Source organism: Carex rostrata, chromosome 12, assembly GCF_964058835.1.
Source record: "Carex rostrata chromosome 12, lpCarRost1.2, whole genome shotgun sequence".
Lineage (NCBI taxonomy): Eukaryota > Viridiplantae > Streptophyta > Magnoliopsida > Poales > Cyperaceae > Carex > Carex rostrata.
The window spans coordinates 11625535-11902767 of NC_135929.1; the positions used below are offsets into that span (position 1 = coordinate 11625535).

Consider the following 277233-nt stretch of genomic DNA (forward strand, 5'->3'; position numbering starts at 1 on the left):
TCATTCAGTGTTAAGTTCTAAAGTATGAGGTATTCATCTTTCCTACTAAGAAATGTATATGTGTGATTGTTATCAAACGCTGTCGGTAAAATGCAGTTATAACGGTAGCTCTTCGGTATACATGGCTTAGCTGAGGTAGTGATGGTTTACCAAAAGTACTATTGTCCCTCGTATCTCTATACGAGCTATAGCATCACTGGGCCCCTTGATAGAGTAAGATTATCAGCGCGCGGTATGATTACAAGAGTAATCATATTTGATAATCTGCTCAAGATTAAGAAAAGATTAAGTTTACAAGGATGACACACACCTACCTTGAAACTAATCTGATAGCTATGTGACAAAAGAACTGACACAAGTAAATTGTTTACTGGATCGTGATATTGTACTGTACAGCATCATCTGTGTAATTGGATGGTCATGATGTGTTGCCAGATGCCGCTCATGATTATAGAAGTTAAAACAGTTTTAACTCTATTTACCAACATAACACAGATCCTATTGGGTCACACCATATAGGAGTTAATCGGAGAATCTTATTGTGATTGATTATAAATTGGTTATGATCAATAGTAAGATGGTTATAATTAATTATACGTGTTATAATTAAATTATAAATGTTATGTAAAAATAACAAGCAAAAACATTGGTTAATTTATAAACGTGTGTGACACGTTGTATAAAAGTTAACCGGTTAATTTATAAATGTGCAGGACACGTTGTATAAATTACCGAAACAACAACCGCAAGAAAAATATATATAATTGTTCAGAATAATTATACGAATATTATTTGTATTCGGGCCGAGGGCATTCGGGTCTTTTCAGATTCGTCTTATCCGCATGACATGTCATCAATCCTATCCAGATGACACGTCATCGATACCGAAACAAACAGCCGCAGAAAAATATATATAATTGTTCAGAATAATTATACAAACATTATTTGTGTTCGGGCCGAGGGCATTCGGGTCTTTTCAGATTCGTGCTTATCCGCATGACGTGTCATCGATCCTATCCAGATGACACGTCATCGATCTTATCCACATGTCATCATCCTTATCCATTCGATGGCATATCTTGTAAATAGGCATATGTTGAGGGGTATTTCGGTCTTTTGCGAACCTCCTCAAAAGCCTATAAATAGAGGGGTGCATGTAGAGAGAAAAACTAACTAATTCACTTGTATCGTTTCGTGCAGAATCGAATCGGTATTTTCTCTCTTTCTCGGTTTCTCTCCCAAATAGTGTTTCGGTTGAGAAAAGAAAGTTATACGTAGTTGACGTATAATCTTGCGGATTGTTGTGGAGAATATTTACGGGATCGATGAATAGTGTTTTACCGAATTTAGCGGTATGTCAGTTTTGCATATTGATGAAACTGAGCAACCGAAAATTCGTGTTTACGGGTTTTCGTCTTTTTCCTGTGAATAGTGTTTTTGCATAATTCCGCGGTTTACGGTATTTCTGGCAGAAGAAATAAACCGCTCTCTGGTTAGTCCTGGTGGATAACCAATAGAGGCATCAGACGTCTGATGCTCCGTTCCGAGTCGATTCCTTCCCTGGTGAGGCTCTACTCGCTCGGTCTGCATTCCAACTGTGATTTGGAAACAAGGTATAAATATGTTATATTAATCTATTTAATTGGTAAGTAGATTAAAGTTTTAGAAATCAATCATGGAGTAGATCTGTAAAAGGATTAAATTGGGTTTTGATGCCAAAGGAATACTGAAGGTGAACAGCCTTGGAAAGTTTCCTGACATACCCCGTTTAATCCTGAGCTTAAGTTGGCTGTAGAAATTTTTGTTCTACGGTCATTCCGCTGTTGGGTTTCGAGGAACGGTTCAAACCCATTTAATTAGCTTAAGCTGCGGAAAGAGTAAAACAAAAATTTTTACATCTAACTTAAGCTACGGATTAAATGAATCAAGAAGATTCGTTTAATCCTATTTACAGATCTACTCCATAATTGATTTCCTAAAGCATTAAATATATTTACAAATTAAATAGATTAATATAACAATTTATACCTTGATTCCAAATCTCAGTTGGAATGCAGACCGAGCGAGTAGAGCCTCACCAGGGATGGAATCGACTCGCAGTATCACACGTGTGATACCTCTATTGGTTATCCACCAGGACTAACCGGAGAGCGATTTACTTCTTCTGCCAGAAATACCGTAAACCGCGGAATTCTGCAGAAACACTATTCACCGAAAAAGAGACAGATTAAATATATTTAAGAATGCAAGTTATTCCGTTTTACTAATAAAGCAAAACATGAAATACCGCAGAATCTAAAATATATTTTTCCGAATCTCGTAATAACCGAAATCAGGGAAGAGAGGAAAAACCGATCAACGAAGTAATCAGATTAACACGTGAATTAGTGAGTCTTTCTCTCTACCCCTACCCCTCTATTTATAGACTTTTGAGGAGGTTGGCAAAAGACCAAAATACCCCTCAAAACAAATCTATTTACCAAAAGCCCTTGACACCTCACCCTTTTATCATGTGAAATGACCAAAATACCCTTGCCACCTCACATGACACATGTCAATACATGGGAAGTCGGCACCAAGGTAAAAAAGACCATTTTGCCCTTGGCCCATTAAGGATGAATAGTAAAAGGTTTTGATTTTGGGCTTTTGCCTTTGGGCTTTTAATTTTAATTAAGGCTTTGATTATTTTGGGCTTTTAAATCCATAATTCAAATCCATAATTAACAATTAAAATTCCAAATCAAATATATATAATTGTCATATACAATTATATTTCTTTTCGGTTATTGTTCGGTAGCTTTTATACAACGTAACGTGTACGTTTATAAATTAACCGTTGTTTCTGCTTGTCATTCTAAATGACATTTATAATTTAATTATATCATGTATAATTAATTATAACCATCTTAATATTAATTATAATCAATTTATAATTAATCAGTAAGATTCTCCGAGTAGCTCCTATATGGTGTGACCCAATAGGATCTGTGTTATGTTGGTAAACAGAGTTAAAACTGTTTTAACTTCTGTTAGTCATGGGTGGCATCTGGCAACACATCATGACCATCCAATTACACAGATGATGCTGTACTGTACAAAATCACGATCCAGTAAACAATTTACTTGTGTCAGTTCTTCTGCCTCATAGCTATCAGATCAGTTTCAAGGTAGCTGTGTGTCATCCTTGGTAACTGTATCTTTTCTTGATCTTGAGTAGATTATCAAATATAATTACTCTTGTAATTATACCGCATGCAGATAATCTAACTCTATCAAGGGGCCCAGTGATGCTATAGCTCGTATAGAGATACGAGGGACAAGTAGTATTCTTGGTAGACTATCACTTCCTCAGCTAAGTTATATATATGGAAATGCTACCGTTATGGCTGCTTTTTACGGACAGCGTTAGATAATACTTACTCATATATATTTCTTAGTGGGAACGATAAATACCTCATACTTTAGAACTTTGACACTGAATGAAAACATAAATGACACGAATACAATTCTATTTAATGTTTCATTCGGGGTCTGTTAAATACCATGTTCCTAGAACATGTATTCATGTGATTAAAATGACATCTCGTGTCAGGTGGTTTGTAAAACTTAACCATCTTTTAATCCACATGCTAACCTTATCGCGGTAATTAGTGTTCCTGCTAATTACCTTGGTCAGTGACTTTTAAGAGTATATATTATCTATATTATGGAGTTTCACAATTTCAGTCATGAACTCGAAATGATCCATAATTTCAATAATACTCAAGGCAACAAAATGATATATAAATAAACATTCAATTCATGAACAAAGCTTTATGATTAACTTATCGTATTATTGACTTCTAGATTATTACAAACTAACATCCGCACCTTAAGCCTAAACGGGTTTTGGTTACAGCACCGCCGAAACCCCAACATGATACCAGTGGTTTGGTATCAATACTTAATGATTGATGTATGATTTTGGAGGAGAGATATCTCATATTGTATATTTTTGTTTTCAAAGTTTAAACTGTCGATCCGAGCCGCTCAACATGATATTCATACTAAAATATGTTTGGAGATGAAATCTTATAATTTTTACAAACTTTTTACTATTTTTAAGGTAGATACAAAATCACTGTATCTGGACCGTTCAAAAATAATGATTTTTTGTCTATCTAAAAAAATAGTAAATTTTTTTAAAAAAGTATAAAATTTCATTCCCAAACATATTTTAGTATGGATATCATATTGAGTGGTTCAGATTGATATATTAGTCTTCAAAAATAAAGATACAATATGAGAAGGAGGGTTCAAATGCCTCCATTTTTTGTGCCTCCACCATACCTCCATTTAATAAAACTTTAATAACTCAAAATTTAAAAACTTAAAAGTCAAAATAAAATCGTTAGATGTGATCTATCTTATTTTCTCTATGTGCTCATAAAAAATTATCACATTTCAATTTTGTTTTTATGTGAATTAATGAGTTCAAAAATCAACGTCTAGAAATCATCCAAATTAGTTCGTTTTTTACAAGCTCTTGATGTCAACCAAAATAAAATTGAAATGTCATAATTTTTTACAAATGCATAAATAAAAATGATGTAGATCATATCCAACGGTTATATTTTGACTTTTAAGTTTTAAATTTTGAATTATTAAAGTTTTTAAAAATGGAGGTATGATGGAGGCATTTGAACTCTTCTCATATATGAGATATAAAAAAACACGAGATATTAAAGTTCTCCTCATGATTTTGTTAGTTTAATAAAATCGATGGAGTATTTCAGTTTAATAAAAAAAATAGCAATTATAACACCAATAATAATTATTATGAATTTCAATATAAAATACAAGAAAACTTATCGGATCAAGGAAACAATAGTGTAGATAAACCGGACCTGTCACCGGGCCCCACATGTCAGCCTCCTCTTTCTCTCTCCCCCTTCCTCGCCCTTGATTAGATGGAGTGCGTATGCTCTGGGATATCTCATATTTTGCGTGACCGACGTGTTCAGTGTCTACTCGGGGAGAGCGTGTGGGCCAGTATTACTTGAGATTTGAGATTCGTGCAGAACGTATTTGAACGGTTGAAATTTTCCTGAAAGTCACGCAAAATATGAGATATCTCAGAGGATGCGAATTTAATTAGATGAACGGCTGTAGATTGTTAATTCTTATCTCCTCTGGTTCTCTCGTACCTGGAAGGATCCAGACCCTCCCTCGTCCTCTCTCCCCCGATTTCTCTCCTCTCTTTCTCTCGGTGAGTCCAGCAACCCATTTTTTTTCCTATTCCTGCCTCCTCACATCACCACGCTCATCTCTCTCTTTCTCTCTCCGCTACAACTCTGCTTTCTCTCCCGAGTTCTCTCTCTCTGTTTTTTTACCGATTTCTTTTCAGGAGGAGAGGAGGTCCCTGCTTGAAGGAAGGAAGAGGCTGGTTCTAACGGCGACACCCTTTGCTGTCTCTCGAGTGTACGGGTACTGGTCCTCTATTTACTTGTTCCTGTTTGGTTTCAATTGAAAGAAATTTTGCCATAAATGGTTAAAATTGTTTAATTTTGAAGTCTACCTTTTTTTTAAATTTCTGAAACTGCGTACTAGTTGTTAAATGAAAATTTAGTACAGGAGCCCTCTGATGCTTTCTAAACTCTGGTGGTCCCATTGCTTCTTTCTCGTACTGATACATTTTGTACCAGATTTAGGGTTTTTGCATAAGTAATTGATAGCTGTGATGTTTTTTCATAAATTCCAAAATGGGTATGACGATTTGTTGACCCCGTTAATTTTTGTATTCGGTTTTCTGTAAATGAACAAAAAAGATGGTGTTACTAACCCGATGCTTGTTTGATTCTCATATGCCACCTTATCTATCCTCCTTTCCTAGTTGGTACTAGTGTTTTCTTGGATACTGGTATGCAAATTGCGATTCTAAGAGCCTGTCTATAAAGTTTTCTGGTCTGGAACTGTTACGTAATAGTCTGTAATATCCCCTTGTTAGAGGGTGTAAACTGGAAAGTTGCAAACTTCTGCTGGGCTCGTGGACTGGGCTGGAAGAATTTTAAGAAAGTTAGAAATGGGCGTTTCTTGCTTGGGCTTTCTGGCTTTAGAATTGGAAAAGAAAAGAATTGTGCCTTTGGGCTTGGCCTTGTGCTTCTGGGCTGAGAATTGAAAATTTTAAGTAAACCATATTTGTGGGTTTGATTGAAATCTTAAGTGGCTTACTAAATAATTAGTAAAGGATGCCATTACTTAATGGGTACTTCTAATAATTTAGTGCTTGAGAGGATGATTATACTTGTGCTCAAAATTTTATATGTGAAAGTTAGTATTTTTTTTTATCGGACTGAATCATTATTGTTAACTGTTCAGGTTTGCCTATCCTTGTAAAATGGCAGTGATCGTGAATACATTACGGACACCATGTGCATCTCCAGTGTTACCTGCAATCCGCCCCAGGGAATATAGAGGTAAAAGAATCGTTGTTTATATTTACCTTATAATATATATTTTTGTTTAAATATTTTACTAGTTTAGATTACTACTAATGTATAGAAGAATCGTTGTCTTAGATCCTTTTAGGTATAGGCCCAAGAATTGCAGCCAATCCATAATGATATCTTACCAGAATGTTAGCTTACCTGTTAGGCCTTGTGTGTTCTTCGCCTGGGTCATAAATTTGTTTGTAACTTCATGCATGCAACTCCCAAATGATATATGGATTGCATTGAACCTTATGCTTCATGCAATTTAAGCTATATTTTCACAATGTAAGATGCTGACCTATAATCAGAGGCACATGTCATGATAATCATTATCTTCATCTTTACTTTTTGCTATCTGCTTTTTGTTTATCTTTCACGTTGCCGTCCAAATGGTTTGGTTTACTGATAATTATTTGGCTTAACAAATGAAGGTGCAAAGAGGGAGATTCTAGCTTCAAGTCCAAGTTCAGTTTCATTTGCCAGGGGGATCCTTTCTAAAGCTAGGATACGAACCACTGTCATGGTAAAGGATTTTCTTCTATCATAGATTTCTTTTTTGCCAATACCATGAGTTATATGACAAGTAACGGCATAACAGCAATGGTCAGATTGTTGTTGAGAGTGTTATTTACTAGTACAGTGTCCATAAGCTTCTGTCATCTACTTTTCTTCCAGAGGAAAAGAAGTAAACAAAATGATAAAACAATGTAAATGAAACCAAAGGAAAAGATGCACATGGAAATATGTAGTTGTAGTTATCTAGGCATTGTTATTGACATAAATTATTTATATTTTGTAGGCTGCAACTGGTGGAACTCAAACACAAACAGTTGAAAAGACCCGCACTCCCGCTTCAGGTATGCTATATCTCTTATCACAAAGAAAGATGATGCTTCACTTGGGACTGATTGATACCTATGTTAGTTGCAATTTATTTTAAGCTTTTGCATAAGTATTAAAATCATCAGATATATTTATATACTAAATGATATGTAAAACTGCACACAGGAATATTACTGGATTTTCAGAAAGAAGCCAGTGTCTCTGTTTTGTCAATTAACAGCATCAATATCTTAGTTTTTCAGAAATAAAATCCAGCCGTCAGACCTGTGCGACAAAAAAATGATATCAACAATTTGGGCCTACTTTCCAATGACCATTTCTTTTCCAAATCTTCTGTATAAGTGAAATTAAGCTGACTGAATTGCCTATTTGGTTCCAAGTTAGCACTTGTAGATTAGCTTGAACTTGGATGGAAAACCCAAGGTGTCTTATTGTCAGTCCTTATTTGGTTTACCTTGATTTAGTTACTTGATATATTTGCATATCACTCAAGAAATGTGGGGTAATAATGTAATATTCCCAAGTGTCATGGGTAATTTTCAAAAGTGTTTTGATGGTCAAGCATTCGTGTGATTACATATTCCCACGCTGTTCCTATTTGTATTTGAAACGAACAACTTCAACTTTTGATCTTGATATACTTCATTCATAGATTCTTGACAAAGTTGTTTTTTATATTTTTGTTTTAGGCCCAAAATTAGACCAAGGTGGTGGGGGATTTCCTCCCTACCGTGGTGGTGGCGGTGGCGGAGGTGGTGGCGGCGGTGGCTTTGGACGGTCATCGGGTGGCTTCTTCCTATTTATCGTACTTATGTTTTTGGATTACTTTAAAGAAGTCGAGAAGAAATGGTTCAAGTTTGATGATGACGATTATTATAACCAGCTTTCCTTTTAGTTTTCAACTATTTTATTGTGTGTTTGTTTCAGAAAGTTTGTGATTTGGATATTATATGAGTAAATTTTTTGAAAAGACTGTTTTTATAATGCAAATAATATATTAAAATATTGATATTTTAGAAAGGTAATTAAAAGGTTCACAAGTTTTTGAATAATTAAAATATTGTCTATTCGTTTTTTAATGTTATATGAATATCATTCAAAAATCTTATGGCTATGCTATCAATATGTATATTTTCTTGTATTATTTGTCACAGAATGAAATATCCATTACAACTAGTAGTTCAACCGATATTTGCTCTGGTCATTTAAAAAGAAACGATCCTGAGATATCTTGTGGGAATCCCTTTTCTAAAAATATGAAAATCACATTTCAATTGAATCTCATTATTAAAGAATATAAGCAAGTTACGTAGTAACAGTAAGCCTTTCCATTATAAAAGAGTGTATTATTTGTTATATATCTCCCTTTTTTATTTCTTAACTTGAAGCGGTTGTCAAGATTAAATTATTTGGGATATCTCATCAGGAGAGGTTGTGAACTCACTTAACAATTTTTGAGAATTAAAATTCGGACAGTATCACAAACTCAGTCAACAATTAAGGCCCAATAATTAAAACAATTGAAATAAAATTTGGGGAGAAGATAAAGAGATGAGAAAAGAGGAACCGGATCACCTGTTCTTCTGTGAGCTGAAAATTTTTGTTTTCAAAGTCACTTATACGTGGATCCGGAGTGAAGAGTGAATTACCATCCAAACGAGCAACAAGATTCTACGTGATTTGATATTAAAATATTGAATATAATTTTACTTCAAAACCAGTGTTATCAGAAGCGGACCGGACCGATTGATTCGACTAGAAAAAACCAGAACCGATCACCTGTCCGGTTCGGTTAGCTTGAAGGATCGTTCTAGCAGTTGAAGCGGAAAAACCCACTCAATTAACTGGTTTTTATTGAAAACCGCCACGGACCAACCATAAACCGGTACCACACCACACCTTGGACCACGCCAAAAATATCATTTTTATTGCAGTTTCGAACCCTGGACCATCTTCTCCAGTACAATGTACACTTACCACTGCACCAAATCACGGTTCACGTAAAATTTTGGTAACTATTATTTTAATCTATTCCAAGACTTTTTTTTTATGTTTGATTTATACAATATAAGCCTTAAATTAATAATATAATTAAAATAATATAAATAATATAATATAATAGACGTATCGTATCATTGATTTTTTAGAATTGTCGTATCGCTGTATTCGTATCTTATCATTTATTTACAAAACCAGCAATCAAATCGGTTGATCTGTTAGTTCGATCAGTGAACCGTTAACCCGAAAATTTACCAGTTCGACGTTCAGTCCGGTTCTGATAACATTGTTCAAAAGTCACTTCGTAGTCAGAAATTTCTTATCCACCGAGGACAAGAGATTCGGTTCCAGAAAAAAAGAGGTAACTTGTAGTACTTCCAATATCTCAATTTTCATAGGTGATACAGAATTGTCATTGAAACTGGGCCCCAATAAAATTGTCTCGTTAAATCGCAATTTCTCTTTATTTGTTTCGTCTCTTCTGTAACTGGGCCCCACATCGTCAGGGTATTTAAAAGAAATTGGGTTTGCGTCGTCCCCAGATCTCTCTTTTCCGATTATCCATCGATCACCTCACCTCACCTCCTCCACCTTTCAAACAATCACTCAGTCACAACAACACAAACTCAACTACAAGGAGGAGGAATCCGGTGACCGTAACCGTACCTCCAACCAACGGTAAGTTCACCTCCTCCTTTTACCCTATTCGTTCAAGCGTTGCTCAGGCAGTTGTTGTCTTGAAGAATCGTGCAACAATCAGATCGGATCGTATCGGATCGGATCGTAGATTTTGCAAACAAGTGTTTTTACCATGTGGAGACTGAAGCAATTCATGCCAAAGGAACCAGCGGGTCTGGAAAACCGCACAATTGACATTTCCAATGTAAAGATCCATGTAAAGGAGCTTCTAGCTGAAGGTGGGTTTTCGTCAGTGTACCTGGCACATGATCTTGTTAACCCATCAAAACAGTATGCTTTGAAACATGTAATGATACAAGATAAGGAGTCGTATGATTTGGTAATGAAGGAGGTGTCAGTCATGAAGTCTCTTCAGGGGCATCCCAATGTGGTGTCTCTGGTGGGTCATGCTGTGCTTGATATGGGGAGAAGCAGGGAAGCAATGCTGTTGATGGAATTCTGTGACAAGTCGTTGGTATCGGTTTTGGAGACTAGAGGAGGGAGCGCGTACTTTGAGGAGAAAAAGGTTGTGTTGATCTTTCGGGATGTGTGTAATGCTGTGTTCGCCATGCATTGTCAGTCTCCCCCGATGGCTCATAGGTATGCGTGTTCTTCTCAGGTGATGTGCATTTGAATGTTTACTTGCTTGCTTGAGAGTGCTTAAGAGTTTAATTTTGGGTGTCAGTATGATTAATATAGGAAAAATGAATGAACAATGGTTATTTTGCTGAGTAGCACTTCGGAGCAGTATGTTACTGTTTCACTTGAATTTTGGGGAGGTCTAAGGCAGTACGAACTAATAACCTGATTGAATGTTATAGTACTGGTTTGGCAAATCGGGTACTAGATAAAAAAACAATGCTCTAACTTCTAATTTCCAATGCTCTTGACTTCTAATTTCCAATGCTCTAACTTCTAATTCTAATTACCAATCCAAATTCAAGGAATTTATTCTAATTTTAACTCTAAATTTAACCCAAATTATATATCAGAATTACAAACGGGGCAAAAAAAATTCCAGGGAGGGGAAAAGTTGGTCTGGGCCTATAGATCTCCGTAAAATTTTAAAATCCAGGGTGCCACCGTTTGGCTATACTTCAGTTGAAAACTAATCTCATTTGTGTAATCTTAGCTTAGATTATTCTGATTTTTGTTTAATATGTGTGCGCTCCCATGAAAATGCATGATTCATCTTTGAGCCCAATAGTAAGAAAAAATCCAAACACAAAGGAGCAATATACATTGAGGATCCATGTCAAAATCATCCAGTCATTAAGGCCACGTAGGTTTAAAACTTGGGGATCAATGTAGTAAAGAATGCCTTTAACTTCAAGTGCTAAGAACATAATAATTGATTAGTAATTTGGTAGCATAGGTGCCTCCTCAAGTTTTGGATTCAACACGATAAATTGTTTAAATCTAAAATTTTCAGATCCTGAATATTTGTACTATAGTGCATATATAATTTAATTGTTTAGACTCAATTCCTTCTATTTGTAGGGATTTAAAGGTTGAAAATGTTCTTCTTGGGGCAGATGGTGCTTGGAAATTGTGTGATTTTGGTAGTGTTTCAACAAATCATAAAATATTTGATAGGCCTGAGGAGATGGGAATTGAAGAGGACAATATAAGGAAGCATACAACTCCTGCCTATAGAGCCCCCGAGGTTGGTCCTTCCTTTTACTCTTTTTTCCAAGAGAAATTTACAATAGGCCCTTTAAGTTTCTGGCTACTTTCTATTTTGGTATTTTCTGTTTATGATGTATCAGTTTGTCCTTAAGTGCTGTATTACGATTATTAGAGATATTGATCAAAGTGTAACGGTAACATTTAATCATTAGAGGTTTTTTATTCATTTAAGTAAATCACATGAGACCTTTAAGTCTCACTTTTTGTTATTTTGATTCCTCTAGCTCATATTTCAGTTTTGTATATTACTTCCTGGAATATGGTTTCTTTTTTTTTGGTCTGTCGGAGAGTCTTTTATTAAGGTGATGTATTTAATTCTTAAGCACCAAAATGATCCAATGAAACATTTGAGGACCGTAATTCGAAAAGAATTGGTTGAAACATGAAGATTTTTTTTTGAGTAATTTCCCTTTTTCTGTGTTCTTCATAACTACATATTTTCTATATTATTCACTCTAATCTATTGTCTTGAATAAACTTGAATTCTTGCAGATGTGGGATCTCTATAGAAAGGAGGTTATCAGCGAGAAAGTAGATATTTGGGTAAGTTAACATTTCCTATGATGTGGTTTTATTATGCTTAACTATCCCTGGGCAATTGGATTTGGTTCATATACATAGTGATTCACATGATGCTCATAGTTTGTCTGCAGTGAAGTCTCACTTCAATTGGATTTTTATAAGGATCGAAAAAGGTTAACCTTTTGCTCTTTTTTCATGTCAGGCTCTGGGTTGTCTCTTGTACAGAATATGCTATCTAAAGTCAGCATTTGATGGCGAGTCAAAGTTACAAGTTCTAAACGGGAACTACCGCATTCCAGATTCACCCAAGTATAGCCCTTCTATTATTAATCTCATTAGAGACATGCTGGCTTCAAGTCCAGATGCACGGCCTGACATTACTCAGGCAAGCCCAATTATTTTTCAGTTCAAAGGATTACCTGCTTGGTTGAGGCCTAGTTAAACCATTAATAGTTAATAGGAAGGGGTGTGTCTGATGGGCATTTGACCGATTTTCGGAACCATCCAATTCGCTTCATGATTCGTGCACGCCACTTCAATATTCGGGTGGATCAAGTGTGCACGAATCATGAAGCGAATCGGATGGTTCCGAGTAGGCATCCGACCGATTTAGGTCCGATGCCCCACTTCCATTGTTAATTGAGGCAACCAACCCCCATTAAAATGAGACTTAATTGCAAAATTCAGGATCAATTAAGGCTAATTAGGTGTAAATGTTGGATGTGCTATAACGTGACCCCCACAATGAAGAAATCCAATGCTTGTTTTAACTTTTAACAACAACCAAGCCTTTAGTCCCCAAACAAGTTGGGGTAGGCTAGAAATGAAACCCAACCGGAGTCACAAAACCAAAGTAGATAGTAAATGGGATGTTGCCAATGGAGCTATAAAAGGAAATGCCTTTTTTCAGTGCCTTATTCAATATTAAATGTTGATGATAGGTTTGGTTCAGAGTGAATGGGATGTTGCCAATGGAGCTACAAAAGGAAATGCCAGATGCATCTCCTAATGCTTCTTCTATTGAAGTGCATAAATCTAAACCTAATTTTTTCCGAGATGAAGGTATTTTTTTATTTTCTTTACTTAGGTATAATGTTTTCCACATGTTACACTCAACTACTTTCACTTTTTTGCCAATGACACCTAAACCTATTTGGTGGAGAGTCATGCAATCCATCAAAGAGGTATGGTTCAGTACTGTTGCCATCATTTAAAAGAAGTGGTATGACTTTGAGGCTTGAGCTTTCTTCCAAAAGGAAAAATAATAAACAGATAAATAGTCGCTCTCCTGTTTGCTACAATCACCAAACATTTTTGTAAGAAGTGGTATGACTTTTGTTCCTCAGTTGAGCTCTTGGATTTGTTCGGTGGAGAATACTACATCTGTCTCAGCTATACAATCCTTAATCGTATTATTTTTCTCTAAGCCAAAGTTGTTCTTAAAACCAGATCAAACAACATATCTTGGAGAAATTGGTAATTGATTTGTATTGTTGGTTTGCAATCCTTGCACACTGATTTACAGCAGAGTCCATTTTTTTTAAAAAACTTTTTTTTTTATGATTTCGTCTTACTGAGCCCGTTATCAATGAACCAGGTATTAACTGAGGTTTCGACAGTAAATTTGGACAAAATAACTCTAATATGAAAGATACAACATTTTTCTCAGTCCTTTCACATGGCATTAATTTGTTCCTTAACCCTAGTTTCTGGCTTTCTTTTTGTCAGTCCCAAAAAAGGTGCAATCCATACCACCACCTCGTAGGAGCCCTCCACCACCCCCCGTTTCCAAAGAAACTGAAAATTCAAATGCAGGCCAACTGGGGGCATTTTGGTCAACTCAACATGCAAAGGACTCCTTTTTTGTAGAGGACAAGGGCCCCACTTTTGACAAGGAAAAAGAAAAACCACAACTGCCTAATAAGAGAGAAAATGCCGGCTCATCAGGTGGTGACTTTGAGATAACCTTCTCACCTAATGGTTCAGAGTACGGCTTCGACAAGCCCAAACCCAGTAAGAGACTAGAAGAGGAATTGCAGAGGGAGGTCAATCGGCTTAGAGATGAGTTGCGTATAGCTAATGTGGAGAAAGAAGAGATCAAAATGAAGTATGAGAAATTATGTGCCATATGCCATTCTCAGAGAAAGGACATTGAGGAGTTGAAGCGCAATGCAACTGGTTGTAGTAGTGCCACCAGTACAGGACCTGTCCAGTCTAGCAGAGATCCCTCTCCTGCCAGCTCTACAAAATTGAATACTCCGGTATGTCATTTGGCAATGAACTGTCAAGATATGAATGGGGATTTGTGCTATCTTTGAGATTCTGATATGCATCGCAGTTTAGAATATTTCTCACTGGAATATCTTTCTCTGACAAGATTTAGATAGAATTGAAACTGAAAAATAATAATTATTATCAGAAGTTTTCTATTTTACACAAAGACAATACCTGAGTTTTTATATATGAATTACAACATATTCTTATTAGAAGAATACCTACTAGCATAATACAATTTCTATATTGTGTGTAAATATCAAATACAGACTTAAATAGATGCGTCAGAGAGGGTAAGTAGAGATGTGATAGCTAGAGAAAGATATCTCTCAGGGAAACATTCCAAACTGAGATGAATATCAGAATCTCAAAGATAACACAAATCATAATTCATATCTTGACATGAACTAGTACAACCAATATCAATATATATGTTGAGTGGGAAATAGCTCGGATCATTTTTATTGGTTTTTGTTTAAATTGGGGATGATATTGTTGTGGAGAATTAATGCAACATTAAATTCTGTACATGCTTGTAAAAGTACAGGATGGTATATTGTTTCAGTACTTTACTAGCTTGCTCATCTGTTGTATTTGCCCAGGTGGTTTTTTGCTGTACTAGACCTGGCCTAATTGGTATGGCAAACCAATTTCTGTACCAAACCAGTGTGATACCTACGTGTTGCTCAGCACATTAAAGAATTGTAATTATGACCCAGCCTAATTGGTATGGCAAGCAAATTTCTGTACATGTACGATTTTGATACCAGTAATAGGAAGGAGCCTAATTAAAACTTCTGACAGTCTAAATACTTAAGCAGCCTCTTCTAAATCTATCACACTAACACTTGAAAAGAAAAGAGAAGAAAATCAAATTGAGACAAAAAATTCTTACATTTGTGTAATTTGTTGGTTCTTTTATTTTTCTTAACAGCCAAGGGAAAAAATAGAAGGTGCCTTAAAAGAGCTCCAACAAGGGCTATTCAATTCCCCAAGCCCCGATCCGAAACCATGGGACGCATTTTCTGATGAATCAAAGCCGCAACAGCCAGTTTCAAAGGCTGCTAACCCTCGGTCGATGCGGACTGTTCGTTCAACCAGTGGTAATAAAAGTGTTGCAACTGGCACATCTAGTGGTACTGCACAGGTTTCTGACTCCTCTGGGGGATGGGGTTTTGATCAGGTTGGGTTCAATGCTTTCCCTTCTAGTGCAAGGGATACGCCAAATTCATCCCGTAATAGTTTCGGATTGGCGAGAAGAAGAAAGATGAACCGTACCAGCCAGCTGGTTGGACTGGTTTCTGAATTGTAAACTCAATGCTAGATACTCAAATTAAGGAGTTTCAAAGCCGGTACTGAAATCTAGGGATCTGTGTTATTGGGGGGGGGGGGGGGGGGGGGGGGGGGGGGGGGGGGGGGGGGGGGGGGGGGGGGGGGGGTTTGTGGTTGGTTGGTTGGTTGGTTGGTTTGGATTTGGGATTGTATAGCTGTTGTACTTGAGCACTGCATTTCTAGTGGCAGCGTGTACTAGCTATAATTAAAGAGTAAATAATAACCTATGCACATGTGTTATGTCTCTTATCCAGCCCATGTAAAACAGCAAAAAAAAAAAAATACAGAAGTGAAGAAACACTAACAATACATGCATTATGTTATTACTTCATTAGCAATTTGCATTCTAAAGCTTGAACCTTTTATTTTTATTGTTATATCATTTTCACGAGATCGATGATTCCACATATTTTCTGCTGGGGATATACATGTATTTACTTTGGAAATTTAAGTATAGAATCTTCATAAGGTTGATTTTATCTTTTTCTTTTTTGCTGCATTTATGAATTCATCTGAGTCATATACCAAGATATATTATAAGGAATCGGAAGTGGTTCGGTGGATATCAAATCAAATTCAGTCTGGTGCCAAGTTAGAACCATTCAATCCAATCAAGTGTGCATGAATCTTGATACTGATTGGACAACTCTAACCTGATAATTTAGTCCGATACCGATCGAACTGTCCCTATTCCATTTTTTATACTTTGATAGCAAAAGAAGCAGAAAGTTTGTAATCACATTGGCATAACAGCCAAAGACGTCACTAAAAATAGTTAACTTTGTCTCAACCTATAAATACATCAGAAATCATTCAAATAGGCGCCTTTTCCAGATGTAAAGCAAGAATCCGCACTAACATTCTACAATCAATAAAAAAAAAATCACAAGTCAATGAACAAGGTTAAAATACAAGTTTTGCCAATAGCATACAGCTTATCTACTTCTTCATTAGCAACTGCAGAAAGTATGGACATTTTTAAAACTAATCTAATCAAACTAGAAGTCCACCAACAACCACCCCCCCCCCCCCCCCCCCCCCCCCCCCCCCACACACACAAATTTATATGCCCACAAAAGCTCTGCACTGAAACTCCCAGTGCTCCTTTGCCTGACGAATTCGCTCAAGCCGTTCAATCTGGCGCCGTTTGTCCCACTCCTCAGGGCAGCTGTTTTTACAATCAATAATGAAAGAAAATAAAAAAAAAATATTATATATACATGAAACCAGTTTCTAGATAATGATATTTTTATAAACAATTTCTTTCTTCTTTTTAGCAAACAAACCTTTTGCCTAAGAGCATGTTGAGCTCGTCCAAATGTACCGCTCCTCGGTAGACTCCTTGCTGATAAGATAAAAAAGGAATAGGTATAAAAACCAGCATAGCACAAGAAAGCATGAACTAAGAATATATGTCCAACAGGCATACCCTTCGGCACAGGGGACATTTTTTATCAAGTGCAGCAACCTCCAACCCATCTATTATGGTCACTGAGGCAGCAGAGCAACAACACATGTAACAGAATATATGTCCACATGACAAAGATACTGCATCAAATACCATATCCTACAATATTCACAACCCAAAATAAATGAAAGAAAATGCTATACAATTATCATCTCTATTGTATTTTCAGAGAAAAGGAAATTAATAATTGCACAACTTTCTAATTGTAAGTCCAAAAATTTCAATTTATGGACTTTAATTTCATCATTTTACATTTAGCAAATTAATGAAACCAACAATGACCTTAGGAATGTAAACGTTAGAAGAAGAAGAAGAAGAAGAAGAAGAATAAGAATAGAAAAAATAACTTACCAAGCAAATAGAGCAAGTTAAGTCAACATCGACCCGCATTGACTCAAAGAGGCAACAAGTCAGAGTCGGCTTGTCATTGTCAAACCTGAGCGAGCAATCACCAAACAACTCCATTGGGGCCTTGTTGTCAACTTTGCTTTTCCTCAAATTTATGTAAAATGCCATTAATTCGCACAACCATGGAGACTGAAGTATCTCAATGTGGAGACTCTGAGCCTTCGTCTTGAAAGCTTGACCTTGGGTCGAATGATGCATCTGTTTGTATTCGTTTCATTAATGAAATTGATCTAATTCCGTACTAGTTAATACATATGCAATTACTTATTGTTTACCCCTTCCTTTCTGTATTTGTGCTTCTTTCAAAAAAATGTTTTTTTTTTCTTTTTTTTTATGTTTAGAAGGTCGTACAGCTCAACGAGAGAGGTACGTGTTTGCCTTTTTGGTTCTGAACTACTTAGTCGACTCTGTAGTTGCAAATACAAATATTCTAGGGTCATACTTGCAAAAGAGTCAAAGAAGACAACACTTACCTTGTCATACTTCTTCAAAATCTTTCGCATCGCAATGGCATTAATAATTGCATATGTCACCAAGTCTTTTCCCTCTTGGATCAGAGAACCATGGCTGTTGTGTGAGTTGCCAAAAAACCACAACATGCACTTTTTGAAACTTGACGAGAGGTGGATTTCTAGAAGTTTCTTGGCACGGTCATTAAAACACCCAACCACAGCCGACATCTCTTGGAGAAGGGATGGAAAGAAGGTGCCATCACACACTGCATGCGAATTTATTAAAAACTATGAGCGAAAAAGGATAAGATGATAAAAAAAGAAGATCATGTCATAAGAAGTTTAGAACAGCCTGGACACATTGATGTTTACATGATAAGTGCAATATGAACTTTAACTTCCACTCAATTTTGTTCAAAAGTAGTTATCTGACTTTTTTTACTTTTCTTCCATTTTTTTCAAAAAGAAAATTATCACTTCGTAATTTAAGTGATAGACCTTGGTTGCCTTGGTGAATTGCATTTGAAATAAATAAAAAGAGTGAGGTTTGATCTCCAAATTTGCATAGCAAAAGCAAGCATTTGATAGTATCTTATTATGCAGGATAGCATTCCAAAACATATTAGAATGCACAATATATATATATATATATTTTTGAAATCATGGATTGGAGGTCAAGCCACCAACGCACTTTCAAACTCCTGTGTATATACAAAGGATTTGTCCACTTTGTGGATTTCAAACCCATGACCTCTCATATGAGAGCCATTTGACTTTGCCACTAGACCAAAGGATTTTACTTAGTAACTTTTAAGCACTGTAAGTGATATCTCCATAATTAGTGTTGGAAGTCACAATACGTTTCTTTTTTATTACTTATAATCTTATGATTAGAACCTTTTTGTCACATTTATCATCACTAAAAAAATAAACTACTTCTATATATTGGAAGATGAGACAAACTCATTAACTTACTGGACAAAAGTTGGCTAAGTAAATTCTAAAAGCAAATATCTGATAGTATGGGATGACATTTTGGAACTCCAAATATAACATATGATGGGCTATTGCACTACCTATTATTTTTTATAACTTGACATGCTAATAAATAATTAAATATTAGTATTGAATCAAACAATTTCTTGGGTGCATAAATGAAAAAAAATAGCATACAGGTAACATAGTGATTAGTGAAAAGTAATAGGAAACTTGAAACAGAAAACATTTTCAAAGATAAGGAACGAGAGATGTAAATTTCCTTTCCATTTTTTTTTTACAAATACTCAAGTTGGTGCTTTATCCACTCAGAAATCAATAACGATTAATCACTTTCACAGTGGTACCCAAGAACAAAGTGACAATTGACATTTATTCACACCCTAATTTGTAACTCAAAATTTAAAATGTCCAATCTCTAACATGCATTTCAATATGCCTAATATAACAAATTGAAAAGGACAGATAGTCTTTTATCCTAATTTTTTCTCTTCAGAAAGGCCTGTTCTAATAATAATTTTTAATCTAAAACATCTCACCAAATTTCAATTGCAAGAAAAACCAACAAAATTACCAAATAACCCAAAAGATAACTAAATTATTATGCATCTAAAGTTCATACCAGGGCAATTTCCCGAGCAGTTATTGTCGCATTAACTAAAATGTAATTTCAATATGCCTAATAATAATTTGTAATCTAAAGTTCTAATAATAATTTGTAACTCAAAATTTAAAATGTCCAATCTCTAACATGCATGCATTTCAATATGCCTAATATAACAAATACAAAAAGACAGATATATAGTCTTTTATCCCAATTTTTTTTCTCTTCAGAAAGGCCTGTTCTAATAATAATTTTTAATCTAAAAAAAAATCTCACCAAATTTTAATTGCAAGAAAAACCCAAAAGAAAACTAAATTATTAGGCATGTAAACAATTCATACCAGGGCAATTTCCCAAGCAATTATTGTCGCATTTACTCTGTACAATTGCAACAGAACTTGAGCTCTCTCTCTTTCCAATTTGCACTTCCTCTTTAATCCTTTGCTGTGCCTTTATTTCCCTCCTACAAGCTTTAAGAATCTTCTTAAGCTTCTTCAATCCCACAAGAGGTAATCCCTTCTCTCTATCTCCTTGCATGTACTCCTCGTACTTCTTCGTAAATTTCATTTCTTATTTCTAATTACTGTCAAAAACCAACAGCAAAAGAGATCGCGTCTGAAACAAAAGCTAGCACAAGAGCGATCAATCAAGCAAGCATCTCTAATTCCTTTTTGGTCGATCGCCGCTCAGCTATTTGCGATCATGCAATTGGGTAATGGCGCGGTGAAGGGCAAAGTTTTCTCTCTCTCTCTTTCCTTTTTTTTTTTTTTTTTTTTGAGTTGAACTCTCTCTTTCCTTTCAGTGCCTCGAGTTGCGTGATGGCGGAGAAGTAAAAATGGATATATATATAGAGAGAGAGGAGGAGGAGGAGCGGGGAAGAAGAGAGAGTCGATATCCTCTGAGGTAACAGAATACTTGAGTTTTGATCTGCACTGTCCACCTCGAGGTAGAATTCACGTGTTCCTTTAATATTCGTGTATATTCTGATCATACGGGCTAGATTCAAACTCAAACTTTGAGTTACTTTAGGGGATTATGAAACTGACTTGGCGGTTGTTTGGAGGCTTAGATTCCATGTGACCATGAAATTACCTGCAGGAATAATTTTTGTTTTCCTGATTCGTTTGGCTCCTGGGTTTTGACCCAAATTTTTTATACAAGGAGAGACAAAATTTTAAACTAAAAATGACGTTTATTAAAGGTGTTTATCTATTGCTAGGGATGTAAACGGATATGGATAATCCGCTCTGTAATTGTTATGGATAGAGATTATCCGAATTCATATTAAATAGATATGGATATATATATATATATATTTTTTTTGTATATGATAAAATAATGGTGGATACAGATACGGATAATTTTATAAATGTGAATATTCATATCTATATCCGTAATTATTTCAATCCAAAATTGCTCTTAACCGACTCCGACTTTATTGCTCTGGATATAAATTGTTATATAATTATTCCATATTCATTTCAGTCTTGGTTGTGGGATAAATGATAATACAATATGATTTTCAATTTAATCTCTTTTTCGCTGATGATAGTGCTACAATAACGTTATTTTCTTTCGTTTTTACCTCCATTTCTCTACTCTCCATTCTTTTGAAGGTGTTAATCTATTACCAGTGTTGTAAATAACAATATGTGTTCGTCGGACGGGCAATATACTATTAAACAATTAATCAGAAATAATAGAGAATAATCGGTCATAGTCAGTCAATTAATAAAATTTTTTTTAACAGTTTGATTACTACCAACAACTAATCGGCAGATTAATTGATTTAAACGGATATTTTTTACAACATTGCCTATTACCGGTATTTTTTTATATATTTAAGCATTAATATTATTCGTATTATAATCCTGTAAAGAAAAAATAATTGAGAATTATTGTACAGATTGATAACTTTTATAATCTAACTTAAAAATATAGCAATAAATAAATATATTATTATTTTAAACATATCATGTACATAATGTCATAAATATAATTTATATATATATATATATATATATATAGAGAGAGAGAGAGAGAGAGGGGGGGGGGGCTAATATCAAAACGTTTGCACCACGCCTCCTGTGCAACCAAGTTATTTTTCGATTTTTAAAGTCCAAATGATCGATCCAAACCGTTAGATGTGATCTCCATATTAAAATGTGCTTGGAGACCAAATTTTACATTTTTTGAAATTTGTTTACTATTTATTAAGCCACTTTGAAAATCGCTGATCCAACGGTAGCTTCTGATAAGAGCTACTAATTATATATTATTGTTCGCGTTATAATATATATATATATATATATATATATATATATATATATATATATAGAGAGAGAGAGAGAGAGAGAGAGAGAGAGAGAGAGAGAGAGATGGGCTATGGTGCATTGCAATGCATGGAGGGGTTTGTGCATTGGACCATAAATCTAAAATTCAAAATTCAAATGGCCGATCCAAACCGTTCATCTTGTTCTCCATATTAATATGTGGTTGGAGACCAAATTTTACATTTTTATGAATTTTTTTACTATTTATTAAGTATTTTACAAAATTGTTGATCCAACGGTGGCTTAACAAAACAGTAAAATCAGCAGCCACTGCTGGATCAACAATTTTGTAAAATACTTAATAAATAGTAAAAAAATTCAGAAAAATGTAAAATTTGGTCTCCAACCACATATTAATATGGAGAACAAGATGAACGGTTTGGATCGGCCATTTGAATTTTGAATTTTAGATTTATGGTCCAATGCACAAACCCCTCCATGCATTGCAATGCACCATAGCCCATCTCTCTCTCTCTCTCTCTCTCTCTCTATATATATATATATATATATATGCTGTGGCTAATTTGCTGCCAGCAGCATTTTTGCCGGCGGTGCTGCCGTCCATTTTTTTGTTTTGTGATGTCCAAATAACAAATCCAAACCGTTAGATGTTTAATCTATATTATAATCTACTTAGAGACCAAATTTTACATTTTTTGGAATTTTTTTACTATATATTAAGCTGGTTTGAAAACCGCTAATTTCAATGCTGCAGAAATTTACTGAAATCAGCAGTTTTCAAACCAGGTTAATAAATAGTAAAAAAATTCCAAAAAATGTAAAATTTGGTCTCAAAGTAGATTATAATATAGATTAAACATCTAACGGTTTAGATTTGTTGTTTGAACATCAAAAAATATAAAAAACAGTGGCAGCACCGCCGGCAGCAAATTAGCCATAGCCTATATATATATATAACAATCTTGTCATCAATAATATATGATACAGTTAAATATACAAATAAAGAATAAACATATATACTTTTATTTTGTATCAATTAATTTATAGGATAATAAGTACAAAATAACTCTTATCTGATAATTTTTAATTAAATTCATTTATCCAAGGATTAACATATCAAAATAAAATATTGACATGTACATATAGTATGTTCACAATATATTTTCTTATATATATATATATTATTTTCAAACAAAATAAATAGAATTTGTTTACCATTGAAAAGAAGAAAGACATTAATCTAATAAGTGTTGCACACTTTTCATTTGTTTTCTGCATAAAAAAGACATCTATTTTCACAAGACACAACTGTCAATATTCCATTTAAAATACTATTCAAATATTTGTATTCTCATATGAATAATATTCAATTTCAACAAACTAAGAGTCATAAATTGAAGACTTAATTGGATTCGTATTAATTAATTCAATTACATATTGTCAAAATTATCAAAATGATCCTCCTCATAGTGACAAATGAATTAGTCGGGTTTAGTTCGGCGAAGTCAAAAATTCGTAATTCGAGAATAATTCAGGTATAATTCAGGAATGATTCGGAATTTTCCGGACCAAAGATCTCAGTGTTGTAAAAGAGGAAAAAAAATGTTATGGGAACAATTCGCGAATAATTTGTAAAATTCGGGGAAATATTGTAAAATTCGCGAATTGTTCGTGTTTAATTCAGTCAACCGAATAATTTGACATTCGGTTCAGCATCACAAAAAAAAAAATTATTCGAATTTAATTCGCGAATAATTCGTGAATCTTTGTTCCTCCTAATCAACACAAGCATATACACAAGGCCTTAGTAGGTGACAGCCACAAAGGATCCCCCTCTCATTTTTGAAGAACTGGTCCCATAGGATATTATCTCTGTTTTTTTTTTTTTAACAGATATTATTATTTCGTCTCTTTGTTAAAAGGGTTGGGATAAGAAATAGCATCCCTTCACATTTTGAGAGGTTTTGTCTTTTACGCCAAATCTACCTTTTGTCTTTTAAAAGTTTTTCTCCACCTGGCGCTTCAAGACAAATCCACATGCAATTCATAATTGCGTTGTGAATTTAGCTTTTACAAGACATCAAATATTTTTTTTATAGTATAATTTTCGTTTTTTTTTTTTAATTTTATACGATACGAATACGATTGAATACGTCTTTTTTAGAACCCAAGCACGCGGCAGTGGTATTTTTTTTTCTTCAGAAACAATAACAAAATATTTGATAAACAATACAATTTTTATTATTATTATTTCTGATAATGAATTTTTAATTTAATGATAAAAAAATATTTTTTTTCGTGTGAGAAGTTGTAATTTTAAAATTTAATTTTTTTAATATTAAATAATTGAATGACTTGATCTCTAATTTTATTAAAAACACACACACATATACACACGCACATATACATATATTTAATCAATTTAAGAACTTATATATGAAAATTCTAATTAGTTTTACGATATCTCACTTAATTAATCGAAAAAAAACACTAGGTTGAATATGCACTAACTAATTTATTAACAGGTAGGAACAAAATTAGAAAATTGAAAGAACCAATCTTTAATCTAGTAACAAAGGAACATATTTTCTGATGTGAGGGGTCATAGATTCAAAATTTGAATGAGAAATTTTTTTTGTTGTAATAAATGAATTTGAAAAAAGAATATTGGATGGTTTGAACCCAACTCTTTCATTAAAAAAAAAAGTGAAATTGAAAACTGAATAAATAAGAAAATTTACCTCACTTAACATCTACTTCCTTCTGCCATGTTAGCACATTTTTCTGATACCTAATTTGTTGAACAAATAAATTTGAAAAATAAAATAAAATAGTCTAATTTTAACAACATTTGGCGATTAGCATAAACACAGTTCATATCCCGCACATTGAATAATATAAGTTATATAAAATAATTTTTCCGATATAACATGGGATGAACAACAAAAAAAATTATAAAATCAACTAAATATTACAAGCACTGACCTAGTGGTTTGACAATATCCGGGCGAATCAAATCCGGTCTGGTTCGCCCGTGCCCGTTACCTGATCAGACCATGCAAGTGTCCGTCGCCCACCACGGGTTTTGCTCAGTCCGCCCGATCTGAACCGTTTGCAAACCACTACACCGACCAACGATTTGAATTAATCGTTTTGACTTAAATTTAATTATTTGAAGTCAATATAGAAAAAGACTTAGTAGCTGGTACCTTGTTGGTGACACCAAAACCCTCAAAACCCTAAAAACCCTCAAATTACGCGTCAAAGCAATAATAGCGGTGTGCACGAGCGCCATTCCAGCTATCCAACACTTAAAAAAAAAAAAATCAGCTTTTATATTTAGAAAAAAAAAAATTCTTAAAAACCAGAATGATGACGATATTTTCTGATTACACGGAAAAAAAACTAAATTAAATATGCAGTTATCTTTACAATATCTACAATATTATTAGTTTTTAATCTGATGTGACAATTTCTAATTCAGTTTTTAAAAAGTGAAAGTCTAAAAGAGTTTATTATTTAGAAACTATGTAGCAAAGTTAATTATTGAAAAAACGGTTTATAAACTTTATACTAATCAAATAATTGGTTCAAATTTTTTATCCCTTTTAATTTGTTGTAGACGTGACTTAATAGAAACTCTAAAATTAATTTTAAGAACATGAGAGTTAGAAACTTTTGAGGCCTTAATTTCTAAAAAGTTTTAGAAAATAGATGAAGTCCTTCTAATATATATAAATTCTAAGATACTTCATCTACATTTGTAACAACTTTTTATATGTTAAAAATAAGTAAAAAGTTGGTTTGTTGATACAAATTCAACCGATTCAAATTTTTGAATCAGTAAAACTTCTACCGATCATTCTACCCATGAAAATTTATTAGCACTCTTTCTATTATTCTCTCTTTTTTTAAAATATTTTCTACACAAAAAATTCTCCATATTTAGCGTGATTTTTTCATGTCATTTAAAAATCTATAATTTATTATTTTTCTAAAGGTAAAAAAAATCTGAAAAATAATGGATATGGAAATCTCCATCAATTGTTGTCTGCCACTACTACTAACAAATTGTTGGTCATCACCAACCCACACCATGAAAGAAAGAAAAAAAAAAGGAAAAGAAGAAGTGGATTGGATGGATTCCTATATCAATGATGCATGAATATTCTTTCTTGAGACTTAGAGAGGCAAAAGAAAATTAGAAAGATTATATAATCAATTTGATATGGCCATCTTGAACGGGTCAACCCGTGGGATATGATGCATCAATACAAAATTACAAGTTGCAGATCCAACTGTTTTATTTTTTTATTATTAGTTTGAGGAAAAAGTCAATATATAGGTAACAATTCAACAAAGCTCCAACAGCTTTTTTTTTTTTTTTTTTTTGGATTGTTAGTTTTTGAGCGCATGGTTTGGTTGTGAAGATTTAAACTTTTTTAACCATGAGACTTGAACCCCATATATTCTATTTGAATCCGTATTCTCTCAGGTATTGTAGAGGATTACCTCACTTTACAGTTTGAGATTAAATTTCAACCAGTTTGAGATTCGGGTCATCACAGGGAGCTGTATTTTTGGACTTTGAGATTCGTGCCATGTTAAAAAGAACGTTCCAGATCTAGTAATTGTAAAAGATTAATTCCGTTGTCAGATATTGGAGAGGATGTGAATTCTATTTGATGACCGGTGGCAGTCAGAGACGGAGGATTGGAGGAAGCACTGTATTATTTTTATTTTTATCACTGCATAAAATTATAACATATTTCAAAAGCATGCATGATGACACCATTGAAAATCAATTAAAAATGATAACAAAAAAAAAAGTGCTATCCACATGTCATGTGCTTGTTGGATCAAGAGACTGTCATTATCAATTTTGGCATTATGAATTGCCAAAGATAGTAGCGGTTAGAGTGGAAAAGACGTAATGTGCCGTGATTAATGTGTCGTGATTTTGATCTCGTGCTGTGATCAAAATGTCAAGAGGTAATCACGGTACACGAGCCACGACGTTTAACTATTTTTTCATAATTTAAGTTAGTTTATTCAAGATTCACCATTTGATTAAGAATTAACAGTTCTAATTACACGTGACTCACGTGATTATGTGATGTGACCAAAATTAACACGTGCCGTTCCGTGCCGGCTCCGCCGTGGCCGTGCCATGCATCATGGCACTTTTCCCACTCTAGTAGGGTGGATATCTATTGAACTTATTTTGGCTTACTTTGGCTCGATGTATTCAATCGCTTTTAGATCTGCTTTAAGATGCGTACATTTAGCTTTAAATCTCGTGCACATCTGTCTTAATTTCCGTATGCATAAATTCTAAAGCGGGTCCGACGGTCTTGGAGCTCATTGACGTGCCTTCATAAGGACACATTCTTCCCCTCCTCTCAAATCTCTGTAATATTTATCTGGTAACTGCTTCAATAAGAAATGTGGGACTAATACATGTCAAAGGGATTGAGGTTCCGGGTTGAACAAGTCTTAGATATCGTCATGCCAATAATATTCTATTTATTTGCCATATATAATAATAACTCAATTGATTTAATTATGCCTTGGCATTTTGATTTTGGGATTAACGCTCTTCACACTCGTATCATAGTTTTAAATGAAATACGTAGTAGAAAAGAATGATAAAATTATTGTTGTTACAGATATGATGAATTGGGCCGGGCCGCCAGTTGGGCTATATTGTTGGGCCACTTGATGCTTTATATCAAACGAAGGAATGATAAACATTAATTTTATAACCATAACAGTTGGAGTATAAACTTTGATGAGCACCGTTGGTTTTAAATTGCTGTTCCCAGCTGATGAATTAACATAATATTTCTATTTAGATATGTGTTAGCATTTGTAAAAATTATAAGATATGAATAACAAAATTATTAATTTTTATTTATAGGGAACACAGTCATCTCCAGCACCTTCTTAAATCCAATTGTTAGGTTCTTCATCAAAACTTGTGTACCACACAAAATATCCCATATAATGTAGGAGCCTGAATCATATAATTTCATGTTTTAAAGAATGAAGTTTATAGAAGTAAATAAGAATACAATTTTTGTTTATTATGCAAGCAATAAAAATTGAAAACGCATTAAAAAAAAAAAAAAAAAAAAAAAGTGCTAAGCACACATGTCATGTGCTTGATCTTGTGGGATCAAGAGGCAGTGACTATCAATTTTCGCATTATGAATTGCTAAACGTGCATGTCGCACGTGTGGACTGCCTCTGTCAATCCATTGCTGTGCCTTCATGAGGACACATTTCCCTTCTCTCAAATCCCTCTAATATTTATCTGATAAATTACTTTAATAAGGAATGTGGGACTAATAAATGTCAAAGAGGAAATGAGGATCCGGATTGAACAAGTCTTAGATTTCAACAATATTCTATTTTTTTTTAAACACAAAATGATAAAAACTTGCATCATAGATTTAAAAGAGGTAGTGAATTTTTTTTATAAATTGTATAGTAATTGTAGGAATGTGAAGCCATAAATCATAGTGATTTCTAATTAATCTGAAATTAATTTCAATCGTTGTTTCCAGTAAATGTATATTATACAAGCAATAAAAAATTGAAAATATATTAAAAATATAAGTGGTTTCCAGTAAATTTGAAATTAATGTATATCGTTGTTTTTTAAATAAAAACATTTGTCTATTATACAACCAAATTTTTTATTTATACCCTTTCAAAAAAAAAAATCCTAAATTATGGAGAATTTGAAAAATACCAGGACCTCCAAAAACCTAAATATATTTAATATTACAATCATTATTTGAGTTTTTGGGAGCCGCCAAGCCAATCTGCGACCCTAAAAAATAAAGCCGTAGATTGGTTTGGAGGCCCTAGTATTTTTCAAATTCTCCACAAAATATAATTTTTTTGGTTTATTTTTTTTAATATGATATAAATAAAAATTTCGGATTATACCGGCAATAAAAAATTGAAAAATACATTAAAAAGCTTTTAAAATAAAAAATTGAAAATACATTAAAAAGCTTTTAAAAAAAAGTGCTAAGCACACATGTCATGTGCTTGATCTTGTGGGATCAAGAGGCTACCATTGTCAATTTTCGCATAACGAATTGCTATACGTGCGTGTCGCACGTGTGGACTGCCTCTATCAATCCATTGATGTGCCTTCATAAGGACACATTTACCTCCTCTCAAATCCCTATAATATTTATCTGATAAACTACTTCAATAAGAAATGTGGGACTAATAAATGTCAAAGGGATTGAAGGTTCCGGGTTGAACAATATTCTATTTCAAAGTTTGAGTATTGATATGATTAATCCAATGCCTATGCAAGGGACCTTCCTCAATTTGTCTAAAAAAAAAAATCCACCTTACTTGGTTACATTCCTATTCGGTTACACCGCAATTTTTATTCATAACCTCCATTAAATAAAAAATTCCACAAATATGTTTTCTTATTATTATTATTTAAAAAAAAAAAAAACCCGAACCTCTAAAGTTTTTTTTTTTTTTTTAAAATCTGATGTCCATACAAATAATTATTTTATTGTCTAAATTATTGGTTACTATAATAATTATTATGATTTTCAATCTATAATGGTATATCTTATTAATTTTGATTTTTTTTTCATAATCTTGTTAAAATTTAATAAGATGTATAACAGATTATTAGTTACTATAAAATTTAAGAAGATGCATAACTTTTGATGTCACTTTTGTTGTCTTTTGAATCGGCACAAATCTGTAGCTTGATTATTCGTTCTTTTTTCTACTTTTGGTAAACATTATCTCAGTTAGCGCATACTCAATAAAATGCAATGATAATGATATATTATTTTCAGGCCTTAATGCGTCTCAACAAGTCTACCTTACGAGTGATGCGTCTACATGCAAAAAAAATTTAAATTTTCAAATTAATTTTGTATAGAATCAAGCGGTCAAAATTAATTTAGGGAGACCATTACCGCACAATTTTTTTTATATAATCGATATCGTCTCCACACAATTTTTAAAGTATAATACTTATGAACGAAAGTATTTATAACTATGCACGAAAGTATTTTAATGTAAAGAATTGTCTCCCTAACCAAATCTTCCAAACTATCTCCGCAACACTTAATATTTTATTACATGTGCGTTGGATGACGCCTGAAAGTATTAATATCAAGTATTGAAAATATGTATACATGTGCACTGAATATATACATTGTACAAAGTTTAATTTTCAAGTGTTTGATCATATCAAGTTACACATCAAAATATTAATATCTATGCACTGAAGTATTTATACCTATGAGGTCAATTATTTTTCTTATAAGAAGGTTGATGCAGAGATACGAGGTCCCCACTATTTTATTATAAAAATGTTGACACATGAATTATTGGACTAAAAAAGGAGGATCACCAAATCAAGTTATATACGCAAATATTAATATCTTATTTTTCAAGTATTTATATTTAAGAAAGTTGATGCGGAAACAAGTGCAAGGATTGAAAAAAAAAACTATATAATTAGTGAAGACCTTAGTACAACATTTCTCTACTGTAGCTATAAGGACAAAGGAGAGACTAGAGTGCGATAATAAATATAATTATTCTAAAAATAATGTGTACTTTTGTTTTTAACTGCGTAAAATGAGTTTTAGAGCAAAGAATTTAGGACAAATCAAAGAACTTGTCGCCACAACTTTACATAAATTGTTAAATTTTAGTCCAAATTAATTAAAATCTACACTAAGATTTTAAAAAAAAAAAAACAACTTTACATACGACAAAACTTCAAACTAACTCAGATAAGAGCTATAAATTAAAAAAAAAAACACTCAGTTAAGTATTGAATCAAAGGATTACATTTAAGAAATTAAATATCACAATTGGTAAGTAATTAATTAGATAAGCCTCAAAGTACGTAACAAGTCTCAAAATAACAAGGTGCGAATCTCGAAATATGAATACAAGTTGCAAGTCTACAAACAGGAAGACCTATAATTAATTTATGATTTCAAAATTTAATTTGCTTGAAATTTGTATGATTTTAATAAATAAAAAGGCTACGTAAAGAGGCTTTAAATGAAAACGCCGTAGGTCAATTCATTTGAAGTAAAAAAATAAAAATAAATAACAGAGCAATAATTAATAATCCAAGAAAATTAGGGGTGTCAACGAGTACCATATGGGTCGGGTGGAGATGTTTCCATACCCGTACCCATTATGATAATGAAAAAAAATATTTATCCTTACCCGTCTTTTCGAATATAGTACGAATCGGGTAAACGGATAAAAAAGTACCATTAACATTTCGATTTGTGCTTTCGATAAAATATTTTTCAAAATAAGAAAAAAAATAATGAATACAACTAATTTGTATTATGAAAATTTAATAAAATAACAAACTTTATTGTATCATGTATCATCTTCATACAAATATATATATATATATATATATATATATATATATATATAGAGTTAGGCTGGGGTGCTATGGATAGCATAGTGGCCTCTATGCTACGGCTCAATATTCGATTTTTTAAAATCCAAACGGTCGATCCGAACCGTTCATCTTATTCTCCATATTAATATCTGCTTGGAGACCAAATTTTATAATTTTCTGAATTTTTTTACTATTTATTAAGCCACTTTGAAAATCGCTAATCCAACGGTTTTACTGTTTTGTGCAGCCACCGTTGGATCAACAATTTTGTAAAATACTTAATAAATAGTAAAACAATTCAGAAAAATGTAAAATTTGGTCTCCAAGCAGATATTAATATGGAGAATAAGATGAACGGTTCGGATCGACCGTTTGGATTTTGAAAACTCGAATATTGAGCCGTAGTATAGAGGCCACTATGCTATCCATAGCACCCCAGCCTAACTCTATATATATATATATATATAATTTTATTTTTAAAATTTATCTTATACGAAAACGGATAAGATAACGGAAAAAAATCATTACCTTTACCCGATTAGCTAACGGAAAAAATATCTTAACCTTACCTGTGTTTTCGGATACAGTACGGGTCGAGTAAACGGGTAAAAGGGTGCCATTGACACCCCTAAAGAAAATGGACCACAAATTAAAACCCCTTGCTCCCAATATAACATTAAATTAAATTTGAGTTAACCTAGGAGTGTCAACGGGTACGATATATAGGGTCGGGTGGAGGTATTTTTATACCCCTATCTGTTATGATAATAAAAAAATAATCTTTATCTTTATCGGTCTTTTTGAATACGTACGATATGAGTCGGATAAACGGATAAAAAAGTGTCATTCATATTTTAATTTGTGTCTTCGATAATTTTTTTTTTCAAAACAAGAAAAAAAAGAAAAAGAAAATAATGAATACAACTAATTTGAATTATGAAAATTTAATAAAATACAAAATTTTATTGTATCGTGTATCATCTTCATACAAATATATATAATTTTAATTTTAAAAATATTTATACGAAAATATGTAAGATAAAGGAAAAAAAATTGTACCCAATAAGTTAAGTTAACAGAACAAAAAATCTTACTCTTATCCGTATTTTCGGATAAATACGGATCGAGTAAACAGGTAAAAGGGTGCCATTGACACCGCTGGTCCAACCCCCTGCTCCCAATATAAAATGGTAAAAAATGAAAGAGGAAATTTGGTAGTCGTTGACAAGTTAAATGCGCATGTAGGATCCTTAAAAGACGGTTTTAGAAGTTGAAATTTAAGCTTCTTATTGCTTGGGAACTGAGAAGTGCACGCCAGTGCATGATTGTTTTGTTGCTTTAATCTTTTTCGAGATGTATTTAATTAATTGACAGTGGAGTGACCTTTAAGCATTTCAACCCTTTGTATAATTTTAATTCAAAATTTAAAAAATTGCAAGTTTGAAATAAATATACAAATTTTAGACCTTAATTAAAATTTAATCCTTCATGTGGCATTCTTGTTTGATCAACTATTGAATTGGGCAATTTTGATCTATTTCTCCTCTTTTGTGAGCAACTTCTTCGACAAACGACGATTTCATATTCATAATTAATAATTAATAATATTAGTAAGATCAAGAATTAGCGATAATTGTCACACATAAAGAACTTTAGAGATGTAATTATCATAAATAAAAGTCCGGAGGACCATTTGTTATAACTAAAAAGGTTAGAGGAGCATAAAGCATATATTACTCCTAAATTATATATATACATTTTTTTTTTTTATCATTTACACTCTACTTTCAATGATATTGGATGCTATATATATATAGAAAACATGCATTTCGCCAGCTTTCATCTATAAATATCTAAATTAAAGGTCAATGCATGGTTTCATAATAATATTTGACCTCGATTGATGTACTGGAAGTGCTCGAGATAACGCTCAATTAAGTTCCTTGTAGTTGTAGAAACATATATATAATTACGAAACGCGCGTGGTAAGAAACGAACTTCATTTCAAAAACAAGATCATATCAGAAAAGTGGTAAGAAACGAAACAAATCAAACAATATAAAATTCATAAAACTCACACGGCATCGATCAATCGGCTTGACTGAATCAGTTTAGTTCATTATTACAACTTCTTCTTTGGATTTATTGTATCAACAAATTGTTGTAGGAGAGTGCATGGTAGAGAGAAATTAATTAAGCAGAGAGGAGATTTTAAAATTTTCCGATTATGTGGAATTCGTAAGTTGCGATCTGCGCTTGCGCTTTTAGCTGGATGGGTGGATCGCCTTTTTATTTTATTTTGACGCTTCTCTCTCATTTCTCATTTCCGATGGATTAGAATTTAGGCGGAAGGGAGCAGGAGTTCTCGTACGGCAGCAAGCGGCTCTTTCTAGAATGCAAATTCTTACAAAAAAAGAAAAATAGATACAAAAGAGCTTACAAATGGGGACCACCTGAAATTGGGCTTTTATTTGTTTACTATTTTGCTGTAATTGGGCTTAGTCTACTATGAAGCTTACAATTTCGACTGCAGCTTTCATCTATAAATATTTAAATTGAAGGTCAATGCATGGTTTTATAATAATATTTGAGTTTGACCTCGATTGATGCACTGGAAGTACTCGAGATAGCACCCAATTAAGTTCCTTGTAGAAACATATACCAGTCGCTTTTGCCTAAACACTCATTCTCGCTTTCACTTGTCATACAAAGAAGACTATAAGCAGCTGGTATATATATACGCACTCTATGGCGACGAAGGTATCATCCTCTTTCTGGCAACAAAATGTTCATCTCTCTATTATCCTCCCTCTTTCTGTTCTAGCTTTCACATATCTGATCCTTATGCACTCTACCGAATTTCGTCTCCCGACCTTCTTCGCCTCGTGTCACTCCACCATTCCATCAGACGAAGACGACTCTATTATGCAAAGCGTGTCGAAACCGGACCTACGCATCCTTGTCGGCGTGCTAACAACAGCAGATAGCTATGAGCGGCGCCAACTCATCCGCTTAGCATATTCCCAGCAACACGGCACCTATCACGATGAGGAAGTGGATGTTCGCTTTGTTTTTTGCAGTCTGTCAAAGGAAGAGCAGCGCGTAATCGTGGCGCTTGAGATCATGCAATACAATGATATAATCATCCTCAATTGCACTGAGAATATGAACAAAGGGAAGACTTATGATTATTTCTCTAGTGTTCCTACATTGTTCAGAGACCATCCTTATGATTATGTAATGAAATGTGATGATGATACCTACCTCAGATTAGGTAATTAATTAATCTTACTAATTAATTACTAATATTTTGGTTTTTGATAGAGAAAATTATCTCTTACTTGTTTTGACATATATACATAATCAAAGTGATTCATTTAACTAACTTGTGAGGGTTACTAATTTGATCATATTGCAGGTAATCTGGTAGAATCTCTAAGAAACAAATCTAGGGTAGACGTGTTCTACGGATTGGTTAATCCTTGCCACAAAGCAGATGACATGGATTACAGGATGAACTCGTCGTTCATGTCGGGATTGGGATACCTGCTGTCGTGGGACCTTACAGAATGGATTGCAGAGTCAGAAATAGCTCGAAATAATACTGAAGGACCCGAGGACATTGTACTGGCATCGTGGCTAAACACGGCCAAGAAAGGGCGCAACCGGTATCACAACTTTCCGACATTCTATGACTACAAAGGAGAGTCTGATGATATGTGTTTTCGGCACGACTTCATACCGGAGACGATTGCGATTCACATGTTGAAAGGGAACTTGGAATGGGCTAGAACATTGAACTACTTCAATGCTACAAAGGGGTTGAAGCCTTCTAACCTTTATCATGTGTAAACTTCATTATTGATTTTTTAGTAGCTTATATTTTGTGTAATTTCAGTGAGTCCATGACATATATATTTTTTTTTGTCTAGATTTATTTTTCTTTTTTCCAAGTTAGACATATCTTCTTTGTTGGTTTTAATGTTAAGACGCCTATGAGAAGAGAACTGTTGGTGTTTGATGAATAACATCAATATTTCTATTGTGTTTGCAATGGCTTGTAATGTTCATTTCAAGAATCACCACATTCTGGAAGCTAGCATCAAATTTGCTTCAAAGTATATTTAAGACTTAGTAAGTATGAATTTTATATAAATTTAAATTTCTTTATGAGAAACAATTCCTCATGGGATCCGTCATGATTATTAATTTAATGGGCCTTGATTTTTTTTTTTTTTTAATTTAATGGGATCCGTCATGCATCTACTATTCACCTCTAATCATTTTTTCACGGTACTGAATCTGACCTAATTCTCTCAGATTAAGTCTACTGTAATCAATTAGTATCTAATTTGACCAATAATGCCATATTGTCATGGATTAAGACTAAATCTCTCTCAATTAATACTCAATTTATAAGGTGACATATATCTCTTCCATTTTTGGATGCATAAAAATGGTATTAGTTTGGAATAATACTTGTTATTTTATTTTTAAAATATTCGCAGAAGCTGCAAAGTCGTGAAGGGGAATCGAACTCTTGACCTGTTGATCGAACTCTCGATCTTTGAATAACCAACAGTCTTAGGACTTTTCTCCTAACCAACCTTAGAGCATCTACATCCCTAAAATTCAATAGGGTTTCTAAATAACTGTTAACTACTTTTTAGAAATTATGGTCTCTAAAGTTTCTAATTCCCACATCCCTGAAACTCGTTTTAAAGTTTCTATTAAGCCACGTCAGCAACAAATTAAAAGGGAGAAACAATTTGAGCCAATCATTTGGTCAACATAGAGTTTATAAACAGTTTCTTAATAAGAAACTTTCATGCATAGTTTCTAAATAAGAAATTCTCCCACATCTCTGAAACTGAATTAAAAACTGTCACATCAGTTTAAAAACTCTAATAGTTTTAGGGATGTAGATGCTCTTACTATCTTCCTTTTCTCTACTTGTAATTTTCATTTGATTGGTACCACTGTAATACAAACATAGAGTAGAATTAGGGTGTTGTTAAGTTCACCAAGCCCTTTTGGTGAACTCAACTCTAAAACCCGTCAAATCGGTTTCAAATGACAAATTTGAACCATTGAAATCCGCCTACTTTACGAGTGATACGTCTACATGTGAAGATTTTAAACATTCGAATTAATTTAGTTTAAAAGCCAAGCGGTCAAAATTAGAAGGTTAATAAATTAATTTTAATGCATTCATTTTTTGAACGTATTTTGACTAATTGACTCTATGCAAAATTAATTTCAAAATTATTTTTTTTTACATGTAGACGCATCACTCGTAAAATAGGCAAGTTTCAACAGTTCGATTTCGTCATTTGAAGCCGATCGATTTGACGGGTTTTAAATTTGAGTTCACCAAAAGGCTTGATGAACTTAAGAACACCCTAGTTCTACTCACAAACATATTTTCTTTTTCATAATAGAGTATATAATATATGCTTTATTTACTAGATTAAATAAGAATATATCTAAGAAGGCCCAAGGCCCAGTTCAATAACTAAAACAATATTTAGTAGCCGAAGGCCCAAAACCCAGTTCAATAATTGAAAAATATTTGGTAGCCGACTGAATACTAAAAAGGAGGTTGAAATATTCTTCTTCACGAACGGAATATTACAGAAAAAGAGATCATTGATAAATAGTATATATGCATGTAACAATTTATTGTTTATTTATTTTTGGAACAGCTCCCAGTCAACCCTCTCTGGTCTATATTTTATTGTAAAATTTTAGATGATAAGAAACCTCTCAAATGTTCCATGAAAGGGACCTCTGAATTGGTTTACCTTATCCCCTTTAAATATTATAGAAAAATCCTTTACAAAAATAAATAATAAATAAATTCCGGATAATATTTAGTTTTACAGTCAGATTATTTTGTAGGGTTTTACGAGAAGGATTAGAATCCATTGAAACTATATTATTTTGAAAATTTTAACTATGATAAAAGATAATTTATAATTTTAAAATCCGATTTAAAAAAATGTAATCACGGTCTATATTTAACGACCTTCAATAGAGTATCAAATGACACTAAATTACATGAAACTTGAAACACAATCAATTCATAAATCCAACATGTCTATAATTTTGTTTATTATTTTTAAAAATTAATTTCGAAATGTATTATCAAACTATCGATTGTCAAGGAATTCCAACCCTTACAGAAAAATGCTGAGGTATTTCGTGAATATAAACAAGACATCTTTTTCATTGATAAAACATGATTGAACATTATTCTTACATTAATTTTGCGTACGAAAAATGACACAAATAAAATAATCCTGGAGACATCATACTAATATCTCAAGCTGTGATTGTTTCTTTAGCTTCTGACCACATAAACCATTCCAAAAATCCCGAGCTCTCGTCACCTTTTTTTCCCGGCAGTTGTAGCTCAGTTACCTTTGCATGGGTAAAAGAAAGAAGACTCATTTGAGAAAATATAATACTAGAAATAAAACAAACAGGTAAAAATAAAAAAAGTTAAGAAAAAAATATAATCATGTGCAATTCCAATTTAATTACTCACCTCAAGCCAGGAGTTACCAGAACAAGGAATCTGCAAAGCATCTCCAGAAAACAATATCTGGTCTTTGTCGTTTTTTTTTACGTCTTCATGACACACTCTTGTGCTAATTACTTTAATATCAAGCAAATCAAACCCATTATTTTTACTATTTGAAACCTGGATCTTCGCTCGGGTCCCAGGCCAACCAGCAAATGCCCGTACCTGAAATTCAGGGTTTTGTATTATTTACCAAAATCGAACAATTTAAAATATCTTCATAGGTAATGAGACTAATCAGTGCCAGTTGTGACTGTTACAAATGTTGGTTTGTGATAATTCAATTTGACCCCTAGTTATAATCAAACTTCATCAGATGTTTTCCTTTGTTGAAAACAGTACAATTTCAGCCAAGGAATAATTGTTATTTTATTAGAGAGCCCCTTGGGCTTATATAGAGTATACAACTTACAACCAAGTCCCTCGACTTCTCGATAATGTCCTTTTATCATAAGGACCCTAACAAAGCTACTAATATATAAACATACAAATACCAACAAAATCATACCTTGTTATGCAACACTGTTGCTTCTTGATCAAATAACAGCCAAGATTCTTCTGAGGTCAACTGCATGAACATCAAAGTTTGAATTAAATTTGTAAAACACAAGTCACAGTTAACACCATTACTTTCACACTTTTACCAATCAACTTTAACAAAATAGTATAGACCAACTTGATGAACTTCGTCGAAACTTGTTTTTTTTTTTTTTTTTTTTTTTTTTTGCTTCAGTTGACAAATTTAATTTTGTTGGTTCGGTTAGATTTTTTTAAACAGAATAAAATTTTGGTTTGACTGTTTTAATTCAATTTTAACCGAAACGCAGTTTGAACGCCCCTACTCCTATAGCCTAAATTAACTGTCAAAGGGGGGTAATTTTGCATTCACTAACACTAGAAACATCACATGAGGTTATAAAATAGAAAATACCATAGGAGCCAATGTAGTTTTAGAGTCATCCTGAGGTAGTGCCTTTTCTTTTGCCGATCCATCAAGAATAAAGGGGAGCTCGCGAATGAGAAGCCCAGAACCTATTAAAGAAAATATTTCGACATATTAATTAATTAGAAGAACAAATACTTTGTGGTGATGTTCCATAGTCACATCTCAGTGCACAAGAGAAACTTTTATTTAGTATAGGTTATTAATTCTAAAATAAGTTCCGAAAATAAGAAGGTTCCCTTAAAGACTGAATGATATTCACAGGAAAATTGTCATGACGGATTAAAGAAACTTTATTGGTTCTTCAATTTTTTTAGTGAGTCAACAGGATTGATGGATTCAAAACATTTTCAAAAACAAGCATTCAGAAAAGAAAAGAAATAGAATGAGATATCATTTAGATAGCCAATGAAAATTTTCTAGATGTATCTGGACACTCTATAATCTTCTTAGCAAAAGCACAGCAAACGGGAATTCGTATACTCTGCATTAACTCAAATTTTTTAGTTAAGATCTGGACCCTCTGATTTAAATTCACACTAATATTAAAGGGCCCCATGCATATAGTGTGGCCCGGATTGGCCTGAATTCTGATCGCACGGTCCGGATATAACTCAAACTGTACATTTTGCAGAGGATGTGGTTTCCAGCAAGCGGTACCCACCATTTGTCAGGTATAAATTAATGAAGTCAAAAGAATTATAAATGGTTATTTTCAAAAGCAAATAAATAGTCTTCTTTCTGTTGTTCACTTTTGAGATACTTTTAACCTTTTGGATTACCTAAAATAGGTAAGCACTGTCATCATTGAAAGAGATTTCTTATGTAGAATACAAAAGTTTCAATGGCATAAAAACCATTAAAAATAAAACAATAAACAAAAGAAAGTACAGTAACGTAATTAATAAAAGGGAAGCAGTACCTAAGTCAAACAAAATTGATAGCAACTCTGGTGCCTGCACAAAGGGCAAGTCTCATAATAAGAGCAAAAATCAAATTATGAGTATTTTCATAATAGAAGTTCATTTTGGTATTTGATCAGGGAGGCATTATTAAACACAATTTATTGCCAGAAGCCCATTTTGTCTCTAATTTTTTAATTTCAATCTCTATATCCTCTCTTATTTTCCCACCCGAATTATGTAAAAACTCCACATGAATAACAGAAATCACATATGTCAGAGACAATTTTAAGTGCTACGAGATATTTTGAGTTCATTTCTTTTGGTTTGTTATGTTGAATTTAACTCTTGTTTTTATTAGATCTGTTGGCTGGAACATACAAAGGATAAACAAATCAAATCAAACAATTCATCACGTTCAAATACATTATACACATACACTCCCACCCAGAAAACAAGAAAAGAAAAAATAAATGGCATATATTATACCTGAATATCATCATCAACTTGGATTTTTTTCATAAGCAATGACAGGCCCAGCATCTAGTGCACGAATGGTGTATGCAAGGGGTACTCCTGTTTCTGTAACACCATCCTAAAACATGAAAATTTATAAATTCTAGCAATTAACAAAGTATTTTTGAGAAGTAATTAAGTTCAATTGAAGAAAAACAAACAAAGCCAAAAAATACCTGTAATGCCCTTGGAACAGGAGCAGCACCACAATATAGTGGTAGCAAGCTTGGGTGGATATTAATTGTCCCTCAAAAATAAAGATTTAACACATAAACATACACACACCAAACGGAAAAAAACAAAACAAAAAATAAAGACAATTTGGTTGAGAACAAGAAAAGGATTAGCAGCATTCAAGTGAAATCTTAAGGACATAACGAAAGTATGCTAAAAGAAAATCCAAATTCGGTGCTAGAGTACCATATCACTTGGTTTAGTATGGCAGTATTGCTGTGCGTACTGATAAGCAGGTCAAGCACAGGCTGCTCCACAGCAGAAGGCATCAACTTTTTTCTTCCTCTATCCCTGGTAGTAACAACTGCTGCCAACTAAGAAAAAGAACTAACTCCCATTAGAATTAGACACTGATACTGATACTACAAATCATGTCATTATACCGAAACTGAAATGTTGAGAGATGAGATCCTAGTACCTTAAAAATGGCATCTGAGGCTTCTGAGGAGGCCATCAGTTTATGTAAAACCGAGGCTACTACCTGATAACATCAGTTTACTGTCAAAATGTATATTGTAAACCAAAAGCACAGATATTGAAGCTATTCATTCTATGCTCAGTCAGAGTGTAACTGAGACAGTAGAGTAGAGTAGAGTAGACCTGAGGGGAGCTGAGGAAGACGACATTCTTCTTAGCGGGGAAGGAATGGAGCGGGAACGAAGAGGAGGAGGTGGCGCAAGAGAAAAGATAATGCTCATTGCACAAGAGAAACTTTTATTTAGTATAGGTTATTAATTCTAAACTAACAGCAACCCTTTTTAGAGAAAACATAATGCTCATTAATTAATAAAAAAATAAGTTCCGAAAATGAGAAGGTTCCTTTAAAGACTGCATGATATTCACCGAGGAAAATTGTTACGACAGATTAAAGAAACTTTATTTGTTCTTCAATTTTTTAGTGAGTCAACAGGATTGAAAGATTCAAAACATTTTTATTAGAATACAAAGCTTCAATGGCATAAAAAAACCATTAAAAAATAAAACAATACACAAAATAAAGTACAGTAACATAATCAATAAAAGGGAAGCAGTACCTAAGTCGAACAAAATTAATAGCAACTCTGGTGCCTGCACAAAGGGCAAGTCTCATAATAAGAGAAAAAAAAAATCAAATTATGAGTATTTTCATAATAGAAGTTCATTTTGGTATTTTGATCATGGAGCATACCAAACACACTATTTTTTTTAATTTCAATCCTATATCCTCTCTTATTGTCCCACCCAAATTATGTAAAAACTCCACATGAATAACAGAAATCACATATGTCAGATCCCAATTTTAAGTGCTACAAGATATTTTGAGTTCGTTTCTTTTGGTTTGTTATGCTTATTTTAACTCTTGTTTTTATTAGATCTGTTGGCTGGAACATACAAAGGATAAACAAATCAAATCAAACAATTCATCACGTTCAAATACATTATACACATACACTCCCACCCAGAAAACAAGAAAAGAAAAAATAAATGGCATATATTATACCTGAATATCATCATCAACTTGGATTTTTTTCATAAGCAATGACAGGCCCAGCATCTAGTGCACGAATGGTGTATGCAAGGGGTACTCCTGTTTCTGTAACACCATCCTAAAACATTAAAATTTATAAATTCTAGCAATTAACAAAGTATTTTTGAGAATTAATTAAGTTCAAGTGATGAAAAGCAAACAAAGCCAAAAAATACCTGTAACGCCCTTTGAACAGGAGGAGCTCCACGATATAGTGGTAGCAAGCTTGGGTGGATATTAACACACACACAACTATTATAATAACAAAATTTCTTCTTGCTTCAAGTGTACACTCATAAAATTCAACTTTTGCCAAGTCATTTCAGCACATATGTCATTTCGGAGCATAATGCTTGATGTGAAAAAGAGCCTAGGGAGCCTCTCTAGACAGCTTTGAGGTGAAACTCAGTGGGTTATCAGGTGTGAGCAGGCGCCACCAGGACCGATTAAGAGCACCAGTTGTGCGGCCCCATGAGGAGCCCGAGGCGGTTGTGGATTGTGATAACACATGGGCTGGGTTTCCTTCGGAGCTCCTTAGAGAAGTGGTGCGGCGGCTGGAGGAGAGCGAGGACATGTGGACCAGTTGCACTACGTACGGACCACTCAGCTAACCAATTTAAATAGCTCACACACACACACATATTAGTTTAGCTCTCACAAATCATACTGTTAAGTCAAATTGACTTAAAATCTGAATTCAAAATTCAAATGATCCGTGACCCCAAAGTGAGATAATAAGAATTTCAATAGTTTGAAAAATTAGCGGAAACAGCAGCCTGGAATCAATAGCATTGAGATCAAAATAATAAACACATAAAATCAGAACGTCAAAAGTCAAACTATAAGATAACAACCGAGTTAGTGATCGACACTACAAAATAATACAACCAACATCCTAAAAGTATCACCGTCTAATAAAATAAAAACCACAAAATGTAATTCAAACTCAATTCTATGTGAAACAAAAACTAGAAAAGATGAACTTGACAAAAAAAGTTAGTGATCTCTACACCCTTATTTGTATTTTTCAATTGCTCCTATCTCAAGTGCTCCACATATTTCATACATCTCAATCATGAAGTTAAGATTCATGTTCTCAATATGATGAAGAAAAGCGTATGACTCACTTGCAAGCTGAGAACTCTACAAAACAAATAATTTATAAAAATATAAATTATAATTTCTTAAAAAAACCTTTAAAACTATAACTATTTAATAATTTAATTAAAATGATTAATTACTTACAATTATATTTGGAGGTCTCAATTCTTTAAAATGCTTGATAGAATTGCGCACTATACGCACAAGGCTCCATGGATCTTCGTCATATGGATTTTTCGTTACCATCTCACTTTTTAGTTGTCTTTTTCTAATTTCATCATCAGTTTTCCATTTAATATCACTCTTATCGAAATAAATTTTGTTACCAAATTCCATAACTAACTCTAGGTACATCCGTTTTCAAAGTCACCATAAAAATTAATCGCCGAGTGTGCCATTGCATTCAACAGCCTATACAATAAAAATATTTTTCTTTAGTAAAGTTATATTTAGGTTTTCTTTAGAAGACTTACGATTATGGCAACTTTTATAAGTAAAGACAACTAATGGTGACTTTGAAAAACGGATGTACCTAGAGTTAGTTATGAAATTTGGTAACAAAATTTATTTCGATAAGAGTGATATTAAATGGAAAACTGATGATGAAACTAGAAAAAAGACAACTAAAAAGTGAGTTGGTAACGAAAAATCCATATGACGAAGATCCATGGAGCCTTGTGCGTATAGTGCGCAATTCTATCAAGCATTTTAAAGAATTGGAACCCCCAAATATAATTGTAAGTAATTAATCATTTTAATTAAATTATTAAATAGTTATAGTTTTAAGGGTTTTTTTAAGAAATTATAATTTATATTTTTATAAATTATTTGTTTTGTAGAGTTCTCAGCTTGCAAGTGAGCCATACGCTTTTCTTCATTATATTGAGAACATGAATCTTAACTTCATGATTGAGATGTATGAAATATGTGGAGCACTTGAGATAGGAGCAATTGAAAAATACAAATAGAGGTGTGGAGATCACTAACTGTTTTTGTCAAGCTCATATTTTCTAATTTTTGTTCCACATAGAATTGAGTTTGAATTACATTTTGTGGTTTTTATTTTATTAGACGGTGATACTTTTAGGATGTTGGTTGAATTATTTTGCAGTGTCGATCACTAACTCGGTTGTTATCTTATAGTTTGACTTTTGACGTTATGATTTTATGTGTTTATTATTTTGATCTCAATGCTATTGATTCCAGGCTACTGTTTTCACTAATCTTTTAGACCATTGAAATTCTTATTATCTCACTTTGGGGTCACGGATCATTTAAATTTTGAATTCAGATTTTAAATCAATATGACTTAACAATATAACTTGTGAGAGCTAAACTAATGTGTGCGTGTGTGCGTGTGTGCGTGTGTGTGTGTGTGAGCTATTTAAGTGCGAGCTATTTAAACCAATTGAGCTTTTTTGCCATCTCTATTCATAGTTTTCAACACTTCTCCTATATTGCACAACAGATTAACATATTAGTTTTTTACTTATAAAAGTTGCCATAATCGCAAGTCTTCTAAAGAAAACCTAAATAATCGAAAATAAAAACAGAGGAATGAAGAGAAAACAAAATACTAAGTAAAACTACTAGGAGAATAATGGAGATGTCCAATTCTCACACAGACTGATGATGTCAAATAATAGAAACAAACTCTCTCTCTGACTGATAACTACTTCAGACCTTTTATTGTAGTTAGTTTTTACATTTACTATAGTTACATGTATCACCTTGGAGGCTATAAATATAGAGCAATGTAAACAGTGTGATAATAAGAAAGAAACATATCAAAATTGTTCTTCTTATTCCAATTTTAAGTGCTACAAGATATTTTAGAGTTCGTTTCTTTTGGTTTGTTATGTTGAATTTAAGTAAAGAAAAAAAAAATGGCATATATTATACCTTATGGAATCGTCAACTTGGATTTTTTCATAAGCAATGACAGGCCCAGCATCTAGTGCATGAATGGTGTATGCAAGGGATACTCCTGTTTCTGTAACACCATCCTAAAACATGAAAATTTATAAAATCTAGCAATTAACAAAGTATTTTTTAAAATTGATTAAGTTCAAGTGATGAAAAACAAACAAAGCCAAAAAATACCTGTAATGCCCTTTGAACAGGAGCAGCACCACGATATAGTGGTAGCAAGCTTGGGTGGATATTAACTGTCCCTGAAAAATAATGATTTAACACACATAAACATACACACACCAAACGGAAAAAACATAAAACAAAATAAAATTAAAGGCAATTTGGTTGACAACAAGAAAAGGATTAGCCGCATTGAAGTGAAATTTTAAGGACATAACGAAAGTATGTTAAAAGAAAATCTAAATTTGGTGCTAGAGTGCTATATCACTTGGTTCAGTATGGCTGTATTGCTGTGCGTTCTCATAAGCAGATCGGCAACTAAACATGACAGCATTTGTTAAATCTAAGATATATTGAAATACAAGAATACTGACCACATAGTGGAATATTCAGAAACCTCTGAGGTAATATATTTCCATACGCTGCCGTTATACAAAGATCGGGGTTAAGTCCCTTCAAATCTGAAAGAAAATCTGCCTACAGCAAAAGCACAAACTATCAAATTTCAAGGTAATCGCTATGTATCTTCTGGAAGTGCAATCGGTACCAGGCAGTAGCAGCACAAGCTCTGCTAATAATTGCGCATTTTTATTTCTTAAGACCAACTACCTTATTTACAAGGAAAAACAAAACAGTTTGACGATTATCGCTCTCATTATATAGTTTGTTTACCAGGTTTGTGAACTCAATAACAGTCAGCACCAACATTTTGGTTTCCCAGCAGTAACAAAATATGAATAAGACTCATATGTGGTTCGCGAAGCAATTACAGTCTTCCTAATCCGATACAGCTGAAATGTGCTCTGAATTTTACACAAGAAATCAAATTTCTTCCCTGTATCCCTTTTCCCCCAATAATTTGAGTGTTTATCATTCTCTTTGAAATAGATTTAAAAATCACAAACTCCGTTTTTGACAAAGTAACTAAACAAAAAAAGCCAACAGAGACTCTTTTGTCTGGGAAATTAATTATTACACAAATAACATCTAATTTGATCCATCAAAAGTTAAGTAAGGATCACACAAATAATAGATGAATATACGTTTGATTTGATACCTCCCCTGCTCGCTCAGGTGTGAAAATGAGTTCTTGAGGGAACCCTTGGACAAGTGCAAGCTGCGCCACAGCAGAAGGCATCAACTTTTTTCTTCCTCTATCCCTGGTAGAAGGGGGCTGTGTAACAACTGCTGCCAACTAAGAAAAAGAACTAACTCCCATTAGAATTAGACACTGATACTTACTTTCTAAACCTAGTTTTGTTTCAGTCATTACTGATAGTGTGAATACTGGTCAGATTACAGTACCTGATATTGGTAGACAAGTTTTGGCTATTGCAGATTCAAGCAAGGTTGTCTTGCCTGAGTCTCATCAAATTAAGGACTTAGATAATTTAAATGGTTAAGTTTTTAAATTGGAATGCTAGAGGATTAGGATCATCAGTAAAAAGAAGATATTTGAGTGATTTACTTAGAGATAATAAAATAGAGATTGTTTGTATTCAGGAGACTAAAAAGGAAGTTTTTCATGAAAGAACTTTCAGATCATCGAGTAATTATATTACTCAATGGGTTTTTAAACCTTCTACATTACTCAATGGGTTTCTAAACCTTCTACTGGTGCTTCAGGAGGTTTAACTTTTGGATATAATGATTCATTATTCTCATTGATTGTCTCTGATGTTAGACAATTTTCTATTACTTTAAATTTTAGAAATAAAACTGATAATTTTGAGTGGCATTTTACCACTGTCTATTGACCTTTAACATCTGAATCTCGAAGAGATTTCCTTCAGGAATTAAATGATATTAATAATTTAGGTGTTGATGCTTGGCTTATTATGGGAGATTTTAATATGATTAGAAGAAGGAATGAGACAACTGGTTTATCTTTTAATCATGTACTTAAAAATGCCTAATAATAGTAGTTGTTAGTTTGATTAGTGTTTTTTGCAGGGTCTGTTATGCATAATTTCTTTAGTGAACTGTTAGAGGTTGTTCTGTTTAGTTTTTGTTGATATTTTGGTGATATGGATGTAAGAACAGATGTAAACTTTGGTATTTGATTTTGGTACCTATTTTAGGTACCAAATCAGGTACTGTTTGGATTTCAATATGAAATCGGTGGTAAATACCACTATTATTAAAAAAAAATAGACACTGATACTACAAAGCATGTCATTATTCCAAAACTGAAATGTTGCGAGATGAGATCCTAGTACCTTAAAAATAGCATCTGAGGCTTCTGAGGCGGCCATCAGTTTAAGTAAAACCGAGGCTGATACCTGATAACATCCAATAAAAACACAAATACTGTCAAAATGTATATCGTAAACCAAAAGCACAGATATTGAAGCTATTCATTCTATGCTAGGTTAGGTCAGAGTGTAACTGAGAGAGTAGAGTAGACCTGAGGGGAGCCGAGGAAGACGACATTCTTCTTAGCGGGGGAGGAATGGAGCGGGAACGGAGAGGAGGATGTCGCGCCGGCGCTGCAGCTACAGAGGAAGCGCCGGAGCATTGCCGGATTGAAGAGTAGAGAAGAACTGAGGAGGGAGTTCCTATTTCTCTTTCTTGTGCGTTGCGCCTAATCCGATCAGATCCGGTCCGGTTCACAAAACCCGGACCGAATTCGCATCTCGAGTGAATTTGTGTTAAATCTGGACCATTCAAATCCTTTCTGCACGTCTCAAATTACGAATTCACATCCTCCCCGTACCGTAAAAGTGAATATTTTAGAATTAGTGGATCCGAACCGTTGTTTTAACCTTACACGAATCACAAAGCCCAAATAATACTACCCTACTTAAGGGTGTAAACGGTCAGATACGAATCAGATAGTTGTCAAACCGTATTCTTATTCGTTATAATTTTTCAGATATAGATATAAATACGGATAGTCTCGGATATGAATATTATAATTTTTCAGATATGGATATAAATACGGATAGTCTCGGATACGAATATAAATACGGATAGTATTGGATACGGATATCAATATAATTTGGATAATTAAAAATAAATTATTGATGTACATTCTAGTAAAGAGAAACATCTAAATATATATTTTTCATTTATAAATTAAATCTAATATTTTTCATAATAAATTTGTTGGTTACAACATATATATTGTATTATCAAAATAATAGTCACTAATTATGTCATAATGTTAAATGGTTCATCATAATATATATGTATATGCAGTTTATAAATTATTGATATATATATATAGTTTAATAAATAAATTTAATAATATAGAGTGTCTTTATTGTGGTTCAGTGATATAAACGGTCAGTACAGATAATTACGGATAGTTAAAAATCAAACTGTATTCTTATTTATTATATTTTTTGGATACAGATACAGATAGTTTTAGATACAAATTTGATAATTTGAGTAATTTTTCGGATTAAAATTAAGACGAAATCCGATAATATTCGATCCGTTTACGGCCCTACCACTGCGCCATCTCTTAATATATAGGCAACATATTGAGTTAATCTGGTCTGTCCGTTTAAATTTGCTCGAGTCCAAATTCTAGTGTTGCTCGCATCGGTCCTTATAATTTCATTTTTATAGTTTGTTTAAAAAAATATTTAGAAAAGTTGGGTCACATTATTCAAATGTTTTTTTTTTTTTTTTTAATGTGAAATAGTTATTCGGGATTCGAACAAGTAATCACTCACTAGAAATTTGTTACAAAAATATATTTTATTGGCACTGCATCATTTAATGTGACACTTAATTTGTATCAGGGTAGATGTAAGATCTAATTAAGGATGACTAAGTCACTTTTATAATTTAAATTTTTTTAATTACGTATATAGAAATTTAATTAGATTTTATTTTATTTTTTAATATTATGTATAGACTAATTTTTTTAATAAATAATAAATATTTAGTTGTAGTTTAGTGGTTAAAATTTTATTTTGTGATTGAAAGAACTTGAGTTATAATCTCTACATTTTATATTTTAGCTACATATTTTAAAAAAAAAATAATTCTACCCTTGAGTTGCATATGATTTCTTTATTATTGTCACTTGTCGGTAAACCCAAGGTTAGATCAAACACACAATTTTTATAATTCTTAGTCAGTGTTGATTGGCCTGAAACAAAGCCTTTCTAATGTTCGAATTTGAATTATCTGTATTACTGCAGAGATCTAATCCGAACTGTTCTTTTAATCTGGCACAAATTTTAAAGGAGACCTCTATAGTCTAAATAGGCATTGAATTGAATTTGGTCTGATTAAGAGTAAACCTGAACCATAAAGTTGTGAACCCCACCATACGGTACTACAGAGGATACTTAATGCTCTGATATCAATTGTTGAGCACTAAATGCTCTAATAAAGAAGTAACCAAATAAATGGAGAATTACATAAGAAATTAAGACAATAAGCAAGCAAGCACAACAAATTAGAGATGACACATAAGATTTTACTTGAAAACACTTTTAGAAAAAAACTACGAAAACACACGATACAAATTCACTAAATCAAAAAGTCTTACTAATACAAAAAAATTAGAATTCTTAATAGCACTCTTTCATACACTCTTATAACTTTTAAAAAGAAGAGAGCAGATTCTAGATAAGACTAAGTAAAGAGGCAATAGAGGCAGACAAAAGCAGCTCAATCAAAAAACAATGAAAAATGACTTGGCTCCACTTCTCTGGAACTTTCGGCTGCTACTTTATTGGAATTAATTAATTACCAAGCACCATCGGTGCTATGTTTTCTACCGATAGGAAAAGCAAAATTAAAGCGCCTTTAATTAACAGCAACGGTTTTTGCTTTTGAGTTGGCCGATCGATGCAGGAACTAAACAGCTGCTTCAATTGAGATAACCAAAATCATTTGCATCGGTTAACTTGAATACTGATGGAAAAGCATCAACGGCATCGGTCTTGTCTTCTAGCCGATGACAAAGGCAAAACTGATCACTGGACCCGTTAATTGTCTTCAAACCAACAATACATAATCCTTATTCCATATCCTACATGAAACAACAGAATAGCAATGTTCTTATTCAGAATAGTCGATTAATTGCTTTGAATCGAGAATAGCTCCGCTATTCCTAATAACAGTTATTCATCCAAACGCAAGTAGCAGCTTCTGCTACTTTTTCAAAAAAAAGAAAGTTATTCATCCAAACGTTCCGCGCTTCATGAATTAAAAATTACTCTGTCAAAAATTCGAATATGAAGTCTATGATTAATTAAAAAGGCTGCATGAAGAATATTTGGAGGGAGAGTTTGCAGAAATAGTTGTCTAGTTATCTATTTAATTATTATTTAAAAAAAATTAAAAAGTAGAAATTGAAATAACATTCGTTGTTAGCAACAAAGCTTCCATCGAACTAAATCAGTCTACGACAAATCATTAAAATAATTTAAATTATAAAGTCATTCAACTGAACTGTATTGTTATTAAATTAAAGCATAATTTGTCGTATATTGTTTGAAATTCAGTCGGAACTGGTTGAAAATTACTTAATTATTAATTTTTTTGGTTTAACATTTAGTCGACATCTATTTAAATAAACTAAATTAATCGAACATCAGGGGCGGATCCACATGGTCCCAGGGAAGACAACTGCCTCCTGGATTTTGAGTTTTAGTGGACATCAAGACGTTTCAATTGACTTGCTCCCCTTCTGAATTTCTTTTTGCTCCCCTCTGAATATTTGATTTGTAATGGAGGCGTCTAATTGTCCACAGTCTTTTGTCCACCATTTGTCCACAGCTTTGACTTGCGCGAATACTGTAAAATTACTTCTACATGCTGTATAATTATACAATATATCACATAAAATATATCACTTAATCACAAAACATCCAGCAACTATTTGAAGTGGTCCCATGATAGTTAGAAAAGGATTGCAACTTGCACAACAGGACAAAATAAATGTACTTTCAAACTGTACTTTCGGAAATTACAGTTATAGGAAGTTATTGGCAGTTAGAGTTAGTTATTAGCGGTTATTAGCACTGGGTTGAATCTTGTATACTGTAAAATTGAATATTGTATACTGTAAAATTGAATATTGTATACTGTAAAATTGAATCTTGTATACTGTAAAATTAAATCTTGTATACAGTAAAATTTTCAATTGAATCTTGTATACTGTAAAATTGAATCTTCTACACAGTAAAATTTACAACTGAATCTTGTATACTGTAAAATTGAATCAGCAGAACTGTAAAATTGAATCTTGTATACAGTAGAATTTTCAATTGAATATTGTTCAGATGAGTAAGAAGCATTTCTATCATCTTTTTCTTTCAGATTTTCACAAGATGAATACTGTAAAATTATAATATGAATACTGTAAAATTACAAGATAAATACTGTAAAATTAACAAATCAATACTCCATATCGCCTTTCTATCATCTCTTTCCTTCATATTTCCACAAGATGAATACTATAAAATGACAAGATGAATACTGTAAAATTAACGGGGCAATACTATAAAATTAACAGATTAATACTCCATATCGCCTCTCTATCATCTCTTTCTTTCAGATTTTCACAAGATGAATACTGTAAAATGACAAGATGGATACTGTAAAATTAACAAGGAAATACTGTAAAATTAATAGATTAATACTCCATATCGCCTCTCTATCATCTATTTCTTCCAGATTTTCACAAGATGAATACTGTAAAATGACAAGATGAATACTGTAAAATTAACGGGGCAATACAGTAAAATTAACAGGGCAATACAGTAAAATTAACAGATCAATACTCCATATCGCCTCTCTATCATCTCTTTCCTCCAGATTTCATTTGAAATGCTAGATCTGTTATTGCATACAACGAAAACAACAAATTCAACAGAAATAACTTACTAGATTTGAATTTTGCCGTGCTCTTCAACAAAAACAACTTCTATTCGATCGCGCTCCACGATTGAAGGTTCCATTGCGATAATGTATAAAAAACGAGACCGAGTCAGTAATCTCAATTAAAATCGACATTGCAAAGGAAAAATGAATCAGAGAAGGTAAATACAAAAAAACAACAATTACGATTTTGTTGCCGTCGCGGCCAATCCAGATTTTTTTTCCGATCCGATCCGATCAAAGATGAAAAATGTCATAAGCAAATTATATAAGAAAAAATAAATAAAAAAGTTACAGATTATTATAGGAAAAAGAAAAAAGTTACAAATTGAAGAAAGCGGACAAATTGAAAAATCGGAGCAAATATTAGTTCCAATCTTTTTTTGAGTAAAGAATAAGAGATCGGAGCAAATTGAAGAAAAAAGTTTCAATCCTTTTTTGAGTAAAGAATAAGAGATCGGAGAAAAAAGTTACCGATTGAAATCGCCTCAGAAAGGAAATCGCCTCAGAATTGAAATCGCCTCAGAAAAGAAATCGCCTCAGCTTTACGGAGAAGAAATCGCCTAAAAAATTTAAGATATCGGAGAAGAAATCCTTTTTCAGATATCGATTTTTAGATTCAGAAATTTTTATCTCTGTAAAGTAAGAAAGTAATATCGGAAAGAAATCGCCTCAGTTGATCGGAGAAGAAATATTTTGAAAATGAGATTCAAAAGGGAATAGAGGCACGGAAGGAAGGTTAAATAGGCGGAGTAAGTGGTTAGAAGTGGGGACCGGTGTCCGTTAAAATTAGTTAAACACGGGGTGGATAGCGCTGTGGACAAATGGTGGACAGAAGGCTGTGGACAAAAACCTTTTCTCATTAAAGAATCAGAAATTACAAGTCAGAGTATTGGAAAGTATAAGTTAAAACAATGTTTTTTTTATCGAGTATCTAATTAGTTAATGAATTTAAATTAAATTAGCTATTTAAATTCAATTTGATATTTTTTTGCCACTCTAACGAAAATTCTAAATATGTCCCTCTGACTGTAACTGACATTATTAAGTGAATCATAAAAAGAATATATATCAGGCGCCATCAGATCCCGTCTTTAGCAATAATATTATATCTCTGAAAGCAACTTGGCACTTTAAAATATCTCTGAAAGCAACTTGGCAATAATAATATATCTCTGAAAGCAACTTGGCAAGGAGTATTAATTAATTTTCAAATTTAAGGTACAAACACATATGTGAATAAGGAGACAGAGTTCTTTTCTTGGATTCCATTTTCATGGAATATATATATATATATAGCTAGGTTTCTTTAACTAAGATGCATTGTCTAATTGGAGTGAGAAAAAGGCAGGGAGAGAATCCATATGTACTATACATCTTCAAGCAATACCAATCCTACTTGCTTGGACATATTGCAGTTAATTAATTACCATATAAGATTTTCAACCTTAACTAGGTGTTTTATCGTGCCCTAATAAAATAAACTACAAAGACAGTCGTCCTCTCCTCCTTGGTACTTCTCTCTACATATTTTTCTATTTAATTATAAACATATTTTATTTAATACTAATTCTTATTAATTTTTCCAAATCATAATTGGAATACCCATATCTTAGTGGATCGATCTGTTTGTAAATTGTTTGTTAATTGTTGTGAATTCATATCCATAGTGTGCATATATTTTGTTTCTTTTTTCTCTATTTTTAGAGATGATGCATAGTAATTAGTTAATTACTAATATTTAATTTCCGTTGAATTAGTGTAGATCATTTTAAGATTGAATGATGATTTGATTTCTAGTTTAATTTCAATCTTTAGTATCTAATTAAGAGTGGAAAAGCTGGCTCTACTTTTGGTAAATTCATTCTTGCGCATGCAATTCCCTTACATTAGTTTGACAGATCTGGAAATAGTCCAAATGTATGTAATTAGTGGCTTTTTGTTAGGTCTCACAGTGGAAGAAAAAGATTATCTCCTAGAACATCATATTGATATAATGTGTATTCAAGAAACCAAAAAGGATTCCGTTCTAGAACCCTTTATCCGAATTTTGAACACACGATTTCCCAACATAGGGTTATCATGTGGCACTAGACTAAATGCTCGTTCTTTGAATGCTTGACTTAACACTAAATTAATTCTCAAATTTATAAATTTGACATGTAAACACATGTATCACTCGTGAATTTGACCGGTTTCAACGATTTGAGTTAGTCGTTTGAAGTATATCGGATATGTATTTTAGTTAAGCTTATGATGAACACTTTAATGGTTCAAAATACTATAGGTGTTTGTATTTAGATTTCCACCAACGTGTAATTGCTTTACGATTTATCTTGTTCAGTCCAAACTTTTTTCAATATTGAACCGAAGATAGAGTATAAATTTATAGGAAAATGAAGTATAATAAAGAAAAATGTAAGGGACCTTTCTGACCCTACATATACAATTGTCCGATATATACAGCTCGCTACACGGAGAGACTTCAAATGCGTAGAAGAGGATCTGGGTAGTCTTCTCTTGAAAATCTCCGAAGTTTTCTAATTCACATCCTCAGCATTTGGATCGAGAGCCACAGAGACGAAGACAGGCCTCCTCTCCTCTTTGGTACTTATATATACATTTTCTCTCTAATTCTCAGCATCATAATTTTTAGTTAATAACACAATTTGGGAAAAAAAAAGAGGAAAATAGTATTAACATTTATAAGTTGTATATATTTTACATACTAAAATGTGGCTGAAGTTGTATATATCTGATATACTGATTAATTACATATATTAGATTTTTATCCCATATTGACCTTTGTTATTTAAGTGGCAATTATCTACGAAGTTTTCTTTTAAGTATATGTTGTTTTATCTAGGATGTCAGTGAAACCTTTTCATATATCCGTTTACCTGGTCCATATCGTATTTGATAAAGCGGGTATGATTGAGTAAAAAAAAAAATAATTAATTTAACAATTATGGGCATGGGTAAGAATTTTTTTTGTTAACTTATCGAATAAAGATATTGATAAGATTTGTTTCATACTCATTAGAGGGTAATTAATAAAATAAAATTATCTATGAATTTTTTTGTTGTTGTTGTACATATAACTATATAATTTTTATTATTATGATTACATTGATTATACAAAATGTTATATAGTATTGTTTTTGTAAATTATGGTAAAATTAATTTGTCCAACATTTTATATCGTTTTATTTTGATATAAAATTTACATCATTTCAATTAATTAATAATTTACATTTTAAATAATGTTATAAAGATAATAATATTTGTATTTAATATAAATATTTATTTGTTATATTTGTTAATTAAATTATATAAGCTATCAATTTATTTGATAGTTAAATATTATTTGTTTGGTATCCGTTATCTTAATGGATAAGTGTAGGATATGTGTAAGGTTAATACTTAACGATAAGGGTAATTGTGTGGATAAGACTAATTTTATATGGATATAAAATACCCTCATCGGTCCGTAGTTTTACCTTTATAAATTGATTGGTTTTTTACGTGAAAGCGACAAATTATCTAATGAAGCCATAACTTTTAATTAACCTGGATATGGTTTTGCCATGCTTCGATCTTAGATTAACATCCGTATGTATTAATTAATTCAATATTTAATCACGTTTCACATTATTTCAGAACATCTTGTTTGTGGATTAATCGAGAAATGAATGATTTGCAAGAACCGGTAGATGAGTGGGTTGTGGAGATGGAAGGTCGACTAGAGAACCCGGATATATTCCTCCGGGCATCAAACATTGAAGAATATCCATCAATATTTGGTAATTGGCAACGTTGGGATGATTTTGGGGCCTCTTTCATTCCTAAAACCAATAAGTGGCAACTTGTTGCATGTATGACGCACTGGTTTGGTCTCAACTTAAAATCATACTATGAATACATGCAAGGGAAGGTAGATCGAGCCTGGAGCCACTATCATGGGGTCGATGAACAATTTCATACTGCTGAAAATAGCAAACGTTTCATAGAACACCTACTGGTCAGTAGTTGCTTCTTAGTACTTGGGATGGTTTACGTAACAAACAATGAAGGGTACAGAGAGGTTATTATGGATGAAATAGCTAACCAAACTAGTTTTCCAATAACGTATACAGACTTTAGAAATTTATTTAACTTTTTACAAGATATAACGAAGATCCGACTTTACATGATAACCATGAACTACCAAATACCTTGGTTTGTTCTCGAAGCCGTATGTACAGAGCTTTCCAACATAGGCAACCTTTTACATATCCCAATCCACAAATTTGCACTCACATGCCTTCCAAAAATGCCGAGAATGCACCCGTCTAAAGAGGATGATGGTACAGTTCCTAAAGGTGGCTTCAAACATCTACTACACATCTTCCATTGGTCTCGAACCCTCAATGGGAAGTATACTCCAAATCGAGCTAATAAGGTGATGGCCCACTTCCATATACCTAGTGTAACAGAATTGCAATTATCTCAAACAGTTTTCGTAAAGGATGAGGGCGACTCCATTGATGTGTGTTACTCTGACAACAGGAGGGTTTCTGGAGTGATGCAATTAGCACCCTTGCACCTTTGGAAATACAGCACTCAACTCTATGAAAGTCTTTTAATATTTGAAGATCGTTGCTTGCTTATCTTTGAGCGGCCCTTCACGGCCTATGTTGCATGCATGGCGTGCTTCTTAAAGACAGAATTAGATGTCAGAGTATTGCGAGAAAATGGTGTCATCCCAAGCACAAGTTTAGACGACAAGGATGTTTTGCATTTTGTACAAAAATTGAAAACTTTTGTTTCCGGTAAATTCTATATGCCAGAAGAGCTGGCTTTTTTGGAGAAGAACGTGATGGCACATCATAAAAAAAGTGTTAATAGATTAATTGGAGAGTTCAAGAAACGCTACTGCTCCGATACATGGATAATTATCTCCGTCATTGCCGGCATTTTATTGTTTGTCCTTACTTTTATTCAAACCATATATGGTACTCTTAGCTACTACAAACAATGATTGCACTAATTAAGCTAAGTATACACCTATATTTTTACATCATCTTGTATCCTTTTCTTTTTTTCGTAATATAATGTATGGAATTTAAATTATGTGCGGACCAGTGGTTTATTTTTATTCAACTAATTATGTTGTTTGTTGTGACATTCTGTATGTTTTGTAATAAAAATTCAATGTAGTTCATTTGTCATTTTTACCTTTGCTCTCGTTGTACCATATAATTATTTCACCTCACAAACAACTTATTAAACTATACAAGTATGTATGGATCTTTCTTTATGAAAATTGAACTTTTCTTATGAGGACATACAATTCCTCCCGAATCCTGAGTGTTTCTTCAAACTCGATCACTCTGCGTTGATGGTATCATCGTAGGTCAACTTAGCGCCCACGAGTTTGCTATTAAAGGTGAAATCCTTAAAGAAATCCTCCGATGAGGTTTCCTCTCTCTCTCTCTCTCTCTCTCTCTTAATGAAAGTTCTGCAGAGGCTGTAAAGTCGTAGGACTTTTTCATAGCCAGCTACGCTACATATTAAAGGTGAACTTAGTTCCGACGAGTTTGCTATATATTAAAGGTGAACTTTTTCTTCTCTTTCTCTCTCACAATCAATACTTGTAATCTAAACATGATTAGTAACAATTCTTGAGTTTAGTTAAATAATCAATGCTACCTGACTGCATGTGGCTTCTTGTAACAGTCGTGTGTTGCTATCCAACCAATATGATTTGATTTCTGCACCTGAAATCATAATTTATTGTTATTGATCAGGAGTCTATGTAGAGACAAAATATCATTAATTATAATAATATATATCTTAAGTATAGTTACTCAAATAATCAAACCGAAATGAAATAATATTGAAGTATTGATTGCATTGTGGATCTATATTAATTTCAGGAATGAAGCAGATTGAAGAAATTAAAGCCTATCAAAATTTACACCTCACCAATCGCCAAATTATGGATTAGGGGCCGGATCCTATCAGATAACGCTACATTTCCATATAAGGATCTGTCGGGAATTAATAAATAAAGCCTATCAAAATTGTTAAAAAATTTAAGAAAATGGCGAATAGAACTTCAAATAGTGAATTTGTGAACTCTAGTATATTGTATATTATTCAAGCTTGCATTCCAAAGTTTCGTCAAAATGATCCATTATAAAAAATTGAAACATATATACTCTAAGATAATGAGTACTATATATCTTTAGAAAAATATTGTTTCGATATGGCTCGCTGTACTCACCAAGATCTCCTCTCAAAGTACTTTCATGTTTTTATCCTTTTAATGGTGCGTCCTACTTAAAGGATCAGTCAATCCGAATTTGACTGCAAATCAGGTCCAAGCTATATGTGCAAGACTTTGGTGTGTGTGTGTGTGTATGTGTGTGTATAGAGGAGAGCTAGGATTCAGATTTGACAACTTATGAGAAATAAAGTAAATAACACATAACACTCATGAAACTCCCTTCCCAGTACCCTTATTTCATTTCAATGGTAAAATTTGAATACATGTCTTTTCTACAAGAGATAACATCCTTCTCTTATAACAGAGATTATGGCGGCTAGGGCATACCCTTTGCTGCTGATCTACCTTCCTTATTAGTGTACATGTTTTCTTCTATATTTGAAATAATATAAAAGGAAACATAATAAAAGATAAATCTTCCTCCGGCTAGCATAAATGGTAAGTCGTATCAACAAAATTCATTTGGTTCATTGATCAGCTACACAAAACCTTAATTATTGTGAATAATTCTCATTATATACATAATGAGTACTATAGAGGGTATGTGTATGCATGAAAGGAAAGGATCTATTGAGTTGATGCAGTTCTATTTTTATACCAAATTGATTTCCTGCAGCATTTCATTTCACATAAACTGCTTAATTGTATGTACGAAAATATGTCGATAATTAAAAAGTCAACAAATTTGATTTGTTTGATATTAGTAGTTGATATTAGGCTGTCAAACATGTTGTCGTTCAGGAGAACTATGGATGAATCATGGCCCTTGGGTGGGCACGTGATATATTTAATAAATAAAACACGTACAATAATATACAACAATTTCAAATGATATTTCATCCTACATGTATTCTTTATGAAAAAGACTAAACAATTCTTCCGCCACCTAAGGCTAACAAAAGACAAGAACCAATTTTTATTTTAGTGGTAAAGACCATACTTCTATACTTATAATATGAGAAGTCCAAGATTCGAATCTCTAATAGGAGCTCTTTAGCAGGGGCAGACTCAAGATTTTCGTTGGGAGGAGCAAAAAAAATTTCAAATCGGATTTAAATATCTTATTGAATTTAAACCCATTAACTAATTGGATACTCGATAAAAAAAAAATATATTTTGACTTTTATTTTCCAATGCTCTCACTTATAATTTCTGATGTTTAATTTATGATTCTAATTACCAATCATAATTCAATAAATTTATGTTGATTTTAACACTAAATATAATCTAAATTACAAATCAAACACCCAGAGAGAGGTAAAGTCGATAGATCACCACTAAAACTCGACAGCACCCCCCCCCCCCCCCCCCCCTCCCCCCCAAGTCTACTCTAGGTCCTCCCCTACTCTTTAGTGGATATTAAAATAGTTTGATGGTTTAACCCTCAACTTTACTTAAAATAAAAGGATGACAAAAGTTTGAAATACAAATATGTCGAAGTACACCCTCAACTTCCTATAATTAAAATGTGCGCTTAATTATCTAGATATATAATCTATCGACAGCTCTATTAGCATCATTTAAAACAATTTAGAGTCATCCGAAAAAACAAATTTAGTCCGGTACGTTTTGGACTTTTACGAAATCAACGGACAATAGATATATAATTGATTGTCATTTGTCATGGTTGAAATTTACAATATTATATAATAAATAATATATTATTTTCACCAACTGGCATTTTTTTTTAATTCATTTCATGGAATAAAGGGTCAGCTAATTAAATGAGGTCAAATTATTACTATTTTAGATTTTTCTGATTATTTCTCCCACTGGAGGCCAATTAATTGAAGTGGAAACTAACTACGTCAAATTATTACTATTTTAGGTTTTTGATGGTCCAGAATTTTCTGAAAAACAGCGATTTTCAAAAATTCTAAAGAAATAGTAAAAAAATTCCAAAAAAATATAAAATTTGGTCTCCAAACACAATTTAATATGGAGATCAACTTAAACGGTTCGGATCGACGTTTTGAACTTTAAAATTAAAGATATAGACGTGAAGTAAAACATTCGCTTTACTTCACGAAGCACCGTAGCCCAATTCTCTCTCTCTCTATATATATATATATATATATCTATGTATGTATGTATATATTGGTACTGCAATTTACAGTTGCCTAATCCGAGAAAAAAATTTAGTCTCTATAAGTTTTGCATTTTGACGAAAGAAACAAACAATCGAAAATTGAAATAATGTCATAAATGAAGTTGATAATATTATTTAATAAATAATATATCATTTTGTGCAACTTGCCAACTTGCTTTGGTCAAGGAATACAAGGTCAGCTGCAAAGAGGTCAAACTATTAATTCCTATTTTAGACTTTTGTGATTTTTTGTATTAATGAAATTTTTGTTTATCCGTATCGTCTCCACACAATTTTTAAAGCATTAGTACCTATGAACGAAGGTATTTATATCTATGCACGGAAATATTTATAACTATGCACAAAAGTATTTTACGTAAATAATTGTCTCCTCAACTAAATCTTTCAAATTGTTCCCGCAATACTTAATATTTTTTTACAGATGGCACTAGATGATTTTTTAAAGTATTAATATTAAGTATTGAAAGTATTTATACTTGTGCACTTAAGTATTTATATGTATATATATTGTACAAAGTTTAATCTTCAAGTGTTTGTTAATATCAAGTTACACATCAAAGTATTAATATTTTATTTTGCAAGTATTGATATATATGCACTGAAGTAATTATATCTATGAGGTCAACTATTTTTATCATAAGAATGTTGATGCAGAGATACAAGGTCCCCACTACTTCATTGTAAAAAAGTTAACACGGGAGTCATTGGAGGATTAAAAAAAAGATGATCATCATATCAACTTATATATGCAAGTATTAATATCTTACTTTGCAAGTATTAATCTCTTATTTTTCAAGTATTTATATCTATGAAGGTTAATACGAAAACAAATGCAGGGATTGAAAAAGAAGACTATATTATTAGTGGGATCTTAGTACAACATTTCTCTATTGTAGCTATAAGAACAGAGGAGAGACTGGAGTGCGATAATAAATATAATTATTCTAAAATGAATGTGTACTTTGGTTTTGACTGCGTAAGATGAGTTTTCAAGCAAAGAATTTAGAACAAATCAAAGAACTTGTCGCCACAACTTTACATAAATTGTTAAATTTTAATGTAGTCCAAATTAACTGAGACAAGAGCTTTCAAAAAAAAAAAACCAACTCGGTTAAGTATATATTGAATCAAAGGGTTATATTTATGAAATTGAAAATCACAATTGCTAAGTTATTAATTAGATAATTAAACCTCGAAGCACGCAACAAGTCTCAAAATGACAAGGTGCGAATCTCGAAATATGAATACAAGTTGCAAGTCTACAAACAGGAAGACCTATAATTAATTTATGATTCAAAATTTTGTTTGAAATTTCTATGATTTTAATAATTAAAAAGGCTACGAAAGCGGCTTTAAATGAAAACGCCGTTGGTCAATTCATTTGAAGTAAAAAAAAAAAGATAACAGAGCATTAATTTGGTAGTCTCGTTGAGACGTTGACAAATTAAATGCGCAGGATCCTTGAAAAACGGTTTAAAAGGTGAAATTTTTAAGCTTCTTATCGCTTGGGAACTGAGAAGTGCATGCCAGTACATGATTGCTTGTTTTGTTGCTTTAATCTTTTTTCGAGATGTATTTAATTAATTGACAGTGGAGTGAGAATTTTTTTTACAAAACATAATTAATTAAATTAAATTTAGCAAAGGAGTATGATTACTTTTTATTTTACAAAAATAATTGATATCTCACAAACTTATCTATATTACGATCTGTATTTTGTATCAAAACCTGTGTTTGAAACTATTAAATTGGTCGTATTTCATTGAAATATCTATAGAATGTGGTACTGCTGCAAGTTTGTTCTTATTTTGCAGGAATCAGGCGAAATCGAGAAATAATTTGGAATTCATAAATTTTTACACGGCCCGGACAGGATTTTATACTGGCCGTATCAACCTTGACTTAGCCATAGAAGAAACACAGGTACACGGCTCGGACAGGATTTTGTACAGGCCGCGTCAGGCATTTTCGGAAACAGATCCAGAATTTGGAAACAAGGTCTATTGAAGGAAGGTCGGCCAGAAAAGCTTATAAGCGGGATTTCTTGCACCATAGGTATCATTCTGGAGCAGAGACGCATTCTTAGGGTTTTGGATTGGCGGCTATTGCTTGGAGGTGAAGTTGAGAAGCAAATTAAAGACGCGAGTTTTGTTGTAGATCTTCTTCTTCTGTGAGTTTTATCATTATTTCTCATTATCTTATATATTTTATTTGCTTTAGAACTATGCCTGAGTAGATTTCTTTGTTTCTATGATTAATATGTAATCGAATGTTTTATTTTGCATGATAGTTATTGGATTTTTTGTGTTAGAATTTGTGTTTGCTTGATTATGTTTGATTTTAATTGCTTAGATTCAATTGTTTGATTTTTATTGGTTTGGCACTAGATGCATAATCACATCAAAAACATATTTCAACATTTATAATCTCTCAACCAAAACTAAGTACACGAGGTAGGTTTAGTGATCCGAAAGGTGAAACCAAATAGTAGCCGAAATTTGAATATTTTCTCTTATCGACAAATAAAAGGTAACCTTTAGAATACCAAACAAGCAACTAGGTAATTCGGACCAATACAAAAGTTGAGATCTAGAATCCGACGAGGGTAAATATTGCAACTCCATACCACGTTTTATGAACCAACATACGACAGTTGAGGTTTAGGAACATTAGGTCTGGTCAGTAGAACCCTACACAAAGAAACAACGCAAAAAAACAGTAACTGGTGCATTAACTCGAGGCTCACAAGGACCGTGTACGAGAGTAATCAGCCCGTGTAACTGGACACGACCAGTGTAGGAAGCTACACGGCCCGTGTAACTGGATACGGCCCGTGTAAGAAACTACACGGACTGGGTGCCTCGAGGCAGAACTAAGATGAAGTCTAAAACCCTGGGAACACCTTTTTATTATTGATTAAAACCAAGTTAATTTATTTTCTTGCATTTAATTACTGTTATTGAACTGTTTAGAAAACATAAATACCCCAAATTAACCTTTTCAAACTTCTAGTCGTTTACTAATTTAAGTAGAGTATGGTTAACAGTTGAACCATCCCTTGGATCGAACCCTGAATATACTGCTCGATAGAATTGTGCACTTGCAATCTGACTCGAAAGGCGTAACTAAGGTTTAAAAGGTACAGTTTACTGTACTTAAACTTTGTGCATACGAATCTCCAATTCGGTCTCCAAATTTTATCGAAAAACAACGATTTTCAAAAATTCTAAAGAAATAATAAAAAAATTCCAAAAAAATATAAAATTTGGTCTCCAAGCACAATTTAATATGGAGATCAACTTAAACGGTTCGGATCGACGTTTTGAACTTTGAAATTGAAAATATAGACGTGAAGTAAAACATTCGCTTTACTTCGCGAAGCACCGTAGCCCAACTCTCTCTATATATATATATCTATGTATGTATGTATATATATGTATGTATATGTATGTATATATTGGTACTGCAATTTACAGTTGCCTAATCCGAGAAAAAATTTTAGTCTCTATATAAGTTTTGCATTTTGACGAAAGAAACAAACAATCGAAAATTGAAATAATGTAATAGTTGAAGTTGATAATATTATTTAATAAAGAATATATCATTTTGTGCAACTTGCCAACTTGCTTTGGTCAAGGAATACAAGGTCAGCTGCAAAGAGGTCAAACTATTCCTATTTTTTACTTTTGTGATTCTTTTTATTAATGAAATTTTTGTTTATCCGTATCATCTCCACACAATTTTTAAAGCATTAGTACCTATGAACGAAGGTATTTATATCTATGCACGGAAATATTTAGAACTATGCACAAAAGTATTTTACGTAAATAATTGTCTCCTCAACTAAATCTTTCCATTTGTTCCCGCAATACTTAATATTTTTTTACATATGGCACTGGATGATTTTTTAAAGTATTAATATTAAGTATTGAAAGTATTTATACTTATGCACTTAAGTATTTATATGTATATATATATATATTGTACAAAGTTTAATCTTCAAGCGTTTGTTCGTATCAAGTTACACATCAAAGTATTAATATTTTATTTTGCAAGCATTGATATATATATATATATATATATATATATATATATATATATATATATATATATATGCACTGAAGTAATTATACCTATGAGGTCAACTATTTTTGTCATAAGAATGTTGATGCAGAGATACAAGGCCCCCACTACTTCATTGTAAAAATGTTAACACGGAAGTCATTGGAGGATTAAAAAAAAAGATGATCATCATATCAACTTATATATGCAAGTATTAATATCTTACTTTGCAAGTATTAATATCTTATTTTCCAAGTATTTATCTCTATGAAGGTTGATACGAAAACAAATGCAGGGATTGAAAAAGAAGACTATATTATTAGTGGGATCTTAGTACAACATTTCTCTATTGTAGCTACAAGAACAGAGGAGAGACTGGAGTGCGATAATAAATATAATTATTCTAAAAAGAATGTGTACTTTGGTTTTGACTGCGTAAGATGAGTTTTCAAGCAAAGAATTTAGAACAAATTAAAGAACTTGTCGCCACAACTTTACATAAATTGTTAAATTTTAATGTAGTCCAAATTAACTCAGACAAGAGCTTTCAAAAAAAAAAAAAAAACCCAACTCGGTTAAGTATATATTGAATCAAAGGATTATATTTATGAAATTGAAAATCACAATTGGTAAGTTATTAATTAGATAATTAAACCTCGAAGCACGCAGCAAGTGTCAAAATAACAAAGTGCGAATCTCGAAATATGAATACAAGTTGCAAGTCTACAAACAGGAAGACCTATAATTAATTTATGATTCAAAATTTTGTTTGAAATTTCTATGATTTTAATAATTAAAAAGGCTACGAAAGCGGCTTTAAATGAAAACGCCGTAGGTCAATTCATTTGAAGTAAAAAAAAATAGATAACAGAGCATTAATTTGGTAGTCTCGTTGAGACGTTGACAAATTAAATGCGCAGGATCCTTGAAAAACGGTTTAAAAGGTGAAATTTTTAAGCTTCTTATCGCTTGGGAACTGAGAAGTGCATGCCAGTGCATGATTGCTTGTTTTGTTGCTTTAATCTTTTTTCGAGATGTATTTAATTAATTGACAGTAGAGTGAGAATTTTTTTATAAATCATAATTAATTAAATTAAATTTAGCAAAGCAGTATGATTACTTTTTATTTTACAAAAATAATTGATATCTCGCAAACTTATCTATATTTCGATCTGTATTTTGTATCAAAACCTGTGTTTAAAACTATTAAATCGGTTTTATTTCATTGAAATATCTATAGAATGTGGTACTGCTGTAAGTTTGTTCTTATTTTGTAGGAATCAGGCGAAATCGAAAAAGAATCTGGAATTCAGAAATTTTTACACGGCCCAGACAGGATTTTGTACTGGCCGTATCAACCCTGACTTAGCCACAGAAGAAACACAGGCACACGGCTCGGACAAGATTTTTTACAGGCCATGTCAGGCATTTCCGGAAACAGGTCCATAATTTAGAAACAAGGCCTATTGAAGGATGGTCGGACAGAAAAGCTTATAAGTGGGATTTCTTGCACGAGAGGTCTCATTCTGGAGCAGAGAAGCATTCTTAGGGTTTTGGATTGGCGACTATTGCTTGGAGGTGAAGTTGAGAAGCAAAAGACGCGAGTTTTGTTGTAGATCTTCTTCTTCTGTGGGTTTTATCATTATTTCTCATTATCTTATATGTTTTATTTGCTTTAGAACTATGGTTGAGTAGATTTCTTTGTTTCTAGGATTAAAATGTAATCGAATGTTTTATTTTTGCATGATAGTTATTGGATTTTTTTGTGTTAGAATTTGTGTTTGCTTGATTATGCTTGATTTTAATTGCTTAGATTAAATTGTTTGATTTTTATTGGTTTGTCACTAGATGCATAATCACATCTAAAACGCATTTCAACATTTATAATCCCTCAACTAAAACTAAGTACATGAGGTAGGTTTAGTGATCCGAAAGGTGAAACTAAATAGTAGCCGAAAGGTGAATATTTTCTCTTATTGACAGATAAAAGGTAACCTTTAGAATACCAAACAAGCAACTAGATAATTCGGACCAATACGAAAGTTGAGATCTAGAATCCGACGAGGTTAATATTGCAACTCCATACCAAGTTTTATGAACCAACATATGACAGTTGAGGTTTAGGAACATTAGGTCTGGTCAGTAGAACCCTACACAAAGGAACAACACAAAGAAACAGTAACTGGTGCATTAACTCGAGGCTCACACGGACCGTGTACGAGAGTAACCGGCCTGTGTAACTGGACACGACCAATGTAACTGGATACGGCCCGTGTAAGAAACTACACGGACTGGGTGCCTCGAGGCAGAACTAAGATGAAGTCTGAAACCCTGGGAACACCTTTTTATTATTGATTAAAACTAAGTTAATTTATTTTCTTGCATTTAATTACTGTTATTGAACTGTTTAGAAAACATAAATACCCCAAATTAACATTTTCAAACTTCTAGTCGTTTACTAATTTAAGTAGAGTATGGTTAATACTTGTACCATCCCTTGGATCGAGACCTGAATATACTGCTCGATAGAATTGTGCACTTGCAATCTGACTTGCAAGGTGTAACTAAGGTTTAAAAGGTACAGTTTATTGTACTTAAACTTTGTGCATACGATTTTGTCTGAAGAACAATAAGAGATTCGGTCTCCAAATTTTACTTTTTGGAGAGACCGAATTGGAGATTCAGACTCCCTTTATTTTGAATTTTTTGGTGTGGCCGTATGTGTAAACGTATATTTCTTGGGACCGAATTGAGGATTCGGTCTCCCACGTATATTTCTTGGCCAAGTGTGCAAAGAATAGTTATGGGATTTGAAATGAAATAAAGCGTGTGCAGCTCGGATCACACGTGCCAAGCATCCATTCACATGAAACCTTTTTTAATTTTGATTTTAGAGAATTAGAGAATTGTCACACATACAAAACTATAATATGTTTATAGTCATTTCATATTCATAATTAATAATATTAGTAAGATCATGAATTAGAGAATTGTCACACATACAAAACTTTAGAGATATAATTATGATAAATAAAAGTCCGGAGGACCATTTGTTATAACTAAAAAGGTTAGAGGAGCATAAAGCATATATTACTTCTAAATTATATTGGGTTTATAAAGTCACTCACAGACACACACACATATATATACACATTTTTTTCCAATATTTACACTCTAATTTCAATGATATTGGATTCTATAGAATACATTTCGCCAGGTTTCATCTATAAATATTTAAATTAAAGGTCAATGAATGGTTTTATAATAATATTTGACCTCGATTGATGTGTTGTTTGATGGAAGCTTTCCAATGGCATACTCTATTAATTCATGTTGCTTTTGCCTAAACACTCATTAATTCTTGCATGCTTTCAGTACTTATCATACAAAGAAGACTATAATTAAGCAGCTGGCAACAAAACGAAGGTATCATCGATCCTCTTTCTGGCAACAAAATGTTCATCTCTCTATTATCCTCCCTCTCTCTGTTCTAGCCTTCACATATCTCATCCCTATGCACTCTACCGAATTTCGTCTCCCGACCTTGTTCGTGAATTGGAATTTAATACTAATTCTTATTTATCCAAATCGTAATTGGAATACCCAGATCTTAGTGGATCGATCTGTTTGTGAATTGTTTGTGAATTGTTGTGTTAGATTCATATCTATAGTGTGCATATATTTTGTTTTTTCTCTATTTTTAGAGATGATGCATAGTAATTGGTTAGTTTGGACCTGTTATATATGTAGGCGGTTATCCATTAATTACTAATATTTAATTTCCGTTGAATTTGTGTAGATCATTTTAAGATTGAATGATGATTTGATTTCTAGTTTAATTTCGATCTTTACTATCTAATTAAGAGTGGAAAAGTTGGCTCTACTTTTGGTAAATTCATTCTTGAGCTAGCAATTCCCTTACATTAGTTTGACAGATCTGGAAATAGTCCAAATGTATGAAATTAGTGGCTTTTTATTAGGTCTCACAGTGGAAGAAAAACTTGTTCTTCGTCCCTTTCTTAAGGATTATCTCCTAGAACATCATATTGGTATAATGTGTATTTAAGAAACTAAAAAGAATTCCGTACGTTCAAGAACCCTTTATCCGAATTTTGAACACACGATCTCCCAACATAGGGTTATCATGTGCCACTAGACTAAAGACTAGTTCTTTGAATGCTTGACTTAACACTAAATTAATTCTCAAATTTATAAATTTAACATGTAAACACATCACTCGTGAAGTTGATCAGTTTCAACAATTTGAGTTTGAGTTAGTCGTTTGAAGTATATCGGATATGTCTTTAATTAGTTAAGCTTATATATCAAGACTTTAATGGTTCAAAATACTATAGGTGTTTGTATTTAGATTTCCACCAACATGTAATTGCCTTACTCAAATCATCTTGTTCAGTCCAAACTTTTTTCAATATTGAACCGAAGATAAAGTATAAATTTATAGGAAAATAAAGTATAATAAAGAAAAATGGAAGGGACCTTTTCTGACCTTACATATACAATTGTCCAATATATACAGCTCGCTACACGGAGAGACTTCGAATGCGTAGCAAAGGATCTGGGTAGTCTTCTCTTGTAAATCTCCTAAGTTTTCTAATTCACATCCTCAGCATTTGGATCGAGAGCCACAGAGACGAAGACAGGCCTCATCTCCTCTTTGGTACTTATCTCTGCATTTTCTCTCTAATTCTCAACATCATAATTTTTAGTTAATAACACAATTTGGGAAAAAAGAAAAATAGTATTAACATTTATAAGTTGTATTTTACATACTAAAATGTGTGGCTGAAGTAGTATATATCTGATATACTGATTAATTACATATATCAGATTTTATCCCATATTGACCTTTGTTATTTAAGTGGAATTATCTACGAAGTTTTCTTTTAAGTATATATATATAGAGTGAGTCTATGGTACTATGCATATTACGATTTGGCACCGTGCTACGGCTCTATATTTGAGTTGTCAAATCCTAACGGTCGATCCGAACCGTTCATCTTGTTCTCCATATTAATATGTGTTTGGAAACCAAATTTTACATTTTTTGAAATTTTTTTACTATTTTTTTAGATTTATTGAAAATCACTTTTTTTGGATGGTCCAGAATTTTCAGATCAAGTGATTTTCTAAATATCTAAAAAAATAGTAAAAAAATTTCAAAAAATGTAAAATTTGGTTTCCAAACACATATTAATATGGAGAACAAGATGAACGGTTCGGATCGACCGTTAGGATTTGAAAACTCAAATATAGAGCCGTAGCACGGTGCCAACCAGTGATATGCATAGTACCATAGACTCACTCATATATATATATATATATATATATATATATATATATATATATATATATATATATATATATATATATATATATATATATATATGTTGTTTTATCTAGGATGTCAGTGAAACCTTTTCATATATCCGTTTACTTGGTCTATATCGTATTTAATAAAGGGGGTATGATCGAGTAAAAAAAAAATTGTTAATTTAACAATTATGGGCACGGGTAAGAATTTTTTTGTTAACTTATTGAATAAAGATATTGATAAGATTTGTTTCGTACTCATTAGAGGGTAATTAATAAAATAAAATTATCTATGATAATTTTTTTTTGTTGTACGTATAACTATATAATTTTTATTATTATGATTACATTGATTATACAAAATGTTATATAGTATTGTTTTTGTAAATGAGGAGGGATCAAGTTACAACAAGCATTTTTTACATTTTGAAAGTCCAAATCGTCGATCCAAACCGTTAGATGTGATCTCTATAATAAAATGTGCTTGGAGACCAAATTTTACATTTTTTGAAATTTTCTTACTATTTATTAAGATGGGTACAAAATTCAATGGTATGAAGTTGACTAATTTTTCTACCCATCTTAATAAATTGTAAAAAAAATATAAAATATATAAAATTTGGTCTCCAAGCACATTTTATTGTAGAGATCACATGTAACGGTTTGGATCGACGATTTGAACTTTCAAAATGTAGAAAATGCTTGTTGTAACTTGTTGTAACTCAAAAAATGTTGTAACTTGATCCCTCTCTTTGTAAATTATGGTAAAATTAATTTGTCCAACATTTTATATCGTTTTATTTTGATATAAAATTTACATCATTTCAATTAATTAATAATTTACATTTGAAAATAATGTTACAAATATAATAATATTTGTATTTAATATAAATATTTATTTGTAATATTTGTTAATTAAATTATATAAGCTATCAATTTATTTGATAATTAAATATTATTTGTTTGGTAATCCGTTATCTTAATGGATAAGTGTAGGATATGTATAAGGTTAATACTTAACGATAAGGGTAATTGTGTGGATAAGACTAATTTTATATGGATATAAAATACCCTCATCGGTCCGTAGTTTTACCTTTGTAAATTGATTAGTTTTTTACGTGAAAGCGACAAATTATCTAATGAAGCCATAACTTTTAATTAACCTGGCTATGGTTTTGCCATGCTTCTTAATTAGATTAACATCCGTATGTATTAATTAATTCAATATTTAATCATGTTTCACATTATTAATTTCAGAACAGCGTGTTTGTGGATTAATCGAGAAGAGGGTCAGAAATGAGTAATGATTGCCAAGAACTAGTAGATGACATGAATGATTCCCAAATATTAGTAGATAAAATAGATGATTTGCAAGAACCGGTAGATAAGTGGGTTGTGGAGATAGAAGGTCGACTAGAGAACCCGGATAGATTGCTCCAGGCATCAATCACTACTAGAATCCGATTTTATTGCATGCATCAGAAAGTGGCTTGTTGCAAGCGCCTAGCCTTGCAACAAGCCCGAAAAGGCTTGTTGCATGCGCTTACCCTTGCAACAATAACCTTGCAACTGCGTTCCTTACAACTACTAAGTATTTGCAAGGACACCCTTGCAACAACTATTTTCTGACTTGTTGCAAGCGCCTGGCCTTGCAATCACTACGCATGCTAATACTTTCCCAGTTGACCCTGTTTCTAGTATTTGCAAGGCTAACACTCATGGGTCCCACCTGACTATATGCAAGGCTAACACATGTTGGTCCCACCTGACTATATGCAAGGCTAACACTTGTGGGTCCCACTTAACTATTTGCAAGGTTAGCAATGGTACTTTTTGCATGCTCTATTGTTCTTAATATTTGCATTTATATACCAACACAAATAATGACCATAATATTTACAATACATCACCATATTCCCTAATTCTACAATCCTCTCCCTGTACCATTTTGGTACTAATCCGATACCAAGCTAATAATTTTTAAATTTCTCATTTACCATTGAATCAGATTTACATAAACACATTGAAATATAGAGATAAAACATGTAATTAGCAACAATCAACATAATATATTGCATCAAAATACCAAAAAGTATTACAACAATAGTACAACAACATGAGCCTACGTCTTATAGTGCTGAACAACTAGAGTTGAAATTAAAATAGAAGTTGATAGAGCTTGTAAGTAATGAAGTTTTAAGAAGGGATCAAAGTTCAACACAAATCAACTTAAACTCTCCCGCCCAACATCTTTTAACCTGAAGTAAAAAAAAAATATATGAAGTTAGAAAATATGAAAGGGAGTTCTGTGGACTTTCTTATTGTCAAAATAAGGGATTTTGTGTTGGACATACAAAATCACAAACAGCTGTTGCATACTTAAGGTCTTCATCCCATGGGCACTCTGACCAGAAATTCTCAAAATCTTCCTACATGGTACATGTTAACACAAGGTGCAATCAGTTAAAACTAATTCATGTGTGACTCGATTTTAAATAATCAATTAAATTACTACAAAAGCTGAAAAAGAATTAAATTGAAGTCGACTGTTAAAAAGCAGATAAATACTCACAAGTTATAGCCAATATTAAACAAAGCCTTTGTCAAGAAACCAGCAACATTAATCTTCACTCGTAAGCCTGCATGAAAGATGAATTCGTGAAATGTCCAAAATCCAGAAAGCATAAAAGAAGTGCATAAATGATATTCATATTTATTTATTTTTTAAAGAGAAATTTGTTTAGAGAGAAATTGTTAAATTTGCAACAGAGATGCCTTGTTTCAATTCACTATATTCAGACTTCCTGAAAAAAAATTTAAGTATAACCAAAGTATTATGCAAATTCATAAATTAACCTTTGCAAAAGTAGACTTCTAGAAATATGGAAACCAAAACAGTAAATAAATTGTCATTCAGGGACCATTGTGTAAATCAACCAAAACTTTGTAACAACAGAGAAGTTTGAACTTAAGATTGATAGGCACGGATAAAGGTAGTTCATTCTCTAGCAAAGAACTTAAAGTTTGAACTTAGTTCTCAGTTACTTGACACATAATAAGATAATAAAAACCAATTCAGTTTACCCATAGAAATAAAATACCAACATGGATACCTTCAAAACTATAAATTACTTGCTTCTAGCAAAGATGTTGCAAGTATGGGGTCATCACCACCATCAATCAGCATTCTAGCATTCCACATTAATAGCATCTTTACTGACATCTGCCACCCCCCAAAAACCTAATTATCCACCATTTTAAATCAAAATTAAAATTCTAAGTCCACTAAATTACCTTTGTATAGAGGAAATAACTAACGGCATCTAGTGGTGAAACCTAAAATTAAAATAAATAAGTAATTCATTAAATAAATGATGAAAGTGTGCATATGTATCAATTTTTCACTTTTGAATCGAATTTGGAATTAACAGTATGTGCAAAAGCTACGCTCTGATTTGGAATCAATTTTTGGAATCAATTTGGAATCAATTTGGAATCAATTTTTGGAATCAGTTTGGAATCAATTTGGAATTAACAGTATGTGCAAAATCGAATTTGGAATCAATTTTTCACTTTTGAATCGAATTCATTAAACTTACCAACTACGCTCTGATTTGGAATTAACAGTATCTTAGAAATCGTGGTCACTGCTTTGGAATTAACAGTTTTAAATCATAAATCGTGGTCACTGCTTTGAAAATGAAGAACAAAAAAAGTGCTAGAACGTGCCTCTGACAAACCTAACTCAAATATACCTCAATTCCAAAATAGAGTTAAATTTAACAAGAACAGACCTCCAAGAAGTGAACAGAGAGAAGTGGGAGAGGTACCTACGGCCTCATTGGGGTTTGAAAGTAGAAATGTGCTTGGTAACAGTTCCAATACCTCACTAAGCCATGGCCGTCTCCACCAGCTTCTTTGCGCTTCTCACCACCTTGCTTCAGAAATCGTGTAATCGGACCTACGGGGAATTGTAGCCCCGCCTTGCTGCTCTCGGAGGTGGCCTTTGTGACCTTGGTCGCACCGATCACCTAACGCCTTTCCTCTTCCGATCATTTTAGATCTAGGGTTTTCTTTTAAGAGAGAGCCGCTGAAGAGAGAGCGAGAAATGAAAAAAATAGGAGGGAAGTTGAAAAAATTGGGGGAAGGTGAAATTCTCCTGACTCCTGAGAGGGGAGATGAAAACCCTATATCTAAAATGAAAATGAAAAGTTAGGCGGCTGCGTACAGAGAGAAGGGAGAAATGAAAAGTTAGATGTAAATAAAGAATTTATATACTTTGAGGTAACATAATATTAATGTTTAGATCGGACGATGTGATCATCTTTATGCACCAATATTCAAGGATCCTGCATTATCTACCGCTGGATCTAAACAGAAGTATTATATTACCTTAGAGTATTGAGCCTCTTTACTCACAGCTATTCAAAAGGAATAAATCAAGACCATTCTTCACTTATCGGACGGCATAGAAGTTTGATATATACTAATTTGTCTAATGTATGTACAGCAGTACATATAAAAAAATTTCAAAAATTTTATTTTTATTTTTTTTACATATTATATGATCAAATAATACTTATACATGATATTTTTTATAGACTTTCATCATTATATGCACCTTCAAATTTAGAAAATATTTTCGGACCGTTCATTTTCGCGCGGGGAAATCAACGGTCGATCTACAATGAAATCATTCCAAATCTATTTTTAAATGATCAAGGGAGAACATTGAACATAACCAACATAAAAGTTTGAAAGTATGATTATGTATGAGCTTCGATCCAACACGGAGTGTTTATAGCCATACGATGCTTCAATTTTCGATCAACTAGATGGATGGGTAAATAAAAATAAAATTTCATCAAATTTGGATGCATAACAATAAATGCAGTGTTCCTTAATTTAAACGGTTCTGATTGACCAACGGATGACATATTCACGTGCATCTTCATTAACTCACGAAACAAGAGTTAATGTTTCGTGTTCATGTATAGAAGATGTGAGTCATATATACAACATGCATGTAATGCTATATAACTTAAATCTATCAAAATCATTTAATTAAACAATAAATATGTTATAACACTAATCATTGCATAAATTTCATTAATTTAATTTCCATAGCAAAATTTTTTCTAAATTAAAGTAGAATTTTGATTTGAATTGACTAAATTTCACTAAATATTTTCACTTCTATTGACACATGTTGAAGGGGTAAATAATGTTGAAATTCTATAAATTTATAATTATAAGTATGATTTGGTCATATAAACCGTTAAAAATTTGAATATTTTTTAATTGTTTTTATATTATTTGTTGAATAGTATCCACTCCTTAGATAAATTTAAATCTAAATAAACTAAAATTGACATTTTATTTTGACTTTGTAACTATTATTTGGCCATAAAAATATAAAAATATATATATATATATATATTTTAATTTTTTCATAGTATTTGTTATACATGCATTATTTATCAAAACAGTGTCGCTGACCAGTGGAACCCACTTGTCAGCTTCGAATTTTTTTCCTCCCCCCTGTAAAATTTGTTTTATCTCTTCTTTGGACCGAAATTTTTAAATATACCATTTTATAAAAAATGTTAAACCAAAACACCAGTTCTGGCTGTTTTTTACAAAAATCGCATGGCCGCTTCTGAGGGAAGCGGCCACCAGGAGCTGGGCCGCTTCTGAGCGAAGCGGCCAATATATTGGGCCGGATTGAGGCCCAGCGGGGTGGCCGCTTTGGGGGGTAGCGGCCAGGGCCGCTTCCTGGGGTAGAGGGCACCCTGAATACATAAAAAAGGCAGACAGATTCATTTGACATTTGACGGAGAGAGATTCATTTGACGCACAGAGATCATATGCCACTAGTGCCGCTTCAGCTGTAAGTATTTTATTTTCTTTCTTTTTAAAAAAAAATTTAGTATTTATAATTAATTTAATTAATTTTTAAATTTAGGTTTTCTTATACTCATACCAAATGGCTGTTATGGTATCTATTTACACTGGTGGTGAGATTTTAACAGGCCCTAATGGGGTTTATTACAGTATCGGGCCTGTTTCTGTGATACCTGTAATCTCGGGTACTGATTTGTTGGTTCTGAAATCGATTATTTCTTAGAACCTCGGATTGAATCAGGATCGATATGACCTTGATATTCAGGCCAAAATTAGCATGCCCACTGGTTCAGGCCAAACTTGGTTCCAACTTTTTCCTGTTCAGAATGATGGAGTCTGGCAGGTACTGTACAACCAGACAATTAGTTTTTCTGGGGGTGGATACAAGATAATTGAACTCTTTGTGGAGATTAACCGAGTCCAGCGTCCTAACCCCCTTGCAAGGTTAATCCGGGGTGCTATTCGGGCTAATGCCTCAACCTCCTCAAGTCCAGTGTCCCAACCCCCTTTCCAGATTGACATGCCTGAAAGTAGTAATGCCCCAGTTCAGGAGGGCCGACGGTCTACTAGTCGGCCCTCCCGTCGGTCCCGAATCCCTTTGCCGATTGACATGCCTGAGAGTAGTCAAGCCCCAGTTCAGAGGGACCGACCGTCTAATAGTCAGCACTCCCATCGATCCCGAGCCCAGCCTTGTGATCCGGAGGAAATTGAGGAGACGGTGGATCCGGAAATACAAGAGGCAGAGGAAAATTGGGGGGATGTTGATCCTGATTGCATGAGCGATCACAGTGACACAGCAGATACGAGGCCTGTGCTCGGGCAGACAAAAAAATTCAAGGTTGATAAAGGGTTTCGGATAATGGGTCGGGGGGTTGAGCACCCGATTGCAGCTTTCAATGACCTGTCAGGTTTTCAGGAAGCAAATGTGAGGTTATTTGGTAGACATGCAGAGTTTGAAAATGAATTGTCAGAAGGACAAACCTATGATTCAAAGGAGGAAATGAAAGCTGCAATTTACAAGTTTCACATTCTTTGTAATAAAGAGATTAAGAATACGCACAGTGACAAACAACGGATTAGGTTCAAAAGGAGGGCAAAAGCGCAATTTGAAGCAAGCCAGGGTCAACAGTTCTCATGCCGTGTGCACGAGGTATGTTATTTTCATTAAATTATTTTATTTTTGTAATTTTTATTAATTTCAAGCAATGTATTTTTCCTAGTTGATTAACAAACGGTGCGGGAGGTCACAATCTATGACGACGCTCGGTGGATTTGGCAACTGGAACGAGTTTGAGATAACATCCACACAAGAGAAAGTTAATGCATACATGAAAGACGCTTCTGGCCGGTTTACCAAAGCGAATTATAAATACACGGTGGTAATCATGGATGAGAACACGGTTACATGCACATGCCAGAAGCCGCAATTAAACAGAATACCGTGTTCTCATGTTCTGGCAGTGTGTCGTCTCCGAGGCATTGACCCTGGAAGGTTTGTACATTACTACTACCACATACAAACACTTATCAACACATGGCTGGGTGAATGGCATGTGTATGACAATCAGTCTGATTGGCCGGAAAGTGAAGGCCCGATCCTTGTTCCAAATGACAAAAATATTACCTTGGGTCGAAGGAGAGTTAATAGGATTCCGATGTGGCTTGATTTACTTCATAATAGAAGGAGAGGACATCAGACTCGCCGGGATACACAAGAACAACAAAACAGAGCTGCTCGAGATGCACGAGGTAGTTAACTCATACATTTTTGTTATTCAATTTTCAAGTTGAGAAATAGGAGTAACAATACATTTTTGTTATTAAATTTTCAGGTTGAGAAAGAGGCAAGCAATGTATTTTTATCCGACGGTCAAGTTTAGATTTGTATTAACATGCAGACACCTATTTAGGCAAGCATTACTCGTTTATTGTATTAACATGCAGACACCTATTTAGGCGCACTATTATTGTTTGTTTTGATTTATTTGTGATTTATTTGTTGTTTTATTGTTTGTTTTACAAATCGTTACGTTCGGATTTACTATGACGAAAAATAATGAAAGATAAAAGCAAAATAGTACAATAAATAACAACATAAAAGAAAGATAAGCATCATGATATAACAAATCATAGTATATGACAACACTAGAGTAAAAAAAATACAAAAGCAAACGGTGCGCCGGCTGGAATGATACTATGAACGGTGCGTTTTTTATGTATTCAGGGTGCCCTCTACCCCAGGAAGCGGCCCTGGCCGCTACCCCCCAAAGCGGCCACCCCGCTGGGCCTCAATCCGGCCCAATATATTGGCCGCTTCGCTCAGAAGCGGCCCAGCTCCTGGTGGCCGCTTCCCTCAGAAGCGGCCATGCGAAATTTGGAAAATCCAGCCGAAAATAGTGTTTTGGTTTAACATTTTTTATAAAATGGTATATTTAAAAATATCGGTTCTTTGGATCCTGCTCAATCCGAATGCGTATCCTCTGCATTAACTCAAAAAGGAATCTTTTGAGTTAATGAATCTCAACCGTCTGATTTTAAATGGAGCCAATCTGGCCTCTCCTTATAATATACGTCTCTTTAATATTGGTGCGGATCTAGTCTGTACGAATCTTTAAACAGATCGGATGGTCAGGATTCATTAACTCAAAAGATTCCCTTTTGAGTTAATGCAGAGGATACGAATACGCTCATTCCTCCTCCGTTATTTCTGAAAAAATTCGTCTCCACCTCCGTTCCCTCCTGAAATTTTCACTTTCCCTTAAAATTTCGCTTCCCTCCTGAAATTTTCACTTTCCCTCCTTTTCTCTTCTCCGTAAAGGCTCATACCCGTTTCTCTTCTCCTCCCAAATGTACCCCTCCACTTCTTTTCTCTCCTGACCCCTCAAATTCTCTGTACCTACGCCTCTTTTGTTCTCCATCACATCTAGCAAATAGAGCACAAGAGTTACAGTTGTGAGTTTTCATTTCTAAATTTTGATTTCTTATGGTGACTTCGTGGCTGCCGATTACAGTACTAGCACCAAAAGCGAAGCAAAATAAAACTGAAATTAATCACATGTGCTTCTAATAATCTTAATTGTTTGTTGCTTATCTTTTTCTTCGGTTAATTTTTTTTTCCTTCTTTACTGCTGATTGGTAAAATAGGTGGAAGGCTTAATTTTGTTGTCATTGATTTATGCATTTAAAGTGTTTGATGAAATGCCTGAACCAAAATACTAGAATTTCACAGCCCAATTCTAGAATTTTTATATAGCACCTAGTTCAACTTTCCACTATTTCGCATGAGCAAGGCATAATTTGCAAATCATTTTGGTCGGAAAATGGCATAGTTGAATAAACCAATTGGGGTTTTTGTTTCTCTGTGTAGAACAAAAATGTACAACTGATATTATCTTCCATATCAGTATCAGGAAGAGGTGTGTTTCATAAGCGGAAGGGCAAATCTATGAAGGAAAAGGATTACAAATTTGCTTCACCATTAGACATTGTGTAGACATTAAAAGACTTCTCCATTAATTATTATTAGTTCTTGTTCTGAGTTTAAAATAGAAAATAAAATTATGATGGGTATATATCTAAATTTCTTTACTATTTATTTGGTTCTAGTTACCTTGATCCAACAGAAGAGAATTATAATTGGGAATACTTAACCATGCCTTTTCCATTGCACCAGAAACTGTAGGGGTGTTGTTTGCTAGCAACAAAATGAAACAATATTGTTGGTTAAATATGAATTCTTGGGATCAAGTTGCAAACAAATGCAACAGATAGGATTTATTCTGCAATAGGATTCTACTTTAGTTGACCATTAAAAAAAGTTACTTAGATCATAGTTTCATATATCATGATATTATATATTTGATACATTCTTGAATTCAGAGAGCACATGGAAAACCATGCTTGAATGATGTAACTGACGGGGGGTACATGAAGACAAACAACCTTATATATTGTTATAAATCATTTTTCTTCTCGGAAATTTGTACAAAGTTTGTACAATTATTTTTGTTTCTCATTTATTTTGGAGTGTTTGTTCTAAATGCAAAAATTGAAATCATCAAAGTATTTAATTCTTATATATTGTTATTATTTATGTTGTTGTGATTCATAATAAAAAATATCATTAAAAAGGAGATATCAGATAAACAGAAATGAATATGTTTCCAAGAACTAAACAATTGCAAGGGTGGGCCTATGCAATTAAACAAAAACAGTCAGTTCAAGCTTTTGCATGCACAAGTGGATAAGTAGTTGCAAGGACCTTCAATAAAATATAATATAAACAATGGAGTAAAGTAGTTGCATGGGCATGTAGTTAAGTAGTTGCAAGGCCGGTTAATAAAATATAATATCTATCATGTGTTTGAGTTGTTGCATGGGCATGGGGTTGAGTTGTTGCAAGAAACTCTAATTAATTATAATATCTGACCTTCAAAACATAATTGCAAGGGTAGATAGAAAATAGTTGCATGGTTGCACATCACACATTTGCAAGCGATAGGTGTTGCAAGGGTCTACCCTTGCAATAAGTTTGAGGAATCCAGAAACGCCATTTCTGTTGCAAGGGCCGTCCTTGCCTTGCAACAAACTGGACCTACGCATGCAATAAACCCAGATTCTAGTAGTGAATGGATGGCAACATTGAAAAATATCCATCAATATTTGGTAATTGGAAACATTGGGATGATTTTGGGACCTCTTTCATTCCTGAAACCATAAAGTGGCGATTTGTTGCATGTATGACGCACTGGTTTGGTCTCAACTTAAAATCATACTTTGAATACATGCAAGGGAAGGTAGATCGAGCCTGGAGCCACTATTGTGGAGTCGATGAACAATTTCATACTGCTGAAAATAGCAAACGTTTCATAGAACATCTACTGATCAGTAGTTGCTTCTTAATACTTGTGATGGTTTACGCAACAGACAATGAAGGGTACAGAAAGTTTATTTTGGATGAAATAGCTAACCAAACTAGTTTTCCAAAACGTCTAACGCATAGAGACTTTGAAAATTTATTTAATTTTTTACAAGATAAAACGAAGATCCAACTTTACATGATAACCATGAACTACCAAATACCTTGGTTTGTTCTCGAAGCCATATGTACAGAGCTTTCCAACATAGGCAACCTTTTAGATATCCCAATCCACAAATTCGCACTCACATGCCTTCCACCATTTCCGAGGATGCACCCGTCTAAAGAGGATGATGGTACAGTTCCTGAAGGTGGCTTCAAACATCTACTACACATCTTCCATTGGTCTCGAACCCTCAACGGGAAGTATACTATAAATCCAGCTAATAAGGGGATGGGCCAATTCCATATACCTAGTGTAACAGAATTGCAATTATCTCAAACTGTTTTCGTAAAGGATGAGGGCGGCTCCATTGATGTGCGTTACTCTGACAACAGGAGGGTTTCCGGAGTGATGCAATTAGCACCCTTGCACTTTTTGAAATACAGCACTCAACTCTATGAAAGTCTTTTAATATTTGAAAATCGTTGCTGGCTTATGTTTGAGCGGACCTTCACGGCCTATGTTTTATGCATGGCGTGCTTCTTAAAGACAGAATCAGATGTCAGAGTATTGCGAGAAAATGGTGTCATCCCAAGCACAAGTTTAGACGACAAGGATGTTTTGCGTTTTGTACAAAAAATGAAAACTTTTATTTCGAGTGATCTCTATATGCCAGATGAGCTAGTTTTTTTGGAGAAGAAGGTGATGGCACATCATAAAAAAAGTGTCTATAGATGTATTGGAGAGTTCAACAAACGCTACTGCTCCAATAGATGGATAATTATCTCCGTCATCGCTGGCATCGTATTGTTTATCCTTACTTTTATTCAAACCGTACTTTCTTTTATTCAAACCAAATATAGTGTGCTTAGCTACAAACAACAATGATTGCGCTAAGCGAAGTTTGCACCTATATTTATACATCATCTTTGTATCCTTAATTTTTTTTTTTTCATAATATCATGTATGCAATTTAAATTGGGTGCCAACCGGTGGTTTATCTTTGTAATTTTTTTTTTCAATGTAATTCATTTGTCATTTTTTAATTATGTGCCTATGTGCGACAATGTGTGATTTTTACCATTGCTCTCGTTGTACAATATTATTTCACCTAATAAACAACTTATTCAACTATACAAATTTATGTATGGATCTTTCTTTATTAAAATTGAACTATTCTTATGAGAACATACAATTCCTCCGAATCATGAGTGTTTCTCCAAAAGTTCTAATATGGTAAAAAAATTAATTAATTTACTAACATACCAATTAATTAATAATCTATAATTTATTAAATCTATGCTTTAAGCAAACCAAGACCTTTCTACACAATTTAATTTACACCCATGCCAATGGTCAATAAATCTATGCTTTAAGCTATCCAAAATTTTAATTTTGAAATGAATAAAAAAAAAAAACTGGTGACCGAGGCCTTATTTTAGTTTTATCAAGGACTGGTGCTTAGCCACTCCTATGATTTTAACTTTTTTAATTATATATATTAAAATTTGATTGAAATTTTTATTTTTATTTTTATATAGTTCAATACCTCTCACGTTATACCAAAACCCAAAATCTACGGTTGCAATTCTAATGTAGAGACAGCTAATTAAAACCCCCAACCGGAATGGAAATCCATACTGTGCTCCATTTAATTGTAATTAACTTATAAATTATTTAAGGCCCATTACTGGGCCCAGCCCATTTCTACCTACCATGAATTCTCTCCGTCATCGCTGGCATCTTATTGTTTTCCTTACTTTTATTCAAACCATATATGGTACGCTTAGCTCCTACAAACAATGATTGCACTTATAAGTTAAGTATACACCTATATTTTTACATCATCTTGTATCCTTTTTTTTTTTTTTTTTCATAATATCATGTATGCAATTTAAATTATGTGCGCACCGGTGGTTTATTTTTATTCAACTAATTATGTTGTTTGTTGTGACATTATGTATGTTTTGTAAAAAAAATTCAATGTAGTTCATTTGTCATTTTTACCTTTGCTCTCGTTGTACCATATAATTATTTCACCTCACAAACAACTTATTAAACTATACAAGTATGTATGGATCGTTCTTTATGAAAATTGAACTTTTCTATGAGGACATACAACTCCTCCCGAATCCTGAGTGTTTCTTCAAACTCACTCTGCGTCAATGGTATCATCGTAGGTCAACTTAGCGCCCACGAGTTTGTTATATTAAAGGTGAAATCCTTAAAGAAACCCTCCGATGAGGTTTGCTCTCTCTCTCTCTCTCGATGAAAGTTCTACAGAGGCTTCTCTTTCTCTGTCACAATCAATACTTGTAATCTAAACATGATTAGTAACAATTCTTGAGTTTAGTTAAATAATCAATGCTAGCTGACTGCCTATGGCTTCTTGTAACAGTCTTGTGTTGCTATCCAACAAATATGATTTGATTTCTTGGACTGCCTTACCTGCACCTGAGATCATAATTTATTGTTATTGATCAGGAGTCTATGTAGAGACAAAATATCATTAACAAATTATTGGTATGTATATGCAATTTAATAAATTAATGAGTAAGGCTACGGTGTTATGGGTTGCATAGAGGGTCTCTATGCAACGGCTCAATATTCGAGTTTTTAAAATTCTAACGATCGATCCAAACCATTCAACATGATCTACATATGAATATGTACTTGCTAACTAAATTTTATATTTTTTAGAATTTTTTTACTATTTTTTTAGATAGGTAGAGAATAACTTGATCTAAAAAATTATACACCATTCAGATATTTGATTTTTTACCTATCTAAAAAATTGCTGAAAAATGTAAAATTTGGTTTGCAAGTACATATTCATCTGGAGATCATGTTAAACGGTTCGGATTGACCGTTATGATTTTGAAAACTTGAATATTGAGCCGTTGCATAGCCTTACTCTAAATTAATTTAATAATATATAGTATATTTGTTGTGATTTAGAATGTAAATGGTCGAATATAGATAGTTACGGATAGTTAAAAGTCTTACTGTATCCTTATCTATTATAAATTTTTGGATATAAATACGAATATGAATAATCTTGAATACGGATACAGATTGAATAATTTAAGTAATTTTTCGGATTCGAATCCGGACAAAATCGGATAACATCCGATCCATTTACACCCCTAGGATTAGGGATGTTCAAACGATCGGTTCAGTTAAAACCTAACTAAAATAACTAAACCAAACTAAACCAATTAATGTCATTATTAATAAAAATTACACATGTTCATACACAAGTTGTTCAATTCCATATAAAATATGCAGATATTCTAAAATATTTGAACTAAAATAAAAGAAGAGGAGGGTTCCAATGCCTCATGGTTTTCATACCTCATCATACCTCATATAGTATATTTTTGTTTTTAAGGTTCAAATTGACGATCCGAACCGTTCAACATCATTTCCATACTAAAATATGTTTGGGGATGAAATTTTATTATTTTTGCAAATTTTTTACTATTTTTTAAGATAGGTACAAAATCACTGTATCTGGACCGTTCAAAAGTTGTGATTTTCTACTTATCTAAAAAAAAATAGTAATTTCCAAAAATTATCAAATTTCATCCCCAAGCATATTTTAGTATGTAAATGATGTTGAATGGTTCGGATTGACGATTTGGACTTTGAAAACGAAGATATATAATATGAGGTATGATGAGGTATGAAAGCCATGAGGCATTGGAACCCTCCTCATAAAAGAAAGGAACCAATGATTAAACCAAACATAATATAAATCATACTTGAACAATATAATTCAGTCAGTTCAGTTTAGCCGATTTTGAAAAGTCTAAACCGAACCGATCCATTTAACCTAAAATAATTCAAAAATTCAACCAAACTGATCTATTTGAACCGAAAAGCGGAACCATTTAAACCAAAACTTTTCGATTTAGTTGAAAACCAAACAAACCAAACAAACCAAACCGAAGCGGCTGAGAGTAAATCTCAAACCGTAAAGTGAAGATAATCTTTTGCACGTATTGGAGAGGATACTGATCCGTTGTCCAAATTTTAGTGTTGCTCGTATGTCCTTGTAATTTAATTTTATAATTTGTTAAAATATATTTAGAAAAGTTGGGTCACATTATTAAATTGTGATTTTTAATGTGAAATAATTATTCGGAATTCGAAAAAGTAATTAGAAGAAAGTTAGAGTGTGATGTGTTCACCAGAAAAGTTTGACAAGTACAACTAAAAAAATCTATTGAATTGGCTTCAAACGATAAATTCAAACCGTTGAAATTTACTTGCTTCACAAGTAATACGTGTACATGCAAAATTTTGAAAGTTTTTAATTTATTTAGTATAATATCAAACGGTAAAAAAAATAAACTTTTTATAATTTATTTAGTACAATATCATTTTTTTTAACGCTTGATTTTGTACTAAATGAATTAAAAAAATTTTAAATTTTGCATGTACAAGCATCAGTCGTGTAGTATATGAGTTTCAAATTTTCAATGGTTTTGATTCATTATTTGAAACTAATTCAATAGATTTTTTAAATTATGCTCATCAAATCTTCTCAGTGAGCACTACACAACCTAAATTTGCTCCAAATAATTATCTGTCAGTAGAAATTTGTTACAAATTTCTATTTTATTTGCACTGCTTCAGTTAATGTGAAACTTAAAAGTGTATAGTAAGTTTGTATATGATTTTTTAAATTCAATTCGATACGTTGGTGGTTGATTGGAGTTAGTCACTTGTCAGTAAAACACAATATTTAGTTCTTAGTTAGTGTTTATTGGTCTGAAACAAAGCCCTTGATGTTCCGGTCTGGACAATAGCAGCCCAGAATCCGTATCACCTCAGGTACCTGAGGTACAAGCTATAAATCTGGATCGTTCTTTGCATGTGGCACGAATCGCAAAGTAGACTCTAAAGTTTTAACTGGCTCCGGATTGAGTTTGGCTCAACTGGATTAATCTGGGTCGTCCATTTTTTTTTAATTGTACCACAGGTACCTGGGGGGACACGGACTCAGCAGCTCAGTGACCACCCTCTAAATACACCATATAAATATTTTGACGAGAAGGGTTTAATGTGTTATTTTTTTTATATTTCATCATACTTTATATTTTATATTTTTATTTTTGAAATTTAAATTGTTAATCTAAACCGTTAAATATGATATTCATATTAAAATATGTTTGGAGATCAAATTTTATAATTTTGGAAACTCTTACTATTGTTTTAAATAAGTATAAAATCATTGTTTTTTAATGGTCCATAAACAATATTTTTTTACCTATCTTAAATATAAATAAATTTCTAAAAATTATAAATTTCATTCTCAAGTATATTTTAGTATGGATATCATGTTGAGTGGTTCAGATTAACAATTTAGATTTTGAAAATGAATATATTAAATATAAGACATAATGAACGATAAAAAATATGAGGTATTGGAACTCTGCCCTATTTTGCTGAAAAAAATTTAGTTAACATCTCAATTAATCAGAATTAAACAAACATCACCCATTTCTTCAAATTTTAATTTTTACCAATCACGTATACCCAGTCCGCGCATCAATTTTTTTGGTGCACAAACTAGATATGCGCACCAAATTAATTTTTTTATTATTTGGTGCACACCGTCAGTATGTGCACCAAATATTTTTTTTTAGTTATGTTCTAAGTTGTTTGAAATTTTTGGTCTAATTTTTTTTATGTTCTATTATATTTTGTTTTGTTGTATTTAGAATTATATGTACACATAAAATTTGACGGTGAAATTATAGAAAATAAAATTAACTTATTTAACAAATAAAATTTTGGACTAAATTTAAACTAAAATTACTACAACAAATTATACGCACAATTCGATCAACGTTTTATACTACAAATTATGTGGAGAATAGAAAAAAAATTTAGTCCAAAAATTTCAAACAATTTAGAACAGAACTAAAATATATGTATATATGGTGCGCATACTAAGAATGCGCAACAAGTAATAAAAAAACCAAAAAAATAATAAAAAGTCAAATTTGATGCGAATACCCAGTTAGCGCATTAAAAAAATTGGTGCACAGACTAGGTATGTGTGGTGGTTTTGATAAGTTAGATCTTTATCTTTCGATTAAAATAAAAAAATAAAATAATGTGTTTTCAAAAGCAGGACAATTGTCAACCGTTGTTTTAATTAAAATATGCAAGTATGCAATTCGAAGTTTATGATAAAAAAACTGTATGGAGAACATTCGAATGGAGAGTGCAGAAATAGTTATCTAGATGTATATATTTAATTATTATTTTAAAAAGTAGGAATGAACAATTTTTTTTTAAATATTCAAAAATTATCTTCGTTGTTGCTATCGTCGCTTTCATTGAACTAAATCAGTCTAATGATAAATCATTACAATACTTTAAATTATAAAGTCTTTAAACTGAACTGCATTGTTATTAAATTAAAACATAACTTCCGTATATTGTTTAATTCGATTGGAACCGGTTCATGATACCTTAATTATTAAATTTTCTAATTTTTATTGCTTTCATTATAATTTTTTGGGTTTAACATTTAGTCGATATCTATTTAAATAAACTAAATCTAACTTTATTAACACTGTGCTTAAGGGTATTAACTGGTACGATAAGGGTTGGGTGGAAGCATTTTTATACTCGTATCCGTTACAAATTGTCCTTACCCGCATTCTATCCTTACCCACTACAAATTATCTTATTTGTACCCTACCCTTACCCGTTATGGTTGTCGGATAATGAAATAGTAGTGGGTAAATAACAAGTAATCCTAATATTATAATAATTTTATTATTTATTAAATAAAATATTAAAACATATACATTAATTTCACATATATATAGTATTTTATTGAAAAAAATTATGATCATGCTAAGCGCAAATAAACTAATTAAAGTACTCTTTTCAATGCTTATTAATATATATTTTGTATTTTTTTCTTTATAATTACCCGATCGGGTAATGGGTACGAAATATGCTTTACTCGTACCCTTACCTGTTTAGATAACGAAAAAAAACTTTACGGTACGCATACACAATAAAATTACGAAAAAAAAGATCTTACCCGTATCCGTCTTATTGGATACGGTACAAATTGGATAAATGGATAAAAGAGTGCCATTGACACCCCTAACTGTACTCCAGAAGGACTGAAGGGGTAACAAAATATTTCTCTTTCGATCTGAACCGTTTGTTCAGAATTTGGACCAATTTGTTTGGAGGTAAAATGCACAGGTTCCTTTTTAATATTTGTGTGGATTTATATCAGATGGTCCAGATCTAAATTATTATTTGATTTAGACAAAAATTATATGTTACCTTAGATGATATGAATTCAGGAGAGGGGTGAGGTGAACAGGTCAGTCTCTGTTTACTTGTTTGAGAAGAAGAAGAAAATAAACTCTATATACAGTTTCATAACTTTCAAATTAGAGTATAGATGAATTATAATTTTAAATCATCGATCTTCACGTACATGAAATTTCTCGAACAAATTAAGTTAAGTAAATCATAGAAAAAGACAATAATAATATATATCAAGGCGCCAGTTCTGCTTCAGTGTTGTAAATAATAGTATGCAACAAATCAAACCGAATCAAACCTACTCTAGTTTGAGTTTGATTTGAATAAGATTCGAACTGAACTGGATTTGATTTGTTTCGAATCGAACTAATTGCCAACTACATATTTTTCGAATCGAAATACGAACTATTTTTTTTAGCAGCCATAATTATACTGGTAGTTTATACATTAATTTTCTTCTCGCGGGACAATGCACACAATTGCCACTACGGTACTCAAAAAAGAGCTGCAGTGTGACATCAAAATATGAAATGAGTGTTTTTAAATTGAAAAATTGTTTATGAAAAAATATATCACAACAAATAATCATAAAAAGAGGATTAAGTACAAGAACTGAAATATGCAGTAAAATAAGTAATTGTACAAGAATTGAGTATTTTGAGAGCCATGGAGCGTCGGCTAGGTTAAATTATGACTCTCTATCTTGAATTCTAATTTCATCAGGTAAATGAACGGCCGATGTTATTATGAGATTTAAACCATAAAAGTTCGCGAACCCATGCATTTCGATCGAACCAGACCTAGTTTGAATTTGGTTTGAATTTATTTCGAACCGAACCTGATTTGGTTCGTTTCAGTTCAAACTAATTTTGAATCAAATTAACTCGAATCAAACCCGAATCAAACTCGAATTGAATCACGAACTACAAATTTTTTTTTACAGACACATATGTGAATAAGGAGACTTAGTTCTTTTCTTGGATCCCATTTACATGGAATATATATATTGCTAGGTTTCTTTAACTAACTAAGATGCATTGTCTAATTGGAGTGAGAAAAAGGCAGGGAGAGAATCCGTATGTACTATATATCTTCAAGCAATACCAACCCTACTTGCTTTACCTTAGAATATATTAATGCCTTTGCTTGTGAAGTAGGTTAGGGACATATTACAGTTAATTACTATATAAGATTGACAACCTTACCTAGGTGTTTTATCGTACTCTAATAAAATAAACAACGAAGACAGTTGTCCTCTCCTCTTGGTACTTCTCTCTACATATTTTTCTATCTAATTATAAGCATATTTTATTTAAGAGAAGGGTTTAGGGTCAAATGCCTCTATTTTTTTTTGCCTCCATTATGCCTTCATTTTTTAAAACTTTAATAATATAAAATTTTAAACTTAAAATTCAAAATTAGATGTGATCTATGTTATTTTCTCTATGTGCTCGTAAAAAATTATCACATTTTAATTTTGTTTTTATGTGAATCAATAAGTTGAAAAATCAACGTCTAGAAATTATCCATATTAGTATGTTTTTTTACAAGCTCTTGATGACAACCAAAAGAAAATTGAAATGCCATAATTTTTTTACATGTACATAGATAAAATAATGTAGATAGATCATATCCAACAGTTTTATTTTCACTTTTAAGTTTTAAATTTTGAATTATTAAAGTTCAAAAAAATAGAGGCATTTGAACCCTCTTTATTTGATACTAATTCTTATTTTTCCCAAATCGTAATCTTAGTGGATCGATCTGTTTGTGTATTGTTGTGAATTCATATCCATAGTGTGCATATATTTTGTTTTTTTTCTCTATTTTTAGAGATGATGCATAGTAATTGGCCTATTTTGGACCTGTTATGTAGGCGTTTATCCATTAATTACTAATATTTAATTTCCGTTGAATCTGTGTAGATCATTTTAAGATTGAATGATGATTTGATTTCTAGTTTAATTAATTTCAATCTTTAGTATCTAATTAAGAGTGGAAAAGCTGGCTCTACTTTTGGTAAATTCATTCTTGCGCATGCAATTCCCTTGCATTAGTTTGACAGATCTGGAAATAGTCCAAATGTATGAAATTAGTGGCTTTTTGTTAGGTCTCACAGTGGAAGAAAAAGATTATCTCCTAGAACATCATATTGATATAATGTGTATTCAAGAAACCAAAAAGGATTCCGTTCTAGAACCCTTTATCCGAATTTTGAACACACGATTTCCCAACATAGGGTTATCATGTGCCACTAGATTAAATGCTCATTCTTTGAATGCTTGACTTAACACTAAATTAATTCTCAAATTTATAAATTTGACATGTAAACACATGTATTACTCGTGAAGTTGATCGGTTTCAACGATTTGAGTTAGTCATTTGAAGTATATCTGATATGCCTTTTAGTTAAGCTTATCAAGACTTTAATGGTTCAAAATACTATAGGTGTTTGTATTTAGATTTCCACCAACGTGTAATTGCTTTACTCAAATCATCTTGTTCAGACCAAACTTTTTTCAATATTGAACCGAAGATAGAGTATAATATAGGAAAATGAAGTATAATAAAGAAAAATGTAAGGGACCTTTTCTGACCCTACATATACAATTGTCCAATATATACAGCTCGCTACACGGAGAGACTTCGAATGCATAGCAGAGGAGATCTGGGTAGTCTTCTCTTGTAAATCTCCTAAGTTTTCTAATTCACATCCTCAGCATTTGGATCGAGAGCCACAGAGACGAAGACAGGCCTCCTCTCCTCTTAATTTGGTACTTAATTATCTCTGCATTTTCTCTCTAATTCTCAGCATCATAATTTTTAGTTAATAACACAATTTGGGAAAAAAAAATAGTATTAACATTTATAAGTTGTATTTTACATACTAAAATGTGGCTGAAGTAGTATATATCTGATATACTGATTAATTACATATATCAGATTTTATCTCATATTGACCTTTGTTATTTAAGTGGAATTATCTACGAAGTTTTCTTTTAAGTATATATATATATAGATGGGCTATGGTGCATTGCAATGCATAGGCTATGGTGTGCATTGGACCATAAATCACCGATTCAAAGTCCAAATAACCGATCCAAACCGTTCATCTTGTTCTCCATATTAATATGTGCTTGGAGACCAAATTTTACATTTTTTGGAATTTTTTTACTATTTTATTAAGCCACTTTGAAAATCGCTGATCCAACGGTGACTGTTTGGAACAGTAAAATCAGAAGCCACCGTTGGATCAGCGATTTTCAAAGTGGCTTAATAAATAGTAAAAAAATTCCAAAAAATGTAAAATTTGATATCCAAGCACATATTAATATGGAGAACAAGATGAACGGTTTGGATCGGTCATTTGGACTTTGAATCGGTGATTTATGGTCCAATGCACACCATAGCCTATGCATTGCAATGCACCATAGCCCATCTCTCTCTCTCTCTCTCTCTCTATATATATATATATATATGAGATGGGCTATGGTGCATTGCAATGCACCAACCCTCTTATGCATTGCACTATAATCACGGATTTGAAGTCCAAACGACCGATCCGAACCGTTAGATGTTTAATCCATATTGAAATGTACTTGGAGACCAAATTTTACATTTTTTGGAATTTTTTTACTATTTATTAAGTATTTTGGAAAATTGCTGTTTTGCTGTGAACAGTAAAAAACAGTAAAATTTTCTGGACCATCAGATCAGCGACTTTCAAAATTGCTTAATAAATAGTAAAAAAATTCCAAAAAATATAAAATTTGGTCCCCAAGCACATATTAATGTGAAGAACAAGATGAACGGTTCAGATTGGTCGTTTGGACTTTAAATCCATGATTAATAGTGCAATGCATAAGAGGGTTGGTGCATTGCAATGCACCATAGCCCATCTATATATATATATATATATATATATATATATGTTGTTTTATCTAGGATGTCAGTGAAACCTTTTCATATATCTGTTTACTTGGTCCATATCGTATTTGATAAAAGGGGTATGATCGAGTAAAAAAAAATCGTTAATTTAACAATTATGGGCACGGGTAAGAATTTTTTTTGTTAACTTATCGAATAAAGATATTGATAAGATTTGTTTCGTACTCATTAGAGGGTAATTAATAAAATAAAATTATCTATGATAAATTTTTTTTGTTGTACGTATAACTATATAATTTTTATTATTATGATTACATTGATTATACAAAATGGAGTATGGCTAATATAACATCAGTGTCATTTCAGTCTATATAACATCAACTCCAAAACCTATCAAATCGAGTTCAGATGGTGAATCCAAACCGTTCAAACCAATTTACTTTATGAGTGATGCGTTTATATGCAAACTTTTTATATTTTCAAGTTATTTTAGTATCAAATCAAGCGGTAAAAAAATTGAAAAATGAATGTATTAAAATTAACTTAAAAACTCAAACATTTGACCGCTTGACTTGATATCAAATAAACTCAAAAACTTATAAATTTTACATGTAAACACACAACTAATGAAGTAGATCGGTTTGAATTCACCATTTGAACTCGATTTGATAGGTTTATTTGGAGTTGGTGTTATATAAACTGAAATGACACTGATATTATATTAGCCATACTCTACAAAATGTTATATACTATTGTTTTTGTAAATTATGGTAAAATTAATTTGTCCAACATTTCATATCGTTTTATTTTGATATAAAATTTACATCATTTCAATTAATTAATAATTTACATTTTAAAATAATGTTATATATATAAAGATAATAATGTTTGTATTTAATATAAATATTTATTTGTTATATTTGTTAATTAAATTATATAAGCTATCAATTTATTTGATAATTATATATCATTTGTTTGGTTATCTGTTATCTTAATGGATAAATGTAGGATATGTGTAAGGTTAATTAATACGTAACGATATAAGGGTAATTGTGTGGATAAGACTAAAAAACCTTTATAAATTGATTAGTTTTTTCACGTGAAAGCGACAAATTATCTAATGAAGCCATAACTTTTAATTAACCTGGATATGGTTTTGCCATGCTTCTTAGATTAACATCGATCCGTATGTATTAATTCAATATTTAATCACGTTTCACATTATTTCAGAACAGCTTGTTTGTGGATTAATCGACAAATGAATGATTTGCAAGAACCGGTAGATAAGTGGGTTGTGGAGATAGAAGGTCGACTAGGGAACCCGGATAGATTCCTCCGGGCATCAATGGATGGCAACATTGAAAATTGTCCATCAATATTTGGTAATTGGCAAAGTTGGGATGATTTTGGGGCCTCTTTCATTCCTGAAACAAATAAGTGGCAATTTGTTGCATGTATGACGCACTGGTTTGGTCTCAACTTAAAATCATACTATGAATACATGCAAGGGAAGGTAGATCGAGCCTGGAGCTACTATCATGGGGTCGATGAACAATTTCATACTGCTGAAAATAGCAAACGTTTCATAGAACACCTACTGGTCAGTAGTTGCTTCTTAATACTTGTGATGGTTTACGTAACAGACAATGAAGGGCACAGAAAGGTTATTTTGGATGAAATAGCTAAGAAAACTAGTTTTCCAAAATGTCAAACGGAAACAGACTTTGGAAATTTATTTAACTTTAATCATAATATAGAGAAGATCCGACTTTACATGATAACCATGAACTACCAAATACCTTGGTTTGTTCTCGAAGCCGTATGTACAGAGCTTTCCAACATACGCAACCTTTTAAATACCCCAATCCACAAATTTGCAATCACATGCCTTCCAAAAATTCCGAGAATGGACCCGTCCAAAAATTCCGAGAATGGTACACTTCCTGAAGGTGGCTTCAAACATCTACTACACATCTTCCATTGGTCTCGAACCCTCAATGGGAAGTATACTATAAATCCAGATGATGATAAGGCGATGCGCGAATTCCATATACCTAGTGTAACTGAATTGCAATTATCTCAAACTGTTTTCGTAAAGGATGAGGGCGGCTCCGTTGATGTGTGTTACTCTGACAACAGGAGGGTTTCTGGAGTGATGCGATTGGCACCGTTGCACCTTTTGGATTTCAGCACTCAACTCTATGAAAGTCTTTTAAGATTTGAAAATCATTGCTGGCTTCCGTTGGAGGTGACCTTCACGGCCTATGTTGCATGCATGGCATGCTTCTTAAAGACAGAATCAGATGTCAGAGTATTGCGAGAAAAGGGTATCATCCCAGGCACAAGTTTTGATGACAAGGATGTTTTGCGTTTTGTACAAAAAATGAAAACTTTTATTGCCGGTAATCTCACTATGCCACGTGAGCTGGTTGTTTTGGAGGAGAATGTGATGGCACATCATAAAAGAAGTGTCTATAGATTAATTGGAGAGTTCAAGAAACGCTACTGCTCCAATACATGGATAATTATCTCCGTCATCGCCGGCATCTTATTGTTTGTCCTTACTTTTATTCAAGCCTTATATGGTACGCTTAGCTACTACAAACAATCTTAGCTACTACAAACAATGATTGCACTAAGCTAAGTATACACCTATATTTTTACATCATCTTGTATCCTTTTCTTTTTTTCATAATATCATGTATGCAATTTAAATTATGTGCAGACCGGTGGTTTATTTTTATTCAAATAGTTATGTTGTTTTGTTGTGACATTCTGTATGTTTTGTAATAAAAATTCATTGTAGTTCATTTGTCATTTTTACCTTTGCTCTCGTTGTACCATATTAATTATTTCACCTCACAAACAACTTATTAAACTATACAAGTATGTATGGATCTTTCTTTATGAAAATTGAATTTTTCTTATGAGGACATGCAACTCCTCCCGAATCCTGAGTGTTTCTTCAAACTCACTCTGCGTCGATGGTATCATCGTAGGTCAACTTAGCGCCCACGAGTTTGCTATTAAAGGTGAAATCCTTAAAGAAACTCTCCGATCGATGAGGTTTGCGCTCTCTCTCTCTCTCTCGATGAAAGTTCTGCAGAGGCTGCAAAATCATGAATGGACTCAAACTCTCAACTTTTCGGTAACCAGTCGTAGGCCTTTTTCATAGCCAGCTACGCTACTGTGCGCCCCATCTCTTTCTCCTCTTTCTCTCTCACAATCATACTTATTGTAATCTAAGCATGATTAGTAACAATTCTTGAGTTTAGTTAAATAATCAATGCTAGCTGACTGCATGTGGTCAATGTGGGGCTTCTTGTAACAGTCGTGTGTTGCTATATATAAAATACTTACCACTCCAGTGTTTGATCATCAGGCTTGTTCGGCAGCTTCTTAAATCGATCACGGAACTTAGATTTCAAGATAGTCAAGTCCGAATATTTTTCGTTTACCTAAGATCCTCGTTTTTTCATAAATTGAGATTGTTCATGCTCTTTGATTCCTAACAATTCGAAGAGCCGACCTTTTGCGTTCGTCCGCTTGTATTCTCCGTCATTGGAAATCCCGTAATGAGCAAACTCCATAAATAGGTCACGTCCTTCAACGTAACTATAATTTATTAAATAAAAAATTATAAACTTCTTTATTTGAATTGTCAATAAAATATCACAAAGAACAAATTTATTTGAATTAGTTTAGTTGATACCTGTCATATCTTCAAATGGAAGATGAAAGGTATGTGTCTCAGGATGCCATCGCTCCACAAGTCCGTGTATCAGCGCCGCATCGATGTTGATTGTAGGCATGACTGCGATCTGGTATAAGCCCAATCGAATAAAAAATGGCTCGTACAAAGCGTGGTACGGGGTATGGCAACTGTAGTGCTTGACGTTTATAACATCCATACTCTACATTACAAAATTGAAATTAGGAATTAAAACATGATGAGATTTTTGAACAAGTCACGAAAATATAAATAAGTAAATGCTTATCTCCTTAGAAGCCTCACACACCCTATGATGGTTGTGAGGTATCCACAACAGACGACTAAAAGTATCTCCCTCCCCCTTTACTTGATCACCTACTTCATCTGCCATACTACAAAATTAATTCAAAATTAATTCAGTCCCCTCTCTAAATTATTCTCCCTCTATAAATTAATCTAAATAGTTTTGAAATTTTATAAACTAATCTAAACTGTTTTGGAATCTTCTAAATTATTCTAAACCAATTGAAATTACCAAAATTATTCTAAACCTTTTCGAAACCTATTTGAAATTTTGGAATTTTCTAAACTATTTTGCACCATTTTGAAATTTTTTAAATTATTCGGACACCAATTTGGAATTTTCTAAATTATTCTACACCATTTTTGAACTTTCTAAATTATTCGGGCACATTTTGGAATTTTCTGAATTATTCTACACCATTTTTGAATTTTATAAATTACTCTAAACCCTTTTAGAATTTTCTAAACTAATGTAAACCGTTTTGGAATTTTCTAAACTAATGTAAATTATTTTGGAATTTTCTAAACTAATATAAACCATTTTGGAATTATCTAAATTATTTGGACAATAATCTAAACAATCTAAACAATATTCTAAATTATTGAACTAATATTCTAAACTATTCTAAACAATATTCTAACTTATTGAAATAATATTCTAAACTATTATATAAATAAATAAAATAGATATTAAAAAAAAACCTGAAGAAGATGAGTCTCTTTCTTTTCTCTTTCGCTCCCTTCACTGCCTCTCTATTTCCCTTCTCTCGGCTCTCACTGTCTTCTCTTTCACTCCTCTATTTCCCTTCTCTCGCTGTTCTCTTTCACTCCTCTATTTCCCTTCTCTCGCTGCTCTCGTTGTTCTCTTTCAAATTTATAAAAAAAAAATTAGAATCCGGTGATTAAATGACCAGACCCCTGGATCCGGTGACTAAATAACCGAGCAAAGCCGCTCTTTCTAGTTATTTTCTCACCGGTCTAATTTTTGGATTCGGTGAGAAAATAACCGGAAAGAAGGGCTTTGTTCGGTTATTTTCTCACCGAAAGGGGCAGAATTCAAATTCTTGTGAAAAGTTGGATAGATTTTGTAATTTTATAATTTTCTTGGGTATTAATAAAAATTTCAGAGAATAGTGCATAGATGCAATAAAAAAAAATAATGTTATTGTGGTGTTAAGTAAAAGAAAATGATGTTAAGTAAAAGAAAAAAATAAGGAAGTGAAGTTTAAAACGGATTGTCATGACATGAAAATGGGATAAGTAACGTTAATTTTGTCACATCGGAGCTATATATGTTGATGGAAAGTTAGATAAAAAGATATATTTTTCTCTCTTCACAAATATAAATAGTCGTTATTCCTTCTTCTACAAGGAAACAACAGAATAGCAATGTTTTCAACTATTCAGAATAGTCCATTTGTTTTTTGGATTGCTTTGAATTGAGAATAGCTCCGCTATTCCTATTCCTAATAGCAGCTATTCATCTAAACGTACCGCGCTTCATGAATTAAAAATTACTCTGTCAATAATTTTAACCAAAAACACCCTAACCCTTCTCCCTCTAACCTTTGTTTTATGACACACTTATATAAAAAAAATAAAAATAAAAAATAGAAAAGTGTGTGTTTATAATAGTGACTATGAGCGTATTCAAAATTTCGGACAATAAAATATGAACTGTGCAATTTAAGAGGGGTTTAAAAAATGACATAAAAAAATATTTGACAATTGTTAATAGTTATAAAAATGTGTTTTCAAAAGCATGATTAACCGTTGTTAATTTTAATAGAAATATCTAAGTATGCATTTCGATTTTCGAATATGAAGTCTCTAATTAGAGTAGAACTAGGGTGCTCTTAAGCTCACCAAAGTTTTGGTGAGCTTAACTCTAAAACTCATAAAATCGATTTCAAATGACGAATCCGAACCGTTGAAATCCGCCTACCTTACGTGTGATGCATCTACATATGAAATTTTTAAACATTCGAATTAATTTAGTATAAAGTCAAGCGGTCAAAATTAGAAGATTAATAAATTAATTTTAGTGCATTCATTTTGAACGTTTTTTGACCGCTTGACTTTATACTAAATTAATTCGAGTGTTTAAAAATTTCACATGTAGATGCATCACACGTAAGGTAGGCGGGTTTCAACGGTTCAGATTCGTCATTTGAAATCGATTTGATAAGTTTTAAAGTTAAGCTCACCAAAACTTTAGTGAGCTTAAAAGCACCCTAGTTCTACTCCTCTAATTAATTAAAAAGGCTGCATGAAGAATATTTTGAAGGGAGAGTTTGCAGAAATAGTCATCTAGTTATATATTTAATTATTATATAAAAAAATAAAAAGTAGAAATGAACAAGTTAATTTTGGAATAATATTCAAGTATTATCTTCTGAACTAAATCAGTCAATGACAAATCTTTAAAATAATTTAAATTATAAAGTAACTAAACTGGACTGTATTGTTATTAAATTAAAGCATAATTTGTCGTATATTTTTTGAAATTCAGTCCGAACCGATTGAAAATCACTTAATTATTAATTTTTTTTATTTAACATTTAATCGACATCTATTTAAATAAACTAAATTAATCTGACATCAGGAGCGGACCCACATGGTCCCAGGGGAGGCAACTGCCTCCCTGGATTTTGAGTTTTAGTGGAGATCAGAACGTTCTGATCTACTTTGTCCTCCCTCCTTAAAATTTTTTTGCTCTCCTCTGAATATTTATTTTGCAATTCGGGTTAACTGTAGGGTTAAAATTAAAATAAATTTCTTGAATTATGATTGGTAATTAGAATTATAGGGTAGAGAATAAGAAATTACAAGTCGGAGTATTAGAAAATATAAGTTAAAGTATTGTTTTTTATCGAGTACCTAATTAATTTGTTAATGGGTCTAAACTCAACTAGTTATTTAAATTCAATTCGATATTTTTTTGTCACCATGATGAAAATTCTGAATCCGTCTCTTTGACTGTAACTGGCATTATTAAGTGAATCAAAAAATAATAAAAATAATATATATCTGGCATCAGATCGCTTCTTTGGCAATAATAATATATCTCTGAAAGCAATTAACTTGGCACTTTAAAATAACTATGATTTCATTTTCAGCCAAATCAGCTGTAAGTTCATTAAAATTTTATTTTTGTTAAATTACAGAAAAGAAATGCTTCATGCCGAAATTAATTTAAGAAGCGTGTAGCATATAACCACTAATAAATTATCACACGCCAAGAAAGGACAACTAAATTATACAAAATTATCAAATCCATGTGTCGCATATATGCCGATTTTTTATTTATATCCAAACAATAAATCAAATTACAAAAAATAACCACTTCGGCGTTGATTTTCGAAAACTACCCAATCCGGTTACTTAATAACCGGATTTTTTTTTTCCGATTACCCAATTCCCGGATTAGTGAAATGGGTCCGGTTATTGGTTAACCGGAAATGAGCAAAATTTTTGGTATAGTATATGTCCGGTTAATGGTGCACCAGTTTTGTGTTTTGTGCTTTTTTTTTAAAAACAAAAAAATTTATTTTTTTTATTTTTTGTATTAAAATATTAGAAATGTTGAATATATTTCTTTGAAAATAGATGGAATACAATATAATTTGATTTATTAGAAAGACTGCAACAAATAACCTAGATCAATATTTTTCAGGTCGAATTTTTTGTGGCGGTAAGAAAAATTAATATATTTCTTTATGTGTTATTGGAAAAAAAAATGCTTAGATTATGAGTTATTGATCCCGGTTCAAAAGTCACTTCTAGGTAATCCAGAAGATATTATGATCTTTCTAGTACATTTAATTTATTAAAAGTTGTATCTATTTTGAGAATTATTTTTGAATAACAGTCATTAAATAAATTAAAGTTTTTGTTTTTTTTTTTCAAAATAGATACAACTTTTAATAAATTACATGTACTACAAAGATCATAATATTTTCTGGATCATTAAATAAATTAAAGTTTTTGTAATGCAGAAAATATTTTTTTTTATAGTTGATCAAAACAATATATTAATTATTTAATAAATAATAGAACAGCCGTAACAGTGACAATAAACAAATTTTCATGACAATAATGATAATAATGATTCTTTATCTTGAATAAAAAATAAACCAGACACTCCGTTGAGGTGTGATTTCTATCTTTAAGTTCATATGACTTAATTATCCGACAATATATTATTCATTTTGTATACGTATTCAAATCCATATTCGAAGATTATCTGCTCTGTATCCGTATCTGTTTAAGGTGGATTTGGTTTTAAATTTTAGTATTTGTTTACTATCCATATCCATATGTGTATCCGTTCATTGACAGATACAAATATAGTATGAGCATTATCTGTTCCGTTTTCACTCCTAACACTAGAGTGGGAAAAATGGCACAGCGGAGCCGGCTCCGTCATGGAACGGCACGGCACGTGTTACTGTTCCGTGCCGTGACTCGCGTGTCTTGTGCCGTGACCAGTTTGTAAAAAAATTGGCACGACATGGCACGTTATGCGAAAGATCCAGTCATGGCACAGCACGGCACGTAATCACGCGAGTCACGTGTAATTAGGACCGTTAGGTCTTAATTAAATGGTGAATCTTGAATAAACTAACTTAAATTATGAAAAAATAGTTAACCGTGAGAAATGTAACTAGTTACGTTTGGACATAGCACACGAATGGTTAAGGCACGCGAGTCACAGCCACCCCTCAACATTTTGATCACGGCACAGGTTACTATTCAGTTAATCACAGTACAAAACCAAAGTCACGACGTATTAGTCATAGTAGAACTAGGTTTTTCCACTCTACCTAACACCAGGTGCTTCAAAATTGAAGAATATCTTTACTCTGCTGTCAAATTGACAAATAGTACAGGATTTTCTTAAAAATATTGTAAAGTACAAAATAAAATATAGGAAAGAATCTACCTTCTCCGACATGCTCTCGACCAGCAAGAAACTAAACACACCTCTTAATTAATCACCGAAAAATTAAAATAAATATAAACACGCAATTGCTTTCAACTTCTTCAGATCCGACAAATATTGACAATCCGTACTTCCTAATTTTTCTTAAGATTTCATCGTAACATAAATTATTAACATTTTATTTATACATAAAAAAAATATCTAAATATCGCCATTCATTTTCTATAAATAATATAAACAATATTATCAAAATTAAAACTATTGAATATTTGATAATTGGACCATTTTGATGCAGGACACATTTAAATCATAAAAAACTACAATTCAAATTAAAGAGTGCCTGATTATCCACACATTAAAATAAATAACTTTTTGTAGCTTGCTTGTCTCTTTACAAGTAATGAAGAAAAATTAAAAAAAAAATACATATATAACTTTTTGTAGATATGTAGAAAAAATATGCATCAAGTTCTTATTAATTTATTAATTGATATCTAAGAATTTGGATCATTTATTCACATATTGTCAGAGATATTTGTATAATTAGTCTTGAATTGCAAGGTTCTGATGCAAACCAGGCAGCTCAAATCAAAATTAGGCCATGAAAATGTACAATCAAACCCAAGACAGAGAAAACAAACAAATTGATATACACAGATGCGAACCTTTTTTTGGCTTTCCCAGCCATGTTGAACCATCTCCCGGTCCACATGTCTTCGAGCCTGATGTTGTCCTTTCGAGGCAAATCCGACGTGGCGATCCACTGGATCAGAATAGAAAAAAAATGAAGGATATTGCAATGATGAAACCTTTCTTCTCTCTACGTAACATGCATCCATTGACCTCGAACTAAGTACTGTTATTATGTCACTATTATATATATAAACCAATTAATTGACATGTTAATTTCATCGAGTTGCGTCAAATTTAATTTAAACATCTTTGAATTTTCCTTATATTCATTCATTCATTCAATCTCAAATCCAAATCCCTGTCAAAGAAAAAAAATGAAGGATATTGCAATGATGCAACCTTTTTTCTCCAAGAATCGTTCTTCTCTCTACCTACTCTTGCTTCCATTTTTGTTTCTCTTTCTAATCTTCTTCGCCGTCTACCCGAATGATCTCAAACTACAGTCATTCTTCTCAACATGCGATAACCATGACGTCTCTTTCGTGGGTCCCGTCATTGTAAAGCCTGATTTTCGACTGTTGATCAGTGTCTTTACAACTGCTTCGACTTTCGAGCGGCGCAACCTCCTACGGCTTGTTTACTCCAAGTCAGTGTGGCCAACTAACAATGTCACTGATTATGTCGACGTCCGTTTCGTGATGTGCAATGTAACGAACGAAGATCACATCACCATGGTCGCGCTCGAGATCATGAATTACGGTGACATTATCGTTCTAAATTGCACCGAGAATATGAACTCCGGCAAGACTTACAACTATTTCTCTAGCTTACCTGACATCTTTAGTCACGATGCGCCGTATGATTACGTGATGAAAGCTGACGACGATACTTACTTTCGGCTCGATGCATTGGTGGAATCTCTGAGAAACAAACCAAGGAACGATGTGTATTATGGTTTGGAGATTCCGTGCAAAGGCATGAAGTTCAACAATTGGCTCCCTGCACCATTCATGACCGGCTTAGGGTATCGATCCATCGATATAATTGTATAATTTTACAATCTGCAAAGATAATTTAATTATATAATAAATATGTTGTATTATTGTAGATATGTGTTATCTTGGGACCTGGTGGAATGGATTGGAACGTCAGAAGTGCCGGCAAACCACATGACCGGACCTGAGGACATGATGACGGGATGGTGGATGAAGTTGGGCGAAAAGGGGAAGAACCGGTACAGCAATGATCCTGTGATGTATGACTTCCGGGGACCCGACCAAACGGCGAACTGCTATTGTCACGACTTGACCACAGACACCATTGCGGTGCATCGGTTGAAGGAGAACTCAAGGTGGACAACTGTGCTCAATTTCTTCAATGTCACTCATGGCATTAAACCTTCTAAATTGCACAATTTTAGTTGACATTTTTTTTAATGTTTTGTTTCATTTGTTTATGTAATGGTACGGATCAGTGGCTTACATTTTAAAAAAATAAGACCGTTGGATATGATCTATAATACATTTTTGATCATTTTCTATAATACATTACGGATCAGTAGCTTACAATTTAGAAGGTTTTTTTTAAATGATCTATAATGCAGTTATAATACATTTCTGTGTTTATGTTCATGCTTTTTCATCAACCAAGGCATATATTTAAGATTCTGAATTATCAAACTTACAGTTAATACCTAATTTACTTCTTTTATGTGTGTATAAATTTAATTGTGATAAATCAAGCATATACATGAAATATTACACATAAAGTTTTTTTTCAAAGAAAGATGAAGGTCAAACTTTTAAATTATATATCTTTATTATTACAACAAAAAATTTCTCCATTCAAATTTCGAATTCACGACCTCTTACATCTGAATTTCGAATTCATGACCTCTTACATCAAAGGATGAAAGGACATATGTCTAAACTAAATATAAGTTTTTAAATATTACACATAAAGTATTGCTAGAATTTATTTACATTGTGTTTGTGTGTGTTTGTCCATATTTTAATTAGATTGTATATATTCGTCAAAGACCGTGCATTATTCAATAAAAATTATGTATTTATTATCATTATTTTATTATATAAATATTATAAAATAGTAATTTAAAACATCGAAATGTTAGTTACAAGACGTAAACAATTTTTTAACTTCATCAGGAAATAAATTTTGAACAATTTATACATTAAAAACTATATTCTCACCATCTGTTTTTATAAATAATAGAACAATAAATATCAAAATTAAAATTGTTAAATTTTTAATAATTGAACCATTTTTGTGGTAATAATAATAATAATAATAATAATATACTAAGTGTAAGACTGTCGGCGAATAAATTCTCAGAACTATTGATAAAATTTTCATTATTATATATAATTTTATCCACTATCCTCTCAATCATAAAATATAATTTTATCCACTAGATTATAAGCAAACATTTGATATTTATTGAGGGAGACTCAACAATATATATAAAACATTTAAAAAAAATTAATTCAATTAATTAAGTTTTAATATACACAACTAAAATTTTAAAATTATAAAATAGCTTAGCACCGATGTACTAAAATCCGCCCCTAATATCTCCTATTTGGAATACATTCTTCTTCAATCAAAGTCATCACTACATTAAAATTATTATGTAGAATAAATTTTAAATTATTTTAAGAAACTTAACAACGATGCAATTTGCTAGATAAGTAGAAGAAATAAAGGCTCTTGTTCTTCTATGAAATTGCACCATCATCCATTTATAATCCTATATATATATAACATTGGGTTAAATAAATAGAAAAGACCGAATGTAATATGTTTTATTTATTTAAAACGGTTTCAAAATAGAAAATAAATTTATCCAGTATTTGTCAAAATTATTAGAAATCTTTTTTTTACCATCGAAAGCAGCTAGTAATTGTTCTTTTGAGAACTCCAAAGAGCAACCAGGAATGCAACATATATTTTAATCGGCTTTGTAATAGACTATAATAGCTTGCAAAAAAATAAATAAATAAATAGACTAATAGTTCATTCTATTTGAAAAAATTGTCGGCCAAAAAAAAAAAACGGTTAGCATATGCTTCAATAACGAGTTTATGTCATTAGTCAGTTTACTGTATATAATTTTTATCAGAAGTATCCACAAAATTTGACTGGTATAACCAGTGTTTGTAGATTACTATGAATTCAGGAGTAGAAATTTTTTTTTTTTTTTGAAAGTAGACAACAACCTGATTATATATATACGTACATATGATTTTCAAAATTCAAGAGTAGACAGTCTACTCTTGATTCAATGTGTCTCCGCCGCTGTTATTGTCGATGAGTATTGTTGAATTTGTAAAATAATATTTCTATTTAGATCCGATTAAACAACAAAGATCACCTCCGTTACTCCGCATGAACCTCTTCCTTGTCCTGCAAGTTCCCAACCACAAAAGAAGGGAAAAGAATAATAAAAAAAAAAACATTTTTAAGAACTATATATTTTTTTGATTTAGTGACAATAACAAATATCCTTTGATACAAAAAGCATATAAATTTTTTCTAGACAATTAAATAAAAGTTGGTATTCTAGACCATCACCTTTATATATCACAAAAAAATAATATCTTTGAGAACTAATTTTTGATATAGTGATAAAGACACATTTTCTTTGAGATGGAAGATTATATAGTAATTTTATGGACAAAAAAATAAAAGTTGATAGTCTAAACCATCATCTTTTTATAACACAAAATATAGCATCTTTAATTAACCAGAAAATAAAATATTAGCTGGACCAATTAAAATATATGTATACTGTTTTATATGTATACTAAGTATCTATATAAAAATTGCAAAATAGATAATTACAGTACTATCTAAGTATCTATACAAAATCTCCATTTGCATAAAACGAATAGAAATCGGATGACAAATTTATTGTGGATACTCAGTAATAGATGATTAATCTCTAACGTTTACTAAATAAAAAAACTTATAGCACTAAATTTACTTTTTGTTTTACAAATTAATTACATCATGTAATTAAGTCGGCACGAGTAATACATTTATTGTGAAATAGATATGATAAAATAGAGAACTAATTTTTGATTTAGTGGCAAAGATATTGTACTATGTGTGAAAAATTGCAAATTCAAAACTTGAATGGAGAATTGGAAATTCATTATAAATAATTAAATATTAAGCTAGTTGGGTGACTTGACCTCTTAACTTTATTGAAAAAAAATAGATGTGACAAAAATATAACCATGAAATTTTGCAACCAAATAATGGAGATATAATAAACAGTTCGGCAACAAATGATTAAGAGTGAAGGATTAAGAGCTTAAGAAGCGCTAAGAAACCGATGTTCGGTTGTCTTAATCCGTAGGTAAAAGCTAAGGAAGCTAAAAGAAGGAGTATGGATGCCTTAAAGTCCGGGCAGAAGATTAAAATCTAGGCAAAATGAAACTAAATGAGGTGTTCTTAATCTGCGCTAAGGAACCGGTGTTCGGTAGAATTAAGCGGCTAAGGAAGCTAAATGAATTAAGCGGATTAAGTACTATAATTCATTGACCTCGAACTAAGTACTGTTATTATGTCACTAACATGCATCCATTGACCAATTGACATATTAATTATACATTCAACCAAACTAACATGCATCCATTGACCAATTGACATATTGATCACGAAGGGGCATGCTTTCATTCGAAAACAAGGAAGACAAGTTGACAAGGAAGAAGAAGAAGAAAAGGTAAATCAAAATTTCAAATTCAAATTAGATAAATTGAGTACTTAAATAAAATAAGTACATAGAGACCCACCTGGATTATATGATGTGCCATGTGATCATGTCTCCTTTAAGGATAACATAACATCCTTTAAGGATAACTAACATGCATCCATTGACCTCGAACTAAGTACTGTTTTTATGTCACTGTTATATATATAAACCAATTGACATATTAATTTCACCGAGTTGCGTGTCAAATTTAATTTAAACATCTTTGAATTTTCCTTTTATTCATTCATTCAACCTCAAATCCAAATCCCTGTCAAAGAAAAAAATGAAGGATATTGCAATGATGCAACCTTTCTTCTCCAAGAATCATTCTTCTCTCTACCTACTCTTGCTTCCATTTTTGTTTCTCTTTCTAATCTTCTTCGCCGTCTACCCGAATGATCTCAAACTACAGTCGTTCTTCTCGACATGCGTTAACCTCCTACGACTTGTTTACTCCAAGTCAATGTGGCCAACTAACAATGTCACTGATTATGTTGACGTCCGTTTCGTGATGTGCAATATCATGAATGAAGATCACATCACCATGGTCGCGCTCAAGATCATGAATTACAGTGACATTATCGTTCTAAATTGCACTGAGAATATAAACACCGGCAAGACTTACAACTATTTCTCTAGCTTACCTAACATCTTTAGTCACGATGCGCCGTATGATTACGTGATGAAAACTGACGACGACACTTACTTGCGGCTAAATGCATTGGTGGAATCTCTTAGAAACAAACCAAGGAACGATGTGTATTATGGTTTGGAGATTCCGTGCAACGGCACCAAGTTCAACAATTGGCTCCCTGCGCCATTCATGACAGGCTTAGGGTATCGATCGATCGATATAATTGTATAATTTTACAATCTGCAAAGATAATTAAGTTAATTATATAATAAATATGTTGTATTATTGTAGATATGTGTTATCTTGGGACCTGGTGGAATGGATTGCAATGTCAGAAGTGCCGGTAAACCACACGATCGGACCTGAGGACATGATGACGGGATGGTGGATGAAGATGGGCGAAAAGGGGAAGAACCGGTACAACAATGCTCCTGTGATGTATGACTTCCGGGGACCCGAAGAAAAGGCGAACTGCTTTTGCCACAACTTGATTACGGACACCGTTGCGGTGTATCGGTTGAAGGAAAACTCAAGGTGGACAACTGTGCTCAATTTCTTCAATGTCACTCATGGCATTAAACCTTCTAAATTGCACAATTTTTGTTGACATTTTTTTTAATGTTTTGTTTCATTTGTTTATGTAATTGTACGGATCAGTAGCTTACATTTTTTTTTATTATCGTAAATTATTAATATCTGCGATAATATTTCAGATTTTAAAAAAGATCAACGTTCCACAGAGTTCGGATTTTCTAAAATAACCCCAATTTTGAATTTGGACCCGGACCGTATATTTTTGAGCCAGATTGATTCGGATTTTGATTGGAAAATTCGAATCCAAATTTAAAATTTGAGCTCCTATAAGGTATCCGAACTCGGTTGATATACCGTCATTCGATCCAGTAAAGAGAATATTGCAGCCAAGATCTCTCGTGTTGAGATCAAGCGGTTAAAAAATTGAATATTGATTTTATAAGTTCTTAATTTTTGAAGTTGTTTTATTTATTCATTTTTCATTATTTTTTTAACCTCTTGACTTTGTACTAAATGAATTTAAAACGTTAAAATTTTACATGTAAATGCATCACTTGCAAAGTAAATGAATTTCAACAGTTTGGATTCATTATTTAAAACCAATCCGATAGACTTTTGGAATTGTACTCACCAAACACTCTCAGTTAACACATCACACTCTAACTTTGCTCACATATTATATGTTATTTATGTGTACATAAATTTATTGGTGCAGAATTAAGCAGATATATTAAATATGAGTGAGTCTATGGTACTATGCATATCACGGGTTGTTACCGTGCTATGGCTCTATATTCGAGTTTTCAAATCCTAACGGTCGATCCGAACTGTTCATCTTGTTCTCCATATTAATATGTGTTTGGAGACCAAATTTTACATTTTTTGAAATTTTTTTACTATTTTTTCAGATATTTAGAAAATCACTTGATCTAAAAATTATGGACCATCCAAAAACAGTGATTTTCAATAAATCTAAAAAAATAGTAAAAGAATTTCAAAAAAATGTAAAATTTGGTCACCAAACACATATTAATATGGAGAACAAGATGAACGGTTCGGATCGACCGTTAGGATTTGAAAACTCAAATATAGAGCCGTAGCACGGTGCCAAATCGTAATATGCATAATACCATAGACTCACCCATTAAATATTATGTATAAAACTCTGATGTATACATTTACCTGTCTCCATGTTCATATTTTTCAGCAAATAGTATATAAATTTACCTGGTGCAAAATTAAGCAATAGTATGTGTCCATGTTCATATTTTTTTTATCAATTTAAATCACATTTTAAGACTAAAAAATTATCAAAAATGACAGATATAATTTGTAACTTGTGTATACACATACAAAATACAAAATACAAATACAATTGTAGTCCAACAAAAAGGTTTGCACCAAATTTCTACGCATTGTCATGTGTTGTTGTTATTTTCTTCAATGATTTCATTTTCACTGTTGCCCTCTGGTCAAAGTGAAGTTTCAATATTTCGACAAGTATATTTCGATGTTTCAGTAGATTAGCAGCGTTTTTAGATTGTTGGATTAGTTGACTCAAGTCGTTGCTCTCTCTATTTGGGATAGGGTTAGGTGGCAAGAAATTGGTCTGCGTTTTTTCTCAAAATGTAGTCTCATGCTCTCAGCCTCTGAGCACTAGCATTGTTTTTAATTTCCTTAATTATATATCAAAGCTCAGTAGAATTAATTAAGCTGATAGATGTCAACTTTGAAGATTACGTGTCGAAATTCCTAATTTTTTTAGAAGCCCCAAGTCCGAAGAATTTTTTGACTGGACCAATACCGTGGAAAAATTCTTTGAGTTAACCGTAGGATCTGGAGTGTTAGCTCCCCTGCCTAGATAGTTTATTGCTGAAAATTAGGAGATGAGAAAGTAGATTTCCAATTAAATTAATAATTTACTAATAATGAAAGAGTTACAGAAAATATCTCTCTCACTTTATCTATTACTAAAAATTTCTACTTACCACTTAATTAATTAGGAGCAAATTAAAAGATATTCCAATTAGTACATATACGTCAATAAAAGCCTAATTTATGAGCTCTATCTTCTATTTTGGTTACAAATTAAGCTCCAATAAAATGGCATAGAACTGATAATTATGTCACGAACTATATATACTCATTGCTCACAATTGCTGCAAGAACTGAAATAATGAACGGGTAAAATCTGATCTGGATCAATCACACTGAAAGCAGCCCAATAAGTGTCCATCAGGGCCCTTCCTATTAGCCCACAGAAGCCCATATTAATTTATTTTACAAGAACCCAGCGTTCTGACCTAAGTTAGTACTTAATTACTACTACAACTATAAAATATGCAATCCATTAGTTTTTTTATCATATTTCAGTACAGTCAATTAACTGATATGGGGTCAAATTGGGACTCAGAACTCAGAAGTTAATAAAGGACTTGTTAATTGATGATCATACTCTACAGATTTCGGATTGCTACTTGTTCGTTAGTAACTAATACTTGAAAAACTAAATCATTTTTTAAAATTTGATACTTATATAATTTGGATTCCTTGTTTTTCCATCATAAATTGAGAAACAAAGGAAGAGACCCGAAAGAGTTAGTTTAAACTAATTTTTAGTATCACTACTAGAATTTACCATATTTTTCTGAGCAGGAAATGGCTTTTTCCATTGGCATACCATTGGAATAAGTTCTGAAATCGTCATTTCCATGCGCTACTGTTGGAAATACCACTATAGCAATAACCCCCGTTGATAATAGTGGTTATTTCCAACGACGCCGTTGGAAATACTTGTTTCTTACTTTTTCCATGTGATTACTCTTGGAAAAAATGCGCTTGGAAATACTTTTGAATTTGGACACTGTCTGGAGTATTTCCAATAGCAGAGAACGTGGGACCCACATAAGTATTTCCAAGGCAGCATAAGTGGACCCCACCCAAGTATTTCCAAGGCCAGTGGACAGGGACCCACCTATTTATTTCCAAGGCCAACATACGTGGGACCCACTCCAATATTTCCAAGGGCTAATATTTGCATGGAAAGATGGTTTATGTTATTCCATGGATTACCCATGATAATAACAAGCCTGAGTGGCATCATATAAACATGCTCTCATTCTACAGTCCTCCCTGTACCAACCCAGTACCGACCCGTTTACATTTCCCAATTCCTATTCAATCAAATTAACAAAAATATTGAAATATAAATAAATAACATGTAATTAACATTAATCAACATAGTCATACATTGTATCAAAATGTCAAAATATATCTCTGCCTATAAATATTTCATTCTTAATATGAAATATCTTTTAGTTTGGATTTCAATCTCAATTTTGGTCATCAGAAAGTTCAAAATGTTACCGTTTTTGTTACGTTAATTTAATTTTATCATCAATTTCTGAAAAAAGGACATTGGTCAAGTGAAACACGTACACTTATCATTAATTAGGGGAGAATTTCATGTATATCCCTTAAAAATCTTGAAATTGCATATGTCCTCTAAAATTAATAATATCATATTTTGCCCTTCTAAATTTTATAAATTCACAAATTTATTAATCTTCTAATTTGGACTGCTTGACTTTATACTAAATTAATTCAAATGTTTAAAATTTTTACATGTAGAATCATCACACGTAAGATAGGCAGATTTCAATAGTTTAGATTCTTCATTTAAAGTTAATTCGATAGATTTTAAACTTGATGAAAGGGCTTGGTGAACTTAAGAACAGCTTAGTCCTACTCTTATTTTTATATATTTATTATAAAAAAATAAATATAAGCCTATAAATTGCCTTTCTTAGAGGTTTCCCTCCACAAAGCGTCTTTTATCCAAGCCATTGACTTACGAGTTAAGAATCCAAAGCCAAAATCCCAATCCCCTCTAAAATCAAGTATATATCTACGCGAAGCTGCTTGGTTTGATCTCGCCTCCGGAAAATCAATTGTATGTGTTTCTCTTGTCTCCTAAGTAACTTTGTCACTATTACCCCTCTGATCGGAACGCCAATTCTCCTAAGTGACGTATCTGTGGTCATTGCGCTTGTTAGTTCAAACTTGTGGATGAATTTAATTGTTGAAGCTTATCTCCTAAATTAGGTTTCTATTCTGCAATTACATCTTTGATTTAGTTGTTGAGGCATAAATTGGTCATGCTTTACATGTACACATTCATATAATAAATAGTTGTGAACTGTCAATTACAAGTATATTCAATTATTAGAGTCCTTGTCTAATATTTAGATTGAGAAAGATAGTTCGTCAAAAGTGAACTGTATCAGATTTTATACTTGTACCAGATTTAATGATGGTATTGCGGATAAAGGAAAATTAGACAGCATTACTTTTAATGAAACCGGTATTGCTTCTGACATTCTCTAAAAAAAAAAAAGATTTTAGTTTGTTCTTGTACTTCTAAAAGTTCAGAAAATGAGTCACTGACAAGTGTACCAGTATCACTGGTACGCATTCTGGTACAGCAGGTTTTGGAGATCCAGCGGGGATGATTATTGGTAAGAATTTTGGTGCGAATCAGTTTCTGGTACAAACTCCGGTACCACTAGTACAATTTCTGGTATGTGCACTGATACGGATTGAAAGACTGATACTAATCTTGCCATTACTGGTAAAATTTCTGGAGCTGAGTTGAAGTATACCCAAGATGGATGAGAGGCGAAGCAACAAATTTTTTTTTTTGTTATATTTTTTAACTTACATTTTCTTAGACTCATTTCAGTCATATGAGATGTTCTATTTTGCTGACTTAGACGAGATGTTGACCTATATTATTAACACTCAACTTTTATATTAACACTCAACTTTTATGTTAACACTCAATTCTTTGTCTCTTCCTCTTCGCTTGAGCAGTGGCATCAAGTACTCTTATTAAAGTATTTATTTCTAAATTTCCTTCGGTTCTGTTGTAAATATGGTACAAAAGGGTTTGGTTGGTTGTATCAGTTTTCTGGTACAAAAGGTTCTCATGTAGCACTTGTAACAAGTTTGAATGTATCAATATTTATGTGACCGGTACACATATTAATAAAAGCAGAGAAAACCAGTACACATTTTAATTAAGCATAAAATTATTTCAACAAAAGAAACACTAAGCACAAGGATAAAAGGACAAAAGTGTCATTTTTATTTAAAGTGAAATCATTTCCTTCTATTATATAGACTTTCCAATCAAAAATGTGAAAAGAATTCAATTCTTTCGTATTTTTATTCCGATCAACAAAATTCAATTGGAAATCATGTCTATTGAATACTATTGAATTGAAATCAATTCTTTTCCAGCAAATGTAGGATCTGATCGGAAACCCCACTCAATAGAGTTCAATTCATTTCAATTCAATAGAGTTCAATAGAGATGAATTTCAATTGAATTTTGGTGATCGGAATAAAAATAAAAAAGAATTGAATTCTTTTCACATTTTTGATTGGAAAGTGTACATAATACAAGAAAATGATTTCATTTAAATTAAAATGACACTTGCGCCCTCAAACATATGATTAGTAATGATATGATGATTTGTCTCATATTAACACAAAAGGATATTTATTCGGTACCGAGTCATCGATTGTACCAGTAAATACCATAAGAAATCAGGTTCGGTACTGTGCTTTTGGGGCCCTCTTCCTCGGCTTCACCATCTAGCTAGATTTTTATAGTGCATATTGCTTCATAAGAACTTAACCTTAAAATATAGTACAGTTAACATTGTGCTATTGGTTCATTATACAAACAACCATCCAAACAACAAAAAAAAATATAACAGCAATTGAACCTCCTATAGCAAAATAGATAGTACAAACAACTCTGTGCTATTGCCTGTTATTCTGTTGGACTCCGCAACACCTGAGCCATATCTCCTCTTCTCCACAGCACCTGTGCTATTTATTGGTACATGGTTTATTTTCATGTCAGCCCTCCAATTATTTAAAATTTTATCTTGCTCTCAATTATACAAATTTTTGAAAACCAGTAGATTGTAGAATTGAGTGCTCATCCAACATGAGCATTTTTTCAACTATTTCAAAGAAGCAAATATCTCTTAGCAGCCATTAAAGAAAATATAATCAAATTAGACACCAACAAAATTAGACCACCAATATAAACATATAATTATAACATAATATGTAAATTGGTTTTAACCCATACATTGCATTAACAAAATACTGTCATCTATATATTAACAAAAAGATGACATTAACAAAAAGATTTTTGATGACAATTAACTAGGATAATTTGGTGTCTATTTAAATAAACTAAATTAATCTGACATTAGGGGCAGACCCACATGGTCTCAGGGGAGGCAACTGCCCCCCCCCCCCCCCCCCCCCCGGCCTAAATTTTCAGTTTTAGTGGAGATCGAGACGTTCTGATCGGCTTTGTCCCCTTCTTGAAATTTTTATTGCTCTCCTCTGAATATTTATTTTATAATTCGGATTAAATTTAATGTTAAAATTAAAAAAAAATTCTTGAATTATGATTGGTAATTAGAATTATAAGGTAGAGAATCATAAATTACAAGTTAGAGTATTTGAAAGTATAAGTTAAAGTATTATTTTTTATCGAGTATCTAATTAGTTAATGAGTTTAAACTCAATTAGTTATTTAAATTAAATTCGATATTTTTTTGCCACTCTGATAAAAATTCTGAATCCGTCTCTCTGACTGTAACTGACATTAATTATTAAGTGAATCATAAAAAAATATATATCAGGCATCAGATCGCTTCTTTGGCAATAATAATATATCTCTGAAAGCAACTTGGCACTTTAAAGTAGGTATGATTTCATTTTCAGACAAATCAGCTGTAAGTTGATTAAAATTTTATTTTTGTTAAATTACAGAAAAGAAATGCTTCATGCCGAAATTAATTTAAGAAGCGTGTAGCATATAACCACTAATAAATTATCACACGCCAAGAAAGGACGATTAAATTATACAAAATTGTCAAATTCATGTGTCGCATCTTTATGCTCCGTAGAAATGATCAATTATTATAATTTCTATAATTTCATTGTAAATTAAATAAGCTTTAATATTTCTTTGATAAATGAGGAGGGATCCACTTGCGCTCTTTTTTGGTGATACCAAATTACATCCTACATTTTCAAAGTTTTCAAAGTCCAAACAGTTCAACATGATAAATATATTAAAATGTGCTTGCAGATCAAATTTTACATTTTTTTTAAGATTTTTTTTTACTATTTATTAAGTATTTTACAAAATTGTTGTTTTCAGATCATTGAATTTTAATTTGTACCCATCTTAACAAATAATAAAAAAAATTAAAAGAATGTACAATTTGATCAGAAAGCACATTTTGATATATTCATCACGTTGAATGATTTAGATCGACTATTTTAACTTTAAAAATATAGAGTGTAATCCAGTGTTACCAAAAAAAAGAATATAAGTAGATCCTTCTCTTAATAAATTATAGAAAGAAATTAAGTTTCTTACCGAAATTAATTTCAGAAGTTAGAACGTTACATTGGAACACTATTTGAACAGTATTTAAAATGAATTAGGTCTAGCATACATTAATCTTTTAATTACGAAAAATATCAATAAATTTAAAAAAAAAATAACCTGTAGATATATTTTTTTATTATTTAACTAGAATGTGCGTCAAATTACAGCCATTTTTTTTTTTTTTACTTTTCACCAAATAATTCAAATTTTGAATGATTCAGTTGTAAATAATAATTTTCCAATGCAATCAATCAAATTCAATTTCATTTATAAAATCTGAAATATTATCTCAGATATTATTAAATGAATGCATGATAATAATTAAAAAATAAAATATAGATCTATGCTACTAAGCACTATTACATAAACAAATGAAACAAAACATTAAAAAAAAAATGTCAACTAAAATTGTGCAATTTAGAAGGTTTAATGCCATGAGTGACATTGAAGTAGTTGAGCACAGTGGTCCACCTTGAGTTCTCCTTCAATCGGTGCACCGCCACGGTGTCCGTGGTCAAGTTGTGGCGAAAGCAGTTCGCCTTTTGGTCGGGTCCCCGGAAGTCATAGATCACCGGAGCATTGTTGTACCGGTTCTTCCCCTTTTCGCCCATCTTCAACCACCATCCCAACATCATGTCCTCAGGTCCAGTCGTGTGGTTTACCGGCACTTCTGACATTGCAATCCATTCCACCAAGTCCCAAGATAACACATATCTACAATAATACAACATATTTATTATATAATTAACTTAATTATCTTTGCAGATTGAAAAATTAATACAATATATATCGATCGATCGATACCCTAAGCCGGTCATGAATGGCGCAGGGATCCAAAAGTTGAACTCGGTGCCGTTGCACGGAATCTCCAAACCGTAATACACATCATTTCTTGGTTTGTTGCGAAGAGACTCCACCAATGCATCGAGCCGCAAGTAAGTGTCGTCGTCAGTTTTCATCACGTAATCATACGGCGAATCATGATCAAACATGTCAGGTAAGCTAGAAAAATAGTTGTAAGTCTTGCCGGAGTTTATATTCTCGGTGCAATTTAGAACGATAATGTCACCGTAATTCATGATCTCGAGCGCGACCATGGTGATGTGATCTTCGTTCGTGATATTGCACATCACGAAACGGATGTCGACATAATCAGTGACATTGTTAGTTGGCCACATTGACTTGGAATAGACAAGTCGTAGGAGGTCGCGCCGCTCGAAAGTCGAAGAAGTGGTGAAGACACTGATCAACAGTCGAAAATCGGGTTTTACAATGACGGGATCCACGAAAGAGACGTCATGGTTATCGCATGTCGAGAAGAACGACTGTAGTTTGAGATCATTCGGGTAGACGGCGAAGAAGATTAGAAAGAGAAACAAAAATGGAAGCAAGAGTAGGTAGAGAGAAGAATGATTCTTAGAGAAGAAAGGTTGCATCATTGCAATATCCTTCATTTTTCTCTTTGACAGGGATTTGAGGTTGAATGAATGAATGAATACAAGGAAAATTCAAAGATGTTTAAAATAAATTTGACACGCAACTTGGTGAAATTAATATGTCAATTGGTTTTTATATATATATATATATAATAGTGACATAATAACAGTACTTAGTTCGAGGTCAATGGATGCATATTAGTTTGGTTGAATTAATTTGTGTATAAAACAATTCATCATTAAAATTATAATTTCTAATTAAGTATATTAGACTAGAATCAAAATTTCGCATTTTGAATTCGAAATTTATGTGTGCTATGGGCAATTGGGCACGCCGTTGAATTTGAAATTTCTTTGTAGGAATTTGACCAACAAGGGTTAAATTTAAAAAAAAAAATAAGATAAATTGATAATGGGACGAAATTTTTTTATATACCATAATAAAAAAAAATAAACCAAAACACTCAGTTTTGGGAGAATTCCAACTTTACCTAGACTGCAAGGACAATTTGTGAGTTTGTATAATTTTCAAGAATAAATATGTAATTACTAATTTAGAGGAATAAATATGTAATATTGAAACTTTTGAGGGATATACATGAAATTGCCCCCAACATTTATAATAACTAGTTGGTCTTTGATGTATTTTGCTTGGGATGAAAATCATCTAGTTTGTTTATGAGTTGAGGTCAATTACAGGGGAAAGGAAAGGATTATATGATTAAAATAAACTTAAGCAGCATATATGGAAATATAAGTTCGCTTAATCTAAGCAAACTTAATTTTCATTCAATTTAATGAATCCTTTATTTGGTCAAAGTTTGATTCATGCCAAAATGTGCAAACCAGTGATACGAGCCCAGGTTGTAATTCTGATAAATTAAGGATTCAAGTGTAAAATTTACTCTGACATTGTCAGAGTATAATTTTAAAAATCAAAAGGAAAAAAAAAAGATGGATATCTATAAGAAGTTTGAGTTTGATTCTTATTTAAAAAAGCAAAAATATGCTTCAAAGATGATTTAACCTCAATTATTTATTATGTGAGGCTGTAACAGCAAAAATGTTATTTGTTTTATTATATGCTGGTGAATGAAGAAAACCAGTAAAATTAAGCCGTCATTTTATTTTTAAATTGTGTAATGTTCTTTTAATTTTACTATATGATTCCCAAAAAGTATACTCATAATAAATCATAATCATATATCTGTACCATGCCATTGAATATGTGAGGCACATTCCTCGATCGACCCCTAACAAAAAAAAAACAATATTTCAATTGACTTTGACAGCAAACCATATTCAATTTCTATTTTCTTACTATTTTTCGGTTAATTCTTGGTACCCTCGTCCAGTCGTCGCCTTTCGGGAAAAAAAGATCAACGGTCCAGATAGTTCGGATTTTCTAAAATAATCCCAATTTTGAATTTGGATCCGCACCGTGTATTTCCACTAATATTAAAGGGTTTGGCGAATTTTTAACTTGAGCCAGATTGACCGTGAATCAAGATCGGATCGATTTCCAATCAATATTATTTGATCCGAGATCTCTCGGGTTGACCTTATGTTTTCATATTTGATTCAGATTTTGTAAAATAACCCCAATTTTGATCAAATTGAGGTCCGGGCCATATATTTCCACTAATATTAAAGGGTCTTGTGGATTTTTAAATGGAGTCAGATTGATTCGGATTTTGATCGGAAAATTCGGATCCAAATTTAAAATTTCAGCTCCTTTAGGATATCCGAACTCGGTCCATATATCGTTATTCCATCTATTACAAAAATCTAGCGGCCGAGATCTCTCGAGTTGACCTCATGGTTCTGAATCAAGTTCGCATTGAGATTCACATACTATTTTTAAATTTATGGACAATTTGTAAATTTTAATTTTACGTACAAATCTCGATGGAAATCGGGCAGTCTAGATCCCATCAAACTCGATGCACAGCGCACCTAGGGCTGTAAACGAGCTAGGCTTTAGCTCGGCTCGTTTATTTTGGCCCGAGCCTGGACCGAGCGAGCTGGACCTAGGTCACCCGAGCCAAAACCCCTGGCTCAGCTTGTGACAAGCCAGCTCGAGCTGGCTCGCTGGACTGTTATTATACAAATTCAAAAATAAAAAAAATAAGAAATCTCATTCAAAAAATTTAAGAAATTGTCCAGCATGCACATCTTTAAGCAACTAAAGCCATATCATTTCTTCCCAAACTGAAAATACATTAATTTTGCATAATTGCGTCTTTAAAAATGGGACTGGACTTAAAATTATACGAGACTAAATCCTAAATTCACTGTAGCTTAACGAGCCGAGCTGGCCCAGTCCGAGCTGACTCCTGGCTCAGCTCGTTTATTTTGGCCCGAGCTTGAGCCGAGCTGGCTCGTTAACAGCTCGGTCCACTACCGAGCGAGCTGTTAGTGAGCGAGCTAGAGGCAAGCCACGAGCGAGCCGCGAGCTTTTCTGACAGCCCTAAGCGCACCACAGTTTTCACCGGATGTAACTCTATTTTTTTTTTTTTTTTTTTTTTATGAAATGGCAGAGGCTGCCAAAAAACTTTATTGAATATAAAGTTGGTATTTACAAACTCCCTTTCCTGGAGGGGATCAAGACCGCATACAATATTTGTATGATTCGTTACACAGAGGACTGTATCAACCGCATTGCTGGAAATCTGAACCAGAAATAGGGATATTTGTGGATCATTGGATTTTGCTCTTGTGCGAATCTTGATAAAACAGCAAAAGATATCACGCCTCTGCGTGAACCTCTTCCTTGTTCGAATTCAGGTCCGTAATTCAAAAGTTAGTAGTCTAAACCCCGAAATTTTTTTATATACCATAATAAAAAAAAAAAAACTAAAACACCTCCGTTTTGGAAAATTTCACCTTTACTCAGACCGCAGAGCCAATCTGCGACTCTATTTTGAGAGGACCGCAGAGTCAATCTGCAGCCCCATTTAACGGGCCGCAGGAGTGTTTTGGTTTGTTGTAACACGCAAAGTGGGACCGTAGAGTCAATTTGCGGCCTGAATAAAGGTGAAATTTCTACAAAACGGAAGTATTTTGATTTTTTTTTTATTATGGTATTTAAAAAAAATTCGGGTCTAAACCGTCCGTTTGTTAATCGGATGAAGATTAAATCTCGTAAATTTTGAAATTAGTCTGAATTAGTTTGCATTCTTATCGAATGGTCTCAATTCCAAACTCAAATTTGAATTACTTACAATCTGAAGATTAAAAATTAGCATACTTATAATGAACTATAAATTGTTAACCGGACCAATTTTAATATGTATACTTATTTAATTATTTAAACATGTATGCTGTCTAAGATTTATACAAAATTTGTAGAAATAGATAATTAATTATAGCACTTTAACATAGCTATTGCTTAATAAATTGCACCACATAAAAATCAGCATTTTAGTTTAGTGGCAAAAGACAATATTCTCTATGTGAAAGATCGTAGATTTAAAACTCAGATGAAAATTCTTTATAGATAATTAAAGAAAACTGATAGACTAGATCTCTACTTATCAAATCCAAAAAATAAATTGCGCCATGTAATTAAGTCACCACGAGTAATATATTTTATGTGAAATATATATATATGACAATATATAAGCACGAATATAAAACAAATTACGTTAAAATTTTGAAAAAAAATACGATGGAGAAATAATAAACTGCATATACGAATTAAAAGAATTATGATACCATTAGCTTCTTTTTAACAGCAAAATGTATGAATATTTATATTTTGTTGTCAAATTGAAAAATGAGTTCGGCTATTGTGATACCGGTGGTATTTATTTGCTACCAATTTAAAATTTATTAAATAGATTTCAAATAAGGAATTCAAACCGATTTACTTTGATGCATTTACATGAAAAATTTATAATTTTTCAAATTATTTTACTACCAAGTCAATCGGTAAAAAATGATGAAAAATGAAAGCATTAAAATTAACTTAAAAAAGCACCCACAATCTAGAGGCCAAACCTCCAAATTTATTCTTAAAAAAAAAATGTTTTAGAGTTGGTAGTATTTAAGTTGAAATACCACTAATGTCATAGTAGCCGAACTCATTGACAAAAAAATACAGTGTTTTTATAAAAATGTTATAAATATCTAGAAAATAATCAATTTTTCTCAAGACATGTTCTTCATCAGAGTCTGTATCCTTTACCGTAACGGACCAAGTTTAATGAGATAAAATTAACTTTCAACCGAGCGATTGGAATTCAGTATCTATTTACACTGTAAACAAAGCATTTATTTTTTAGATTCGTGTTGTAATAAACGACCGATCTAGATTTAATAACTGAACCTGCGGTACCGGTACCGGGTGTGATCCGAATTCCTCTCCACCAGGCACAAACTAACACAACTCCCAATCACCAAAAAATGAATAAAAAAAAAAAAAAAAATACAAACATGAAGTTGCAATCTACCTTCACAAATTTAGGTATCACCAAAAAGAAGAAAACTACCTAGCAAATGTAAAGCTCTTTTTAACTTGCTTGTACAGTAAAATTCAGAGGGAATAAAGAGAATAAGTCCGTAGAAATAGAAGAATAAAAATATTTTGTTTTAGATTTTAAGAGAAATTGAAAAGAATGAGAAGACAAATTTGTTTTAGAAAACTGTAAAGGTCTTTCAATGTTGATTTATATATCGACAGTTGGCAGTTGCATAATTAGAGCAAATCTAGCCGAAATTTTTATTTATAACATTTTTTCAAAAATAAAAAATAAACTAAAATACTCTTGTTTTTGAGAAATTTGAAATCTTCCCGGATCGTACTGGTATTCTATGGCCTCAAAGACTGGAGTCCGTAGAATACTGATGCGGCCCCAGTCAAGGAGCCGCAAAATACCGGTGCAGCCCCATATATATATATATATATATAATCTTTTTGTAAGTGCACAAATTTCAAAGCATTAATACCAAGGACCGCACCTTCACTGAGGTAACCTTCTCTGCCCCGCCGTGTTAATGGCTTGACTTCCATTTTTGTTGACCCGTAATGGTTAATTGAGTAGAATTTGAAGGGGGTTTGTGGAGAGTTTGAAAAGCTTCACCATGTAAACTAAGTTTCTGGTGCATGCGTATTTGTATCTTCTGCTTACTGATACATGTTATTAGTTTATAAAATTCAGTAAATAACATTCTTTTCCGGTGGGGTTTAGTTTATTAAGTTATAAATTATTCTGTACAAGATATTGAGATAGTATCAGACAATTATGATCAACATGATATTTTTCTCATTTAAGATATTTCCTTTGTGAGATGACAGTACTTTCTCCAAAGCACTGACACTGCAAGCAGTACATGATTCTTTGTTCCTTGGTTTCTTTCTGCTTGTGATGTATCTGGTACAGTATAAGTATATGTCAGTTTTACATTAAGCTAAAATCTATAGAAACCAATTGAAAATTGGGTAGGTGTAGCCTATTACATAGTCACCCTGACTTCTTCCTCTCTTTGCCAATTGGTCAGCCAAAACTTGGGTTTGTTTTGAAAAACTTCCAGAGAAAAGATGCCTCTGAGAAAGCTCTCCAGTCTACCTTCATAGTGGGTTGCAACGCAGATACCAGTATACCACATTTGCCAGTGTTAGGTTGTCAGTGAGAAATAGACAGGGGCTGAGTCCATGGTTGTCAACATATTCTGCTGCTGATTTGAGCGCCTTGGCTTCAGCTTGAACTGGGCAACAGCCAACAGGCCTTCTCCTTTGAAGAGCAATAGGCGATGAGAGTTGTTCCTTCTTGGATCACAAACCCACTGCCCCCTATCCATCCCTCTTTCCAAGACCCGTCAACATGACAAGTGTACCTGAGATTGCTATGCATTTGCGCTGGTTGATCCGGCTGTTTCTTCCCCTGTCCTATTGCTCCAATTGTTGATTCTGCCTGAACTTCTCTAAGGATTTGGGAAAAGCGCTCGGCAGTTGGTCTCTTGGCAGAATAGGTCATTTCATTCCTACAACGCCAAATTGACCAAGCAATATTTGCCACCAGAGTCCACAATTCTTCAGATAGAAAATCCATACTTTTAAGAAGGAGTTCTTTTAATGTATCATCTTAAGCTTTAGATTGCTCGTATCAATGTGCTGGGTTTCTTTCATTTATCTTATAATTTCATTTTCTATCATTGTAGGTTGAATATTGACGCCGAGAAATTGATCAAAAATCTATTAAGTGGATCTAATAATTCACACCATAACTACGGCACATCCGTGCCATAACACTATGCACTGGATCAGTGGATGTGATCTCCCAACAGCAAAGACCATTAGGAAGGTTCTATATATGTTGCTTCAACCATAATTAAGGCAATGCACATATATATAATATAAATTTAAACCCAATTCCTTTTAAGATGATGCAAGTTTCCAGATCAGATTATGGTATAGTTTTAATAACATAGTTAACTCTAATGAATGAGCCTAATTTTTGGGTCTCATAGTGATCTTGTTTTTAGCTTGAGGTATATATATCAACCAATATTAATTTGCAAACCAAAAGTTATAATTATCAATATATATTCATGCTTTAAATTCATTCCTCTTACAATGGTGTCGTCACTTGCTGGCTTGTATTAAATTCTAACAATTAGTTTTCTCTCTTGCAGAGTGGTACCAGACAATCCATCAGAGAGGGTTACGACTTACTAATCTCCCAACAACAGGGAAAAGTGTTTTTATGCCATGCAACAAATCACACAGTTAGGTAGAAAACCGGTACAACAACCAGTACTGGAAAAACAGGAAGATACACAGTCAAGTCAAGGAAGGATACAGCAGTTTGAGAAATCTCACCCAAATAAGGCCCCAATACGAGGAAACAAAAATGAAGGCAATGAAAAAAATTTGGAAATGGAAAAATGTCATACAACTGCGCAGGGAGTGGCATTTGACCCTTTCTATATATGCTGAGACAGAAGCGTTACTAGAAGCAATTCGATCAGTTTGTGATTGAGGGAGGAGACCAAGGGCAATTCTATATCCTCACTGACACTGATTGGAAAATCTTGGTGAAGGCGATTGAAGAAAGAGAGACCAACGAAATCCCATCATGGAGAGCAGCAGAGTCGACTCGCTAATGAAATGCATAAAAGGGTATCATGAAAACCGGTCCACAATTAAGATACAACACATTAGAAGAGAAGAGAAGAGAAGAGAAGGAGTACTAACCTCTGGCTCTCACACCATGGGTGATGGGTGGAACGCCACTGCAATGCGTGCTACCAAAATCAGGAATCGAGCAGAAGTTAAACCCGGCCTTCTTTAGGAGAGGGTGAGCGTTTGAGCGTGAGCGGGCAAAAAACTGGGATTAATTCCCCTTTAACGGGTGACATTTCGGTGCCAGTAAACCCGCTAACGGACTGTCATAAAAAAATCAAGGGAACTAATTCTGCAGTTTGAACCCCAAGCTTCTGTAGTTCTGTCTGGAGATACGAAGGGGAAGGATAGTTTAGTTAGTTTAAGTTATGAATTAACTTGAGGCTTTTAGTCAAACATGAATAGTGTAGGTCGATCTAAATTAGAATAATAATTAACTTTAATTCTCAACCAAAGAGTTTAGTGCCGAGTGAAAAAAAAAGTTAGAATAATAACTTTAATTTTCAATAAAACAGTTTAGTTTATCTTTGCGACTTTTGCAAATTGTTTTTCATATATAATTTCGCATCCCCGGTCTCTACCCACAGACATGTAACCACCCATGTTCAATACAAAACGAGAGCTAGACTCGCGTTCTATTTCTCAAAAAAAAAATAAAACAGTTTAGTACCGAGTGGACCGAATTTTTTATTAATAGAAATAAAATAAAAAAAAATATCGAAAAACAGGATTACTTTTGATTATTTTCGAAATATAGGTATAACGGGTTTACACAACCCGTCCCACCGGACGGATCTAATTATCCTGTCCGGGTTACATTCCGTTAATCCATCTCCTTAATTAAATTCGTGCAACCCAAAAAAAAAAGAAAAAATCGGACGGTACTACACAACCCGTCCTGGTTTTTTTTTAAAAAAAAAAACAAATACCCGGACGGTACTACACAACTCGTCCCAAATTTTTTTTAAAAAAAAAAAATGTCGGACGGATTAAGTAATCCCGTCCGACAAATAATTTTTATAAGGCTTGTGTAGTACCGTAACCAATACCTAGTTATTTCTGAAACCAATTGGAAGCTAGTCAAGTAATCAATCCTCTTTTCTATTCAAATCATTTCTTAAGGTTGCAATATCCTTCAACGTCTCAAATTTTGATATTCCGGAGATGGGCAAGTTTCTTGTTCAACGACTAAAGTAAACAAAAGATGGACATAAAAAACACTTTAAACTTGACCTTTTCTTGTTCAATACTATGGTCTGACCTCGATGCATGAATTTTTTATTCTTCTCAAGATTTGAGTTTTTAGGATCAATAAAATGCAACCAGAAGCTATCATGCTCTTCATTGCACCGACAGTTTAACACTCAAGTTAGCTTAGTTACTTCTATATATTTACACTTTTTTTATAAAAGGAAAAAAAAAAGACAACAAAGGAATATATATACATCCATAGGCTGCATAGTCCCCCCCAAAAAAATCCTAATTTAAGAAGATCCGAAACTCTAAACTGGCATACCAAAAAGGTCAACCAGAACCTGTACCAGATGGCTTAGAGTGTATCATCCTAAATTTTCTGACAATTTTTCTATTTTAAAATTCAATTTTTATATTTCTATTTCTTTCCAGCCTTCCAGCTTCAGATGGATAATGTTAACCCCACACTGGTACAAAAGGTCTATTTTGGTAATATGTTGAATGTTAATTATTTGCATGCATGAAAAAAATGTTTACCCTTTTCCATATTATTATCTAGGCAAATTGCATTAAAAAAAAAAAGGTCAAGAAAATGAGAGCACAAATTAGATAAGAAATAGAAGACAAACTAAAGAAAACAGTAAAACATATAGGTGTACCCCATCTAATTAACTTACAAGTGTGCAGGGGCGGATCTACTGTAGCACAGGGGGGTCAGCTGCCTCCCGCTGGATTTTCAAAAATAGTGCTAAAAATCTGCTTTTCGGACCTCTGCCCCTCCCTGGAATTCAAATTGCCCCATGTAGCCCATTTTGGAATTCTAATAGACAGAACGGAGCCCATATAAACTCTGAGCGAAACAAATTAGCGGAGCTCAAATAGGTGCTGATCCTAAATAACGAAAATTAGTTGAACCAAAATGTTTTTATTTATTTATTTTTTTTGAATTCAAAGGCAGAGGCTGCCAAGTTGAACCAAAATGTTGATTTCAAATTCCCTATAAATGTTGAATTGTTAATTTTATTCAAGTAATTTGGGATTTTTATTATATTGATTGGTATTTTTTTTGTTATGTTGAATTGTACCTGATAAGCTATTGGGTTTGAACCCGATAAGCTATTTGCATCCGATTATTGCCCCGCCCTGACAAAAATCCTGCGTCCGCCCCTGCAAGTGTGTAAAGCTTTCTCTGATCTCAACCAACAATCTCAGCATCCGGTTGACTGGCAATATGAGATGCTTTCAGACTGGTATCATTTGTGATCTCCTTACCATTGTAAAGAACTAACATTGCAGCTAATCTATTAAAGGGATCCAATACCACCTATTATCTCTATTAAAGGATCCAACACATCACCTATTATCTGACTCAATGCTTATGTGCTAATGGATTCCTTCCCTTGTCATGCTTTTGTTAACAAGCTGGGATCATTACAAGATATATAATTATTTGAAAGTATTACTGAAATTTTGAGAGGTTTTGTGTGCGTAGAAATAAGAACAATTTAATAGGAGAAAGGAATACATATTTCTAACATTCAAAAACATCCCACAAGACACTACAAGATAATAGAATCTAACTTTATTTTCTTTCTCTTTTTAGGTACTACATTAATGTTTGTTTGGATGTGCACTTGCTAAACATATGGTGTTGCATCGTTAACTGTCACAAACGATGGCACCAACAAATCCTTCAACCGCGATCAAGCTTAACATAGGAGACATGGCATCTCTCATTGATTTATCCTATTGGAACGCTTCTCCGTTCTGTAGGAATCGATCTAAGAATTGCTTTTTCCTTTGCAACCTTAAGAAATGATTTGAATAGAAAAGAGGATTGATTACTTGACTAGCTTCCAATTGGTTTCAGAAATAACTAGGTATTGGTTACGGTACTACACAAGCCTTATAAAAATTATTTGTCGGACGGGATTACTTAACCCGTCTGACATTTTTTTTTTTTTTAAAACCCGGGATGGGTTGTGTAGTACCGTCCGGGTATTTGTTTTTTTTTTTTTTAAAACCAGGACGGGTTGTGTAGTACCGTCCAATTTTTTCTTTTTTTTTTGGGTTGCGCAAATTTAATTAAGGGGATGGATTAACGAAATGTAATCCGGACGGGATAATTAGACTCATCCGGTGGGACGGATTGTGTAAACCCGTTATACTTATATTTCGAAAATAATCAAAAGTAATCCCGTTTTTCGATATTTATTTATTTTATTTCTATTAATAAAAAATTCGGACCGAGTGGAAGAAGAGCTCTTTTTTGTATTATTAATGGCCGTTTACTAAAAGAATATTTCAAATGTTTCACACTCTATACCGCATGTGGATTGTGAATTTTGATTTTTGAATACCCAGGAATTGCAGATTTATTTTGTATTATTTTATAGTATTACGTCTTGAATTGACCTTCTAACTTTACTAAAAAATAGATGTGACAAAAATACAACCATGGAATATATTAAAATTGAATTGACCTCCTCAATGCTCTCTCCAAAATATTAATAAAAAGAACGTGGATGACTTTATATACTGCTCCCTCAAACTGTCATTTTCTTTTGTGGGACTAAGTATCCGTAGTCCGCACAGTCTGAACATATGTTTTCTATTTCATTGAGTTGAATGTTGATGGGCTGATGGCCCATAAATTTACACTTGCCCCCTTAGGTTTTTACTATTTTTATTTTGTTCTTGTGGATCTTCTATGCTATAGTATGTGAAGAGTTTTGTAATGCAAAAAATATTTTTTGTTATAGTTGATCGAAACAATATATTAATTATTAAATAAACAATAAGAACAGCCGTAACAGTGACAATAAACAAATTTTCGTGACAATAGTGATAATAATGATTCTTTATCTTGAATAAAAAATAAACCACACACTTCACTCCATTGAGGTGTGATTTCTATTTTTAAGTTCATATGATTCAATTATTCGTTTTGTATTTATATTCGAAGATTATCTGCTCTGTATCCATATCCGTTTACTATCAGTATCTGTATTCGTATCCGCTCATTGAAAAACGGATACGGATATAGTATGAGCATTATCCGCTCCGTTTTCACTCCTAACACGAGTTCAGATCCAGTGAAATAACCCAAAAGTTGGGTTTTAAATCCGGATTGTCCGATTCGAATCCGTGATAATCCATCCAAAGTGGAGCGCACACATCTCGAGCAACGAACCCGAATTTTGAGGTGATCTCAAACGACGGAATCGAATCGGACGGTCTCGATCCAAAACCCAAAAGTTGGGTTACTTTAGGGGATCCAGACCCTCCTAACACCAGGTACTTCAAAATTGAAGAATATCTTTGTTCTGCTGTCAAATTGACAAATAGTACAGGGTTTTCTGAACAATTTTGTAAAGTACAAAATAAAATATAGGAAAGAACCTACCTTCTCCAGACAAGCTTTCCACCAGCAAGAAACTAAACACAACTCTTAATTAATCACCGAAAAATTAAAATAAATATAAACACCAAGTTGCTTTCAACTTCTTCAGATCCGACAAATATTGACCCTCCGTACTTCCTATTTTTTCTAAAGATTTCATGGTAACATAAATTATTAACATTTTATTTATACATAAAAAATATCTAAATATCGCCATTCATTTTCTATAAATAATAAAAATAATGTTATCAAAATTACAACTATTGAATATTTGATAATTGGACCATTTTGCTACAGGACACATTTAAATCATAAAAACTACAATTCAAATTAAAGAGTGCCTAATTATCCACACATTAAAATAAATAACTTTTTGTAGCTTGCTTGTCTCTTTACAAGTAATGAAGAAAAATTAAAAAAATACATATATAACTTAATTTAATTAATCAAGGAATGTGGTAAAATTTGGAAGGCTTCAATTTTGATGTGACATTGAAATATTTCAATGTATCAGCCCACTGGTAATTCTTCTTCAGACGGTGTACCAGTATACTGTCTGGTATAAACTCATGCCTGAAGCAATTTTTTTTCCCATTACCTAAATAATCATAAAACCTCGGTGCCATGTCAAATCTGTTCAAAAATAAAATTTTGTCAGAATATGATGAACAGACTGATCAATGGAATTTTTTTGAACTATGCATGATGTTGTAATTGACATGATCTCAGGCAACTAAAATCAAAATTAGGCCATGAAAATTAGCCCACTGGTAATTCTTCTTCAGACGGTGTACCAGTATACTGTCTGGTATAAAATCAAAATTAATTTTCAGATTGTCAGAGATATTTATATAATTTGTCTTGAATTGCAAGGTTCTGATGCAAATCAGGCAACTAAAATCAAAATTAGGCCATGAAAATGTACAATCAAACCCAAGACAAAGAGAAAACAAACAAATTGATATAAACAGATGCAAACCTGTTTTTGGCTTTCCCAGCCAGGTTGAACCATCTCCCGGTCCACATGTCTTCGAGCCCGATGTTGTCCTTTCGAGGCAAATCCGACGTGGCGATCCACTGGATCAGGTCCCACGAAAGCACGTACCCCATCCCCTCCATAAACGGAGGAAACGGGAAGAAGTTCTTTGTATCACACGGTATCCGGAGCCCGTAATACATGTCTTCCCTCGGCTTGTCTCTCAATGACTCGACCAATTTGTCCAATATGATATACGAGTCGTCGTCTCCCTTCATGACGAAATCGTATGCTTGATCGCCGTATAATTCCGGCAAGCTAGAGAGGAATGCGTAGGTCTTGCCATCATTCATATTTTCCTTGCAATTCAAGATGATGATGTCGTCGTAGCGCATGATCTCTAGTGCGACAAACACTCTTTGCTCGTCATCCGTGAGGTTACAAAAGACGTAACGGATGTCAATCTGCGCAACCGTCCGATCATACGTTTGAAGTGCAAAGATGTTGCGGAGGAGGTGCCTACGCTCATACATCTCGGGTAAGGTCACGATGCCTAGAAGCATGCGGAATTCGGGTTTTACGGCGCTCGACGTTGTTTCATCGGTTGTCGATACAGAGATATCTGAGGAGGCCGAAATGGGTCGGGAACATGTCAAGAACCCGGGGTTGATTGGTGAGATGGTGATGAAAACAAGAGCAACTATGGCTAGAGAGAGAATGACAAAGGTTAGAGTAGAGGGAGATGAGGTCTTGGAAAGGAGAGGAAATGACATGTTTGTTTTAGGGTTTGATGATTCAATTAAGGGATCTGTTTGAATGAAGCTTTATACAACAACTTGAATTGGAAACCTTCTCTATTTTTTATGTTTTTATTTTTTTGAAGACTAGATAGGCGATAGCGGCATGAATTGGACACCTACACACAAAGCATCTCTGTCTAATTTTGACTTTGGAACAAAGAGTGGTTGAGTACTTAATTTAATCATAAAATTTAGCTGGAGAGCATAATTCTATCTTTGTATTGTAAAATATTTAGAAGAGGTGGTTATAATTAATTATTGTTTTCATTTCTTTTCTTGCTTCTCTTCTGTTGCAAGAAAAGAAGCGTTGAACACTTCATGATAATATATAGGTGAAAGAACTGGTTTAATTTTTTAATAACATTTCATGAGACTATTTCCAATAATTAATTGTTCTGTTCATGATCAAATCAAGTTAGTCCATAAAATGGATTAATTAGTATTTTTAGATCCGAACCGTTCAAAGTAATTTCACATTAAACTTTACATATTATAAATTTTTTTTTTTTTTTTGAAGGTTAGCGGAAACCGCTAACAAATATATTGATAATAAAAAGAATAACAAGAGTACTATAGAGTACTAAAGTTTCAAAATAAATTAAATACAATCCACCAGCTACTGAACTGCACTAACCCTCCTCAACCAATAAAATTACAAATTAATTATATGGTCTAAGCTTCTAGACCATTTAAATTTGTCACTAATCGTGCCAGTAGCTGGCCATGTGAGATGTGACTATCTATCGTTTATCCAATGCAAGACGTCTGTTATCGCACTAAAAATATAAATTCACAGTACGGACCAATATAAGCTATGCAAAGTACCCAAGCCTCACTCTTGTAAAATATTCAGAAGAATTGTTTTACTTTACTTTTCCTTTTTTAATTCCCTCCCCCCTGTTTTGTTGCAAGAAAAGAAGCGTACTTGAACATTTTCATGAGATTAGGTGAAGAAACTGGTTTAATTTTTTAAGAGGAGGGTTCAAATGCCTCCATGTTTGTGTCTCCATCATGCCTTTATCTCTCTCCATCATTTTCAAAGTTCAAACAGTCGATCCGAACCGCTCAATCTAACCTCTATACTAAAATATGTTTGGAGACCAAATTTTATATTTTTAGAAAAAATTTTACTATTTTTTTAGATAGGAAAAAAAATATTGTTTTTAGATGGTTCAGATTTACTGATTTTGTACTTATCTAAGAAAATAGTAAAAAAATTTCTAAAAATATAAAATTTGGTCTCCAAACATATTTTAGTATGGAGGTTAGGTTAAGCGGTTCGGATCGACTGTTTGAACTTTGAAAATGATGGAGAGAGATAGAGGCATGATGGAGACATTTGAATCCTCCTCATTTTTTAATCATCTGTTTCTTCATACCCATATGGTGAGTGGTGAGACCATTTCCAATTATTGTTCTGTTCATAATTAAATCAAATTGTAAGAGCCAAAGTTTATAGTTATCTACTTGTTGGTTTAATTATAATGTTGCAACTTGGCAATTCCCTTGGTTATGTTAAAAGCATTTTTTTTTATTTTGGGCTTTTTGCTTGCTATTAAAAAACCTCTCCCATAACCCAAAAAATCCAGCAGCTCATCAACATACAAGGCCTTTTGTTATACAAGTAAATCTACCAAATTAGGAAGTATGAATTCATGATGGTCCTAAAATCAAGAATAAATTTCGTTATTTGTCACAAATTGGTCACTCAAAATTTGATTTCTCTATTTAGTCACTCAATTTTGTCATTTGTCCCAATCAAATCACTTTATACTTTTCTGTCAAAAATGCTAACGGAATATGCTCATTTCGTTAATATTTTAGACATAATATACTCATTCCGTTAATATTTTGGACAGAATTAGGGGTGTCAACGAGTACGATACGGGTCGGGTGGAGACATTTTCATACCCGTATCTGTTATGATAACGAAAAAAATCTTTACCCTTATCCGTCTTTAGAATATGGTGCTGGTCGAGTATAAACGGATAAAAAAGTGTCATTGACATTTCGATTTGTACTTTCGATAAAATATTTTTCAAAACAAGAAAAAAATTAATAAAATAATAATGAATACAACTAATTTGTATTATAAAAAAATTAACAAAATACAAAATTTTATTGTATCATCTTCATACAAATATATATATTTATGTATATAATTTTATTTTTATAAATTATCTTATACATAAACGGGTAAGATAACGAAAAAAAATCGTTACCCTTGTACCCGATGAGCTAACTAAAAAAAACTTACTCTTATCTGTGTTTTCGGATACAATATGGGTCGGATAAACGGTAAAAGAGTGTCATTGACACCCCTAGACGGAATGAGTATATTCCATTAATATTTTGGACGGAATAAGAATATCATGCTAAGATTTTGGACGGAAAAGTATATAATGACTTAATTGGAATAAATGACAAAGTTGAGTAACTAGAAAAAGACAAATCAAACTTAAGTGATCAATTCATGAAAAATAACAAAATTTAGTGACCTTCAACGAAATTTACCCTAAAATCAATGATATTATTTGTTACAAAGGGCATCCCAATGTAATTTATGCAGTTGATTTGGGGCTTTCCGAACCCAAAATGTGGAAGATAGAACTGAACCTTAGATCAGTGAGTACTATACCAATGAATTCAGGTTCTTGGTGGATTATTCTGGTAAACATTTCTTATTAGTTCATAAGGACAAAGATAAGGATAGTGAGTTAGTGACAGGAGGTGGACCCAGGTGTATCCAGGGGGGGCGGCCACTTTCCCCCTGGATTTTGAGTTTTAGTGCTGATTTAGTGGTTACGATTGATTCTGTCTCCTTCTGAAAAAAAAATTTGCCCCTCTCTAGGACGTTTGATTCGTAATTCGGGTTAAATTTACGGTTAAAATCAAAATAAATTCTTGAATTATGATTGGTAATTAGAATTATAAGTTAAAAAATCAGAAATTACAAGTCAGAATATTGAAAAGTATAAGTCAAAGCATTATTTTTTATCGAATACCCAATTAATTAATGGGTTTAAATCCGATTAGTTATTTAAACCCGATTCAATAATTTTTTGCCTCCCCCTGATGAAAATCCTGGATCCGCCCCTGGATAGTGATGATGAGTACAGTAGTTGGTAGGGATGCAAACGGATTAGATACGGATCGGATAGTGGTCAACCCATATTCGTATTCGTATTTTTTTTCCGAATACGGATACAAATCGGATATTAATCGGATACGGATCAGATATTAAACAGATATGGATACATATCGAATATTATCGGATACGAATACGGATATAGATATAATTCAGATTCTTAATTAAAAATATATCTATAATTAACTTGTTATGCAATTACAAAATATATATCTATTTAACTAAAATTCATCATCAAATTAACTGATGACATCTTTTAAATAAAATCAGTAAGAATAAGAGAGACCATTTAGTACATAATTGAGACAGGAAATTCGATTTAAAAGGCCGTGTGGTACGATCCCATATTTTCAAAGCGCTAGAGATTTTTCTAGAAATTGTGGGTTGGGGACCATTATCATATCCTCTTTTCATTTTGATGGACCAAATCAAAGCCGAGTCTACAAATCAATGCCTCTATTCTAAAAATAAATAAATCAAAGCCTCTAACCCATGTGCAAAAGAAACAGTGTTAGAGTGACAGCTGTATATAGAACATTCTTTCATTTTCTTTTAATATTCAAATCAAGCATAAAAGTTGAAAACACAGGAAACATAAAATCGGATATCCAAAAATTATAACATGCGGAATTATCCGTATCCGCTTCTCAGATTAAACCCGAATTCATATCCGTATTCGTATCTGATTATCCGAATCCGAAAAATCCAGATACGGATCCGGATACGGTCGGGTAATATCCGACTCGTTTGCACCCCTAGTAGTTGGTACCGTTTCGTGACTTATTTCTTCGATGTTTTAAGCTTGATATAGGAAAAAAAAAATCATGGCATAAGTGGGATAATTTGTGCGGCAATGCTTTTTTTAGCACTAACCGAGATATCTCTAATGCACCTTCAAATTCGCTGGTTACAAATCTAATTGCAACTATTTCACTTCTGATCCTTGTGATGTTCTTCACAGTACAAAATTATGGGTATGTGATCTCCACAGGCGCTTATACAATTTTAAGGGTTCCCAACCCTTAATTAATAGCTCTAAGCTTTTCTTCATATCTGTTTAGGAGTTTAATTTGCTGGCTAATTCAAAGGTACAAAATGTTTTAATTATATGTTCTATTTCAGCTTGTACTTTGAAAGTTTCAGTTCAGTTTGGAAATTATTTCTCATTATATAAAAGTCTCGATAGGCTACGGTGCTCTTTACCGAGTCCCTTTTAGATTAAAAATGCAATGTATTTAATTAACACTATTATTTCATTTGATTTTGGACATTGAAGAATCATAAACAATTTAACTAGAAAATGGTTCAAAAATGAATGAGTTAGGCTGGGGTGCTATGGATAGCATAGTGGCCTCTATGCTACGGCTCAATATTCGAGTTTTCAAAATCCAAACGGTCGATCCGAACCGTTCATCTTATTCTCCATATTAATATCTGCTTGGAGACCAAATTTTATAATTTTCTGAATTTTTTTACTATTTATTAAGTCACTTTGAAAATTGCTAATCCAACGGTTTTACTGTTTTGTGCAGCCACCGTTGGATCAACAATTTTGTAAAATACTTAATAGACGTTATATCTTACATCCGAGTCCCTACAATATCCTATAATCATTTTTACCAAAAAGACCCTATAAAACCCGAAATATCGAAAACATACAATAAATCCCAACACTCCCCCTCAAGATGAGCAAAAGATATCCATTAAGCCCATCTTGTCACATAACTTTTAGTGAGGCAGTCAGCTACTTGATCTCCAGTAGCTACATGACTCAGCTCCAATAGTCCACTTTTCAGTTTTTCCTTTATGAAGAACATATCGATCTCCACATGCTTGGTTATGTCATGCTGCACAGGATTATTGGCAATGCTGGTCGCTGACTTGCTATCGCACCACAACTTCATTTGGGCTCCTTGATTCACCTTGAGCTCTTCCAATAACCTCTTCAGCCACAACATCTCAGCAACTCCCAATGCCATGGCCCTATACTCAGCTTCTGTCGTCGATCTCGCAACAACCGGCTGCTTCTTGCTCTTCCAAAGACCAAGTTACCCCCTACAAACATGCAGTAGCCCGATGTGGACTTCCTGTCATCGAGGCAACTAGCCCAGTCAGAGTCACAATAGCCCTCAATGTTCATGTGGTCATTCTGCCTGAAAATCAAGCCCTTCCCTGGTGCACTCTTTAGGTACCTCAGAATATGATATACTGCGTCCATATGGCTCTTCCTAGGGTCATGTATGTAGTGGCTCACCACGCTCACTGCAAATGAGATATCGGGACGAGTATGACTCAAATAGATCAATTTGCCTACTAGTCTCTGGTACCTCTCACGATCAACCTGTTCTCCTGCCTCTGCACTTATCTTGGCCTTCACATCAATTGGAGAAACTGCATGCCTGCACCCCAACATGCCTGTCTCTGTGAGCAAATCTAGAACATACTTCCTTTGGGATAGAATAATCCCCTCTGCTCCACGAGCCACCTCAATCCCAAGGAAGTACTTAAGCTGTCACAAATCCTTCACCTCGAATTTCTTCTCCAATTTTGCCTTCAACTGTGCAATTTCTCCCTCATCATCCCCAGTAATTATCATATCATCAACATACACAGCCAGCATAGTAATGTGACCACCATGTTGTCGAAAGAACACCATGTGGTCGGCATTGATCTGCTGATAGCCCATGCCTACCATAGCCTTCTTGAACCTATCAAACCATGCCCGGGTGGGGGAGACTGCTTCAACCCATAAAGTGACTTCTTAAGCCTACACACCTTATCCACTATCTGGTTTGTGCCAAACCCTAGTGGAACCTCCATGTACACCTCCTTCAACAAATCACCATGAAGAAAGACATTCTTCACATCGAGTTGGTGTAACTGCCATCCCCCATTCGCTGCCATGGAAACCAGTGTCCTCACTGTTCTTATCTTTGCCATGGGTGCAAAGGTCTCGTCATAGTCAATGACATAGGTCTGGTTGTACCTCTTCGCTAGCAACTGAGCCTTGTAGCGCTCAATGAGAGCCTCTGGATTCTGCTTCACTGTGAAGACTCACTTGCATCCAACAACCTTCTTGCCTGGTTGTAGTGACACAAGCTCCCAGGTTTTATTCTTTTCGAGGGCCCCGAGCTCTTCTAGCATGGCTGCTTTTCATTTCGGATCTCCCTTAGCAACCTGCCAACACTTAGGGATAGAGACAGTGTCTAATGATGCAATGAACGCTCTATGCACTAGTGATATGTGTGAGTAAGAGACAAACTGGACAATCTCATGTGGGAAACCATATTGGTCAGGAGGAATGCCCGCATTCTCGCGAGGAGTCCTTCTTACCGATAGGGGAGTGGGAGGAGTAGAGAGAGGAATCATATCACCTATGTATTCTGAGTCTGAAGTAGATGGTGGAAGTGTCTCAAGAGTCGGAGTAGGCAGGGACAAGGGACTTGGCACAGGTGGCACTATAGGCATGGCTCCCTCATTCGGCTTCTTTCTCCTCGTATACACTTCATGGTATCTCGACTCTCCCTGAGCCTGATTTCTACCACCTTCAGGCTCATTCCTCTCAACTTCCGACTCAACCACAACCGAGTCCTCCTTTTCCTGCCCAACCACAGCCGAATCCCCCTTTTCCGGTTCAACCATAGCCAAATTCTCAATTGGGCAAGAATTACCACCCACACTCACCATCACTACTACTCTCCCCCTCTCGCCTCATACCTCATGTATCGAGCGAGTCTCTAAAGGGTGATGTCGTCTCTGAGGAGTAGTATGGTTCGAGCTCTCAAAATTTAATATCCATACTCATAAATAGTCTCATCTCCACATGGCTCCAACACACATACCCCTTTTGAGTACCCGAGTATCCAACAAAGATACACTTCACAGCCATTGGATCCAGTTTTCCCATATTTGGTCTGTTGTCCTGCACGAAGCACACACAGCCAAAGGTTTTGAGAGGAAGAATATCTTCATTCTTACCTTTCAGCATCTCCATTGGGTATTTCCAATCCAACACCCGCGAGGGCATCCTATTGATCAAGTAGGCTGCTGTCAGAATTACTTACCACCACAAGTGTTTTGGGACTTTCATCGAAATCATCATACTCCGAGTTACCTCAAGGAGATGTCTGTTCTTCCATTTTGCTACCCCATTCTGCTCTGGTGTGTACAGACACGTGGTTTGATGCTGTATTCCCTAAGATGATAAGTACTCCCTAAACATCATGTTGGTGTACTATGTTCCATTGTCAGACCTCAATACCTTCACAACTACACTGTATTGAGTATGAACTCCTTTGTGAAAGTCTTTGAAGCAAGCAAACATATCACTCTTATTCTTCATCAGATAAATCCAAGTCACACGAGAAAAACAATCAATGAATGAGACAAAATATCTGTACCCATTCACAGTAGTCGTAGGACAAGGTCCCTATACGTCTGAATGAACCAAATCAAAGCCACTATGACTCATACCACCATAACTAGCATAAAAGCTCCTAGCATGCTTGCCTAACTCACACGCATCACACACCAGTTTTTTCTTGTTCGCCTTTTCAAACAAATGCGGATATAGCCTACTCAACACCGGAAAGGAAGGATGACCCAAACGCCTATGATGGAGCAGCAGTAAGTCCTCCATACTCCTCCCCACTCCTCCAGCTCCCTCTACAATGGATGAAAGAGCTAAGTGTTAGTTTGTAATAATCTAGAAGTCAATAATACGATAAGTTAATCATAAAGCTTTGTTCATGAATTGAATGTTTATTTATATATCATTTTGTTGCCTTGAGTATTATTGAAATTATGGATCATTTCGAGTTCATGACTGAAATTGTGAAACTCCATAATATAGATAATATATACTCTTAAAAGTCACTGACCAAGGTAATTAGCAGGAACACTAATTACCGCGATAAGGTTAGCATGTGGATTAAAAGATGGTTAAGTTTTACAAACCACCTGACACGAGATGTCATTTTAATCACATAGATACATGTTCTAGGAACATGGTATTTGACAGACCCCGAATGAAACATTAAATAGAATTGTGTTCGTGTCATTAATGTTTTCATTCAGTGTCAAAGTTCTACAGTATGAGGTATTTATCGTTCCCACTAAGAAATATATATGAGTAAGTGTTATCTAACGCTGTCCGTAAAAAGCAGCCATAACGGTAGCATTTCCATATATATAACTTAGCTGAGGAAGTGATAGTCTGCTAAGAATACTATTTGTCCCTCGTATCTCTATACGAGCTATAGCATCACTGGGCCCCTTGATAGAGTTAGATTATCTGCATGCGGTATAATTACAAGAGTAATTATATTTGATAATCTACTCAAGATCAAGAAAAGATACAGTTACCAAGGATGACACACATCTACCTTGAAACTGATCTGATAGCTATGAGACAGAAGAACTGACACAAGTAAATTATTTACTGGATCGTGATATTGTACAGTACAGCATCATCTGTGTAATTGGATGGTCATGATGTGTTGCCAGATGCCACCCATGACTAACAGAAGTTAAAACAGTTTTAACTTTGTTTACCAACATAACACAGATCCTATTGGGTCACACCATATAGGAGCTACTCGGAGAATCTTACTGATTAATTATAAATTGATTATAATTAATATTAAGATGGTTATAATTAATTATACGTGATATAATTAAATTATAAATGTCATTTAGAATGACAAGCAGAAACAACAGTTAATTTATAAACGTACACGTTACGTTGTATAAAAGTTACCGAACAATAACCGAAAAGAAATATAATTGTACATGACAATTATATATATATGATTTGGAATTTTAATTGTTAATTATGGGCTTGAATTATGGATTTAAAAGCCCAAAATAATCAAAGCCTTAATTAAAATTAAAGGCCCAAAGTCAAAAGCCCAAAATCAAAGCCCAACACTATTCATGCCTTAATGGGCCAAGGGTATTTTGGTCTTTTTCACCCTATGCCGACTTCCCTTGTGTTGACATGTGTCATGTGAGGTGGCAAGGGTATTTTGGTCATTTCACATGATAAAAGGATGAGGTGTCAAGGGCTTTTGGTAAATAGATTTGTTTTGAGGGGTATTTTGGTCTTTTGCCAACCTCCTCAAAAGTCTATAAATAGAGGGGTAGGGGTAGAGAGAAAGACTCACTAATTCACGTGTTAATCTGATTACTTCGTTGATCGGTTTTCCCTCTCTTCCCTGATTTCGGTTATTACGAGATTCGGAAAAATATATTTTTAGATTCTGCGGTATTTCATGTTTTGCTTTATTAGTAAAACGGAATAACTTGCATTCTTAAATATATTTAATCTGTCTCTTTTTCGGTGAATAGTGTTTCTGCAGAATTCCGCGGTTTACGGTATTTCTGGCAGAAGAAGTAAATCGCTCTCCGGTTAGTCCTGGTGGATAACCAATAGAGGTATCACACGTGTGATACTGCGAGTCGATTCCATCCCTGGTGAGGCTCTACTCGCTCGGTCTGCATTCCAACTGAGATTTGGAATCAAGGTATAAATTGTTATATTAATCTATTTAATTTGTAAATAGATTTAATGCTTTAGGAAATCAATTATGGAGTAGATCTGTAAATAGGATTAAACGAATCTTCTTGATTCATTTAATCCGTAGCTTAAGTTAGATGTAAAAATTTTTGTTTTACTCTTTCCGCAGCTTAAGCTAATTAAATGGGTTTGAACCGTTCACGAAAACCCAACACTAAGTCCATACCCTCCCTATCCATGTACCATAAGCCGCTGTGCCATGTACTCATCCCAAGTATCCTGCCTGTCCCTTTCTCTTGGAAGATCACCTTGGGAATATCAAACAAAACTACACATTTTAGTTGTGTTATAATGGCACTTATGAATAAGACATTCATTGGAAAAGAATGAGCATGCAACACATTATACAGAGTCAAAATGTTTGTACATTTCACTGTGCCCTTACCAACCACGGGCTGATCCGTACCATCTGCTGTCTAAATGCTCTCTGGGACTGCTAGATGAGTATAGGAAGAAAACTCCCCAGCAGCACCAGTCATATGGCGAGATGCACCAGAGTCAACTATCCAATCTGGTAATCTAGTGGTGGGTATAGAGGCCAGAGCATGTGTATCACAAGCACCTGTGGATGATTGAGCAAAACAAGCAAAGTTATCCCTGGGTGAAGATGAGATAGATGCGTCCTCTACCACACTCTTTCTATTACCTGATGTTTTATGCTTCCTCTTCAGTATCTCCTCACTCTCGCCTTCTATTACCATCATATTTCCCCGGTAGCCTCCTCTTCCACCTCTCCTACCACCCCGGCCACAACCACGGCCTCCAAACTGCCCCCTCTCACCTGCATCTCGCTCCTTAGGTAACTTAGGACACATTTGTTTCAGGTGACCTACCTCACAGCAGCTGTAACACCGTCGAGGCTCGCCCCTGAACCCTGTTTTACCTGATGGAGACCACTAGTGCTGACTTCACCCCTGGAAGTCCTGCTGCCCCAGCCTGTAGCCTAATCCAGCTCTCCTCCTCAGTCAAGTACCCCTCTAGATCCTTTACTTCTAGAGCGTGCTCCACCCGACGTGACCAGCTCAAATACGTAGCTTGCTCATCGAGTTTCGTATCAATGGGTGACAGCTCAACCTTCTGCGACCTCGGCTTGCTCCCACTAGCTTCCACACGAAAGACTCGCATCATAATCGTGACATCATCCAGACTCAGCTTAGACGTAGCATCGGCCAACGGATTCGTGCTGACACTGTCACTTCCCTTCTCCTTCTCCATTTGATCCGACTTAGATCTACTTCTCACGCACCGATCTAAGTCAGGATCTTTCTTATTTCTCCCTTAAACCCGGTCTTACACACTCAAAATCGAGATCCACATCATCTCCCCCTCTCTTCTTCTTGATCTATCTCATCAAGATTCGAGTTCAAACCCGATCGAAAACCCACTTCCTCGAGTATCGTGGGGTATAGGCCCCCCACGCCGGCCAAATCACTCAACAAGCAAACCTTTTTACCTTGGTTCGGCCGGCTGGAAGGAAGAAGAGGGATCTGTTGTTGTTCGGCATAGAGAAGGTGAGGCGGAGCTGGTGGCTGATCCGAGCGGCCACTGTAGTGCGACACTGTAGCGAAATACCAACTAGATTATGGTTCAAAAATGAATTGTATTTTATTTCTTATTCATTTTGAACCTATATAGGCGTTACATCTTACATCCGAGTCCCTACAATATTCTATAATCCTTTTTATCAAAAGGACCCTATAAAATCCGAAATACCGAAACATACAATAAATCTTAACAATTTATATATATTCTGATAAAAAAAAACTAAAAATCTGAACAGCTGATTAGTCGCTGTTAAACTTGATACCTAGTCATGTCTAGTTGTTGATAAGCAATTGCAGGGAAGAAGAAAGTAAATCTTTCTTGGTTTACAATGAATGAAAAATTCTAGGATAATAGAAAAGAGAAAATTAAAAGAATTGAAACAATTATAGACAGTTGAATTAGGAAGACTTGAAAAGATAAATCAGACTATGTCATAGAACTTAGATGGCTTCAATCTCGATGTAACATTGAAGTATTTCAGCGTGTTGACCCACTCGAAATCCCTCTTTAGGCGGTGTACCAGTATACTATCTGGTATGAAGTCATGCCTGAAGCAGTTTGTCTCAGCAGTTCCTTTGTAGTCATATATCCTTGGCGACATGTCAAATCTATTCATAACAGTGTAATAATAATTCTGTTAAGACGAACATGCATCAAATTGAAATTCAAAATAATACAAAAAAGGAGAATATATATATATACCTATTCTTGGCCTTGTTGGCCTTGTTGAACCACATCCCTGTCCACATATCCTCAGGGCCAATGGAATCATTCCTCGGCAATTCATCGGTGGAGATCCATTCAACTAGATCCCACGAGAGCACGTACCCCATTCCTTCCATGAACGGCTGGTACGGGAAGTACTCTTCTTGGTCACATGGTATCTTGAGCCCGTAGTACATGTCAAATCTGGGTTTGACCCTCAGCGACTCTACCAGTTTTTCGAGTATAACGTACGAGTCGTCATCGGCTTTCATGACAAAGTCATATGGATCATCACTGTACCACTTTGGCATCTCAGAGAGGAACTTGTATGTCTTTCCGGCATTCATGTTTTCCTTACAATTCAAGATGATGATATCGTCGTACAGCATAATTTCTGTTGCTACATAAACTCTCTGCACCTCGCTCGTCAGGTTGCAAAAGATGTAGCGGATGTCTATGTGAGCGACTGATTTGTTATATGTCTGAAGAGAGAAGAGGGTCCGTAGGAGGTGACGACGTGTGTACATCTCGGGCATTGTAACGATTCCTAAAAACAGTCGAAATTCGGGCTTCATGGCAGTGATACTAGTCTTTTTAGTCGTGGCAAGGGAGACGTCGACCGATGTGGCTGCAGGGGCGACAAAGTACTCGTCATAGAAAATGAAAAATGCGACAAGCACCGCAAGAGATAAGAGGAGGAGATATGATAAGGGAGAAGAGGAGGAGGATCTCTTAGAGGAAACATGAAATGACATCTCTTTCTTCTTCTTTTTTATTTGTTTGGCTTTTGTTTTGATCTTTAAAGTTTCATCTAGTGAAGAATTTTTCTGTGAGGAATGTTTTATAAGGCCTTAATTCCTCAATAGGAGATATGGATAATGGGCAAGAATCTCTGACAGGTTGGCTTTATTATTTTATTTTTAAACCAGCAGGCGTTGCAAATATTAATACAGGAAGCATATCACAAGTTAGGTAGATCCATATATAAAGTATAAAGACTAAAAGACACACATATATAATAATCATGTAACAATGCTTAATTAATCTTTTATTTTTTAAAAATTAGAAAGCGATTGATAGGCTCCAATTTAAACTACGTGGTTCCAACTTTCTATAATGTACAATGTATGGCATGCATGTAATGTACGGAATCCAACCTATGTGCACAGATGTGATTACTAGAGAATAGAGATTGAGAAAACGTGGCGTACCGTGATTAACACAGTGTGACTTTGGTTCATACTGTATTGTGTCGTGATCGAGTTAATTTTTTACATGCTATGTTGTGATTGTGTCGTGATTAAGTTAATTTTTTACATGATATGTTGTGATTAAAATGTTAAAAAATAGTCACGGCATATGAATGTTTACGTCTGTCGTGCCCAAACGTGTCGTGTTCAAACGTTATTGGTCATGTTTAACTTCTTCTTTTTTTATAATTAAGATTAGTTTATTCAAGATTCACCATTTAATTAAGATCTAACGGTTCTAATTACACGTAATTTGCGTAACCACATATTGTGTCATGTCGTGACCAGATCTTTCGTTTTCTGTAATAGAGATGGCTCCGCCGTGTCATTTTTTCCACTCTAAATGTCAGAATATACAAAGGCAGTTGAATAATTGATCAATGAAAAGAAGAAAAAAAAAAAAAGATTAATTTTAGGATGGAGATGTAACAGATCCAAAAGTCCAGTGGACCTTACAGTGAAGCAGGCCTTACTGGTAAAGCCTGTGAACTGACAGTATGATACAATAGGACCAAGATTGACAATATAAAACTGTTCATAATAAAATTTTCAAATATGGATTCTTCAATATAGGGACATAATCATAAATTTACTATAACCAGAATTATAATTTAATAAAAAAAAAATGATATTCAATCAAATACATTTTAGAACCAGACATATTTGTTACTTTAATTAAACACATGTTGCACTAATTACACATTAAATTTACAATTTTTTTGAATTATAGGAGCACTTAGCCACCATGAGCTCCCTTTTAAATCTGTCCCCAATAAATACAAGAATCTTGCAATGAAGGACAAAAAAAAATAATAAGGCAAGTTATGCAATATGATAAAATTTGGAGGGCTTCAAAGCAGATGTTACATTGAAGTAGTCAAGTGTCTCAACCCATCTACTATTTTCCTTAAGCTGGTGTACCATTATGGTGTCCGGTACATACTCGTGCCGGAAGCAGGTCGACGGTGACGGTCCCTTGTAGTCATACATCCTCGGCGCATTATCGTACCTAATTTAATTTCATTTCAATTAAAAATAAGTAAATAAAGTAATAAATACACCAATGAAAATGATGAATGGCTAAATTAAGGCTAATTAAATTTCATAATACTTGAATGGCCAAAAAGTAAATTAAGTAAATGCCAAAATTCGGAGGACTTTTGTATAAAATACACGTACCAAACAAATTAAAAATTCTAATCAATAACATCATTCTTAAAATTATATAATGAAATGATTAATTAATTAGTTACTAGAGCTAAAAGTCATTGGTCTGGTCAATGACACGTGTGATGTGTATAGATTGTATATAGATTTAGTGGTTTAGGTAGACATACGTATATGATTGGAAAATGCACCGAAAATACCAGGATATTTCTTAAAAGGGATTTCATATATAGAGAAAAAGGACAAAAATTACAAAGGAAAACAGGAAGAAAATATATCATTCAACTGTTAATGGATAAATAATAACAAACATATATAATTAAACTCAACTTTAAAATCTATCGGATTTGTTTTAAATGAAGAATTTACATTGTTGATATCATTTTATTCTACGAGTGATGTGTCTACATGTAAAAATTTTAAAGTTTCGAGTTAATTTAATATAAAGTTAAGTGGTTAAAATTAGAAAGTTTTTAATAATTTTAAATTTAAAATTTAAATATTAAAATAAAACTATTAGATATATATATGTGTGTGTGTTATTTTTTCTATGCGCAAGTAAAAAATTAAGATTATAATATTTTAATTTTATTTAGATTGTTATCTTCTTTTTTAAATCTATTATTTGAATTGATATTAAGAGCTTTTCAAAATACATTGTTTTTCAGTTTATTAATTCATATAATAACAAAATAATAAATAATAATTTTTTATATACATGCAGAATGAATAATATGAATTAAATTTAACAATTTTATTTTGAAATATAAATTTTACAATTTTTGTAATTAAATAATAAATTAATAGGAGATGCTGGAGGCCAAAGAACAAAGACATTAATTGAGTACTTCAATTATTTTTCATTCTTCTCGTTAATTCCAAATGAATAACATTTGCGGGTTCTATACACAGGGACCTGTGCGAGGCAAATAATTAATTCATTAAAAACAAAAATAATGCAGAGAATTAATAAAAACGATAATTAAGTAATAAATAATAAGAAACATAAACAGAAAGAAAAGAGAAATAAAATCATACCTATTCTTTCCTTTCTCATTTTCGTTGAGCAACTTGCCGGTCCACATGTCTTCCGGTCCGCCCTCCGTATCATCCGACCGGAAATCCGACTGGGCCATCCACTCGATCAGGTCCCACGACAGCACGTATCCCATCCCCGACATAAACGGTGGGAACGGGAAGAAGTTCTCTTTGTCACACGGCATCACAAGCCCGTAGTACATGTCAACCCTCGACTTGTCCTTGAGCGACTCTACCAAGCTATCTAGGCGGATATACGCATCGTCATCTGCTTTCATGACGTAATTGTACGGCTGATCACGGTACAAATCCGGAACTCCCGAGAGGAACTTGTAGGTTTTGCCATCGTCCATGTTCTCGGTGCAATTCATAATGATGATGTCGTTGAATTTCATGATCTCGAGCGCTATAAACACATTTTGTTCCCTGGTTTTCAGGTTGCAAAAGACGAACCGGATATCCACATGAGCGGTGGCGGGGTTGTATGTCTGAAGGGAATATATCGTGCGAAGGAGGTGACGGCGCTCGTACCGGTCTGGTAAGGTGATGATACCTATGAGGAGGCGAAAATCGGGTTTTGTGGTGCCGGTTAAGACGGGTTTGAGGGAGGAGGAGGAGGAAGCAGGTGGTGAGTTGCAATTAGAGGATAGATTATGGGAATGAAAATTGGAAGGTAAGATTAGTAAGAAAGTGAGAGCAAGAAAAATTAAAGGGAGGAGAATTAAAGTTTTTAAGGTAGAAGGAGGTGATAATTTGTTGGAGAAATTAGGTAAACAAGACATGGTAGTGATCATTGTTCAGTGAATCAATGGAAACATAGTGATGTTGCTGGTTTTATGATTAGTGATTTATTCTATTATTTGTTAATTTAATTGTGATAATGACATGTGCAGATTTGACTTTGTAAAAGAAATTAGAAACTTCTTCTATCTCAAAAATGGATGGCTATGTCCCCAAAAAAGCCTAATTCATACCAAACAATAGACAGGAACATTAATGTACTAAATTTGATCTCTTAAGACAGAATGATAAAAAAAAAAAAAAATTAAATGACTGAAGAGAAATTAATTAATTTCTAGTAATATTTTCTTATCTAATAACTAGCTAAGTGTCCATCTACCCCCCCCCCCAAGAGGTAGGATTAGATGTACTAATCAAATTTCCAATATCACTGGTATATGCTGACACTATCTGAATCACTATTTTGTAATTAAATTAAATTAAATTCAGATTCCAAATGATGAATTATTCAATGGCTTTAAATTAGGAGGAGTATATAATTCAGAGCTCCAAGTGCTTCATCATCATGCAAATACTTTTTTGGGGGAAAACAACAGCTTACTATTTTATTCACTAGGGAATGAAATCTGCTCCTTTTCTTGAGAAAAGGAGGACCCTCCTATTTTCCAATCCGAACCATTTAAAATCGACCAAACGGCTTCAATTACATCTGATTTATTTGTGCTTTGAGATTCGTGTCATGTTAAAAAGAAATTGAAGCCGTTTGATCGATGTTGAACAGTTCGGATTGGAGAATAGGAGGGTCCTCCTTTTCTCAAGAAAATGAGCAAATTGGCTTTCCTTCACTAGAACAAAATTAAAGGGATTAATTTTAATATGTTTAATATTAATTTTTGTAATTGCAAACCAAAAAAATATATATATTATTATGATGTTCATCAGTGAAATTTTGCAAACCTTGTGATGTCTCTGAAAGTATATTATTAATCTTTGAAGAATAAGTGAAGCAAATTGTATCGAAAATAATTTTCTTACAAATTAATTATTAATCTTTGAAGAGTAAAAGCACCATGACGACAAATTAAATATGGGAATTCTGAATAGTAAGCAAAGGATGAAAATAAAAATAAAAATAAAAATCTCGAAAAATAAAGACTCCAGGGGCGGAACCAGGATTTGAATATAGGGGGGGCTAAACATCATTTATAAAAAATAATGAAAAATATTTTTTTTTTATAACACTTAATCTTTCACTATTTTTTTATTATACAAAATAATTGATTAATTTGCTCTTATTTTTTCGGTGAACTGAGATGCAATGGATTTCTTTTATTTCAATTATTGAATGACATTTCCTTTTTTTTTTCTTTTATCTTCATACGGTTAGCTTTTCAAATTCCATCAAGAAGTTTCCTATTTATTAATAATTACTGGCACGCAAATTTAGGAATCAAGAAGACAAATGGAAATAAAAACGCGGTCAAAAGGTGCTCCTGAAAATTTATTATTAGACATTTAGACCCTATAAATTTGTAATATTATATAGAGGGGGCTACCATGTACAAAACAATAAAATTTACTTGAACTTCTATATACTTGATTGGAAAAAAAAAAATGAAAGGGTAGCTTAGCACCCTTTGAAATGTATAATGTTCCGCCACTGAAAGACTCAGAGTTCCAACTTTTCTCTAAAAAATTGTGTACAATTTTTTTTTTCCGAAATTTTAACAATTTTATTTTTCCTTGTCAACCTTGTTCAGAATTATGAGAACTATATACAAAATTAAATTTATATATAGTTCACTTTTAACGAAATTATACAGAATTTATTCGTCATACACTAATAAACAAATAAAATTATTTCTCTTTCATTTACTTTATTTGAAAGGAAGTTGTAACTAACAAAAAAAATATAAATAAAAAGGTTGGTACATATTTGACTATTTTCATGTTCTGTTTAGTTTGACAACTAAGTTGATGCATATATGGCAAATTGTACACTCAACACTCAGCATTCAACAATTGTTTGACTTGGCAAATGAATGATACATAAGCAATCAACATACTATGACAATTTGCATGCCTCATTTTTTTTTTCTTTTTTCATTTTTTTTTGTTATCTTTCTATTAAATCTTTGAAGACTAGTTGCAATATTGACACAATGCAATGACGAAGTCATATAAAGTCGGAGAGAAACTTTTACCCCATGTTTTAAAATATTTAAAAAATATATATGGTTCTATTTTTATTTCCATATTTTTTTAGACAAAAATATACTTAAGATTCAAAAAAATTATAAAACTATTTCTCACCCTATATATTTTTTAAAATAGGTTTCTATTTCTATGTTTTTCTAAATAAATTTAACATTCAAACTAATATAAAATTGTGTAAAAATTTTGGCTCCGCCCCGGTCACAAATATAAATATGGATGACGTTTTTGGGGCATTTCAGACTTTTCACATGTTTGTGTTGTGGTGGCATTATTTCATTTTGAATGAGTCTATCAGTCTATGTTTGGTATAGAAAAGGCATCACAATGTCACATGCAAGAGGAGAAAACCTCGGAATTTTTCTATGAGAATAAGAAATGAGTAAGGCTACGGTGCTATGACTTAATATTTGAGTTTTTTAAATTCTAACGGTCGATCCAAATCGTTCATCTTGTTCTTCATATTAATATGTGTTTGGAGACCAAATTTTATATTTTTTGAAAAAAATTTACTATTTTTTTAGATAGGTAGAAAATCAGTTGATCTAAAAAATTCTGCACCATTCAGATATTTGATTTTCTACCTATCTAAAAAAATAGTAAAAATTTTTTTCAAAAAATGTAAAATTTGGTCTCCAAACACATATTAATATGGAGAACAAGATGAACGGTTCGGATCGACCGTTAAGATTTGGAAAACTCGAATATTAAGCCGTAGCACCGTAGCCCTCTATGCAACCCATAGCACCGTAGTCTTACTCATAAGAAATAATTAATTGATGACATTTTCAAAGGAGTTATTATACGAGTTCATGAAACTAAATCTGAAATATTAAAATTTATAAGTTGAGCATAGTAATAACTTTTGAACGTCTAAGCCATTATTTTAGATGAAAATGAATTAATTATCTTGGAAAATCAACTCAAAATCTGCTTCTTGCATGAAATCATGATACATTATTATATGCACTACTGCTTGATAAATTTGGAATATTAAGATGTATGCTAAAATATTTCTAGGGATGAAATTTTTTTTACTATTTTTTAAGATAGGTACAACGTCACTATTTTTGAACCGTTAAAAAAATAATGATTTTTTACCCATCTTAAAAAATAGTAAAAAAAATTCATCTTCAACTCTATTTTAGTATGGATATCATGTTGGATATCATGTTGAATGGTTCGCATAGACAATTTAGACTTTAAAAACGAAGATATAAAATATGAAGTATGAAGGGCACGAAGCATTGGAACCCTCCTCATATATTTATGGAGAAAGTTCTATTTATTTGCAAATATTAAATAATTGAATAATATGAACTCTAATTTTTATTTAAAAAAATATAAGATAGTATGATTTAAATAGTAAAAGACAGTAATATATGGTCAGAAGCAGAGTTTTGTTTATGAAAATCAATCATATAAAAAAAATTTACAGACAATGAGAATAATTTTACAGTAATATAACATTTTACTCTAAATTATATAGAAAAATCATATTTAATTAAAAAAAAAAATAGAGTCCGTTGGACCATTCTTCTTAAATCTACATGTGGCATAATCACTCACGACTTTACTGATTTTGCTTAATTTTTTTTTTTTCAAATTTTAAGTTAGTTCATACAATAAATAAAAAGAATGTTAAAAAATTCAAAGATGTGCAAAATAATTTAAAACAAAGAAATTATTGTTAAAAAAATTAGTCAGCGTACGTGACTTAACTGGATTAATTTGCATAATATAATATAGGAAGCTGATATGAGTACCCGCGCTACAGTACCCGCACCTAAACTGCCATATATAACTGTTTGTGGGGACCAAATTGTCATAACTGCAATTTAGATCTGTAACTTTTTTTTTAATATTAATAGTCAAATCTTGAAGTATGTAGTCCAAAGAACACAAGTATTTATATCTATATAGTAAACAATGTAAATGATAAATTAATTATTTTTAAATAATCATACCCGCACTTTTTTTTGAAATTTCTGATATCGTACCCGCATATAAACTGCCATAATTGCTTGTGGGGACCGCAACTGTTCTAGATCTGTAACTTTATTTTAAAATATGAATAGTCAAATCTTGAAGTATATAGTTCAAAGAACACAAGTATTTATATCTATATAGTAAACAATGTAAATGATAAATTAATTATTTTTAAATAATCGTACCCGCACATTTTTTTTGAAATTTCTGACATCTTACCCGCATCTAAACTGCCATAATTGCTTGTGGGGACCGCAATCGTTCTAGATCTATAACTTTTTTTTTTAATATTAATAGTCAAATCTTGAAATATATAGTTCAAAGAACACAAGTATTTATATCTATATAGTAAACAATGTTGTAATTTTTACATAACTGCTTGTGGGGACCTAAACTACCATAATCTTATAATTGGATCCCTCCTCTTTTTACATATGACACTGAAAGTATCAATATATAAGTATTGAAGGTATTTATATCTATGCACTGAAGTATTTATTTTTATGAGGTGAACTATTTTTGTTAGAGAAATGTTGACGCGGAATTAGTGTCGAGGCTTTGAAAGGGTGCTGCTAGGATTTTAGAATAATAATTAGTTGAGACTATATAATATTTTTTTAGAATAAAAATTAGTGAATATAATATAATTAGTGGGACCATAATATATTATTCCTCTAAATGTAATTACTGTAGTACGGATACTGTGTGAGTACTGTAGTGCGGGTACATAAATGATTATTCTATAATATAACATTTCATTTTCATGGATACTTGAATTGACACGTCATACGATACACAAGTTCCGTTACATAACTGACACACATAATAACGTGGCGGTGCGGTGCCACAGCGTACATGTGACTCATTTGCTTCACTAGGAATGAAGAGTAGATATTTATCCGTTTCTCATGTTACACCCTATTAAAGTTTGTTACCAATTTCAGACCTCTAATAATTTCCATTTGTTTACACAAAAAATATATATGTTAAAGACAAGATTTGTGAGAATTGTTTTATATTTTTATAGTCCTCTGTTAATACAAAAAAAAATAAAAGCATCTATTACTGTTTGCCAAAAAAAAAATGTATATGCAGTAAATAACAATACTTCCACATGTATACTTCAAAATTACTCAATTATCATGCAAATTAAATCAATGGAAGAAGACAGTGATCACTTGTTTATTTTTATCTCAAATTGAAAATGTTAATAAATTTGCATGCCCATAATGGTGTAAACTTAAAATTACACAAAGGCGCATCAGAAAAGCTAAGAACTAAGCAACAAATGCCTTCAAATCACTAGGGGAGAGACGCTTCTAGGCAGGTTCGACAAACTGTAAAATTAAGCATAGTTGTTGATCGACTAATGAGTTATCTTGCTGTTCCACCAGTGTAACCAGTGAAGAGAATGGTCCTGTCAATGCTCCAAGCCAAGCTTGTACCAGTACAGCATCTACATAAAATAAAATGAACTAGAAGCAATAGCTGAAAAACAATTGCACCACCAGAAGAACAGTTTAAAAATGAGCCAATGCTTTCCAATTGCTTTTGTTTAGGATTTAGGGTTTAGGGTTTAGGGTTTAAACCCGCACAGAACAACAAAAGAAGTCAATAAAAAAAAACAAAAGCAATGCATTGCCTATACTTTCCAATTTCTAGATATATGAGCATGGCAAACAATTATTTCCAAAACTACAAATGTTATGATATTAAAATTTTGACGCTTTTCTAAGATGAAGTAAAAAAAAAATACAATCTACCACAAATCATTCCTCACTTCCTCAATTATTCTAGGAATGACCAAGAAATGATTGCTCTAAGAAAAATGTTCCATCCACCCAGCATACCCTCCATCCAGTAGCTACATTAACAAATATATTGTGCATGTAAACACTTAGCTAGTTTACATGCACAACATTTTTGCAAACAAAATTACCGATTGGAGACATGGAGGGCACTGGATCAACAGCTCGTAATACACTTCTTCAGTTCTTCTAACCCATTTATGCACAGCTGGACCGAGGTTTTGTTGTATTTCTATGGTAATTAACTACTTCCCACTAAATTATATCTCCATCTCGAGAGCAATGTTTCAACAGTTATTTAATGCAACCATCAATACACCATGATGATATAACTATATGATACAGTAAACATTAACCAGAATAATAAGTACCACAGCATAATTTAATGCAAAAATATACACCTAATATTTTTCCTATGACTTTAGGAGGCATTGTCTGACCTCCGTCTAGCCCGACTCTTGGCCCAACCCAACATAACCCGACAGCCATTGGACCAGGCCTGATTGACTGTTAAGTTTCATCAGGATGTGATTAGCTAGGAATTCGTATCCTGTGAGTTAACTCAAATTTTGAGTTTAAATCTGAACCGTCCAATTTAAATCCGCACAAATATTAAAGGGCCCCGTGCATTAAAAGCGTGGGTCGGATTGGCCCAAATTCTGATCAGAAGGTCCAGAGATAAACTCAAAAGGTGCGTTAATGCAGAGGATGCGGACTGATTAGCTAGGCCCTGCTGAAATTGAAACCTCGGAATTCAAGCTTTTAAATTAACTTAAATTCAGATTCCAAATGATGAATTATTCAATGGCTTTAAATTAGGAGTAGTATATAATTCAGAGCTCCAAGTGCTTCATCATCATGCAAATACTTTTTTGGGGGAAAACAACAGCTTACTATTTTCTTCACTAGAACAAAATTAAAGGGATTAATTTTAATATGTTTAATATTAATTTTTGTAATTGCAAACCAAAAATATATATATATTATTATGATGTTCATCAGTGAAATTTTGCAAACCTTGTGATGTCTCTGAAAGTATATTATTAATCTTTGAAGAATAAGTGAAGCAAATTGTATCGAAAATAATTTTCTTACAAATTAATTATTAATCTTTGAATAGTAAAAGCACCATGACGACAAATTAAATATGGGAATTCTGAATAGTAAGCAAAGGATGAAAATAAAAATCTCGAAAAATAAAGACTCAGGGTTCCAAACAAAATGATGTAATAAATACAACCTTTCAATTAAGGAACTCTACTACATGAGACAAACACATCACTTAATAGTTAAGGAATGTCCAGCACTGACCTGACAGAAAAGGGTTCCTTGGGAGACTCATGCTGAGCAAATTCCCCCCCCCCCCCCCCCCCCCCGAAACCCTAAATCCAACGACATTTGGTGCATCTCACATGGGAGATGATGAGGACACAAGAATTGTTACCACAAGACTTATATTTCAAGCTATTAATTGTTATATTAATCATGTACATAACTCTTTTTAAGTTAGTAAGCATGACAAATTTCAGAATAGCTAAATGCCCCAATCCATACCATTCAATGCTAATATAATTTTTTGAGAAAAGAAAATGATCACAACAAACAGTAAATTTAGCCTCACATTAATTGAGCATTATCACTTAAAATTGTGATAACGTACAACATGTCAAAGCTTTATTGAAGTCTGAACACGAGCTCTTGTGTAGGCAACCAAATGAACATCCATTCATTTGGTTACCTCCAAAAGAGCTAGAATCCAGATTTAAATATGATAAGAAAACCTACCTTTTTTAACCCAGCTCAAACCAACTTAAATAACAAGTCAAATGAGATACATGGGTATCAGAAATGACTTGTTACTAAAAACACACAAATCACAACCCATTACTTCCACAACGAACAAAACATAATTCCTTTCTAAGACGTTCATTACTCCACCGACATATTTCAATCAGCACTTCACCTTTTGCTCCACTACTAAAGCTGAGCAGCACTCCCAACATAAACAGAACAAAATTTAACACATAATAAAAACCAGTGGCCAGGAAAAAAAAAACCTGACCTTGTTTTTTTGTTCGTGGGCATCTCAGGCTTGAGATCCTGCACTACTTTCTTGCTCTTTACATCCCAAATCTTCACACCATCCTCTGTGGCGGCACACAGCCAATACCTATTGGTGTGTGCTGGGGGAGGCGCACACAGCTTACCCCCTCGGTGTGGCCCTTGGCATCCTGTTAAGAGTTGATTAACCATAGAGATCTAGATTATTTCAAATCAAAAGGGATCTGAACTCTTACTCTATGATCAATAGTTTAGGGAATATCTGTACAAGTAATTATAATTCACTCATAAAAAACGCTACATTAGATTTCTCACAGAAAATTACCAAGAGTGTTCCAGAGCTTGAGGCTGACCCGATCTGACGGTTGTCGATGGAGAAAGAAACCGAGAGAGAGCACGTCCTTCGAGTGTCCGATGAAGCGCTTGGTGGTGATGCCGGAGGTGAGGTCGCAGAGACGGAGCTCGCGAACTGGCCATGGGAGATGAGCAGGGATTTGTCGCAAGTGGAGGAGACGAGAAAGTCGGCTCGATCTAAACTCTAAAGGGTGGCAGGGACGGGTCTGGATCCCCTAAAGTAACCCAACTTTTGTGTTTTGGATTAGGACCGTCCGATTCGAATCTGTCGTTTCTAGATCGTCTTAGAATTTAGATTCGTTGCTCGGGATGTGTGAATTCTACTTCGGATGGATTGTCACAGATTCGAATCGAACGGTTCCGATCTAAAATTCAAAAATTGAGTTACTTCACTGGATCTGAAGTCGTCGCGGAAAAGGTTATTTATTACTAGCCTTGCTTTTGTTTAGCTTTTGGATGACACGCTAGGGTTTTGTTTTGTGTAGACGGATGAATCTGCCATCCGAAACGGGGAATCCGTAACTGGGATCCAGTTACCGTAAAAACAAATCTTTTGACAATTAGTGAATCCGGACCGTTCTTTTAACTTTGCACGAATCTCAAAGTACAAGTACATGCCTGGTGGAACGCTAAATTTTTTCACGCTATAGTCGAGACTTGAGAATACGTGTATGTGTCTATTAATACTTTGTATAAATGGGATCAATGAATTTTCATTATTTTTTTAAAAAAATTTGTATTTATATATAATTTTCTATAAAATATTGTAAATAATGAAAATTGATCTTATTCTTAACATGACTCCATCCCTAGCTCAAGTTATTTGATATGAAGTTAAATCATGATTTCAAGTTACAAATAAGTGTTGGTATAGTTTGTAAATTCATGTATTGTCCAAATTGCTCCAGTGGTTCTTATATTTACATACAACAAAAACTTAAATTAAATAAGAAAGAATGACTCTTATCAAGGTATCATAGAAGAAGACAACGACAACGACAACGACACTGCAAATTGAAAGTATTCTTGATTTTAAAGCATGAATAGACATTTTATGTGGTCAGGAGTGAATCTAGAATTTTCACTGAGAGGGACAAAAAAATATCGAATCGGATTTAAATTCATTAACTAATTAGGTACTTGATAGAAAAAACAATGCTTTGATTTGTATTTTTCAATGCAAAGGTTGAATCGTGTATTGTTCAAATTGTTCCCATAGTTCTTATATTTACATACAACAAAAACTTAAATTAAATAAGAAAGAATGACTCTTATCAAGGTATCATAGAAGAAGAAAAAGACCAAGACACTGCAAATTAAAAGCATTCTTAATTTAGCTTATTTATTTCAAAAGCATGAACAAACAACCTCTGTAGTCATGAGTGAATCTAAAATTTTCATTAGAAGATTAAATCAGGTTTAAATAACTAATTGGATTTAAATCCATTAACTAATTGAGTACTTGATAAAAAAAATAATGCCTTGACTTAAATTTTTCAATGTTCTGACTTGTAATTTCTCATGCTCTAAATTATAATTATAATTACCAATCATAATTCAAAAAAAATATTTTGATTTTAACACTAAATTTAATCCAAATTACAAATTAAATATCTAGAGGGGGGTAAAAAAAATTTCAGGAGAAAACAAAGTCGACTGTTAAATCAATAGTTGCACTTGCACAAAAAGGACGGCTATTTTCGGAATTGTTAGTGCAGTTGGGGCGAGGGAGGCCTCAGCGAAGAGAGTGCATATCCTCGGATATATCTCAACTTTTGCGTGACCGACGTGTCCGGTGCCTATTCGGGGGGTGATGTTGGGGGTCAGTATTATGTGTGCTTTGAGATTGGTGCAGGACGTATTTAAACGGTTAGGATTTTCCATAAAGTCACGCAAAGTTTGAGATATCTCAGAGGATACGAATTCCAGCGAAGAGGGGCTTTGAAGGAGCAGAAGTAGATCACGTGAAAAAAGAAAAAGGAGAAGGACAAATAAGTTAATAGGTCGGCAAAAAGTTCAAGTTATTTCATCTTAACTCAATTTAATTAAATCACATTTGACAACTTGACAAAGGACTAAATCCTTTATTCTACATCATGAAGAAAATTCAGATCCCCTAAGGTAACTCAACTTTTGAGTTTAGATCTGAACCGTCCAATCAGAACCTGCATGCATGAATTTAAGAGTTATGTTCAACTTGGACTGGATTGGTCCGAATCTAATCGAACGGTCCAGATTTAAACTCAAAATTTGAGTTACTTTAGGGAATCTAAACTTAATATTACAAAATCAGACAGGTAACGTGTAGTTTAAACTCAAAAGGGATACGATATTAGTTGATGTCAACCGTTAGATCTGTAATGTAAGGTTGAGATCGACATCCAATGAGATCCGCACAAATGAAGAAACCGATTTTACAAAAGCTGCCTACTAAAATTTCTGAATTTCCGACAAACTTGGACGAACAAGTATCCTCTCCATTACTGTAAAAGATTCCCTTCACTTTACGGTTTGAGATTAACACCCATCAGCTTCGGGATTCGCGCTACCGCAGGGGGCAGTATTATTAGGCTTCAAGAGTCGTGCTAAGTTAAAAGATCCAGTAATTGTACAAGATTCAACACGAGGTTCCGTATCTCCTATCTCTCTCTTCTCTCTTTCTTCACACACACAGAGTCTCTTCTCTGCTATTGTCTCGCAAGAGCTTTGTTTTGGTCAGAGAAATGGCGGCGATGAGGCTCCATCCGGAAGAAAGCGATCTGATCCAGGAGACTCGTGCTGCTCGGGCGGCGGCTTCCGACGACGAGCGGTCGGTGGCGGCGGATTCATGGTCCGTCAAGAGCGACTACGGCAGCAGCGCGCTCGACGACGACCAGCGCCAGGCTGATGCCGACGTCGCCGCTTCCTTCCCTGCCACAGCTTCCGATTACAGGTTCTTCTTCTTCTTTGATAGCAACCGTTCTGTTGCCTGAGTAATGTGATCTGATTCGTCGATTTGCTTTCAGTAGGGTTTATTCTTTTAGGTGTACTGCGGTTTGCTAGATAATATGCTCTCTTAAGGTCTCATTGTGAAATTGCTTTGTAAAAGTCATGGATCCTTCAAGTGCCTTTGAGTTAAACAAACTATCCATAGGTGGTAATCGTGAAAATGGATGTTTTGTGTAATTATATCAGCATTGAGATCTTTATAAATTCTCACACTCAGTAAAAGCAAGACCTGGGGGAAAACCTACCCCGCATTTTGGTATAATTCGCTGGATTCAATTCTTTCAGTATTTGCTGTCAAAGTATAAAAAGCTACTTTGATGTTTTAGCTGAAAGTTTTACCAGAACCTGTTGATCTGAGACTTTTATTCTTACCTACTTAATTTATAGAAGTGAAGATTACTATAGAAAAAATTATCAGACAGCTACTTTTCCATACCCTCTCATAGCAGAAAAGTTACAATCACAATTTATATATATTTTTTTTTTGGGTAGTTCTGATAAGGATGGCTCGGATGCAAATGAGGCAGAAGCTTCAATTCTTGGATTTCAGAGCTATTGGGATTCATCTTATGCTGAGGACCTCACAAATTTTCAATTGCATGGTCATCATGGAGAAGTCTGGTATTCTATTTAGTACTTGCTCATTCACGTTGCACAAACATTTTTTTTTTTTTTGTAAATTACACCTGATGCTTATCATATCTAGAGTTAGAACTTAACTTTTTCTAGATATTAGGAATATCTAGTGATTATTGGCATTTCTCTCTAAAGCTTTAGAAAGCTTCTTTTATACCCAAAACACAAGTTGAACTAAATCAAGTAAAGTGGATTTAGGTCATTGCCGCAATATACATGAACTTGACATAGTAGTTTTCGATTAGTTAGTAACTTAGTATGGACATATGAGAAATAGTTGTTTGATTGGATTAGCCTTATATTGATTGAGTTGCTTCTTAAATTACCTAAGAAAAATGGTGCATGTTAATTGCAAAATTGATATATTTTACGTACTTGTAGATTTTGGTAAGAGGTTGGGGGTAATTTGCAACACCGCATTACCTAACTGAGTTTAATTGGTGCATTGAGGTATAATGCTTCTGTTGTACTCAACCAAGATTACAACCAGCTCTGAGGAACACAAAAAATATGATTAGTTGGGATTTTCTATTAGTACAATGATAAGATGTTGACCAATTATTTAGTGTAAACACATTTTCAGTGCACTTTTTCTCTAGTTTCGATCAATCAAAGTACCAGTATTTCTGTACTCTATTGGTCAGGTCTCTGTACTACTATAATTTCAATTTATTCCCTCTGGATGATTGATATATATTTGGGCTAATGGTTCAACCAAATTAATCCCTGGCATTGTTATGCTGTGTTTTACCTTTGCTTTATTTGCCTGTTTTAACTTTTAAGTTACATTGAGGATAATATAGGCTTCATTGCACAATGGGGTTGGTTCATACTAAATTTGGTTGCTATTGAGCTCATTTTCTTAATTCTGGTTTAATTTGGCGTCTTTCATCTACTGTTGCTTGTAATAATATGTATATGTGTGTTGAACTCGATGCTTGATCAGGTTTGGAGAAGAAGTGATGGATACCATTGCCTCATGGACTAAAAATCTTTGCATGAAAACTGAAACCGGGAATGTGTCTGAAGAAATGTCAAGTTGGAGCGTGATCGATCTAGGAACAGGCAATGGCCTTCTTTTACAAGCACTTGCCAAACAAGGGTATGATATTCCGGCTGCTTAGCTGGGTTTTTTGGTTGTTCCAACTTGACTGTAGGTTTCTGGGTGAAATTTATGGGTAGTGTTGGTGTAGGATTTTTATTGTTACTGGGAGGTACATGCTACCCACTAGTGTCATGGTGGTTACTGACAAGATTTAGGCAGAATTGAAACTGGAAGAAAATAGTTATTATCAAAAGTTTTCTATATCACACAATGCAGTGTACACCATCTCTTATAAGCACATTATGCACAATAAAGGAAGGAAACCTATTCTATAATATATTTACATATATGCTATATATTCCAAAGAATAATAGATCTGTAAGGATCTTGCCAATCTCTAGGATCTGTAAGGATCTTTCCTAATCTCCATAATCTAGTAGAATATCTTGACAGTTACAAGCCTTCATTTATTTAAATTTCAATGAGGTTCGGATTTTTTTTTTCTGCTGTGCATAGAAATTTGTTGATGGTGTCGTATGACAGGTTTTCAGATTTAACTGGAACGGATTATAGTGAAGGTGCAATTGATCTTGCAAAGAGGATAGCTACTCGTGATGGGTTTACCAACATAAATTTCTTGGTGCGTATAATTTTTAGCAATTATAATAACTACCGGTAACTTGAGAACTTGTGCTCAAAGAAGTTTATACTTCATCTAAAGTTCTAAACACAAACAAACAAGAAATAAAGAGATTGGTTTAGATCTTGCATGTGCCATTACCTAGTAGCTAAGCATGGTTTAATACCCAAACTTATATAGAAAAGAAGTTTTTTTAGTAATGCGATATTTTTTGTTTTACTAGGTTGATGATGTGTTAGAGACTAAGCTGGACAGAAAATTCAAACTTGTCATGGACAAAGGTACTCTGGACGCGATAGGTTTGCATCCAGATGGACCTGTCAAGAGGTAACATTGTCCTTGGCCAAAAATGCAGCGCCAAATTATCTGTACAAGTTGGATGCAGGTAGATAAGACCACTGTTTGGTGACTTGCAGCTGGTTGGTATTTTAGTGTCAGACTGAAGTTGGGAACCCAGATCAAGGTAGCAAACTGGTAGAGTTTGACCTGGTTCAAGTCACCAAGGATTTAAATTTTCGGGTTCTGTCAGGTTTCATTTGCATTGGTTCCTCTTTGTTATGCCATCTGATTCATTATTAAAAAAGGATCAGTTTTGGTGGGGTGGGGGGTGGGCAGCTTTCAGGGCAATTTAGATGATCTCAGATTCTGGACTGAATCTACTTTTATGTCAGTCGAGAGTTTGGTTGATTCAAGAATTTTGTTTAACTGATTCTGGTTATACTTGATTTTAAACTCAGTTTGATGGAAGCCATCAAAGTCTTTTGGTCTTGTTTATCTCTGGCATTAGAGGAGCCTGGTATAATGGTCAAAACTTAGATGGGTAATGTTATCCAATTTTCTTATTCATAGTTAAAAAAATCAGTAATGTTATATAGCCATACTATTAATGGGCAACTACAAGGACATGGGGTGTTGCGCCCCATAAATCTTCTCTTCAATTGGGTTTCAAGTGTGGTGTGTTATTCAGCTCGAGTCAGATTTTATTTTCTGTGCTATGTTAACATGGGGAACCTTCCATTTTTCTTCTTTCTAAAGAGAATGGAACGGTTCTTTAAACTAGTTAAACAGAGAATTACCAATTGTTGTATAGTGTTAGAAAACAGTAGATATCTAGTGTTGTCATGTTAAGTAGTTCCACATGGGGCAATAAAAAGGAGATAAGCCAAGAATTTTCTTAGTCCTTTTCTAAGTTCCTGCTTCCTGTATGACAATATATTTTTCTCTCATTTCTCTCTTCTTTTACATTTCAGGATGATGTATTGGGATTCAGTGGCAAATTTGGTGGTCCCTGGTGGCATCCTGGTTAGAGTTTTATGTTTTTCAGCTGGAACTTTTTTAATCATTTATTTACTAGTAGTCGGTGTATCCAGCAGGTTAGCTTTCATTAAGAGAATAATCAATTACAAAGCCAAAGAGATCTCAAATTATAATCTTCATAATTGAAAAATCTCAAATAAGTACCATTTTAACTCCCAAGAAGAGATTGCTGAGATGAAAACTTCCTCCAACAACTAGAAAACAAAATATAATATAGAAACCTACAAATCATGAAACTAGAAAACAAATCATAATATAGAAACCTACAAAGAGATTTTGAATTTTATTTGGATATCAACCTGTACTTTCCTCATGCCAAATGGCTATCCATCAAGGACTGGAATAGAGTGGTCATATAGTAATAAAGCTTTGTTTATGAATTTGTACAGTGTATCACCTCAAAAAAGGAAATTTTTGTTTGTAGGTAATCACATCATGCAACAGTACAAGAAATGAGCTGGTTCAAGAAGTTGAGAACTTCAACCAGAAGCGATTTGGCATTAAATGCCTGGACCAGGAGCTGGCAAATGAGACCGATAAAAAGGAGAAATCAGCTTTCAAGTACCTCGACCATGTCCGAACATATCCAACATTCAAGTTTGGTGGGGTTGAAGGTTCTCGGGTTTGCACGGTTGCGTTTTGTCGGCTGTAACAATGCCATTTTAATGAGACTCTCAGGTCATGCTTGTGTTTCCTATCTGAGTTTAGTATAGATACATTTGAGTTGGGATTACGTTTTTTTCGTTTGATGTACCTTCTAGGTTTTCAGGATTATTGAAATTATTCTAGGTGTGCTGCAAGAACAAGACCAATGTCTGGTACTATAAATTATTAACAGTATCCAACATTTTTTTGTTTCTTTAACATGGCTGAGAAATCTGGCAATTCGGATAACAATTTTTGTTTTTTTGAAACATTTTGAGAGAGAGAGAGCAGGAACGGTTACTTTTCAAGAAGAATATGAGAGAAATAATGAGAGAATTTTTAATAAAAGAAAATATGAGAGAAATGATTTAAAGAAGAATTAAAAAATGAAAAAGCTGAAGAAATTAAAAAGAAATCAAACTGGTTATGGTTTTTCCAACTCGGTTACATGTGGTGGAAATGCTACTTTTCAGGCCCTTTTCCTTTCTGAGTTCTGAGAGCTCACTTTTCAGGCTTTGCAGGAAATGCTACTTTGAAAATGTGAGAAAGAGCAGCATGCCATGCCTGTTTTTGATTCCATATCTTCTCCTGACATCATCACTAGTTCACTACAAATCCCTATTATATATCATCAACTCGTATCTCAATGCATGGCATGTGGTTTGGGTTGTGTCTACTGTTTTTCTGGTAAAAAATAAGATCCCTACTAATGAACGAACAAGAGTAGGGCTGCACAAAAAGTCCGTAGTTCGTGATTCGATTTGAGTTTGATTCAAAAAAAGTTTGTAATTAATTTGATTCGAAATTACTTCGTTCTGAAACAAATTAAATCAGTTTGATTCGAATCTTATTCAAATCAAACTCAAACTCAAACTGGGTATAATTCATTTGAAATTGATTCACAAACTATTTAGGTTTGAATCTCAAATAACGCAACTAATGAGTTCAACCATCAATTTTTAATAATGCAGGAACCAAACTTATATCAGAGCTCAAAATTGTTAATATAACGATCACTTATAATAGAAAATTATTTCAGTAGCGTAACAAATTAACAATGGAATAAGTTCCATTTGACTTCCATGCCGTGATTTTAATCAATCCAATAGCGTAAAAGGTAAGAGAATCTTAAGCTGGTCCATGATTCATCAGTGTGAATTCGTAAAAGGTAAAAGGAAACCGTATGAATTTTGTTTCGCGAGAAGAAAACTAATGCATAAACTACCGGTACAACTAGGGTTGTCAAAAAAAATTGTAGTTCGTAATTCGATGGACTTCGATTTGAAAAATTTGTAGTTCGCAATTAATTCGATTCGAAATTAGTTCGTTCTAAAACAAATCAAACCAGCTCGATTTGAATCTTATTCAAATTCAAACTCAAACTCAAACTAGGATAAGTTCAATTTGGTTCGATTCGTTTGCCGCTCTAAACAAGAGATCGTTTGCCAATTCTTATTTTAACAATCATGTTAATGATTTTTCAAAAAAACAAAAATTATAAGAAAAATAAAAATAATTTCATAGGTATGTTATTGTAAATATAAATTTCATATATGAATTTCAAAATTTTGAGATTAAATGAAAAGGCAAACTTGTGACATTTTGCGGCGTCAAAAATTGTAATATTGAAACTCTCTCTGTTTTACGATGCATCAAGAATTGTTATAGGTTGAAGTTACATGATTTTAGGACGAAATATATATTTAATGCACTAATAAATAGCTATTATAAATCCATAACAAAGGTAGTAGCGTCATAGTTTTAATCAAGCAACACCTTTTCGAATAAAATTATATAGAAAGAAACCTACATTGTTTGACCAAGTGTGAAAAAAAAAAAAAAGAAGGAAGGCGTAACGTAGAAGGAAAATGAAAACAAAGAAAAAGTACCGAGTGCTTGCTTTCCCTTCGGAAAGGCTTTAGAGGTTTGAACTGAAAATTGTTAAGAGATGGTTCGTTTGAATCACAAGCAAGCTGATTTTAGAGGTTTGAATTGAAAATTTAATTTGAAATCATCACGAATTAGATCGAGCTGGCTCACTGAGTCTGATTGAATCTTGTTTTAAGAAAAAAATAAATTCTACAATTTTTTTGGATCAAACTGGATTGAGCTGAACTGAGCTGAACCGAGCTGGACAATATAAAATACATACAAATTAACAAATTAATGTCTAGCCAAGTTAGCTCGCGAGCTGACGAGCAAGTTAGACTCCAACTTAAACTCGTTAATTTTGAACCGAGCTAGTAACAAGCTGACTTATTAACAGCTCAGTCAAGTAACAAATAAATTGTTAAGCTCAGTCCAGTAACAAATAAATTGTTAACAAGCGAATCAGATGTGAATTATGATCGAGCCACAAATTAACTTTTTTACCACCCTTGAAGTTCCCTACCGGAGTACCGTATTGAAAAGGGGCAGCCTCCTGGACCCACTGACATGGTGGTCCCACTCCCCACCAACTCAGTGTTAAGATTTTTAATACACTTTTAAAACAAGGGGGTCGGCTAATTATGATTGTGTGAGACTTTTTCGTCACCGATTTTTTTTTTTATCTGTAGCATTTAATATATACAGATAGAGATGAATTACGGTACATTGCAATGTATAAATATTTTTGTACATTGAAATATAAATTACCGGATTCAAAGTCTAAATAACTGATTCAAACCGTTTATCTTGTTCTCCATATATAATATGTGTTTGGATACCAAATTATATATTTTTTGGAAAAAAAATTACTATTTTTTTAGATTTATTGAAAATTGTTGTTTTTTTATGATTCAAATTTGTCTGAAAACAACAATTTTCAATGAATCTAAAAAAAAGAATAAAAAATTTCAAATTTACTGCGGTGAAATGATAAAATAATGTTGTCCAAAGTAACATTCATATATATATATATATAGCACATAGTACAAATGTTGTCCAAAATAACATTCTTTTACTGCGGTGAAATGATAAAATAATGTTTATTTCAAATTTTCTAAATAATATTTGTTTTAGAATGAAATATTATTAACTTTGTTTCTCTAAAAGTGAACTGAACTGTTGTCAATGATAATTCTTCTATTAATATTTTTTTTCTGAAACAGTGTATATAAATAAATGTTAATCATGTTAATAAAATATTAGACATAATCCATACTTATCTAAATATATATTTTTTCCAATCAAACCCTATTTTTTTTTTGTTTGGTCTCTTTAATATCCAGTCAAAAATCAGTACTGGACGGAAAAATTAGTCTTTTAAATAAATAAAAAATAGAATCTCTCTATCATTTTTCACTTTTCTAGTATTTTACTTTTTAAAATTTTAATCTTTTGTAAATTTCATTATAAAGATTTCCGTCCTGCGGAAAAAGTAAATTTCACATTTAAGTTTCTTAAAGGATTTTAATGATAGATGTACCCAAAAAAAACCCCACCAGTCCCCCACTAAATGTTCTCCACGTGCAAGACCTCTGATCTCGTCAGATGGAATATTAGCCGTCAGATTCAAATGGAACGGTAGAAGCTAGTCACGTCGCCTCCAGTTATTCCTGAACTGGAGAGGAAAAAGGGTGTTACTTTCCTTCAACTAGACTCCAGTCTCCAGTCAACTCTGGTACCTGATTAACAATTAACAGAGAAGTTTTCACTTCATCCAGTGCACGCACTATAGAATGACAACAACCCTGCAAATGGTTCCTGCGCGGTGCGCTACTTGAAGCCATAATTATTCTGTTAAAATCTTTACCCGTTGTTTAGTACAATTTATATATTTTCTTAACGCTAACAGCAGCATAACAAATCTGACTTTAAATTAAAATAACGACAAATATAAATTTCAGTTCAACAAATCCCCCAACCACATGAGTGCGTATCCTCTGAGATACCTCATATTTTGCGTGACCGACGTGTCCGGTGCCTATTCGGGGATAGCACGGGGGCCAGTATTATTTGAGCTTTCAGATTCGTGCAGAATGTATTTGAACGGTTGAGATTCTCCAAAAAGTAACGCAAACTATGAGACATCTCAGAAGATCCGAATTCCAACCTCCTGTGCGTATCCTCTGAGATACCTTATATTTTGCGTGACCGACGTGTCCGGTTCTACTCGGGAATAGCGCGGGGGCCAGTATTATTTTAGCTTCAAGATTCGTGCAGAATGTATTTTAACGGTGGAGATTCTCCAGAAAGTCACGCAAAATATGAGATATCTCGGAGGATCCGAATTCCAACCTCAGCGCCAAAGGCACCTTTCCTTTTCTCCTCATTTCTTCTACCTTTTTTTCTCTCTGTAAAAGGAGAGATCGATCTGTTCTCTCCTCCTCTTTCTCTTGCGATTGCTACTCGCCATTAGAGATGGCATCTCTTCCACTTCTCTATCTTTTTCTCTTCCTCCACCTCTCGCTTCCCTCCACGGGAGTCTCCGAGCGGGTCCTTCTCCGATCGCTCGGCGACGGTGGACGTGGCGCCGACGCAGCTGTCGACCTCAACAGCACGAATTTTGATGAGGTGCTCAAGAGCTCCCCCACTTCCTATGCCATCGTCGAGTTCTTCGCTCACTGGTATGATTCTCTCTCTCTCACTCTCTGTATAACGGGTTTGATCAGTGGGTTCGGTTCAGCTAGCTGTGCTTATTTTTCTTGATCCTTGCATATTATCATATCTGTCACCATTTTTTCTTCAGAACACTACCGATTACGAACTTCTATACGATTATACCCCCCTTTTGTTAGGAGATATATGCTGTACACGTCTTGGAGATAATTAGCAATAGCAGAATGTAATAGATTCAGTGTATTGAGTGAGTAATTAGTTAGAACTGTGGCAACGGTCTTTTACCAGTTGACTAGGATAGTTAATGAAAAACTCTGGAAATATAGAAAATATTTTGTCATTCTGTGTCATAGTATCAGAGCCTCTCTCTGATCCAACTACGCTTCTCTCTTTTTTTATACCCCATTGGTTGTTTAAGGTACTTTTCTAATGGATTTTTTTTTGTTATTCTTTTATTCATAGGTGTCCTGCTTGCAGAAATTATAAGGTATTTTTCTCCCACTTTATTATCTGTTCTTACTTTTCTATCTTGCTTATATTGTTGCTGGTAACAAATAATCGTCGTATGGGTAATGCAGCCTCAATATGAAAAGGTTGCAAAGCTATTCAATGGTCCAGATGCGGCACATCCTGGAATTATACTTATGACACGTGTGGATTGTGCCATGAAGGTACTTTTTAATTGTAAATGAAAGTACAGAGTTTTATTTTTTATTTCATATTTTTTTTGGGCAAGTAATAAGCTTTTAGATGTTGGTTTCTTACCGGGTAGATTCCATTACAGGAATATTACCATTATGGTACCCCTGCCTAGATGCCTTTTGTATTTCAAATATGATACCATTCTATAGTTAATTGAAGACTTTTTTTGTGTCACTGTTTGCATATATGCTGTCTATTGTGAAGCTACTTGGGGGCAATTTTTAGTTACAAACAAATAAAATATTTTAAATTTCAGCTCATGAGCAACATATCAAAATATTGTTGGGCTTTAGTTACACACAAATGGGATTTGCTGCTGTTTGCAAAAAGTCTAAAAAGTGTCACATCGAGTCAGCCTTAGTTTCTTTTGCATTTGTGGCAGAACAGATGAATGCAAATCTGTGTGACAGATTCTCTGTTGGCCATTACCCCATGCTGCTATGGGGCCCACCAGCAAAATTCGCTAATGCCAAGTGGGATCCTAAGCAGGAGAAAAGTGAGATTGATGATGGAAGAACATCTCAACGCCTGCTTAATTGGATAAATAAACGCATTGGAAGGTTATTCTTGTTCATTTTATGATGAAACAGGACCATGTTGGTACGATACCATCTGGGTCAAAATGTCTGAATAAATATTCCCACATTAATTATAAAACAAAACAAATCGATTCAAACCAAAAGAATATATATGACATGAGAAAAAAATAACTGGTAGCTGGCACTGATTCTTGCACACATGTAGCAAGTACCAGTGCTGATCTTGTACATGAACTCATCAAGCAAATTGTCAATGATCAAAATGGATACTTCTTTATAGCAGCTTGAGAGTTCAAATGCAGGTAATCAATGCACAGAGTGCCCAGTACATGCACATATTAAAGTCTCTCCAAAGAAATTGAAGTTATCTTTTGTCCTTGTTTCCGTTTAATAAAAACTTGTATCAACAGCTCTTTCAATTTGGATGATGATAAGTATGAGAATGAGAATTTTCTTCCAAGGAATGCATCTGATCCAGAACAGGTAAATCCTGTTAAATGAATTCTTAAATGAACACAATCTTTGTTCTTTATCTGTTTTTTTTTTTAACTATAAGCCTAATATTTTATTTTGTACTCTTCTCTTCAAGATTGCACGTGCCATCTTTGATGTAGAGGAAGCGACAGCAAAGGCTTTTGAAATAATTTTGGAACACAAGGTTCAGCTGGGGCCTCTCAATTTATTCTAGAAACTTTTTTTTATACTTGACATCCCACCTCTTTACATTGTTGCAACAGTTGTTTAGAAGGCAGCTTGTTGTAACAGGACTTGAAAAGTGTAATTGAGGTTAATCCAGGCCTCAGTTATACAATTGGAAAAGAAACAAAATCAGTAACAAATCCTAAAAAGAAACTATATTGCCTTTTCTTGTTTCTATTGTTTTTTGTGAATGGAATTCAGATGATAAAGCCTGAGACTCGTGCTCCGCTTATAAAGTTCTTTCAGCTTTTAGTAGCCCATCATCCTTCTAAAAAGTATGCATTTCCTTCTTTTCTTTTTATCCTGATATACAAGTAACCATATATTTAGTTTGGATATTATATGCACTATTATAAGGTATCTGTGAAGACAAAGATGAGGTTTTGCTTGATTTATATTCGTATCGAGTTTGCCTTTGGGCTGAAACATCATATCCAGTGGATAAAATAAAAAGACGTAACTGAATCAATGTTTTTGTTTAATTGATAATGTCGATATGCCAGGTGTAGGAGGGGTTCAGCTGAGTTGCTTGTAAACTTTGATGAGATGTGGCCTTCTTCACACCTTTCACTTAATTCAGAGGAGGCTACTCAACTTTATGGCAGGGATGCTACAGAGAGTACTGCTGTTTGTGGCAAAGAAGCTCCTCGTGGATATTGGGTAAGTGTCTTGTACCAGTATATACCAATACTGGACCCAATACGTACTGTTCCAAGTCGGTTAATATACATACTATTAGGTATTGTTTTTTGGTTATGTATAAAGTTTAATCTTCAAATAAGCCTTGACCTTTTGCTAAAGCTTGAAAATTGAGATCTCTGTACTAACTATATTGGTTCCTGTCACAACTTGGAAGATAGCAAGATGCGGCCTAGAGCGGCCAATTTTTTTTTTTTTGTATGTTGGAAATGATGTTATTATTTTCTTTGGCACTATTTTTGTTATAGTAATCTCTTATTAGATCCCTTGTATTTAATTTAAGAAATACCAGCTTATTGCTTTTGCTCTTCATGGAATTGGTTACAGATGTTCTGCCGAGGGAGCAAAAATGATACAAGAGGGTTTAGGTACTGAAATGCTAAGTAAATTGAAATCACAATTATCTGTTTCGCTAATAACATATATTTCCTTGAACAAATTTCATTCCTAATCTAAAATTTTGGTTTTAATTCTTGTTTCTCATCTTCTAATTTTGTAGTTGTGGTTTATGGGTGCTAATGCACTCACTTAGTGTGAGAGTTGAAGATGGAGAGAGCCAATCAGCTTTTGTTGCAATTCGTGACTTCATTCACAATTTCTTTATTTGCGAAGAGTGTCGTAGACACTTTTATGACATGTGCTTGAGGTAATATGAAGCCCAGCTTTCAAATTATATCAGGTGCAAATTAATATAATTAAAAAAAAAGGAAATATGTATAAAGAAACAAAATGCTTTAAGTGTGACGTAAAACTAGTGGAGAAAACCAACTCAGGTCGAGACCAGCTGTTACCAAATAAGTCAAGGACCTATAAGTGGACTAGTAAACAACTCCTCTACTATTATAGTTTTCTTTTGATGTATAAATATATTTCCAATCTTTAAATGTAGTGTCAAAACTCCATTTGAATCAACCCGGGCGCTGAGCCTATGGCTCTGGCAAACACACAACAAAGTAAATGAGCGGTTGATGAAAGAAGAGGAAAACCTTGGCACTGGTGACCCATCTTTCCCCAAGTCTATCTGGCCGTCACGTCAGCTCTGCCCAACCTGCCACCTGAACCCTGCCACTTCCACTGAAGTGCAGTGGAACGAGGATGAGGTGTTCAAATTTCTTGTCAAGTACTATGGCCACACCCTAGCACCCTTGACCAAGGAGGCATCAACCGGTCAAAGTCAAACCGATTTGTTGACCACCAACGATTCGGCTGGTGGTGCAGTTAGTGCTGAGTCGGTGCCAATGTGGGCAGCACTAGGTATCGCGCTTGCAAGCGTGACATTTGGCGCACTGGCATGCTTCTGGCGGGCCCAGCAAAAGAACCGAAAGTACTCACACCATCTTCGATCTTTAAAGAACATTTGAATTTTCTCTTAGGAGGGTAAAATTGTCCCTACTTGATACCCACTTATATCTATAGAATGTACATGTGTATATAAATATATTTTCTCCATCTATAGAACCGTCCCCTCTTGATAACACTTGCAATCTCAGCAAGGCTCAGTTGGCCTATAACTCTAAAGAAATACACCAACCATTCTTTTAATCGAATCAATACCCTAACCTTTTAATTTTTGTGTTCGGGTGTGCTCTTGTGTTATTCAGACAGCTTCAGTGAATCAAACTTAATTGTAGATCTTTAGCCTCTAGGCCTGATAAAAAAATAGTATTTGCATCGGAATAGATGGATACAGATGACCCTATTAGTGAGTGGTTAGCTGTACTAGCTGTTGCTAGATCTAGTCATTTCACAAATCTTTTAAAAATTTACTGTCATTAGGGTTTTGTGGCATTGTGATGCTTGGTATTTGCATATTAACACCCCAAAAAATTCCTCTTTTTTCATTGAGCTGCTCAATGGTGTGGTCTAGAACAGCAATGTTTTGTACCCTTCGAGCATACAGATGCAAAATCTAGCTTTAGAAATTTTCTCTGATCTTTCCTTCTCTCTTTTCTGTTTTATATCAGGCAAAGAAAGAATTGGAGTTGAGAAAATGATAAGAGTGCTGCTTGGGCATGCCGAGAGGTACAAAGCAATATGTACTCTGTTAATTTTTGAGGTATCCATGGTTGTAAATTTTATTGAATGCTTTGCAATTGTTGAATAGGACATTAAAACTCATACCGCATAACAGGTTAGGAAGGTGCTTTTAGAAAGCATAGGTTTTTAAGCAAACTTCACCACTAGAGCATGTTTCAATGATGCCTTTTTATGTATAAGTTTCAGTTGTACCAGTTCGTTGTAACAGTCTTTGATCCTGATAAAATGGCGCTCAGTGTTAACAGTACTACAGCTTGATGAGAATAGAATAACAAACAAACACAGTTCTTAACATTTAATATTTCTTAGTTAAATTGATATTAGATTTACATTTTTGTATACATGAAGTATCTGTCAACAACTTTTCTCGAATGTACAGATAATTACCTGTGGTAAAAAAAAAATACAACATTATATTTACACTTCTATTAATTCTCCTTGCTTGTTTGCCTGATAACATGAGATCTCTCCGGTGAAAAAAAAGGAATTGCACTCTGGCTAGCTTAATTACAAAAGAAATTTATAGCTATCTAGATCAATACTTGGTATTCAAACATTTAACCCTGCACCTCTTACCGGCTCGTTTGTTTCCTGCAAATATGAGACGGTGCTATGAATACCAAATGTCTGGTACAGAAATATATAGCAGTAGATAAGATAGCTTAAAGAATGTAAACCTGTTGCTGGTACAACAAGCGTTTCAAGGCTGGAGCTGCTATGAAGAAGATTATAAGCAGTACCACTAGTGCTGCAACAAAAAATTTCAGTGGTACCAACTGCAAAATTGTGTACCAGTAGAGACGGTTAGTTTATGCGTGCGTTCCACCGACACCCAAGAATTCAGGTACAGTTGGAACTCCAGGTACAGTTAGAGATGAACTTACAAAAATGGTTAGTAGAAAGCATAGCATCAGCTTTTCAGACTTAGATTGCGTGCTGTGGTTGGTACCAGGATTTCTCTGTGTATAATTATCTGTTGAAATTCGTTGCTGTGGTCTACTGGTACTCCGTTGCTGCATCTCATAGTTTGCTCTACAAATATATTAATCATTTTCAAGCAAAACGGTAAAAACTATGCATTTAAAATGGGTAAAATCATGGGCGGTAATAAACAAAAATATCCATGCCCCAAATTATCTATCAACATTTTATTGTAATCGTTGGATTTTAACATGTGCGAATCTCAGCAAAGATCAACAATTTGATTTGGAATAACAGGTTCCTGACTTCCTGTTATTCTGATAGCACCATATTTGAATTCCTCAAAAAGGAGAAGAATATCTATATGCCCACGAGCTTTTTTTCATGCTACAATATGTCAGAATCTCACTTTTTTTTTTATTTATATTTAATAATTTTAAATTCAAATATCAAATTCACGTGTTCATTTTGTTCATTTTTCGGAGAGATGCATTTGCATAAATCTTATAATTCTTTTTTTTGGATTATTTTATGCTAGATCAAGTGGTCGAAAAATGAATATATCTAATTAAATATGATTGATATATTTTAATGTGTTTGTTTTTTTTACTACTTATCTAGTATAAAATAAACTAAAAAAAAATACTTGAGTTCAGCTCTTATGAAGATGAACAAGATCAATTATTTTCTTTCGACACTTAAATTTTAAATTTTAAATTTTAAATATAAATAAAAAAGTGAGATTATAGCATCTTGAATATTGAAACTCTCCTTCTGAAAATAACAATCCGCAAATTTTGGCACATGAAAGAAATTAATGAAAAGAAAAATTCATGTGAATGTCTAATTCAAAATCTATAAATATGTTTAGTGAATTGATATATTTCATAAAAATTGCAACTTTTATTGATGAGCAATAAAAAGATATTAGTGAAAACCTAAAAATAATAAAAAAGTTTTTGAGTGAGTCTATGGTACTATGCATATTACGATTTGGCACCGTGCTACGGCTCTATATTCGAGTTTTCAAATCCTAACGGTCGATCCGAACCGTTCATCTTGTTCTCCATATTAATATGTGTTTGGAAACCAAATTTTACATTTTTTGAAATTTTTTTACTCTTTTTTTAGATTTATTGAAAATCACTGTTTTTGGATGGTCAAGAATTTTCAGATCAAGTGATTTTCTAAATATCTAAAACAATAGTAAAAAAATTTCAAAAAATTTAAAATTTGGTCTCCAAACACATATTAATATGGAGAACAAGATGAACGGTTCGGATCGACCGTTAGGATTTGAAAACTCGAATATAGAGCCGTAACACGGTAACAACCTGTGATATGCATAGTACCATAGACTCACTCAAAGTTTTTTTTTTCAAAATAAATAGTTGAATGTTTTCCGATGTAAATTTACATTTCTTGTAATTGGTACAAAGCGTGAATAAATATGTATTTAATTAGTTTCCGAAAATAGAAAAAAAAATATTATATTTATTAATAAAATTTCTTAAAAAACCTTAATTTTTTGTGATGAAAATCCATCATTCTTAAAAGAAGAATAACAAATATATCATCACACTTCGAGTTTGACCTAGTTTTGTTCTAATTGTACTAATTAATTTCGGTGATAAAAACTTAAAAGTGTATAATTTTTTTGTTTTACTAATTTCCACCTAGTTATTTAAACCAATTATATCTAGTAATATGACATGGAACCAACTTTTCTATTCTTTAATGGATGTTATTTTCGCAACTCTAAATAAAAAAAAAAAGTTTGAAATTGATTCACAAATAAAAGAAAAAAAATTACCTTATTATGGAGTCTCTCATGTGTAGAACAATTCTCCTATGAAGGATATACCCTCTAAATTGCTGATTAAAAAATTGTAAATAAAAAAAAAAACTTTAGTTTTCTTTCCATATTCATACAATTTATGTTCTTATGTATGATTGATGAGATTACACTTGTTTCTCCATATTTTCTTGTGTTATAATATTTATGAAAATGCACACTTATATTTAAGATAGAAGTTACATGTCACACATTGAAAAACATTGACAATCATTTTTATTTAGACACATGTGCTAACATAAGTTTATTTTTATTAATGTATTAAAAATATAAATTGGCACAAAAAAGCCCTTAATAAAATGCTTGATTCAAGCTATAGAATTCTAAGAGTATAGATATTGTCTAATGAGTGAGGTTTGGGTGCTATGGATAACATAAGGCCTTCCGTGTTACGGCTTCAAAAACCTATCATATAAACTTTAAACTTCGATCTAAGTCCAATAAATTGGTTATATAATAAACTTGTAGAATACCAAGTTTTACTATTTTTTATATTTTTTTACTATTTTTTCTGATTTATGAAAGATGGCAAAAAATTGTCTAAAATATTGACAATTTCTTTTATTTTTAAGCCATTTTTTCATCTTTTATAAATCATAGAAAATAATTTAAAAAAAATCAAAAATAGTAAAAATTGATATTCTACAAGTTTATTATATAACTAATTTATTGGGCTTGCTTAGATTGAAGTTTAAAGTCTATACGATAGGTTTTTGAAGCCGTAGCACGGAATGCCTTGTGTTATCCATAGCACCCAAGCCTTACTCATGTCTAATTATAGCTAGGATTTATGAAACTTTACCTGGAGGCAAATCTCACAGTTAGTATTGCCTTTTTCTTGACACCATCTGAGCACACATCTTGGATGAACATACTGTCAACAAACAAAATTAAGTTCCTGTAATTCAGAATTCCAAAGGAAGCATTGCAAAACACTGTACAATATATGAACTTTTGGGGGCTAAAAGGGAACAATTACCCTATATTGGTACTTTCATTCTGCCTATAATTTGCAAGATAAATTTGATTTTTTTCAATGGATTTGTGAACATTTGGCTTAATATGGAATTAACAAAATCGATTGTTGTTTAATGACTCCAGTCGTCGGCTTTAGATTAACAGTGTTCGGTTCTATTTAGCCAATATATTGAATTGTGTTTAAATCAAAGGACAATAAAATTTTAAAATGAAAGTAATTTTTCAAATTGCCTAAAATCCAACTGGTTGTTATTAATTTTTACCTACATGGAAAAGTGGCTGCTATCAAAATTACCAGTATGATACAGGAGAGTACAATCCAGAAAAACAATTACCAGTACCAGTACATAAGTTTTTATGATCTCAACTGTATACAATAAAAGATTAATTCTAAATTTTTTACTGAAAAATAATGACCTTTAAGCTACCAATGCACGAGCACGGAGCATCCATCTTGCACGCTAAATCCTCATCGTGGCAAATCCGGCACTGCACCAACCTCTCATCACAATTTGATTCTCCCCCCTCCTTCACCGAAGGTTCCTCATCGACAATGCATGCGCTTTCACTTGAATTCATGCTTTCTATGACCACGTGTAGTGTTGCTTCCGTGATCATCCTGTCTCTCATCAATGCAAAGTGGTCGCCCATCCTAAAATTGCAAGTTTAAAATCAGGTCAAATTCAAAATTTGTTGTTGAATCATCAAAATTTTATTTATGGAATTAGGGTTTTTATAAAAATCTAGTATCTGACCCAAGTTACTGATATGATGCCAGACATGTATGAATTCACATCCTCTGAGATATCTCATATTTTGCGTGACTTTTTGGAAAATCTCAACCGTTGCAATACGTTCTGCACGAATCTCAAAGCTCAAGTAATACTGGACCCCTACATCACCCCCCGAATAGGCACCGGACACGTCAGTCACGCAAAATATGAGATATCTCAGAGGATACGCACTCGACATGTATTACATATATATGTTCTTCTCCTATATATAAAGCGCATCCATTCGAACTGTCACGTAAATTATATACTAACAATGGAATTTCATAAATTTCATTATATTTGTGTACCAACAATGGAATTTCATTGAAAGAAAGAGGTACCAGGATTTAAAAAAGGAAAACATAAATTATAAAATATTGAAGCACCTGAGAGAGAAGAGGTGAGCAGAATAACATGAATTGGCATACAACTTGTAAAAGGAGAAAGGAGGTATCCGAGAGAAAAAGCTTCCTTGCTTTTCCCAGAGGAAAAAGGAGAAATGAAGGAGAAGAAAGAAAGGGAATCAGGCGCCAAAGAGACTTCCCAGGAGAGATTGGAATTTGTTGAAAATAGAATGAAGGAAGAGAAAGGAAAGGAATAAGAGCGAATCCTTTCTGTGTTTAATTGGATCAATTTGCGGCAGTGTGGAGGGAAAAAATGGATAGCCAGACGAGATTGTGGCATTGTGCCACCTTTTGGTGCTTTTTGCGGTTATTCGTTGGTTACGGGTAGATTTATTAGGATTCTCTGTGGCATGTAGTAACAGCCAAACGTGTGTCAAATCACCAAATTTTCATGTCACTCTTATCATAGTGACAAATGAATTATTCGGGTTCGGTTCGGCGATGTTAAAAATTCGTGATTCAGAAATAATTTGTGTATAATTCGGGAACGATTCGGAATTATCCGGATCAGAAATCTCAGTCCTACAAGAGAGCAAAAAAAAATGTTATGGAAAAAATTCGCGAATAATTCGTAAAATTTGCGAAAGTTCGTAAAATTTGCAAATTATTCGGGTTTAATTCGCGAATAATTTAGCGTTTGGTTCGGCATTACCCAAAAAACGAATTATTCGGATATAATTCGCGAATCTTGTGACTATGATTCTTATTCTTATATAATTTAATTAATTGTCATTTTGTCATAAATGTGAATTTTCTAATTTGATGCATCTGAAGTGAGTTTTCAAAGATAAATTTAAATAACATTGACTGTTGTCTGTTGATAAGACAAATTTTTACATGAATTGGAAGACGCGTGCATTTATTAGAAATAGTTGCGGATTAGATTTGGAGTTATCTTCTTCTAAATATCTGTAGATTATTTTGGGAATTTCTAAATTTCCTCTCAGCTTTAAAAATGATATTGATATAATATTTTATAATTTTATTTTTTTTCTAAATTAATTTTATATGTTGCTATTTTCGATGTGTTTATTATTAAATATAAAAGTTTATTCAGGATTACATTTTTTATTTCTAGTAAATAATATTTTTCTGTGATTACATTTTTAATCCTAGTAAATAATGTATGCGGTCGTCGGCTTCATAAATTAGGCCTTAAAATCTTCTAAAATAAACTCAAATATTAAATTCCAATCCGTTTCAATTTAAAAATTCATAAAACCTTTTCAACATTCACGTCAAACGGATCCAACAGTTCGGATCGAAACTCTTTGGAGTTTGGATTAACTCTGAGCATGGCATTATTAGAGTTTATAATCTAATGTGACAGTTTTTAATTCAATTTCAGCGATGTGAGAAAATTTCTTGTTTAGAAACTATACAGTAAAATTTCTTATTAAGAAACTGTTTATAAACTTTATGCTTGCCAAATAATTTGCTCAAATTGTTTTTTTTTTTTAATTTGTTGTTGACATAGCTTAATAGAAACTTTAAAATTAATTTCAAGAATGTAAAAATTAGAAACTTTAGAGACCTTAATTTTTAAAAAAAGTAGTTAACAATTGTTTAGAAGCTCATTTTGAGTTGCTGCCTTGCTGGGATGTAGATCGTTCGATCAGAATTCGAATTCGAATCTGATCGAATTAATTTAGTCCGAAATAAAATGCACGAATGTTTTTGTCCCATGGCAGATTAGACGGTCTGGATCCAAACTTAAAATTTGGGTTACTTTAGGAGATCCAAATTCCACTCAAGGCCCAATAGATGTATAAATTGGGTTCCACTCACATGTTCAATTAATCCAATAGGAAAATATTTGAACCCAAGTTACCCAACCCAAATTGTTTGGGAGGCTTCGCCTGATCATGTATCCCAAAAAAAAAAAAAGTTCTCAAAGTGCCATACCTAAAATAAATTACTCAAAAATAGTAAAAAAAAAACAAAATTCAGGACTAAAGCTACTAGGTGAGAGATACCAAAAAAAAAATTCAGTGGTTTCCTCTATGTTCTACAAGCTCTCTAGTTGCAACTAATGTCGCGAGCAACACTGCAATCACGAGCTATTTATCATGTGATTACCAGGTAATAACTCGAGACGAATGAACAGTTCATGCAAGATAGATAAATCAGAAATTCATGGAAACCTCATATCGAACCATTCTCAACTTATCAATGGCTTTTCGTTGAACACTCGCTCTCTTGCCTGATTTGCCTGCACAACAATTGTGTTAATTTAATCCTCTTAATAGTGCAAAAAGTACAATTGATTTATTAGATTTATATTATGGTTTCTTTTCTTGCTTCTTTGGTGGTTGCATTCAATTAACTTAGAACACAAAAATATTACCGATTTCAGTATAATAAAATAAATGGTTTACACTTATAGCAAGGATGGCAGTTTCTGCAAATTTATGTCATGATCTCGACCGGTAAAAAACAAAGCCCAACCAAATAGAAGTAAAATATATGAAAAAAAACTAAAAAAGAAACAGCAGATGATACCAACATCAAACCGGTGCCCAAAAAATTAGGTACGGTATTGATAAAGTATGCCAAAACAATTTTGACCTTTTACCTCTGGCAACTATATATTCTCGACTAAGCTCCGGTACCAACTTCAAACTAGCGTATTAATACACATAATCACAACTTATTACGATAAACCGAACAAAACAGAAGAAGAGAACAAACCATTTGTTGCCAATTTGTGAAGCTCGTGATAAGAATGAGAAGCGTCGACTGAGAAACAGAGCCGCAAACAATTCCAATCCAGAGACCTCTTCCTCCCATCTTTAGAAAGAAGCCTAAGGTAACTGCCATTGGAATCCCGATCAGGTAAAACGAACCCAGGTTAACATACGCACCTAAATGCTGCCACCCACATCCTCTTGCAACTCCTGTTATGTCAAAACTTGTTAATATTTGTTATAACATTCTCCCATGTTTGGCAAAAAAAACAAAAAGGTTGTTACTACATAGAGAAAAGATTAACCTGACAAAACCCCTTGCAAGCTATCTGTAATTACGGTGATGCAAACCAAAGGCACCATTTTGCTAACATATGAGATGACCGCCTCTTCATTGCTATAAGCATATCCCAAAATGCTGTGTGATGTCAAGAGGGCCCCGCTCACAACAACCGCCTCAGCTACTTCGATAAACATCACAACACGAACAGCTGACCTCGCTTTTTCTGGATTACCAGCACCTAGTTCATTTGATACTCTTGTGCTGATCATGCATTATAAAATAACCAAGGTCAATTAATTGCAACATTTTTTAAGATATTTTTCTTGTTCAACCTTGAAAAACTTCAATTATCCAGTGTGTCCCCATTGAAAATCAAGAATATCTGTTTTAATTAAATCGAAGAAAAGAACTAACACAGCTAGCATCTTTCTTACTCCTCTGCGAGACATAAGAAATGCCAGAAAGTGAGAAAAATGAGGTGGGGGTTACGGAAAGATTTCTCATGTTTGTTCATGGGATACAGAGGAAATTGCAATTTTGGAAGGATAAAGGATGTATAGGAAAGTTTGAGCTTCTGTTGAATTTATTGCTATGCACCTTACAGCAGCGCCGAATCCATATGGGATAGTATACAACACTGTGATGCTGGTCAAGCTGCAAAAATAAAGAAAAAGAAAAATAATATAAACAAACATGAATGGGTACATAGCAGCCTGTATCAATCAAGTGGATTAAACATTTTATAAATTTGATTTACTAAAGTGGGCTACTATTTTTACCAACTTCTATGTATTAGTTGAGGTTAGTTAATTCTCCAGTCTCAATGATCACTTAACTATAAAGAGCACCAGTAAAGCCTAAAAGTGTTTGATATTTTATCTATTGTGCACTTACTAGTGAATTTTCAGTGTCATTCCCATCAAAATTCAATAAAATCCATTGATCACAACCAACTAGTTAAATGTAATAAAAATACGACCTTCAAAAAAAAATCTGTGACCTTCAATAAAAGTAATAAAAATTCAAGTTGTAGTTTACTTCATACCAAATTGAAAGAACCGATGTTTCAAGTTGTGGATTAGGTAGAAGTCCCGAAAGAAGGATTAGCATCTCAAAGGACCACCATTCCAGGCTATAATAAAACATCATGAAGCATTCAAACTAGTGAGTTACGAATTGAAAAATAGAAATCAAAACTTTAGGTGTTGTTTATGGAAAGCAACACCGAATCTCTTTGCTGAGAGCTCATTACAACTTACCATACCATCACAGCAGATGGCAAAGCCAATCTCAAAAACCCAGTAATTTCTCTAAAGGCCCCTGTAGAAAGAGGCGAGCGGGTCATCTCACAAGATGGCGAGTATCTTATGTACAACCCAAGCATTATAACATTCAACCAATACGAAATGCTGATGGCCAGAGCTGCTCCTACATTTCCAAGGGCGCTAAAATACACTAGTACATAGCAAAGAGGGACATGGATGCATAATGTGGCAATAGAGGTAAACAGCATTGGTAAGATTAGGCTCTGTGTCTGTAGAAACTTTACGAGAGGTTGCATCACAGCATAGGCGAAAAGGCCTGGGATAATCCAGACCGCATATCTGCCGGCCTCGTACGAGATGAGAGGATCCTGGCCGATGAAGGCGAGAATCTTTGCCATCGAGGCCCAGATCAAGGAGATCGGAATGCACACTATCAGAAGAGTGAATATAGCTCCATAAGTTTGTGATCCAAGCTTGTGGTACTGTTGTGCACCAAAAGCTTGGCCACAGAGCGTTTCGAGCCCACTTGCCATTCCTAGCTGCACCATATTTTGTGAATTTCAGTTGTAAGGTATACGACTGCACATTTGTCATACTCCATTTTAGTACTTGATAAGAAAATGGAGGAATGGTGAAACCCCCAATTAAGCAAGCTATATGTCATTTTTTATGATAAAATTATTATTATCGTTTCACTTTTCAAACACGAAAACTGCCCCCAAATATGTAAATAAAACTTATTGGATTTGGTACCAACCCACTTCATAACAAGTCTTGTTATAATTAGAGCAAAACTAGGGTGTGATGTGCTTATCAAGAGGAGTTGGTGAGCACACCTCCAAAAGACTATCAGATTGACTTCAAACTACGAATACAAACTGTTGAAATCCATATACTTCATGAGTGATGCATGTATATGCAAAAATTTGTAAGTTTTGAATTTATTTAGCACATGGTCAAGCGGTCAAGACAGTGAAAATTTTGTAAGTTATTTTTTTAATTGTTTTATGTATTACTTTTTCATTATTGTTTTGATTACTGGACCATGTATTAAATGAGTTCAAAACTTTAAAAATTTTGTATGTACATGCATCACTCACAAAGTACTTCGATTTCAACGGTTTGAATCATAGTTTGAAGTCAATCCGATAGCCTTTTGGAGATGTGCTCACCAACCCTTCTTGGTGAGCACATCACATCCTAGTTTTGCTTCTATAATTAATTCCTATTGGATTTGGTACCAACCCACTTCATAACAAGTCTTGCTATAATTAATTTTGATGAATCTGAATGTAAACCATGTCAAAGTTTGCATGCCTCTGGATATACACTAATTTCTCAAGCTAATGATAAACTAAAATACAGTACAAATTTTCAAAAATTAGAAATTAGAAACTGATAGAACAGGACATATTACTAATAATAAAATAAAACAACTTGATAAATCTGAATGTAAACAATGTCAAAGTCAAAGTTTGCATGCCTCTGGGTGTACACTAATTTCTCAAGACTGATAAATAGAAAACCAGTAGATGTTTTTAAAAATTATGAATTAGAAACTGATGGAGCAGGACAAGTATAACTAATAATAAAATAAACAACTTAATGAATTTGAATGTAAACAATGTCAAAGTCAAAGTTTGCATGCCTTTGGGTTTAAACTAATTTCTGAAGCTTCTGATAAACAAAAAAAACAGTAGAAGTTTTGAAATAGTATAATTTATGACATACAAGGAGGCTGAAGCCTGTGACAGAAGTAAGAGATGTTGCGACAGCAGCGCTAGACAGAGCGAGCGAACCGAGGTGTCCGACCATCATGTTAGAAACAACCTGCCATATACATGCACATAGACAGTAAATATTACATATTTACCTCAATTACAATTTTATTGTACAAAGGAATTAGAAGGTTTTATTCAAATTTTGGAGACAGATACATTCTCTTTTGCACAACTAATTCCTTGAAGTTCTTTCATAAATTCCTTAGATTATATAAATTATAGGGGCGAATTTCATAATTATTACATTCTGTTCAAATCAAGGTAAATGTGTAATGCATGTCTTATGTTGAAATCTTACATTCTGCCCCTTGAATTATTACTGTTTCATACTAACTGCACAAACAAGAACAAAAAAGATAGAGAGAGGAGAGGAGAGGAGAGGAGATGTACCTGGACCATGTATTGGGAGAGAGTGACGGCGACCATGGGCCCCGCAAGATGAGCGAGTTTTGTTCCTTCCTCTTTCATCTCCTTTTTCCATGATTTCATTCTCTCGCGCCATCGCTCTCCTTCTCCTCTCTCTCTCTCCCTCCTCTCTTCTCTCTCTGGCAACAGCGGTTGCTCCATCTATCTCTCAAGTCAACTCAGGCGATCGTGTTGAAGGGAACGAAAGCTCACAAATTCTCTCTCTCTCTCTCTCTCTCTCGGATCAGCGGTTGAGTTTTAGACCGCAAGAGAAAGAACGATGAGGTGCAGTGCAGAGTAGTAAAATTTGTGACTGTCAGAATTGGTTCCCTTCTCCCGTTTTGTTTCTTCTCACGTGATCTAATAAATGATTCTTACTTTGTCCGTGGATCCGTATCCTCTCAGGTACCTGACTCAACACAATTGAAACGGACAGTCCAGATTTAATCTCAGGTACCTGACTGGCGCGGGAAGGCATATTACTTGTGCTTTGAGATTCGTACCATCTTAAAATTATAATTTTAGACCGTCCGATTCAATTGTACTCAATCAGGTAACCGGAGGGGATGCTTCCTACCGCCCGTGAACTCGGATCCCCCAAAATATGTTGACATTAATCATTAATAATGATTAATGATTGGATTTTCAATGCTGAAGCTGAACTAGTTATGCAAACCCAACGAGTGAGTATTTCGTTCCATAATTCATTTAAACTAATTATTTTTTATGCACACATCCTCACAGAGAGATAATTAAATATCGAATCATATTTAAATAACTAATTAAATTTAAATTCGTTAAAAAATTAAGCAATTGATAAAAATAATGCTTAAATTTATACTTTTTAAAATTTTGACTTTTAATTTATGTTTCTGTAATCTATAATTCTGAGATAATTAAATATCAAATAATATTTAAATAATTAATTAAATTTAAACTCATTAAAAAAATTAAGTACTTGATAAAAAAAATAATACTTAAACTTATATTTTTAAAATTTTGACTTGTAATTTATGTTTCTCTAATCTATAATTCTAATTATCAATCATTAATTTACAAAATTTATTTTAATTTTATTCCTAAATTTAACCTCAATTACCAATCAAATATCCATAAGGGAGCAAAAAAAAAAAATTCAGAGGAACAAAGTCGATCAGAACATCCTGATATCTATTAAAACTCAAAATCCATGGGAAACAGTTGGGATCATGTGAGTCCGCCCCTGCACACAAAGATATGTAGCTAATTACTATTAGCTTAATACAAAGAGTTATATGAATTAAGTGTGTTTCCTTGGAATTTATAGCTTAATACAAAGAGCTATAGGCAATTAAAAGTAACGCTCAATGGTCATTAAGTGAAATTAAAGGGCCCAATATATAAAAACTATTAATTTGCAGTGTATTTTTGGGGCAGTATATAAAAATTATTAAATTGCTGGTTCAATTTGTACCTCATTTCCAGCTAATGAATTTGCAGGGTCATAAAAAATTGAGCAAAACTGGTGTGATGTGTGAGCACACGTTTAAAAGAGTATCGGATTGACTTCAAACTACGAATTCAAACCGTTGAAATCTATATACTTCGTGAGTGATGTATGTATATGCAAAAAATTTAAAGTTTCGAATTAATTTAGTATATGGTCAAGTGGTCAAAAAAAATGATGAAAAATGAATACTTAAAACAATTTAAATAATAACTTATAAAATGTTTATTGTTTTGACCGCTTGACCATGTGTTAAATAAATTCAAAACTTTAAAGATGTACATATACATGCATCACTCACGAAGTACATGGATTTCAACAATTTTGATTCGTAGTTCGAAGTCAATTTTGATAGCCTTCTAGAGATGTACTTACCAGTACCTCTTGCTGAACACATCACACCCTATTTTTGCTTAAAAAATTTAAAACGTCTAGAACATTCAATATATAATAGAATTTTCAATTTGTAACTTTATATTTCTTTGGCAGATTTGTAATTGAGAAACTTTTTTCCGACTTCAGAAAAATGACCAATCAGATTAGTTAAAACTTAAAACGGAGTCAAAATTATTTCATACCTATATTATAAGAAATTATTAAATTGCATGTTCAAATTGTATCACAATTCCAGGCTATATAATTGCAGCATTCAAAAATATCCAAAACGTTTAGACCACTAAATATAATAGAATTTTCATTTTTTTTTTTTTTAATTTAATAGTTTCTTTGACAGGTTGTAATTGAGAAAACTTTCTTTTTCCAAATTAAGTAAAATTACTTTTGAGTTGTTCCTTGTTGGCCTACCATTCAATTGCATGAATTATGTAGATTCTCAGTATCTGAGTCAAATGACAGCATTTGAACTGAGAAGAGATACAATTATGAAAGGAGAAGCTTTCAGGAAAGATCAATAAGAAAAAAAAAAAAATTTAAAAAAGAAACAAAAAAAAAATCACAAGACGAACTAGCAGACAGCATATTACCATCTAACTCAAGTTGGAAATTTTAAACAATTCTGCAACTACACAAATCTGAGACTAGTTAGCAAAATCACTGATCTGACTTTTGACTTCTCACCAAGCTCAAAAGGGAAATCACATTTCCTTTTTCTCCAACAAAATCAACCCACCCTTTCGCATCATCCACCATCAACCAGCATTTTTCCTGTCTACAAATTAACTAAATCGAAATGCCTAGACTAGCCTTTAAACCGATCGAAACAACCATATTGCATTTTGCATGGACACAATGCCATGTCAATCAAGCGAAACACCCCCACCACTTGCCGGGATTCCAGGAGAGACAGTTGGTGGCGGGTCCACCGGCTGGGCATCAGGCTGGTCCTGGGTTTCAGTCTGGGTTGCGTCATCACCGGCCTCAGGATGGAAATTGATAGGGAACTTGGTCACACGGGGCTTGTCAGCCAGGATGTTTCGCTGGACCCGGTCCAGGATGACCCGTTGTGGCGGCTCCTCTCTGAGCTGTTCATTGTCATAGTCATTGTTCACGTAGTAACCCACTCGAATGAACTCTTGCCCCATGTACGAACACGTCAGAAGCAGCACTGTCACCCCTATTATGTCTTCTTCCCGAATTTTTGAAGGATCCGGTGGATCAGCCTTCAAGGCAAAAATAATAAAATGAGATAATAAACACTTCTATCTTATGACATGTTAACTTTTTGCATCCTTAATGGATCGTGTACACATAGTAAGTACTGAGAATGAAACACCAGGTTTCCCTAGAGTAGTACTGGTACGTTCTGGTGTGAAATCTTGGCTGCTGTCCAAATGACAGATGGATCGTGTATAATTCAAAAGGAAGAACAAAACATTTTTTTTCCTTTCATACATTCATGTAGTTCAAACAATTTTGAAAGTAGATTTAGAAGAGTTTGCCAAGTTCTCCCTGTTCTTTTTTTTTTTTTAATAATCTGAGACAACAGTAATATTTAATAAACAATTTTTGAGGTAACTCCATAAACATTTACCTGCAGCACAAAGCGGTAGTTTCCAGCATTGACAGGGCCAACAAGCACACTTTCAAGAAGCTGATCGTAGGTCTCGTCTTCGGCCGATCCAACATATATCAGCTTCCATTCCAAGTCTGGAAAAAAAATTCATCAAAAAAGGGTAAATTGATTACCATTTCTTTGGTTATACAGAGTAGATAGTCATCATAAGATAGTTTTCTCTTGAAGATACAGATGCTAATTTTTTCTATCAACTAATTTGCAGACATGTATTTCTCATGAACTTAAAAAGAGAGAATAGAAGGTTAAAAGTTGAGCTTTCGGTTGCATATACACAAACTTAGTCGGATTAGTTTACCATATTGAGATTTTATTTTTCTCTTTTGCTTTACTAATAGAAATAGCTCATTTCGTAAACAACAAAACAGTAATTAATGCCAAAACTACCTAATATAACCTTTGAAGTATTTCTATTAGTTTAGAGTTAAGTTTAACAATTTGCACACTATGTCGCTAACATTAAATGCGATAGAATATGGCAAAATCTAATCGACTGCTTAAAACTACTACTTGAACTTTATTGGCTAAATAAAAGTTAAAGAATCAATTTAAGTTTGCCATCAGGTTAATTGATCAACATTTATACTATTTTTTATCTACAGAAAAATACTAGCTCATTTTGCAACTGATAAAAAAACAGATAATTAATTCTAAAACTAACTAATATCTTCTTTGTATTATTTCTATTAATTTATGTAAGTCTGAAAATTGCTCACTATGTCGCTAACATTAAATGCGACACAACATGGCACAATCTAATTAATCACCTCAATGTAAAACTACTATCATTTCTATTATCCAATATTGTGTAATTAGAGAATACTAAAATCTTCAACTTCATAAACTAATATCATCTTTGTATTATTTCTATTAATTTAAAAGTAAGTTCGACTCACTGTGTCGCTAACAATAAATGCGACACAATATGTCACAATCTAATTAATTACCTCAAATGTAAAACTACTATCATTTCTATTATCCAATCTTTCGTATTTAGAGAATACTAAAATCTTCAACTTTGCTAACTAGTATAGAAATTAAATAACCGATATAAGTTTGCCATGTGTTGGGACATTTTCTGTAAAGATTGAATGAACAGTCATAAACAGGAATTTAGTGACCAGCTGTTATTCTGTCCTAAGGAGAATGTCATGACAAGCACCAAATATTTTATCAGTTCTTTTGAACTTTTCAATTGGTCAAACAATGCAGAAGAACTTAACTCCTGAATAGATTTGATAGATCTAAATATGGACTGATAATTTTTCAAATCATGCAACAAATAATAAAACTCATGTATCAATTTGATGAATTTTGACATCATTTGTCTGATAATTATCACACTCCATGCATCAGATTTCAAATTCAAATGTAATTTGTATAAATTGTTAAGATGGTCCAGTTAAAAGTACTGTCATCAAATACTGGTCATAGTTGAAAATATATCTTATAGCACCTGCACCTCCCTTTTGCTCAGGTCTAAGAAACCAAAGTTGTTTGTATAATCAAAACTCAAGATCAATATGCATGCAATCAACAATCCTAATAGTACATGGCAATTAAGAATCCTAACCCTAATCAGAGCACTTACTGGTAGTGACTAAGTCTAAGCTATTTACAATAAGTAAGAGCATGAACCAAGCTTGTAACCCTAAGTAGACTATTTCCCTAATAAGCTAAACCAACATACATACAATTCCAGGTTTAGCAAAACAAACAAATCAAATCATACAATAAAACCAACAAAAATAGAAATAAAATACTCCTAAAGCAAAGAAATTTCGATCTAAACCTCATCTGAGCACATTGAAACCAGGCATAGCCAATAAAAAAGTAAAAAGAGATAGAAGGTGAGAAAACGAACCGTCTTCGAGGGGAACGAAGCACTCGTAGGAGATTTCGAACTGGAAAGGATTGAGAAAAGCAGTGGGATTATCGAGCACCGCCACGTTGGTTATACTCACGGCACTCATCGCATCTCTCTCTCTCTCTCTCTCTCTCTCTCTCTCTCTCGATGAATTCGAGGAAAGGAAAGGAAAGGGTTTGATAGTGGAAATTGAAAAAGGGGGGGAATTGAGAGAGGGAGGCGGAAAAGAGAAGAGAGGCGCTCCACCCGGGAAAACAGTTTGCTTTTGTCAGTGAAGGAAATGAAAACAAACCCTACGGCTACGGAGTGTCAAATAAACCTATTTCATTTCGGAGTTCGGACCCTCCTCCATGGGACCGGACCGGGATCAAATCCAATTCTACCGTCCGATTCGAATCCGTGACAATCCATCCAAAGTGGAGCGCACCTATTTCGAATGACCTATTCGAATTTCGAGACAATTCTGAGCGATAGATTCGAATCATACAGTTCCAATCTAAAATAAAAAATTGAATTACTTTAGGGGATCCGGACAGACCGGGAATCGTGCTTGACATGAATTTTGTGTTTATTTCAGTTATATTAAGTATACATTCTACTTGCAAGCACAATGACAAATGAATTAATCGGATCCGGTTCGATGAGGTCAAAAATTCGTGATTTAAAAATAATTTGGATATAATTCGAAAATGATTTGGAATTATTCAGATCAGAGATCTCAATCCTATAACAGAGCCAAAAAAACAAAAAAACAAAAAAATTCTGGGAAAAGTTCATAAAATTCGTGAATAATTCGGTCAAAGTTCGGTCAACCGAATAATTCAGTGCTCGGTTCAATATTACAAAAAAATGAATTATTCGCGAAAATTCGTGAATCTTGTGACTATACTTGTAAGAAGTGTTCATTCTAAATCTCTCTCTGAGGACATGAATACAATTATTAATAATTCAAATAATAAATTGAAAGTTATCAAAATGTATTTTGATTTAGTATGTATGTAATAATTACCATATTTTTATTTTGAACTAAAATTATTTTATATTTTATATTTAAGTAGTGTACATTGTATGTTGAATAATTTATTCAAGTAGAAAAAATATATATACATTACATTACAGGGGTGACAAAATCTCGGAATGTTGGTCTCTGTAATCAGTTTGTATTGTATCGACAACTTGTTTTATATTAATTATTTTTAATTAAAAATATTTTGTCACCTTTTTATCTCTACAAATTAAGAATTGTAATGAATTTGTATTCTTAAATGATATTTTAAAAGCGAAAAAAAATTAGGACCAATCATCTAACATGTGACAACCAAATAAGAGAGTTTATGAATGTTTTAAAACAAATTGGTAAACATGTGTGGCGAGTACGAGTACATGTTTAAATAGATTTAAATTTCTATACATGAAGAAAAAAAATGATGAATAGAATTAAAAAAAGGCAAATTATTTTATTGAGGAATTATTCAGCGTTTATCCATTGCCAAGAAATGCTGAATAATTTGGAATTTGAATATATATCTGCAGAAAGAAAATATGATAAATAAGTGAATTTATACCTTAATAATTTTAAGGGAAAATTGGTTATTTGTCACTCCAAAATCTTTAAATTTGAAAAATGTCATTTCGAAATTTGAAATTGCCACTCTAAACTTCATTAATTTTTAACTTTACCACTTCAAATAATTAATGACTAAAATACCCTGAGTCTTCCTCTCCTCTCCTTGCCCGATACATGAACATGATGTTCATTTTATTTGGAGGCGCTCCAAACTGTGCTGCGCATGGCGAACCGTTTGAAGGGCTTGGAGATAACTTTTGTTAGAACACTTGCGATATTAACCTCCCTCGAATTTTCAGGAAATGATTTTGGAGGCAAAATACCACAAGAAATTGGAGAACTCAAGATGCTTGATTTGCTTAACATGTCTCATACGGGCCAGATATGGGCCCGATCTGACATGATGCTTCGGCCCAATTTGGTGTTGATCCATATTAAAATTTTTGCAAAAGCAAAACTCAAGCGTTAGCTCAATAGACTGAATTAGGGTAGATTTTGGATGAACTGGGTGCATGTGGCCAATGTGGGAAAAAAAAATCAAATTAAAGGAAGTTTAATTTGCACAACCAACATAACAATTTTACGGTGTGTCATTGACAATGTATGCAATTTGAACAACAATTTTTGAAAGAAAAATGTCAAAAACTTTTTCTTTTGTTTCTTACTATTAATTAGTTACGAGGACGGATCTACAACCAAATCATAGAAATGCTTAGCCCCTCATATAATTTTAAATGTTTAATTTTTTTTTTAAATATAGATATAATTAAGCCTCCTTGTAAAATACTAAATGTGTGCTTATAATTTAGAAGTTATATTATATTTTATAATTTTACATTCAAATTTTATCTACTATATATTGTGCATTTTAAATTTGAACTCTTAATTTTAATTTTCTAATTGTGCCTTGTCCGTAACCTACTAGTGTCAATTTATTATTATATCTAGAAGGTTTGATTGGTTGACTGGTTGATGACTTGGAGGATTTGTATCCTGGAACCAGATCTCCTGCCCCCAGAGTCACTGCGGGCTGGGTCCGGTTACTGTTAAAGGGTTTAGGGTTAAAGTGATTTTGAGATTAGGGTTATATGGGGACCCACTCTGCAGTGACTCTGGAGGCAGGAATTTCCAATTCGGTTCCTTGTATCCTCTCCAATGGTGGGGATTTGTTTTGGAACATTATAGATCTACAACTTTTGGCATTTATTGTTCCTCATTTTTATCAAAAAAAAAAAAAAGTTTTATAAATATGTCCATAATTATTTTCTTTTAAGTTTTAATACAAGGAACAAACTGCAAAAATGAATAAATTATCTTGAGTGAGTTGTGATTGAAATCAAAATTTGACCATTTATTTATTAATTTCCTTGTTAGATTTAATACAAGAAACAAATTGCAAGAATGGAAGATGAGTATTTTGAATTGATGATTTGATGTCAATTTTTAACCAAGAAAGATTATTAATACAATGAATTGATGATTTGATGTCAACATTTTATTTTATATTATTTTTCCTGATCATAATTAGATGGAGATAAGCATTGAAAAGATAAGCATGTTTTTTTTGCTTTGAGTCGTCTCTCTCTTTCGTGTCAACGCCACATCTGTCATCATCAACGATTTTGGTTTGTCAATTTCTTGTCCCTTTCCATTTGGATATTAATTTCTTTTCTAAAATTATCATGTCATGCTTCTGTCTCCACGACGCCGCTAAGTAGCACCCATTGATGTACCCCTATCACATTACCAAAAAAAAAAAAAAAAATTATTCGCGAATTATTAGTGAATCTTGTGACTGTACTTGCAAGAAGTGTTCATTCCGAATCTCTCTATAAGACATGAATATAATTATTAATAATTCAAATAATAAATTGATAGTTATCAAAATGTATTTTGATTTAGTATGTAATAATTATCATATATTTATTTTGAACTAAAATAAGCAGGTCTTTATTTTGTATTTAAGTAGCGTACATTGTATGTTGAATAATTTATTCAAGATATACATTACATTTTAGGGGTGACAAAATCTCGAAATGTTGGTCTCTGTTAGTGTTTACCAAACGGGTCAGATTGGGTCCCATCGGCACGAACCCGCCTGGGCCATGGTCCTCAGGTCCTACGGGTCTACGAGTTGGCTAGGGTCGAGTCTGGCTAGGGCTGTAAATGAGCTGAGTTTGAGCGAGTTACCTCCAACTCGAACTCGGCTCATTTAATAAACGAGCGAGCCAACTCAAGTTGAGATGATAATAATGAGTTGTAGAGCCAACTCGAACTCAGCTCGTTATCAACTCTAGTTGGCTCACAACTCGTTTAACCAGTGATAGTATTACAAAACAAATTCAAACATATTTTATATGAATCTCAAAGCACAAATAATAGTCTAGAGATTCGAGTTTGATTATTTTGGGATTTATTGTGACCAATACCATGTAACTTTATATAACTCGAGTTATAAATGAGCGAGTTGGGGCCAACTCGAACTCAGCTCATTTATTAAAAGAGTTGGCCAACTCAAGTTGTAAATGAGCGAGTTACGAGTTCGAGCTCTTTTGCTCAGCCCTAGGTCTGGCGGGTCCCATTTGAGGGAGTTGGACCAAACCCGTGCACCCTTGATCCAAAATTAGCACGGGTTGGTCCGGGTCAGGTGCAGGTCTGGTTCGGATCTATTTTTTTTTTTTTTAAAACAGTGGACTGTCAAAACTAATTAGCATATGTCATAATTAAATTCTAATACGGGCCAGATATGGGCCCGAGCTGATATGATGCTTCGGCCCAATTTGGTGTCGATCCATATTAAAATTTTGCAAAAGCAAAACTCAAGCGTTAGCTCAATAGACTGAATTAGGGTAGATTTTGGATGAATTGGGTGCATGTGGCCAATGTGGAAAAAAAAAAACAAATTAAAGGAAGTTTAATTTGCACAACCAACATAACAATTTTACTGTCATTGACAGTGTATGTAATTTGAACTAGTGTTGTAAATAACGTTGTATGGTCGTCGGATGGACATGATACCGCTAAGCGATTAATCGGGAATAATCAGTCGATTAATTGAAAAAATCCATAACGATTTGATTACTGCCAATGACTAATCGGCCAATTAATCAGGCTAAATAGTCGTTTTTTACAACACTGATTTGAACAACAATTTTTGAAAGAAAAATGTCAAAAAGTTTTCTTTTGTTTCTTACTACTAATTAGTGGTTATATTATGTTTTATAATTTTAGATTCAAATATCTACTATATATTATGCATTTTACATGTCAACCTAATTATAATTTTTTAATTGTGCCTTGTCGGTTACCTACTAGTGACGTGGACAATGCTAATTTGATGTTATATTGTCGTGTACACTTTCAATATATAAAATTTAGATTTGCTTGGTTGTAATTTTTTTTGCTCCTCTCTAGACGTTTTTGGTTTATAATTCGGGTTAAATTTACGGTTAAAATCAAAATAAGTTTTTTGAATTATAATTGGTAATTAGAACTATAATTTAAAGAATTATAAATTACAAGTCAGTGCATTGAAAAATATAAGTCAAGGCATTATTTTTTTATCAAGTACCAAATTAGTTAATTATTTTAAATTTAATTAGTTATTTAAACCCGATTTAATATTTTTTTGCCCCTGATAAAAATCTTGGATCTGCCCATGCCTAGTTGCATTATCTTATATATTCACTATACATTGAGTATGAACAAGTGCAAGGAAGGATATTCAACTTAGTTTGTTGTTTGTTTTTTGCTGTTGATTTTCAAAGAGATGATAAAACCCATTTCTTTAATTAATTGTCTTTGTATGCTAATATATCTAGAAGGTTTGATTGATACAAAATAAAACTGTTTTATAAATATGTCCATAATTATTTTCTTTTAATACAATAAACCAACTGCAAAAATAAATAAATTTTCTTTTAATACAATATTTAACCATGAAAGATTATTATGTTAACAGGCAATGAATTGATGATCTGATGTCAGCATTTTATTTTATTTTATTTTTCCTACTGATAGTTAGATAAGCGATTTTTTTTTATAAACCATAATTAGAAAAAAGATTTTTTTTTGAAACCAACATGATTTTTATTTTTTTACAAAAATCATAAGAACCGAAATGTTATTTCGGTCTCGATTTTTTTTTTTAGACCGAATTGACAGTTCGGTCTCAGATATTTTCACAATTTTTCAACGTATTTTTCTCTCAAAATCTGTGAAAACGGTTGGAACCGAAATGACAATTTGGTTCAAAAAATAAAAAGGGACCGAAATAAATCTCGGTTCTTATTATGATTTTTATAAAAAAAACGAAGTAATCAAGTTTATTTGATAAAATTTATTTTTTATTTGTGGTTTAAATAAAATTCTAGATAAGCATTGAGAAGATAAGCATTTTTTTTTTTTTTGCTTTTGAGTCGTCTTTATCTTTCGTTGCAACGCCACATCTGACATCATCAACGATTTTTGTTTGTCAATTTCTTCTCCCTTTTCATTTGGATATTATTTTCTTTTCTAAAATTATCATGTCATGCTTCTGTCATCCACGACGCCGCTAAGTAGCACCCATTGATGTACCCTGTTGGTCGCAATTTTCATGTCACTTTTCCAATTTATTTTATTTGCTACGTCGTTATGTGTCAATTTATTAATGACATCAAAATATCTTTTAAATTACAATTGGTATTAAATAGGGGATCTGAAATATAAATATTGAATTTAAAAATGAGCTAGAAATTGTAATAAGCTAGTAATATTTTGTATTTAAGTTTATTTTTTTAGAATTCTGATTGAGACCAACTTGAAGTCGGTCACAAGTCAAAACTAATCAGCAGATGTCATAATTAAATTCTAATACGGGCCAGATATGGGCCCGACCTGACATGATGCTTCGGCCCAATTTGGTGTTGATCCATATTAAATTTTTGCAAAAGCACAATTCAAGCGTCAAGCTTAATACACTGAATTAAGGTAGATTTTGGATGAATTGGGTACATGTGGCCATCAATAACAACAACAATCAAGTCTTTAATTTTAAATAAGTTAGAATAAACTAGAAATAAAACTCAATTACAATCATAAAATCAAGATTAGTAGTAATAATAGTTACAGTAATAGTAGGCATACTAATAATAATACTGGTATTAATAATAATAGTAATAATACTAATACTAATATTAACTATATTCTACCCAAATTATCAACCGTGAGGGTCAAAGCCCTAAGCTTAAATCCTAGACTTCAAATTACTAGTTCTATGACCTAAGACCTGTAATACTACATCTAAATAATCCCTGACTACTACTAGATCATGATTCCGGTACGCGGATCACTATCTTTCATGTGCTCAATAATAACAATTTATTATTTGAATTGGTTACATGTGGCCAATGTGGGGAAAAATCAAATTAAATGAAGTTTAATTAGCACAACCAATGTAACAATTTTACGGTGTGTCATTGACAATGTATGTAATTTGAACAACAATTTCTGAAAGAAAAATGTTAAAAACTTTTTCTTTTGTTTCTTACTATTAATTAGTGGTTATATTATGTTTTATAATTTTATCTACTACATATTATATTATATTATGCATTTTACATTTCAACCCTTAATAATATTTTTTTTAATTGTGCCTTGTCGGTAATCTACTAGTGACGTGGACAACTTGTCATGTAGAATTTCAATATATTAAATTCAATTTGATGTTATCTTGTCATGTAGAACAAGTGGAAGGATACTCCTTTTGTTTGTTGTTGATTTTCAAAGAAAACCCATTTCTTTAATTAATTGTCTTTGTATGCTAACATATCTAGAAGGCTTGATTCATACAAAATTAAACTATTTTATAAAAGAAACCAACTGCAAAAATAAATAAATTATCTTCAGTTGTGATTGAAATGGAAATGTGACCATTTATTTCTTACATTCCTTGTTAGATTTTAAAAATATTTAATTTTGAAATATTAAATAAAAGAATTTCAATCGTCCAGAAAGCTTCAATTGGGTCAAAATAGTTTCTCTGATTTGACTTTTTTTTTTATATAAATCTATAGCCAATTTTTAACCAAGAAATATTATTATGTTAACATACAATGAATTGATGATTTGATGTCAGCATTTTAATTTTATTTTATTTTATTTTTCCTGATCATAATTAGATAGAGATAAGCATTGAAAAGATAAGCATGTTTTTTTTTGCTTTGAGTCGTCTCTCTCTTTCGTTGCAACGCCACATCTGACATCATCATTGATTTTGGTTTGTCAATTTTTTGTCCCTTTCAATTTGGATATTATTTTCTTTTCTAAAATTATGATGTCATGCTTGTGTCTCCACCACGCCACTAAGTGTCACCCGTTGATGTACCTGGTTGGTCGCAATTTTCATGTCAATTTTCCAATTTATTTTATTTGCTACGTCGTTGTGTGTCAATTTATTAATACTTCAAAATAACTTTATTCATGTGTTTATCTTATTATGCATTGTTTACAATATAATGAAAATAAACATATAAAATCACCATTTATTATAAATTAACAATCATATATTATTATCACTTATTGTCAACTCTCAATTTTCCAATTATAAATAATAAAAAGTGAGGTGTCAACTTTTTGTACATCCAACTATCTACTCACTTTTTGTTTTATTAAGAAATTTGCATAATAATTAAAGAACTTTTAATGTTCATATAAATTTATGTAGACTTTATAATATCTTTATAGTTAATAATGATTTGTTTTTTTAACTAATAAATGCCGATAAATAAATATAAATTTTGGTGAGGGGATGGATTTTTTATATTTAGAAAAAAAAATGCATTTAAACGAAAAGAGCACTTTTGATGCTAGATTTCCGAAAGGCAACTCCACCGAGATAGTGCCTCAGTGGAAGGTGGAAAATTTCTTCGGAACCAATTTCTGACCCGCCAGTAATCCAGCCAGAGAAGCGCCATTGAAAATTTACGATTTCAAATTTTTCTTTCCCTCCACCGAGGCACTGCGTCAGCAAAGACGTGATGGCTATTTATATTAAAAGTCAAATAACTAGCGATTCATTTTATAATTCATAATTCGTTCTATTATTCACTAAAAAAGTTGTTCTATTATGAATCACATTATATTAATATATTCTATTATGAATCGATATACATCATTGTATTGCATTTAGAACAAGAAAAATATTTTTTACTCACAATTTAACATTGATTGTATTATTTTCATAATATTATGTTTCTGTTTCTTTTGTTTGAAAATTAAAAAATGTTGAAGTCGTTTCCAACGTGACAAAATAAACAGATATACTAAAAACCATACATTTCAAAAATAAAAAGAGTTATACGAATTATTAAATGCAATTTTCTTTTCTAAATAACAAAAAAAATATATAAGGGGATACATAAAAGCGCCACCTAAAATTATATTAGATATATAATATAATAGAGGACAGGTGTCGCAATCATACAGAAGCGTAGATATTGTTGAGCCCACACGATTTCATAGATGACGTGGCATGTCACATTATCTCACGTTTTTCTTTTTTACTTTTCATGTTTCCAATTCATCTCCAACTTTGAAATCGTGACAAAAAGATTTTTTTTTTTTTTTTTTTCATCTCACTCAAAAACTGTGGAAAGAGAGGATTTTGTTTTTCAATTTAAATTATTTTATCTGATTTTTTGTCTTTTCTATGAATATTAATGTTTTTGATAATTTTATTTCTCCATTTGTCTCATGAAGACGGGTCAATTAACATTACAATTCATTAATTTAAACTTTATGATATTTCAATCAAACGATCCATAAAATTTCAGATAAAATACAGTTCAAAGACATTCAGACATGCTCCTGATCACCCCAAATAATAATATTTTGAATTGATTAAATATTATATTTGTTTTACTTAAAAAACTATTTACTTGTTACACATAATATCGACCTTTTAATTAGAGATCAAAGAGGAACTAGAATTCATATTCCTCCAGATACCTGAGATGCAATTATTAAATCTGAACTGTTTTTTTGAACCTAGAACGAATCTCAAAACATACCACTTACATTTTTCACAAGCACCGGATTGAGTTTGACCTAGCCGGAACTAATTCGGACCGTCCATTTATATAAATTACACCGCAAGTACTCGGGAGAGAGTCTGAATCTGCTGTAATCCCGAAAGGAATTACAGGACCCTGAAATTTCAATATCAACCGTTCAAATATTTTCTGCACAGATCTCGAAAAAAAGTAAGTTTTCATGCACAAATCTCAAGAAAGACCAACGGTTCGGATTGGGATTACAGGGTCCTGTAATTCCCAAAGAATTACAGCAGATTTATTTTCCTCGGGAGATACAGAGTTCGGAAACTAAGGGAGGCAATTTATACAGAACAATTTTCAATTTTTACAGAACACTTTTTTTGGATAGACCATTTTACCCTTCAGTGAATTCGGACTCAAGATTGGCTAGGTATAGAAAGAGAATCGAGAGGATATGAACAGAATTTTTTATTTTTAAAAATAGATGAATTCTCTAAAAATTTATATCTCATAGAAATAATTAAATCGTTAATTGAAAACGTAAAGAAACCAAATTATTCTGAAATTTTTATTAATAACATGTAAAAATATTAAATTAAATTAAATGAAAATAATAAATCTTTCTGTAAAATTCAAAAAATAACATTTTTATTGAATAAGAATTATTCAGCGGACTTAAAAATATCAATTTCACTTAATAATCTAACGGACTTGAAATTAAATTTTATTTTAATATTAAATGGCCCTGCTTGATTTGATGCTTTTCAGATGACACGTGTCATCATGATTATTCAATGCTTGGTCCGCCAATCAAGTGAGCCATCAGCTATATATTTTAGTTATTAAATGAAGGATAAAATGGTCTTTTCAAAAAAAATGTTCTGTAAAAATTGAAAAGTGTTCTGTATAAATTGCCTCCCGGAAACTAAGACAAGGAACTGGACCTCTCCAGTTCTCAATACTGGAGACGACCACTAACAATAAGCCACTTGAGCAGTTGGAAATTATAAGAAATTTAGTAATTAATTAGAAAATTCCACGAGTACAACGCCATGAATGGCGTAGTAGATGAAAATAAAGACGCGTTGACCAGAGAGCGTAATGAATCATGATTTAGTTTCTATATTATTTTCATTAGGGATATTAATTGTTTTTTTTTGGGACAACATGAATTAGTCACATTATATGTAAAAATCTTTTTATTGCAAATTTTTAGGAAATTTCGGAACCCAAAACCGTGAATTAAATGCACGGTTTTAGTTTAAGATCGTAAAAAAAAAGTTTCAGTTTTACAAACGGTAGATTTGTTCTGCGGTTTTGAAAAGACTAAAATCATGAATTTAATTTGCGAAAAGTATGTCCAAAACCGTAAAATAAAATTGCAATTTGAGTATTTTTTTTTAAATTTGATTAAGCAGAGCGTAGAATTTAAAATTTATTATTTTTTTGAATATTAATAAAATTTTTGAGATAGATATACTACTTATTATATTATAATAAGTATATAATACAACGGTGTTTAAAACATGGTACGGTGGCGGCTGGGAATTGGTCCATTTCTTTGTTCTTATCACCTTCTTATTATCCATTCAAGATCATATTTCATCAAATTTATTTCAATATTAAATTTCAACTGTTTAATTTGCATTAAAATTTGTTTATGATATATATTTATAAATAATTTAGACATAAGTCAAAATATCTATATTTATTATTGAATCAAGTTTGATCTTATGCTCATCGAATACATGAATATACTATTCAAGAAACGTATTAATAACACGAGGAGGGTTTAAATACCTCTATTTTTTGTGTCTTAATTATGCCTTTAATTTTAAAAATTGTAATTACTCAAAATTGAAAATTTATCTCAAGTCATTTGGTCATAACAGATTTATCAAAACTTGAACAACTGTGAATTTATTAATCAAAATTCCTCATCAGCAAGTTTTGATAAATCTGTTCTGACCAAATGACTTGAGATAAATTCCAACAATAACAACTTTACGGCGTCAAATATTTATTTTTCAAACATTTAAAAAAAAATTACGATGCTTTTAGAAAGTACTTTTCAAAATTAAATGATCATGTTGGATCATAATTCAACGCTGAGCATATATGTGATATAATTATAAATTGTATAATGTTATATATGATTGTCACAATTAAATGATTTGATATAAAATTAAAATATTAGACAATTTATGTATCTAATATGACGTGGTTCATAAATGTGTATAACAATTTAGGCAAGTATTAAATCATTGGCTGATTGATTTTGAGATTTGTAATTCAGAAAATTCATCACAGTTGCGGCTCAGTGTGGCCACACAAATTCTCTACGGTCAGACTTAGCCCCATGAAATTCTAGAGTATAATATTTAGCCTTACAAGGCATTGGTGCTGCCGTTTGTGCGATCATACAGACAGAAACTGGTGCGTGATATTTTTGGACCTGGAAACGTGGCTGAAACAAAGGCAGTTTTGTAGCACAATCGACTTGGAAACGTGGGCTGAAACAAAGTCTTCTTGTCATTGAATAGTTGTCTCGCGCACACGGAGACGTCTCTTTGCATTTGTGTCATGAAAACATTTGTGAAATCAGGTATTATATTCCGCATTTCTGACTTAAATTTATGGTTGGATTTTGATATAAGACAGTACTTAGATTAAGATGGAGATTGTTTGTTCTTCCTGAGAATGTAAGTGGTTGATGATATGAGATGTAATTGTTTAAACTCTAAACAAATCGTAATTGTTGACCTTTATGATCTCTAAACAGATCAATGTTAAAGGGAAAGAGAAGGGGAGAAAAATAAATGCAAAATAAAATAATAATTACGCCATCAGCAGATTGATAACTATTTAGTCAATGAATATTAAATACAGCATATATAAATAAATTAACCAGATATTTGCTGAGTCATCTACATTTTTTTTAATAAAATACTATCAACAGGATCTATATTTTTTTTTATTAACTGACGTGGCGCCGTTGACTACCATCCAAATATGAACTGTTTAAAATAATAATAAAAAAAAAGATTTTGGGGCATATTTTTGTTGAGCTCATTGGATTTGACGTAGAAGCAGCCTCCACATAAATATCAGTATTTCTTTTCTCACCAATCCATCACCACTTGCATTAAGTTAAATAAAAAACAATTCTTTCTCACCTGGCGCTGGCGCCTCAATAATTTCTCATGATTTTTTGTGGCAGAAAGTAACGAGCAACACTAAGTACAATGTACAAACACTAATTATGTTTTCTGATGACGTCACAGAAGATCAAAGATTATTTTATGCCAAGAATGACGTCATGCTTTCGTTGGGTGTACCAACCAAGTAAATAGTTACCCTCACGCCATACACGAGGAATCCGCATCACCCCAGGTACCTCGGGTGCAAGTGCTGAATCTGGACCATTCATTTCACTTGCCACGAATCTCAAAGCATGCCCCCATAGCCTCAACAGCTACTGGATTGAGTTTAGCCGGGATAGAATTAATCTGGGCCGTCCACGAGCACTGGGGACTGGGGACCAAAATCAAACTAAACCTGGGCAGCGTTGCACAATTAACAAGCAAATTCACGTATGTGCCATCGTGCATGTGGGCCCCGTGCAACAACCCCGCCAGCCGTTTGATTTTGCCGCTAATCTGAGGTAGTAAGACTTTGATATGGATCAGACGGTGGGCGGAGCGCCGTTTCGTATCCTTTTCTCGAAACAAACAGCTGCCCAATAGTACATTTATGCAAACTCCATCTGGCACGTCATCTGGAATGCTGTTTCGTGTTTGATGACGTAGTTAGGTGCCTTTCTGCCTAACGGATACCGTCAGCAGAGAGAGGATCAGCTGACATCCAAGTGGGCACGTCAATGCGTTCCTCTCCTCTCTAATTGTACAAATGCGGTTGGATTCTTTTGTATAATCAGGACCGTTCATTTAAAATCGACAGCTTGGATCATCCCATTTTATATCAGGAACCTAATCTGAACCGTTCGATCTCACGGGACTGTGCAGATTTTATGCTAAGAGAGGAGGGAACCCCGCAGGGCTTCTGCGATGCCGCGTCATGCGTACGCGACTCTCGTGTAGCTCGCGAGAGATTTCGCTGTCGGTGTTATTAAGCACCAATTTTGCCCCCACATGGTCCGTAATATTACTGAATCATTCTTTGATTGGTCACTAAACATTTTACATTTTTTAGGTTTGTTACTTGAGCAGATTAAATATTTTAAATAATTTTTAAAAGTGAAAGAAATATTAAATTATTGTAATAATTGCAGTATATTGATTAGATATTACCTTTTATTATCTGAAATTCTGAATATGTTACATGAATTTTGTAACCACCAATTATCCGTCAAAATGTATTTTTGTGTACAAACTGGATAAGAGAAGCAGAGGCGTGAGGCGGGGGACAAATCCGCTGTCGTTCAATCTTATGGGACCCACACGAAATGGGTCTAACTGCTTGCGCTCAGATGACGTCATCCCTCGTTTATAATTATATATATGACCTCGCTCTTCCCCTGCTTCTCCCCCTGCTTAGCTTCGTTCCCATTACAAAATCATTTCCCTATAGGAAAAAATAACAAAAATCAAATCAAGCAATCTCAACGAAAGAGGAAAGTTAAGCAAACACAGTGAAAGCAAAATCGAGAAAATGCACCAAGCAATTCCATGCAGTAACACCCGCGCGTGGCCCCGCCCGGGCGACATATCCTCTTCGCCACCTGTGCGGCAATCAGGCAACGTCAGACAAGTCGTAGAAGACAATCCGGTGGTTGTCGTCGGGAGAAAAGGATGTTGTATGAGTCACTCTGTGAGACGGTTGCTACAGGGGCTCGGGGTAAATCCAACGGTGTACGAGGTGTCGACTGAAGAGGAGACGGCGGTTGCAAGAGAAGTTTGTGGAACCGGCGATGCGGCGTTTCCTGTGGTGTTTATCGGGGGAAAATTTCTTGGATGTATCGATCGGCTCATGGCTGTGCACATGTCCGGTGAACTCGTGCCGATCCTAAAGGAGGCCGGTGCGCTGTGGCTTTGATTTGGATTATGATTTTGAATTGGAATTTTTTTTGCTGAAGTTTTAGTTAATTTTGTGATAATAATTAACCATTGGGTTAATTAATTAGATAGGAAGAAAGAAAAAGGTTAATTAATTGTGATTTGATTATTTTACTTTACTTTACGGGTGTTTTAATTGGTTTTGGAGAAAAGAAAAAGGAAAAGGTTGTGCAGCTTAAATATTTTTCTTAATGTTAAAATAAAGAAAATGGATTGGAGGAATTAACAATAATTTAAAAAAGAGATTAGCGCGTAATGGGTGGGATAGACGACACGTCAACACGACACTTGTGTTTCGTGTGCGTGTGTGATGAGGATTAGTTAAGATTAATCTTTGTTTAATTGGTAATCCGACACGGCGACACCTGACACCTGACACCTGACACCTGTTCCTCTATCATATTTCTCGCTTTGTATGATTGCAATCACACTTTTTACGAAGCAGATGAGACGGAATTGATTTTTGAATCTTCTACTTTGTACTTTGAAATCTACAACAGTAGGATCACGACTATTTGTACTTTGAAATGTACAAATACTTGAATATTTTTTTCTTTTATCTCCACAAAATTTTTATTTTTCATTTTCAAATAAAAACAGTTAGATGTGACATATATTATTTTCTCGCATTTACAAAACCATCACTTTTCGTGTATAAAATAATATAAATCATTTATAAAGATTTTATTTTAACACGTAAGTTTAAATTATTAAAAAAATTAAATTTAGAAGCAAAATAAAAGTATTAGAAATTGAAACATTTGAACATTTTTCTTATTTACATTGTTTTTAGAAAAAAAATTTAACCGTCCATTTAAATCGGACAGTTCAAAAAAATCTCCGAATGAACAACAGTCGTAGATATTTAAATCGAAAGATAATCCGGATTGATATGCAACAATGTTGTAAATAACGGTATGTGGTTATTAGACAAACATGATACCGCCAATCAATTAATCAGAATTAATCGATCAATTAATAAAAACAAATTCTGTGACGGTTTGATTACCTGTAATAACTAATCATCTTAAACAGACTTTTTTTTTTACAACACTGGTGTGGAATCATACAATGATATGAGCGAAGAGATGACGTATGGATGATTGAATTTAAAAGGATGACATCACCTGATAACTCCCTTGAAAAGGACAGTTACGGGCAGCATTGCCCAACTCATGCAAACTGCCCGTATTTTTTTCTCGTGTTGTCAATTGTCTCCATCATTTGGCCCTACTTTTTTTTTTTTTTTTGAGAAAAAAAAATCGATGGATGAATAATATTAAATTATATTCGTATTTGTTTTAAAACAATTTCTTTAATAAATGTTGGAGGTTCTCTATTTAAATATTTAATATTTATAAAGGAATATTTTTTTTATATTTTCAACTTGCTACATTTTATACGAAGAATATTGTCTTTGCAGATCAAAATTGTTTTTTAATTTTTAAATATGAATAGTTTTGAATTTGATGCAGATAAGATATTAAATAAATGTAAATATGGATCGATACAAAAAAATAAATAATTAAATACATATAGAAGTTTAATATTATATTTAAAATTAAATCATCACCCATTTGCAAAAAAAAAATACAACATTATGGTAAAAAATATTTATGTATCTAATAGATTAGAATCCTAATAATTACCATATTATTAGTAAACAAAACATCAGCAAATTGTAAATTTTAATAGAAAAATGAAAATTGATTAGGCGTGAGATAGTAACTATATCTAAATTTATTTTAAATTATAATAAATCTAAAATTACAACATTATACTTCAAAATTAAAATCAATATGATACATAAACCTTATAAACGGATATTCATATTTTTATACTTTAAATTAAAGAAATTGCATATTCTCCCACAAGGCCACAAGGCTTGAAAGTTGAGAGCATAACAAATTAAAAATCGAAATTTAGATCAACAAGTACTACAAATGATTGATCGGTATGACATCCGATAATTGTTCATATGTTGCATTGATATAAAATTTTATTTTTTTGACGAGAAAGATGAAGGTCGTGCCTTCAGATTTCATTAAAAGAGACATCAGTGGTGTCAGTTTTACAGATATAAAATTTTATTTAAAATTAACAAAAATCTACTGATTAATTCTACCAATTAGGCGATTATCCAGTCATTAAAATATCTCTTGCTTGCTTAACTTTTTTATACAAAACCGTGATCCTGCTCAATATTATCGTTACAACGATACAATATTAGATGTTGCGATTACTTGTATATAGACTAATTATAATTTGAGGAAAATTGGTTCTTTGCTACTCCAAAATCTTAAAATTTAAAAAATACCACTATGAAATTAGAAATCACTCTAATGCCACTCTAAATTTAGTTAATTTTTAATTTTGCCACTCCAAATAATTAATGACTAAAATACCCTCTCCATCTCTTTTTTCTCGGTCTTTCTTGGAATTGTGTTTGATTGTTGATGAAATTTGTTGGCTTCGCAAGGGAGGAACAATTCTCTCAGCTGGTGCTTTTATTTCTGCCTTCGTTGTAGGTGTTGTGGCAATCCAAGCAGCTCCTTTCTCTGTTGAACCAGCCTCATTTATCAGAGATGTGTTCTTCTACCTGGTTGCTACCTCAGCACTGTTTTTATGTGTATCTAAGTGTTGAGATATACCTCTGGCAGGCTGTTGGGTTTGTTGTGTTCTACCTATTCTTTGTTGAGTTTGTCTTTTACATAGATTATTTTTCAGTGGAGAAGAAGAGAGAGAGAGAGAGAGAGAGAGGTTGAGTTAGAGATAGAGAATGTTCAGAGAGAAGAGGTCTTGAAAGGTTTTCAAAATGGGAAGCACGAGTTCAGTAATAGTGGGCTTCTCAGCAAGGTATGTGAGATGAAAAGGGTATTTTAGTAATTAATTATTTGAAGTAGCAAAATTAAAAATTAATTAAATTTAAAATAACATTAGAATAATTTTTAATTTCAAAATAACATTTTTCAAATTTTAAAATGACAAATAACTAATTTTTCAAACAATCTCTTCTTATCAGGGATCTCTGCCAAGGCGCAGAAAAAGAAAAAAAAAGAGGCGATCTGTTCCACGAAGCTGGTTGGAGAGTCGGCCGGCTCCACCGCGCCTCTCTACCTCGCCCCGCCACCCACTCCTCTTCGTCTGCCCGATTCAATTTGCTGCATTTCAATTGAGCGAATGGATTCGTTTAAGGATTCTGCCGCTTGTTGTACTTTCCGTTTGTCTCGACTTTCCGAGTTTGATTGAGGATTTGTGAATTCATTCTGCGCCGTAGTATCTACTATATCTATATACGAATAAGATATGTATTTTGGTTGTTGCCGATGACGAGAACGCAACGAGTTGTCTCCTTTCTTCTCTCTTTCTTCTTCTTCCTCCTTCCTCAATGGTGACTGTCCTGGTCCGGTTGATTCAATTCCCGGTCCGGTTTGATTCAGTGCCATCTCGGTTGAGTGGTGGTTGTCCTGGTTCGGTTTGATTCAGTGCCCTCTTCTTTCCTCCTCTCGAGTGGTGACTGTCCCGATCTGATTTGATTCAGTGCCTCTCGACTGTGAACTCTTCTGGGCGGCGTCGAATTCGGAAAGAAGAAGACGTTTCGTCATCAAGAAAGGGTTCGATGCGGCATAGTCCGCGGGATATGCAAACTCGAAGAAATCATTACTGCTGTGTCTACATTATCAGAGAAGAAAATCGGAAGGCCCACCTACTTGTTATTCGGGCGCGAATAGATCAATTCGCATTCTCGTACTTCACGTATCTTTTATTTTATGGCATAGCAAATTTGATAATTGTACAAGTAGCTCAATGTATAGGTTTTAATGCTTCTTAATTTTAACAAAAAAAACCTATGTAATAGCTACTTTGTTAATCATTGAATCAATGCAATTGCATACGGGTTTCAACCCAAAAATAACTAATTTTTCATGTCTGCAATTTGGAGCTGCTCAAGAAGACGACTGAACAGTACCTAAACTTTTATCTGGAATTTCTATGACCGAGACTTAGTCGTCTTTCGTGTAACGGATAAAAGAAAAGAGCTGTAATGGGTCGACATATGACTCATGTAATTCAAACAGACATTGCTGAATAATAGAGGAGAGAGATGGGTGTGCCTGCCATGTGCTCTCAGTTTGCGGAAGCATATCCTCTGCGTAGTTTTTCCGTGCGGAGCTTTTAATCTAGTCCGTTCGTTTTGAATCGGACGGACCAGATCAGAACTTATCCGAATTTTAAAAAAAAAATTTGTGAAACTTTTAATCCGGTCCATCCAATCTGAAACGAACGGACCAGATTAAAAACTCTGCACAGCTTCGCACGGAAAAACTCCGCAGAAGATATCATTTGCTCAGTTTGCAAGTTGCAACTATTTTTTTTTTTTATTGAAACTCCATAGGTGAAGTTGCAACTAGTGAAGACTGGAGACAAAATGTAGAATTAGACGGCGGCGAAGGTAGGTGGGTGTACAGTCAGTGTTTCTAAAAGACTACTTACTGTACTTTACTGCACATGTCGTTGCGTGGCTCTTTCTGGCACTCATGATTTGACGAGTGACATCAGCAGAATCGTAACAAGCTTCATCTTCAAAGAATCAAACTTTCTAGAATTTTCAATTCTTACTCCATGTGTTTTCTGATCTCCGTTTTTCTAAATGCAAAATGAGAGGACAAATGTTGCCGAAATTTTTATTAATATTTTAATTTTTTAATAAATTTCAAATTATATTAATTTTGTGCAGGATTTCGAAAATTATTTAAACCGGTCAAAATTTTGCCAGATTTTCAAATTGGAACCGGTGAGATTCTTGTTGGTTTCAAAAAAAAAATACCGGTGAGAATGAAATTTTTATTGATATCCAGAAAATTAATAAATTTCAAATTCTTCCAATTTTTGTGCAGGATTTTGAAAATTGTCCAAATCAGTCAAAATTTCGCCTATTTTTCAAATTGGAACCGGTGAGATTTTTGTCGGTTTTGAAAAAAAAAACCGGTGAGATTCTCACCAGTTTCTGTGTTTTTTTATTTTTTTTACAAAACATAATTTATTTAATTTTTTTTTGTATTGAAATATTATAAATGTTTAGAGTAGAAATGGGTGTTCTTAAGTTCACCGACCTCTTTGGTGAACTCAAGTCTAAAACCCGTCAAAACAATTTTAAATGACGAATCCGAACCGTTGAAACCTGCCTACCTTACGAGTGATGCGTCTACGTGTAAAAAAAAATTAATTTTGCATAGAGTCAAGTTGGTAAAAAAAGTTCAAAAAATGAATACATTAAAATTAATTTATTAACCTTCTAATTTTAATCGCTTGACTTTATACTAAATTAATTCGAATATTTAAAATTTTCACATGTAGATGCATCACTTGTAAGGTAGGCGGGTTTCAATGGTTCAGATTCATCATTTGAGGCCAATTTGATAGGTTGTAGACTTGAGTTCATCAAAGGACTTGGTGAACTTAAGAACACAATATAATTTGATTTATTAGAAAGACTGTGACAAATAACCCGCATCAACAATTTTCAGGGCGGATTTTTTGCGACTGTAAAAAAAATTAATATATTTTGTTGTGTTATTGGAAAAAAATGCTTTGAATTTGAGTTATTGATCGCTGTTTAAAAGTTACTTCTAAGTAAATACATCAAATATTATCATCCTTCTAGTACATTTAATTTCTAAAAAGTTATATCTATTTTGAAAATTCTTATTGAATAACAATTATTAAATAATTTAAGATTTTTTTCAAAAACAGATACAACTTTTTAGAAATTAAATGTATTAGAAGGATGACAATATTTTCTGTATTTACTTAGAAGTTACTTTTAAACCGAAATCAATAACTCAGAATTCAATCATGTACAAAAGTGGATAGAATTAAATTTTTTTTTTTTTTGGATATTATATAAAAATTTCGGAATTCTTTTGACCTTCTAACCTATAAACACGTGTCGTATTGAAACTTGAAATAATAATCAGAATTCAATCAAAAAAAATTTAGACATAATTTTAAAAAATGTTTCAGAACTGACATATTTGGATCTGGGTTCAAGTAGGCGGATGAGTTGAGAATTGGGCAGATTAGATAAATTAGTAAATAAATAAATCACAAATCGAAGGTGTCAACGGATATGATACGAATCGGTAGAGATATTTTCATATATGTATCCGTTATAATAATAAATTTTTTTTTTATTTTTATCATTTTTTCGAATACAGTACGGATCGGATAAATAGATAAAAAAGTGTCATTGACATCTCGATTTGTGTTTTCAATAAAATATTTTTCAAAACAACAACAACAATAATAATAATAATAATAATAATAATAATAAGAGCATCTACATCCCTGAAACTCTTGGAGTTTCTAAATAACTGTTAACTAATTTTTAAAAACTTTATCTCTGAAAGTTTATAAACCCTCACATCCCTGTAACTCAGAATTAGAGTTTCTTAATTGCCACATCAGCAAATAAATTACAAGAGAAAAGAATTTCAGCGAATTATTTGGCCACGTCAGAGTTTATAAACGGTTTCTTATTAAGAAACTTTGGAGCAAAGTTGCTAAATAAGAAACTTATCTGCATTCCTGAAACTGGTTTAGAAACTACCACATCAGATTAGAAACTCAAAGAGTTTCAGGGATGTAGATGCTCTAATAATAATAAATACAACTAATTTTTATTACAAAAATTAGTAAAATACAAAGCTTTATTGCATCATGATAAGATAGTTTTATTTATAAAAATTATCTTATAGAATAACGGGTAAGATAAGCAAAATCGTTACACTTACCCATACATGATAAGCTAACCCAAAAAAAAATCTTATTCTTAAATGTTTTTTCAAATAAATATCGGGTTGAATAAACAGATAAAAGGATGTCATTGACACCTAGCTGGGCAATGAGTAAATTAATTCAAGTAAGACGGCCAATAATTGAATCATATTTATTTGTAATGATGTACAAGATATTACATTTAATGAAAAGGGTGTTGAAGTGGTGTATCCAGATCAGTGTTGTAAAAAATGTCAGTTTAGGCCGATTAATCGGTCAATTGGTATTGACGGTGACTAAACTGTTATGAATTTTTTTGAATAATCGACTGATTATTTTTTATTATGGCCGATTATTCCCGACTATTCCGGAGTAGTCATTTGGCGGCACCCTATCCGTCCGACGACTGCATACCGTTATTTACAACACTGATCCAAATAAGTAATATTTCTGTATTAACAAATATACAACTCAAAAAAGGTAAGGATATATAACTACATCCTTCGAATTAGATTTTTAATTAGACAATTATGTTCTTATTACTTGTGTTATTTGAATAGTGCACAGTGACTTTGGCCTTTTTCATGAAATAATAATTAAGTACCATTTTACTTTTTGCATGTAAGGTCCATTATTTATAACATTTGGCAACCTGGACTATATTAAAAAAAAGACTGACATTCATTAGTAGATTAATGTAAGATAAGTGGCATATTCTTTTTAAATAAAAAAATAAATTTGTCTTTTCTTTTTAAGTATATTAATAGATAATTGCAAGTGAAGGCGAGGGATTAAAAAAAAAAATCTAAAATATTGATCAGAGTTTGCAAATACATGAATTGTGGGTTTTTTCTTATTTATATTAAAAGGTCAAGTAGTTTACATCCAGCTAGTATTGTTCTTTTTTGTCAGAACAAAAATCCAATTGCAAATGAACAACTACCAAGCTCCAATTTTAGAAAAAAATAATTGGAAAGCTCTATTTGTCATTTGAATTAAAAAATAAATTTCCGATTCTTCTATTAAATAAATTTGAATCTTAAGGTTGCTATACCATCTGAACTGCTTCAAGATACGTGCGTGCTAGATCAACACCACTCTTGAAGCGAACACGCACGTATATTTGAAGCGACGTGCACAGATCTTAATATGATGCATGCGGATCAGAAATGCTTTAAGATCCGTGCGCGTTGCATCAACAAGAATCTTAAAGAGGACACGCATGGATATTGAAGCTACATGCACTGATCTTAATGCGATGCGCGCTAATCGGACGGTAGAGGAACTCTTTGGATTGAAATTGAGTATAACGGGCATTTTATGTTTTAATAAAGGGTAAAATGAATATTTTATAAATTTAGAATGAGTTTTAATATAAAAAATAATAAAATGGATAAATTTGTGTGTTTTTTAAGTTTAGAGGGAGAAATACGTAATTTCAATGTTTAGATGGAGAAGTAAGTAATTTTGAAATTTTTTGAGAGGTTTGTGTGAAATTCACCCTTTCTTTTGTGTGGTGGTTTCTGGCACTGACGACTTGACGAGTGACATGAGTAGAATCGTCACAACTCACAAGCTTCATCTTCAAAGTATCAAACTTTCTAGAATTTCATTTCTAACTTCATGTCTTTTTTTAAATGCAAAAAAGAAAGGACAAAAGTTGTTTGCTCATCTAATTTGTTTTCTGCCACGTTCATGGAAAAATAAAATAAATAACCCAATTAAAACTTCCGAATTCTAATTCATAAATTTTGAAAACTAAATTGTTGAATGTAAAGAATCAAGAAACAGCTATTAAAATATGAGAATTCAAAAATTTATTAATTATATATTCTTTTCTTAGAATATATATATAATTTTTTTTTTCAAAAATTATCTTATAGAATAATGGATAAGATAAGAAAAAAAATCATTACACTTACTCGTACCTGATAAACTAACAAAAAAAAAAAAATCTTATCCTTACCAATCTTTTTGAATACGATACGAGTTGAATATAAATAGATAAAAGAGTATCATGGACACCCCTCGAGGGGCTAAGAGTAAATTAATTAAAGTAAGACCACCAATAATTGAATCATATTTATTTGTAATGATGTATAGTATATTACATTTATTGAAAAGGATGTTGAAGTGGTGTATCCAGATAAGTAATATTTCTCTATTAACAAATATACAACTCAAAAAAGGTAAGGATATATAGCTATAAGGTTGAATAATGCACAGTGACTTTTGCCTTTTTCATGAAATAGCACTCAAGTACTATTTTACTATTTGCAAGTAAGCCCTCCTATTTATAGCATTTGACAACCTGGTCTATATTAAAAAAAAGAATGACATCCATTAGTTGATTCCTGTAAAATAAGTGGCATATTCCTTTTGAATAAAAAATAAAATTTTCTTTTCTTTTCAAGTATATTAATAGATAATAGCAAGTGAAAGCTAGGGATTAAAAAAAAATCTAAAAGACTGAGCAGAGTTTGCAAATACATGAATTGTTGGTTATTTTTTATTTATATTAAAAAGTCAAGTAGTTTACATCCAAATAGTATTGTTCCTTTTTGTCAGAACAAAAATCCAATTGCAAATGAACAACTAGCAAGCTCCAATTTTAGAAAAAATAATAATTGGAAAGCTCTATTTGTCATTTGAATTAAAAATAAATTTCTGATTCTTCTATTTAACTGGGCCTCATGTTGGCCCATAAAAGAGAAGCTCTTACTTTTGCACAAAAAGAGCAAAAAATTTATCTGGCATTGCATCACCACCTTTTCTAATATCTCTAACAAGTAGCTTTTCTAATTAACCTTTTTAATATGAGGGAATACCGGAATAGGGTTGTTTAAGTAGCTTAACCTAATGCATTAATTGAATGTGTTATGCAGGTCGACTGGTCATGGACATGGTCCCACAGATAAGAAGAAATAAGTTACCTTTTCTAAATTCCTATATTGGTAGAGACAACAGTATTTTTGTTTGAACTAGTGTTTGTTGAGGAGTTCACTTTTTTGTGATCAAAGACATCAATTGCTTGAATCATTTGCTGTGCAATTATTTTTGAGTATGGAGATTTTCTAAATCTGTTGAGCCTTGTGGTTTAGTTTATACTTTATAGCTCTGAACTCTGATTTTGGTTCAAAGAATTTCCTTGATTAGTCTCTATTGATCTGAGAAAGGTGTACTTTGGCATTGGCATTAATTACCAGGAATTTATTCTTGGTATTATTTTAATTTGATATTCAAGATTATTAGGTAATCAGGTTCTACTACCAACAGCATATACCTGACAAAATCATATCAAAAAGGCATTTACCTGACACAAAACCATATAAAGTTTATGAGGTGCTTTTTTCTTAGATCAGTTTTTCTGTATAGGTAATTGTTTTAGCTAAACGTAAAAATCATTTATAGTTTCAAATTAAACTTGAATGAGAAATAATTGACATTTATGTCAGTGAAACCAACTTTTCATTTTGATTTATAGAGTAGAACTAGGGTGTTCTTAAGTTCACAAAGTCTTTTGGTGAACTCAAGTCTAAAATCCATCGAATAGGCTTCAAATGATGAATCTGAACTGTTAAAATCCATCTACCTTATGAGTGATGCGTCTACATGTAAAAAATAATAATTTTGAAATGAATTTTGCATAGAGTCAAGTGGTAAAAAAAGTTCAAAAAATGAATGCATTAAAATTAATTTATTAACTTTCTAATTTTGACCGTTTGACTTTATACTAAATTCATTTGAATGTTTAAAATTTTCAAATGTAGACACATCACTCGTAAAGTAGATGGGTTTCAACGGTTCGGATCCGTCATTTAAAACCAATTCGATGAGTTTTAGACTTGAGTTCATCAAAAGACTCGGTGAACTTAAAAACACCATAGTTCTACTCTGATTTATAACTCCAGAAATTGAAAGTGTCTTTTCAGATTGGTTTACAATAAAATATTTGCAAAGATACAAACACAATAACAAAAATACATACTGCAATAGGTTACTGAATACAAAACACTAGCAACGTAATTGATTCCAGCGAGAAACGCCAGAGACCAACATCAAATAGTTATAGCAATTAAAATATCAAAATAAATTGAAAAGTTATAGCCGAACGTAAAGGACAGGGTCCGGGCTTTTGGATGAAACGGATATGGGCCGGGCTTTCCTTTTCAAGTTTGGTATGGACAGGGACCGGATATGTTTTGGGCCAAAGGCCCGTCCATTTGCACTCCTAAATTTTATCATGGAACTCTCAACTCAGTGTGTCATCTTAATGGAATATCAAAGATCCTTTGAATTTGATATGTGTCACTATATAAAAGAAATGCTTCCATCTCATAAAAGAAAAATAAAAATCATCAACAAAATTACACTAAATGCTGGAACAAATGGACAAGGCAGAGATTTCATCAGTAGCTTGCTTCACAGCTCGAAAATTTGAAAACAAAAGATGCAAAATAAAAAACTAATTGCTCTTAGTAAAAACGGGTAGCAGCTACAATAACCTTTTTTCATCTGCCTTTCTAACCATTGGGATCAGAGCATGTGAAATAACCTAATTGCCCCGAAAATCAACTAGTACTCTATGCCTACAAAAGAAAGAGAAATTTTTTTTTTTCTGTACCTCATAACGAATCAAACCAAGAATCAAAGTCATCGACTTGCTTTGTTGGGACAGAGCTAGAAGAAATATCTACAGACAACTCTCCTTGCTTATCCTTTTTCACATCCATCCCAGCTTGCCCCAACAAATCATCGATCGATTCATCAAGAGTTCCAATTATATCTTTCTTAGAAGAAACACTATCTACAATTTGATCACCCTTTAACAAGGAAGCCTCAGCAAGTAAGTCATCTAGCACATCATCCAAAGATGAATCAAGTTTCTTCTCTGATAAAACAATTGATGTATTTGTGCTATTTGTTGATCCTCTTGAGATTTTCGTTTCATCAAATGAGTTGATAAGTTCGTCAAGCTCTGTCTCCATCGGGGATTCAGATGTAGAGGTCAAGGATTGAATCTTTTCTACAGATATATTACCAGAAGAGACATCTTCGCTCTCTGCATTGCTGCTGCCATCTATGATTGCTGGTCTATCCGGCTGCTGGTTGTTCTCCTTTGGTTCAGATACAGGCTGGAAAATGATAGAACAGAGAAATTAAATTGATACAATTACTAAAATTAATTGAACACATCTGATCCCATTGGCCTTGCTGGTATCAAACACAATAACCCCCATAAAAATGAACATGGTACCATTTCTTCAATAAACAAGTCATCTTCCATAAAAAGCCTCTGTGACGTCTTGACTTTTGAGAGTTGTCCAGCAAGTGCATTCAAATCCATTGAGAGGAACGAAACCTATACATGTATAGTGAAACATTATAATAACTCGCAGACAACACTATGATCTGGCAAATCTTTGGTCAAAACTAACTTCACAGGTGTAAATAACACAAAAAGCCAGATAACTATCTTAAATTTCCGATATTAGCACTATACATTTCATTTGTACCAATTTTGGCCCTTGTCATCGGAACTGACTAATAGAAGATTTTACAGAACAAATTTTTGATTGAATTATCTACCAAATTTATGATCAGGTACCTCATAATTGGGTGAGCTGACATAATCATCAACAATAAAATTATCGTCTTCGCACAAAGATAAAAGCATCTCTCCTTTCACGGACAACATCGAACTGGAACACTGCAAAAAATCTAGTGGACACAAAACCAAATATATTCAGTAATATGTGGAAGCTCTCTTCTGCTTACAAGACTACATTCTAGAAACAAGATCCAAAGAAGAACATATGCATTTCAGCATTTCAATTATCACCGTTTCAATGAGAATTCAGGGAAGGAAGAAAACTATTTCAATTACCAAATGCGAATTCATCAGGAAAGGAAGAAATTGGTTGGGATTGAGAGCGCGCCTGTTCGATCAGATACAGATAATCAGCCCCTTTGCTCTTGGCCAACATCTCACTCCCTTGCGCCGCCATGGCAGCCGAGCTCGATTCACCTTTCTCACCTCCCATCGCACCAGAACAATCGTCGTCTTCGTCGTCGTCATATCGATCCCAATTGGACGGGAGCTCCGGCTGACGCCGAGGCCGCGGAGCATTTCCCTTCGACTGAACTCCGGCACCTGAGGCGGAGACGGAGGTGGAGGCCTTTTTCTTGGCGGCGATGGCGGAGGAAGAAAGGTTGTTTCTCCGGCCGTGCAGAGAATGCCCTCGCTTCGACTTCGCTGTTGCTTTTGGATCCATAACAGTGACTTGTGAGAAGCACACTGCACACAGACTCAGAGAAGCTTCCTGTAAACAATCCTGTAAGCAATCCTGACCGTACATAATGAGATCTGATTCGTCTGTTTCAATCTGGCACGAATCTATTACTAAACCCTACATTCTAAGAGGCACCAACCGTTCGATACGCATTAGAAGTCGTGCGCCTGACGCAGCTGATTATAATTTAAATTGTTTGCACGAATCGCGAAGCAGATTGAACGGCTCTGTAAACCTGAACACTCCAGCTATCACCTAAAGTAACTCAAATTTTCATTTTAAATATGGACCGTTTGAATTTTGATCTGCATCAGCACCAATATTAAAGGAGACCCGTCAATAAATATCGGGTCGGATTGGTCAGGATTCTGATCAGACGGTTAATATATAAACACAAAATTTGAGTTACTTTAGAGTAACCGAACTCTACGTTGTTGTACTCACCATTCTCTGCCTCGTTAGTCGTTGCGCCGCACTAGTCCCCAGCGAAGAGACGCGATGCGGTTCACTGATTCGCCGGTGATCGAGCTTCCGGTCACGGGCACCGTTCTCTCTTTCGAGCAGGACAACGGGTCGATGCACGTGGGCACCTCCGTATGGCCCTGCTCTCTCGTGCTAGTCAAGTTCGTCGAGCGCTGGCTCACCCCCTCTCATCCCGACTCTCCAAACCCTTATTCTCACCTTCTCAACTTCTCCAACAAGCGGGCTGTCGAGCTAGGATCTGGTTGCGGCCCGGCTGGGATCGGGTTAACCCTTCTCGGGTTTGATATCCTGCTAACGGATATTGCGCCCGTTATGCCCGCTCTGAAGAGGAATATAAAGAGGAACAAGAAGTTTCTCAGGAAGGCACCCAAGTATGCACAGCTGTATTGGAATAATGAGAGTCAGATCCGGGCATTGGGTGCGCAGTTTGATTTCGTGGTTGCGGCGGATGTGGTTTACATGGAGGATTCAGCGGTGCAGCTGGTCGATGCCATGGAGGCGCTTCTCGCACCTGATGGTGTAGCTTTGCTTGGGTAATGCTCTACAATACCAACTAATTAAGGACTTAAGGTGGTGTTTAGTTGAGGTATGAAGTTTTGGCCTTAGTTATTTCAGTGACATTGGGGTCGCAGGGGCTTAACTCTCAAGTCACCTGGGTGGTTTACATTTAGAGACCCAATTTTAGAGTTACGCTTGGTTAGACTCCTTCAAACAAGTTGGGTAAGCTAGAAATGAAACCCAACTGGAATCATCAACACAAGGACTTCTCAGGAGGTCACCCATCCTAATACTACTCCTGCCCCAATTCGTGAGGGTTTCATTTCCATAAAGAGGCTGTTTTTTTACCGCTAGCTCACCAAGCTATCATGAACCCTCCTCATTTTTCCTGGCTTGAGACAGGCTATGTAGAAACTACACTGGCAGAATTGGGTATTGGGTGAAATAATCGGTGTTGGGTGAAATAACTTAGGCCAAAACCCTCTTATTCCATGGTTTAGGTCTCAACTAAAATCCGCCTAAAATTGGAGTTCTTTGTTGTTGATTGAATTAGCTATATTCGAGTCGAGATGGTGAAATTAGCTATAATTATCAGCCTGTTCCTTACATTTTTCTGATCCAGCAATTAGGCCCCAATCAAAATCAATCCTTAATTGATCAGCTAAGCTAAAATTGTGTTATGAACTTTAGTTAGCCTAATTTTCCGTCCTGATTTAAGTTTTAGGTTATGCTGGTAGTCTCCAATGCATCTAGATACTGAACAAGCAAAGAAGCAACATAATAGGATCCTGATTTTACCAATCAGTGGATAGTAATTATTGTTGTTCCTATTTTAGTTTTTTTTCAAGCCCACACAAACTTGAGATTCTCAATAAATTAGTGTTATGTATTTTTATTTTATGAGGAGGGCTAATAGTATGTTATTTTTTGTAAAAAATAAAATTTTCAATTTACCCTTTCCCCTCCATCTACTTCGGTCTCTGCTTACAAATGCATGTATTTGTGTAATAGGTATCAGCTAAGGTCGCCAGAGGCGCATGCTGTGTTTTGGGAGAAGTTACGAAGGGTTTTCCCTTCCATTGAGAAGGTACCACATGAGCACCTACACCCTGACTATGCATACGAGGAGACAGACGTTTATATAATCAAGAAACAAGCCTAAATCCCCAAAATTAATATATGTATGTTCCTAAATTTTGAAATAATTTGTTATTTGATGTTTATTAAAGTGTACCAGTGCTAGAGATTACAAGTACCAATGGAAGAGGATATTGTGGGTACTCATTTAAAGTTGCTGAGTTATATATAAATCTTATCAGGCAATTAGAAAAATATAATTTTTTTTTTCTCTTTTGACGAATTTTCGTGTCTGTTTGATAAAAAAAAAACATATTGTTTTGATCAGCAAATCGTAACTATAACAAATTTGAACCTAATCTGATTTTTTGGTTGACAATTTTGGGGCAATGGATAGCTGAATGAGAAAAAAATGTGTCTCCTTGATCTTTTGATTGAAGGAATCACTGTTTAATGAATTTTTGGTTTGTGTTAGACAATGATTCAATATAAGCTAGGGCTTGATAGGAAGTTGTTAACCTACAAAGAGAGAAATTTGCAAGCCATAATTTTTTTCTTTTGAAGGAAATGATGATAAAATGAGAGAAACGATGTAACAGTATCCACTTGATATCCTTACATGGTTTTTACCAAATATATATATATATATATTCTATCTGATTACATATAAATTTATGTTTTTACCTGCCCTGATTTTTAAATGAATAACTATAATATCTTCATCTTCAAATATTTGACTAATTCGTGTCTATTTTATAAAAACACATGCGTTCACATCATTGTACCTATCAAATATCTGTGTAAGCGAAAAAATAGAACATTCATTAAGGTATGAGAAGGTACAAACAAACTTTGTGTAATTTCCTAATATCATCTTAGTTACTAATGTTTGTTCATAAAAAAAGCAAGAGGCAAATGGTGAGATGCACTTGCTTCTACCCCTTTCTTTCTTCCCTCACCAATGATCCATCACATTTTATATCTTTGGAAGCAAAATAAACAATGTTTATCTCATAATTTATACTTACAATATTTCAAAAGTAACCTTGAAAACCTGAAAAAAAAAAAATCTAAGATCTTTGACTAGATACAAATACCAAAAGTTGCATCCTATAACACTGTGATTGACCTGTTCAACATATTTTTTTTCCAGCCAACAAAAAGGAATCTTTAGAAATATCATGAATTATATGTAGAACAAAACAAAGTGTAAATTTTGCCCTATTTCTCCTTATTTAATTGTAATTCTAAGATGAACAGCATCCGGCTGCCTTAACATCCGACACATCATCCTTGGTACCTACATTAATAGTCTGACCCTTTGGTGGGGCCGACGGGTCGACACCGATATCAAGTGCCTTGCGACTAACAACATGGTATATTTGTGTAAGCACCTCAGTGAAAGCAGTTTCCACATTCAACGCCTCCAAAGCCGATGTCTCCATGAAGAAAGTGTTATGGCTCTCAGCAAATTGCTTTGCATCCTCGACTGAGACAGCACGGAGGTGGCGCAGATCAGCCTTGTTGCCTACCAGCATCACAACAATGTTGTGTTCGGTGTGGTCCCGTAGCTCCCTCAGCCACCGGTCCACGTTTTCGAATGTGATGTGGCGGGTCACATCATAGACTACAAGAGCACCGACTGCACCACGGTAGTATGCACTTGTGATAGCACGGTACCTGTTTCAGATAGGAATCAGAATATTTAGCAATGTAAAACTACTGGCTTTCCGGAACGGGTCACTTCTGGGTCAAGCCAAACCATCTTGTCAGGTGTTTTAATAGGGAAAATCTATGTCTGGAATTAAGACAACAACCTTACCCATTTTACTGGTAAATTTTTTGAAGTAATGTCTCAATAGGTTTGAAAGTGGAAAACCCAGTAGATTCCAGTGCTAGAATTATCTATATAGGTGAATATAAACTGTAGAATCCTTTAATAAAAGTTACAGTTGTAATGAAAAACTTGAATATGTAATTTTTGTCTCTAACGAAACCAATAGAAATTAAGTTCTCAAGCACACAATTATTCCATGATCTTGACCTTAAGTGATATTGTGACTCGTGTTTCTAGTTCGCATACGGAAACCAAAACTCTTTTACAATTTGAATTTATTGGTTTGTTCATCTTTCTAAAAGAATCGGAGATAGAAATGCTTACATAACAACAAGCTGGCTTATATAATCTGATTTATGTCAGGAACTTAGATTTTGAATGCAAAAAAGTTTTCTGGTATTGTCAGATTGTATTGAAAAGTCAAATTCATGGCTAAAATTAAATTAATCGACATTTCAATTAGATGACATCAAATAATTTGATTCATTTGTTGATAGAATGGAATGATTAGAAATATATATACCTTTCCTGACCAGCTGTGTCCCAAACCTGAGCCTTGATGACTTTCTCATCAACTCTAATGCTCCGAGTGGCGAACTCGACCCCGATCGTAGATCTCGAATCGAGACTAAACTCATTTCGGGAGAAGCGAGACAAGAGATTAGTCTTCCCCACACCTGAATCTCCTATCAGCACCACCTTGAACAGATAATCGTAATCTTCGTCTCCTCTATACGCCATGCTCTACCACTCTAATGGCTTCTTAATTTTTTATGGTTTTTTTTTTCTTTTTTTGGGTATTTTCTCCCTGCTTTAATCTGAGTATATCCAATATCAATATGCTATGCTAAGAGAATGAAAGAGATCAATTAGGAGAGAGAGAGAGGGAGAGGTGGGATGAACGTCTGCTGTTTTTAGACAAGGATAAATGAATGAATGCTTGGCACAATGGCATGGACCTGGTTCATGAATAGCACCATTAAGTAACGCCTATTTTACAGGGACGCTCATTCGGCAACCCAATGTGCACCCAACTCCTCCCAATAGAATATTCGGTTGGTTGAGTTGAAGAATCATCCTTGCTCTGCAGCAAGTTATAAATAGTAATTATAGCGCTATAGCTTTTAAGGTTCGAAAAAGCTATGATACATTTATAGCATAGCTATAGTTAGCTATTTAAAGTTATTATAAAAGAAAAACGATTAATAGTGTTATAGTTTTTGAGGTCTAAAAAAACTATAATGTAACTATTGTGTAGCTATAGCTAGTTATTTAGAACCTTGCACTGCACTGATTTCTTTTTACTCATAAATTAAAAAAAAATTAAAATTATATCAGTGGCATCATTTGGAGAAAACATTGAAAACTAGCACAAATAATTATTTTTACTAAAAACATATATAATTAAGCCTGTAAAAAATTAAAGAATAAATAAATTCATAAATAATTATTTTTAAATGATACATTGCCTTATAAATTGAAGTGGGGTCATTTGTCATAATATTATTTAAAAAAAATCAGGAATATTTAATTGGTTGGTTGAATTGAGTCATTCATGCATGTGTCTTACCAGACAACCAGTATGATTTTGTCAAACTCTCCAATAATTTTGTATGAGATAGTGGTTATCAAGTACATAGTTTCACATTAGCATTTTCTCATTTTTTTTAAGGCATTTTTTTTTTTTAATTTCAAGCTCGCATTTGAAAGAGAGTATTATGTCATAACAGTACCATTTGGTTTTTCCTTTTTGTTATTGACAACAACTAACATAATCAGAAGTAATATTGCGAGTGAAACTAGGGTATTCATAAGTTCACCAAGTCTCTTTACGGACTCAACTCTAAAACTTATTTTATTTGGTTTCAAATAACGAATCTGAACATTTCAAAATCCATTTAGCTTACGAGTGATGCATCTACATGCAAAAAAAAAAAAGTTTCGAATTTAGTATAAAGTCAAGAGGTAAAGATTAGAAGGTTTATAAATTAATTTTAATGCATTAATTTTTTGAACGTTTTTTACCACTTGATTCTATACAAAACTAATTCTAAAATTTAAATTTTTGCATGTACACGCATCACTCGTAAAGTAGATGAATTTGAACCGTTCGGATTCACCGTTTGAAGTCAATTTGATAAGTTTTAGAGTTGAGTTTACAAAGGAACTTGATGAAGTTAAGAACACTCTAGTTCTACTTCTAATATTGCATTAGAAAAAAAGTTCGTAAGGCCTTCATTGGAGGATTTAAAGACGTGGTGATGATTTATAATCTCAAACAATTTTTTATCCATAGCTGTTATCATTAGTACCTTTGAAGAATTTCAGTGCCTTTCTATTCTTACATTTTATAAGAATAATACTTTTGATTGAATATAAATATCGATAAAAATTATTTTTTAATCTACACTAGAGATGATGCAAGTTTGGGGCATGTCAGCAGAGGTGGAATTAGAAAATTAAAATTTTAGGTGTCTATTGGCTAGACAATTAAATATTTTCTATTTTTATTTTATGAGTGAGACTAATAGTGTTATCTTTTGTAGCAATTATAGTTCTTAAAAGATAAATTTTTCTTTTTCAATTTGTAAGTGTGTGCTTAGCACCACTTTCTCTATGGCTAGCTCTATCTGGAATATTTTTTATATACCATAATTAGAAAAAAATATTTTTATGAAACCAACATGATTATTGTTTTTTTTAGAAAAAAAATATTTTTTTTGGGACTGAAATGACAATTAAGTCCCAAGTATTTTTACAATTTTTCAACGTATTTTTTTCTTGAAATCTGTGAAAACGGTTGGAACCAAAATGACAATTTGGTAAAAAAAAAAGGATTAAAAATGACATCTCGGTTTTTATGGTTTTTGTAAAAAACAAAGCAGTCAAATTAGTTTGGTAAATTTTATATTTTTATTTATGGTTTCTAAGAAATATTCCTCTATCTGCTCCTGCATGTTGATCAGCTGAGTTCACATAAAGAGGGATGGGAATCAGCTAGCCCACCCATAAGATAACCTAATAATGTATTAATTACTTAGTTTATGTTTTATATATCCCTCGTTCATTCAATGAGATGTAAATACTTGATATGTACTTTTAAAATGGTGTTAATGAAATGCTGCTGAAGTCTTAACAAAGATTGGCAATACATGGTACGACCTGGTCCAGGAGCAACTGCTATTTTCTTGATTGAAGAAACGGTCATAATTACGAAAAGGAGTTCAGCTTCTCGGAGAAAGGGTCAAAACCTGTTGAGAACCTTGAATGGACCCGGAGCATAAATTTCCAAGTCAATACTTGATAACTCGGTTTAGTCGTTGGGTGCACAAGTCGTTGAATGGAACCCATATTCCCATAATTTGCTTTTTGATTATTTTTATTGTTAGGTGATAAATTTGAAAAAGAATGAAGCAACGACTAATTCCGTGTGAGCTTTTCTTTTCTTTGGACTGTTGTTTCACATGTCTAGACCGTGTCATTCACGAATTCGCATCCTCTCAGGTATTGCAGAGGATTATCCTCACTTTACAATTTGAGATTAAATCTCAATCGGTTTAGAATTCAGATCACCATAGGAGGCAATATTATTGGGCTTTGAAATTCGTGCCAAGTTAAAAAGAACGGCTCAGATCTAATAATTGTAAAAGATTTCCTTATGAGGTATTGAAGAGGATGTGAATTCGTCATCCACATCCTTCAATTCTTATTACAAATGAAAATGAAATATGTTTTCCACTGTCAAGTCTTTCAAAAAATAAAATAAAAAATAAATATGTTTTTTATTTTCTTTGATCCATTGCGTTCCTCAGTAAGCATTTCATTGGATTATGTAAAATTACGGAAATCTAAACTTCGGCCCAAAAGATAAATAATATGGACAGGTAACCTGAAAATAGGTAAGCCTTCGGCCCAAAACCATTTTTCGCAGATCCAAATTGGGCCTGGGCCCATAACAATTAATCTTGTCAAATGGATCCCCGTTTTCTAGCTACATCACATAATTTTTTTTTTTTTTTGAAACAATTCCAGATAAAACAATTCCTCCCCATGCTCATGGGCCAGAACACAAATAATGTGGACAGAAATTAAATGGACAAGTGGACCAAGAACATTTTTCACAGAACCAAATTGGTCATGGCCCAAGACCATTAAATCTTCGATGAAACGGTCGGTTTTGTGCCTTTAAAAAAAATTTGAACTTCTCAAATGAGTTCCATTTAGGGGTGAACGGTGTGGATCAAATACTAAATGTGCATATCTGATAAAATATGTGTAGATATGGATACAGATAGGATTTTATGTTTTAATAATTTGTATACGAATAGTAGATATATATTATTTTAATAATATTTTCAGTCTTATCAGTTTCTTAAAAACAAAAATTTCCGATTTGATGAGATCATTAAGAAAAAATATCATCATTTTCCTATTTTTTTCAAAATAAAATAAAATAGTTATCCAGCCGTGATGAAATGTACATATTTGAACGGAACACTCTATCCTAGCCGGAGTCGAGACCGTACGTTTCATGACAACAGGATGACCGGTACGTTTCATGACAACAGGATGACCGGTACGTTTCATTCCCTTTTTTTATTTCTGAATATATTAGAAAATTAAGCTACCGATTTTATTTATATTTGTAATGCTATAAATAAAAACATATGCAAATTTTTTTTATCAATAAAAAAAGCAATAGGGAAAGAGAAAGAATGGAGGAATCCAGTAGGGTATGAAAATGGAGATACAATAATGTGAGTCAAAGGGTGAAAGAAAGAAAAAGGTTGAAAAGCTCTCAACAAGAATGAGACACTTTTCGTGAGGATAAAAAAGTGATTTTTCGCGACGAAGTACCGTTATTGTTCAGCTTTCTCTTTTTGCGACGGTAGTTTTCGCGAGGGAGTACCGTCATAAATGCGTTTTTTTTCTCGCGAAAAGTGTCTATTTTATTAAGGTTCCATTTGGTCTGCTGACAAATGCAGTTGCGGCCCTCTTTTTTTTTTTTTTTTTTTTTGAGGTGAAAGCCCTTGGGCGTTTTTGATTGAATTGATAAATTGTTCTTAATACATAACTAAATCTTAACTACTTCCCTAATGTAATAAAAACTGAGAACTAAAGAACAGCATATAAAAACTGAAAAGTAAAGAACAGTATAAAAACTAAAGCACTGTGATAGGGTTGTGTTATTTGCTTGTCAGAGATTTCCTTTCTTCTCTTCTGTACCCTATATCTATATGAATTGGAAGTAATTCATATTGATCCTTGTCTCTATGTTGCAGCATCTATACTGTTTGTGTTTACTGCCATTATCAAAACCTGGCAATCTGAAAAAATTACAAAATTGCCCTGCTGCTCCAATTGGTGTTTACTGCGCCTCTGTTTGAAGCCGTCCCTGTTCATCGTAGTGAACTGCTCCCCAGCCCGCTTTCAGTGTGGTCTCCCACGATGCATCAATCAACACTGTTTTGGTGCCTCTCAGTATGCTCTGTACCTGTATAGTATTGCTCCTGTTTTGCAGCTGTTGTTCTTGATGTGGCTCGTGCCCGGTCATCATGCGTCCCACCTGCAGTAAAATTGAGAATGGTGTGGCTTTTTTTCCAGCAAAAATTCTTTCATTTCTTGCCTTCCAAATACACCACATGGTGTTTCCAAAACTGACCGTTTGCTCTTCATTCAATTGGTTGGTCACCTCAAGAAAAGCTGTTGTGAAGTCCAAAGGCAGATGAGATGATCTCCTCTAATTGATAGCTCCGATGCATGCCATGTTGCTCTAACAATATCACAGAAGAAGAGAACATGCATTGTGTATTCATTTTCTAAACCACATATTGGACATTTCGGATTAATGGCTCTTATTCTTGTATGCAGATTGTACACTGTTGGCAGCCCATGTTGCGGCCCTCTTTCACGCTGCACCTCGATCTTCTGCGACACATGTTTCTACAACCCTATGTATCACACACTTCTTTTTTCACACGTTTCCTCCTTGAATATAATTGAGTCATTCCTGCATGTGTCTTACCAGGCAACCATCATGATTTGGTCAAACTCTCCAATAATTGTGTATGAGATAGTGGTTATCAAGTACATATATAGTTTCACATTAGCATTTTCTCATTTTTTTAAGGCATTTTTTTTTTTAATTTCAAGCCCGCATTTGAAACAGAGTATTGTCATAACAGTACCATTTGGTTTTTCCTTTTTTGTTATTGACAACTAACAGAATCAGAAGTAATATTTTATAGCTCTATTAATACTAGTATTGCGAGTGAAACTAGGGTATTCATAAGTTCACCAAGTCTCTTTATGAACTCAACTTTAAAACTTATTTAATTGGTTTCAAATGACGAATTTGAACGGTTCAAAACTGTTGGATTTAATAAATGGTACGCCCATTATGGGAAACTAAAAACCCGACCCGTTATGAAGAGGTGCCAACCCATTAAGAAAAGGTGCATTGGTTTTATATAAACTATGCATATCATTTTCTCTCTGACTCTAATATGATAATAAATCCGAAATTAGAGACTGTCAAGAAAGAGAGAAAAGCACTGTGTTAAGGTGAAGGTTTTAGGTCGTGGAAAACGCAGGGCTTCCGGCTTCGGCTTGTGATTCCTTGCAGAACCAGTGATACTGCTACACTTGCAAGATCCGCTTCCGCACGAAGATTAACGGAGTAATTTGTAAGTTCTATCCGTTAATTAACATTGGTATCAGAGCACTAGTTATGGCATGTATTCTGGTTTTAATACACACGTAAAATCTGTTATAATTAATTTTTTTTCTTCGAAAATTTTCTGATTTTATTTTCTTTAAATAATTTTTTTCTGAAAATATTCCGAAAATTAATTGTAAAGAAATTTTCAGATTTTTTGGAGAATTTCCGAAAATTAATTTTAAGATTTGATTCACATTTTTTTTTAAATACGTATTTTCTGATTCACAAATTTTTATAAAATAGGTTTTATAAAAATAAATACGTTTTATAAAATTATTTTTTCAGATATAAATACGTTTTATATTTGTATTCATTGTTTTGAAGATTTTTTAAATGTATCTTTTGGAGATGCATTGCAAAACAGTGATGTTGTATAGTGGAAATGGGAGATGCAAAGCAAAACCTTGCATTTTTAGTTTATTATGGATCTAATACAACTGGTTGGACAATTTTTTGGTCCAAATGAATCACAACCGTTTTTTCTCAAGAATTTTCGGAACTTGCCGAATTTTTTTTTTTCGGATTTGATGGGTCATGATCGGTGTGTACAATTTTTATACTTCCGAATTGTATATAATCCATTTCTAGTTCAAACAACGCTATTGGATGTGTCCATTACTGTGCGAAATGGAGAGATTGTATGCATCGGTTCAAACTAAATAGACTTGGTCCATTCCGGGATGGTGAACCGCGAAAAAATTCCATTTTTGAAGCCGCTTGAACCCGGTTGGGTGCCTTGAGGAACAATGGTCTTACCACTATACCACAATCTACTTTATGTTATGTTATTCATTCTATATATTATATACACTATAAAATAGATTTTTCTCTACTTTGCAACAGGATTTTTTTTTGTTTGTATATATTATATATTATATATTATATAATATATTATATCTATTTTCATGGAAATTTTTTTTGGATTATACGGATTTTTTTTTAATCTGTTTACATAATTTTTTTTGTTTGTTAAAATTATATATTAAATGTATAATTTCAGTGGGAGTTTTTGCACAGTGAATAATTAATAGTAATAAAATTTATAGAATTAAATGATGATTGTGAAACTTAGTGATCTTTCGATTTTAATCTATAAGTATTATTATTATTATTATTAAATTATTTCACAGTTGTTGTAAAACTAGAATTGTTATGCTAGGTATTAAATAATTTGTATTAAGCCATCAAAACTGTGATATGTCCTAACTTAGTTTAATTGTAAATTCTTAGTGAAATGGCATCTGCATCTAGGAATATTGTGGCAGAACTCAATAAGGGTGAAAAACTGAATGGCGATAATTATGAAATTTGGGCCATGAAAATTCAGTATGTCCTGGAAGAACAAGAGGTTCTTTCGGTCCTGGATCATATTCTAACCGAACCAGAAAAAGGTACAACTGCAAAGCACATTGCTGATAGTACTGCATATGAGTCCTGGAAAAAGAAGAACTCCATTGCTCGTATTACATTGTTGAGCAGTATGGATAATGATGTGATGCGTGAGTTTAGGCAACATGAGATTGCAAAAGAGATGTGGCTTGCTTTGAAGCAGAAGTTTGGTGGAACTTCTGTTACAAAACTGAGACAACTCACCATCAAGTTTGACACTTACAAGAAGCGTCCTAATCATAGCATGCGGCAACATCTCAGGGAGATGTCAAATATGATTAGTGAGTTGAAGGACGCTGGCCATGTTTTGACTGAAGAGCAACAACTTCAAGCAGTGATTCGTTCACTTCCTCATACTTGGGAACACATGAAGGTGAATCTGACCCACAATGAGAGTATTAAAACTCTCAACGATGCAGCAAGGCATCTGGAACTTGAGGAAGATCGTATTGAGGCATCCAAGCCTCAATAAACTGAATCAGCTGTGCATTTGGCTGGTTCAAGCTCTCATGGAGGGCAAGGCCAGAAGCGTAAGTCAAATTATGGTCAGAAGGGCAAACAAGAGAAAAAGCACAAGGGGCAAGATCGTGGCAAGGGAAAAGCTTCTCAGAATTTTAAGAAGCATAATAAGGCCAAGATCAAGTATTTCAATTGTGGTAAGAAGGGTCACTATGCTCGTGAATGCAAAGAGCCCTGCAAGGTACAAATTATAGAAAAACTTTCATATTTTTCATATGTTTCCAGTTCGGTTTTTATTGCTGATTCTCATCCTTTGTGGACTGTAGACTCAGGGGTAACAGACCATGTAGCCAAAGACCGTGATTTGTTTGTGGATTTTCGTCGAATTCCGCAAGGTTCAAAATGGCTTTATGTAGGAAACAACTCTCGTGTACCAGTCAAGGGTATAGGCACATGCAAGTTGGATATGCGTGATGGTCGAACCCTCCTCTTACATGATGTTCTCTTTGCACCTGACATTCGACGAAATCTTGTATCTGTAGTAGTTCTTCTTAGATTTGGATTTACTTTGAACATGTGTGGTACTAGTATTAAGTTGTATCTGGATGATGTGTGTTATGGTTATGGATATGTATCAAATGGTTTTATTATTCTGGATGTTATTAATATGATGACTTCTTCTAATAACTATTTTTCTTTATTTACATCATATGCTGATGAAAATGTTGATGTCAATGTATGACATATGAGATTAGGCCATATTGGACAGCAACGGATGGATAGATTAGCCAAGGAAGGCATGTTAGGCCAAATTGAAAGGGTTAGTCTACCAACATGTGAAAATTGTTTAAAAGAAAAAATGACAAGAAAACCATTTGGAACAGGAACCAGGTCTGAATTTCCATTGCAATTAATTCATTCTGACATTTGTGGACCAATGAATGTGAGGGCACGACATGGAGGTAGATACTTTATCACCTTCATTGATGATTATACGCGATATGGTCACGTCTATTTGATATCTCATAAATCTGACGCTCTTGCTTGTTTCACGAAATTTATAACTTTATGTGAAAATCAATTAGACAGAAAGGTTAAGGCCTTAAGAACGGATCGCGGTCGCGAATATTTGTCTGATGAGTTCAAACAAATGTGCGAAGAAAAAGGAATACTAAGGCAATTAACCATGCCATATACTCCACAGCAAAACGGAGTGGCTGAAAGGAGAAATCGGACTCTTTTGGAAATGGTTAGGTCAATGATGGCTCAAGCAAATCTGCCAATCAATTTTTGGGGTGATGCATTATTGACAGCTGCCTATATTCTAAATCGTGTACCTTCTAAATCTGTTTCTTCAACTCCTTACGAACTTTGGACTAATAGAAAACCAGATCTTAGTAATCTGAGACCTTGGGGATGCGCTGCCATTGTTCATGATTCGTCTCATCAACATGGTAAATTGGGTCCACGAGGTAAAAATAGTATATTTATACGATACTCTGAATATTCCAAAGGTTATGTGTTCATTGGTGAACAATCGAGTGGGAGTGTAACAGAATTTGAGTCCCGAGATGTCATTTTCTTAGAAAATGAATTTCCAAGAAAGGGTGAGATAGGTCAGGAATTTTCTCTATATGAAGTAGAGGAGCAAGATGATTTGATTGTTGCAAATCGTTTGGTGCATATTCCTGAACCTCCAACAGTATCTCATCCAAGTGGGAGCAAGTCTGTAGATGATGCTGAGCCAAGTTCAGCACAATCACAAATTAGGCAAAGCAATCGTGCTAGAGTCCCTAAACGTCATTTTCCAATCGAAAATGAATCTTACATGATTGTCATGCAAGATGAAGAAGAGCCAAGAAATATTCGAGAGGCTCTCACTTGTCCTGCTAAAGAGAAATGGATGAAAACAATGGAAGAAGAAATGGAGTCAATGAGATCAAATAGTGTTTGGGAATTAGTTGATCTCCCTGAAGGACGCAAGGCAATTGGAAACAAATGGGTTCTCAAGATTAAACGTCTATCTGACGGCTCAATTGAGAGGTATAAGGCACGTTTTGTTGCTAAGGGGTATACACAGCAAGAAGGGATAGACTACGAAGAGACTTTCTCTCCTGTTGTAAGATTTACTTCCATACGGTTGATACTAGCTATGGTTGCCAGTTTAGATTTGGAATTGCATCAAATGGATGTTAAAACTGCTTTTCTAAATGGCAATCTGGAAGAAGAGATATATATGGAACAACCTGTCGGTTTTGTTGCCGAAGGACAAGAGCACAAAGTGTGCAAATTGTTGAGATCCATTTATGGTCTCAAGCAATCTTCCAGACAATGGTACATTCGGTTTCATCAAGCAATCATATCATTTGATTTCGAAATGATTGATGAAGACCATTGTGTGTATGTCAAAAGATCCAAAGACAAATTTGTGATTCTATCGCTTTATGTGGATGACATACTGTTGGCTAGTAACAATAAAGAGTATGTACAAATCATTAAAGAATGACTATCCTCCAATTTTGATATGAAGGATATGGGTGAAGCAGCATACATTCTTGGAGTGAAGATTGAAAGAGATCGTTCCAAGAAGATGTTAGCTCTATCACAAGAGCATTACATCAAGAAAGTACTTGAAAAATTTTATATGCAAGACTGTAAACCCATTGATACTCCTATGGAAAAAGGCGAAGGTCTTAGTTTAAGAATGTGTCCAAAGACTCCAGATGAAAAAGCACAAATGGAAAAAGTTCCTTACTCAAGTGCTGTTGGCAGCCTCATGTATGCTATGATGTGTACTAGGCCAGATATCAGTTTCGCTGTTGGGATGGTGAGTAGATATCAAGCCAATCCAGGACAATCCCATTGGAAAGCAGTAAAAAGAATACTTAGATATCTGAAAGGTACTGCAGATTATTCATTGTGTTTTCAAGGAGAAAATCTGCAACTCATGGGTTACGCAGATGCTGATTGGGGAGGAGATTTAGATGAAAGAAAATCTACCTCAGGCTATGTTTTCTTACTTAGTAATGGAGCTATCTCTTGGAGTAGTAAGAAACAAAATTGCATATCCTTATCCACAATGGAAGCTGAATTTGTAGCATTTTCAGTAGCAGTACAAGAAGCAGTTTGGCTTAAAAGATTTTTGAATCACTTGGGTTTCGGTGAGAATGAAACTAACTCAGTGTTGGTATACAGTGATAGCCAAGCAGCAATCGCTTATACAAAAGATCCCAAGTATCACTCAAAGACCAAACACATTGATACTAAGTATAACTTCGTTAGAGACATGGTGGCGAGAAAGCAAGTTTGCATGCAGTACATATCTACACACAAAATGGTGGCAGATCCTTTTACAAAGGCAATACCTAGAGATGTGTTTATTGGCCATGTGAAATCTCTAGGGTTACGTAGATTGTAGTTATATATATATATTTTGATTGAACAGTATATATTATGTATATTTGTATTTGTGGGATAAATGCAATGAATGCTATTTACTTATACATTTATGTTATAATTGTTACAAATTATTTAATATCATTATATTTAGCATAACACATGAGATATAAAATGAAAGGTATGTCAGACAGTTGATTGGCCTTCTTACACAGGCAATCGCTTCTATGTCTTGGTAGGACATAGAAATAAGATTGATTTTAAGCTAGACATGATACAAAATGTGAGAGCAAGTGCTTAAAATATACATCGCCTTGATAGAGAATCAAGATGAGGTCATATGAATATATTATTATGACCGAAGGTGAAATACCCACTATTCACCTTAACTGTCTTATGCTAAGTGGGAGTCCTGTTATTGAATTTATATGATAAGTAGAGTTGTGGACTCAAGTTAGATATTATGTATATCTGAACTATCACTTGTACGGTATTGGATTTTAAATTAGACATATGCTCCATAAGAAATGGAGAATAATACCGTAACATATGTTTCATACCATATGTGCAATTGACCAATAGGGTAACAAAAGATATGATCTCTTCTTCTTTGTTGTGTGAGACCCGCGAGATCAAAAGGATCTCATAGTACTCTTCGATTTTTTACTAAATACTTGAAGTTTCTTTTCAATTAGTTATTTTGGAATGTTGCCAATGATCATGAATGATACGATCTAATGGAACATATCTAAATAGCAATTGATTTGGAATGAATAGATTCTAGATAAAAGAAAAAGATCATTTGAGTGTTACATTAAGTTATATTCACTGGTGCACCAATTATGTTTATGTAACATAATTGTGAATATATAAGTATGGTTGTATCAATAAATAAAAGAGATCCTGTAATACTTAAAAATGTAACTTGATGATCTGGGGTACTGCATATTTACTCTACTTAGATGTTGTTATACATACCTAACAGTTGGATAACAACATAGACTCTCAAATTAAGATATGCTGGTCACGGCCTATTTCCTTGTATGAATTTTAACAGAGATTAGAGATTACGTTCTCTTAGTTTATAGCGGGTATCCCATTTTGTGCGAGTGGGAGATGTTGGATTTAATAAATGGTACGCCCATTATGGGAAACTAAAAACCCGACCCGTTATGAAGAGGTGCCAACCCATTAAGAAAAGGTGCATTGGTTTTATATAAACTATGCATATCATTTTCTCTCTGACTCTAATCTGATAATAAATCCGAAATTAGAGACTGTCAAGAAAGAGAGAAAAGCACTCTGTTAAGGTGAAGGTTTTAGGTCGTGGAAAACGCAGGGCTTCCGGCTTCGGCTTGTGATTCCTTGCAGAACCAGTGATACTGCTACGCTTGCAAGATCCGCTTCCGCACGAAGATTAACGGAGTAATTTGTAAGTTCTATCCGTTAATTAACAAAAACCCATCTAGCTTACGAGTGATGCATCTACATGCAAAAAAAATTAAGTTTCGAATTTAGTATAAAGTCAAGCGGTAAAGATTATAGGTTTATAAATTAATTTTAATGCATTCATTTTTGAACGTTTTTTACCACTTGATTCTATACAAAACTAATTCTAAAATTTAAATTTTCGCATGTACATGCATCACTCGTAAAGTAGATGAATTTCAACGGTTCGGATTTATCGTTTGAAGTCAATTCGATAAGTTTTAGAGTTGGGTTCACAAAACAAACTTGCTGAATTTAAGAACACTCTAGTTCTACTCCTAATATTGCATTAAAAAAAAGTTTGTAAATTTGAGGCCCTCATTGGAGGATTTAAAGGCGTGGTGATGATTTTATAATCTCAAACATTTTTTTTCCATAGCTGTTATCATCAGGGTCGGTCCTGAAGATTTTGGGGCTCGGGGCGGGACAAAATTTTGAGCTCTTTATATATACAATTTTTTTATGAGACCACCTAATACACTTCCATAAATACTTCAACACCATATGCTTATTAAGTCATTTTTGCATTTTCAAAGTCCAAACAGTTGATCGGAATCCGTATTAAAACGTGCTTGGAGACCAAATTCTACATTTTTCGGAATTTTTTTACTATTTTTTAAGATAGGTAGAAAATCCATTGATTTAGAAGATTCTGAACCATAAAAAACAATGATTTTCTACCTACCTTAAAATATAGTAAAAAAAATTCAAAAAAAAATGTAAAATTGGTCTTCGAGCACGTTTTAATTTGGACATCATGTTGAATGGTTTGGATCGACTATTTGGACTTCTATAAAGCAAAAATGACTTATAAGCATATGGTGTTGAAATACTTATGGAAGCGATTAACCGGTCTGATTTTTTATTGATATGCCAATATATAGATCATATCTATTTATAGAAAAATTCGAGCCCTTTATATATACAAAATTTGAGCTCTAATATTTTATTTATCTTTAACATATACAAATTTATTTAATTTATATATATACAAATATTTTTTTTTGGGCCCCCTTGGATCTTGGGGTCCGGGGCGGTCGCCCTTGCTGCCCAGCACCAGGGTCGGGCATGGTTATCATCAGCACCATTGGAGGATTTTAGTGTCTTTCTATTCAATTCTTACATTTTATAAGAATAATACTTTTGATAGAATATAAATATCGATACTAAATTTTTAATCTGCACTAAAAGTGATGCAAGTTTGGGGCATGTTGGCAGATGTGGAATCAGAAAATTAAAATTTTAGGTGGCTACTGACAAATAAATATTTTTCTATTTTTATTTTACGAGTGAGACTAATAGTATTATCTTTTGTAGCAATTATAGTTCTTAAAAGATAAATTTTTCTTTTTCAATTTGTAAGTGTGCTTAGCACCACTTTCTCTATGGTTGATCAGCTGTGTACACACAAAGAGGGACGGGAATCAGCTAGCCCACCCATAAGATAACCTAATAATGTATTAATTAGTTTGGTTATGTTTTACATATCCCTCATTCATTCAATGAGATGTAATACTTGATATGTATTTTTAAAATGGTGTTAATGAAATGCTGCTTTGTGATAGGCTTGGCGAGCCAGCGGTAAAAAAACAGCCTCTTTATGGAAATGAAACTCTCACGAATTGGGCAGGAGTAGTACTAGGATGGGTGACCTCTTAAGAAGTCCCTGTGTTGCTGATTCCAGTTGGATTTCATTTGTAGCCTACCCCAACTTGTTTGAGAATAAAGAATTTGAAGAAGTAAATGAAATGCTGCTGAAGTCTTATGAAAGAGTGGTTAAACATGGTACGACTTGGTCCAAGACCAACTGCTATTTTCTTGATTGAAGAAACGGTCATAATTACGAAAAGGAGTTCAGGCTTCGGAAAATTTTACAAATTGCCTTACTTTCTAAAATCTTCAAATAAAATATCTCTTCTCTAAAATAATTAACAAAATGTCCTTGTAGACCCCTCCTTTTCACATCTCTCCCTCTCTCTATTCCTATCTCCTATTTACTCTCATCAAATTTGGCACCTCCTTATCTCTCATTACTTTAATGAATGCATAAAGATTTAAAAAAAAAAAATGTAATTCAAACAATAATTTTTTTGTAGACATGCAACAAAATTTTCAGTTAGATAATATATATATCGAATACATATTTTTTCTGTAAAAGTATTTATACTAATCTGCATCATGATGAAATTATTTACATGATTATACAGTACGTTATTAAAAAGATAAACTCTTAAATTTATATTTTACTTATTTGATAGTATTTGATTTAATTAAACTTTCTTATAATCATTCAAAAAGAAATATATATAATTGAAAATTTTACAAAAAAAATATAAATACTTTTGAGATTTAAATAAGAAGTACAAAATATGAGATACAAAAATAATTTATCTCCATGTGTTAACACAAAAAATTATATGTTGTCAAGATATTTTCTTCTCCGTTGGTTACAAATAAGACAGTACTTAGATGAAAATGACAATTATCTTCGGTATTGATGGTGTCCAATTAGTAGATTGAAATGGAAATATGTAGTAGTGTTTGATTCTTGCATTTGGGATAGGTTCTTTTTTGTAAATTTAAATCGCAATACATCAAATTAATGCATATATACTCATCAATAATAAAAAAAATTAAATTTCTCAAAATATGATTATTATAATTAGCCTTTTCGAAAAAATAACAAACATATGATCTTATTCTTCAAATATGTAAAATACAAATTTAAGAGTTTATCTTTCTAATAACGTACCGTATAATCATGTAAATAATTTCATCATGATGCAGATTAGTATATATACTTTTAAAAAAAACATGTATTCGATATATATATATATATAGAGATAGGCTAATATCAAAACGTTTGCACCAACCTTCCCGTGCAACCGATTCAATTTCCGATTTTTAAAGTCCAAATGATAAATCTGAACCGTTAGATGTGTTCTACATATTAAAATCTGTTTGGAGACCAAATTTTACATTTTTTGGAATTTTTTTACTATTTATTAAGCCACTTTGAAAATCGCTGATCCAACGGTGGCTGTTTGGAACAGTAAAATCAGAAGCCACCGTTGGATCAGTGATTTTCAAAGTGGCTTAATAAATAGTAAAAAAATTCCAAAAAATGTAAAATTTGGTCTCCAGGCAGATTTTAATATGTAGAACACATCTAACGGTTTAGATTTATCATTTGGACTTTAAAAATCGGAAATTGAATCGGTTGCACGGGAGGGTTGGTGCAAACGTTTTGATATTAGTCTATCTCTCTCTCTCTCTCTCTCTCTCTCTCTCTATATATATATATATATATATATTATCTAACTGAAAATTTTGTTGCATGTTTACCAATTTTTTTTATTTGAATTACATATTTTTTAAAATCTTTTCTGTACTCATTAAAGTTTAATGAGAGATAAAGATGTGTCAAACTTGATGAGAGTAAATATGAGGTAGAGATAGAGAGAGGGAGAGAGGGGAAAATGAGGGACCCACAATGGCATTTTGTTAATTATTTTAGAGGAGGGATATTTTGTTTGAAAATTTTAGAAAGTAGGGCAATTTGTAAAATTTCTTGAGAGAGGGGGAAATGAGGGGCCATAAGGGTATTTTGTTAATTATTTTAGAGAGGAATATTTTGTTTGAAAATTTTAGAAAGTACGGCAAAAAAATTCACTGACATTTCGGAAAGAATAACGTCTTAAGACTGGTAATTAGATGTGATGCACACTTAAAAATGCCAAACGTCTCAATATAATATTTTAAAATGAACTTCTTCCTCAAGACTCTAGGCTCTACCTCTCTAGCTATGCTCTTTTGAGGTATGTTGGAAAATTCTCTCTCCAAACCATTTAACATTTTTTTTTCCGATCGACAAAATGTTATTTCGGAATTGTATGCTTTACTTTATGCATGACTCACAATCTTAATTTAGAGCAAAAACTTGAAGAATTTATAATGTTTCTTTAGAAAAAGATCTGCACACTGGTCTTACTAATTAATTTCATAGAATATCCTTCTATTAACAAGGGTCTTTAAACTTTTGTAGTTTCAGGCTTTCAACATCATTTGAAAATTTCCAAAGCTTATATCATCGAAAAGTCTGTAAATTATCACTTTTTTCCCTACAAAACTTCCACTGAATAATATCATTCAACAATTTCACTTCACTAATTGGATTCATTTATGGAATTTTTAGATCAAATTTTCTTTGTCAAGCAGCAAGCAACATGGCTTTGCCAAAAGAGAACAACTCAGGGTCTTTCAAGTCGAACGAATTGCATGCGCGCACGGTTCCATTAATAATTGTAATCACACAAACTTCTCACAAATTCTCCCTAAAAAAGACACAAACAGCAACCTTTCTTAGATCTAACAAGAGAAGTATGAGATACTTATAGATCCAACAGTAGAAAAGATTTCATCTCAGCCTATAGATCGAGAAAAACAAACGGACAGCCCTCATGTGTATGCAATTGCAGATGCTGCATTTACTGGAATGATGCGAGGTTAGATTGGTAATTTTACTTTCAAATCATGCCATTTTATTACTTTATCGTTCCTGTGGATTTGCGAATGTAGTTGTTTAGCTGGGTTGGGTTTTTTCTGATGCATATTTTTAATTTTGCAGATGGGATTAATCAACCTATCATAATTAGGTACACTTGTCTTCTCATATAAACTACATGGTACGCATTACTCTATAGGTCTAAATCCTAACTGGTAAGGCACTATTAATTTGCATAGTCTACTTAAACTTTCAGAAAGAGAATTGCTGTCCTTTGCGGAGTTTTTTCGTGCGGAGCTGTGCAGTATTTTTAATCTGGTCCGTTCGTTTCGGATCGGACGGACTGGATTAAGGGTTCACCAAATTTTGAGTTTTTTTAAAATTCGCACAAGATCTGATATGGTCTGTCCGATTCGAAACGAACGGACCAGATTAAAAGCACCGCACGGAAAAACTCCGCAGAGGATACTTTTCCTTCAGAAAGATGCACATCACAGTCTTTACTTGGGGAATGTGCCTCATAATTTAAAATTATTTAAGGCTATGCATGCAAAGTACATCACAACTATCTCAAACTTTGAGGGAACCGAATCTCCTGCCCCCAGAGTCACTGCAGGGTAGGACCGGTTACTGTTAAAGGGTATTAAAGGGTTTAATTATTGTTACTGTTTTTAAATGAGGGTCCACCTGCAGTGACTCTGGGGGCAGACGATTCGGTCTCAACTTTGAGTGTTTTTTTTTTTTTTTTTGGAAAATCTCAACCGTTCAAATACGTCCTACACACTCTCAAAGGACAAATGATACTAGCAATTGCTGAATTCTATTCATGAGCCAAATTGATTCTTCAAATACGTTCTACATGATTCTCATGCCAAGTTTTCGTTTTTTGATTATTCAATTACAAAGTTCTCATTTTATTGGCAACTGCTAAATTCTATTCATGAGCAAAATTGATTGGCTGCTCTAGCCCCAAAATATTAATATTTTTGAGATAAATTTCACCTTTCTTTTTTTTAATGCGAAACTTTGAAATTTATTGTTTCTCTTAGTTGTATACATGAATTGTAGATGTACCATAATAATTGTATTAGACTGTAACTTGATTCAGTTATTCAGCGCATATCATTTCAATTTTCTATTGGAAAAAAAAAAATTAGAGCTAAGAAATGAAGAAGTTTCAGAGCTAAGATTGAAGAAAAAAAAAGTTACTTCCTAAAAACAGAAAGTGAAGGAGCTCATAATTGCTTTTATTATTGACGAACACATAATGAAAAAACTAATTAAAAATTAGTCGCATTAAAAAAACTTAAAAAAGTGATGAAAATAATATTTCAATCCCCGTTGCAACGCACGGGCACTTGACTAGTGTACCAAAATGTATTACTGTGAATTCAACCACTCTACCAATTATGTTTTTAGTTTTCTTCTTGCTACTTTTCCTTTTATTATTTGTATACTAGGATTTTAACATCCCTTAAGAGCAATTGATATTTGAAATGGAAAGCTAATATACCAGAGCCCTTGAGGAACACCCAAATTAACCAAACATGCACTGAGAGCATGCATGTCATGAACCAGTAGAGTAGGGAAGTGAGACAGTAGAAAAGTGTGTATAGAGTAGGCAAGAGAGTAGAGGAAGACTAACTTGTATCATTCAATTTGTCACTTTAATTTCTTCCAGTACTTATCACACTATTTATCCTAAAAACAACTCGTTAACTACTCTTTATTTTATATCTCATTTATTCTGATTAATATTTAATTGTAAAACATCACGTAACATTTTCTATGAGAGCAGCTTTTATTCTCTTGGATAAGAATTAACAGCTATCCTTAACATACTAAATGACATGCCAAAAAGAAAGCATTTACCAAAATACAAGGGGTTGGAATCCTCTGCTGTGCTCCACCACTGCTCCCTTTAAGTGCCAGGAACAAGAAAGCATTTACCCCAATCCACTGCGAAATGCGAGAACGTCTGAACTGGGCCCTCACACAACTGAAAATTGAATTATACTACCCTAATTCAAGCAAGAATTTGCTGGGGTTTTGCTATGACACAGGAGCAGAGAGAATAGCTTTTGTAAGGTACAAAATCAGGGACCTAAACAGAAAAAAATTGAATATTCTGATAAATTGACATCAAATTGGATATAACAAATTACTTTCTATATGTTATGTTATCACTCAAACAACCTTTTTATATGTTATGCTGACCTGAAAAAGATTTTTATCAGTTTATGCTTGTATCAAGATATAATTGCAATTTAGCCCAATAATTTACATAATTTGCAAATAGCACCCAGCTTTTGCCTTCCGGTTTTGCCCAATTTGCACAAGAGAGGGGCAGGATGGGATGGTTAATTAATTACATCTATCCTGTTTCATTTTTTTTTTTTTGTTGGAACTAAATAATAAAATACAGAGAACAAAAGGAAATAATTAGAGAAAATTGTCGGAAAGACATGTGGTGGAAATTTGAGATCGGTGACCACATCCTGATTAAAGGATATTCTCTAAAATATCCAAAAATACATGCCATATTGTCTTAGAGTCAGTTGAAAAAGTTTACTACATGAAGTCAACAGAGACCTTTGAAAAATCTATGGTATTATCAATGATATCAGTTGAAATAGACATTTCACCAATACCAGGAAGAAAAATCACTATGTTGACGTTCTAGAAAGAAACAAAACCAATAAGACTGATTGTTATCTCACCAAAAAAATTCCAAAAACAGAGCAGAATTGAAAATAACACCACACTCCCCAAACCGCCCTCCCTTATTTTATTTCTTTTCTCTGATAAAAAAAAAAAAACTTACAAGAGATTAGACCATCCTTTATATCCAACAGGATTGTCCTCCAAGTTTCTTTTGTTTTAGTAATATATGCATACAAGGAGAGAATCTAATATTTTAGGAATATAAATATACAAGGAAATAAACTAAATATGCAGGCTTGCAATCTTCTTTGTTTAGGCGCATATCTATCTTGACCAAATCTTCTAGCTGGCGCCTTTACAGCTCATCTTTTCACACAAACTACTCAATATAATGTCTAGCAAGCTTCTTCCTCAAGCATCTAGGCTCTACCTAACTGGTGATGCTCTTTTAAGGTACGCAGTAAAATTATCTCTCCAATTTTTTTTTACATTTTTTTCTGACAAAAGTGGCCTGAAATCAATGAAAATCATCAAAACTAGAGCAAAAAGGAAAACTAATAATATAGGGTGTTTGGCACCCTTTCTTTCTTTTTTTTTTTTCTTTTTTTTTTTTTCTTTTCTCCGGATTTTAGAAACAAAAAACAAGTTTTCATTTTTCTTGTTTTATTTATAGAACTTCCATTTTCTTTTCTGAAAGTTAATGCAGGACACTATAAATGCTTAATTAATTAAGGACTTTTTTGAAATGATATGTTTCTTGCTAAAACTAATGAATTTCTACCTTTCTTTTCACATGTTAGTATCTGCATAGCTAGTTAAATTAAAGAACAGTTGACAGCTGTTGGTTTGTTTAGTTACCTTATTACCTTACTACTTCATTACAGGGAACATCTATTTTAAGTGCCCCAATCACAACATTATGACTCGAGAAAATTTTTTATTTCTTGGTATATTTTGTCCCTGGTAAATAAGGAATTTAAGAACAAATAGATACTGAAATTGATGCTTTTTTTATCAAATTTTTTTGTTGATTTCTTACTTGTGTGTTTTGCTAACGATTTAAGATATATGATCTAACTAATAGTTACATTATTTCTTTTCTTTATAATGCTTCTTATACTTCATTACCAAATAAATTTAAACTAGCCAACTATTAATGGTGAAATTGTAAATAAATAAAGTTCCCTAAATAATACTATTATTCAACAGTTTCACTTCACTAATTGGGTTCTTTATGAAATTTCTAGATCAAATTTTCTGTCAATCAAATTTTGGAAGCAGCAAGCAACATGGCTTTGCCGAAAGAGAACTCATGGTTTTTGAAGTCGAACGAATTGCACGGTTCCAATGATAATTGTAATGACACAAACTTCTCAAAAATTATCCCCGATAAAGATTCATACGACAACCTTTCTCTGAACCAACAAGAGAAGTCTGAGATACTTTTAGACCCAACACTAGACTACATAAGCCGCTATTTATTGGAAGAAGAAATAGATGAAAAGATTAATGGTTATCAAGAGGCAGCTCTCAGGGACATGGAGAAACCCTTTTATGATATCCTTGGGGAGAAGTATCCACCTCCACAAGATAATCAATTGGTATCAAAACAATCAGAGGTAAACCCTGATTTTATAACTCCTGATTTAAAAGATCAGGTAGGTTCAACCTTTAGTGAGAATTTGCAACAACACCCGCATATATTGAACTTGTTGGCTATTGAATTTCAGAGAGGTGTAGAAGAAGGATTGAGGTTCCTTCCAAATCACAATAGATTGGCGATTAATTTGAAAGTGAGTAATCTTTCACTTAATCCAATGAAGAAATGTGATAGCAACCCACTAGAGAACAAATCAGGGGAAGAGAAAGGAAGTGATTTGCTAAATAAGTCTAAGGGTAAAAAGAATACAAATGATGCAAACTTGGACCTTTTGGAGGGACGAAATTGCAAAATACCCATGGTATCCAGTGAGGAAACTATTAGAGATGAGATGTTTGATGAAGTACTACTATACCAGGGGGAAATAATCAGCTTAAGAGAAATCAAGGAGCTCGAAGCGAAATCATATAGTGAGAATCAAAAACAACACGACCATATCAATCTCAGGAAACACCTCATCTCCTGTGCAGAGGCAATATCGACGAATGATAACAAAATTGCAAGTGAACTTATAAAACAAATAAGGAAGGAAGCATCTCCTATTGGAGATGGGATCCAAAGGCTTGCATGCATTCTTGTTGATGGACTAGAGGCACGCTTGGCTGGTACAGGAAGTGTGACCTATCGTCAATATGTCACAAGGAAAGTACACACCATCGACTATCTAAAGGCCTATTATATGCTGACGAGGGCATCTCCCGCTCCCAGAATTGCATATCATTTTGCTAATGAGAGTATTCTCAGTGTTATAGGCAATGCAACGAAAATCCATGTAGTTGATTTTGGCATTACTTTTGGATTCCAATGGCCATCTTTAATCCAAGCACTTGCAAAAAGAAAAGGTGGGCCCCCGAAACTCCGAATTACTGGGGTAGATTTGCCACGGCCGGGTTTTCACCCTGCTGAAAGAGTCAACGAGACAGGAAAGAGGTTGGAAGATTATGCTCAAAGTTTTGGAGTTCCTTTTGAGTATCAAGGGATCGCCTCACAGTGGGGGTCAATTTGTATTGATGATCTTAGTATCAATGATGATGAAGTTCTTATAATGAATAATATGTATAGCTTACCTAGAGTAAGGGATGAACTTTTATCAGACAGGAATAATCCTAGGAATAAACTCCTCAATCTGATTGAACAGACCAAACCGAAGGTTTTCATTCAAGGAATATTCAACTTTTCCTTCAGTCCCTTCTTCATCCATCGGTTTAGATATGTTTTGTTGCAGTTCTCTAGGATCTTCGACATGCTTGACATGTTGGTCCCACGCGACTACAAGCATCGGCAACTAATGGAAAGAGAAATGCTAGGTCCTTCTATAATTAATCTGATAGCATGTGAAGGATCAGATTTGGTCATAAGACCGAAGACCTACAAGCAGTGGCACATGCGAAATTTACAGACCGGCTTTGAACAGCTTCCGATAGATCCACATTTAGTGAAAGAATGCCGTGAAATTGTTAGAAATGATTATAACGAGGCATTTTTTACTGAAGAAGATTGCAATTGGTTCCTTTGGGGTTGGAAGGGTAACATAATATATGCTGTTTCATTGTGGAAAGCTAAAGTAGAATAAGCTTTGAGGTGATCTTCTAGTGTACAGAAACTTAGAAATTTTTAATGTACTTTTTTTAGCAAAGCACTCATTTATGTACCAAAATGTAAACTATAAATTTAAACACTACAAATTATCTTTTTATTATTCTTCTTGCGGCTTTTCCCTTAAACAATTGTAAACTAGGATTTTAACATCCCTTAGAACAATTGATCTTTGAAAATAAATGCTAATGTTGAGGAACACCCAAACCAAACAGATGTTGAGAGCATGTCATTAGCCAAATAAGTAGGCCATCAGTTTGAGAGCAATTGGAGAATCTTTGTGGAACATTTTGGTATTTTAATATAAAATGGATATAAGGGAAAAACAATTCATTTAATTTAACATGTTGATTACAAGAATTACATGGTTATTTAATTTATGGCTAATTTCTTCTACTTGTCACTTTAATTATCCTAAAACCACCCATTAACTACTCTCTATTTCTAAAATTTACAAACAAAATACCCCTCTTCTAAAATAATTAACAAAATGCCCTTGTGGATCCCTCATTTCCCCTCTCTCCCTCTCTCTATCTCTACCTCCTATTTACTCTCATCAAGTTTGACCTCTTTATCTCTCATTAGACTTTAATGAGTACATAAAAGATTTTAAAGAATATGTAATTCAAATAAAAAAAATTGGTAAACATGCAACAAATTTTTCAGTTAGATAATATATATATATATCAAATACATGTTTGTTTTTAAAGTATCTATACTAATCTGCATCATGATGAAATTATTTACACGATTATACGGTACGTTATTAGAAATATAAACTCTTAAATTTGTATTTTACTTATTTGAAGAATAAGATCATATGTTTGTTATTTTTTTCAAAAAGGCTAATTATAATAATCATATTTTGAGAAATTTAATTTTTTTATTATTGATGGGTATATATGCATTAAATTGATGCATTGCGATTTAAATTTACAAAAAAGAACCTATCCCAAATGCAAGAATCAAACACTAATATATCTTTCCATTTCAATCTACTAATTGGACACCATCAATACCGAAGATAATTGTCGTTTTCATCTAAGTATTGTCTTATTTGTAATCAACGGAGAAGAAAATATCTCGACAACATATAATTTTTTGTATTAAAACATGGAGATAAATTATTTTTGTATCTCATATTTTGTACTTATTATTTAAATCTCAAAAGTATTTATATTTTTTTTGTAAAATTTTCAATTATATATATATGTTTCTTTTTGAATGATTATAATAAAGTTTAATTAAATGAAATACTATCAAATAAGTAAAATATAAATTTAAGAGTTTATCTTTTTAATAACGTACTGTATAATCGTATAAATAATTTCATCATGATGCAGATTAGTATAAATACTTTTACAGAAAAAAATATGTATTCGATATATATATTATCAAACTGAAAATTTTGTTGTATGTCTACAAAAAAATTATTGTTTGAATTACATATTTTTTAAAATCTTTATGCATTCATTAAAGTTTAATGAGAGATAAGGAGGTGCCAAATTTGATGAGAGTAAATAGGAGATAGGGATAGAGAGAGGGCCGGAGAGAGGGGAAAATGTGGGGCCCGCAAGACCATTTTGTTAATTATTTTAGAGAAGGGATATTTTGTTTGATATTTTGTTAATTATCAAATCTGCTCTCAAAATGTATTTTTTTTTAAATGCCCAAACCGGTTTGGAAATTAATTTTTTTTTTTTAAAACCGGCCACTTAGTGGCCACCTAATAGCTGGCTTGGACATTTTTAAAATTATTTACGTTTTGGGAACAGATTTGATAATTTTTAATTAAAGTTGGATATTAATAAAAATATCGGCTCTATAGAAGTTGCACTTTCTAAAAGCTTAATTCTATTTGGTATCATATATTTTTTTTATTACCATCTAGACATTCATAAAGTTAATTCCTAAACAATTTTTTGAAGCTATCTGACCTTTTGCACTTTTTAACCACTTCAAATTAAGAGCATTGTGTGTGGTTCAATAATGTAGTTGTGTTAATAAGAATCCAACATGGAAAATTTTTCTTTGGAAGCTTGTATCAAGACAAGTTTTGTATTTGTATAATAAGATGGAGGGAGAGGTGACAAAATAAGTCTCGCATCCGCTCTGGAAAGTAATACAAAATTTAATTTCGAATAAAAAACTAACAACATTATACTAAAACAAACTATATTATTCAAAATATGATAAATTATACTAAAATATATTAAATTAAACTAAGTTATACAACATTACACTAAAATTATATAAATTATGCAAAATATGCAAAATTAAACAAAAAAAAAAACTGTTTTCTGCCTCTATTTCGGCATTTGTTTCTGTTAGGAACAGGCTGCTTTGGCCTTTCCAGAACTAAGCACATTTCTGCATTGTTGTTCCTGCCAGGAACAAATATGTTTCGTCTAGAAATATGATTTTCCGTCCTCTGTTTCGTCCTGGAACAGATTGTTTCGGCCTTTCCAGAACCAAGCACATTTCTACATTGGTGTTTCTTCCGAGAACATCTATGTTTCGGCTTGGAACAGGCTATTTCGGCCTTTCCAAAACCAAACACATTTCTGCATTGTTATTTCTTTCAGAAACAACTCTGTTTCGGCCAGGAACTTAATCTTAGTATTTAAAGATTTTTCCTTTTTTTGTGAGCTTGGTGAACTTACATACACCTTAATTCTACTCTTACATTTGTATTTTTTATTTAACTAAATATTTGTGTTCGCATTTGCACATACTTACAGAAACAATTATTAAGAAAATACCCTCAAAAGCAAGATAAAGTCCAACAACAACAACTAACCTGCATACAAAATAGTCATACCAGCTCAGGTAATCTCAAAGTTCAAACACAACCCTGTAAGAATTCTTACTAAAATAACAAATTAAAAACATATAAAGTTGCACTTAACCATGCAACGATTTTTCTTTGATTTATAATTCGGCCCAGTTGGGACTTGAGACTTGGGACCGTGATTTAACTGTATTGGGCTGAGATTCAATCCAACCCCAACCCCTTATTTTGATATGGGTCGGATTTGGTTCTAATATTTGGAAGATTAATTGACAACAACTGGAATAAGTGGATATAGTTCAATGTTTGCGTCAAGCTTGTGTTATCTAATGCTAGATTGCCAGTATATATATTAAAAAAAAAAACAATTATTAGTGAAACAAAAGGAAGTTATATATCCACGAGTACATATAAATACAGAAAACAACAATGAATTCACTAATCAGATTCAACATAGACTCCACAGGTATCTTTTAAAGCATAGTTTTCTTGCTTATAGAGCCCCCCTTGAAAATTATTTTATCCGTGCTGATATCAAATTGTGTGTATTTAGAGTATTTAAATTCCTTCTTTCCTGATCTCTAGCCCTTGACCATTGTCCCCTTTCTAAATGTACATTAATATCCATGGAATCTGCTCTAAATCTCCATGCAAATTTTATGGACAACGCTCAAGGCCTTAACATAATAAGCAGAATCTAAACTCAGAATAAAATATACATACCAGCATTATCATTTAAAAGGGTTCATAAGCAAACCCAAACTAATATAACAAATTTAATGATCCATAAACCCCTCAAAAATTATCTCAAAAACAATAATCAAGGGCAGAATGACACCTCTGCACCCCTGTGACTAGGGATGGTGAAATGCCTTATTCTGTTCTCTTGCTCCTTCAAGTACCCTTCACACAAAAATGTTTTAGAAAATTTATCCTCGACTTCTCGATTAACATCGTGCACAAAAACTTCCGTCTCGCCTTCTCTCCTCTGCCGGGCCACCATTCCTGCAGTGTATATCGCCCCCATCCTACCAGGCGCCTCAGGTATCCACCCGGTTGGTGCATCCACCATTATCAAGTCCCATTCCACCTCGTAGAACACACTAGGCAACCCCTTCAGTGCCAATTGACATGAAGGAAACCGTATGTCACTCTCCACATTTGTACACTCGGGCAATTGCCCGAGCTCTAGCAGACTATCTGCATCAGTCAACTTTGTGTTGTATACCACATGGTATGACTCCAATGAGGGATGTTGCTCTCGAATTGTCGCGATCCATGAACTATCTTCTTCTAGAAACACGGTACGGCCACCATGGTTTAGGGCAGTCCACATCAAGCTGTCATGACCCAAGCCGAAAACCAAGAAATTGCACGGGGATTTCCTCTCTAGCACACGAGCGGTAACCGATATCTCCTCTAGGGTTTGTTGGGGAGTAATGTTCGAGGTGGCATAGTGGATGATGGTGTTAGCAAGTGAAGGAGGAAGTTTTGTGCATGATGGCGATTGAGATATCATGACATGGTTCTCTTGTTGGATTGGTCTAATTGGTTGAATTTGTTGGTTTTGTGTTGTAGTATTCGTGGCGGTGTTCGATCTAATTATGAACAAAACCATGAAGAGGAGAAAGAAACCCAAGAGGACCAGCTTTAGGTTGAGGTATTTCTGGGTCTTGGCTTTCATGGCTATGAGATGTGCAGCTTTTCTGATATTCATGGGTTTTTGGAAAGTTGGAAGAGATGGAAACCAAGGCGTATTTTTGAGCTTAAATGGTTGAAAGATTGAAAGGAAGGTTATATTCTTTTGTTTGTATGGTGTGAGGTGTGGAGGGTGGATTTTGTTATAACTTCAAGAGAAAGTTAATCATTTAGATTTTGTTAATTAAACTTCCGAGTTGTCTGTTATTCTCATCAATTGCAAAATCTACAATTTCTAAATACATACCCAAAATATATCATGGAAATCTTAACTGAGGACTTCTATTGTTATTCAAGAAAAAAAAAAAATTCAACCACCGAATTGATTTTTTGTCAAGTGGAAATTATTATATATATACTGAACATTTTATCACGTTTATATTTAGCTAGTATATTTAGATTTAGTAACTTACCTTTTTGGTCATCAAATCTAAATCTATTTTTTAATCAATTGTAGTTATCTTTTTGATAACTTTTCTGGTGTTTGAAGTTTTGAACTTGTATGTAATTTGATTACTGTTATAGTATTACTTCGAATTTATTATTCACCTTTAAAGCCACTAACCATAATTTTTTTTATTCACCAATTTGCATTATTTCAAATTTGAATTTAATTTGAATACATATAAAACTATAAATTTAAATAATTCTTGAAATCATTTATTTTTAATAACATTTTGTTAAGTTTGAACCATTTAAATTTCCATTCATTTCCTGGTAAGTTTGGATCAGAATAATTGCACATTTTACAATTGGCAGAAATAGTAGAGGATGTTGGAATTTGACAAAACTTTGAGCAGCAGAAAAGAAAATGGCACTTGATTGACAAGGACTGTAGACCTAAGGTTTGGTGGGGCAATTAACCTTCTAACATTTTTCAATAATTACAAAGCAGAGTCACATTTTGTGATAAAAATTGCAAGGTGATGCTTTGTTATAATGGGTCCACCAATCTGGTCTGGAAGGAAGTTAGCTCTCTAATTTGAGGTGACAAATTAATACGTACTGTTGGGTTGTTTGCACTTTCACTGAAGCTAGCAAATAGTATTAATATCTAATCAAGTAAGCTTGTTACCTGTCTAGTTATTTAAGAGTAATTAAGTCTTGTGCTTGTGTGATTTGTGTTTCTTTTCTTTTGTCTTTATTTTCCTTGTCATTTACTTCACAGTTAGAGCATACATCGAAGAGAGAGAGAAGGGTTTCCAATTTCTCATTAAAGCGGCAGCTAAGTGTCAAAGCAAGAGCAAAAAGTGCCACTGAAAAGAGTGAAGCAGTTGCAGGGTGGTTCTAACAATATTATTTTGAAGTACTAGAAAAATTAAACTTTTGGCTGACATGTTAAATTGAGACATGATATTAATTTCATGCAAATGATTTTGATTGAAATTAATTAAGTATGATTAAAAAGTTAGAAAAGGCAAGCTGTCCTCAGTTATTTAGAAAAAGGTAATCACATAAATATACTAAAGCAAAGCAAAGCAAAGCAAAGTTAGGTAACCGTGCTTTGATAATGCAGCTGGGTCCCGGTGGCAGGTGTCGTGGGATTGCTTTGATTGGAAAAAAGCAGATGGTAGTTCACCGATTCCACCTCATAATACCACCTACTGGTACTTATGAGATGAAAGTGCGCATGTACTAACCAATAACTTATAGTGGGATTTGTCTTTCTTTTTTGCTTTTCAGTATTGCTGGTAGTTCTAACTTGCAACAGCAACGTAACACAGTACATCATATATTTATTCATGAGTTTAGCTAGTATATATCTCATTCTGCTCACATCACATTGGTTCATAAGCCCATAGACAATTTCATTTATTAAAAGAGTTACAAAATAACTGTTACATAAGATTAGACAAGTGTCTTAAAAAATATACAGCTGTAAACATACTAAAAACACATAAAGATATGTGCATCATGTGGACACAAATTTAATCATTTTTACTTAATGAAAATAATAGAAGCCTACCGATTGTTTCATCTATGCGCGAAGTTTGTCCTGCTGATAGATTTTATCATAGAAGGTACTGAATCAAATCTGATCAGAAACTGAATCAACCAGACCGTGTCATCCACATCCTTCAATCTTATTGAAAATGAAAATGAAATATGTTTTTATTTTCTTTGATCCATTGCGTTGCTCAGTAAGCATTTCATTGGATTCTTTGTTCTTGTTAGCAAGTACAACCCCTTCCATTTAAAGCCCAGAACATATATAATGTGGACAGATAACCTGAAAATAAGTAAGCCTTCGGCCCAAAACATTTTTCACAGATCCAAATTGGGCCTTGGCCCATAACAATAAGATGCACAAGGCCATACCTTGTAGGCTTTCATTTAAAAGGCCAGAACACAAATAATGTGGACAGATGGACTCAAATTAAATGGACGACTGGCCCAAGACCATTTTTCACAGAACCAAATTGGTCCTGGACCCATAACAATTAAATCTTCAATGAAACGGTCGGTTTTGTGCTTTTTTTTAAAAAAAAAATAAATAAAAAATTGAACTTTTCAATTGAATTCCATTTAGGGGTGAACGGTGTGGATAATAATGATCCGTATTTAAAAAATTAAATGTGGATATACAATATTCGAATATTCGTATGGATATGAATGCAGATAAGGTTTTATGTTTTAATTATTTATATTTAAATAGTCGATATATATCATTTTAATGATATTTTCAGTCTTATCGGTTTCTTTCAAACAAAAATTTCCGATTTGATGGAATCATTAAAAAAAAATTACATCATTTTTCTAATTTTTTTCACAATAAAATAAAATGGTTATCCAGCCGAGGCGAAATGTACATATTTGAACGGAACACTTTGTCCTAATCGGAGTCGAGACCGTACGTTTTCACGATTTTATTTATATTTGTAATGCTATAAATAAAAACAAATGCAATTTTTTTTTAATCAATAAGAAAAGCAATAGAGAAAGAGAAAGAATGGAGATATCCAGTAGTATATAAAAATGGAGAGAGAATAATATGAGTCAAAGGGTGAAAGAATGAAAAGAAAAGGGGTTGAAAAGCTTCCGTTTGGTCTGCTGACAAAAGCAGTTGCGGCCCTCTTTCACGCTGCACTGCACATTGCACACGTTTCCTCCCCATCGATCTTCTGCGGCACATGCTTCTACAACCCTATGTATCACACACTTCTTTTCAAATGTTTTTCAACAATTGAAATTAATTATTTTGACAAAATCAATTAATTTGATGGATTGTGTTCATTATTTTTTTGTTCAGCTTATACCATCTTCATTCAAATTCCAATTGTAATGATCTCGAACTCTATAGAAGTTGGACTTTCTAAAAGCTAAATTCTATTTGGTATCTCATATATATACACACACACACACACACACACACTACTATCAAATTGATTGTTCGTGAGATCCCGTGCAACTAAGTCGTTTTTCAATTTTTAAAGTCTAAAAAATCGATACAAACTATTAGATGTGATCACTATATTAAAATGTGCTCGGAGACCAAATTTTAAATTTTTCTGAATTTATTTTACTATTTATTAAGCCACTTTCAAAATTGTTGATCTAACGGTGACTTAACAAAACAGTAAAACTAGAAGCCGTCGTTGGATCAACGATTTTCAAATTGGCTTAATAAATAGTAAAAAAATTCAGAAAAATGTAAAATTTTGTCTCCGAGCACATTTTAATATAGTAATGACATCTAACGGTTTGAATTGACTTTTTGAATTTTGAAAATTGAAAAACGATTTAGTTGATTCCTAAACAAGTTTTGAAGGTAGCTTACCTTCTCCACTTTTAACTACTTCAAACTAAGAGCATTGTGGGTGGTTGAATAATTTAGTTGTGTTAATAAGAATCCAAAATGGAAAAATTTTCATTGGAAGCTGGCATTAAGACAAGTTTTGCATTTCTATAATAAGATGGAGAGAGAGGTGACAAAATAAGTTTTGCATGATCTATATCATGCATATGTTATTTGATTTCTGTTTTAAATATCTTATAAATTATCTCGATGATACAAGTCATGAATTGTTATTAACAAAGAAAATAGAGAAATTTTCAGCAACTAATTTCATCCTCATTTTATATAAGAGAGAGAAATAAAATATGTTTATAATAGTCGTGTTATTGATTTTATTTATATACAATTTTAAATATTGCAATAAGAAATCAGTGAAAATCATCAAAAATCATTGAAAATATATATTTATTTACAAATTTAATTAGCTTCCATGTGTTGTTATTTCCCAAATAATTTAAAAATTAAATTAAACAAAACATGTATCATTTGAGAAGAAAATTAGTTATACGAGATAAAAAACTTAATAAGTCCACCACAGTACCAGTAAAAATCACTTTTTTGAGATTTCATATTTGCATCCATAGAATAGTTGAAAATTTGAAATGATCTTTTAATTCAAGAAACTCAAAAATAAAATATTAAAAAAAAATATTAATGGTGGAGGATTGAAGAAAAGAGTTTGCATGTATATGAACGCAAACAAGAAAATTAATTATTAGTATGAAAAATTGAGATTATCGCTAACAGTCTAATTGGAAAAGCATATCGGAGCGACATGGATTCAAATTCTTCTCTGCTTATATATTTATCTAATAATTTAATTAGCTCCCGTATATTTATTTACTATTTTTTGTAGTTTTGGTTTGAATCTGAAGTAATCTATATATCGATGCAATTGTCAATTGGAAATATTTTATTTTAAAAAAAAATTGTTTATTTTTTAAAATAAATTATCAATTTGTATAATTGTTTAAAAGTATTTGCTCCATGTTTTTTTTTCCAATTTTGATTGAATTAGATAAATTTTACGAGAAATGCCTAGATTGCAATTTTGATGAAAAATGAACTGAAAGATAATTGAAGGGGTCACATGACAAATATTCACATTATCGTATATATATGGCCTACCACATATATGTTGATATATTTTGTTTTATTTTACGAATCGAGAGAGGCATGCATGTTTAATTCACCCAAACTGTACTAAAGTAATAAATGTCAGAACTAATGTGTGAGAACTAATTTTGAAAAGAAATATATAAAGCATGATAAAAGGATGATAAAAGGCATGATAAAAAGGCTCTATTAATTTGGAGATGAATTAGACCGTTCCAAATAAAAGTTTTTTTTTTATTAATTAAAATTATATGCACACATTAATTACATACCAGTCAAAATTCACAGAATATATATTCGTTCCAAATGAAAATTTTAAGTACACACGATGACACGAAGCATGTGCATTCTGAATATATAAAAAAGGATTAAATTGGATTATATCCAATCCGAACTTAATATATATTTAATATTTCTTCAATAATATTATATGTTTTTCTCTAAATTCTCTAAAAAGCATTATATTATTTATGCAGACTAAGGCACAAATTAATTACTTCCCTTAAAAAATGAAACATTTGCTTGTATATTCAAGAAGGTCAAACAGCTAATCAAAAGAAATAATATTATACTATTGTCATTTATTTGTTTTTTCTTGTTATATGAACTTATGCAACAACAAAATTGCAACAACATCAATATGAATTTGTTATTAAAATTTGCAAATTATAAATATGTACATCCAAGCTAATTTATTCTTATTAATCAATAAATTGAACATCTATCTGGTGTATATATATATATAGAGAGAGAGAGAGAGAGATAGTAAAAGAAACAGGCAAAGTTCTCATATTTCAGCTACAGTAGATATTGTGCATGCAGTTATTTAAGTATTAACAAAAATATGTTTATAACAATTTTAATTTGTTTGAAAAATTAGGGATGTGTAATTAGTTGAGAAATGAAAACTGAAAGCTACTATTGATGAGGAACAAAGAATTAAAGACCTCCTGATATATCATCATATAGTAGTAAGATAACATGCTGCGCGCACCAGTTCATCAATTTCAGATTGAGCATACAATATAATATAGCACATTTGTTAAAGAACTTAAAATAAATAAAACTACGTAAAGAAACTCAAACTATAAGCCCTGCAACATCCAAGAATCCTTCTCTAGCTATCTCTAAGCCACATTGCTAAACCTGGAAATATATATACACAAAAGCTTTTAGATAAGTACATGCATGCATATGTTTTTTAAGTTCAAACACATTCATATAAACATATTGAGAGAGAGAGAGAGATCAGACCGAGACGACATAGTAGAAGGCGCCGTGCTGGAGCGGCTGCAGAGTGTTATGGTATTCGTCTGTCGGCACTGGATAGCCGGAGGGATGACAGAGGATGGCATTAGGACCGAACACCATTTTCACATTGACTGGTGCTGCTGGCACTTCGCATGCTGTGTCGTTGATAAACACCGTTAACCGCCCCATGCCTCCGCCTCCGCCTCCGCCCTCTCCACAACTGTTATCTAAACCATTGCAACAACAAAACAAGCACCAACTAGTTGAGTTAAATTTGAAGGCGCCATTGTTAAATAATATATGAAATATGTTTTATTATATAATCAAAATTGCACACGTATCTGATGCATATATGTGTGTGTGTGTGAGAGAGAGAGAGAGAGAGAGAGAGCGCAATGAATATAAGATAGATGCTATTACTAAATTACATGTATATCTCATGCATTATTTAAAATGATTTAAGCAATATAATTAAGCAATATAATAGAGAATACAAAACAAAATGATGAATAGTACGTAGCATTTACTGGACACTGTAAAACCATGAAATAATACCGAGGCAAAAAGTTACAGAAACCCTAATTAAATCCGTTCAACGCATCCCATTATGGTGAAACATGTTGCCATAATGTGCGAGGAAATCCAAGTTCTGAGAAATACCCAGTAATAAATGGTATTTTATTTGAAAAAATATTGCATGCACAGTTAACCTGTATATATTATAACTAGTCACTAATTTTAACTTATCTGTATGATTTTGATTTTTTAAATAATAAAACAATGCACACGTCCAATCTAGGTAACAGCGCCAACTAATGGAGGAGCCAGTTGCCAGTGCAAGAACCAGAATCAGACTTAAAAGGTGCTGTGCTGTGCTAGCTAAGTATGAAACCAGACTTAAAGTGCCTCTCTCTCTCTGGTTTGTTTTTTGTTTTGTGTGTCGGTGTGTGTGTGTGACACATTTGACCACCACTATGTCATCTTTCTCTATCTTTTCAAACAATGTACAATGTGTCAATGTTAAACTACCCCCTCGAGAAACTATAATTGACATGACTACTCAGAAAACCCTCATTTATTATCTCTTCTTTTAATTTTGTGTCCCCTTTCCCCTCCATTTTCACAAACAATGGAGGCATCATTGTCTCCTTATTTCCTTGAAATCTTATCTTCTAATTCATATTTTACTCGAAATAATCATCAATATATAATGATTCAACCTTAAAATGGTATGTAAAGTTGCTGATCACAAATTAAAACAATGATATTAATTACTGATGTTAATTAAATCAATAGAGTTTAAAATGGAGAGGGTGTTGAATGCATATGTTAACTAAGGTACAATTGCACTTTAAAAGGAATTTTCAACAGATTTATAGTATGACGCTAGCATTGCATGCATGACTTGATTTCTAACAACATGATCTTTTTGTCATAAACTCTGCCATTTCTACCGTTTCATGCATGATTAGATATATATATATATTCATGCAGTAGTTGGTACAAGGAAGGAAGAAAACAAGAGGTATATATCTTGCATCAATCTTGTCTCTCATGTCATTTTTCTTTACTAAGACTTGTTTTACCACTATGTTTTTGTGGGACCCACTTTAGACTCTTTCACCTAATGCCAAACTTGGAAGATAGGTTTGCAACACACGTTAATTCATGGGAAAGATTGATTGGATGGAAGAACCATATAGCCAGACATGATGGATAAGAAAGAACTAGAACATTAATTAACTGTCAAGTGCATGCAACAAAAGGGATGAAAGAAAGAAAGAAGACCTAGCTAGCTAGTGTCCTATGGAATGCTACAACACTCTTTGTAGTATTTGAAAATTTAAAGCTGGAAATTCATATTTTTCCTTCAATTCATGTCAATATGTCATGCAATGCAATACATATTAATTACATGTAGAACAATAAGATAAAATAATTGGACTTTGAGAGAAGGGTTGAGCTATTGTCAATAATATATACTCAACATTTTCAAATATAACTATCAATTTTAACACCATAAAATAATTCAAATATTTAGTTAGAGGATATATATATATATACCATTTAATCATCAAATGGATAATAACATCCATCTTTTGATCACAAAAGTAGAAGTTAATTAAATAACCATCATTCTACTCTCAAGTACTTCTATGTACTCTAAAATATCTCCATGGAATATACAGTACTGTTCATCAGATTTGCTTGTTATTTTCATAATTTTAATTAGAATTAGGAAACTGATTGGCTTAATTAGGTCATGAACAAAAGCACAAAAATATATATAAATTAAATTTGAAATTGAAACAGATGTCATGAAATGATAATGACCATTTGGTAGAGATTTTTGTCCATGAAACTTTGGGTACTTTGTAATGATGTAATTGAAATTTTCTAAATCTACGTACCTTGTATCACATTGAAAGGACATGATACCACTGTTGTTGCAGCACAAGTAACATGATCAGTAACTCCAGTTGCAACAGTAGAGGGAACAACAGTAGTTGCTGTGGGTTGAAAGCAACAATCCTGTTGGAGCCCAATCTTCACATTCTCTTCTGCATCTCTTGCAAAGAAGCCCTTGTAATCTTCATGGTTTACTAACTCATGATTAGTTAAACCCAAACCACAGTGCAACTCATCAGCATTGTTCTTGCGTTTAACCCCCACCTCTTCACTGGTGGCTGCACCGCCATTCCCCATTGGCTCGTTGCATAGTCCTAACCCGAAACCAGTAACATGGTCTGGTGTAGCTATCAGACCAGTGAGCTCTGGTATGGCAAAACAATACCCATGAGGGTTTTGAATGAAAAACGGCTCGGGAAGATATGAGAGCTCCATTGAACCGTGAAAACTGTTGTACATGTTTATAGGCTCAGGAATGTTCATCGCTAACGGCACTGGTTTTATGGGTTTGCTCGAGCCCGATGACCCCTCTGATGAAGAGGAAGAAGGGGAGGTCAGTGTGGTCATGGTAACCGGCATTGTGACATTAGTTGACGGAGAGGTCAGAGAATTGGAGTTGCTAGAACTGTTGAGATTGCTGAGAATGCCGATATTTGGTGTGGAAATACCGGTAGTAATGGCAACGGCATTAATGTTGGTGCCGGTGGAAGGACGAGGGTTAGCTCGGGATGAAAGGAGCTGGCGGTTTTTGCTTTTGGTACGAGATTTGCGGTTTTGGAACCAGTAGAAAACATTTGCATCCCCTACTTGACCGTACTGCTGGAGCTGGATGCGTATCTTGCGGATCTCTTCCCGGGGCGGGTTGACCATACCGGAATTGAAGATTGCTTCAAGAATTCGAATTTGCTCAGGTTTTGGGTTCCACCGTGGTTTCGGCTCAGGGGTTCTCTCTTCGCATCCTACTGACAATTTTGTTGCCAAAATAATATATATAAGTTCTTGTTTCAATCATAAGATCTTGTATAATAGTTCTAACTTCATGAATAAACAAAATTAACCCTAGATCTTGTATCAAAGTTCTAACTTCAGTATAATAGTTCTAACTTCTTTTGTATATGCAAATACTTGATATCATTTCACTATGTGATATATATGTAATGGGAATAAAGTGAGGTATGTAATATCATATATATACTTGAAGAAGTATTGCTTTAATAACAAGAAAAATCTAAAACTAGGTGCAGAGGTAGCTCCTTTAATTTAACAAAAGCTTGGTTCTGACATGAATGATAGAAAGGCGGAACGTAGAACTGCTACAGTTTCTAATCATTTTAAGCAAGGCATCAGTTCAATTAAATATCAACAGAAAACCAAAAAAAAATGATATAAAACGTTCAACATTTAAATATATTTTATTAGTGAAAATTGATTGAAAACTGATTGAAAAAGAGTACATAGAAATATAGATGAACGATGTACCTGAAGTGTAAGGGGATTTCTGGCAAGCACTTGACAATGGAGGTGGAGTGCTGATGTCATGCCATGGCTGGTTACAAGGCTTGGACTTGAACATGCTTGGCCAGTGCCTATTGGATGAAGCCATAGCCTTCTCTTTCTATCTCTCTCGTTTTGGTTTTCTTCTTTGCAAGATTATATATGATGCACTTATGATTAGCTAGAGAGAGATGTTTCTCTTGGAAGGAAGATAGAGAAGTCCCTTCTAACTTGTTATATTATGTGCTCCAAAGCTAGCTACCTACCCCTGTACATAAAAATTCTTACACAATCAATGCCATAGTTTATATTTATTTTATATTTCATGAGTTTTTCGGTTTATTGTTAGATATTGAAACAGTAAAACAGTAAGGGAGAGATTTGTTAGACAGTACAATTCCCTTTCCACATTTCAAGTTTTCAACTGCTAGTAACAAAGAGAGATTTTTCACCAGAAGAAAAAAAGAGAGCACAAACAGACCAGAACAAGAAACTTCTGTCAAGAGATAGAGACTGGTAAAAGACTGGGAGTAGTACACTTTAGTCTTTACACAGCCATGCTTTTGCCATAAAGAGAGCATTAAAAGGGGTAGAAGAAAAGTACACTGGAATTCCCTCGTATGCTTAGCAAGAAAACATGGAAAACCCCATCTGCCTGGCCTATTTCAGTACTTCTTTTTTATTCTCAGATAGAGAAAGAGAAAGAGAAGAGAGAAAAAAAAAAGAAAATTAATTTTATGTGTACAGGAGGACTTCAATTCAATGCACACAGAACCAGGCAGGAGAGACATAGACAAAGAGTTATCTTAAAAAAAAAAAAAAATAGAGAAAGAGAAAAAGAGAGAGAGACCTAGGGATTGACACCAAAAACAAAGGAATTAAGCAACAGGAAGGTTTAGATATATATACTGGTACAAGAAATAGGAGAAATTTGGTTGATGAACAGAAAGATAGTATTAATTTCTCATGACCACTAATTCTGATATTTTCTGAATGCAAAATTCCTTTAATTAATTCCAACTGCAAAAATTAAAAATTATCCCTTCATTAAATTATATCTTTGTTATTAAATTAAATTCATTAATTTCCCATTTGTGGTTGATGGGGTTGCAAACTATAGGTCAACATGTCAGTCAAAATGTTATATGTACAGGGACCTAGCTAGGTAAGATATATAGAAAAGAGAAGATGGTTCAGGGTACCCTATAAATGATTACTTTTAGAAATTAAGGGGTAATAGATTTGCTCTGACTAGGTATGAACAAACATGAAAAAGGATACAAACCTCAGAACTTTGTTTTATAGTGCTTTGCTTTGTTTTGAAGAGGTAGGAGAAAGAAAAGCCTTACAGTCAAATGAGAAGTAAATGGCATGGATCAGTCTTCTATATCTATCTTTATCTTTTCTCTGCCACCTTTTCTCATGTTTGGTTTTTATCCATCTTTGTAGAGAGAGAGAGAGAGAGAGAGAGAGAGAGACAGAACTCTAGTCCAAACTAGTACCTTTGGTGCAATAAATGGGAGCAAGGAAGGTGGGGTCAATAGTCGTCCGGATCCTCTCCTTGTTTCTTTCACTGTTTGCCTTTCATTGCACTTTTAACTTTGTTTTTTTTATCAGTAAAGTCTGTAAAAGTAAAAATATAACTGTAATGAATTGATAACCCCAAGTATTAGGGTTTGAGATATATGGCGACTAACTTTAACATTATATAGAAAATTGTATTAGTTATGTAGGGGTTATATATAGTACTGTCATGCATGAATTGATCTAATTAACTAAGTATTCATATTCTTTTTTCGTTTTGTCAATTATAAACAAGCAATTTAAAATTGTCAGATGAGATTCATTCAATAATAATGGGTTTATATATATGAGGAGGGATCCAATTACATTATTTTTTGTTGACACCAGATTACACCCTATGTTTACAAAGTCCAAACCATTCAACTTGATGGTATGTTAAAATGTGCTTGAAGATCAAATTTTATATTTTTCTGAATTTTTTTACTATTTATTAAGATGAGTACAAAAATTTAACAGTCTGAATATAGCGATTTTGTTAAATACTTAATAAATAGTAAAAAAAATCTAAAATTTGATATGCAAGCACATTTTAACATATTCATTATGTTGAATGATTTGGATTGATTGTTTGGAATTTGAAAACTTTGAAAATGGAGAGTGTAATTCGGTGTCACAAAAAAAGAGTGTAATTGAATCCTATACATATATATAATTAATCCATGCATGCAATAGGTAAATATTGTAGGGAATTAAAGCATGCAGATGGATGGATGCATGGAAGGGAAGCAGTAGTGTATAATAAGTGAGGTGATTATTCTAATAGGAGGGGTTGTTGTAGGAATAAATGTTGTGAGAATTTGAAAGTCAAGATAGCATGGAAAGGAGTCACTTCTGATTGGAAAATGGGGGTGGTAGCTACTCAAAGGATGCAATTAATTGCATTTTTTTGGGTTATTTTGGGGCATGGTGAGGTGCTCTTAATTCACCATGGATTGACTCGAGACTCTAATTAATTCTCTCTCTCTCTCTCTCTCTCTCTACATCAATTTTTTTTTTTTCTATTTTTCCTTGTTTGAATAAGCATTTTACAGATTAAAAGTGCAAGGAATCAGTGCTGGTGTCAATATATACATGGAATATATAGATATGTGAGGTAAACACAGACATACCTTTAGCATTGTAATCTTCATAAAATAATTATTATTTCATGTTCTATCTATATATATATATAGCTAGTTGTGGATGTGCTTGGTGCACATGTTTATATATATAAATATTGGAATTTTTTGTGTGGAGAGTATCTCGCCTCAAATCATGTCAGCAATAAATGTTTATGTCATTTAATTCAGTTAAGAATATTAAGTCCAAACAAATCATAAATAATACGGGCCTAAGTCAAATATTGGATTGCTTTTGTAGTGTTATTTTGTTCCCTAACTTTAACTTACAAGCTTTAAATAAGGTGATTTATATATATATTTCATTTTTTTCTAGAATAAGTAGTTATGGTGGTCAATTAAGAAAATGTGGTTTGTTTGTGATCATCTCTATGTTATTATTAATTAGTCAGATGTGATTATTCATGTATGGTGTTAATTAATTTAGTCAATAAGAATAATTAATGTTTTGATATGTTTTATACTGTGTTTTATAGGTCTCCAAGAAGTAATAAATTAAGTGTGTTTTGAGAAATGACAAGTGCAGTTAACAATTATAATTAACAATAAGGTATATGTCTTTTTGGAGCCAAGTATAATTATAAAAAACAGCTTATTTAGAACTCAGAAATGCTTTTTATGGACTTGTTATTGGTTATTATACTTTCTTTATAATTATACAAAAAACAACCGTAACAATGCTATATATATATATATGAGGAGGTTCCAATGCCTCATTTTTTTCATACCTCATCATATCTCATATTTTATATTTTTGTTTTCAAAGTCTAAATTGTCGATCCGAACCGTTCAACAAAGTATTTATACTAAAATATGTATGGAGATGAAATTTTATATTTTTTGGAATTTGTTTGCTATTTTTTAAGATAGGTACAAAATCACTGTTTTTGAACCGTTCAAAAAACAGTGATTTTCTACCCATCTTAAAAAATAGCAAAAAAATTCCAAAAAATATAAAATTTCATCCCTAACCATATTTTAGTATGGATATCATGTTGAACGGTTCGGATCGACAATTTATACTTTGAATATGAAGAAAATGAAGATATAAAATATGAGATATGATGAGGTATAAAAAAATGAGGCATTGGAACCCTCCTCTATATATATAGAGAGAGAGAGAGAGAGATAGGCTAATATACAATCGATTGCACCACGCCTCCCGTGCAACCAAGTGGTTTTCCAATTTTTAAAGTCCAAATGATCGATCCGAACCGTTAGATGTGTTCTCCATATTAAAATCTGCTTGGAGACCAAATTTTACATTTTTTGGAATTTTTTTACTATTTATTAAGCCACTTTGAAAATCGCTGATCCAACGGTAGCTTCTGAAAATCGCTGATCCGAACCGTTAGATGTGTTCTCCATATGTCAATTTAATTATTTTGCGAGGTACGTAAGAATGCTTCTATATATACAATTAATGATCATCACTAATTATAATTTTTTTTGTTTGTTTGTTTAGAATGCTTGTTCTGACAAAGTGATAGTTGTTATTATATATATATATATAACATTGAATTGTGGGTATGTGTATATATATATTAAAAAGCTGGTGCAATTAAATACGTACTATTTGTGATATATGATACATGCAACTTATACAAAATATAGCGAAATACAAATTAATATTTATATTCCCTTAAAAGATATACTACAAAAAGAACACCTGAACTTCTATAAATTTATAATTATTTTTTTGTTGTTGTTGTGGTTGTTGTTGTACTTTTTGAATTATGAATATAAACTATAGCATATAATTTTGAAATTTTAGTTTTCGAAATATTTGTGTTATTAGGAGATAGATTTATCCTTATCCACTTTATATCAGTTCTATGAATTAATGGAGCGAGGTTATGGTAATATGTATATTACAGATCATATCAGTCTATGTTAATTATAAATTTATAAATATTTTTTTTTCTAAAGTCCAAACAATTCATTAAAATCGTTAAAATCATATTTTTCTTTAACGATTTTAATGATTTTTGTATGATTTTTACTATTTATATGAAGAAATCATTCAAATATTTATAATGAAGTCCAAACAGTTTAATTAACGATTTTAATAGTTCATTATACAAAAATCGTTAAATATGATTTTTTTTTAAGTCTATCTCCAAAAATATTTGATTTTAACGATTTTACTATTTATATGATTTTTTGAAGTCCAAACAGTTCATTAAAATCATATTTTATTTTTTTAGACATGTAGAAAATTTCTATTTTTGAATGGTCCGTGTAATTTTTCTAATTGTTTAAATAAAATAGTAAAAAAATTATAAAATTTGATCTCCAGCTATATATATTTTTATATGAATATTATATATTTGAGTCGACACTTTACATGTTGAGCACGAAAATATAAATTTAAAATACGTTCTATAATATGCATGTCATCGTTGGGGTGCAAACGGATCAGATATTTTCTGTCCATAATCGGATCCGTATCTAAGGATATCCAATATTCAAATATTCGTGCTGATACAGATTCAAATAGTAAATATATATCATATAGTTTAATATATTATTAAAAAAATTAGGTATATATCTATGAATATCTGATCCGTATTCATTTAATATTCAATCTGCATTTGCACTCCTATATCATTGTAACCTCACTCAGGTTGTGCTCCAGAATGCAGAGGGAAACCCCTCATTAAAGGGAAGGGAAGGAATGAGCGACGGAGGTAGCCAACCCTCCGCACAGTGCTTTTTACACCCCAAATTGGGTGTACAGATTTGGCCAAAACAAAGCACGACAGTCTCTTCTCTCCCCCTCCTCACAGTATCACGTACCCTCCGCTCTCTCTTCAATCCTCTCCTTCTGAAGCAGGGGAGGACCGTCAGTCAAATACGGTATGGCGATGACTTAACCTCCGCACAGTATTTTCCTCCTCCCTTCCCTCCGCGTACCTTCAATTGGAGCACGCCCTCAGAGTTATATATATTTTCACCCAAACAAATCTAAAATCTATAGCACTAGCGATTCAAACCCTATTTCTAACGAGTTTTGAGATCCGGAAATGACCTCATTCAAGCAAAGTGATATGACTAGAAACCTACATATATTCTCCCAAACCAGAAACAATTCAATTCCCAAACTGACACAATATATAATCCAATCCAATCCAATCCAATCGATTTTTAATTTGTCACATCTTATCAGAGCAAAGATTTCCGTATATAAAACCAACCAAAAGTCCCACAATGACAATGACAAGAAGCTTCATTAATTATTATTACCAGTTGTAACTGTAAGTAGATAATTTTGTTGATATAGAAACAGAAATGATATATATATATATATATATATATATATAGATGCAATGAATGAATCATGTTGGTTTGTATTTGTATTAATTATTGTATATGAAACAATGAATTAGGTGGTTAATTTGTCTCCTGGTGGGGGACTGACTTAAATTTTGCATTGGATGGAATTAATGGAATACACATCACGAGGTGCATTCACCATTTCACCTCTGGCCTCTGTCTTTCTAGAAATTAATAAATGATGAAGATATATAAATCATGGCATAAATTAGCAAGATGCAGATCTCACCAGATCATAATATTCATGCATATATATATTTAAAGAAGAATACTGTAATGAGCGAGCTAGGATTCACTGACGTGGAAAATTAGGTATTAATTGTTTGTGTAGAATGTAAACAGTAGGAGAGAGGATCACATCACAAGTTGCATGCTTAATTCCTCTCCTCTCCAGTCATCTTTACAATTCTTTTTTAAATCTAAATAAATCTAATTTTAATCCTTGATCAAAATTAAATAAAGGATACAACTACCATTTTTTTTTTACTGATGGAGGTAGGGGTGAAAACGGTATGGATAATATTCACTCTGTATTTGAAAAATTAGATGTGGATATTCAATATTTGAATATCCGTGTGAATAAAGTTACTAATATGGTTTTATATTTCAATTATCTATATTTTAAAATATAATATGAAAAATTATGTTATTAATTATTATAATTAGATATATAATATGAACTTTAGTATTTTTTTAATAACTTTTATTTTAGAGATGAATTTATATTATATGAATGGAGGTTAATTGACCCTTATTTATTGTCAAACTTTATATTTATATCTTATTTTTAATATAGTTAAAGTAAAATATTATAGATAGTAATGCTTAACTCCTATAGTCCGAAAGTCTAGCTCGGTTTCTAATCTGATCTACATATAAATTTTAAGAAATGATTCGATTCTATACAAAATGTCTAAAAGAACCGAATCATTCTTCTATGGCATGGGATTTTTTTTTTTTCATCTATCTGATATTCTGATTATGTACAAAATATATTATATATTTTTAAAAATAGAAATTATGTAATCAGAAAGCAGCAAAAACAAATTGTGAGGTCATTATTTGATGACTATGAATTTGTACACATTTTCTTTCAGTTTTAAATTTTAATGAATTAATTTTCATTAAAGCATCAATGTCGGGAATCTTTTTCTTTGCCGTGTGAAAGGAGATGTTATTTAATGAAGGGTAAAATGGAATACATAGATACATGTGCATTTCTGAGTGCACGAACGGATTTGCAACGATTTCAATGCAAAGTTTTTAAATTAAAAATATATATATATTTGTGTTATATTATCTCTTAGTTTAAAGCAGTGGTGTAAATATCGGTATAATGTCGTCGGATGGACATGGTACTGTCAAGTGATTAATCGAGAATAATTGGTTGATTAATTGAAAAAATTCATGACAATTTGGCCACCGTCAATGACTAATCGGTCGATTAATCGGCTTAAACGAACGTTTTTTACAACACCGGTTTAAAGCCCCATAGTTTACAATTTATTACAACTAAAATATTTTTCAAAAAAGTTGATAAGCAATTACCTTACAACATATATTTTATAAAAGAAAATTAACAAAAAAACATTCATTATAACTAAAACATTTCAGTAAATAAACATTATAGAAAAAAATGACAAAAAACTTTATAAAAAACTTTAAGAACAAGTATAAGATTAATAATTTTAATCAGTGTTTTGAATAGCGTGTTATAGCAGTACAATAATATTTTCAGACTTTAAAAACTATAACGCTATATACAGTATGTATTTTAAACTATAGTATTTTTTTAATCTTTCAGCGATAACGTGATAAATATTATTTAAAACTCGATGTTAATTAATAATATAATAATAGTATAAAAAGCGGCGAGAAAAACCAAAAATAATATTTGTTGTTTAGTTAATTATTTAAAGGAATAAAAGGTCGCATATATTTTGGCACTTTGCTATTATTTGTACACTATTCCTGTTTGCATTAAAATTTGGTGGCAAAATGGTTTGACTACTTGCACGCCTTTCCTCATCAAATTATTTATCCTTTGTCTTATTTAGTTATTTTCTTTTATAATTTAAATTCAAAATTTGAACGGTAGATCGGGTAGTTAATTTCGATCTACATATTTAATCAATTACCATTGGAAATTGGAATGAATGGTCTAGAGTTATTTAGATCAATAATTTTTATTTTTATAAATAAAAAGTTAAAATTTTGCAATATAAATAATTTAGTTTAACAATAATATTTTTAATATACCTATCTGAACAAGCGGATTAACCAATCGTTCAAATTTCGAAATTCAAAATTAATTGGAGACCGAAAAGGCAACAATTTTTTTACCTCGCAAAGCACCTTATCACAACTCCTCGTGCGAAAGAATTTAGATGCATTAGACATACTTATTATCTAACTTATTTATGTCATCATGAAAAAACAATTCAATTAAATTATCAATTTTAATTTCTATTTTAGAATGAATTTAACTAAGTTCATACAATGCAATATATCAGGTTAACAACTTCTAGATTTCTTGCTAATTAATTTAATAAAGTTTAGCGCGTCATACATTAGAGATGATACAGTAACAACTGTTTCATAAAAAAATCAAAGACTTGAAGAGCGTTCCATTATATATATATATATATATATATATATATATATATGGCTGGCTAATTTGCTGCCGGCGGTGCTGCCGCGTTTTATTTATTTTGTGATGTCCAAATAACAAATTCAAACCGTTAGATGTTTAATCTATACTATAATCTACTTGGAGACCAAATTTTACATTTTTTGGAATTTTTTTACTATTTATTAAGCTGGTTTGAACCGTTGTTTTCAGTAAATTTCTGCTGCATTGAAAACAGCGGTTTTCAAACCAGCTTAATAAATAGTAAAAAAATTCCAAAAAATGTAAAATTTGGTCTCCAAGTAGATTATAGTATAGATTAAACATCTAACGGTTTGGATTTGTTGTTTGAACATCACAAAATAAATAAAACGCAGCAGCACCGCCGGCCGAAATGCTGCCGGCAGCAAATTAGCCACAGCCTATATATATTTTAGTGATGTTAAAAAATAATATAGTCATTCCAAGTTGTTCTAATAATTATTTGTGCAAATTTTCTATAAATGTAATCTGGACCGTTGAAACTTAATCCAGCGATTCACTCATGCCGATTTTTTTTAAATACCCTCCAAAATAAATATCAAATCTACTCTCGGTTTTCAAAAAAATTGAAAAATACCCTGACCGTCCCACAGTGAGGCGGTTTGCTATAAATTTTTTTTTTTAGAGATGTTTAATGTGTATAAAATGAATGTTTTAAAATTAACTAGACACTAACAGTAAATTAGTTTCATTGCTTTTATGATTTTTTTTTTCCTTCTAACATATGGCGGCTGTTTTATGTTTATAAAAAAAAAAAAATACTTGACATCATGAGTCAAAACACAAACAAAATATTTTTGTTTTGACTATAAAATGGTGGGAGTTGATAAGTACTTGGCAGGAAGCTCGATAGAAGAACAGGAAAAAAGAATCTAAAATGCATGTATCTATAATTATATATTGTATACAATAAATTCACATGGGCTATAGTTATTGCCTCCGTAAAACATGGAAAAGCCCATAATACTATGTTGGGGCTTTCTTTCTTTCTTTCTTTTTTTCAATCTTCTGTAAAAAATATTATGACATCACAGAAACCTCAACATATACCATGTTCCACATGCTCACACGTGGAAGCTCTAAATGCACACTGTTTATTATTATTATAATTATTATTTTAATTATTATTATAATTATTATTTTAATTATTATTATAATTATTATTTTAATTTAATCAGGGAAGGGTTGCGCATATACCATTTAGGGGTGACAAAAATGTTCTTAGCTCATAGTTGGATCGTGACTCGTATCTGATTCGCTCGTTAATAACTTGTTACTAATTCGGTTCAGAATTAACGAGTTCAAGCTAGAAACTAGCTTGCTCGCGAGCTAGCTCGGCTAGGCGTCAACTTGTGAATTTGTATAAATTTGTGTGCAATTTATACTGTCTAGCTCAGTTCAACTTGATCCAAAAAATTTATAGAATTCATTTTCTTCTTAAAACAAGATTCAGCCAAATCCAGTGAGCCAGCTTGCGAGCTAGCTCGAGCTAACTTGTCACGATTTCTCTCTCATGTGAGATATATTGTATATTTTTTTTCTATATTATTAATTTTACAATCTCTCTCATGTGAGATATTTATACTCTTTGAGCTTAATTTGTACCGTTGGTATTGATATAACGGTAACATCATTAAATGCGTCTATTACTTTTCTATTTACAATTCTACCTTTTAACTATTTATATTCTCAACACTCCCCGTCAAGTTAGATTATAAATATCGGTTAATTCAAGCTTTTTGTTATTTCTTCAAATACTTTCGGAATGAGACCCTTAGTTAAGACGTCGGCTAATTAATCTTGACTCTTCACATAAGGAGTTTCAATTTCTTTTGCTTGCACATTTTTTCTTATGAAGTGACAATCAACTTCGATATGTTTTGTTCTTTCATGAAACACTGCATTTGAAGCAATATGCCTTGCCACATTGTTATCACAAAATATCTTCATTAGTTTATCAATTATGAAATTTAACTCCTCAAGTAATTGTTTAATCCACACGAGTTCACTAGCAGTGGATGCCATGGCACAATATTCAGCTTCCGCACTTGATCGTGCCACGACATTTTGCTTTTTGCTTTTTCATGTGACTAAGTTTCCGCCTACAAACGTGCAATAGCCGGTTGTTGATTTTCCATTGAAGCTCTCAGTCCAGTCTGCATCGGAATAGCCACACACTTCATTAGATTTATTATTTTTCATCCATATACCCTTCTCAGGTGATTTATTTAAATATCTTAAAATTCTATCAATTACATCCAAATGCGTTTTTTTAGTGAATGCAAACTAATTTGACTTACCGCAAATGATATATCCGGTCTAGTTATAGTTAGATAAATTAATTTACATATAAGCCATTGAAATTAGTTGATATTTTTCAACAGTTCTCCATCTTCGGAATTTAATTTACAATTACTATATATGGGTGTTGAGGATGGTTTGGACCCTAATTTTTCCGTTTCTTTTAAAATGTTAATGGTATATTTTCTCTGTGAAATAAATAATTCCTTGGTTGAATGGGCTATTTCAATTCCTACCATGCTCTTGAGAAGGGTATAAATTCCTACCTGAACCCTAGAGGCTCACTATATATGTTTGTAATTAGCGCCACCACCTCAAAACTATTATAAACCTGAAAACCTAGACTTGTGTATATTGTTAAATATTTAAGATACTATCCTTGTGGATCGACACCCAACATTATTACACGATAGGATCATGCGCTTGTAATCTGAACGAAAATAGAATTAGGGTATAACAAGTATATTATTGTATACTAAAAGTAGTGTACTCATTTAGAGTCATTAGATTCTTATGATATTCATCTTTTCTACCGGAGCAAAGGTCACTTGGTAATCAATACCGTGTGTTTGAGTATACCCTTTGGCAACTAGCCGGGTCTTATACCTTTCTATGGATCCATCACTTTGGTACTTTATCTTATAAACCCATTTGGATCCTACGTTTTTATTTTTATTTTTTGGTAATGGTTCAATGGTCCATGTATTATTTTTTTTCTAAGACTAGAAGTTCTTCTTTCATAGCCTTGCACCATACCGATTGGTTTATAGCTTCCTCAAAATTTCTTGGTCCTTTCATTTTAGAAATTGAACTAAGAAATGCATGGTGATGTTTTGAAATATATTTTTATATGAAATATAATTTTGAATAAGATATTGAATCTCATAGGTTATAAAATCTTGTAATCTTGTTGACGGTTGAGTAGGCCGAGTTGATCTTTTTAGCTGAATTTCTTCAATTTTATTACTTTCAGTGACAATATCATCACTTTCTTCTCTAGTATTATTATTTTCTTCTTCCCCGACTCCACTTTGAGAAGTGTTGTTATCTTCGCTTTCACTTCCTTCTTCATCATCATTTCCTACAATTTTTTGCTCAACAATTTGATTAGTAGACATAGGAATGACAAAATCATTTTTAATAATATGATTATCAATCCATTTTTATTTTCTTTAAAATATGATTCATTAAAAAAAAATTACATCTCTAGAAATATATAATTTATGATTTATAGGATCATAACACTTATAACCCTTTTTTTGAGATGAATATCCAAGGAAAATAGTTTTAATAGAAGTGTGACCTAATTTGTTTCGTTTATTTTAGTGTACATAACATGTACAACCGAAAATTCATAGATGATTAAAAATTATTTTTATTTGGTAAATAACCTCTAGTGGGCTTTTCCAATTTAAAACAACATTTGGAAGTTTATTTATCAAATATGTTGCGGTGAGAATGACGTCCGACAAATAAATTTTTGAAACATTGGTTTAAAACATTAGAGCTCTTGTCATTTCAAGTAAATGACTATTTTTTCTTTCGGAAATTCCATTCTTTTGTGGGGTATAAACACAAGTGGTTTGATGTATAATTCATTTTTGTTTCAAAAAATTTGAGAAATTTTGATTAACAAATTCTGTTCCGTTATCGGTTCTAAGAATATTAATCTTCGTTTTGTATTGTGTTTCAACTAAATTTGAGAACTCTTGAAATCTATTTTTCTATATTAATTAATAATAATTTATAAAAAAAATTATGCTTCGAATCACTCGGATGCAGGACCTAATCCAGCTTTGACTTGGCACTTTCAATAACTTCGAATCACTGCTCTAGTTTATGGTTGCGATGGTTTTGTTCTAAATCGATCACGGTCGTCCGATCAGAATATGGGTCAATCTGATTTGAGATAGAATGCACAAGCTAGTCTTCAGATTTTAATTGTACGGTTCAGATCCAAATATAAATTTTATGTTAATTCATCACCTGGGAACATCAAAGTAATTAATACTCCAACCGTTATGGTAATAAAATTAATGTTTATCATTCCTTCAATTGATATACTGCATCAAGTGGCCCAACAATATAGCCCAACTGGCGGCCCGGCCCAATTCATCATATATATTAATCTCATAATTTTTTTTTTCAAAACAGTAACAACAATAATTTTATCATTCTTTTTACTACGTACGTATTTCCTTTAAAACTATGATACAAGTGTGAAGAGCGTTAATCCCAAAATCAAAACGCCAAGGTATAATTAAATCAATTGAGTTATTATTATATTTATATATGGCAAATAAATAGAATATATATTATTGAAATCTAAGACTTGTTCAACCGGCTGGAACTTCAATCCCTTTGACATTTATTAGTCCCACATTTCTTATTGAAGCAGTTATCAGATAACTATTATAGAGATTTGAGAGGAGGTCCGAGTTGCTTTAGAATCTATACATATGAAAATTAAGATAGATGTGCACGAGATTTAAAACTAAACACACGCATCTTAAAGCAGATTAAAAAGTGATTGAACCCATCAAGCCAATGCCAAAGTAAGTTAATTTAATGGACATCAGACCATTGAAGATTGTTAATGGCAGACTCTTGATCCCACAAGCATATGACATGCATGTGCTTAGCATTTTTTTTTTTTATCATTTTAAATTTTTAATTCATTTTCAATATTTTATTGTTTGTATAACAGACATGCATGTTTTTATATAAGAAACAACGATACAATTTTTTTAAAGAAAAATGAAAGTCAAACTTTCAAATTTCAGATTTTCATTAACCCTGACGCCAGTAGAGTCAAATTTATACAGTTTTCTTTTTTGTTAAAAATAAAGTGAAATATATCCTGGCAAAGTCAGTTTTTTACAAAAACATCCTAACAATAGTTGTCATGTTCGATCGGTAGCTATATTAATATTTCTCTTCTATGCTACAAACCATGATAGGACTTAATTTCAGATTTATTAGAAATCGTTATGATTTATATATGTCCTCACATTCCTACAATTAATATGCATTTAATCGTTTCTTATACTACATACAAGAATTCTCACTCACAATGGCGTAGCTAGGATTTGAGTTGGGGGTGGACAAAAAATTTCTAATTACCGGGCCAGTGGACAAAATTAACTTACATATTTGAATCATTTTAATCGATCTTACCAAATTCTAAATTAGATTTAAATAGAAATAAAAAAAAATAACACTCAATAATTTTAGTCAATTATCAGTCGTAATATACAATTTAATTTATTCGATTAGATTGCAGTATTGAATTGTTAAAGGATAGGGGTAGACAATCTAATTTTCAGGAGTGAGCATGCCAACATATTTATACTACTTCATTCTTGATTTAAAAATTCCAGAGGTAGATTATTGCTTACCCCTGTTACATGGGAATCCGTATCCTCTCAGGTATTGCACAGATATTGCAGAGGATCACTTACTTTACGGTTTGAGATTAAATCTCAATCAGCTTGGGATTCGGGTCACTGTAGGGGCTGTATTTTTGGACTTTGAGATTCGTGCCAAGTTAAAAAGTACGGTTCAGATCTAGTAATTGTAAAAGATTCCCTTATCAGGTATTGGAGAGGATGTGAATTCGTTACATGGTGGCTCCGCCACTGCTCACTCATATCATTATTGCAGCAGTACTATTCATTCTAGCTACAACACTCTTCGAATCAAAGATTAAATATATACTAGATGGGGGCTTCGCGTTGTTTCAGCAATTTTTTACAATAACCAATGTGTGTGCAACTTAGCTTGTGGCATTTGAGAAGTTTATGATGTGTGCAACGCGAAGCCCCCATCTAGTATATATTTAATCTTTGATTCGAAGAGTGTTGTAGCTAGAATGAATAGTACTGCTGCAATAATGATATGAGTGAGCAGTGGCGGAGCCACCATGTAACATAAGCCAGTACGTGTAAGGTAAGTAAAAATTTGTAAGGCTCGGAACAACCGGTGATATCAGTAGCAAACGAGGATAAACAAATGCACACAGAACATTTTGCAAAATAATTTCTTGCTATCGATACCAACAACGATCAATTGCAAATGTTACATAAAATTCACAATTTAGAAATTAAATCCTAATCATTCGCTAATCCAGTGCATCTCTCAACACGAATTTTGATAAAATTTAACAGTTCAGATTCTATCTTGCACTTGAGGGCAGAAAAATTCTGCTCACATGGAAGCGGAGGATTCGGTTTTTTTTTTTTTTTTTTTATTAGGAAACGTAATAAAAAATAAAAATATAACAATAGATGTTCGTTGGGTGGTTTTTTACAAAACCTATGAGTGCCGAATGGGGAATGTTGTACATCCTAAGGTGTACTGAATCTTTGATTCGGTAAAACTCTTTTTTACCCCTCTGAAGTAGGCAGTCCACAGAAAATCTCAAAAAGAGAGGTACCGAACTCTGGATTCGGTACACCTCCAATTATTATTATTTTTTTTTAAAAAAAAAAAAGGAGATTTACCGATTAATAGATTCGGTATCGCAAAGGGAGACCAAATCTATGGCTCAATACACCCCCATTTCTTACAAAATTGGGTGTGGTCTTGTGTGCACCTTAAGATCATAGTGACAAATGAATTATTCGGGTTCGGTTCGGCGATGTCAAAAATTTGTGATTCGGAAATAATTCGGATATAATTCGGAAATTATTTGGAATTATTCAAATCAGAGATCTCAGTCCTGCAAGAGAGCAAAATAAATAAATAAATATGTTATGGAAAAAATTTGGGAAAACTTCACGAATAATTAGTAAAATTCGGAAAAAGTTTGTAAAATTTGTGAATTATTCGGGTTTAATTTGGTCAAAGTCCGGTCAACCGAATAATTTGACGTTCGGTTCAGCATAACCAAAAAAAAGAATTATTCAGGTTTAATTCAAATTTAATTCGCAAGTTCTGTGACTATGCTTGAGACAGGAGGGTTCATCGAGGGTAGAATCCGATACCCCGTGGGGTGTACCAAATTTTACCTTCGGCACTGATGGTTTTTGTATCTTTGAAAGTAATCACCCTCTTTTGTTAGTATTTTTATTTTTAATTAGAATTTATAAAAATAAAATTCAAGAAGCAGTAACAGTAACAGGAGCAGTAGCATTAGCATTAGCAGTAGCGACGATATATAATATAATAGGCTGAACTCTTGGACATCTGCAAAAATACCCATGAAATTTCTGGGCTTTTGAAAATCTCAACCCAAAAAAATAGTAACTCCCCAGTGCTAACCTCTGTAGTAGCTCAAATATTGTGTTTATATCTGAACCGTCCAATCAGAATCTGAGCCGAATTGAATGCCACTGAGCCTCTTCAATATTCGTGTCAAAACAGATCTAAACTGAAAATTAATTTGAGTGACTTTAGTTAATATGAATTCACTCCAATCCAACTCACCTCCCAGCTCCTTTCTCATATTTCCAATTCTCTGTAGCTCAACAGAGTGCAATATTTTGTGTGGCGGGTACTTGATAAGTTGAGAACTTGAGATTGCCAATAAATATATGTAATTGTATTGTAGGTTCCATATCTCGACTCTCTCTACATATAAACACACAGGACTGAGCATAGAAGATCTATACTGATCTCTCCCTTTCTCCTCTCGTCTTTCTCACCTCCAAATTTCGACAAAACACTTCTCCAATGGAGAACGAAAAATCTATATCTATATCTCCTATTCTAGCTACTTGATAGCATTTAGGATTCAGTGATTTTTTAACGAAAACTTAGATTCTATTTGTTCCTTTGTAAGGATGATAATTGCAATAGCAAAACATTAGATTTGTATCTACTTTTATTTCTTATTTTTTTAGTGAAAATTTTCTCGGGGCTAAATCATAGCTCTATTAACCTACTTGGATTTTAGATACTATATATTATTAGTATTGTTGCTATTTTCAAATAGAAACGGTAATGCACCATACGAGACATTTTATTAAGTGAAGTAGTAGTAGTACATATATGATATCTTTTGTTTCTTCTTTTCCTTTTTTTTTGACATGTATATTATTTTAAAGTTGCTAGGCATATCATTAAATTTTGTATAATTATTCTTCTTTTAACATTAGTAGGTCATTAGAAAAGTTGTACATTGTTCTTAATTAGTCTAATTAAACATAAAGGCCATCGAAACTTTTTAAATTAATGAGAACATATAATGAAAATAAAAAGGGAAAAGTACATGGACGCCTATCAAACACACGTCCATATATATGAATTCATATCCTCTCTATTACCACTACTACAGAATAAGTGATTGTACACGGACATAAATAGGAGAGCTACACGGATTTCCTACCGTGTGGAATGTGAGGGTTTAGAAATCCCTGAATATTTACACACGGATATTTACCCGTGTGCGATTATCGAGAACTACACGGATTATTACATAAACAACCGTGTACAAACGCTTGCCAGCGTCGCTCTCAAAATAACCGAGCTACACGGATATTTACATAAACAGCCGTGTATGATTACTCTTTCTACGCGGACATTTAGCTAAATGTCCATGTACGATTACTCTTTCTACACGGATATTTAGCTAAATGTCCGTGTAGCTCTCTTATTTTTTTATATGTTTAAATACCTTTCTACACGGACATTTAGCTAAATGTCCGTGTACAATTACTCTTTCTACACGGATATTTAGCTAAATGTCCGTGTAGCTCTCTTATTTTTTTTTATATGTTTAAATACCTTTCTACACGGACATTTAGCTAAATGTCCGTGTACAATTACTCTTTCTACACGGATATTTAGCTAAATGTCCGTGTAGCTCTCTTATTTTTTTTTATATGTTTAAATACCTTTCTACACGGACTTTAGTTAAATGTCCGTGTAGAATTGTTTTTTTTTTCAATTTTTTTAATGTTTAAATACCTTTCTACACGGACTTTAGTTAAATGTCCATGTAGAATTGTTCTTTTTTTCCCATTTTTTTTTTGTGGCTAGCTTCCAATTTTGTTATCCATTTAAAATTAGAATTCCAAAACAGAGAAACATTAAACAGAGGTCTTTTAAACTCATAATTCCAAAACTATACAACAGTATAAATAATTTATGTACACTAAATTATACAAAATTATACAAATCCATATTGAGCATTACAAAATTTAAATTGAAACTGCCTTGTCCACATACATCTGACATCGTCAATTTGCTCCTTGATGTAACACTTTTGCTTTGGTCCATACTACAATTATAATTTGGTATTAGTTAGTAACAAGAAAAGGTAGAAGATTACAATTCATGCAACATATATATATACAAAGCCTTTTGTACATGCAATCTCATGTGATAAAACATAACATATACTCCTCATGATCCAATACAATGTTTGTATAAAAGTTATATCCTTACCACTTAGTAATCACATGATCAAGCTTTGGCCCAAAACTCTTGGTTATGATCTAGTTTGGACCGAAATTTCATACAAACTAAGGCGTATTAGATCCAACATACCAAAAAATGAGCTCCCATGTGATCCATGACATGATGCCTCTTGGTTAAAGGTCTCCAACTTATTGCATCTCCAACATATTGCATATATGTGCATACATAATAGGGAATAAAAATTCTCCTTTAAAATTTTCATCCAAAATTATAAGAAAATATTTATATATAAAATTAGTTGAATCTGTCTAGCTTTTATACGAACCATTGAAAATCAATTTCGTAAAAAAAAATTATTGCATCTTATATGAATTTACGATGGCTCTGATACCAAATGATAGTCTTAATAATTCATGACGTGTTTTGCAATTAAAAAAACACAAGCAATCCAAAATCTGTAAATTCAAAATAAAATAGCAAAGTAATTTAAATCTTACAGTTCTGAAGTGCAGACATCTTTAGGCAGAAACGTTAGTACTGATCTTCAACGGTTTTTCTCAGATCTGATGATGGAGACCTTAGGCGTTTTCTTTACTTCTCACTTTCAAAAAATGGTCCACATTACACTAATTATTTACATTATCTTAACAAATCAAGCATGCATGCATTAATTAATAATTGACCTAAATAAGCAATAATAAGCTAGTAACAGAAAAGAGAAATATATATATATACATGACTAAGCTTAGCAAGATAGAGAGGAGAAATACAAATTAACTTCAAAGATCTCAGATCCTAGCTCTTTGTGCACAGAAATCAGAATGACACTTCTGGAAGGAGAGAGAGAGAGAGAGTATTAATTGATCAAAACGGCGCTGCTAGAAGGAGGTCTTTTATATAACCAAAA

The 277233-nt window shown here is 33.0% G+C and overlaps 23 protein-coding genes, 4 long non-coding RNA genes and 2 pseudogenes across 32 annotated transcripts; 14 read left to right on the forward strand and 15 right to left on the reverse strand.

Annotated features, from left to right (window-relative positions):
- The first annotated feature begins 5147 nt into the window (after window positions 1-5147).
- LOC144562904 (uncharacterized) lies at window positions 5148-8283 on the forward strand. The gene is made up of 6 exons (XM_078312259.1): window positions 5148-5248; window positions 5387-5466; window positions 6358-6455; window positions 6902-6993; window positions 7270-7327; window positions 8003-8283. Exons 3-6 carry the CDS (start codon window positions 6377-6379, stop codon window positions 8206-8208), a joined length of 435 nt encoding a protein of 144 aa, XP_078168385.1. The 5' UTR covers window positions 5148-5248; window positions 5387-5466; window positions 6358-6376; the 3' UTR covers window positions 8209-8283.
- A 1559-nt stretch (window positions 8284-9842) lies between these two features.
- Window positions 9843-15868, forward strand: LOC144563103 (Protein kinase superfamily protein). The gene is made up of 7 exons (XM_078312494.1): window positions 9843-10589; window positions 11490-11655; window positions 12171-12221; window positions 12403-12585; window positions 13142-13262; window positions 13929-14461; window positions 15409-15868. Exons 1-7 carry the CDS (start codon window positions 10123-10125, stop codon window positions 15784-15786), a joined length of 1899 nt encoding a protein of 632 aa, XP_078168620.1. The 5' UTR covers window positions 9843-10122; the 3' UTR covers window positions 15787-15868.
- A 707-nt stretch (window positions 15869-16575) lies between these two features.
- NLA (SPX (SYG1/Pho81/XPR1) domain-containing protein) lies at window positions 16576-20545 on the reverse strand. The gene is made up of 6 exons (XM_078312495.1): window positions 20076-20545; window positions 18156-18400; window positions 17626-17880; window positions 17236-17373; window positions 17093-17151; window positions 16576-16974 (listed from the first exon to the last, which is right to left on the reverse strand). Exons 1-6 carry the CDS (start codon window positions 20299-20301, stop codon window positions 16869-16871), a joined length of 1029 nt encoding a protein of 342 aa, XP_078168621.1. The 5' UTR covers window positions 20302-20545; the 3' UTR covers window positions 16576-16868.
- Window positions 20546-34165: 13620 nt separating this feature from the next.
- Window positions 34166-35452, forward strand: LOC144563546 (beta-1,3-galactosyltransferase pvg3-like). Its single transcript, XM_078313042.1, has 2 exons — window positions 34166-34738; window positions 34883-35452. Exons 1-2 carry the CDS (start codon window positions 34213-34215, stop codon window positions 35314-35316), a joined length of 960 nt encoding a protein of 319 aa, XP_078169168.1. The 5' UTR covers window positions 34166-34212; the 3' UTR covers window positions 35317-35452.
- Window positions 35453-37676: 2224 nt separating this feature from the next.
- Window positions 37677-47896, reverse strand: LOC144563313 (uncharacterized; annotated as a pseudogene). Its single transcript, XR_013514310.1, has 12 exons — window positions 47755-47896; window positions 47567-47629; window positions 46405-46542; window positions 45722-45824; window positions 45357-45427; window positions 45156-45259; window positions 42329-42338; window positions 39916-39940; window positions 38982-39082; window positions 38559-38618; window positions 38015-38215; window positions 37677-37887 (listed from the first exon to the last, which is right to left on the reverse strand). The product of XR_013514310.1 is annotated as an uncharacterized LOC144563313 (transcript).
- LOC144563314 (uncharacterized) lies at window positions 39077-41578 on the forward strand. Its single transcript, XR_013514311.1, has 2 exons — window positions 39077-39191; window positions 41373-41578. It is a non-coding gene; the product is annotated as an uncharacterized LOC144563314 (long non-coding RNA).
- Window positions 47897-53510: 5614 nt separating the features above from the next.
- On the forward strand, window positions 53511-57412 carry LOC144563707 (uncharacterized). The gene is made up of 3 exons (XM_078313199.1): window positions 53511-53709; window positions 54663-54803; window positions 55857-57412. Exon 3 carries the CDS (start codon window positions 55885-55887, stop codon window positions 57214-57216), a length of 1332 nt encoding a protein of 443 aa, XP_078169325.1. The 5' UTR covers window positions 53511-53709; window positions 54663-54803; window positions 55857-55884; the 3' UTR covers window positions 57217-57412.
- A 20040-nt stretch (window positions 57413-77452) lies between these two features.
- On the forward strand, window positions 77453-77858 carry LOC144562749 (uncharacterized). The gene is made up of 2 exons (XR_013514197.1): window positions 77453-77623; window positions 77707-77858. It is a non-coding gene; the product is annotated as an uncharacterized LOC144562749 (long non-coding RNA).
- A 3871-nt stretch (window positions 77859-81729) lies between these two features.
- LOC144563249 (uncharacterized) lies at window positions 81730-82803 on the reverse strand. The gene is made up of 2 exons (XR_013514285.1): window positions 82727-82803; window positions 81730-81805 (listed from the first exon to the last, which is right to left on the reverse strand). It is a non-coding gene; the product is annotated as an uncharacterized LOC144563249 (long non-coding RNA).
- A 10549-nt stretch (window positions 82804-93352) lies between these two features.
- On the forward strand, window positions 93353-94708 carry LOC144563637 (uncharacterized). The gene has a single exon (XM_078313119.1). It carries the CDS (start codon window positions 93353-93355, stop codon window positions 94706-94708), a length of 1356 nt encoding a protein of 451 aa, XP_078169245.1.
- A 7370-nt stretch (window positions 94709-102078) lies between these two features.
- LOC144563342 (beta-1,3-galactosyltransferase pvg3-like) lies at window positions 102079-103151 on the forward strand. Its single transcript, XM_078312808.1, has 2 exons — window positions 102079-102711; window positions 102796-103151. The coding sequence occupies exons 1-2, from the start codon at window positions 102080-102082 to the stop codon at window positions 103109-103111; spliced, it is 948 nt and encodes a 315-aa protein (XP_078168934.1). The 5' UTR covers window position 102079; the 3' UTR covers window positions 103112-103151.
- A 3596-nt stretch (window positions 103152-106747) lies between these two features.
- On the forward strand, window positions 106748-107818 carry LOC144562952 (beta-1,3-galactosyltransferase pvg3-like). Its single transcript, XM_078312319.1, has 2 exons — window positions 106748-107301; window positions 107390-107818. Exons 1-2 carry the CDS (start codon window positions 106748-106750, stop codon window positions 107703-107705), a joined length of 870 nt encoding a protein of 289 aa, XP_078168445.1. The 3' UTR covers window positions 107706-107818.
- A 7562-nt stretch (window positions 107819-115380) lies between these two features.
- LOC144563106 (beta-1,3-galactosyltransferase pvg3-like) lies at window positions 115381-116663 on the reverse strand. The gene is made up of 2 exons (XM_078312497.1): window positions 115926-116663; window positions 115381-115835 (listed from the first exon to the last, which is right to left on the reverse strand). The coding sequence occupies exons 1-2, from the start codon at window positions 116573-116575 to the stop codon at window positions 115520-115522; spliced, it is 966 nt and encodes a 321-aa protein (XP_078168623.1). The 5' UTR covers window positions 116576-116663; the 3' UTR covers window positions 115381-115519.
- An 11923-nt stretch (window positions 116664-128586) lies between these two features.
- On the reverse strand, window positions 128587-130201 carry LOC144563055 (beta-1,3-galactosyltransferase pvg3-like). Its single transcript, XM_078312422.1, has 2 exons — window positions 129260-130201; window positions 128587-128913 (listed from the first exon to the last, which is right to left on the reverse strand). The coding sequence occupies exons 1-2, from the start codon at window positions 130027-130029 to the stop codon at window positions 128727-128729; spliced, it is 957 nt and encodes a 318-aa protein (XP_078168548.1). The 5' UTR covers window positions 130030-130201; the 3' UTR covers window positions 128587-128726.
- An 11305-nt stretch (window positions 130202-141506) lies between these two features.
- On the reverse strand, window positions 141507-142786 carry LOC144563532 (beta-1,3-galactosyltransferase pvg3-like). Its single transcript, XM_078313027.1, has 2 exons — window positions 142029-142786; window positions 141507-141934 (listed from the first exon to the last, which is right to left on the reverse strand). The coding sequence occupies exons 1-2, from the start codon at window positions 142784-142786 to the stop codon at window positions 141748-141750; spliced, it is 945 nt and encodes a 314-aa protein (XP_078169153.1). The 3' UTR covers window positions 141507-141747.
- Window positions 142787-144003: 1217 nt separating this feature from the next.
- On the reverse strand, window positions 144004-146298 carry LOC144563007 (uncharacterized). Its single transcript, XM_078312382.1, has 2 exons — window positions 145487-146298; window positions 144004-144290 (listed from the first exon to the last, which is right to left on the reverse strand). The coding sequence occupies exons 1-2, from the start codon at window positions 146278-146280 to the stop codon at window positions 144104-144106; spliced, it is 981 nt and encodes a 326-aa protein (XP_078168508.1). The 5' UTR covers window positions 146281-146298; the 3' UTR covers window positions 144004-144103.
- Window positions 146299-151547: 5249 nt separating this feature from the next.
- Window positions 151548-154791, reverse strand: LOC144563689 (uncharacterized). Its single transcript, XR_013514394.1, has 2 exons — window positions 154625-154791; window positions 151548-154469 (listed from the first exon to the last, which is right to left on the reverse strand). It is a non-coding gene; the product is annotated as an uncharacterized LOC144563689 (long non-coding RNA).
- A 2494-nt stretch (window positions 154792-157285) lies between these two features.
- AR401 (S-adenosyl-L-methionine-dependent methyltransferases superfamily protein) lies at window positions 157286-162126 on the forward strand. Its single transcript, XM_078313218.1, has 7 exons — window positions 157286-157585; window positions 158134-158262; window positions 159224-159379; window positions 159866-159962; window positions 160186-160289; window positions 161213-161264; window positions 161704-162126. The coding sequence occupies exons 1-7, from the start codon at window positions 157377-157379 to the stop codon at window positions 161929-161931; spliced, it is 975 nt and encodes a 324-aa protein (XP_078169344.1). The 5' UTR covers window positions 157286-157376; the 3' UTR covers window positions 161932-162126.
- A 4035-nt stretch (window positions 162127-166161) lies between these two features.
- Window positions 166162-171422, forward strand: LOC144563726 (sulfhydryl oxidase 1-like). Of its 3 annotated transcripts, XR_013514400.1 has the most exons (13): window positions 166177-166474; window positions 166929-166953; window positions 167045-167137; window positions 167556-167728; window positions 168118-168190; window positions 168297-168365; window positions 168608-168681; window positions 168910-169066; window positions 169433-169473; window positions 169605-169751; window positions 169995-170429; window positions 171070-171195; window positions 171234-171422. XR_013514400.1 is itself a non-coding variant. In XM_078313220.1 (12 exons), exons 1-12 carry the CDS (start codon window positions 166269-166271, stop codon window positions 171089-171091), a joined length of 1515 nt encoding a protein of 504 aa, XP_078169346.1. In that variant the 5' UTR covers window positions 166162-166268; the 3' UTR covers window positions 171092-171422. The 3 variants fall into 3 exon arrangements, 2 of the variants coding, with proteins under 2 accessions (XP_078169346.1, XP_078169345.1); XM_078313220.1 differs by having other exon boundaries at window positions 166162-166474; window positions 171070-171422; XM_078313219.1 differs by having other exon boundaries at window positions 169995-170482; window positions 171070-171422.
- A 128-nt stretch (window positions 171423-171550) lies between these two features.
- LOC144563728 (uncharacterized) lies at window positions 171551-176209 on the reverse strand. 2 transcript variants are annotated; one of them, XM_078313222.1, is made up of 7 exons: window positions 176056-176209; window positions 175314-175548; window positions 174721-174792; window positions 173877-173938; window positions 172027-172174; window positions 171820-171918; window positions 171551-171733 (listed from the first exon to the last, which is right to left on the reverse strand). In XM_078313222.1, the coding sequence occupies exons 2-7, from the start codon at window positions 175545-175547 to the stop codon at window positions 171692-171694; spliced, it is 657 nt and encodes a 218-aa protein (XP_078169348.1). In that variant the 5' UTR covers window position 175548; window positions 176056-176209; the 3' UTR covers window positions 171551-171691. The 2 variants fall into 2 exon arrangements, with proteins under 2 accessions (XP_078169348.1, XP_078169349.1); XM_078313223.1 differs by lacking the exon at window positions 171820-171918.
- LOC144563729 (monothiol glutaredoxin-S9-like) lies at window positions 175735-202682 on the forward strand. Its single transcript, XM_078313224.1, has 2 exons — window positions 175735-175740; window positions 202114-202682. Exon 2 carries the CDS (start codon window positions 202154-202156, stop codon window positions 202535-202537), a length of 384 nt encoding a protein of 127 aa, XP_078169350.1. The 5' UTR covers window positions 175735-175740; window positions 202114-202153; the 3' UTR covers window positions 202538-202682.
- Window positions 177816-182818, reverse strand: LOC144563727 (protein DETOXIFICATION 12-like). The gene is made up of 8 exons (XM_078313221.1): window positions 182480-182818; window positions 182040-182138; window positions 180303-180847; window positions 180089-180175; window positions 179641-179697; window positions 179066-179304; window positions 178765-178970; window positions 177816-178285 (listed from the first exon to the last, which is right to left on the reverse strand). Exons 1-8 carry the CDS (start codon window positions 182654-182656, stop codon window positions 178235-178237), a joined length of 1461 nt encoding a protein of 486 aa, XP_078169347.1. The 5' UTR covers window positions 182657-182818; the 3' UTR covers window positions 177816-178234.
- Window positions 184963-188136, reverse strand: LOC144563561 (putative histone chaperone ASF1A). Its single transcript, XM_078313055.1, has 3 exons — window positions 187877-188136; window positions 185971-186086; window positions 184963-185599 (listed from the first exon to the last, which is right to left on the reverse strand). Exons 1-3 carry the CDS (start codon window positions 187983-187985, stop codon window positions 185237-185239), a joined length of 588 nt encoding a protein of 195 aa, XP_078169181.1. The 5' UTR covers window positions 187986-188136; the 3' UTR covers window positions 184963-185236.
- Window positions 202683-213646: 10964 nt separating the features above from the next.
- LOC144563253 (phosphorelay protein) lies at window positions 213647-215627 on the reverse strand. Its single transcript, XM_078312695.1, has 4 exons — window positions 215222-215627; window positions 214943-215055; window positions 214592-214696; window positions 213647-214469 (listed from the first exon to the last, which is right to left on the reverse strand). Exons 1-4 carry the CDS (start codon window positions 215607-215609, stop codon window positions 213960-213962), a joined length of 1116 nt encoding a protein of 371 aa, XP_078168821.1. The 5' UTR covers window positions 215610-215627; the 3' UTR covers window positions 213647-213959.
- A 431-nt stretch (window positions 215628-216058) lies between these two features.
- LOC144563115 (S-adenosyl-L-methionine-dependent methyltransferases superfamily protein) lies at window positions 216059-217958 on the forward strand. Its single transcript, XM_078312508.1, has 2 exons — window positions 216059-216643; window positions 217620-217958. Exons 1-2 carry the CDS (start codon window positions 216126-216128, stop codon window positions 217768-217770), a joined length of 669 nt encoding a protein of 222 aa, XP_078168634.1. The 5' UTR covers window positions 216059-216125; the 3' UTR covers window positions 217771-217958.
- Window positions 217959-218627: 669 nt separating this feature from the next.
- LOC144563116 (ras-related protein RABA1f-like) lies at window positions 218628-220457 on the reverse strand. The gene is made up of 2 exons (XM_078312509.1): window positions 220046-220457; window positions 218628-219365 (listed from the first exon to the last, which is right to left on the reverse strand). Exons 1-2 carry the CDS (start codon window positions 220261-220263, stop codon window positions 218933-218935), a joined length of 651 nt encoding a protein of 216 aa, XP_078168635.1. The 5' UTR covers window positions 220264-220457; the 3' UTR covers window positions 218628-218932.
- A 19825-nt stretch (window positions 220458-240282) lies between these two features.
- Window positions 240283-243493, forward strand: LOC144563669 (scarecrow-like protein 9). The gene is made up of 2 exons (XM_078313144.1): window positions 240283-240596; window positions 241391-243493. Exon 2 carries the CDS (start codon window positions 241433-241435, stop codon window positions 243374-243376), a length of 1944 nt encoding a protein of 647 aa, XP_078169270.1. The 5' UTR covers window positions 240283-240596; window positions 241391-241432; the 3' UTR covers window positions 243377-243493.
- A 3068-nt stretch (window positions 243494-246561) lies between these two features.
- On the reverse strand, window positions 246562-248013 carry LOC144563300 (glucuronoxylan 4-O-methyltransferase 1 pseudogene; annotated as a pseudogene). The gene has a single exon (XR_013514307.1). The product of XR_013514307.1 is annotated as a glucuronoxylan 4-O-methyltransferase 1 pseudogene (transcript).
- Window positions 248014-254048: 6035 nt separating this feature from the next.
- On the reverse strand, window positions 254049-258212 carry HB-3 (homeobox-3). Its single transcript, XM_078313120.1, has 3 exons — window positions 257940-258212; window positions 256463-257419; window positions 254049-254278 (listed from the first exon to the last, which is right to left on the reverse strand). The coding sequence occupies exons 1-3, from the start codon at window positions 258061-258063 to the stop codon at window positions 254049-254051; spliced, it is 1311 nt and encodes a 436-aa protein (XP_078169246.1). The 5' UTR covers window positions 258064-258212.
- Window positions 258213-277233: the final 19021 nt, after the last annotated feature.

What these genes read in the sequence shown, in the direction of transcription:
- LOC144562904 (XM_078312259.1), top strand. Translation starts at nt 6,377, where the DNA reads ATGGCAGTGATCGTGAATACATTACGGACACCATGTGCATCTCCAGTG. An exon ending in CCGCCCCAGGGAATATAGAG is followed by an intron (nt 6,456 to 6,901) that starts GTAAAAGAATCG and finishes TAACAAATGAAG; the next exon opens with GTGCAAAGAGGGAGATTCTA. An exon ending in GACCCGCACTCCCGCTTCAG is followed by an intron (nt 7,328 to 8,002) that starts GTATGCTATATC and finishes TTTTTGTTTTAG; the next exon opens with GCCCAAAATTAGACCAAGGT.
- LOC144563103 (XM_078312494.1), top strand. Translation starts at nt 10,123, where the DNA reads ATGTGGAGACTGAAGCAATTCATGCCAAAGGAACCAGCGGGTCTGGAA. An exon ending in CTGCCTATAGAGCCCCCGAG is followed by an intron (nt 11,656 to 12,170) that starts GTTGGTCCTTCC and finishes GAATTCTTGCAG; the next exon opens with ATGTGGGATCTCTATAGAAA. An exon ending in CTACAAAATTGAATACTCCG is followed by an intron (nt 14,462 to 15,408) that starts GTATGTCATTTG and finishes TTTTCTTAACAG; the next exon opens with CCAAGGGAAAAAATAGAAGG.
- NLA (XM_078312495.1), bottom strand. Translation starts at nt 20,301, where the DNA reads ATGAAATTTACGAAGAAGTACGAGGAGTACATGCAAGGAGATAGAGAG. An exon ending in TTGCTTGGGAAATTGCCCTG is followed by an intron (nt 18,401 to 20,075) that starts GTATGAATTGTT and finishes ATTCGCATGCAG; the next exon opens with TGTGTGATGGCACCTTCTTT. An exon ending in TAACTTGCTCTATTTGCTTG is followed by an intron (nt 17,374 to 17,625) that starts GTAAGTTATTTT and finishes TGAATATTGTAG; the next exon opens with GATATGGTATTTGATGCAGT.
- LOC144563546 (XM_078313042.1), top strand. Translation starts at nt 34,213, where the DNA reads ATGGCGACGAAGGTATCATCCTCTTTCTGGCAACAAAATGTTCATCTC. An exon ending in TGATACCTACCTCAGATTAG is followed by an intron (nt 34,739 to 34,882) that starts GTAATTAATTAA and finishes ATCATATTGCAG; the next exon opens with GTAATCTGGTAGAATCTCTA.
- LOC144563707 (XM_078313199.1), top strand. Translation starts at nt 55,885, where the DNA reads ATGAATGATTTGCAAGAACCGGTAGATGAGTGGGTTGTGGAGATGGAA.
- LOC144563637 (XM_078313119.1), top strand. Translation starts at nt 93,353, where the DNA reads ATGAATGATTTGCAAGAACCGGTAGATAAGTGGGTTGTGGAGATAGAA.
- LOC144563342 (XM_078312808.1), top strand. Translation starts at nt 102,080, where the DNA reads ATGCAACCTTTTTTCTCCAAGAATCGTTCTTCTCTCTACCTACTCTTG. An exon ending in CCATTCATGACCGGCTTAGG is followed by an intron (nt 102,712 to 102,795) that starts GTATCGATCCAT and finishes GTATTATTGTAG; the next exon opens with ATATGTGTTATCTTGGGACC.
- LOC144562952 (XM_078312319.1), top strand. Translation starts at nt 106,748, where the DNA reads ATGAAGGATATTGCAATGATGCAACCTTTCTTCTCCAAGAATCATTCT. An exon ending in CCATTCATGACAGGCTTAGG is followed by an intron (nt 107,302 to 107,389) that starts GTATCGATCGAT and finishes GTATTATTGTAG; the next exon opens with ATATGTGTTATCTTGGGACC.
- LOC144563106 (XM_078312497.1), bottom strand. Translation starts at nt 116,575, where the DNA reads ATGAAGGATATTGCAATGATGCAACCTTTCTTCTCTAAGAATCATTCT. An exon ending in CCATTCATGACCGGCTTAGG is followed by an intron (nt 115,836 to 115,925) that starts GTATCGATCGAT and finishes GTATTATTGTAG; the next exon opens with ATATGTGTTATCTTGGGACT.
- LOC144563055 (XM_078312422.1), bottom strand. Translation starts at nt 130,029, where the DNA reads ATGTCATTTCCTCTCCTTTCCAAGACCTCATCTCCCTCTACTCTAACC. An exon ending in GCTGGGAAAGCCAAAAACAG is followed by an intron (nt 128,914 to 129,259) that starts GTTTGCATCTGT and finishes ATTTTTGAACAG; the next exon opens with ATTTGACATGGCACCGAGGT.
- LOC144563532 (XM_078313027.1), bottom strand. Translation starts at nt 142,786, where the DNA reads ATGTCATTTCATGTTTCCTCTAAGAGATCCTCCTCCTCTTCTCCCTTA. An exon ending in GCCAACAAGGCCAAGAATAG is followed by an intron (nt 141,935 to 142,028) that starts GTATATATATAT and finishes TGTTATGAATAG; the next exon opens with ATTTGACATGTCGCCAAGGA.
- LOC144563007 (XM_078312382.1), bottom strand. Translation starts at nt 146,280, where the DNA reads ATGATCACTACCATGTCTTGTTTACCTAATTTCTCCAACAAATTATCA. An exon ending in AATGAGAAAGGAAAGAATAG is followed by an intron (nt 144,291 to 145,486) that starts GTATGATTTTAT and finishes AAATTAAATTAG; the next exon opens with GTACGATAATGCGCCGAGGA.
- AR401 (XM_078313218.1), top strand. Translation starts at nt 157,377, where the DNA reads ATGGCGGCGATGAGGCTCCATCCGGAAGAAAGCGATCTGATCCAGGAG. An exon ending in GCCACAGCTTCCGATTACAG is followed by an intron (nt 157,586 to 158,133) that starts GTTCTTCTTCTT and finishes TTTTTTGGGTAG; the next exon opens with TTCTGATAAGGATGGCTCGG. An exon ending in TGGTCCCTGGTGGCATCCTG is followed by an intron (nt 161,265 to 161,703) that starts GTTAGAGTTTTA and finishes TTTTGTTTGTAG; the next exon opens with GTAATCACATCATGCAACAG.
- LOC144563726 (XM_078313219.1), top strand. Translation starts at nt 166,269, where the DNA reads ATGGCATCTCTTCCACTTCTCTATCTTTTTCTCTTCCTCCACCTCTCG. An exon ending in GTCGAGTTCTTCGCTCACTG is followed by an intron (nt 166,475 to 166,928) that starts GTATGATTCTCT and finishes TTTTATTCATAG; the next exon opens with GTGTCCTGCTTGCAGAAATT. An exon ending in ATGCATCTGATCCAGAACAG is followed by an intron (nt 168,191 to 168,296) that starts GTAAATCCTGTT and finishes CTTCTCTTCAAG; the next exon opens with ATTGCACGTGCCATCTTTGA.
- LOC144563728 (XM_078313222.1), bottom strand. Translation starts at nt 175,547, where the DNA reads ATGGGCGACCACTTTGCATTGATGAGAGACAGGATGATCACGGAAGCA. An exon ending in ATGAGAGACTCCATAATAAG is followed by an intron (nt 172,175 to 173,876) that starts GTAATTTTTTTT and finishes ATATATTTGTAG; the next exon opens with AGCAAACTATGAGATGCAGC. An exon ending in GCTTGTTGTACCAGCAACAG is followed by an intron (nt 171,734 to 171,819) that starts GTTTACATTCTT and finishes TCATATTTGCAG; the next exon opens with GAAACAAACGAGCCGGTAAG.
- LOC144563727 (XM_078313221.1), bottom strand. Translation starts at nt 182,656, where the DNA reads ATGGAGCAACCGCTGTTGCCAGAGAGAGAAGAGAGGAGGGAGAGAGAG. An exon ending in TCTCCCAATACATGGTCCAG is followed by an intron (nt 182,139 to 182,479) that starts GTACATCTCCTC and finishes TGTATATGGCAG; the next exon opens with GTTGTTTCTAACATGATGGT. An exon ending in TCACAGGCTTCAGCCTCCTT is followed by an intron (nt 180,848 to 182,039) that starts GTATGTCATAAA and finishes AATATGGTGCAG; the next exon opens with CTAGGAATGGCAAGTGGGCT.
- LOC144563561 (XM_078313055.1), bottom strand. Translation starts at nt 187,985, where the DNA reads ATGAGTGCCGTGAGTATAACCAACGTGGCGGTGCTCGATAATCCCACT. An exon ending in CTTCGTTCCCCTCGAAGACG is followed by an intron (nt 186,087 to 187,876) that starts GTTCGTTTTCTC and finishes TTTTTTTTCCAG; the next exon opens with ACTTGGAATGGAAGCTGATA. An exon ending in ACTACCGCTTTGTGCTGCAG is followed by an intron (nt 185,600 to 185,970) that starts GTAAATGTTTAT and finishes TTTGCCTTGAAG; the next exon opens with GCTGATCCACCGGATCCTTC.
- LOC144563729 (XM_078313224.1), top strand. Translation starts at nt 202,154, where the DNA reads ATGCACCAAGCAATTCCATGCAGTAACACCCGCGCGTGGCCCCGCCCG.
- LOC144563253 (XM_078312695.1), bottom strand. Translation starts at nt 215,609, where the DNA reads ATGGATCCAAAAGCAACAGCGAAGTCGAAGCGAGGGCATTCTCTGCAC. An exon ending in TCCTGATGAATTCGCATTTG is followed by an intron (nt 215,056 to 215,221) that starts GTAATTGAAATA and finishes TGTGTCCACTAG; the next exon opens with ATTTTTTGCAGTGTTCCAGT. An exon ending in TCAGCTCACCCAATTATGAG is followed by an intron (nt 214,697 to 214,942) that starts GTACCTGATCAT and finishes ATACATGTATAG; the next exon opens with GTTTCGTTCCTCTCAATGGA.
- LOC144563115 (XM_078312508.1), top strand. Translation starts at nt 216,126, where the DNA reads ATGCGGTTCACTGATTCGCCGGTGATCGAGCTTCCGGTCACGGGCACC. An exon ending in GATGGTGTAGCTTTGCTTGG is followed by an intron (nt 216,644 to 217,619) that starts GTAATGCTCTAC and finishes TTTGTGTAATAG; the next exon opens with GTATCAGCTAAGGTCGCCAG.
- LOC144563116 (XM_078312509.1), bottom strand. Translation starts at nt 220,263, where the DNA reads ATGGCGTATAGAGGAGACGAAGATTACGATTATCTGTTCAAGGTGGTG. An exon ending in GACACAGCTGGTCAGGAAAG is followed by an intron (nt 219,366 to 220,045) that starts GTATATATATTT and finishes TATCTGAAACAG; the next exon opens with GTACCGTGCTATCACAAGTG.
- LOC144563669 (XM_078313144.1), top strand. Translation starts at nt 241,433, where the DNA reads ATGGCTTTGCCGAAAGAGAACTCATGGTTTTTGAAGTCGAACGAATTG.
- HB-3 (XM_078313120.1), bottom strand. Translation starts at nt 258,063, where the DNA reads ATGGCTTCATCCAATAGGCACTGGCCAAGCATGTTCAAGTCCAAGCCT. An exon ending in GAAATCCCCTTACACTTCAG is followed by an intron (nt 257,420 to 257,939) that starts GTACATCGTTCA and finishes AATTGTCAGTAG; the next exon opens with GATGCGAAGAGAGAACCCCT. An exon ending in TCCTTTCAATGTGATACAAG is followed by an intron (nt 254,279 to 256,462) that starts GTACGTAGATTT and finishes GCAATGGTTTAG; the next exon opens with ATAACAGTTGTGGAGAGGGC.